The 288,358-nt window shown below is 45.6% G+C and overlaps 2 protein-coding genes across 3 annotated transcripts; both read left to right on the plus strand.

Annotated features, from left to right (window-relative positions):
- Nucleotides 1-43,699: 43,699 nt before the first annotated feature.
- SLCO3A1 (solute carrier organic anion transporter family member 3A1) lies at nucleotides 43,700-185,816 on the plus strand. The gene is made up of 10 exons (XM_059823994.1): nucleotides 43,700-43,867; nucleotides 68,421-68,886; nucleotides 157,846-157,944; nucleotides 160,996-161,259; nucleotides 169,417-169,581; nucleotides 171,558-171,756; nucleotides 172,668-172,806; nucleotides 177,157-177,332; nucleotides 180,478-180,542; nucleotides 184,993-185,816. Exons 1-10 carry the CDS (start codon nucleotides 43,700-43,702, stop codon nucleotides 185,370-185,372), a joined length of 2,121 nt encoding a protein of 706 aa, XP_059679977.1. The 3' UTR covers nucleotides 185,373-185,816.
- Nucleotides 185,817-242,645: 56,829 nt separating this feature from the next.
- On the plus strand, nucleotides 242,646-273,120 carry ST8SIA2 (ST8 alpha-N-acetyl-neuraminide alpha-2,8-sialyltransferase 2). 2 transcript variants are annotated; one of them, XM_059824034.1, is made up of 6 exons: nucleotides 242,646-242,743; nucleotides 257,706-257,768; nucleotides 259,762-259,890; nucleotides 260,422-260,679; nucleotides 263,010-263,303; nucleotides 272,835-273,120. In XM_059824034.1, the coding sequence occupies exons 1-6, from the start codon at nucleotides 242,646-242,648 to the stop codon at nucleotides 273,118-273,120; spliced, it is 1,128 nt and encodes a 375-aa protein (XP_059680017.1). The 2 variants fall into 2 exon arrangements, with proteins under 2 accessions (XP_059680017.1, XP_059680018.1); XM_059824035.1 differs by lacking the exon at nucleotides 257,706-257,768.
- Nucleotides 273,121-288,358: the final 15,238 nt, after the last annotated feature.

The following is a 288,358-nucleotide window of genomic DNA, read 5'->3' on the forward strand; positions in this document are numbered from 1 at the left end:
ACAGCCCTTTAGAGATGGCTAAACCATTCCAAAGCCTTAGACCCATTTACAGCCTGCAGAGGTTGGCCAGTGATGGAAATGTCTTAGGAGTGCTCCAAATGTCTTGCTGCTGTTTACATCAAGTACCTCTTCCAGCCCCTCTAATTGCAGCAACTCATCTCTTTTTCATTTTGTATTGACAGCAGTGGTCCAATCCTGCTTGTAGCAGAGTCAGCAGCACAACTGGACTACTGACATCAGTGACACAAAGAGAAATTAGGTGCTTTGTACAGAGCATTTGCAGAACCACTTTCTGGGAGTTTGGCTGCTGATAACAAGGCAGGAGCAGAACTGGGCCCCGAGGTGGCAGTTCAAATGTTTCCTCCTTTTGGCTTTTGCATAAGGACTCTTCTTCAGTCATTTTGATAGATTACATTAAAGCACTGTCATTTCCCAAGTTCCTGTCTTCCTTCTACATACCTCTTCGATTATTTAAAACCATATTTAATACTGATCTTTCCCTTCTCATCTAAGAAAGTACCAGCATGAATCCTGGCTTTTAAGTTATTAATTAAAGTACCAGACATTTTTTTCTTCTGTGAGGTCTCGCATGCAGAAAAAGAAAAAAAATCTGAAACCCTACAATTTTTTCAGAACAAGAAAATCAAGAAGAAAAATGAAAAAGGGGGTGTTGATACCTGATGCAAACCTTGGAGGAATATTGCTTTCCAGAGATCCAGCCTTCCATTTGTGCACAGACCTATTCTGCTCTTTGTGCAGAAGTGGAACGTGATCCAAACTAGAACGACAGGCAGCAGCGTGTTAAGGGACCTCAGGCAATGTCGGCATGGCCTTGCAGGCACAGGAAAATTAGTATCTGCTGAAGCCATGCGAGATTGAGGGGCTGAGCCAGACCACCTCCACATCAGCACACACAGCATCCAGGGACCCTCAGCAATACTCCAAAACAATGCCATCCAAAAGGATGATTTTCCCTGTCTTTCTAGCTTTCTCCCACATCCCACCCTCATTGGCAATAAAAGAGGAAAAATCATAATTTTTAAGAGAAATTCAGCTATCCACAATGCAAGATACCAGCAGATGAGTTCCTGAGTTATCCCTTTTTGTGCGAGACTTAAGAGGATCTGGTGTTGTGGATAATAGCATGGACATAAGAAAGTTTTAATAAACCTCATTGCTTCTGTGGCCATTGCCCGTTAAGCTATTCCTCCTTTTCTAGATGCCCTCACCATCTTAGCAATCCCTCATGATTTGGACTCTCATTTCAAAAAAGAGAGAAGAGCTGCAGCAAAACCACGAGAGGATTCTGCTCACAGGGGACTCCAGGAAATTTTTTCCCAGCAGCTGCCAGAACATAGTGAAATCCTGTTAGTGGAGAAAAAGCCAAAAGGGCTGGAGAGAAGCATCTCAGAACCATCATACTAATAGAAATGCTCTTGTGATATTAAAAAGAAAACACAGTTTAAACATTTTTCTGCTCAGTAGAAGTCCCTTCATAGAACACAGTAATATGGACAGGCTGACTAGAAATGTAAGTCAAGGAGACTAATCTATTTTTGTATATATATATACCAACCTAGATGTATAGATTTTAGATTTATAGTGGATAGCTCAACAGTGTCCCCTGAAGGATGTACTGTAAATAAGAGGTTAAGAGGTAAAAGATAACAAAAAAACACCAGGAAAAGAAAGAAGAATAGGGAGCAATTTGTGAAAATCCTTGGGGGAAATACTTCCAGCTACTTCTCTTGTAATTATGACACAGTCCTGCAGTTTTACAGGAGATCAATTAATTGCTGCAGTGATGTCCAATGAGCTGGACTTCATGCTGGACTTTAGCTAGTTGTGCCCAAGAAACATCTCTGCATTTCCAGAGAGCGCCGCTGTAACAGAAAGTTGAGTCTGACGCAACTCCCTCTTCAGCTGATCAAGCAAGCAGTATTTTTTTTGTAGGGTGATCTCATTAAAAACCACCATCCCACTGTGCAGAGGGATTGCGCTCAGTGACTACCCAGTGGATGCCAAGATGTCAAAAATTTTGCCAGACTGATGCTGAAGTCATCCAGGCAGACCAAAATGGGCCAGGCATTGAGAGCCACACCAGCCTCCCCAGCAACGTCCCTCAGTGCCACCAAGCACGTCTTGGTCCGTGGGCTTATTCGGGAACAGATGTTTCTGCAGCATCTTCCTTCGAGCACTGAGACGTCTATGCAGAGTCAGGATTGCTCTCGTGCAGCCGTGTTCAGCTCGAGGCCATGATCCTGCAGCGAGCTCTCTGTACGTGCTGTGAATTCATTGTGGGAAGGCAGCTATCAATAACAGCCACAGCAGGATTAGGAAGTTCCTTCTATTCATGTAACATCATTGTGGTTTTTTAAATAACAGCATCAATGAGGCTTTCATTTTTTCGCAAAGGAGAAACAATCTGACCACGATGAGTTCAACTCTGGTAGAGTTTTCTGTAGGGAATCCATTTGCTGAGCCACTGAGTCCATTGGCACTTTGCAGTAATGCCAGCGCTCGGTAAATATTGGCCAATGTGCCTCTAAGTACTATTAATGAAGTTAATTAGCAACAAAAGTTTTCAAATGTGAAAAAGCTACAGGCATAGCCATGGTTCATTAAGCTTCTCAGAAGCTTCAAACAAATCTTAACTGAGTTTCTTAGGGGAAAAAAAACCCAACTTTTTCTAAACAGTCAAAACATTTTAGTAGCTCTGCTCTACTTTATTAAAACAGCATCTAAGAATATTGGTATCCTTCTGCAGGCAAACTTCACTGAAGGAGAGAGACTAATGAAAATAGAAAAAAAAAAGTGCTTGTCCAGCATCGTGGGTTGAATATGAGGCTGTTTTCCTGCTCCTTCCAGATCTCCAATATCTAGAAGGATTCAAAGATGCCAGAAACAGTTTTGGATAATCCCTGTGGTCCAGCAGCCTTTACTCTCTCTGGTCAGCTTTGGGACTGGTGTGCTTGCAAACCTTCTTTGGGTCAAATTACCTTCCAGGAGCCTCCATCAGCTGACAGAGACACCAGCACTACTGAACATGGGCAAACAGCTTTTTTTTCTTGAACACCAAATTTCTACATGCTCAGCAGGCTCCCAGAGCTTTCTTGCTCTGCTGCAGGCAGAAGTCCAACACCAGCTGAGCCATGGAGGAAATAACATGTGGTCAAGATGAGGTTACCTCTTGGGACCACAGATTCTTTTTCTCTCATCTACCAGTTTTCTGGCTGGTATGAGCAGAATTACCCACAGTCCTGGGGAGCTCCTTTATGACAGTGTTTCTCACCTCTGTCTTTGATACCCTTCATCTCTCCATCACAAAGCAAAAGGATTTACTGCTGGAAAGCCATCAGCAAAAGAAAACAAAAGCAGATGCTTGGGACTGTTCAGCAAGGCATCTCTTGACCCTCATCTTCTCTTGCAAAAACCAGCAGAGTGGGTGTCTGCTCCTTATCTTACAAAAGAGATGCAATTTAAGAATATAAAGCATTGCTTGGCGGACAGGGAATGCCTTTTGCTTTGCAATACCGGTGGGTATAAGGAAGACTGGTCCTGCTTTCCTGGCGTGGCCAGCAGTAGAGGAAAGCCTGCAGGCTGTCCTGGGGGAATACTCACATGCAGGTGACCTGACTTTCCATTCAGATGGAGCTGATGGAGCATTTAAGAGGTATTTAGGAAGGAAAAGAAAAGAGCATAACCTTTTTCATAAGCAATTTGCCTGTGACGGCGCTGGTCAGTCCAGCATATCCCTCTCACATAATTAATCAAGACCAAGCACTAGATTTGCTATCGTCCTATTTAATAGCATTATGGCAATCCAAGATTTAAGCCAGTGCTTTAATGTCTCTGCCTTGTTTAATACCATTACTGCATTATATATTTAAGGTAGCACTTAGATGGTAAATTTTCAAAGCAATGTCTGGGATTTAATGTCAACAGAAGTTCCACCACTAAATCTTCTGCTCTGCTTTGAAAATGTTCCTCTTAACCTCTCGTCTGCTACTTAACACCTGAGCTAAATGGGATAATTTTAGGGTACTCCTCATGTCAATTTAGTCCCTGGTGAATCATAGGCTCCGTGAGACAGATTTCACCCTGATGGAGACTTTCCCATGGTGCAGATCTGGGGTGACAACTGATAAGCAAAGATGCTATGTTCACCTCTTAAAGCGTTATTTTCATTTTGAACTAAATGGCTTTTATCTTGACAAGCAGAGAACAGGGTTCATGGCAGGCTGTAGGAAATGGGGGAGAGGGAATTACCAGATACCTCCTCTCCTCTTCCCCATCCAGGAGATGCGGATTTGCACAGAATTAGTGCTGTTGCTGCTGCTTCATCCTAATGTTTGAAGCTGTTCTGATTCAGATCCCACTGACAGCCACAGAACAACGTGTTTTCTCCTTGCTGCTTCCCAATTAAAACCAAAATGAGATTTCCTTTGCCGTGCCCTGTGAGTCCAGTTTTCTCCATTTTTTAAGTCTAAGCTGGACGTAGCAATTATTCCTTTAAAATCAGAGGTCATTGTACCACTAGCAGCTGTTTAGTTGAAATGTTACCTAAACCTCTCCTCAGCTGATCAGCTTGTATCACAGTCTCTAACTAGGAGTGAGACTCGATTTCCCAAAGAATATCCCTCCTTAAATAGAAACCTAATCAAATGAATTCAGCATCCTCATTGGTTGCCAGAGCTTGTTTTCCAATATTCCATCCTTCTGTGCCAGAGCATTAAGTCCAGTAAACTGAGAAAAGAAATTGTGTAGGAAATTAAAGTTAGTTCATTGTGGCAGCCATCACTTTTAGCTCAGCTGGCTGTATTACTCCTCGCTGCTGTGAAAATGATTTCGGAAGCAAAATTCTGTTATTGCACCCTAATATTTCCCCAACAGTTCTCTGAAATATCCGAGAGTACAGACCTGTGACATGGATGGCAGGGTCTTAAAGACACCCAGGAAAAGTTAATATGAGGAGAAGCTATGCCATTTCATCATCTATGTCCCTGGAGCACTATGTACACATAGAGCCTCCCAGCAAGCAGATTTTAGCACAGCTGGAAATATTTGTAGCTGAAAATCAGAAATTACACATTATTCTCAGCCAATCACAAGACAAAGCCAGCATCATGTTGTCTACATATTTAGTAAGATTCAACCCCTGCTAATCTCCTTGCGGATGAAACACAAATAGTTTTCTCGCATATAACAAGAACATGAATCCTTCACCAGAATTATTTACTGAATTACCTTCCATGACCAGTCATCAAAGGAGAAAGCAAAGTAGTAATGAATTGAGAAAGAGGTGATGGGAAGCTAACAAACTATTCACGTGGTTTTATTCCTCTGGGCAAAGCCCTTATTTCACCAAAATCAATGAGAATAGAATAGGATGAGTTATGATTTATTGCTACAGTCAGATCTCATTGTGGTGCATTACAGAGGTCGTGATGATTACAGGTTTTCTCTCAAAATGCTACAAACACAGCGATGTATTTAGAAAGCATCGGGTGTCAAACACCAAACTGTTTCCAAGGGAACTTATGAAACGTCACATCACAAAACGAATCAAAATAGTGCCTTTCCCAGTTTTTACCTTGTTTCCTTTTGGCAAGCACTAATTTCTCAACACATGCTAATCCAAACTCTTCCTTGTTGTAGAGACGTCGTAGTCAGTTCTGAGGACGATGTAGTCACACTAGCCTGAATTTGGCAGAGTACGTTGCATTTGGAGCATAAATCAACCTGGCTTTGCTTGTTTCCTTCCTTGATCATGCACCAGATAATCAGTGATGACTCAGAATTACTCAAAGAGTAGATACTGCTAGTTGACTTTGTTATCCTCAATGTTGTCTTGTCTGTGTTTGCACTAATCATGCTCCAGGGCAGCTGGATTTAATGATGGTGTCATCAGAAAGTGGTAGTGTCTTTTTTGAATTCTTTGTAACAATATAAGCCAGCTGATATATTGTTCGTGATATTTTTCTGCTTATATCCTTAGTATGGGTGGTACAAAGATGAAAGCAACACTGTCAAGCCTTTTTGGCTACAGCTAAAATTCCTATTTGCTATCAAAAGAGATTATATTAAACTAGCCATACTTGGGCTGGAGGTACCTTAAAGACATACTGCAATGACAAAAAGCATTACCAACATGAAGATGCAGTTGCCTTTCATGGGAGCTTAGCTTCCAGGTATGACTGATTGTTTTAGGGCAGCAGCACTGACAGGCTGAGCCAATTTCATCCGTTGGAAATTTCCCTCTATTTTTATTTGATTTATTTTATTGGAAAATGTTCTCAAAATGCTGGGGTAGGGGTTTTGTATATTAAGGGTTTTTCTTTGCTAGCAGGGATGTGTCAGGACATTGAAGTCCATCTAATCGTAAGAACTAGGCAGTGACTTTCACAGGGAGAAGGAAGGTTGCGGCTCGGAGGACCTGAGCGCTGCTCTCATCAGTTTTTGCTTGTCACCAGGCAGCGAGTGACTCTGCAGGGTGCTCAGGGTGAGTGGACACGGGGGACTTTCAGCTGAGCCTCCTGCACGCTGGGAAGCTCAAACCCTCACTGCTGCCAATCCCCCCGCGGTGTCTGCAGGGACCCAGGCGGGTCCCCCAGACCTGCCTCCGGAGCACTTCAGCTCAGCCCCGTACCTGCTGTCCAGGGATGCTCTGGTACCTCTGGAGAAGAAATCTGAACACAACGGCAGCAGAAAGGGGAAATGATCAGGAGCTGATGACTAGCAGAAGTACTGGATGTGGGTGGAGAGTGCAGTGTAAGATCAGTTATGGTTTGTGACTGCTTTGGTGCAGCTGGGAGGGGCTTTCCAGCACCGGTAGAAATGTGCCTGCTGTTAGATGAGAACTGATGATGCTTGAAAAGATTCTGTGAGGCAAAATAAGTGCATAAACTTGTATAAAGGTTCGACCTGAAATAAATTAGTCAACAATTTTATTCCCTTAGGTAGCTATTTTATTTGAAGAGCTGAGTTGCCGCCTTTTATTCCTGTAAACTGTTTACAGGGTCTTCTCAAGCATCTTCATTATCTGAAGTTCACCCAGTAATATCCGAGGAAAATCCTTTGTACGTACGTGGCTGGTGGGGAGCATGATACACGGATCTTGCGGAGCAATGGGCTGCTAGTGGGTTGGCAGTAGACATGGGGAGCTTCCCGCAGCTGCTCTCTTCAGAGTCTGCTGCAAATCAATAGGCAAAATTCATGTGGTGCCTAGTAAGGAAACGAGGGTTTGAGTAGCTCTTGGCAGAGACATGTACCCAAACCCCACAGGCACATTGGTATGCTCACTAGTGCTCTGGAGAGAGTTTGAGGGTGGAATATTTCTCCTCTTCCCTGAGGAAATACTTCCAGCTCTGGGCTGGTATCCTGTGCAGACCGGACACAGTCCTGAGGACGCCATCCCAGCAATTTTCACAGACGCTTGCTGGGACTGAGGCTATTTCCTTACTGATTCACCATTTTTAAAATTAAGGCAGCATCTGTTCCTGGGGTGGAAAGAGGGCTGCTGAACAGAGAAGCAGTGAGGTTATGTTTTATAACTATGGGACTGTGTCCCTGATGTTACAGGCAGGTGTTCCGGCTGTGTTCCTCAAAGCAAGAGCTAATCTGCCCAAAGAATTGGGCACGGACTCACCGGCTGTCCTCTTCAGATCAAATGCTTTGACCCGTTGATCTGCTAATGCAGTGTCTCCTGTATGCGGCTGAGCATTTTCCACCATTGTTAGGGAATATCTACTGGTATTTTGAAGGCCAGATCCCCTTTTTGATCTTTGGAAGAGACCAAATATTCAGTTGGCTTAACTTCATGCTTCCTAAGCGAAGAAAATAGATAATCCTTGAACAAGACAATGCAAGAAAAGTTCAGAGATCTGCAGTCACATGAGGAAAGAATAGAGGCTTAGTGAGGAGAATTTTACTCATGCATTCAATTATCTGAGTCAGCCTAAATAAACTGGTCATCCTAGAAGACAGCTGGGTTCCAGGATCACCACCATCTTCAGAGGTCCAACAGCAAACATTTGCCATCTCCCAATTAGCGCTGCTCTGCTGGCGTAGAGTCTCTATCTTGGCCTGAAAAGGGCCCTCCCTGGAGATCCAGTGAAGTATTGAATAGAGGGTTATAGATGATAGAAAAAGAAACATATTCCGATACAGTAATAACACTGTATGTCTATGAGTAATGGTAGCTCATATCTAATGCTTCACAACGATACCACAGCATTTAATCTGGGGAACAATGACGCTCTCATTACAGGCAGAATTAGAGGTGGTGTTCATGGTGAAGCTGCTGAATGCTTTTCCTCATAAGACCCCCTTCAGATCAGATCTTCAAGGGGGGAAAAATGTGGTTTTTACGTATTCAGAATTCATACGTATAAGGGGAGTGAATTAAGATCGGTTAGGCAAACTGAACTCAGGGCATATCTTACACATGGAGCACTTGACTATACAATCTTAATGTCCTCATAATGCTGGTTTTTTAAGACAATTTCACAGATGAAGAACAGGAGTATGAAGAGTTGTGTTCATGGAAGAACACAGAACAAGTCAGCGCCGGGTAGCAAGCAAAGGAGACAGCCAGAGGCAAACTTTCTTAGTGAGAGAAGTCTCAGGTTAAAACCTGACATGGCTCAGCTGCAAAGGATATGCCCCACTGTACTTTAATCTGTGAAGAGAGGGTAAACTTTTATAAAAAATGAGCTGTTTCTACTCTGTATTGAGCTTCGTCTATTAAACACAGTGCCAAGTTGAGGTCAGACTATGGAGAAATATCCTTAGATCCTTTAAAAAAAAAAATCTTGCTTTTTAGAGGCAGAATAATTTTGAGAAGACAGATACTGGCACATTTTAAGGAAAGAGATGGAGTTTGCTTTTCCTGAAAGCAGTATCTTCCCAAGTCCATCCTTTTTCCATTAAGAATATCAATCGAGAAGGCTGATGATTACCTGTGGTTTGTAGCTCTCAAACACCAGACAGCAAGGAAAGATTGACTTTGCTGCAGGATGATAGTTCCGAGACTTGGTTGCATATCAGTAAATTATAGATTTTATCCTAAATTAAATGAACCATTACATGTTCAATATTGTGCACTTTGAGAGCTGTAAAACTCTGAAATAAAACTAACAATAAAAAAGAGAAATTATCTAATGAATATGGGAATGTAGCAGAGGTGCAGAACTTCCCTGTCCTTGCTGGTTTGTTTCATGAGTAATTACCACCTTCTTCCTTCTACTGTGCTTAGTTACCTTAGACTCTGATAACAGCGTGATTGCCACATTACAGCCTTCAGCTGTACAGACCCATGCAGGGTCCCGTACAAGAATTCAGATGACGACAGCCAGCTGAATCTCCTGCTGCTCTCATTATAATCAACTAAGCAGAAACTACTGGGGGTGATGGTTCATGCTGGGCTGTAATGTAGCCATAGTCTCTGCGCAAGGTATCTTCTGCTGGTGAGATGTTTTGGATCAACATGATGTCAAAACCGTTCTTTGCAATTAGTGATCAAATACAGCAGTTTAGCTCAAGATTAACACTGGTTTCTGACAGACTTCTGGATGGAAATTGGTATTTTGGCTTACACCTATTAGCAGCAGACTAACCACAAATAAGGACTTGCTAGTGGCCAATGTACTAATCCATGGCTTGGTGATCAAAACTCTCCATGACTCTGTGTGTGTGTGTACCTGTGTGAGACTAGGGGTGTGTCATTTAATTTCTCTGTATCGTACGTCTCCGTCACTAGGGAACAGTTAATATTCCCTTTGGTACTCTGATAGAAATGCCATTCATTTTTAGGATGACATCCTAAAGGCACCCATACTTTCACTTTAGAATTACATGTGTCTAAAGGCAGCATCAAATTCCCATGTTCCCTCTTCACTTCTTGCAAGCTCTTCTGCAGAGGAAAGCTTTTAAGAAAAAAAATATGTCATTCAGCTCATCTCTTTTTGTCTTTTTTTACAGACACTTCCAACAATGGAAAGTTTCACAAGAGGTACACCCACAAGTGAGCAAGAAGGAAGGAGAATGCTCTAAATACATCTTTTGCCAGCAACAAAAAGAGAACAAAGTAAGTGTATCTTTAAAAACTTGTATTACAAGTTTTCTTCTTGATCACACTGTAAAAATCTTATTCATTTCAATGGAATTACCCAACTGTAACTTCAAGGAGAATTTGGCTTACATGGGATCAGAGCAGGAGGCTTGGGAGTAGAGGCTGGCAGGATGCCAGAGGTGTTTTCATTCCCTGTGGCTCCTTTTTTTGGGAAGGAGACTGAAAGGGAGAAAACCCCACAGCATATATACTCAAAACATTTCATCAAACAGATCACTCATCCAAGCCATAGTCAAAAAGTCTGTTCTCCAGCTCCTATGATAAAATCCACAGAGCTCTGACCTAACGGATACTCTCTGCATTGGAAATCTGGGACATCATTTTGTGTGGTAGAAAACTAAGTCCTGTAGACAGAGACAAGAAGTGACATTTCAGGGAGAGGGATTTCTGTTTGAATACTGGGGGGTCACTGTGGTGCCTAATGACACACAAAGCATTGAACTAATGCCACTCTCCAGCTCCCAGTGCAAACCACAGCCTGAGCTGCTGAACCAGCTCTGCTCAGGTGTGACCACAATAAACTCCTGATCTCTGTACTGTATATCGACCCGTGGATTAACTGTTCACCACCAGTACCTAATCTATAGCGAGACGTTATCACGGCTTGGTTACACATCTGGCTGACTAAAGCCCTCAGGTGGCTTCGTCCAAAACTCCCACTGACAACAGTCAGACATAGTCTGAGTGTGGGGTCATCTGAATCCCCCTGAGGGTGAAAGATTACAGCAATCCAAAGGATTAAAGCTAAACCAGCGGTGCTTACAGCACTGGCTCCATGGAAAGATTTATGAAGGTTTGGCAATTGCAGCCTGCCAGTGAAAATACATGTTTTAACAGCAGTGACTAAAACTAATGTTGTATTTCTGCTAGCTGCTGCCCGTGCATTTGCTGATGTATTTAGTTTCTAGGTTTAGGGCTAGAAGACCTTACTCATCACAGCGCTTAATGCTCCTACCCTACTGCAAAGCCTGGCACCTGACTTGATGAATAGTTACTGGTATTAATCATTGGAGGGGACCAGTTTCTTCTTTTAACATTTGTCTGAAAAATTGCTCTCTTTGTGGAAGCTTTTAATGGATTTCTCAAGTCTTTCTCAACCGTGACATATAATGCCTGAAATTCAATGGCAGCGACAAATGAAAGGGACAAAAACTGAGATGGAAGCATAATTACCGTGTATCAAAATATAGTGCTTTGGTAACTGAAACTCACAGGGGATGTAGCAGCAGTTTAACATTGCCAGGCACTGGGGCTGACAGTCCCCTTCCTCACAGCCACCCATGCTGCCACCCTGCTCTCCAATCCCCAAACCCAACTGCCTTGCAATTACTGGTTAGGAAAAAAACTTTAAGCACTAGAGATTAATTGCATCTCTCTGAAACGCCCGTCCCTGGAACTGACCGGGAGAATGGTCTCAGTGCTTCTGTCCATAGCATCATTTAGCAGCAAAAATACAGCGAATTTTTTTGGAAATGTGAGGGGGAAGTTGCCAGCTCTGCTCTTGGGCTTGGACGGCTACTGGAGCACTTTGCTGTTTCCATTACAATGGGGCACAAATCGTCTGATTTTCACAGGCAACAGTGAGAAACCATCTCTGGACCTGCAAGAGATGCCATATTGCGTATAGTCCCTGCGGAGAAGCAGGAGCAGATCTTCTCTTTCTAGAAGCAATAGAGGGAGAAATGATGCAGAGCGTTGCCCTGGGATGGGACTTCTGCATTTTTTGGAGAAGGCTGGGATGGGATCTTACTGAACCTGTCTTAGATCTTCTCCCTTCTGGCTTTTATACCCTGGACTCCACCTAAACCCACGTGCCCTCATGATCACAATTCACAGATCCACCCTTCTGTTCAAAACCTGCTGTGGTTCAAACTCTCTCTGACCTTTCCCATGAATGTCAGGTTGTCACCACAAGCTCAGTCTGGCAGGAGAAAAGCATTTTAGTCTTTCCCAGCCACCTTTTAAAATACCATAGATACCACCACTATTTTGTCTCTCATCCAGAAATATGGGGGACAGGCTTCGTTTCAGGTCATCATACCCAGATTATTTCTAATTCCAGCATAGAGGAGCAGACCATATCTCTTTGCTGTATTTCCATACCCATTCAACACAACATGCATCTTCATTTCACACCTTACAAGCTCTTCCGTCTTTCTCTATGTGGAGCAGTATCCAGCATATTGTCACCTATAATCAAACAATTAGTATTACAACAAACGATGCGGGAAAATCATGTGTCTGATTCTGAAATCTCCAAGTGTTTGGGGAAAACCTTTACAAAGAATTTTACCAACTACACATACAAGGATCACTTTGGGGGAGTTATGGAAACACAGCCACCACATCAGTGCAGCACCATAATTTAGAAGCTGAAATTCTCATTCTGGGGTATGTGCCATAATTTTTAATAAAAACAATTCTAAAATAGAGCTGCTGCCAAGCAAAGCATTACCAGGTATGCCAGAAGGCCTTCTGAGCTGCCAGCCCAGCAGAAAACCAGGCAGGGTTTAAACATGGGTAGTAAGGAAGGTTTCTTCGGATACCTGGTGGACTTGCAAAGGAATTCTAGCAGATTGGGGTGCTTCTTTTTCACTAAATTGGCAAATTTCTGGTGGGGAAAAAAGTCTGTCTGAAATTTTCCAGCCTGCACTACTATGTTTTACATAGCAACTGAGAAGAGCTCTTCCAGATGGTTTGAGGTAGGAAAGGAAAAGTACATTTGCTGTATGACACTGGAAAGTTCACAGAGCCAGATGATAGAGATGAACCTGGTTCGGGGACAAGACTCAGCAACGACACATGGAAATCATGGCTTTTCCCACAGCAGTTTCTGGTTTCTGTTCTCATAGCGTCTCACTATCACTCCTGAGATGGGTAAAAATTTCCCATGGGAGCCTCTTGTACTAGAAGATAGCCAGACAATTAAAACCAGGCTACTACAACATAGAAAATACATAAGCGTTTTTAAAATGTGCAACAAGTTGGACTGTAAGGTGCTTAAATCCTGCAGCTTTTGTTCATGCCAAGCCCTCAAGTGATGGCAAATGGATACCAAATCAACCAAAGCAAAGTCTTGCCAAATACTATCTTTTGTCTGGTACTTGTGCTTGTGTTAAACACAAAGGCTCTCCTGGACAAGGTCAAGCAGAGTTGGCAGCAACAAATCCTGGCATCATCTTCTGAGATATTAGTGGCCTCTCTGATTGCCCTGTGTGCTGGCTTTTTTATCTCACTTGCCAGAGCACCACTGAAGCTGTGCTGTTAAATGACCGATCGAGTCCAAAACACATATATGATAAGCTACCATGCCCCTCTTCTGTCTTGGTAGTTTATGTTACACAACATGATTTGTCTTCCTACTCTGCATCTTGAAAAGGAAGATCAATGTTCTGGAGATTTTTTAATTGGCTCACATTGCAGAGTAGATTTCATTACCTACATATCAGTCCTCGAGGTACATAGTAATTCTCTGCCTTACATTACTGGCATTTTTTGCATCTTTTCTAGGAACTGGGTATTGATCCCTGGAAAATGAGTAACAATTAAAATAAAATATAGACAACTGCAATCCCAGTGGTCCCATTAAAGGATGAAATGCTGCATTAACACCTCATAAGACCATTCAGAACATGAGCGGAGGGCAAATTCCCTCCTTCATCACTGTGCATGGGATCCAGAAAGGAATGGCTTTTAAACTTCTCAGGATTAGTCTACACACAAATTACTCTAGTATAACTAAGACAGCTATAAGCTGAAGTGCTCTTTCCTACCACCTCAAGACATTTTTCCTACTTTTAAATTGTTTTATCATATTCCAGCCTAAATCAGTTACTTAGCAATTTAATCTTAAATTAAGTAAAGGAAATGTAAACAATCACAGAAACCATAATTAGTTTGATAAAATTAGGCCATACTGTAAATTAAACCAACACAACTCCATACACCCATATGCCCTTAAACTTTTTAACTGTGCAGAACTCATATCAAGTTGTTGGACGTGATCTTCCTCAAAACTTCAGCTTTGAGGTTTTGACTGGGAAAAAGCTCTTCAGTTTAGGAGAGGTAGCAAATCTGACTGTCATTTGAACGTTGCAGAAATGCTGAGTCTCTACGCATGACTATATAGTTTTCTTATATTTATTTAAGAAATGATGGGAAGAGAAAACTGAGCAATACGCTATACTCCTCCTGATTGCCATGGGGCAAAGGTACCTCTGAAAAGTGAGCCCTTAAGACTTATGCAAGTCATAGCTTGCACATTAAGTAGTGCCTACACGGAGCAACCAGAAACACACGCTAATTTAGCATGGTTGCCAGCAAGGAGCCCAAGAGAATAAGCCTCCAATACTATTTTATGTGCAAAATAAACTGTAATCAAGTCCAAGAAGTAACCATTCAGTATGGAGACAGGATCTAACTAAGCTAGAGTCTCCCATGTTGTCTCCCATGACTGTGAGAAGTTGAGGAGGCTGTCCTAACTCCTCCTTATCCACCCACACAGGGTGTAAATGATGCTTGGATCCCATTCATCTTCCTGAATGAGAGAATTCCCCCCTTGGAAACTCTGTCTCAGCCCAGAGAGACAGAAAATGGATCCAGCTATGGATCTGGCTTCCTAATGCCCAAAACAATCTCATTCTGCATTTTCTGCCAAGTTTCTTACTGACTATTTCATCCAGCTAGAGACTGGATGAGACTATTTCTGTCTCAGTGAGACATCAATGAGACATCAATGGTGTTATGTAAATATCTATCCTATAGAACCAGGGTTATCCACCTGAGGCTTCTGAGGTTTCTAGTTTACTTCTGAGAGGTCCATGAAGAGTAACTCTGTCTAATGCTCCTTGTCAGTTGGCTTAAATTCTTCAGCTGGGAAATGCTTAGGGGGGCTGCAAATCCAAAAAGGTTGAAAACCGAGGCAGTCGATAGACAGATAATGTCAGTCAGTCAGATACTGTTAGTGTTTGACAGAAGAAATACCAATAGCTGGCATGACTGACGGGGAATGAAGGAAATACCACCCACAAACAAAAAGTAAATAAACAGGATTTGAAAGCTCTGTGTTGCATTCATTTTGAGACTTCTTATTTTTCCCTTTTTTAAGCTAATTTGATTTCACTCCTCAGAGTAATCCTCTGATCCGGGTATCCTTTATAATAAATAAATAAATAGGAAGTGGCCCTTATGGCAGCACCATTAACAAGGGTGCTGTGTCAGTCACTGTGCCCACCTGAATGGAGCTTCTGTGACCTGCCCCGGAGGGAAATGGAGATACACCTTCCTATATTGAGCAACTTCTTTGTAATCAAGGGTGTGTTGCTTAATGCCTTGCAACCATGTAAGGCAAAAACGAAAGACAGGAAAAAGTGATTTATTTTTTTTTAAATACAGCACAGAAGGAAATGATGGGTAATTTAATTGTTTTTTACGAAAAAAAAAGTCCTTTTTGTACGTGTTCATCTCCTGGTGTTTGAGATTCTGAAGTGTTAAGTACTTGGAATGGTAGATAACACAGAGTTTTTGGCTGGAATCTGGGTCTTTGAGTTCTGCCAGGCTATAAATAAACATAGGTTGATTTACATGTTTATTAAATTCATTTTTACTGGGTTGCAAACGTTTCAGGTTTTTCACACGCTGTGGTCAAAATGCCAGCAAGGTCATTCTAAGAAATACAGAAATTCACAAAGATGTTCCCAGTGCCAGAAATGCATCAGTTTAGGAGCAAAGAAAAAAAAAAGAAAAGAGAAGGCAACACTTGGGGTCTGTTGTGAGTACAGGTGGGGAGGATCTGAAGGAACTTCATGGATGTGTAATATCATTAATAGGCAAGATATTGATGGATACCTCTCAGTTGCTGTCATTAGAACAATGTGACCTAGATTAACTTGTGGAATAGCTCATCAGATTATATCAAAGAGCACGTCTGCTGCCTCAAGGGAGCATAAAGAAACTTAAGGTAGAGAAGGAAAGAAAAAAAAAGCATGTGAGTCCAAACATACACAACTATTGTTTAAAATGTGCCCTTTCCAGGCATCTATGAGAAAATAAACCCACCTGAACCATAAGCTCAGCTCTTGGTGGCAGTTACATATTGGTTGCACAAAACTGAGCATTTCAGCAGGAGGTTTCAAGCAGGAACTCAAGGTGCTACTTCCAAAGAGAACGAAGTATAAAAAGGCACCTCATGGCTTTTTTCCAAGGCCTCGTATCTCTCCTCATGTGGAATGAAGTGTTCTGATTTTTCAAAAAAATCCCACTAGAGACTACTTGCATCTTTAGCTGTCTTCCATCCAATAAGGATTTCAGGGACTGTAAGACACTTCCATTGCAGCTAGGGCTTCGGCTCACATTTCAGCAGGTCTTCCGTATTGACCGCACTTTGTCCTTAGTGCCTGCTGTCTGGCCCGAGGCTGGAGCGAACTAGCTGGCTGGCTGCGTGAAGACACTTGGGTATCATGAGAGGAAAAAAAGACTGGCTTACCCTTGGCAGCACAGCTGTGAGCAGATCGTGCCACGTGGCGTGACAAACTCAAGTGCACGCTGGCATGTTTAACAAGGACAATATAAACAGTGCCAACACGAGTTATGTTGGGAATGAGTGATGCAACTTTTTGTTGCTACTTTTCTTTCACACCTTCAAGCCTTTTGACCAAGCTGCGCCACAAAAATGTGAGAAACATGTCATTCACTCGAGGGGTGAGGAAATACTGCTATTCTGAGCAGGAAAGAACAAAGTCAGTCACCGAGCCAATATGTAGATCACTGAAGAGTTTACATATTGTCATCAAGTAAGGATGCCAGAATCTGATGTCTTTGATGGCACATCAGCAGTCTAATCAGCAACATGAAGCCATCTCAGAATGGAAATCATTCATCACACTCTAAAAGACTGACACTTGACATCTGGTTTGACAGGTTATGAGGCATCACGAAAACACCCTCATAAATTAACAAATTCTGTTCATCCATCAGAGCCTACAAATGACCCCGCTGTGATCCTGGAGGTGTTGGGATTCTCATGAACACCTGAGGGCTTTGCTGCTGCAGCAGAGGTGAGCTTGGCCAGTCATCCTCCAAGGCCACCCAGCGTACTGCGACCCCAACCTTCACCTCAGGAAACAGAATTTCTAATTTCTTCTCAACTCACACCTCTGAGAAGACCCTGAAGCCAAAAGAACAACGGGCACAAGGAAATAGAAGAGTAGATAGAAAATTGACTGAAATGTACTGTGATTAAACTACCAAACACAATGGTAATGTGTTACTACAGTGTGACATAAATCAGTCATTTATTAGTATACCGTTCACTGCAGGACACTTCTAAATGCTGACCCCTGTAGAAGCAAATGCCCTTTCAGTGCCAGTCCTCCTGTAACTCAGTTTCTCCGGGATGTAGGGACTGAGACATAGTTTAGTATCTGGTGCTACTGAGAAATCCAATAACATGCAAAGCAGTGAAGCACTTTACAACAGTTATAAAAAGATAAGGTACCCTGCTTAGCAGGCGTTACAGAGCAGTAAGGTCATGCCAGCAAGCACCAGTACACCTTAATCGAATTATCTTTTTCTTTGAAAGAATAAAGCACTCACGCTAGTCTCCTGGTTTTGTATGCAGGTGGTTTCACAGTACTGCAGTATGCAGAAAAGGCTCCATCCTCAAGGTCACTGCTGATTTTGTGCCCAGCAATATTCAGGAAAGTTTTGATGGGGCAAAGACCTCAGAATTTTGCCTCAAATCAACTGCGCTGATAGGAACTCGCACAAATGGCTGCATGGGATGAGAGCAGGGGTCTGTCTAATCCTGTATCCCCTTCCTCATCATGGCCAAAATCCAAAGATATGCTGGACGCCACCTGATAGCCTTCCTGAAGCAGAGTTAAACTCAAGTACATTTGCTTTGCACTTGTGCATCAACAGACTCAGATTCTGGAAAAATAACAGGGGACACATATTAAAAGCTGGGGGCTTTCCAGTAATAACTCCCATAAACCAGTCACACCCATTGAAATCTACCAGGCACACCATTTATTTGGTGTTTTGATAAATTACAGCTCTGGGGTGCACTGAGGGCCAGATTTTTAAAGCTATTCAGCTGTTTAACTCTCATTGATTTCAGCATAATTGATTTCAGTGGGAGTTAGGTGTCTGTATTGCTTCACACTTTGGGCTGGTCCCTTCTATGGTAACTGTACCAATTAGGCAGGAAAGCTATTTATCAGGAGCCCCATTAAATAGAATCAGTGGTGCCCAATTACAGCTAAATTACCAACTCAGCCACCCTGATGGCTGAACGGGAGGGGCGGCTGTTGCTGTTAACACTGGCACCACCGTTGACACAGAGAATCTCTTCCATTGCATCCCACTTACAGTAACACTCATCCAGGAAAAACATTCTGCTTCCTCCATCAACCCATGGGTTTTTTACCCTCTCACCAGGTCACTCTGACATCGAAACAGACTAACGGGGTAATGGCTATTAGGAAGAAAAGTAAGCTAAATCCAAACGTAAATGAGTGGGGCTTACATAATTAGAGGGTAAGAGAAAGAGAAACTAGAATCAGAGACATGGTCTTTTCTAGGTTTCCAAGGCTGCTTCTCACACAGCGCGCACCTCAATCGTGTTTTCAATTCTACAGCATCAGTTTCCCCTATGATGAGGAGGAAAAAATCCCCACCCTTTTGAAATGTGAGTGCTTTTGAAATGATAGAGAGAAGGTCTGGGACATTATGCTCCACATGAGTAGTTGTGGTGATATCTTCATTTATTTGATATCATCTTTTGACATTTTCTTCCATTTGCAGGCAAGTCATTTGTAATGTTACGTACAAAGGATTCTGGTGTCGTGATCTTTAACTTTTGCCCTGCATCTAATACTGAAGATCATTCAACCATGATGAAACCAGCTGGAGGAAATTCCTCTCCTGCAAGACATGAAGGTCAATGACGGTATGAAAGATGTGGGGCTGCTTTGTCATTTATTGCTCCATATTCCATATGTTTGTCTGATTGGTGCAGGGAAAGGTACATGTATTAATACAACAGTTCATGTGAATTGCAGGCAGCTGAAAGAGAAAAAAAAAAAAGAAAGAAAAACCCAGCCAGGAAGGCAATGCAAAGACTGAGCAGAACAGCCTTAAGGGAACTCTGGGGATGCTGCTGGAAACCACATAAGGATGGTAAGTCCAGACGGCTAAGCCTTCCCTAGCACCACGCTTTGGGCAACAATCTTGGGAGAAAGGGGTTCCAGAAGGGAAAAAAAAAAGATCTTTTTGGCAAAAACACAGACAATTTCTGCAAAGCTGTGAGAACACCAACAGGTAAAGCAGGTGAAGAAGCTGGCTCTAGGAAGTATAGGAATATTTCGCTGGACAGATGGATCTTTCTATATAGGTCAAACTTTTGTTTTCTGCCAGCCTTCTCTCTCACTCCTAGGATGACACCAGCTGCACCACACTGTACTGCTGGTTCTTCATTCTTGAAAGAAATTTTTTCCAGGTGCTAAATCCAACCAGAACAATGTAGGTAGCTCAGGTGATGAGAGGGAACCAGAGCCAATGTGCTGGGAGGGGTAAAATGCACAGACGGCATTCCTGTAATCTGCACCGACAAGAGACAGACCTCCTGGCCTGCCCATACCACCACCTTTCCCAGGATATCCCTCCCAGCTCAAGCAAACTTCATGTCTTCCCAGGAGTGCCTGAAAAAGGTAAATGCTGACTAAAACCGCTTCCTTTTGAGATCAGCCTTTTATGAAAGCTTCTTGCTACCCACAACCTTGCTTCAGCATGAATGAGCCAGTTAACGCACTGATGGTATATCAGTGCGTCATTGTATTACAAGTCAGTATTTCATGTTTACTACTGTTAGAGAAAAAAATATGAATAACTTGTTTAGCTAGATTTCATTTCCTTACTCTCTAACATCTACAAATTAATTCCTCAGTGGGCTTTTGTTCCAGCACTTAACCTGATCTTTTCAGCTGCACCAGTGATCATTTCTCAGTTCCTGCCTTCTTCTGCAAGAAAATAGCTCCACAACACCCTGCCTTCTGCGATCTACCCTTGGTAGAGCTCTTACAAAGCCATGCCAGACAGGTCGGAAAACAATTTCACATACTTAGGTAGAATTTGTAATACCACAGTGGTTGTTTTTTATCAGAAAAAAAATCCTTGTTCTTCACAGGACCAAAAGCAAGAACCACCACTACGGGGTTTCCCTCAGCAGGCATCCAAGCACTCACCTAGCTTCAGCTAAGGCCAGGGAAAATAATAAATGTGACTCATTTCTGTTAAAAGAAAGAGGGAAAATAAAGAAATTATCAATTTGCTTTCCTCCACCACCCTACCTCAATCTATTTCTTCTCTGTTCTTTACCCAGCTAAATTGTTCATTCACTGTTGAGTCCAACTAACCCTTTTTATAATGTGCTGGTCTTGATAGGTGTTGGAAGGAGGACATGGAGACTAATGAAGTAATTGCTCCCAGCCTGTTACTTGTACAATCTGGCACTTAAGAAAAGTTTCAATGGTATTTTTTCTTGTGATGAGGAAAAAAGTAAAAAAAAAAAAAAAAAAAAAAAAAAAAAGCAGTGCTGCTTGGCCAAAAGCTTAGTGACTGAGAAAATCAGCTCCAAACATCCATACCTCAGAATGAAAGCTGGCTTTCTCCTTCCCGATTAGCTAATGTTTCACACATTAGGCTGCAAAATTGTTAAGTGGAGTATTAGGGCTTCTGGTTTCTCCCTGTGAGTGACACGTAAGGGCACCTTCTTGCCATGGTAACAAGCAAAAGACACAGTGTTATAGCTAGAAAATGTACAAAAGTAAAGTTACAGCAGAAACAGTAAAGGTGCAGAGGAAATGGTTTGCACATCAGGGAACGTTATCGAGATACCGGCTACAGGGAATGGGAAAAAAAGACAAAGTCATCAATATTGCCTGTTCTCACTGAAGTGAAACATGTCAGGATCTGGTGCTTCTGTAGATGTTGGAGTAGAAGCAAAATGAGGCTGGGATTGCCAGTGTGCTGAGCCCTGCCACCGACGTTGTCTCAACCAGGAATCTTGAGGTCTTCTTTCTTTAGATGTTTGTTAATATATTGTCTTCTACAGTTGTGAAATCTCCCATCTATTATCCTTCCTTACTTACTGAATTTCTCAAGCAGTTCCTTCTACCCCATCCTCCTTAAGATAACACTCTCTTAAGCCATAAATATCCCTGTTTAGTTCTTTCTGAGATCAAACTCCTATTGCACGTAATGAGCACTTGGCCCAAAGCAGGAATGGTGCCAGGTCCAGGAGACCTCTGAGCAAGACTTCAGCCCAGGTTAGCACTTTTATTTTTACTATTAAGTATGACTAATCTCTAGTGCCTCCAATGGAGATGTGAGTGTCCTAGCCAAGAGTTTTAATACTTCCCAAAGGGTTTTTGCAGTTGATCCAGGCTGGCTAATAAGCCTATAGCTTGTGCACAAGCTTTTAAACATCTGCTCTAAGTGCACCATTTTAGCCCTTTGAGTTTGGCCTTACACGTGCTATTTTTGGCTTGTGCTAGTGACTGACATGTTGTCCTGCTGACTGTGTTATTTCACATCCTGGAAACACTGCAGGCTGTGAGCTACAGGACTCTCCGTTTGGGAAAAACACACGTCTCTTCTGTAAATCTCCGTAGTCTGAGCATGTCCTAGCAAGAGTGACCTAGCAATGACAGGAGGGGCAAGAAATGAGATGGGTACTGAAAAGCATTAATACAGAAGAAATAAAACAGTGGCATAACAGACAGAATTTGATCAGCTGGAATTTCAAATATTGGTGTAGAAGAGGAGTATTTATAGATATGGGCTGCTCCAGCCCTGTTTAAAAATACTGGCAGAAGTTAGAGGGAGAACTCAGATTACTGCGTAGGGTGGAAATGGCCAACCTACAGTGTAACATTTGTAATTCTTTGGAAATCTTTGGGATTTCAAGCAGCTTGGGGCAACGTATACTTCACACACATGGTGCCTGCCATGTGTTCAGCCCTCTCTACTCAGGAGGCCAACTGCCAGGATTTGTGTAGCACATGTGAGTATGTGTTTGGATAAAGCATTACCGGAAAGGGAACTTATGCAAACTTCTCTTTGCTGAGGTCACCTGAAAAATTTCCACACACAGCTCTAACACTGTAGTTGTTTTATAGCTCGAGCCCAAATGATGCCACTATAGAATTTTTAACCTTTGGGACTGTTCCTTCATTTCCAGAGAGAGAGGGGTTTTTTCTGTACTTTACTAGCTCAAAATGTATGCATCAATAAGTACAAATACCTATTGCATCTATTTCAGGTTCCCATGTAGACAACTCCAACCTAGAGCACACAACACCTGCAGCAATGGCATATAGGTTGTGCCTCAGTATTTATCACTAAGTAGTTCCCATTTCCTCAGACACATGCAGCAATGAAGTGCTCAGAGTATTGGAAGGACAGTTGAGTTTGACACAGGTTTCATTGATTCAGCGGATAATAATCCTTCCTCTGGCAATGCGAATAGTCTTGGCAGTGCCCAAAATGTCTCTGTGAGTGCTGAGGAGGTGCCAGCTGCTGACATGGTGGGAGATTGAATTCAGCCCGGGGAAGGGGGGAGGATCATTTCTGGTTGTGGCTGCAAACCTGTAAGGGGAGAAAGGAGAAGGGCAGGAACATCCATCCAGTTATGTGGGTTTTCCCTGAGATGACCCCTATAGATAGATTTATTCTGATTTCTCTGAATTTAGCATTTGTTTGCTGGCATTTTCTTTTATAATTTTCTTCTTGCTGAGCTCCTGAAGGTTCCTGAGATCATTCTGTCTGTGTATCCATATATCTACATGTCTGCCCCTAACCCGCCCCCAAACTATTGTACCTGTGTGTCAAATTCTGGCAGCTTTCAGCTGAAGCCAAATTTCAGCTGAAGGAAAGGCTGAACCATGATCTTGATCTTTATTTTAGACCACCAGGCAACACGCTTACAAAAGGGACACCAATAGATGGGACCAGAGTTCAAACCTCTCAAAATACTGCAAAACCCAACCTATAAGATGCCACTGTAGAAAGCCAAGCTTCACTTTATTGTGTTTGGCTTTATTTAAGAATGCAAATGGCTGCACCCCCCTTGTCCATCTGACCTGCCAGTGAAGATGAGTTTGAGGAGGCACAGCAGAAAGCACACAATAGGGCTTTCATTATATCTTATTATGCTTCAGCAGAAAACTTCAAAACGAAGCCTGAAGATTTAATGTCTCAATGATCACTGATTTTGTCTTTCACTGAAGGTACAGAAGAAGCTATAAACACTTCTGTAAACTCAGGGGAGAGTCCTTGCACAGTTGTGTTTGCAGACACTGTCTCCCAAGATGATTAACGAACAGTAGTAATGGGTCTGTATTCGAGCACAACATCGCTGGAGTTAATATCCAGATCCTTCCCTGTTTGGGAAAGGCATTTTATAGGTGTTTGAAAATGGGCTGGTTAATCATCAAAACTGGAGTCATTCAAGCGAGAGGTACTTCAGAGATGAGACAGCAGAAAGAAAAAAGGCTGCTATGTTTCCTAAAGGTGACAGATCTGACAACATTTTGTTTCTTCTGGAAGACAGAGATGCTTCATCTGGGAGTATGGTCAGGGTGTGGGATTGTGTAAACTTTATTTTATTGATACTGCATACAGGAAAAAAAGTGTTTTGTTTTTTTTTTAATGGCATTTTGCAAGACACTATCTATGGAGAATAAGAAGCATTGCATGAGGAGCAGTGGTTAATGTCTTTTAAATATTAACCAGAGTTCTTGCACCAACAGTGTCAGCAAAGATGATCTTTATCTCTCATTATACCCAGTTTGGATCTTCCACACTTGATTTGGCCTTCTGCCAGCGAGAGCATTGGGGCAACACCTTTTCCTTTCAACCTCTTGCACTAAAACTACAAGAAACAATTTTATGTCAAAGAGCATTGATTTGCTGGAGAGTCGATGTTAGTTAATGCCTGTGAAATGCTGTGAAGGTGTAGAACGCTTCAGAAACACTACTTGTTCTGAATGGTGGGGGATACACATACAGCATGCCTGTACTGCCTGGGGAGGAGGAAAGGTCTATTTGGGCTACGTATGAGACAGCAAGCAGTGCTGAGGGTACGGTGAAGTGAAGTGAAGATCTCAAGGGCAATGTGGTTAGACATTTGGGAGAGCAGAATTGCTGTCAGCCCCCACTCCAGATTTGAATGCATTTATTACAGCTATGAGGCTAACACTTTCTCTTTTCTGCTAACTTTGGTTCATTGCAATGCACACCCTCCCCCTCTCCTTCCCGAGTGTCTGTTGAGGTCACACCTTCTCCTCTGCTCCCCTGGCCTCCGCGTTTTGGGGACAAACTTACGTTGTTACTTACCCGTACAGTGCCCAGCACGCACTGAGCCTTTCTTCTGAGACTGGATTACACAGCATTGCTGTAATGGAGTGTGACTTACATCGGGGACAGTGACACTGCCAATTCTGGCACAGAAAGATACCTAAAGGAATGTCCACGCTGTGCAACACAGAGAAGCTTAACCTGTGCCCATGCAGTAAGGCCAGCTCAGGAAACCACGAGAGACAGCCTGCTTGTTCGGGTGCTGCAGCACATTAACGTGGCTTTGCTGCCACTGGGCCCATCCTAGTATCTCCGTAAGAGGATGGAGACATGGGATCAAGAACTTCCCAGATTTGCTGGGTCACATTGTATTTTGTCTTCCAAAGCCAGGGTGAAGGGACAGAAATCAAGGGAGAGCCAGGAGACACTGCATGTCCAATATAACACGTAATTATCAGTACTTTTTCCCTACTACAGGTTCTGGTCTGGTGGAGTTTGGGACCCCTGCCTTTCCCTGCTGCCTCATTTCAGATGCCATGCAGATGCCATCCCAATTCCTTCTATTACCTGCTTTGGCACCCATGCTACAGGTTTTCTTTGTTGGTGTAGGCACCTCAGCGTTAGTTTGGTGACAACCTGGCTTATACTTGTCATGGTCTATATGTCCCTCCTACAGACAGGGTTGGATAGTTGGCGTGTTAGTGAATCCTGCTCTAAAAGCAAAGATTCAAAGAGAGCAGGTAAGATCTCTTAACCAGAAAACTCTAACTAGATTAAACCTAAATGAAATCCTTCTTGGTCCTTCCTAAGAGCTAAGTAGCCCTTACTGAAGCTTTTCTTTTTCAGCTTAACTCTTAAGATGTTTTACGTACTCTCTACCAAGGGAATATCTACTAATAAGGTCTGAGCACGCTCTTGCAATTTCTTTTAAAGCTAACTAAGACTGACCTGTCCCTAAAGGGTTGCTTTCGTGTCAGGACTCCACCTTAATTACTAGAACTTTACCCATACTCCTGGCTTTATGTATTGCTGTCCTGTCTTCCAGCTTGACTCCTTATTTGCAGATGTGGCAGGTTCTCAGATGTGGGGGAGTGGACATCCGTGAGAGAAGGGGAGAAGAGAAAGAGCAAGAAATGGTAAAACAAGCTAGCAAATTTCTCCATTCAGTCTGTCAGGCCCCAAATTTCTGACGACGGGAATAAAAAAGAAGACAAAACATAATTGGAACCTAAGGATTTGGTGGCTCCAGGGAAGGATCCAGATGAAGTATTTTCAGCAAGAAAATTTCCCTTAAAATAGAAATTCAGATGGACTGAGACAATGCAATTGAGCTGACTTAGGCCAACAATGAAGGCTGGAAAAAGTGAGGGGAGCAGTTTTTATGTCCTAACTTTCACGTTCACATTTTAAAAACAAAATATCTCGCTTCAGGCATGCCAGTTGCAAGGGTATGTTTTCAAGCTGAAAAGATTTGCCTCTTCATGCTGAGACAGGAATTCTTACTGAAAAATTGACCTAGAATTCATTTTTTAAAAGGGAGAAAAGTTTATAATGGTAAATAATCCAAAGCTGAAGAAAACTATTTTTTTTAAATCTCCATTTTACTTGCGCTAAACTGATTTTCTCCAACACTCTTATTTTCTATTTCTGCCGTTAAATCCAAAAGTCAGGGGTTTGCTGTGCTTCAGCCCTTCAGGCTGCGCTGTTCTGACTCCTCAGCACTCCAAGGGCCTTTGCGGGAATTAAGTGCATCTCACAAAAGGACACATTTCTAGGGTGAAGGTTTAATTTGATTTTGGACTGTGTGACTGTGAGTGGATGAAAAAGCAAACAAGAACTTCCTCATGCCTCTGTGTCAGTTCTGCTAATCGGACCTCTAAGAGTAAATGAGTTGATTTGCTCGGTTACGGGTGGGAAATGAACTGAAGCAATCCTCCACCCACCAAATGTCCAGCCAGAAGTAACTTAGCCAGCTAGGAAATAAGGAAAACAGTGATGTCCTGCTGGTCCGGGCCAGCCATACCCTCCCCAGGTAGGAAGGCAATGCCATGGAAGTTCAGATCAGCGGGGACTCCACGGCACCACACTTCTGTTAGAAGAGCTTAGCAGTGAACACAAGAGTGTTTCTGGGTTTAGACAGAAGGGTTGGTCATGGCTTTCTGGTGTAGCATATTCAGTTTATAGTTTGTTGAACAGATACAGAGCTGCAGTGAGCTACTTTGGCAACTCAAATATCCCACAGCCTTTCCCTTTCCCTTCTTCTGGGGAATCCTTCAGGGGTCCTTCCATACTGGACCTGTCCAGTGGTAGTCCCACAATTTCTTGGATCACAGCAACAGATCCCCAGAGCCTATATTGTGCTGGCAGCTCTGCAGTCCCATGCATAGCTAAGGGCAATCTTTCCTAAGATGGGGAGACAGCATTGCCCTCCCAGCCAGCTCCCTCGTAACATCCATCTGAAATAGGTTAATGCTTTTATTTTTTCCGATATAGATGAGTAAACAGGGTTCAGGTGGTCATCTCAGGGGCACATCCAGAGCGGGCTGTCCTGCTGCACAGAACGCACAGCACTGTGCAGAGAGGCAGAGGTGTGACTGCCAAAGCGGTGCAGTCACATCAGTGTGTGCCATGCCCCAGCCCACCTTGGGAAACAGCTGAGCCAGCACTTCCTTGGGGGTCCCCACCAGCGCACCGCTGCCTGGGGCACAGGTGCCCTTAGAGAGTGAGCAGCACAGCTAGAAGCACTGCCCGAATTTCTTGATATCTTTTAGTCGTCTTTGTCAGCTAAACCGTACTTCTGTCCTGGGAATACCCCAGTGATGCACAGTTTCATCTGATGAGCTAGGATTAGAAGGACTTTATATAAGGCCTGTTTGATTAAGTGGCTATTATCAACTAAAAACTTGGTGCTTCCCATTAAGTACTCTCAAGTGCGTGTCCTCATTTTACTTATTCTGTGCTTACATTATGCTTTGGAATAGGCAGCCTGGCCTTTTTGCCTCATCCAGGCCTACTTTGCCAACACTAATAAGATGCTCTGTCTTGTTGAGTGCTAGTGTAAGAAATGCAATGCCCTGATGGAGCCTTTCCTTAAAGGTGCTTCTCCAAAATCACCACATCACCCTGTAGTTTACCGTGTAAATTAGCCCAGCCCCTATAACCCTTCTGCTCCTGACCAGATCTTTCAGTGCTTCTGCCCCAAGGCAGCTCTCTCCTTCCAGCAGATCAAAGCCTGTACCACTCACAAAAGACTAAAACAATAAAACAAACACCTTTTGTCTTTGTTTTTATTACTGTGCCAGTGCAGTTTGATTTGCTGTCTTTTGCAGCATCTGTGCTCAGGCTTCAGTGATTTCCCATAATAGCCCAATATACTTTTCGTGATCCATGCTCAATTTATACGCACACCCCACTTTAATCCTTCTGTCCAGATCAGTTATTTCATACTTTTGTACATCAAATTGCATTCACCATCTGTTGGCCCAGTTGTCCTACATAAGCCAAACCCTCTGAAGGTATAATTGCAATATTGTTCATTATTTGCTCACTCCCTTTCCTCCCAATATACAAAAAGACAGCAAAATTGAAGCAATAATTTAAATCTAATTTAAATTCCCTTCAGGTTTTTTACACTGCGCTGATCAAAATAGTAGCTAGGGTCTTCAAAAGAAGAAGCCATCCATCTCAGAAGGGCCTTGATGCCCTCAGATAGCTATCTGTGAAAACAAGTGAATTTTTGTAGGACTGGAGCATGGAGTACCAGCATTAACTTAGGCTGACGGCAAATGCTATCAGCACATCAGCATGCTGTTAAATCATTGCACAGAAGAATTCCAATCTGGTTAATCAGGATCTGATTTTACACTGCCACTTTCATGAAAAAAATGTACCCAAAACATTATTTTCTTCTTGCCTTATCTAGTCTGATCTCTATTTCAGCCAAAGCTCATTGTTCTAGGACTGTGCACTGTACAACACGCTCAGGCAGTTTTTCAAGCATCTACAGAGAAAGCTTGTAAGCACCAACCCTCCTCCCCAGGGATAACTATTCCTTGAGTTTTGATTTAATTTTTCCTACAGTCAGGAGGCCACCCACAGATCTCCAGTTCTGCCTGACCTGCTTCATTTCTGCCTCAGCATGAACAGCAAGGGCTGGGGTGGGAATAGGTCTCTGGTAAGACTCACAGGTTAGTCCCGACCTGGGTTTGCATTTACCTTTAGGACTTACAGTGGGGAGGAAACTCCAATGCAATACGCTTCACCAGCGCATACCTCCTGGAGGAGCAACTTCGGTGGAGATAAATAAGACGTGTAATTTCTTGTCAGGCTGTTGCATTTCCCACTGCTTGTTTTAACAATTACACTCTGTAACTTTTTTATTAAACAACTGAAAAGAATAGAATCTTGTAACCTAGGAGGAAAAATTGCCTGGAGAGATGAAACATACCCAGACTTAATTTTCTCTCTTGTGCTTTTTGAGGGGTTTGCAATGAATGTGTTTTCAGTACAGCAGCCAATAACAAGACCTGTGGTTTTGGCACTTAATTGCCACGCTCACCTCTTCAGCAGCCAATTTCCTTACAACCAAACCCAGGCAGAATAAACGGGCCCATCCAAGCTGTGGCTTTGATTTGTGCTGTTAAAAGACAGGGCACAACTTTCTCCCCCTGAAGTCAGTGGAAACACTGCCATAGATTACAACAGGAATTGTTAGAGTCCCATAATTATTTCATATGCAGCTTTCTCTAAATCTTATTTTTAAAGCAATTAATGAAAGAAGTGATTGCCTTTTAGTGACTGGTGTCCCAATGTGAATTGTAATCAATGCTTCTTCCAAGTGCTTCATTGCACTGATATCTGTACCAATTAGAGGCTTCTCCTATAGAAAGGTTATGCAAACACAATTTTACTTCTTATTATTAATTATTTTTCAGACAGGGCCAAGTTTTAAGAGCATGTCTGGACCTACAGCTTCAGTATTGGAGTTGCTCTTGTAAAGAAGAGGCTGCCTTTAAGACTGACCTGGAAAATATATAGTCAAGGAGCACACATGCTAAACGCTTCAGCACTTCTCTTTGCTTTCAAGACCAGAAGGTTGTACATAAAACACACTCCAGTATTCATGACTACATCTTCAATGCTTTTTTTAAACAGTGATGCTTCTGAACTCAAGATCAACCTGTTGTAAACAGACAAGATCAATCTGAAATCCTATTTGTTTGCTCAACTAAGGCACCTTTGAAAGCAAAATAAAATCTAGAAGAATAAAATCGAACTCTCTTTGAAGACCAAATAGAGAAGGATACAACTGAAGAATAGGTACTGAGACAGACATCAACCTGCCCTCTATAAACATCTATGTTTAACTCATATTCAACAAGAGGCAACATGGCATCACAGTGACAGAGATTACTGAAATTGCCAGTGATAGATTTTTCTGTTTTGGTGCTGCGCACATGTTAAAAATGGAGAAGATTGAGAAGAGAGAAAGGGCGGTGGGAATAAAGGCTGTTGTTCCACATGATGTGCATGTGAGTCATTAAAAATACATCTAGCTTTACCTGGAATATTTATCTTGTGAGGGGTAGAAATACAATCCCCTTGAAACTGCTACAACAGTTTTGTTGGGGGTATTTTTTCCAGGCAGATTCCATTTCCCAAATCTTCCCCAGTACAGCTATTTCTGCTGGAGTCAGTGCCTGGGCAGAGCAGGTCCCTCACGGCATGGGCAGGATGGCTCAGGACCTCCAAGGAGGAGACTGATGCTCGATAAATAGAGTACACCGATAAACATGAAGAAGGACTTGCAGGACTAAGTGCTCAGCATTGCCACTGCTACTGAGTTTCAGGGTGATTTTTTAAGGCAACATCTAGGTTATGAACATGAAAATATGGCACTCCAGACTCTCAGCCATCTGAACGTGGCTGATGGTGAATGCTCATTTCTAACATTTCTCACCAGGATGAGTATTGATTTCATTTCTCACACTACACTAGTCACTTGACCAAGCTGCAATCCAATGTTTAATGTGTTAGTCACACTGGCTTGTGGGGACTTGTGGTCTGTAGTCTATCATATGGTGACCTTTATGACTGGCATAGTCTTAATCATGATAGAAAAGGCTCATACAGAGGTATTCACATCATTATTTCTAGCACTAGGCAATGGGATAGTTGAAGGAGTAGTAAGGTATGAGTAGAGTGGCATTTACTGTCCCCTGGGGATGAATGTAGTGATTTGTTGTACAGTTTAATTTTTTTTTTAAGGGCAAGAACAAAAAGTTGGCTGGATAGGCAGCTGAGAGGAGGTAAATGCTCTGTTTTAGGTGAAGGAGTGCTCGGAATAGAGGCATCAAGGCTGAAATTCCTCACATTAACTGCTCGTACAGCTTTTCCCAGCATCCTCATTCACCTCCAAAAGCACTGAGCAGAGAGTTTTTACCCCAAAATGAGGCATGAGCCAGTGACATCCTGAAGTCTTGTAAAAGCTTCATGTTTGTTAAGCTCGACATGGAAGATGCTCAAATACTCTAGCAGCATACAGACATTAAAAATGACCACGAGAGCCCAGCCCACAGGGAGTTTGCAATGTAAGATGCTGACCTGTGAGCTGGAAGGTCTCTGCTCCCATGAGGAGCACTAATAGCACAAACGGTATTCTTCATCAAGACAGGTCTCACTGCTCAACGTCCTCCCCACCCCCTGTAAGAAATAAATTGAAGGAATCAATATTTCTTCATTCTAATGTTGTCATTTGCTAGCTTTCCTTGTAATTTTTAACCTCTTTCCACCTTCCAAACTGTCCCTCCTTTCTATAAACATTTTCACCTGTCCAAAACATTTTCCAGTTATTACTTGAACTGTATCCACATCCCCCAGAAGAGTAAGAAGCTGTGATTTATGGTGAGATCCTCACCATTGTAAAGGGTTAACATGAAACTTATGTGCTACTCAAGCTCCCAGGCTGACCCTCAGTGAAAATTAATAGCTTGTATCTGTTTAATATTCCTTTCCAGTACATTGTCAAATTGTTTCATCTGTGTTTAAATGGATCAGTGGTTTTCATCTTCAGTGTTTCCTCATTCCTCTTTTGGTTTTTACTAATCCTTTGCTGTTCACAGGTGTTTTTAAAATCATAGAAGAATGCCCTTTTGTTCATTGCTTTTATTTTTATTTTGTAAGATTCTTATAAAGTTGGAGGAAAAGGACGTGCACCACATATTAACAGATCTATGGTGTCTTGCTCCAACTAAAAAAGTGGACCACATCTATACATTTTATGAGTTATATTACAGATGTGGCAGTGTCATCATTTGCAGCTCATCAAAACATGCCAGTTGGACACAGTTTTCCTAAACACATGCATCAGTATTATTCGTCATGCAAGTCATTAATTTAAAACTGATGCATCTGTTACAATCATTGGTGCTCGAGATGGAAAAGATCCATAGGGAGGCTTTCAGCTTTCCATTTAGTGCTAAAGCGGAACTGAACTCTATCAGATGTATTATTACTGTCATTATTATTTAATATCCCACTCTGCCTCCCCTATGCACTAGCCACTTAACAGAAAACATGAGTACAGACCTCGTCTCAGATTGCTTGCCATACGAGTGATGGACTAGACGTCCAAGTGACAATAAAACACATATCACAAAGAGCGTGGCCAGGATCCTCTCGGCATAGCTGCAGGGGTGCTCAGGAGAGGCAGGCCAGCTCGCCGGTGGACACAGAGGGATTTGGGGTTTGTTTTTGCTGTTGAAGTGTAAACACAATTGTACAGCTGTGAGATTTTAAGCGTGGCATGACGGTGAAAAGATTCAACGAGTGTATTTGAGCACTGATACTTTATTAGCATGGACACCAAAGTGCACTAGAAAGAAAAAAGTATAACGCAATATATTGCAGGTGCTAAATAACAGAGAGATGATAGACTAACCAGACTGCTGCTGTAAACTCCCTCTCTCAGACTGGGTTCAGATGCTCTGCAAACATTGGGCAGTATCTAAGTCTTGCATGCCCTCAGGCTTGTACTAGCTATGCTTCCAAGCTCAGGAACTTCTTTATTTCAGCAGTGCTCATCTCCAGCTTGAAGTCTGTCCCTGTGCTGTTTCTGCAGGACTCACACACCTGACTTCCAAAAAAATGAGCCTGGCAGCCAAGGCTGGGACCTACTTATCTTTGGGAATGCACTTTCTTCATTACGCTTTGCAGGTTACAGAACTGCAGAGATACTGAATTTCCAAGAAAACCTCATACATGTTAACCTTGGGCAAAGGCAGGGGACATTCTTTGTGCTTCCAGGTGACCCCTGGAGCCCAGCAATGGTCACATTCATCACCCAGCCAAGCTTTCCTCGGAAAAACGTATTTTGAACTTGTTCAGATCTTAATGAGTCATCTATGAACTATCAAATATTTCACATTCTATATGGAGCATTTGAGTTTCCTAAATGACACCATCAGCTGGGGTGACTGCAAACATCGTAAATAATCTCCTCAGTTTAATGAGTTACCTTACGAGGAAAGGCTCGTCTACCAGGTAATGAGTCACAGCTTCACTTTGTTGTAGATCAGCTGAGACACTTGATTTACTGTGAGGGCTACCTGTATTAAAACTAATCAGAGACTACAGAGGAAACCCAAACAGATCCAACCCACCACAATTTAATCTCCCCACAAATAAAACGTACTCATAAATCAGGGCAAACATGTAAATGTGCCCCTTTAATGCTTCTATTAGGAAAACTAAAACCACAAAAAGCTCAGTAGGATGTGAAAACTGTGGTAATGTCGGCAGTATTAGACTAATTCATAACACACGAGGAGCTGTACGATACATTCTGCCCTTACAGTTGGCTAATTAGCCAAGATACAGAAAGCAATTTGACAAAAATGTTCATGTCTCAGTTTCCATTTTGAAACTTAAAATGGACATATTTTTACATTTTTATTGAGCTTCCCAGATAAACACAGAGAAAAAGATAGATAAAAGGTATTAAAATCTTTGTCATAGTTTTTACTTACTGAAAGAAGAATTCTGATAGAAAATCTAGTAAACAAAATATAGTGCTTTTAGTAAAAAATTACATAAAAAGCTGAGTTTCACAGAAATATGCGTATTTATTAGGGGGAAAGCAATATCTCTTACTAAAAAATAACAGTAAGGAAAATATGATAGAAATACTTTGATCAGATCTGGTAATGGGCTATTCTCAAGCAAACGACAGCATTAGTTTATTGACAGGCTATTCCACTTGATCAAGAAAAGGCATGTTGATACAACTGAATGACTGCAGTGAAAATCACCCTTTTGCATGATCATTATCATATCATGTTCTCCAGGTGGTAAATGAATATCCACATAGAGGAGAGTGGAGACTCAGACTTTGTACTCAGGAGAGTGGTACCTCTAGAACTTCAGTCCCCAATGGATCAGTTCAGCACTGCTGCAATTTATGTAAGTCAACAAAGTTGAATATTATCAAAGCCAATTTTTTTTAAAAGACCTTGATTCTCATCCCCTTAGCAGATGTACAACTTCAGTGCTCTGTTCCAGAATTGCATTTTTTCTTTGATGCTAACAGAGGAAAGAATCAAGATCCTTCTCCTTGTCAAAAGATTAATGATATATGTCCACATGGAGGAAGTTATGCAAGAAAGTTTTGTATAAGTACCCTGGTTGTCTTAAGATGTTGTACTCCATTTTGCTTCAATGTGATGTGCACAGACTATTAATAATAGTAAATGATTGCATTTAGGACAAAAATTCAAGGAAATAATTTATAACAAAATCTGCATTCAAAGCCATCTCTCAGCTTCCATGTACTGGTCATAAATCACTGAAGAGACATTTATGATTGATTTACAGGGAGATTTTTATATTACCATAGATATATAAAAACAACAGTTGCCTTCTGAACAACTGTCCTTCACCCTAATTACGCAGCCAAACATATCCTTGGTAATTGACAATTAGGATGTTTTCAGAAAAGAGACTTTGAAAGTCAGAAAGGAAGCTAAGGTGTAGGTGCAAAGGTTGATACTGGATGATATTTACATGTGGTTGTTGTTATTCACATATCTCCCAGGTGGACCAGAAGAAGAAATTACATTGCAGGACAATACGAGAGCTAGAGTAGGCAATGGGACATAGTTCCCATCCTTGTGGTGACAATATTGGTTGTAGTGGCTTTATGGCATCAAAGCCCACTGAGCTCAGGGCAATATCTCTGAAAACGTCTCTCAAGGCCATTTCTTTCATTGGGTTAGCTGTTGTCTGTAACCTCCTTGCGTAAATGCATATGGGAAAAGGAACAATTTTAGTGGGGGAGTGAATCCCATCTCTTGATGTCCCATTTTATGTAGAAGAAGCTGGAACCAGTTTCTTAATCTAGAGGGGAGGGAAATTTAAATGAGTTGTGAGAGATCAGTTATCTTTTAATCCATTTGAACTAGCCATGCTGTTCTCTGCCATGAGATAACGATTAACATCCGAACCTTCACTGCTGCACCCTCAACATCAGCCGAATGTCATTCTTGGCTTGCGGATGACTCTTCACACTTTGAAAATGTAGGAGATGATAGATAGATAGAACTTGTGGCTCTTTCTTAATGAAAAATAACTGCTGAGTGCTCACCTGCGGGTCACTCTACCTAAACAGCAAACTTTAATGCAAGAGATTTCAGGATATTTCCTGTAACCCAATTATTTTCTTTCTAAAATAGCAATGAAAAGTGGAGCAGGAATATAACTTTGATAAGAACCTGTCAGCCTTTTCCTCTCCTTGTTGCTGCTCTTCATTTTGTTCCATTTTCTCCATGCTTATTAAATGCTCTAGAATTAAGAATCAGATGTGTTTGAGAAGCATCAAGATAACAAGCTCACAAATGTCCTTCAATAACACCTTCCTCTCCCACACCCTGCCTCTTCTGGCAGGGTTCATAAGACAGTTGTTCTGTTACAGAAACCAAAAATGTGGGCTCTGTTAGCTTTACAGTAAGTACATGAATTGGGCATTTTTTCCCTGATGGCCTTGCTTATTTCAAGGTCAAGTAGACCAACTCTTTGCTGCCTTACTGAGGGGCTATCAAATGACTTGTTTTTATTCTTTGACCTTTCATTACGTGGCCCTGTTTTCATACTGGAGGTCAGTCCAAGAGCAAGTGAATTCTCTTTATCTTCCACTGACTTATCTGAGTTCCAGCAAGGTCAACAACTTCCCACTCCCCTGCATTCCTCCGTCCTGCATTTTTATCATTACTTCAGAGATATTAGACGCCTTCATACCAAACACTGAAAGGATCCTTCATACGAGGAAGTTCCTGCCGCTAAGACCTTAAGGATGAAAAAGATGCAGCAAGACTCAGGTGCTCTTTGGATACAGCTTGCCTACAGATCTGCAGGAAATCTGCAGCAAGGTCTTCAGCCAGTCTATTGCAGTGACTTCGGTAAACGTTCCTCTCTACTTGATTTAAGTGTTCATACCAGATAGCCTTTACCTTAAATGCCAGTTAGTATGCTCAGGCATTATTTACTACAACAGGCGTTACAGACATTTCAGTTTCACGTGCTTTCACAGACCCAGAGTAATTTAGAGATCCTGTTAATTCTAAAAGCTGAACCAATAAAGCACAGCAAGGGTTAATCAGTGCTCTCCAGAATAAAATCTGTTAAAAGAAATTCAACTCTTTTCTTGGGGTTCCTACTTGCTTCCCTTAGTCTCTGTGCAAACCTTTTGAGGACCAAAGGCTGTCAGAAATGCTGAAAGTCAATTACTACAGGTTCTCAGAGTACAAGACAGAAGAAAAACATCTACTTTTGGCAAAAATGCTCACTATATGCTCATATTGCTGCCAGTTTTCAAAGGCACATTGTTGCTTATTAATATGAACCCAAAAGATTACTATTCAACTCAGGGATATGTGTACAGTCAAAAAGATTGTGACTCACCTTATGGTACCTGAAGGTATTGGTATAGCTAAGGTGACCAAAGGGTGTTCTTTTACATCAAGCTAGCTCAACTGAAATTACATAAGTATATAAGGTAACACGCAACAATACTCTTAGCTGCTGCTAAGAAGAAGCTATTGAACTGAACTGGCACCACGCATCAGTTGAAGGGGCGAGAGAATTCAGTTCTGGCCAAAAAAGAGGCAATAAAAAGGCTGGTTTATGGGAGCTAGTTTTGTTTTGAGAAGCTATCGCGCAACATCACAACGCTGTCAATGCAGTTCCTCCTTTTTCTATCTGTACTGGTCCTACTTTGTGTTTGCTAATTGTCTTGATTCTTTCATTGATAGCATAGGACACTATTTTAATTGTCATCTGCTCCATATTTAGCTTCAAACTGTCCCATGAACACCTTTACCTTAGCTTGACAGAAGTAACATCCTCCACAGGGGCATATGGCAGGTCTTTCATCTGCAACTACAACATGCGTTACAGAAACTCTAGTACTACAAATTTACCACAAAATCACACAGGAAAGTCACTTCCATTGGGAAGATCCAGCTAATCCAGCAAAGCCCTAAGCCAGGTTTTTACCAGCTCAGAGATGTTTATAAAATCTATTCTGCAAAGAGATACACCAGTAATTTCAATAAACTCAGGAACTAGTATCATCAGACAGATAGACGCTGCACATAATGTCGAGAGAAAAAAATATGACTCTGTTGAATAAAGCAAGCACGAATGGCAGATTGAAAGCATTCACGCAAAAGTGCAAGATCCACAGAGAATACAGTCATGGACAGTAAATAAAAGGCTTGACGGGAAGTCAGTCTGTGCACACACGGCTAGATTTCAAGATGCCATTGGGTATCTCTATAAACAATTTCCTTATTAAGGAGACAGTTTGATTTACAAGTATCGTGTCTGTCAAGTTATTATCTAGCAAGAAGCGTCAGGGCACAACTGCTCAGTGTCTGGCTGGAACTCTCCTCGCTTACAAAGCAAGTGCTTACAGCCTCCTTGATCCAAAGCACTTTACAAACTTCCATAGAAAAGCTCTGCTGCATTTTGCTATTAAAGGAAGTTGCTTATGAGGTGGAAGCACTTAGAAGGAACTAAAATGTGTCCAGCTAACACAAAAAAACAAAGTAAGGGGTCAAAATTAAATCCCAGGAATGAACTTTGGGCTGACCCACTAAAACTAATGCTCAGAGTTGGGCAGAATTGTCCATGTGTCACCGGCAACTGCGACTGTGTGAGAGCTTGCTGTGACTTCCTACACAAAAGATGGCATCATCATTCCTTGTACTACCCCACCACCTGGAAGACGAATTCTTACTGACTCCAGGGAACATTGCCTTCTGCTGCATCATCAGCTACAGATGAGTCTGGCCAAGAATATTTTCCAGAGTGTGACAGTGGCAGGAAAGCAGAACATTTGTAATAAGGTGTTCCTACCATGGGTATCTTAGTTGTTTCATAAATGCGCATCAATTTGTAAAATACAAACAGATGACATTCTTCTCTTTTTTATTTTTTCATTGACTAAATAGAATTATCTTCTAGAACTAGAGCTTCAAGGTCTCATCTTTACAATAAAGAAATTAAATATTTTTATTGTATATTGACTCACAGTTTGGACAGTCATTGCTTTATGAGATGCTGATTAACAGTCAGGAAAGTGGTAGCCTATTGTCTAGTAATTTGCTTTTCATTTTCTGATTCTGCAAATTAACTTTCCCACTAAATGAGGTGTTAGGCTGATGTCAATATCTGCAGGTACTCCACAATTATACTCTGTTTGCTAAATCACATTGCTTTAATTCAAAAGTCATTCTGATTTCCATTTAGACCATGATCCGGCTGGGTGCTTAGTTCTCCTGTAAAAGTGTCACATACCCTCAGGTCTCATGGAGTCAATGGCGTTCATTCATTAGAGATTACTCAGCCGCCTTCAGATCTGAGCCTCATTTATTTGGGAAAACCATAATTAGAGGTTAGGAGCCAGGTTTATGCAATGTAGATTGTAGACAAGTCATCCAATTCTTGCCTTTAAGAATCTCCTCTCTTTTTTAAATGTTTTCATAGTGGAATATTTCAAGGTGAACCTGCACCTGTTGTTAAACTAATGTGTCTTAATTTTCTGCAATTTTTAGCTTCAGTGAGGTGTTCTCCAGCCTTTCATAATCTGGGGGAAGGAACAGCTATCTAATCAGCTTGTCTGAAGGAAATGCCTTTTTAATGAGTCCAAGTCTCCAGCAGGACTCAAAATAGCAAGGCACTAAAGTCAGAAGTGTTTATAGAAAGAAATTGCATTAAAACTGTCGGCATCGTGGTATCTTGGAAATGACAGCTGCTCATACATCTACAAGCTGTCCCAACCTCAAACATCCTTACTGCAGTACACCCTTGGCTGATGTGCAAGCTTATACCCCCATTCTACACTGGTAGATGATTAAAATCCTTTCCTGTCACCTCCCTCCTGTACCAGCTGATCCATAGGGTTTTGCACCAGGGAATCCCAAAACAGAATTTCAAAGCCATCCCAAGGAAAAGCCTCTTGGCTAGAGTCCTGGGATTTCTTATTTATTTATGTGTTCTTCCTTGCTCTTTGAACATATCTGAAGCTATTCCTCATCTTCTTAATATGTAAGCCTTCCCTCATACAAATGAACCAAGTAGGACCAGCCAGCGGTGCAGATCTGGTGCCAAGGGGACATGATTTATGCTACATGCAAATCCATTTTGGCAGCACATGAGCTTTCCTTTCATCCAAATGGCTCAAAGCAAATGAAAACTGGCCTCAACATGGCTGCACTGTCCTGGAAAGAAACCCAAATGGGTGTAGTCTGCGAGTGATATCTGAGACAGCTGTGCCTGATTTTTAACTTCACTGGCATAATCTTGAATGGAGCAGAATGCAAACCTCTCAGGAACATTATTTTCCAGCACCTAATGCAGGGCTACGACACCCTCGCAGCCAGGTGAAAGCATCTACTCTGCCAGATCAAGGGGCAGAACAAGTGTCAACCCAGCAGACCGAAGCACGCCCCGCAAGAGGCTCTCAAGATGCTGTTCCTCAGCCACCCTTGCAATTACGCCAGATTAACAGTGATTTGCAACCAGGTCGGCACCCAGGGCCACAGGGCAGGAGAGAAACCCTAATGCTGCACTGCACGAACACCTGTCATAAAACCATAGCCATGGGGAAGGGTGAGGATGGAGGCACTTGGGTGAGTATCAAACGCTAATGGCTTCTCCTGACCTACAGCAGTGTCAAGGAGAGTCATGAAATACACAATCACCCTGTGGAAAATATCCAGAGCAGTTTTGGTGAGAGAAGATAATAGTTATGGTTGCAGCACTGCTTTTGTTGGGTTTTTTTTTAATATACACCAGAGGACCGATATGTCTCCTGTGAGACCATCGCCTTCTCTTAGCACCTGTCCTTGTTTTTCTCTGCTGCGTCCTCAGCAAGAAGAGGTACACGGGGTGCCCACTGCTGCTCCAGTGAGGCTGTACTGGATGAGGCACACATTAGCTCCCTGGACAGTAAAATATGTCCGGAAGGTTTGGGAATATGATTCCAAAGGCAATTGTAGAGATGCCTAATAATACAGATCAGCTGCTTGCCTTGGCACATTTCACAGGTTTCCACCAGCTCTGCTTCTGTTCCTCCTCCTCTTACCAACACTGCTGATGGTTAAGCTTAGATTTTCTTTTTAGGCTTGCACTTTTGCCCCTTGAGGTGTAAGATATCAGTCGAGTGCTTCACTAAGGTCCTCATCCTTCATAGCTCTCCCTTGGTTCTTCTTCTGTGCTAGCCGTAAACCCCATATACCACAGGCACCGATTCTAGACATGGATGAAAAAAGTTATGCCTGTCCAGTATCATAACGCATGACGACACAGCTAATTTTCAATAAGATTAACCACAAACAGGAGGAAAAGAATGAACTAAAGCAAAAATTGTTCTAGGATGGTGACAGATCAAGAAAACTCCAGCTGCTAAGGTTACCCAAAGGTAAATGTTGACACAAGCCCACGAGTACTCAACAAGGAGATGTCCAGAAGACTGGAAGATGTAAGAAGATGTAAGAAGACTGTCTCAGGGGAGGTGACTTGTTAAAGATTGTAGCGTCCAACTTTATTTATGGCAGCACGTTGCCTCACAGCTATGAATGTTGAAGTGTTTATAAAAATCTGACAAGGTATCTGCAAGACATTTAATACAAATACTTGTGGGGGGAAAAGTTGCTAATGCTTGCTTTGGTCGGGGAAATAGCTGAGAATTGCATTGCCAAAACTACTGAGCCCTGAAGAAAAGGGACTGTTCTAGCTATAAAGTGCCTTTTCATTCTAGGCTAATGATAATCCAAGAACATTAGTATTCTGCACATTAGTAGTTAAAGCTGGGTCAATTTAGACCAGAAAAACTGTGTGGGTATAACAATAATTAACTATTAAATCCAAACAGGGCACTTGTCCATCCTGAAGCACCCCACTGAGATCGCTCAGGAATGTGGTTTGTTGAAAGGTGGCGGAAAGCAAATTCTGGTCCACTGATGTACTTGAGTGGAGATGCAAGACCCTCATTCTTCTCTCAGCAGAGCAAGCCAGGAGGAATTTTTCTAAAGGAAGTAAGTGCAAATATACAACATAAAGAAGAGAAAAAAAAAAAAAATCCAGGCATTCTGTCACTTCTGGACAGAAATTTAACTGATAATTGTATACTGCTGCAATAAACTAACCAACCAGATGTTTCAGATAATTAGCATTAGAGACAAATTTTTCTAGCAGCTGTTTTCCTTGTGACAGACAAGCAGTATATCTGCTTCCTCAGCCCGGACAAACTCTTCCAACGGGATGTCTAAGACATGATCAAGACACGTGATGGCACTTGCATATATTTTTTTTTATATATATATTCATTCAAGAGCTTTAAAGCATCAACTTGAATATTGGTAACTGTGGTAGCATGTGCAGAAGTTTATTTGGGTCTCCAGAGACACACTTGCTGAGTTATATGAGTTTTCAGAGCTTTGCTGCCTTTAGTGCCTAACCTAAGCTGACTGGAAAGACCAGCGTGCCCCAAAAATGGGGTTTTTTTCAGGGAATTTTAAGACTTCCCCTGCTGTAATTCTACACGCTCAAGTGTTTTAAGAGACACCCCTCTATTTTCACTTATGGAAAAGTCTGTTAGATTGTCCATCCTGTTTATAACGCACTACAGCATCCATCTGGAGCAAAGCATCTGTCTAGCCACGCTAATTGAATTAGTCTGCAAATCTACCCATCTAGAGACAGAGACCTTTCTAGCTTTCTAATGTCAGAATTTTTATAGCAGAGGTCCCTAAATAAACATGTTAGGAAGGAGATGAGCACTTCTGTAGTCTAAAGAGATTTCAAGAAAATGAGCTCTTTTTCGGTTTTTTTTTTTTTGGTGGAAGAACGAGTTTTCCCTGGACGGAAAACAAACACCATATGAACTGGCAGAACCCTGTACGGATGAGCCGGTTTTTCATGACCTCACGCAAAGACCTTGGTATTTGAGGCCTCAGGTAGCTTCTAACGTGCATCTTGTGAGGTGCACAATGTCTGAAAGACTGAGATGTATCTCATTAAAATTAAGACCACTCAGCTACAAGCACCAGACTGTTCTCCCCACTAATTGTTTGATAATGCTGCCTCAAGCCATCAATGTTGGAGACCCTGTCCCTGGGGTAGACGGGACTATGGACCCCTCCTGATATGGCCCAGACCTGCTGGAAAAGCTGTGGTGAGGCAAAGTTCAGCATGGGAGGGAGCTGCTGGCAGCTGATGAGCAAAGGGCAACAGCTGAGCGTGCCACGTCTCTCCCGTTTCTTTCTGGCAACGGTGTGCAGTTCTGCTGGGGCAATGTGCACCAGCTGGGCTTGGTAAAGACTCATCAACCCGGGTGGAGACTCTGCTCAAGGTTAATTTTCAGCATTGTTTTTATCAAAGGTACTCATATAAAAAAAAGCCAAAATAAAAAGCCCCCAAGCAATGACAGTATTTTGGGAAAAGAAACTCGAAAGGGGTGCTGGGAGAAAAGAAGGCTCATTTAAAATGTCAGTTCTCTTGAACACGCTTCCTGGTGTGACTGGTGATGACCGGCTTATGCCTTGAAAAATCAGAATGTTCTTAAGCACCCTTCTCAAAGGCACCTTCCCAGGCGCTCAGGAGTGTTGAAGCCTCAGCCACCTTCGAAAATAAAATGTAGGATCCACATCGTGCGGCTGTTTTTGAAAAATGTAACCTTGGTTTCACAGGAAACTGTTCCTCTCAAAGGCCGCAGACACTAAACGGATCAAGGATCTAAACTTCCACTTAACGGGAGGTTTACTAACATAAGGAGGTAAGGCAGCAGCCCCCAGCGTGGACCCAGAAATGAACTGGGAAAGTGCGCTTGAAGAGCAAAGTGGATCAGGTTTGGCTATTACGCCGACAAGGAATGTGATCTGTAATAGTAGAAGCGATGATTAGTGGTTTTTAAAAGAAGATATCTCCTGAAATTAGAACTCAAGGTGGGAGTGACAACAAAAGCCACCGTCAGACCGACACGCGGCTGGGGACACGAAGCACGGGCCTGAGAGCAAAAGCTGGTCCGCGTGGCAGCGGCACTGCAACGCATGACACCTACTGCCCGTTACGTTTGTGAACGTGCGGTGTTTACACGGCCTGCCTTCGCCCGCGGGAGAGGGGCACTTGCAGGACTACGAAATTAGGGCACCCCAGCCGGGGGGGGCCAGGGAGATGCGGGCCAGGCCTATTTGGGGGCAGCTTGCCCTCGCCCCGCACAGAAACTTCCAGCCCCGTGCAGGATGGGGGGTCCCTCCGCTTGCGGGCTGCGCCCCCCGGCCCCGCATCGGGCGGGGCAGTTGGGGGGGGGGGGGTGTCCTTGCGGCGGCCGCCCCCTCCCGCGGCGATAAAAGCCGCCCGCTGCGCCCCGCGCGTATCCCGGGACGGGGCCGCCCCGCCCGCCGCGGAGCCTCCGCCAGCGCCGCGCTTTCCCCCGCCCCTCGCCGGCGGGGGCGCGGATACGGCCTGCGCGGGGCTGGCGGAGAGAGGGAGCGCGGCAGGGCGAGGGGAGGAGAGAAGGGAGGAGGCGGCGGCGGCGAGCTGGCCATGGCAGCAGCCCGCGGGCGCAGAGGCGGCCGCCGCGGGCTGCCGCTGTGACTGGCACCCCGAGGAGGAGGAGGAGGCAGGCGCGGAGCAGCCGCGGGGCCCGGGAGGATGCCGGGGAAGCGGGACTCGGCGGGAGGCGGCGGCGGCGGCGAGCTCCCGGGGGCCGGCGCGCCGCGGCGGCGGCGGAGGAAGGTCTCCTGCTTCTCCAGCATCCAGCTCTTCCTGGTGTCCGAGTGCGCCCTGATGCTGGCCCAGGGCACGGTGGGAGCCTACCTGGTGAGTGGCAGCCGGCCCGCGCAGCCCCCCGCGCTACCTGCCGAGCCGGCGCGGGGGGGCTGAGCCGGCGGCCGCTGCCGGGCGGGGGGCGCGGAGCGGGGGATGCGCCGGCAGAAGTGGAGGGGAAGTTTCCTGGCAGCCGGGGCAGCTCGGCGGGCAGCCCGCCCGGGTGGGTTTTACAACAGCCCGGCGTTTTCAGGGCTTAAATGACTCAGCAGTGCTGAGGGGTTACCCTTCTGCCGTCCCTCTCGCGTGTGCGGCGGTAACTTCGGCAGCCGGTCCCCTGGGCGCCCGGAACGCGGCTGCACGGCTGTGCCTTCGCACTGGCTCGTCGCTGCTGCTAGTTTCCGAGCTGGCCAGTAACTCGGGTCAGGCGCTAGCCTTTCCAGTTGATACTGAATAAATACCAAGAAAATCTAGCGGGGCATTTACTTCGTGCCTCCTGCGTTACTAATTTTCCTTGTCCTGTTCAAGCGATGCAGCACAGCAGCCCCGTAGCCTGGGCGTTAGGTAGAGAACAGGCAAAATAAGACTTTGCACTGCCTCTGCATAGTGAGATCTGGTGTCGGAGGCAGAACTGTAGTAGAAGAGTTGGAAAGATGTCCATGCGGCTGTGCTTGTGCCTTTGAGTATGCACCGAGAGAGGCAGCCTGTGAAAATGATGTGTTCTTCTTCCAGCAGATGTAAGTGTGTAGTTGATTTAAATTTCTCAAAATAGCTTGCTGGATTTGAGAATTATAGTTTCCATGGAAAAGAAATGTATTCATAATCTCTGAGGCTTTTTGAGGCCATGCACGTAATATATTACACAGTAAGCGTGAGAGCTCTGTGTTCAGTACTTGTATTCAGTATTTAGCACTGCTCCTCTCTCACATGCTCAAACTACTTATGCAAATTTGTGCTGAACGTGATCTATAATTTTTCAAGGTCTGTGGCTAAACTAACCATGGTTAATATTCCCTATTAATACGAAATGGAAATTAGCAGTCATCTCCATATAATAAAACGCATAAGTTTAGTTTGGAATGTGTTTGTAATTCCAAAGAAAACTACATCACATCTGTTGAGATAAATTCAGTAATTAACGCTATGTGAGTATAGGTGGATACCACTTAATTTGTAGGAGCCAGGCAGGGCCATGCGTCTCTTATGTGAGTAGCACCTTAGTAAGTAAAGATACCGTTTCCGATGAGCTACTTGCAAAATGAGCTGTCAGCATGAATGAGTGTGGGATAATCCTTTGTCAAAGTAATGGCCAAGGAAGAGCCCGCTGAGGTGACGTTACTCTGTGGGCACCAGTATGCTGGAAATGTCCGGGCTGCTAGAGGACTATATATTGGCATATAGGCTGAGCATAGGATCAGGAGTAATAGTTCCTAGTATGGCATTTTCCTCAAACTCCTTTGCATTTCTCTCTCCTCACCAGTTTAGCATTTCTTATCCCATTTTCCCCAACTCTCATGGTGTGCTTTGCACTGTGCTCGCTCGCTCTTACAGGACCCCAGTCCCACCGGCTGGAAAACACCACTGCCATCACAGTTCCCGGAGTCCTACCACCCTCCTCTGAGGGGTTAACTCGACCCAGGTGCTGCTGTCCCTACCCTCTGCCATCCTCCAGGACTGTATCCTGACCGGCATGACATCAGGCCCCATGGCCAGCAGGATCCACAAACAGTAACAGACAACTGGTCAGTGGAGGGGAAAAAAAAGAAAACTAAACTCAAAACAATCCCCAGCATGCATGAGCAGTGGCCCAGCTGCACTGTGCAAGTGTTCCTCCGTTCCCTGTATAATTTATCTTCCGTCATTGCAAATACCATGCAGCTCTTCATACAATGAACAGATGCAAATGTGGAATTATCTTTGGAGGGTAAATCTGTGCTTAAAGCAAATCTGTATGAGCACTGTGCCTACAGGTGTCGTGGGGGAGCGAGAGCAGGAGCAAGGAAAGATGCTTGGTGGAAAGTGTGCAGGACCTAATCATTTTTGCAGACAAGTGTCCCGTGGGGCCACATGCTGTTCTCGGGTGCTGTCTTGGGGCGAAGTCAGTGGAGGCACTGCAGAGTTGCCCAGGTGTAACTGCAAGTGGATATTCATTTACTCAAGCTCCTGGGATGAGCAGGGGCTGTTGGGCTCGGCGGTGGCGTGCTGGGCTGCTCCCCGAGGGACAAATTAGCAGGCAAGACAAAGCGGAGAGCAAACAGAAAGACAGATGAATAGGGAGATGCCGCAGAGGACAGACACAGTGTATAGTTTGGGGCAGTTGAATAAAGTACTCATTTTAGCCTGTCAGCAGTGAGCGAGTACTGTATTCATACTTCTGCTTTGCTTGGCCACATGTCTGACTTTCCCTAGTTATTTGTAACTCAGGAAGAGAAACCTTTTTTTGGCCTTATACGGTGACAAGTTGGTTTCCTCGGTTTTTGTCTGCCTTGCTCTGCACAGGGGGACCGTGAGGGCATAAACTCAGCTTGTTAAAAAAACAAGGCAGGGGCTTGGCTGCTTAGGAGTGATTGAAGAGCTCGGTTTTGATTGGGGTTGGCTTTCATGTCAGTACATTTAAAAGCGGATATTGTTACTTCTTTTTAGAGATGTCAAAACTTCTTTTTTCCGTGTTTGCTGCACGATAAACTAGCAGCACCTGCTTGAATATATGTACAAAGTATACATTCATTCATTCATTGTGTGGTTTTGAAGCAAAGATCATTCCCTTTTATTTGTTCATAAAACATTGTGCTTGCCAACAGGGCTTTATAAATAATAAATGCTGATAAAAATCTATAAAGTCCAATTTTTTTCCCACAGAACACAGCAGTGAAAATACCCCAGGATGCCAACAGTGGATGTCTGTGGTTAATTAGTACGGTGTCTCTGAGGTTCTTCATGTGGAGTTTTAAGGAGTATTTGATCAATGTCATGTTCCAAAATATTTGTCAATTATTGTGCTTGCTGTTTGTAAAATGCACATGTTCCAAAATGACTTGGTGCCATATCCTGCATAGTTTATGCAAATGCAAGCCTGCGCTGCTGCCTTAATTTCTGGGGCTGTTGAATACACCCTATTATTTGCATATTCTTGTAAGGTTTTGTGTATGCATTTATTTGGCTTCATCTAATTACTCCTGCGTGCTTTTGGAAACTTGAATTTCCCAGCAACTGCAGTGGCAGCGGGGAAAATGCTGCTTGTAGTCTGCAGGCATTCCTCCTGCAGAAGTTACTCAGGGTTTTCGCAGCAACTTTTAAAAGCCCAGATGATTTCCACCCCCGGCTGCTCTCCTGCAGCGTAGGTCCGTGGATTAAGGAGCCGAGCACTACTGGTGCAGCTGGCACCAGGAGGGAAAGGCTGGAAGCTCCGTTTTCCAGCTGGAGCCTTGTGCCTTTTAGGTGAATGCAGCAGTGTGATCAGTCATGCCGGCCGTGCAGCGATGAGGATTTCGATAAGGCTGATTCACATACCTTGGCAACACTTCCCTCCCTGTTCGTCCCCCCCCGAATTCCTATGTGCATTATATTTTGGAATATTTTAACTGGTAATAACGTTCCAAGTGCTCCTGACGGTTTATCGCTGAGGCATTTCATCACCCTGCCAGTCAAATCTTTTGCCTAGCCAGTGGTGAAATCATTGCTTTAGCAGAAGGCAAAGAGCTCTCGCTTTGACAGCCACAGTTTGTGGAGCAGGAGCGCAATTTAATTTTCTCTCCCTAGCCTTCAGCCTCGGCTCGCTCCGCTTCAAACTGACCTAGTTGCAAGCACCCAACATCTGCCAAAGTCACGGGCTTCTTTAGATAAAGGGTATGCATATGGGAAGCGTGTTGAGAAACAGTTATTTGGTGTGCTCTGGATAGCTGTTTTTACAGAGCTTTACTGAGATGTCTCTGTTTGCTGCAGCTCTGAATGCAGCTATTCATGTGTTTTATCAAGTGATAGAGGATGACTGGCCTGAGCATGAGATGGAAAGGAAAATAATTGGTCCCTCCCAAGGAGGGTGCATGGGTGTTTTCGTGGGAATGAATGCCAAATTGTTTCTTGTTTTGCTGAATGAAAACTTTTGAGCCATGCTTAACTTCCCAGCTAGAGCTTTGCCCGTGCCGTCGTGTTTGACTGCAGCTTGCAAAAGCCCTCTTAACATACCTGCAGTAAAAATAGTACTATATGAGTCCAGGTGAGATTGTGTGAGCGTATGTGGTCTCTGAGACAGGCTGCTTCTGTTCAGTTTTATTGCTACTGAGGTTTGGGGTATTAATGAAAATTTTAAAATTCCATATTCATGAAAAAAATGAGTATCAAAGATAAATGCAGAAGTTAATCATCAAAGGGTTCCTCACGGAAATAGGGGTCCTGTGAGATGGACACCAGGGAACTGAGGAATTAAGAACAGGATTTGGCTCTTGGATTTTTAAGTTGCTTTGGTGCACAACCCTTTCCCCTCCCGTGTTAAATGTGACAAATACAATACTGTTTTCCTGTTCCGGAAAGTGGTTCTCTCCTGTTGTAGAGACCTGGTGAAACCCTCCTTGAAGTCAGTGGAGAGTTCCGCATGGAAGATGTCATTAAACACAATTTTAGTATAGAAGTACTGCAGTGCTTCAAAGCTTTCTGTTGTGCTTGGTGCTGTATAATAGAATTTGCCCCTGAGTATTTGCAGTCTGAGTAGACTGTGTGGGAGAAATGTTGCAGGTGGGGAAACTGAGGCAGAGATAAAGAGCTTGATTCTGTTCCTGAAGCTATTGATGGAGCTTTTGCTTGGTTAACAGCAGCAGAGCCCGAATGGCTTAGGCATGGGCAGGGAAGAGTCTGGCAGAGCAAGGAATTCCAGTTTCAGGTGCTTCAGTCCAATGACTTTAACTGCAGGAGCAGCTTTTCCCATTGAATTTATTACCGGCTTTATTAAAGTATTTATTTTCCTAGAATAAGAATTGGCTTTAAAATTCTGCTGTCCTTTTTTTTTTCTTTCCGTCCTCAGCAGTGCTGAGTAATAAATTAGCTGTAATACTCATAATTTATTTGTCACTGGGGTATTTAAGGGGAAAAAAAACCGAAGTGAAAATAAATGTTTTAGTGGGGATGAAGATTGCCAAGCATTGGCTGGTTATTGCTTACAGTTCGTTTTCCCTTAATATATCTCTGCTGGCGATGTTATTTCTGGAAAGTTGTTTCTAGTATGCCTTTCCCATTAGAGAATATTGTCTGTTTTGCAGCTGAGTTGCACAGAAAGTTATTCTAAACTAGCTCTTTTGACTACATTCATATTTCTTCTCTAAGAAGCCTTTTAATGTTTTTTGGGTCTCTGACTGCAGGGCAGAGGAGAAACCAGATCCAGCTCTGGGTTCTGATGCCTTCAGACTCTGTGGGGCTTAGGTCCGGAGTGTGGCGTTGACTCGTTAACATAAAAACTTTATTTAAATTAGTAGAAAAAAATTCCAATCCAGGTGTAGGTTGGATTTCTGAGTACCAGGAAGGCTTGTGAGTAACTGGCATTTATACTTTGGTTTAAAGTTTTCTTTTATCTACTGCTAACAGATGAAATGGTGTAGAGATAACAATGTGTTTATCTCTTACATTATATACTGTGTGCCGTTTGCGAAGTAAATCCAAACTTACAATCTGATGCCTTCTTAGTTAAGTGCATTTAAAGGCAGGATGCACTTGATGTGTAAGAGTGTGGACTAATTGATTTTAGTGTTTAATTTTTTTATTATTTTCAGCAGAAAGTTTGGCAGTTCTTCCTTTTCTCTGTAAGGGCCAAGTGAGATTTGTAAGCCCTGCAAGAAAAAGCAGCCGGTTCGAAATGTTATGCTCCATCGTAAAACCAATGTCTCATTTCTTCTGGCCAGCCTTCGCTTCCAAAATCCCTTCAGCATTTTCCGCGTGCCTATGTGACAACTAGCTCTCTGAGTTTTAATGGCCTGAAGTATTAATGCAGCTGAGGTTCAAAGGGATCTTGAATTAGATCAGAGAATACATTGGCCTGAACGTCTGTGTTGTTCTTGCTTAGGAACTTTATGCAGTGTGACTCTTTAAATCGTAAGGTAGCCCCTGTCCCGGAGAAGGCTCAGCGGAACTGTGATTTCTCTCCTTCTCCGCAAGGGAGAGCAGATATTCCCTGTTTCCCAGAAACGGGTGTCTCTCAGGTTGCATGGGGTTTCTTTTCCCTTACTTTCAGGACATTGTGAAGGACCAAAAGCCAGCTTCTGTTCTGCTACAGCAGTGTAAATGTATTGCTTTAAAAGAGTTATTCTGCAATTCATCAAGAAGAATTTGTCCTCTGTGTGTAATAATCTAAAATGTTTCCTTACTTGTACACTCCTTGGTCTCTAGCTATTCCTTCACGGTAGCAAGATTAAACAATGGCATACTATTTAGTGGGTGAGGTTGCAGCTTGGATGAATTAGTGTAGCTTTGTCTTCTGATCAACACCAGATGAAGCCGCAAAGTGATGTATTTTAAGCATCATCCAAGGAAGTTGAAATAAACGCATGACAATACTTTGTGTAGTAACTCCTTCAAGTGCTCCAGTGAAGTTTGAAAGAATGCATTTTTCCTATTGCATAGAAAAATGGGCCACTGATTTTGATTTACAAGGTTTCATTATAACTCTGCAGCAAAACCGGGACTAGAACCCCAAGAGTCCTGTCTCCAGGTCACCTTGGAGCAACCCCTAGGCTCTCTGTCTCTTTGTAGATACATACTGCAATGCATATAGCATTGCCTGCTCCACTAAGTAGAGATTTCACACTGCCGGGCTTAGTACACTATCAATTCAATCAGTAGCGATAGCAAGCTGTTTAGGGAGTTCCTGGAGTGTCTGGCACTTCTTCCCATCCATGCTGGGAGGGCTCTGCCCTGTTATGGGAAGCATTCTGTAATGTTTAGGGAGCTGGTCCCTGCATCCAAGACGTTTCAGTTTGAGCGGATGGATCAAAGCATGGAGAAAAGGAACTGTTCCTTTTTCCCAGAGTTTAAGTGGGGATGCAGTTGTAATCATGTAGAGATTCACCTACTACAAGTAAGACCTACAGCACAGGTACGACCGGAACTGCCCCTCCTCACTTAGCAAGTCTAGGAAAGACCTGGGAACTAAAATCAGATTTCTTAAGCTGCCTAATTAGCAACTTTCTCTTTTCCAGCCTTATTCTGAATGTGATGTGCTTCTGCATTGTGATACCTAAATACCCCTTAGGGAAGCGAGGGAGGCAGGCTGCCTCCTTCTGCACTGCACAGTGCCCGTTGTATTGAAGTTGCAGATCTTTTACTGGGGCTTGTCTTGCACCAGTGCCTGAACGCACTCAATAATTTTAGATGACTACTTGCAGCATAAAAGCAAAATCTTTATTTCAGGTTTGCTTGAATATTTATCATCGTTATTTACTTTCTATGGTTCAAGAAGAAGTAAAGCAATTTGCTTTGGTTTGGTTTTTGTTTTTCCTCTCTGTTGCCTCTCCCTTCCTAATATCCTTTCTCCTTACCAAGCAGCCAGCTGATTGCCTACTTTTTTTTTTAACATCTCTGTTTTTGGTGTCTGCAGCTATCGCATGGATGACTTGTGCATGTTTGCAGACCCAGTGACTTTTAGATAAGTGGCTGTGAGGGCAGGTGTGGGAGCATAGAAGTTGTTTTTCCATGCTACATAATGATCTGTTTTGTGGGCAAGGATTGCTGGAATTGTCTTATTTTTAATATTTAAATGTCCTTTTAAAACACTTACCGTGCTGTTAATTTGTATAATTCATAATGGTTACGTTTACTGAAAGGGGAAAAAGACTTAAAATTCAGTTTTATGGTGATCCGTAAGATGACAGTGAAGTTTTTGAAGGAACCTGGGTAGTTCAGTTGTATTTAGGTCTTCGTGACTCACCCAGCATTATGGTTTCTGAAGCAACTATGTCAGATTTGCTTTCAAGTTATTGGGTTGGTTTTTTTGGTGCCTTGATGTTTGCATCTGAATCCAACATTTTCTCTAGGTTTTTTTTTTTCCTAATAAAAAGGCAACTACAAACTCTACCACAAAGAAACTGAAAGAAAGCTTTGCTGTTTGGGAAGAGTTGTGTGGTGTGGAAGAATACAGAAACCTTTCAGAAATATTTCATTTTTCATTTTTAAAAACGTATAGTATATTTTCTTTTCTCATGAGAAGTTAGATTTGGTTTTGGGTCAATATCTAAGAAACAGCCTTGAAGTGAATATTGTATTTTAAGGTAATACTTAACACTTTAATGCCTGAAGAATCTAATGAAATGATGTTGAATTGCTTTACAGTCAAGGTGCCAGATAGTGGTGCCCTCTATGTTCCTAAAACAGGTAAATTATTCCATAAATTTATGTAAGGTGAAAAGTGAGTATTTTCCCCTGGAGTATGCTTGGAACCTGTATTAGATGGAGCTTTGCATGCTCTGGCAGGGAACACTGATCTTCAAACGCAAGACGGCCGGAGGATAGCAGTGGTGGGTGTGTTTGCCGTATCAGGACAGAGTTCTGAATTTTCAGTAGTTTCAGGTTTGTTTCACCCCTTTAATTCTCCACAGGAATAATAGGGAGTGAGAAAACACCATAACTTCATAGGATTGCAACCCGTCGTGTTAAACAATGAATAGTCTTTGTTTTCTCTTGTAGAACTTCAACAGGAAGAGCTGTAAAAAGGTTGTCTTGGGGGTTCTTGTTTTTTATTTCTGAAAAGGAGGATGTGAAATAGCTGCTACCTCATTCCACTTCTCTTCTTAGCTTTGTGCAAACATAGTTTGGCACGTCATTAGCAGTAGACCAGAGAGTTGGTTGGGAGGGTTATGATGCTGGAGCGTGGGCCAAACCTCACATTGTGGCGTGAAGGGGATTGCTGAAAGGCTGCAGGAGGACTGGCATGTCCCTTGCTCGATGCAGTATCAGGACAAGTCCCCTGCACCTCTGAATAATACCAGGCCTGTATGAAAACATACACGTCTAGACTAAAAAATGTCAAGGGAGAAGGGGGGCAGCGTTTGAAATTTCCAAAAGAGAAGCTAAAAATACTCACTAAAAGAAAATGATTTTGAAAAATATGAAGGAGAAATGCCCCCAGTGGTGTCCTGCTGCTTGTTGTGCCATGCTAATGACTTTCATCTGCTGGAAACGTGCTTACTTCTCATCCTGACACAGTTTGAGTGTTGCATGATGTATTGAGATGCCAGATTAGGGGTTGATCCTTTCTTTCCCTTTAACTGGGAAACAACAGAAAAATAACAATATGTAACTAGGTCTTGATTTTTAAAGAGGAAAAACTGGAGTTCAGATTTTAAGTTTTTAGTCCTATGGCTTGCTTCTCGTCATTCCTCTGAGCTGCAGGAAGAGCTGTAATTGTCAGGGTTTAGTAAAGCTATTTTTGTCAAGTTGTTCTTAAGCTTTCACTTTTCTCTGTCAAGGACTACCTGCCTTGCTTGGTGAGGTATTGTGGTGGGTTAACCTTGGAATGTAGCCAGACGCCCACCCAGCTGCTCTCTCACTCCCCTCTTCAACAGGGTGGGGGCAGAAAATGGGTTGAGTAAAGACTAGCAGTTACTGTCAGGGGCAAAACAGACTTGACCTGGGGAAAATAAATTTTTATTGCCAATTAAAATAGATTTGGATGCTTGAAACAAAGGCAAAAATTAAAAAAAACCCTTCCCCCCATCCCACCCCTTCTTCCAGGCTCCCTAGGAGCATGTCTCCATCGGATGCTTGCTGTGTTCTGCTGGGAGAGCATCCACCTTCATCCATGAGCTAAAGTAAACCATTAATCATGTTTGAGCACCAACGGGCTCTTTGCAGAAATGTTGGCTAGCACTGGGTAAATGGCTTTCCCTGTGCTTGGATCCTGTCTGCGCTTGGTCAGTCACTGTTTTTGTGGTGTGCCACTGGGCAGCAAGCAGGTTCAGTCCAAGAAGAAACACGTGTCTGTGCGAGTAAAACAGGGTGATACTCTTTCTGTCCTGGAGGCATTGTCTGTAAAATTTTATTATTGTGGAAATTAACCTTCCCCATAGCCTATGCCCAGTGCTGTGGTTTATGTGATGGGCAGATAGTGTCGGGCGTATAGGCCCTTTACGAGAAATAGTGGGCAGCATTTTTAGGCCTTACCAGCAAAAGAAAACTGTGGTTTTTGTTTTTGTCTTGTTTGACGTACAGGGCTGAGAGCGGTTAATTACAATGGGCCTTTCAGCCTCTGCATGAGATGCACACTTTGTTTCCTGCTGCCTGTGGCTAGTTATAATGCAGGTCCTTATGTCTGAAGTCAGCACAGCTGCTGGCTGAGGGATAGGAGCTTTAGCTGAAGGGGTGCCTTGTCTAGGGGTGCTTGTTTGTGAAGGACGGTGATGTTAGTTTTGTAGTATCAGCCAGTTTGGGTGATCCTCTAGTTGGTCTTGTCCGAGGTGCTCAGTGCAGCAAATGCCCACTGAGCTCAACTGTGTTCCTACAGGAATCTACCACGTCTTGTGTTCTCCAGCTTTGGTCCAAAGAGGGGTGCTTTGGCCCCAAATTTGTATTTCTGTCATCAAAAGGTGGTATCAAAAACCCCATGGCTAGCTTGAGCCCTAGGGTCACAGTGCTATGATGCTAGTCTAGGTTGGGTTTTGTTTTCTGTTTCTTCTCTTGCTATAATCTGTGATATTTAATCCTGTTTAAAAAATTGTATGTCAAGGGAGCTGGCTTGGGGCTACCTAAAAGCTTTCCCATAGTCTTTGGGATTCAAACGTACCAACTTTAAAGAACTCGAGAGCAAAGGCTGAAAAGGGAAGATTTCAAGTATTCCAGGGAGCTAGATAAACCGTTCACTTCCAAGAGTGTATTTGCTCAATTGAGGCCACTTCTGCGTTGACAGATCTCTCTGTGAATGAATGGATTCCAAAAACAGCTTGGGAGTTATTCGATGGCTATTGAAGTTAAGTCGCACTAGCAAACCGTGTGCTAGAGGCACAGCTTTGTGGGTTTGCTCAGTCATTTGGCGCAACTGTACAAGCTTTCTCAAATGCTGGCCCTATACAGAAGTCCAGTGTTTTCTGTGGATTGGGATGCATCAAGGCTGCTGTGTTGCTCTTAATCTCAGTGCCTCTTACCAAGAAGGCAGAAGTTTCAAATTTCTTCTCGCTGTGTCTTGTGGAAGTATTTGGGGCTTATGGTGTTTGTAGCCTCTCGTAGCTGAAATGGCATTTATTGATTGGAATCATTCAGCTCAATGCAATGCTGGACAAGCTTTTTGCCAGAATTTTTATTTTGACTTCTTATTTAAATAGATCCCTAATGAATTACTGTCGTTGTGTATAGTGACTCTTGGGAAATATTGGATGCAGCCTCTAGGATCAGTTCTGTGCAGTTTTCAAATTGCAAACTGTTGAAGTACATCTGTGAACAGTGCCCAGGGTCCTTTGTTATCTGAGTTTTCAAGATGCTCCCACATTAATAAGCTGCATCTTTGGTATTCTGTGGGCAATTGGTGAGCAGGGTAACAACTCATAGGTAAATCTGGATGCAAAGTTCTCTCTGCTTCCATTGCATTGCTGGGACCAGAGGGTTGCTGGCAGGAGGAACTGGCTTATTTCATCCAGAACACAAGATTCTTATTTCTTCAGGATCAGAGCTTGAAACCAGTTGAGGACTCGACATAGTCGGGATTTTGAGTCAAGGGAGGGAGAGTGGGAGGGTCTGAGATGGAGGTAGGAAGGCAGAATTTAACTTCTTGGGGAGCTCCTTTTACATATGGAGAAAGTCCTTCAAGTAGGGCTGCAGCAAATAGTCATTATATGCCTTCACTGAATTGGATTCTTTCTTGTGGAAGCCACAGTGAGTCTGGCACTCGGTATAGGGTTGTATGTTCTCATGTCTGGAAGTTTTTTCCCAGGCTCTCCTGTAATGTCCCAGCTCAATACTTCTGTCTCTCCATCTTCAAAATGACTTGCTCTGAAATGGCATTACTGTTTGGGGAGGTGGTTGGCCAAAATGAACAAAAATGTTCTGCAAATGGCCTGTGGCAAAGTGGGGTCTTGTGGTTTAGCTAACAGTGCCTTTCAGTATGAATGGAGTGTGTCTGGTTACTCCAGTGTTGAATTTGACCAAAACATTATGGATTTCTGTTAGGCATTGCACTGAGGCTTCAAGGTATGGGGTCTTTAAGAGATGCGCAGAACTTTGCTACACTGGAAATGCAAGTTGAAGCTAAAATGACCTTTGCTTTCTCCTTTATTTGCCCCCTGTGGTGCATAGTGTATAGATTCAGACACTTTCAATTTGATTCTCAGCACCCTGATTATGCTCAGAACTCTTGGTATCCAGACAGCATCACAAAAAATTAAGTTCATGGAGTGTTTCCAGGAGTCTCGTGTCACTGTGTATTTCCCGGTCCTCTCCCTTGCCCCCGTTGCTCACACAAGTGAGAGATTAAATGATGGGGGAACAGCAACTTGTTTCCTCTGAGCTGATACTGATTTTGTTAGGCAGATTCTGTTGATGGTGGCGTCTTGGCCGGGACAGAGGAACATTCCTGCCACACATGGGTAATATTTTCAAGCCAGGCTCTTACTTTGCAGCTGGCTGTCCAGAGCTGTCATGTCCAAATGGACTCCCTTCATCAGTCAAGACTAATGTTTGTGCTCAGAGAAATCTGTTTTCTTTCGCATTTGGACAACGCGACATGTGGCAGACTTGGGAGAGGACAGATTTGCCCATGGGGTAATACTTGTTGGCTGAGGAACAACTACTACTTGTATTTTCTGGTGAAGATGCAGACCAGGAATGTTTGGGCTCCTTTCCTGGCTTTGTCATGGACTTCCCCAGGCCTTCGTTGGGGTTTTTCTCTCCATCAGCAAATGTGCTAGCTACCGTATTGTCTGGCTTCATGGGCATCTTGTGGGCTGGGATGATGGGCACTCAACTGCTACAGTGATGGTCACTGGAATGAAAGAGGCACCCTGACTTGGACCCTGAACCAGGTCTCTATCAGCTACCCTAATAAGTTGAATTAAATGAATTAATGGGCTGGTAATTTTGTGTTATTCTACCTGTGGTTGGTCGGTGAGGCTTCTTCCTTCACCCTGGGCTATGATGCAGCCTTGTTGCCAGCTGAATGGTATCCCTGCTTCCTTCACAGCTGCCTGAAACCACAGGGTTGAAGCAGCTAGTCCTTTGCTTTTTGAGCCTTCCCAGGGAAGGACTACTCGGGGCTGCTTTACTTGCTCTTTGGTAGTGATGGATTTTAAAAGAGCCTGAGGGTATTATTTTTCAAAGATGCTTTCTGAGCCATACTCTCATTGACAAAAGTGACTTGCTCTAAGTGTCTCTTTGAAAATGGGACTCTTGTTCCAAAGCCACTTAAGTGCTTTTGAAAAATCTTTTTCCCTGTTATTGACTGCAGTGGACTGCTTCAGTGGTGTCTAGCTTCATTTAAAGCAGGCCAAATTTAGAGTCAAAATATTGTGTGCTTGGCTAATAAACTGTATTGTAATTAGTACCTTGGGGAGGCAGGAGTTGGGGAGAAGCTGAGTATAAAGAGAATGAACTTCATGTAGAAGCTGTCTGCAAAGGATGAGTGGAGAACTGTGGAAGGAGATAAAAACACGGGATTTGAAATGTCTGCAGAGGATATGTGCGATGGGAAGAAAATGAGCATGGAGCTGCGAGGAAAACTTTAATAGGCTTGGGTTAAAGAAGGCAAAAGATCTAGCATAGCAGGTAGCGAGACTGGATGAAGAATGATCCTTCCACTAGTCAAACCCTCTCAGTTAATGTAACTTGCACACAGGCAAATGCAGGTGCCAGTTTTCCAGCTTCTCCCATGCAAGTTAGACTGGACTCATCCCTGTTCTCCATCACAGGTCCGCTAGTGTCATCTCCCAGTCTGAGAAACCCATGCTCAGGGGCTTCATGGGCCACTTTGAGATATCAGGGCCTTTGTCTTGCTTGGTTTCATGCATATGGCTTTCATTTCCCTTTGCTTGCTGTGTGTCTCCCAGGGAAGTTTAGCGTGGCTTTGAGCAATGCATCTGGAGGTGACAGATTGCTGCTGGTGGTGGGAATACTGCAGCCACGTGTACAGCTCTTGTCCTGGCTGGTCTGTCATGCACCTGCAAAATCAGGGTTAAGAGAAACCAGAGGTTGGAAAAGTACAAGGAGGAAAGAGATAGCACTCATGTTGGCTGCACTAATCAATTGGTTAGTGAATGTCTCTGGTTTGGCGTTGAACACTGAATGCAAAACCATTCCCACTCTGCAGTGCCTGAATTCTGGATTCCTCCTAGAATTTGGTGTGCCCCTGCTGTAGGAGCAGTGGTTCTCCATGGGAACCTCTCTCGTATTGTGCTTTTGCTCACGTCAGACTCTGGTAGATAAGTGGAAGAGGTGGTGACTTCTGTTTTCCTTGCATGTGCTTGTTGAATTTTTGCAGGCTCTGGTGGTTCTACAGTGAGTGGACCCCATCAGCTGCGGTTTGGTGCCTGTCTCTGACACGGGTTATTGTTAATCCTGCAGATACAGGGGTGAAATTCAGCCATCTGTGTGTACAGCCTCAGCAGATGCATTCGTGTCATTGGCTTTTTGATAGCTCACTTCATAGTGAAACCCAAGGAACAGAGCTCCCATCATCTGGTGAGACATCTCATTGCCTGTATCTCCATTTTACAGGGAACACATTGAGAAAAGTGAGATTATGACAAGTCCGCAAGTTCTAGTTAGGTCTCCCATTTAATTTTTCTTTAATAATTTTTTTTATTCCCTATATGTTATTTTGTGTGTGTTATTTTAAGAAAATCACCTTCTGTTCAGGAGGAAAGGGGCTTGCTACCTTTGAGAAGTGGCAAAATGGGGAGATGATATGATGGTACGGGATATAAAGTTGCAAGGCTTGTGTTGCCCGACTGAAACATGCAAATGTCACAAGTCTGCCCTTTACGACTTCTACTCTCCATTCTTCATACAGGAAATGTTCAGATAATAACCACGTTCTCAGATGGGAATAGATTTAAGATCACCTTCAAGCCCTGATTTCTTGTCTGTTTACACCACGAACCCCCTGCACTCACCTCCCCACCTGCCCCATTCTTCAATGGGAAGTTTGGCAGCAGCCGGCACGCAGCTCCTGTTCGTACCCTTGGCTCTGCACAGAGACAACGTGGAAGGAGAAATGAGTCGTTTGAACAGCTTTGTGGGAGGGTGTTACTTAGCAAATAAGCAGGATGACACGGACAGCTCTTGAGTGGGCTGCAGGGTGTGAGATGGGGATAAGCAAGCAGCTCGTGTGGCTTTGGAACAAGCTCGGGGTGTTGCTAGTTAGGTGCTAGAGAGACCCTAATTTTACCCACAGATGCTTACAGTAATTTGGTGTTTCTTTTAAGAGCTGTTACGAAGTGCTGTGGATTGCCAATACAGTGTGGCCATTTTGTTCGTTCCCTTTTAAATGGCTTCCTTCCTCCCAAGGCTTACTAAATTAAAGCATTTCATGTACCGGTCAATGAGAAATGCCTTTAACTTCTCCCTAAGCTGAGTTCCCATTTGCTGTAGCCAGGCATCCTTGCTGCTGGGTAGGGAGCGGAGCATGAGAGAGGCATCAGCAGAGCCAGAGCAGATGAGGAGAAAAGTAGCAGGACGTGTCAGAAAACCTCCTCTCTCAGTACGTAGCCTTTATATAATCCCCGTTGTCCTCCAACCGTGAAAACTGAATTCAGCTTCCATCAAAGCTGCTATTAATGCTGCTTCAGAGTGTCCTGCCTGTGTCACTTCTGCCCTGGTTCATGCCTGCAGCTGGGAACACTTCTGCAACCGGGTCCGCAGGCCTCTCTTCATCTGTACTGTGGCATAACTCGGATGCAGCCCTTAGCCCCTGAATTCAGCTTTTGATCATAAATTAAGATCCCATGAAGTCCTTCGTGTGACAGGTTTTCTTGTCAGGCTTGCATTATGGTTTCTGCTGTGGTAAGTAGCCCTGTTTATAGTAGAAAGCCTTCTCTGCAGGCATGAAAGTGTTGTGTTAGGAAGTATTTTGTTAGATAAACAAGAAAACTTGCATTGATTTGGGGAGGTGGAGAAGTGAGAGTGTTGCAGTGTGACAGCTTAGGATCCTGCCTCTCCAGTGCTTTGATAGTACACAGGAAGGGGCTTTTTTCCTCTTAAGAGTCTTCCAGAGACAAGAGTTTCATCTCCTCTTCTCCACTGGAAGTGAACCCAGGGCAATGGTGCCGTGTTTGCAGAGTCCCGGACCCGTGTATGAATCTTGTCGCCAGTCCTGTGTATGGCCAAGAGTGCCTTTGATGCTGTAGGAGCCTACATTTGAGTTACACACAGTTTAAATTCCTCTTTGTCTGGCTTTATACACCTTCTTGCTGGCCACAGGAAAAAAAAGGAGATCCATCTCTGAATGTGTCAAAGATGCTCTGGCTGCTTTCTCTTGGCTGTTTGCTTTGACAGAGCTGAGCGGCCGCCCCTGCTTGTGAGCCCCTGCTGCTATGCACTTATTCCACATGGAATTCTTCATCCTCTGGGTTTGAAATGTGCCAAAGCGCTGTTCTGTGCCACGATTTTTAAAGCATGCAAAAATGCAGTTACGGGGTTGAGGTTTGTGCTTCTTTGCATGCTTATGATGCATTATTTTGCTGCCAGTGAAAATGACATAACATTTAAAAATAAATAAGGATTCAAATATCCACTAGCTTTGCTGTACGTGCGCTACTAAAGAGCAGTGTAGGCTACAAATACATTCTGGCACTGGATGTATTTATGTAGATACCTTGTCAGAGACTAAAGTATCACCTGCCTTCACACAGTGAGGTGAATGTTAAGGAGCAGACTTGGAGGCAGAAAGCTTGTGTGGACACTCGTCTGCGGTTGTAATAATACCGCCATAGGTTGGGACTTCAAAAGGTTGAAAAAAACGCAGATCTCAGCCGTGATGCACATCCGTTTCAGAGCAACAGAAAAAGCCTTTCAAGTTTTGCTAGGAAGTTCGGTGTGGCCTGCTGCTCTGTACCTGGGTCTATTTTGAGCTGTCGGTGACTCACGCTAACTTTCCATGATGGATGTGAGGGGGTAGGTTGCAAATAACACCCCTGATCTTTTTGTTCACACCTCTCTAAATGGGGCAGTGCTCCTTCTATTCCTCAGGGAAAGGGGGTCAGGCCCTTGTGTCCTGCGCAGGATCCTTAGGAAGCAAATGGGGAAGATAACGACAGCCCAGTTGCATTGCTGTTTGCTGCCATGATTGCCTGGATTAGAGGTTAGGTTTTTATGTTGCATATTTGATCAGTATGAATCCCAGTTTCACTAGAGTAGTGGAAAATACACTCTTTGAGTTTGAGAGGCACGTGACTTTTTTCTGTTTTAAGCTATTTTGAAATAAACTGTGGCTTTGCACTGGTGTATCGAGTCCTGATCAAACAGGGTATCTTCTGTGGGTGCTGACTGCTCTTTGCTCTGTTTGCAATGTGCAACAGCATACAGCATTGCTGTGAGCGTTTGTGGTGTAGCTGCGTAACCCAGCAAAAGGGTTACCCAGGAACACTTGCTTTGTGCCCTGCGCTGGCCGAGGGCAGGTGACACAAGATGCTGCAACTCCTGAAATGTGGGGAGGAGGTGCACAGTGGGGTACAAGAGATGGCACAAAAGTTTTCTGCATGGCGCCAGAGAAGGGGTTTTGCCAAAAATGTGTGTCTTGCCTTGACCAGGAGTGCGGTGTGCTGTTTCTCTTGCTGCAAGGTGTAGTACCCTCTCTACTCAGGCTGCTGAAAATCCTGACCTTGAATGAGTGCTTCATTTGGACTGTGTCAGTAATCTCAGAGCTGGTCATTAGAATACAAAATGATTTTTCCCCACCAGTGAGGCATAGATCTGAGCTGCAAAATCCTCGTGGCACCAGTACAGTAACTTGCAGATTTTCCAGTGCTGGCCTAGAAACAGCATAGGCACATGCAGCAACAGCCAAGCTAATAACACCCTACTTCTCAGCAGTGGTTCAGCTGCGGCTTCTATTATCCCTGTCATGTGAATGCAAATTTCTATGCAGAGATGATTTCCAGACCTTGAGCAGAGCCAGCTTGGGTGTGTTCATATCGCCACCCTTTTCTGCTTTTCCTTATGTTCCTGTGCCCAAAGCCAGCACGGGTGTCGGCATCTGTGGTGAGAACATCTTTTAACTTTCCACTGACTTCATTGGACCCGGGATGCTGTTGACACAAATGATCAGCAGCCTGAGATGGGAGGTCCTGCTGCCCTCACTATTTCAGCAGGCTGGGGGGCAGCAAGGAATGCTGATGCCTGGGGCTGGGCAAAGGGTATTAAGCTTGTTGCCCTCCTCCCAGCCATCCGATAGGGAAGGAGTGGGCAAAATGCCAAGGGAATTGTCTGCATTTTAAAAAATTGGGCTCAACCACAAGCGATAGTCTCAACGCTGGAATTGTGGAGCAGAAAAACATCAGAGCAGAGGATCAGCATCGTTCCCTTGGGCTTGAAGCCTGAGCCTGGTGGCTGCGCTGTCAGCTGGGAGGGTGGGTAGTAAGGGGGGCTGAGCCATGGGTACCAGCTCTACGGGGAGGAGAGATTGCTCCAACTGTGGGATGCGCTTTGCCCCATCCTGCGTGGCTGCTGGAAGAGAGGACAAGGTGACATCTGAAGAAGTGGGTGGAGGCGCGTGGAAGCAGCGGCTTTGTTTCTGGGATGGTCACTTTGACTCTTCGAGGAATCTTGTGTTTCCTGGCTCTGTAATGGAGACTGTGGGAGATGGTTCACCTTTGTTTTCCTTTGGGAACATAGTTGCCAGGCAATTATTTTACACCCTGTAGCACTGCAGACATGTCTCTTCAAGTCTGATCTCTTACCACATAACTGAGAAAACGTATTTTACATTAAAAAGAAGCCTTTTAAAAAGGGCCTTCAGGCATAAAGTCAATGTGTTTTCTATATATAACCGTGTATTATTAATACAATGAACTTATCTGTAGACTCTGTGGGTGAATATGACTTGATCATTGGAGATGCGAACAATATGAGATTCATTTTCAATGCACTATGTCTCTGACTCCATAATGGTGCCCCCAGCCTTCAGTTCATTTCTTAGTGATAAAGTGGGGCAATAGTGTGAAGCAGGTTTGTGGATTGCATTTTTTGCTGAGCATTGATAGAAAATAAACAGCCTATAGAGAGAAGAAATTTACCTTGGTTCAGAAATGCCAAGATCTACAGATTTGGGGCAGACAGGAATGATGAATGTGAGCATGTATTATTGAAATAAGTCCAGAATGGCATGGCAAAAGCTTCCCTAGATTTAGTTACAGGGGTTGCAATGTAAGTTGCTTTGGCTGGAAAATTTTAAGCTGGTGATTTTTATTTTTTTTATGTGGGTCATTTATCACTGTGTGCATTATGTGAGATCATTTTCCTTTTTCAATCATTGAAGAGTGTTTTAGGGTGAATTTAGGAGGTCCCTTTAGAACAAGTCCTTTTGAGGTTGGTCTTCAAAATCACCTGAGAGAAATGTGTGTGTGCAGACTTCTGTGGCTCTATAAGAAGAGGATAAAGTGCAAGCATGGTGTAAGTTTTAATTACTTTTTGCTATTGTATGTTAAGCGGCGTGGTCACAGAAAGGCAGAAGGCTGGGTTACATGATCTTTCTAGATGCCAAGCTTGCTTTCTGTGTGAACAAGGTGCGCAGATGCCCAACCTGATTTAGTTTATGGTGGTCCAGTTGACCACCATATTGATCTGGTGTAGACTTAGTCTGAAGGAGCTGGAGTAACAACAGCCGCCCAGTCTTGTTGATATCTCTAATGCCATAGCTAAATCTTAGTGAAGCTGCTCTTAAACTGGGTGGGAGATGTCTGGAGTGGGTGAAATGGGAATCCCGCTGGAGACGGAGGATGCAGTTAGAGACAGAAAGGCAGTTCCTATCAAAGGGGGTGGTGGAGGCCTTGAGACATGGAAAAAGGCAACGAGGTTGGCAGGACTGAGGGCTGTGTACAGTGCTGCAGCTAAAGTAGTTTGCTGGTCAGAGCCTCAATAACCTGCTAAGGACAGATCTGCAGAACAGACATGAGGATGTAAGAGTAGCAGGAAAGCTGTCTTTAGCACAGGCGCATACCCATATGAAGCTGTAGCTTCAGTGCTGTTCCCAACATCGTGGGCACTGGCATTTGCCACGATTACAATGCTGTCTCTACCTCTGGCCTCTCGTGCCTTCTCTGGACTTGTCTGGTCTAGTGGGTGGTTTCACACTGCTAACTTTTTGGGTCAAACAGCATGTGTCATGTATCTTGTCTGCATGAATTTTACTGGATGTTGTAATAGCTTCCTGGCAACTGTTTTCATCTTAGGTTAGAAGCTTTTTTTAACTCAATATCCCCTTAATCTATTCTTTCCAGGCCTTGCAAAACAGCTGTGTAAATTGACAGGAGCCAGGAAATAGCAGCTTCACAGCTAATAATGTGGGCTCCTGGTGTTTCCCGCTGTGTTTTAGCAGGAGGCTGTCCATCTGAAGTCACTGTGCTGCCGCACCACTCCATTCCCGGTGTCCCTGCTACTCAACCAACATCCCCGGGGGCTGCATTCTTGAATGCTCAACCTGGTCTCGGCATACAGGGACTCTTTATACTCCTTGTAGCCTTTTCACATGATGTCAATATTTTACAGGGACTGGTTGTGTCTTTTGCAACACTTTATGTAAGTCTTGATAAATAGAGTTAGTGTCTAGGAGCAGTGATGGCTTATCTGCTGGGGAGCAAGCTTGTGAAAGGAAACATGGGCGGTACAGTGCTCTTTTATCTAACAGTTATAAGGGTACCCAGAGCATCCCACGTCCAAACTGCAAGTGTTTAGTCAGGTTACACCTTATATGCAGGAAGCCCCGTAAAGGTGGGGTGTAGAGGAGGATGGGAGAATGATTCTAGCCATGGGCAGGGGTTTGTTTTGAGTAAATGCAGGTAACATCTCTGCTGTGCTAATGCTAATTCTGTAGTCAGCCTGTGTATTTAAGGTCACAGCCAATGTCAAAGCAAGAATTTGGGCTGTGCTTTCTGGGCTGCAGCCTCCCTGGATGTAATCCAGTTGTGTTCCTGGTGTTCTCTGGCTAAAAAGCTGCATGTTGACGGTTTATTTCCCAGCCCTATTTTTATTTTGGGATATTTTTTTGCCATCCATGACTGTCAGTGTGTTGGAGGCTACTCTGCTGATGCTGGTCTCAGCACTTTGTACTTGGATGTTGTTTTTCTCTGGATGCTCAAGGCTGATGTCATGGTTTTGTTCTTTCACCGTGCCCCCCTTGCACCCCATACCTCACTTAATAAAGCCAGAGCTGGGTGCAGTGGGTGGCAGTGCTACAGCCAGAAGGAGCAAGCCAGAAAACGCAGTGTAGTCTGGCCAGAGGAATAAGAACTCCTGCAAGCTTTTATCAGGAGGGTTGGAGTTTGCTTTGTGTCATCCTCCTCCTCCTCCTTTTGTTTCAGTCTCTTCACCAAAGCAAAGCAAGAAACTGTTAGGGGATGGTGAGACTCCATTTCCCTATTGTGAGTGGTTTAGCTTTTGTAAAAAGGAAGAGAACAACTGAAATCCCACTGAAGTAACAGCAGAATGAGAACTGGGACTTCTGGTTTTAGTTCCCAGGTTTGTCACCAATTCACTGTCACTGTCTCTGTGAACTGCACTTAGAAATGGTGCAGTTTTTTTACGTGTAATCCAGCTGTCCAAAATAGGTGTGTGGCACCCAAGTGTTTCTAAATACCAGCCTGCTTTCTAGCCACTTGTATATATGTATTGTGAAAGCCTAAAATCTGGCAGCCGGGTCGAAATGTGGGAGAGACTTCCAAAGCTAGTTAATACCAGTTGGCCTTGGGAAATCACTTCTGTTGGCTTTCAATCTTCCAGCCTAAATTATTCCATCACAAATTAATTTTGTTGACTGTACTTGTCTCATTAATATTTGGCTCTCTATGCCTCAGTTTACACAGCTGTAATAAATAATTACGAGTTTCCTGTCTAGGTACAGCTCAGAAATGAGCACTGTAGACATGATTTTGCATGCTCAGAGTTATATACTCATCTTGGAGAGATTCCCCATTCTGCCAAAATTGGTGTTTTTCGGACCTGATTTATAGCAGAGTTCTCTAGGAATGTGCTGGAGGTGATAGGTAACATGAAGGAGGGCTCACATAGCAGGAGCTTTGCATTGCTTAGAGTTTGTTGGTGTTTGCTGTGTGGCATTGAAGGCTGAGCAGCTATGGAGTCCTACCAGTCTGACTGCACCAGCCCCGTTAGATCATACCTTGCAATAAAACCAGTCCTGTGTTGTGGATGATAAATGCAGCTCTCTGTCGCATGAGTGCCTGGTGGGGCTGCTTGGGACAATGGGATGTTGTCCGTATCCCTCCACCTTGGTGTGCCTTGCTTTGAGTACACCAACGTAGTGTTTTCTAGCAGTGTCTGTCCCCATCTGCTCAGCTCTGTCACCTTGGCTCCCATGGAGGATTGGGAACAGTGATGTCTCTGTTAAATGTGTGCTCAAGCACTGCTAACCAAGCAGCGTGGCCAAGGACGCTGGAGCAGGGACAGGCTGTGCTGTGCCCTCGCACAAGAGGACATCGTTTCCCCCTGTGAATCACAGAGCTGTTTCATCCCAACAGGTACCTGCACCTGGTGTTTCAGATGAAGTGGCAATCTCCTCTCCCTCTGACACGCACATCTTTACTTGGCTTTGATGTGGGGAAGAGTTACTGCTATTGCATTGCCTTCAGTCATAGGGTTTGATTTTTAGGGGTGTGGGTTTTTTTTGCCTTGCTCAGTTCTTGGCTCTTTAGTGGGTGAGGATTACAGTGGTAGTATAAAATGATAACTGTATGTATGGGATGAAAGCTGAATATTCAGAAATCATTAAAACAGTCCAGTTTTGGAGATCTGACTTGGACACTTATCAGGGTCAGGTCTGGGAGCTTTTGCTTATGCAAAGCAGCAGAAGTGGGTTGTTTCCAGTTTTCCATTTTGTTGCTGATGGGGCTGTCTTTGTCCAACTGTGCCCTGGTGTACCCTAACAGAGGCTAACTGCCCCGGAGAAGAACTGCTGTCAGAATACTTTAAAGTCGGTCAGACTGGCTCCTGCTTCATAAGTTTTGTCAGCAAAGATTTTTCAGTGCCTCCAGTGGGAGGCTATTTTTATTCTATCCAGGGGCTACCTTCAGCTTTGAGGTCTTTATCACATTTTTTTGAATAGAGAAACCTGCCTCTTTGAGGACAACCTTAAATATCTTCATCTTTTGCAGTCTGAAAAGCAAGATAGTCTTTTACCCAAGGTAAAAGTTCTTGGCATTTCTGTGACATGTTCAAGATTCCTTTTGTTATTTTTTTTCTTGTAAAAGGGGGACACTGCTATAGACATGAGAATGCGCTGAGTGTTCTCCCTTGAGCAGGGATGACAGTAAGTGAGGTGCCTAATGTTTCGTCTTCATACTCTGATCAGTGCTATGACTGTTGCAGAAAATCCTCATTGTGTTTCATTGCACCATGTAATCAAGACTGGAAGAGCTCTCGAGATGATCTGGTTCATTTTCCTGCCCTATGGCAAGATCAGTCATACCTGTGTCTTTCCTGGCAGATGCTGGTCTATGCTCTTTTAAAGGCCTCTGCAGCCTCTCCAGGCAGCATATTTCAGAGCTTCATGATCCTTACCAGTAAAAGCCTGGTTTCTCCCCACCTTGTATTTAACCTGAATCATCTCTGCTGCAGTTTAAACCTGTCACTTGTCCTGCCCATTTTGAATACAAAGAACAGGTCATTCCTTTTTGCAGTAATGTTAAATATTTGAAGACTATTCATGTGCTTCTCTCTTAGTGTTAAATAACCACTTCTTTAACCAGTGTTAAATCTTCCCTTCTTTGTGGTGGATTTAAATCTTCTATGTAAACCTTAATTGGCCTGTCTTCTCAAAAATATACTGTAAGTGACAATCCCAGTTATTAACTAATCCACAAACAGTTTAAACTCTTTGATCAGCATTTTATTTATATACTTTAACAGAAGCCGCCTGTGCCAGCCAAATTGCCTATTTGTGCATCACTGTCTCTGACTCGCTGGCCTTGCGCTGGTATGCGAGCCAAGTATCCGCAAGGCTTTCTGCTGCTTGCTAACTGTGATTCATTCCAAGAGAAAGATTGGATGCCCGGCACGATGTGAGGCTTGGTGTGGTTTGTGCCTTGGTTCTGTGGGATGGTGTTTGCGATGTGAAGGCTGTACATTCAGATAGAAAGGGAGCCCAAAGAGAGGCTAACCAATCATGGAGTCATGGGTCTCTGCAGGCACCCGAAGTATACATCGATGTACGCAGGAATTTGGAAGTGAGCATGTGCTCAGACAGGTGGTATGCTGTGAAATGTCACTTGGTATTAGGACCTTCTGATGTGGCTCTATTTGAACAGTCAGATCGTGCTTGGAGGTCAACTACTGCTATACTGTGATTTGGATGTCCTTGATGTGTATGCTTTTGGCTCCAAGGGAAAGTCAAGGAAACTTACGCTTTAGCAGGACATATGGGAAGGACAGAAGGCAGGTCGTATTCCCTTTCAGTAATTTTCTCTGGATTTCTCTGTTGTAGGTGAGTGTTTTAACCACCTTGGAGCGGCGATTCAACCTTCAGAGTGCTGACGTGGGTGTCATTGCCAGCAGCTTCGAGATTGGCAACCTGGCCCTCATCCTCTTCGTGAGCTACTTTGGAGCCCGAGGACACCGGCCACGCTTGATAGGATGTGGAGGGATAGTCATGGCTTTAGGTGCCCTCCTTTCCGCATTGCCTGAATTTCTGACCCACCAGTACGAATACGAATCGGGAGAAATACGCTGGGGGGCTGAAGGGAGGGATATATGTGCTGCCAACGGGTCCACCAGTGATGAGGGACCAGACCCGGACCTTATCTGCAGGAACAGGACTGCTACCAACATGATGTACTTGCTGCTCATTGGAGCACAGGTCCTCCTGGGCATTGGTGCTACCCCTGTCCAGCCCCTGGGAGTTTCCTACATTGATGACCATGTGAGGCGGAAAGATTCCTCCCTGTACATAGGTAAGGCTCTCCGAACTTCTCACTGAAGGCTTTCCTTGTGGGCTAGCATCTCGCTCCTCTTTTCTGTTTGATGCCAGTGGAAGGGGATGCCATGAGGCCGCTTCGTGTGCTGCTATGCTTGTTGAAGGTAACTTGGCATGGGTCTCTACACCAAGCAGTTGTAAGCAGCAGGGGAGCACAGTGATACTCGCTTGTATTGTAGCAATGGGTAAAGGTTGACAGCCATGGTGATTATTGCTGGATGATTAGGAAGATGCTCACTCCTTCTATTGTGTTTGCCCAGATTTCTTTAAATTCTGATATTGGTGGCTTATGGTAGAGCTTTAGCTGAAGAATTTCCAAGTGGCATATGTGATGATGACTTTTTCCCTGAGATATCCTAGTTCCCTTCCTGTTCTGAAGCATTTGTCTGTGTCTGAGTGATCATTGCAGCATAAGAAGCCTGAGAGGAAACATTTCGTGTCACTACAGCCATCACGTTTTAGCAAGGAAGTGCCCGTTACAGAGTAGATGCTGTGACCCAGCACACTGTGGCAGGACCCCAGATAATGTGATCCCTGTAATGGAATGGGATGCGGAAGCTGGTGAGGTCTATTTTGAGGTATGGTGAGCCTGAAGTGGAACTCATGATTCTGGTGATCATGTTGCAAAATTCTTCCAGATGGTTAAGATATGAAATTTGGCTTCAGTTACCCAATGAAACATCTCAGTTATTGGGGTAAAGTGCTCATGGGTTTCAGCAGTAGTACCCTCTCCAGTAGGTTTAAAGAGGATGTTGTGGGTGAAGTTGTTCTCTGAAAATACTTACCAGCTTGGCTCATTTTTCTTTCTGCAGGACTTGTCACTAGATAAATGACTCCAATGCAGTAAATCAGGGAAGTGTGTGCTGCCATTAACGTGATTCTTCTGCACTTGTTAGTATAGTTTCTAGTAGTGAAAACTCTGTGCACTTGTCCCATCATCCTTGTCTTGACATAACTTTCAACTGAATGGGTGATCCCATTACTGTTTTTGTGGGGATTTTTTTGGTTGTGGTTTTTTTTTTTGCAAAGACATTTTTGTCAAGTTCCCAAGAATAACTGAACGCAGCTGGGGCACAACCATAGCTGAGAGCAAAGCTGAACAGTCCCGCGGACTTTCTGAATGGTGTTCAGTGTCTTGGGATAGCGCAGAGGCCTGTTGGAAAGACTAACTATATAGCATGCTATGGCATTCCTGGATGTATTGCTACTTTACTTAGAGGTTCTTCTGCGTATTCAAAATGTGTCCATGTTTTCCTTAACTGGCCAAAAAATCATAGTATTTCAGCATTTAGCTTTGTCCTTGGATCATTATTCACCTTCACTTGCTTCTGTAAGTGCTTGTGAGGGATCCACTGGATAAAGCAAGATGATATATAAAATACAAGATACTGTACAACCCAAAGGTGAATAATGAGCCTAAATTCACTGGAGCAACTTTGGCAACACCATAAATGATGAGCTGGAATTAAAAGTGATTCTGAGATTATCTATTATAAATAACTATATAGAGAAGCAGCAACCTCTTTCAGTCTGTTCCATAGGCATTTTTTTAAGCAATGCTTCATGTCTGAGAACAGGATGGAGGAGGGTGCCTGAGAGGCGGATTAGGAAGAATGATTCTTTCTGTTCCTAAGGTACATTCATCTTGTATGCTAAAATAACTTCTTTAAAGTTGGCAGTTCCACTGTAGCTGGGAGAATACTGCCAGAAAATGATTTCTGCTTACTATATGCTACTTCATTATTTTTCCTTCAGACATGTGCTTCTAACCATGTTACTTTCTACATGTAAAGTTTTAAAAAAACCCAAGCATTTACTGGCTTTAGTTATGAAAATCATAATCTGAGTTTCTATGTATGAATTATGGGTTGCAGAAGAGTGCATGTGTATGCACACTCAATCCATCAGCCATACCAACAATGAAGTTTAATATCTGCCCTGTCCCAGCCTATCCGTCACAAGTAGGTTTTCAGATACAGGATGATTAATTCTTACATCAACCTGCAATCAATTTGGCTAGTAAAAATAAAAGCTAACAGGAAAAAATTACAGGAAAAAATATTCTGTGGATAAATATAAATGGAGAAGAAGCTGGTGGAAATGTCAGTATTTTGTCAGGTTTGTGAATACTTGAGAGGAGGTAAAATTCCTCAGTTTAAAATGTTGATTGAGAATTACATGCTCAGATTTGTCTTTAACTGATCATTTTTGTTGATGGCATCAATGCAATTTTCAGTGGCCTTAGCAGAAAGCTGGCTGAGCAGCTTACCCACTTCATTCTTCTCAGTTTCACAGAGGAAATAACTGCAGAGTGTATACTGTCACTGTGCTATATTTATATCGGTTTGCTTTCTCATAATAGCACGCTCACTCAGTAGGGGCTACACTGTGCGTGACCGGATAAAACGTTTTTGGGTAAGTTCCCTCAGTTTAAATTAGGAACAATTCTGGCATAGGTTGTTCTCTCAGGATAGAAACTAATTAATAACAGCGGCAGTAGTCTGGCCGAACTTTCTATCATGGCTGACTGTGGCTGAGAAATGATCAGATTGACCAGTCCGTTCTGTCTTTAGTATATTGCCAATGTCGAGTACGTATATGCTGCATTTGGGCTGTATTGTAGCTGGGGGGCGAAGAAGCAGTCTCTCACCTGACAGTTAAGTACTAGTAATTGTTCACCTGCTGCAATAAAAACCCTCCTGTGTCACAAGGCAGTAAATTAGATAGAAGTAACTCTCTGCACTAAGAGGTTTTTTCCCTTCCTTCTGAGTTGTACAAGAGTTCAGTGGAGTAATTTAATGTAGTATCTAATACAGTCTATTTGCAGTGAAATGACAGTACAGGAAGACTCCTCTAGTTTTAAAAAAACAAACCAAAAAAACCCAAAAAAACTGAAGAACACCTCCCCAAACCACCTTCTTTTTGTATTAATACTAATATGTGTGTGCAGAAGAATGCAGATGTGATACCATGTGGAATTTAAAGTGAAACTTCGTCTTTAATCGCTAGTGCAAGTAATAGCATCTGTGGAATATAATACGTTTCTGGCCATGAAGTCCATCAAATTTGGTTCGTTGTGGTTTCTCTACGGTGACTGGCACACAGGAGAATGGTGGGCAGTGCACCTCTGTTGTGCATCCTTTGAAGGCAGAGGTTGCTCAGGTTTGTGCTCTGCCAAGGAGGTGGGGATTCATAGAGTTTCATAGAGACAGGGGTGAAATATTACAGGAAGATATCTCTGTGGCATGGGCTGCTGACATGTGGTTTCATGTTTCTTGAGCTAATAGCAGGTTTTTTTGATGCCTGCAATGTGTTGCTACCAAACTCAAACAGATTCTGTTGCTGTAGTAACCAGCCCTAGGAAAAAAGGCTGTGTTGTGGTAACCAAGGGCAAATCAAATAAAAAAGATGCATGCACGGAAGTACGCACCAAAGGATGTTCAAAAGAAAACACATTTGTGCCATAACAGAGTTAGAAAGATAGCGGGACCATGCCTCCTCCTGCTAATGATTGGAAATATATTCTCCTCCCATTTCAGCATCCGAGTGCCTGCTCAACACAAAGGTCAGAACGTTGGCAACAGCAGTCAAAAGATGAAAAAATAAAGGAATTTTCTTAGCTGTTTTGGTTGGAAAAATTCTTCTGTTTGCTTGCTTCTCTCTGTTTGGGTCTGCTCTTGTATTTAAGGTCTGAACTCCCATCCAGAGGTTTCCAAACATGTGGATTAATTTTACCTGTGTATTTATTGGCATTTGACATAAGTAACCCCTTTGAGTAGAGGAATTCCTCACTCGTGCAAACTCTGCAGGGCTCGTTATTGCTGCAGCTTCACTACTGTCAAAGGATTCCCTCAATTTGTGGCATCGTTGATTTTAAAGGAGGACAAGTATGTTGAAGACTACTTACTACACACGCTTTCTCTACACGCTAATGACTCACTTGACATTTCCCTCTTTCCTTTAGTTCATTTTCTGCTAGGTCTTGCTGAGTTCTGTTGAAATCAATGAAGACTTTGTCATTAAGAGGGGGATCAGAGGTGTCGTGGAGCTGATACGCGCGGGGGAAAAACCTGATCTGACAGTGGTTGTATGGATTTGCTGCCTCTCAGATGAGCAAGAGCTTGCAAGTGTTTTCTGGTCACTGGAGTACCCATGTTGCTCTCCACAGTGGTTTGCGTGTTCAGTTAGAGCCAGTGCAGTGATGTGGTAGATTAATGTTATTAGCAGTCTCCATCTGTGCCTTCTGGGCTTCCTGCAGCATTTAACATTTGCTGATAAAAGTTGTTGCATCTTGTCTAGGACATGGTTACCTATAGAGCAGAATGAATAGCCTCTGGGAGCCAGTATTTGATCTGGGACAATTAAAGGCTGCATTATATAGAGGAAGTTGCTATTATTCTGTCTCCTGTTGATGGAGGAAATTGATACTGATGTCAGAGGGAGCAGTGCCAGATTGTATGGCTCATTCAGAAGAATGTTGTGTTGATCTTCAATGCATTGGAGATTCTTATTAAGTTTGCTGAAACTGTCTCAGTGTTTAACTTCATGGACACATACCCCACATGTTCAGGACCTACCACTTCAGACTCCTTGCTGACTTGCATAAACTTCTATAACGTGAAGAATGACTTCAAGGAAGTCCCAGAAGTGGCAAGTCTTGAGTCAAGGAGTAAGTGATGAGGAGTGATGAGGGCTCCTGAGTTATCAGTGGTGCAAGGGTGTGCCTGAGCGTAGTGCGCTCAGGGGCATAGAGCTATTCTTGGCCTGCTTCGTGGCAGGGCGGAGGAACGGAAAAATAGAAAACTCAGCACTGCTGGATGTGTCTGTTTAGCTGCTTTCTTCTGTCTCATCTCCCAGGCTTCTGTCTGGCCTTTTCTGTGTCTATTTTGGTTTATTATATGGTTGTTCCAACTGTTACCCTTGGTGTTCTCTTTCCACATCTGCCCAGATGGGACTAACCCAGTAAGGGGGACGGGACCCAGCATTGTCACGGCTGACTGTGACCTTTGCAGCAGCGTGGGGTTATTTTGCATTGAATGTGTGGAAGTACTTTCTGTTTTGCGATGACAGTCATAGGGAAATGCTCACTCTCGCTTCCAGTGCTTTCTTGCTTGCCTTAAGCACAACTCAGATTTGCTACAGAGGAAGACAAACATGTCCTAGTTGGAATCTTGCTGTCTCCAGGGATAAATTTGTCCATTTGAAAAATCACTTATGGTAGCTTATGTCAGTCAAAATGACAGCAGCCATTCTGTTTTGGAGAAGCAGAAACATTTTCTCAACTGACAAGAATTAAATCTGAGAGTTGGTATCTATGGCAGTGAGTTAATAGCAAGTTATCAGCATAAGATGCTGAAATCATCAGAGTTTGAGTCAATGTTTTGTATGTGGTAATACAAAGAAATTATACTTGGCTTTCTATTGGGAAGTGTGTGTTGGTAAGCTAAACAGTTGCTGTGGATTTTGAAACCATTCATCTACTGTGTATCTGATATTGATGAAGCCTAATATATGTAATAAATGCTAAAAGAAAAAGAAATGGGGTTTCTGATTTTAGAAACAAAAGCAAAAATGTGTTCAATGCCATTAAAGAAAAAGCCATAGACATTAGAGAGTTGAAAACCCCAACCCTCTGCAGGATGTATCCCCATTGTCTAACCAGTATTCCTGTATGTAACTTATATTTGAAGGACTGCAGAATGGGCAGTCAGTGACAGCACCCTTCATAACAGCAAATGTCTCCCTTTTTCTGAAGCTTTCAGAATTCTTCTGTTTCCTGGGGGACATGCTACATAATTGTAAGAAACATGAATACGTTGGAGCTGAAAGAGCAAATTTTGCAGATGTTTGGCTTTCAGGCTGGAAATCTATTCTCTTCTTTACATAGCTTGATATCTACAGCATGATAGGTTCTGTGTAAAGTTAGTGAGGACCCTGGGTACCCACAAAAATGTGTTGAGATGGGCATTGTTTTTGTCCCTTCCCAATTCTGTATAATATTTTCTCATTCTGTGATTTTTTTCTTTTTTTTTTCCCCTGTTGAGAAATTAACTTAAGTTTTTCCAGTAGCTGCTTGCTAGTTTTGTCTCTAACTGCTGAAAAGTCTCTTGCACACGCAGCAATGAATGCATTTTGCTCAGTCTCACCCTTTCCAAATTTCTCAAATTTCTTGAAATGTATGTCTGAACCTACATTGCTAAACCATAGCAAGTGGAATAAATGTTTGTTTATAGCATACAGGTCATATCATAGGCCTCTTGAGGCCCTCCGTTGGTGCGTATTGATTGGAAGGTCTTTAGGACCCGCTTGAGAGGTCTGTACAGCTCTGCCCATCCTGGCTGCTTATCCCTTTCACTCCTCACAGCCTTTCCCACTTGGCCGTACTCCTTCCTTGTGTGCTCATTTGTGGTCTGCAAACCATGGGTACTTTATTCACATTAGCCTTTTCTGCTGGAACATGCTTCTCTGAGCTCACCCACTTAAGGCTCTGCCAGCCTTGTGTTTTCCTTAACCCTTTTCCTTTTAAAGCCTGCTTCTGCTGGGTTTTTTATAGTGGATCTTTGCTGACTCTGTTGTATTTCCTCTGTGTGCCCGCTTAATACCCACGAGCTGTGTGGTGAGTTTGTCCATCTTCATGTGGGCAGGTGCACTTGTGGAACATGGACACTTTTTCCAGAGAATTGCTTTTCTCCTTGCTTGTGTATGTAGTTTTGTAGGTATGTAATATTTTTAGCCTAAACACTTGATGGAATTTTGAAATCATTTTGTTCAGTAAATGCATCCTCCTACAGGTGATTTGGAGAGCCTTTCCCTTCTGCCACAGTCTCCAAGGGGTTGAGAAAGACACAGCATTAACATGAAACCAAAAGTTGTGCGGTTGCCAGCGTGAGTGCTGTGATGCCTGTTCATTATTGAAAGGTGTCTTTGCATCAGATTCACTGGGTTGCCTTCCGTGTGCACTAACTGTGATCAGAGTAAATTGTGTGGCTTCATGTAGATATACTGGTATTAACCATGTTGGCCTAACCCACTGATCCATTGATAACCTGCAGCCTTTTACTATTATTCCCCTTTGGGGAGAGATACGTGTTCTCATTTGCTGTGTGTCAGCGGGGCTGGCTCGGTTACACATGTCCCCTTTTACAGTGCCAGTGGTAATATCCTGGAAAATTAAATGGAAACGTAAACAAGTGTGTAGGATGTATTAGAGCAGTAACAATAATCAATTAATGGAATAATCTTCCCCACTGGAGGCAGGAAGGCTGGGTTGTGAAAGGCGGTAGCTGAATGGATGTATTTATTCAATTAAATGTATATATGCACAGTCGTGACTGCTATGGGCTCCATTATTTTACAGCAATTGCTCCAGTTACCTTAACCTTCTGCTAATAGCTTTTTTGTTATGAGGTCAGTAAATAAAGCTTGGGCACAACACAAATGACTGTGTGAGAGCATATTCACGGTGGGAGCTGTTTCCATGTTACTCTGTGCTCTCTGTATACTCTGCAGCTGATTTTTGGCTTAATTGGGATTTGCTGACTCTGGTGTCTTGTAAAAACCACTTCATTTTTTGAGCATGTTGGTTTCTTTCTGTAGTGTATTTAAAACAGCCATCAGCTGGGAGAGCCTAGTGAGGTACATCATTTCTGGGGCAGCCTCTTTGAAGCAGTGTCCTTGTTATTTAAATGGCAGACACGCAGAGGACGGTACATATTAGTCCTAAGGTTCATAAAATTAATGAAATAGACTGGAAGGTGCTGAGTTGACCATGTCAAGAGCTGAAGGCTGTATTGTACCTCCTTGATGGTGCAGGCGGGAGTGAGCTGGCTTGTGCTGTCAGTCTTCGCCCTTCTGGGAGTTCGACTGAGACTCCCCAACGCATTGCACCTAAGGAGCCTCCAGATGTTTTGGTCCCAGTTTACGGGCTGGCACTGAGGACGCTTGGAGCTGTGTTTGGCATGTGCCTTGTGGGACAAGGCACAGGATCTGCCCCTTCTCCAGCATGAATGAGGGCACTGGCCTCAAAGCAGTGGTCAAAGTCTTGTTGCCAGATACTGAAACTTCTGTTGTCCTCTTCTATCGAAATAAAGGATTTGTTATGGAGGCTGTTTTGGGGCTTGTCAGAAATTATCCCACTTATCCTCAGTCAAGTGAGCAAGAGACAGCTTTCATGAATTTTGCTGTACCATTGTAACCTTGCAACAAAAAAGGGCAGGGACCTGAAGTAGTGTCAAAAGATGATCACTGCCTGAAAGTTATAAATAGTTACTGCTTTATTATGTCCTGATACACGTCCTGCCCAGTGCTGCCAGGGCTTCAGACCCCTGTTGCTGCTGCTCTTGGTGATGTCTGCCATGTTGTGAGCTGCGGGCCCAGCTACACATCTCCCCGCCTGTGGCTGGTTGTTGCTTGGTTGGACAAGGAGCACCTTGCAGGACGAGGTGCTTGTATGAGTGTACAGGAGAAGGCAAAACTCTCTCACAAAAAGCTCCTGCTTTCAGTCTTTCACAACTGCCTCTTCTGTTGCTGGGTGAGGTGCTCAACCAAATTTTTTTGCCCTTGGGAGAGGTTGCTGCAGGTTTGAGCTGGGCGTCGGGCCTGCCGACATTTGTACCCTTTGGGTGCCAGATAGGTGCTATCTGAGTGACCTCCTAAAAGTGTTTGTTTTCACCAAGTCCCAAGCAGTGCCACAGCACAAACGTAGGAGTTTGTTGACACACAGGGCCTGGCAGCGCTCAGCTGCCAAAGCTGCCATTAAGTTGCGTTTTTATCATGACTGCTTCGCTGTGTGTTGGCAGCTTTGCGCAGGTCGCTCCCCGACATAGCAGCCAAAAGGGCAAAGCTCCCTCAGGGCTGTGGGGAATGGGGCAGGACGGGATTTTCCCAGAGGCTGTGAGGGACATCGAGGAGTGATGGCCGATCAGGCCCTGGATGAGACTTTCCTCAAGGCTGTGTGCGTAACTGGCATGAAATGTCCAACAGGTGCCTGACCAATGTGACAGGTTTGGTGCATGAACCTGAGTAATTAAAAATTAGCGGCATTAACACCCGAGGAACAGCTGTGAGATGGCCCAATAGTACCTGTTTTGTGAGGCCTGGGGCAGAGCTGCTGTGGAGACACTGATGCAGTCTCAATAACTACAAGCGTCCGATTACCCCTGATGGATCAGCCTCGAGGAAAAAGTGTGGACACAAGCGGTTGGGCACCTTGCAAAACAAACATAAAATTCCTTCACGTGCTGCTTGGTCACCTTACAAGCCATTAGAAGAGCCTGTGGAGTGGGAGCCCTTCCCTGGTGTGGTATGTGGGCTCCGGGGGAAGGAAGGTGGTGTGTGCAGGGCCTCTCATCTTAAACCTCTCATCTGGCAGCCTTGTCACCAGGGGCCTGGTGCTGGGATTAACCTTCCAGAGGTCTGCCTGGTTGTTTTGGAGCCCTGTCCGCTCTGCTGGCACGAAAGCTGCCGCTGTGCCGGTGCCAAGGCGTTTCCCCACTGACTAACCTGTCACTTGACAGCTGTGGGTCAGCTGTGTCTTCCAAACCAGCTCTGCTGCCATAAGGAAAATGCTGAGTAAAGGACCTAAACTGAGCTTGAGAAAGGTGAAGCTGGCAGTGAGCTGCGTGTCAGGAGCTCTGTCTGAAAAACAAACAGGGCAAAAATTATGTTCCTCTTTCATGTATAGGGTTTGGTTCACCCTGGGTGTAAACTTGAGGCTTTTTGACCTTTTTTTTTTCTTGTGGGCAGTGTGGAGGCAATCTGCAGGGCTGTGGACTCTGGGAAAGCATGAGCTTTTTGCACTGTGGGTAGGTCCCCTCCGACTGCTGCTGGCGCAGCTCTGGCAGCTGAAGGCATCCAGAGCGTGGCCGGGGAGCGCATCATGCCACCCGAGCGCTGCACGCTGCGGGCCCTGTGGTCCGGTGTGGGGCAGGGGAGGCTGGGAGTGCCCATGCTGCCGGAGAAGGGCTTCAGGGCTGCTGAAAGCCTGTGCTTGGTTGGTCTGGGGTTTTTCAGTTAGGAGCTTTCCCCTTGCCCTTCCTTCTGGCTTTGCCTTCTCAAAGCTTGGGGTTTGGTCCCTAAATTGCTCCTTCAAACTTTGCTCTTTTGAAAGCACCTGAAGAATCCTTCTTCAGATGTCTTTTTGCCCAGGTACAGCCATTTCATTAACTGCTGCTAATGAGGTGTATTTGGCTTTTCCTTAGAGGCAGGCCTGCTCTCACTAAGTCCCCTTTTGATTTCAATAATAGGGATTTTGTCTGCAGGCAGCTATCCAAATTTGGCCCTTTATTAACCAGTTAAAATGTGAGGATTTAAATAGTTTCTCGGATGGATGTTAACATCGTGTCACGTTGCTCTTTGACTTAATACCTCAGAGCACTTCACTGCAGCTAAACAAGACTGCCTTTATTACAAGGTGCAGGATCTGGCCAAAGGCAGCAGATCAAAGCAACAGCAGAAATTCAAGAGTTCAAACAGGTAGAAGTGAGATGCACTGTGCACCAATTCTTTCCTCCCTCTCTCTCTCTGCTTACCTTGCTTTTTCCCTGCGGTTTTCTGTACATTCCTATCCTTGCTGTTGAACAATTCCTGGTGTAATGTTTGTATAAGACAGTGATACTGCTTATTAGAGTTGGAAAGAAATAATATTAGGGGGGAAAAAAGGCAACTGGGACAACTTTGCTGTATTAGTCATTGCTGCAGAGACCAATTACCCTTGTGATGAAAGACCACCTGTATCTTGTTAGCCATCAGCAAACAACATATGGATGTCCTAATTCAATCAGACTGATCATCAAAAGAATAATACTTGTTAGAGAAAGCTTTCCCTCTGCAGAGTTATAAACTGTGTGCTGGGGGGACTGAAATGGGGGATGGCATGCAAGAAATGAGCTACGAAGTACCCTGGCTGTGCTGCTAAGGGGTCTTGAACATTGATTAATGCTTTACTGTCTTCAGCTGTGGGTTGCCTCTTAGCTTTCTGTTCATTTTGGGCACTCGTTGGTTTTGTTGGGGGTGGGTGGGTGTTAAATATTCCTCTTCCACATTTTACATAAAAAGTCACATTCCTGCAATGCAAGTATAAAGATGTTTTACTGTGCTTTTGGTTTATGTCAATGCATATCTTCATTTATGTCCTGTGTAAAAGCATGCCGTTCTGGTACTGGTGGTGGACAAGCACACTGTGTTGTAGACTGTGCAAGAAGCAACATTGCAGGGAACTAAACTATTTGCAGTAGTTGTGTGTAAGGCTGTGAAGAGTTTCCCACAGGTGCCAGAGGTTAAGAGGTTCGTAGGGAGAGATAATGCTTTCTATTTGATCAACTGAGGCAGCTGAAAAACACACATGTTCATGCTTGGTGGATCTTGTTCTGACCAGTGTGACTACTCATATTTAAGGATTTACTTTTTGTTTTCCAGCTGTCACCTGATCTGGTAAAATACACTTCTTGTCTCTCCAAACCTTGCTTCCCTTCATGTGTTGGCGAGAATTATGTATCAAATGGAAACCTGCTCTCTTCTGTAGCTGAGTACCACACCTCCTTAGGTGCTTACCATCCTGGAGGTACTTGATTTATAAGTAGTAGCAAAACTCAAGTTAAGCATGGGTTAAGCAAATACTCTTACTCCAGCAATGTCTCCAGGGTTATAAAACAAGTTAGCAGGAGGGTGAGAATAGACCCTAGGAATTCTGACTCCAGTGCCCTGCAATTACTCTGAGACTGAAAACATTTCACTGCATTCCTGCAAAGCAATGTATCTTCCATGGGCGTAGACATTCCTTCCTTTTCAGTGTCAGAGGGGTTAATGGTCCTGGCTTCATGTTTGCTATCACTAGCCTGCTCCACCTCTGCAAACTATGTTTAATTTGTCTCCAAGAACTGGATGATTAAACTAAGATCAACACTGTCTTTGCATAGTGGTCAGTGAGGTGCAAGAAGCAGGCTGAGGACACTCAGACTCCATACTGCTCCATAACCCTCTTCCAGGAGCCACGAGCACAGGGGACGTGCATCGCAGGCTCGTCCGGTCAATTTTGAAGCTTGCTTATGCCTTGTGCAACAGAAATGGCAGTGAATTCCACAGTTCCCTGTAGCTCTTCTCATCTCCTAGTTTGGTTGTGCATTTTTCTTCCCAAGTCTGTTACTTTCTTGCCTGGATGCTTAGGATTTTGGCTTTAAGGCTTTGAAGGTGGTGAAGTGGGCATGAGACTCTTCTCCTGGAGTGAAGATATCCTAAAGTGGCATCTGTCTGTCAAAAATCTTGTTGCTGCCAGAGATGGCAGTCGTGCCACCACCCTGGCCTTGCCACATCTCACCACTGATAGGAGTGCTCCGGTAATTCCTTGGACTGGTCAGAAAGTGCACTGTGGTGGGGGGGACAAGGCATGGGTTGGCACAGCTGGCAAAGATTAGGGCAGGCCATCCCATTAGGTGAAAAATGTAGTCTTAAATGGGTTTTGCCAATGCATAAAAGACCGTGGAAGTGACAATTTCGGATAAACAACAGAAGTGAAAATGAAGCTGTGCTGCTCTCCAGTTTTACTGGATAAAATGCTCCCATGTGTAGCTCCTTGAGTTCGTCTCACATTCTGCACCTTCCAAAACTGTAGTAATGTGGAGACTGAAGCAGCTCAAGCGAATCTTTCTGAATAAATTAGTCTCACTGTCTTGTGGTATTCAGAGTCTGAGTAAACAGATGAGACTTACTCTGTGCCTTAAAATCAGCAAGTTTGGGCTTTATTAGCCTTGGAGGGCCAGTAAATTCTAGAGCTGAGCTGGAGGAGCAGAGGGAGGAGGAGGCAAGCAAGGAGGTGTAGCACTGGATAAGGATATGCTCGAGAAAGTCCTTGCTGCTTACTGCAGCCCAGGAAGGCGGTTTGAAATTGAATCTACAGTGCACTAGGGAGCTGTTGGAGGTGACTTAGGATGGGGTGAGGATTTGGGAAATCTGCATGAGTGAAGGCTGCATTCGGCACAGGCAAGAATAAGGATGTTGGCAAAAGTAAGGTGAAGTGGGGAGGTGGAGTGTAGAGGTGAGCCGCAGCATGTCAAGACTGGGGGGGGGGGGGCAGGTATTGAAGCAACTAAATTAAGGCGGGAGCTAAGCCAATGTAGGAGAAACATGGTATGGGCTATCTCCATTAAGTCTACAGAAGCCTGGATCCTCACATCAAAAGGGTCTTTAATTTCTATTAGAATTCAGGCTCTTTATTTTAATCAATACCCGTGGGAATTAGGTGTCTAAATAGAATCTGGGCTAAATGTTGCATTTCTGGATCACAGTTGTGGGCGATTCTCAGGGGCATTGTTGTGTGCCTCCTCCTAGACCACGGGACACACGTGGTCTCCATTTTCTTGTAAAGCGAGCTTGTTTTGTGAATAAACAGTGTGTTTTGATGGTAGGTGTGGGTGGTGTCGGAGGGGAAGAGAGTGTGCTAGGAGCCTTGTTCCCAAAGAGATCCCAGTGTTTACTGAAGATGCTAATTGTTGCCTCTGACTCATCATTATTTGTCTTCTGCCCATAGCACAGTGATCAAAGGTGCTAGTAACAGTTATGCTGAGTAAAAAGCTCATAAGAAAAAAAGACATTCTTGAATTTCAGGACTAGCACTAACTGCTGTTTTACTTTTTGGCTGGGATTTTTTGGAGGGAGTTTTGAGACTGGAGATGGCAAAGGAAGGAAATGCTTTTGTTGTTTGGTTTTGTTTTTTAATGCCCCATACAGCCATTTTATTAACTGGGAAACCTCCAACTGTGAATTGAATGATGTTATGCAGCTACAGAGCAAAACTCATTCCCAGCCATGTGGCTGAGAGTACTTGCACTTCTGAGCGTGAAAAATAAAAGCTACATTTGCCCAGTTTTGCTGACCCAAGGAAAACTTGTTGCTTTTCATGCTGGGGATGTTGGGCTTCTCAAACAAAATGCAAACCTTGAACAAATTAGATGTCAGCAGCTCATCAAAACGCACCTCTGTTTGAGTTGAGGTTCTGGGACTGACGGGTACAGCAAACCCACAGGTATGTTGGGCTTGTTAAGAGTGAGTTTGCATTGAGCTTATCCACCACATAGTTGGTAGTAGGATGGTTATACTTTCACATTCTTCCCTGCTTGTACAAATAGGGTTTTCTACCATAGCGTGAAACAACATGTTGCAAACCAGACTTCTGTAGCAGTGATCTGCACTTCATGTTATCCAGGCACTTCCCAAGCATTGACTCTTTGATTCCTGCCTGAGGAGCATTTCTTTGCATTGTCTACCAGATTTCTGTCCCATCTCCCATGCTGAGACAGAAATGACTTGCCACGTGTAACATCTCAGTTGGCAAATAAGACTGAGAATTTAGAAATAGCTTTCAGTGATGTTCCTACTGTCTTCTGCATGTGTATATGTTTAAGTTACTACCTCGGTTTTCCATCCAGGAGACTTAGCAACAGAGCATTTCTCTGACCTGCCTTTTCAGTTATTTTCTGTTGTGCAAAGCAGGGAAAAGGAAGGTTGGGATCTCAGCTTTTGTTGTGAGAGTGTCTTGGTTCTTCCACAACATCCTGAAGACTTTCTTTCTCTGAGAGGTATGTGAGAGAGAGGAATGGGATTTGTTTAAATGGATCCCTTTAGATTTAAGGTCTTGCTTCACTGTCAGCTGTGAGTGTAGAAATGGGATTTGATGTTTAGGAGTGGACCTTTCCCATTTCACATCCCAGAAGATGTGCATCTGCTGCTGCTCCTCACAGCCTTCAGTGCTGGATCCAGCTGCTGCGTGGTGGAGTCCATGCTAGCACTGTCACGAATTAAAGCTCAGCAGGCAATTCACTGTTGGTTTTTTGGTTTTTTTTTTCCTGCCAGCTTCTCTCTGGAGCTGTGCTAGGTAGCACAGAACTGCTGTGTGCTTGTCAAAGGTGATGTTTACTATCAAATGGGCTGGTAAAAGTTGCTCAGTGGGTAGGCAGAACTCCCCGTGCCTGTTAGCAGCGACTTGGGGCTGTTGCTCCTTTTCCCTGGGAGATCTCTCTGGATGGGAGACAACCTGCCAGAGACAGAGCAAATAAATGAACTGGGCTCCAGTTACAGCAGGTGGGTAGTAAATCAGCAGGGTCCTCACAGCAGCGGTGAGGGTCTGCTGCCAGCTGGGCCAGAAGCTGAGATAACCTTTTGCTGTGCTGAAACTGCAGGAGCAGAGTCACGACTGCAGCCTGCTGTGTCACTCCGCATGCCACCTGCCCTGCCGCTGGGGACGGTGAGTGTGCTTGGCAGGCATCGCTGGGGTGAAGCTGGCTTACTGCTGCAAGGTGGGGAAGTGGCACAAAGCAGTCACAGGCCCAATTTTGCAGGGTCTTCACCTTCTGTTCTTTGTAACCTCTGGTCCTCCGTGCAAAGGTGTAGTGGAAGAGGAGCAGAAGGTCAAGTACTGACCGTTGAGGCTTATTGCCTCCAAGCCAGGTTAAAGACTTCTTAGTTGCAACCTGCCTATGTAGCACAGAGTGGTTTCAGTTGCCTGAAGGGCCTTCTCCTTTTCTGCTGGTCACAGACATAGGATTTGGTAGAGACCATGGCTTGTGACCCCATTGATGCCCTAGGCTATGTTGCTGCATGTGAATCGGTATCCTTTTTCAGCCAGTCGAGTTCATGACTGTTGTGTTATGGCTGAAGAAAAGGGAGATTTGAAGGTGACACCTTTGTTGTCATTCAGTAGGCTCCTCTGTGCAGCATGAGGATGAGCCTCCCTCTGTACAGAGTTTCCTCTCTCCTGGAGAGGGAGTCCAAATCTAACCTGGAATGTCTGCGAGGAGGGTCAGTGTGGCTGAGTCTAGCTCTCTTCTGAGAGACTTTGTCCTGTACCAGGCGCATAGAAAACAGTTTAGTGTTAAGGCTTAGCACCGACTTTGAGTTCTTGTCTAGTTCTGCTCTTCCTTAAAGAGGCTTTTGGGGTTTAATTAAAGTTACTACCTGACTTCAAGCCCCCGGTGTCCTTGGGTTCACAGTAGTCAAGGGAGAGACAGGCTGCTCTGCAGGAGCTGAGCTGAGGGACTCGGGGCTCATCTCTGGAGATGCTGCTCTCCAGGAACTGCTCCTGTGTCCAAGGATGCCATCATCTACCCAAGTCTCTTGCTTTAATATTGAAGGTAGGTGGTTAGAGGTATCCCACTTACATGCACACTTCAGACACAGATTGTGCAGGATTAGCGCTGGATAATGGCCAAATCCTAGGCAGTAGAGACTGTTTAATCACACTCCTCTGTCTCCACTGGATTAACGTAATTAATGTAAGCCCTTTTGGATGGGCGACCTGTTATTTGTCTGGCGCAGCTCTTCATTTGTGCAATGCTGTGCATACACCCATGATGCTCTAAAACTGATGACGAAGATCTAATTCCACTTGCGTACAACTGGTGACGAAGTAAATCTCCATTTACAGACAAGTAGTTTACTGGTCCCTTCAGGGGAAGTTGTAGACTATTTAAAAAAAAAATTAAAAAAATTAATACCTAAGGTTAAGTCATTTCCCAAGTTCTTTCAAGGGAAATTAAAATGTTTTTTTAATGTTATCTCTCTAGGGAGCAAAGAAAGTTATTAATAAACTGAAGGTTCATCAATGCCTTGTGGTCCTGGCCCATTTCAGGGGTGATGTAGAGCTTAATGTGCAGTGGAGATATTAGCAACTGTGTCCTTGCACACCCAGCCTGAGCACATGGGGCAGGAGCTGTGCCTTTATCTTCTGCCCTTTGTGGCATCTGGAATCGTGGCAAGGAGGCAAAAAGTGTTTCCCGGACTTGTGACATCCTACGGGCCCAAAATCCCCTTGGCTGTGTTCCTCCCTCCTGTTTCTCTGCATTTCTTATGCAGCTGCACATGATCTAACCCTAAACAGGATGTGCTGGCTCTCTTGTCTTTCCACTGTTTCAGGGTTTTCTAGCAGCAAATTGGAGGGAGTTTATTTAAGAAAGAAAAAAAAAAAAACACCCACACCACAAAACAAAAAAAAAAAAAAACCCAAACCCCACAGTAAAACAACCCGTGCAAAATATGAATGTAACAAGTCAAATGCTTAACTTGAATATTCAACTTCTGAATAGAGGAATGCCTTTAATATGTTTTTTGTGTAGCAGAAGTACTGGCAATATTTTATTTTTTTTATGAAAGCCATTTTCTGCTTTCATTTTTCCAAGTTTTAACTGTAACCTTTTATATTCAACAAAATCACAGATATAATAATTTCATAAGGAGTAAAATCAACTTTCATCAGTTCTGGTGGATTGTTTTCTAGATCTTGGCTGTACCCATCTGTGCAGAAGGCAGAAGCTTTCTGGAGCATTCTCTGAAAAACAAATGCCTGTGTCCAAGCTTGAAAATTAGCATGAAAGTGACATTTAATATTTGGCCAGCAGCTAAAAAGCCTGTTATTTTCAGTGAGATTAAAAGCAACCTCAGTTAGGCAGCTCTGGCCTCCAGGGTCACAGCTTGCCCAGGTCTTTAAAGCAAAGGCAGCGGTCTCGCCGGCCGTGGGAACTGGCAGTGCTCCGACTGGGAGCTCTGCAGTGGGCAGCGTGTCCTGGGCTGCCCTTCTTCTGTCCCACTTCTTCCACAAGCCCTTCGGGGAAGCAAGAAGCCCTTTCCAGGGGGTGCCTAGGCTGAAAAGACTTGCTGAAAACATAAGCCGATCATTTAACAGGCAATATGTGGTTGTATGTTGCCTCTGATTTGTATTCAGCGCTAGTAAAATGCACTCATCACCCAGCCTTTGCTGACAAGCCTTACTATGGCTAATGTAAAGGCATTTTCCTATCATTTTTCTCCCTGGAGCCACATGGTGTTAGGACTTTTGGCTGCTGTGCAAGTCCCAAATGCCCTATGAGGGACCACAGGCTGTGGTGAGTGGAAGAAGCCACGAGCATTGGTATACTTGGACCAAAAACCCTCTGCATGTATAGGATGAGATGTCAATTTTTCAGTATTTAAGGTTCATGTGGAGCATCATTTGCAACAGAATAAGTATCTTGGCAGGTCACATTTTACACAGCAGTAATGTTTCTGACTTTCTAGCCCTTGGTATCCATAACTTGCTTGAAAGAATTGCTGACGTCTGCCCAAATGCCAATATCTTCTCAGCTGTATGAATCGTAATATCGTGGCTTAAGCTTCAGACTTTCAGCTGTGCAGCACAGCTAAAAGCAAGCTGTGTTTTGAGCACTAAGGGAGATCCTGACTTTTAACCCACTGGCTTTTTATTTATTTTCCTTCCATGCTTGCTGTTGAATTGCAAAGTCAACTTAATTCTAGGGCTTCTAAATGGCATTAGATTTCTGCATGATGATGGCAAATCTCCTTTGGGCTGTTTGTACCATCTGATACTGGTGAACTAAACAGGGGTAGGTCAGGACAGCAGAAAGCAGGGCACTGGTGTTATCTTTCCTTGCTACTGTTTCTTTACCCATAGTAAAAAGGCACATCACAACACTGCTTTATTCCTGACTTCCTCTTAATTTTTACAGTCCCTTGGCTCAGTCTTCTTTCCTTTGCAACTCCCTGCTGTCAAACTCTTTCCTTCTCCACCCCAGGTGTGTTTGCATTCAGCCTCAGAGCCCTTTGGGGGCTTTATCATTGCCTTCCTGGACAGGTATTCCTGTCTAAGAGTCTGGCTCTGTTTCTCTTCTGGCTGTGGGTGACTAATGGGGGATGTCTCATCCCACTAGGATTCCCAGCAGAGCTGCTTGTGTCACCATGCTGTATTCAGTCAAAAAGATCCAGGTTCAGAAGATCAGTCGTTTAAAGGATTAAAGCTGGTAAGGATTGTCTTGGCAGAACTGACTTGGGGGTGGTTGTACTAGGTGGTTTTGCTAGGTGACCTCTGGTAGGGAGAGGTGAGGAGCAGCTGGGAGCAAGAACCCCGTTGTAGCGCTCATCTGTAGTGAGAATGGTGCCCATTAACCTTGGGGTCTGCTAAAATGTCTGTCACCGCAGCATTGATGCATCCTCCGTGCTGCACCCATTAGTTGGGGCTATACATGGGAGGAATTGGGGCTCCTGCCCTCTGAGCTCTTCTCCTGTTAGGGCCAAGCTTCAGGTAAGCCTCAGCCCAGGTCATAACTTTAGCCATGGCTGTGATGGAGTTGATCCTGGGACCACCTGTATGGCCTGGGTCTCTCATAATGAGCATCGATTGTATCTTCAGAGGTTTATTAAACTTTCTGCTTGAGGGCTTATGCAGGCCTCTGAACACTGTAACCATTGCAATGAGAACTGTGTGGGGTATATGATGGTCAGCTCTTTTTTTTTTTTTACTGCATATCTCCATCAGAGATGCAGCTGTTGGGACCCAGCCTTTGACACTGGGAATACGATGGTAACTTTTCCCACTGAGAGAAGAGGGAGCTGACATCATTCACTGCAACTTATTCTCGTTTCCCCCATTCTTCCCTCCTTTAGGGGCATAGTTTGAATCTTGCAGGTTTTTTCTGATGACTAAAGTACCTTTTTACCCAGTAATTCACCTTATTAAGCTCCTAAGGGTTTGTAAGACTTCCTGGAAGTCTTCTGCAAACATGCTCACATGTTGTGATTGTCACTCGTGGAAGGGTACTGACTGTGATTTATAAGTATTAAAGATCATGTGCTAGAGCAGGAGTTTGGGATTTGGTGCTAACCAGTATGGACCAGCTCACCCCAGAGCCCTTTGCGTGCCGTGGAGGAGAGGGCAGAAATGGTGGGGGGGGTTTGGTCCTGGTGCCTGAGGTGTAATTCCCCTAGTCATGCAAGGAATTGCTGCTGCTGTTCCCTCCCATCCCACCCACTTTGTTCAGTGTCAAAAGTAAGATCTCAGAAAATGAAATTAATTTCATCTTGGTACGGCTATTAATGTTACACGCTGTGGGAGAGCTCTTTAAGGAAGCCGATGACCTTCATCCATGTGGAATAAGTGCTGAATAATGGAGAGCTTTCATGTTTCCACAAAAAGAAAGTGGCTTTTTAAATCAACTGGAGATGTTTCAGACGTGGAGGAGAAAAAAAAGCCAAGCTGCATTAGGAAACGGTGAGCAGAGTGTGCATGGAGACAAAGCATCAGCTTCCACCATGTGGCAGGTGCTGCTGTTTGCAGAGACCCCTCATGGGCATGTGAAACCGTGCCGACCCATCTTGCCTGCTGTTACTGGTGGTACCTGGAGACCTTTAAGTGTGCTCCCTTCCCAGTGTGTTCAGCCTTTCCTCCTCTCCAGCCCAGAGACCTGCTTGGTTTCTGCATCACCAACCCCTGCCCCAGGTTTCTCTCTCTCTCTTTCCTTGAACCGATTCACATTACATGCTTCTCTGATGGCTTCTGGCAATGTGTGATGCACTTCAGCCATTCATTTATGGAAAGAAATGTATCTTGAACAATTTATAGATAGCCTGTCCTCTGTCTCCACACCTTTAAGTTCTTGCTTTGAGGAAGCAGCATGTCCTGTGAGCAAAGTTCTTGTTCCCCGGTGGTCTCTTTCCTCACCCCCTCCAGCCCATTTGCAGTCCAGAGCTTGCTTTTAATGAGACTGTTGAGAGTGGCCCACCCATAAAAAGGACCCTTCTTCCTCACCCCCCTCTGTTTTGTGGGGGTTTGCATGAGCTCTGGCACCTTGTTGAGGAATGGGTGCTCAAAGCCTGAGCTGCTCGGGAAGAGTTTGCCAGATTCATCTCCTGCCTGATGCATCACCAGCTAAATAATCGGAAAGATCTATTTGTGCCTCTGTATCACCCAGCATGGTATGAGCTGGCAGGAACCTGTCACTTGAGATACTAGGTGGAACTGGTAATCTTAGTGACTACACAGAGCAACCAAAAGCCACTGAAAAAGGATGGAAAAGAAAACTTCCACCCATGCCCTTTGAAACCAGGTTACTGACTATGAGACAAGTTCGGTTTGGGATCCTTGGATTCAAACTTCACGGCACCAATTGGTCCTAAACTCTTCTCTATATATTGCAGTTGCTTTTCAATTTTTTTTAAGCTGTATTCTGGATGGTGGGACTTGCCTTTAATCTGGGAAAAAAATACAAAAGCCAACAAACAAAATGCAATTGCATTTCTTCTATGTGGCTTTTTGTAGTATTTGCATGCTTCTGGCAGCATGACAAGAGAACAAACAGTTTCATTAGTGTGTGGTTACGTTGAAAAAGGTCTGAGAGAATATAACAGGCTTCCTTGAAAAGAGTTGAGTGAAGGTAAAAAAACAGGTTCTCTTCACATAAGAAGCTGGTGTTTGGGTCGTGGACAGCGGGAGCTATTAAAATTTTGGCTTTCTGACAAAGTAGCAACAGCTACTCCATCTTTGCAATACTTGAGGAATAAGTAGTATACATCTCAGTGTTTCAAAGGGCCACTTGTCAGTGTATTGTCTTGCCTGGCACTCAAGGGTCTGCTGTTGCCAGCATAGAGGGCTGCTGAACATATGGGACTGGGGGGACTGGTACATGTGGAGTGTACGTGTCAGAGGTTAGGACATGAGTACAGCATCCTGGGTCTGTCCTGGATGGACAGACATATTTTGCACCACTAAGAAGATAAGTAGAAGCCGTTCCTTTGACACTCTGCTTGTTTGCAGCAGCAGAAAAGCTGGTTTTGGCTCACTTCCCACAAGTCGCTGAACTTCTTTTGCAACTTTTTCCAGAATGTGCAAAAAGGAAAGGCGATAAATACTTATTATTCTGTAGCCCAGGTGCAGGTTTTTTTCTCTTACTATTCTTTTACTGCTCTTGTGGCAGCTTATCATGTGGCTTCAGTGTGTCCCCAGTATAAGGAAAACTTAAGGAAGGGCTTGCAGGAGGTTTTGGAGGGGTCCACTGCCACCCCAAGAAACATTGTTTAACAAACCTTTCTAATGCTTGTCTCCTGGAAGCCCTGTCTCTGCCTTTCCGCTTTGCTTGTAATTACAGTGGGCAACAGCAAGTTCTCTTCTAGGACGTCAGATGCTAATCTGCCATTTATCATTGCATGGCTGTGCAAAGCACCTGGAAGAGGCTTCTGAGATGTGAATGCTGCACCCAGCGCTGCACATCCAGCTGTGGTCCCTGCATCCTTCATGGCGGGTTACCCTGGTCACGCTCCTAAAGATCCCTGCTCTTGGAAAAGTTTAAGGAGGTGGGAAAAAAACCCATAGTGTTCTATTACTTAGATAATGAGTCATTCTTATGAAATTCATGGCACATTAGTAGCATCAGCATTCTCAGGAGGGAAAACGAAGAGAAGTGAGACTTATGCAGTATTGACCTTCTGCCTTTGTTTTATCCTGGAGTTAAAACACAACTTCTTTACAGCATATGGAAAATTAGAAAATGAAATTCAGAAGACTGCAATTAAGAAGAGAATACAGAAAGCCATATAGCTACTGTTCATCTGTTTGTACCAGTGTGATTTATTAGTTTGGATCCAGACCTCTGCTCCTGGGTGAAAGGCTTACACTGTCCTTTCTCATTTTGAAGAGAAAGGGCAGTTTCTTTTGTTAGGAGCCCATAGGAGCTGCTGTACACTGGCGTTTTGTGGAAAAGCAATCTCAGATTCATGGTCCATCTTGCTTTTTTTCTCTGGACAGCATCAACAGCAAGGAAGTAATTAGATGGCGATTATTTTTTTTTCCTTGAAATTGGGGGGAGTTTGTGTCCTTCTTTCTGTGGTGCTGCTGAATTGCCCTCCCTCTCGCATACACATTCGTGCCATTTGTACTGGCAATAGTTCAGGGAATTCTATGCCACATTAAACTTGGGAACAGCTGTAGCCAGAGTCCCTCTTGGCCTGCACCCTGTCTCACATACTAACTGGTAACAAATGTTCAAGCATGGAAGAAGCAATACAAGGTGAGGATGATCCTCTCCTAGGTATTTGCAACCAGCTTCTGACTGACTATTCAGTGGTTTGGTTTGGAGGCTGTCTGGACTGCTGCTGTGTTTAGTGAGCCTATACTTACCACATTTATTTAACCTGACTTTAACTGATTTATATTTTAGGCTTCACAACATCTTGCAGCAGTGAGTTCCACAAGTTAAATTCTTCTTTTCAGATTGCTTTTACACCTTCTTCCTGGGTACCCACAAGCCCTGAGAGAGTAGCTGTTTTTTTGTTCACCTCTTCCACGCAATTCAGTCATCTCTTGTTTTCATCTTAAATTCCCAATCCAGTGGCTCTCTCCTTCCACACTTCCATTCCGTATTTCTAATTTCCTTGTCTCGCCTCTCTTTCCTGGCGGGATGGCCAGACATTCAGATTTAATATAAGATGTAGGCTTGCTTCAGAGTTAGACGGTGACATCATGGTGTTTCTTTCCTTCTCAATTCCCCTGTCAGTTTTGCAGAACATACTCTAAGAGGGTTTTTTGGTATCAGAATGGAAGTTTTCTTTTTTTGCCATAACAGTGTAATTTACAGCTTGAGAGTTGTCTAGCTTTATAATAGCTTGGCACTGAGATATTAAAGCAGTATACTTGTCCGGTGATCTTGACAGCCCTGCAATTGTGTCATGGGGTAGGGCTGGTTAACTTGATTCCAGGGATGCCTCTCCTTTCTTGTTGGACTTGGACCTTCTATAACATGACTCATTTCTTACCGAGACTGTGATAAATACTTAAGAGCTGCTAAACTGGAATGTGATTTGTTTGGAAAGTCTGCAGTAAGTAGCTGAGAGCAGGATTTGTGAGCAATTGGACTGGGGATCCTTTGTTTTTTTGAACAAAGGAAGAGAAATGGGGAGGGGGAAAGAACACTGTAGGCACAGGTGCCTGTCTGTGTGGAGGTGTGTCTCTGAAGGTATTAAAGTATTGTACAGTATGAAATCGGTTATTATTTTGAAATCAATGCACTGAAAAGGCAAAGCCTCAAAACTTAGCCTTACACCTGTGTTCCTGCTGCAGTAAATATTTTTTGTAAAAATCAATGGAGGGAACCTACTCAGCAGTGTAAATTTTGTGTAATTATTGAGCAGAGAATTATAGTTGTCATGTATTGATTCCCCCTGCTTTGTTCGAGCTTCCTTCTTTCTGCAGAGCTGAATTGCAGTCACAGTGTCAGCATTAAAGAGCTGAAGAAAAGACAGAGCATGCGGCTGTTAGTCAATATATGGGTAAGGGGTTGCATGTAAAAATGCATATGTGTATGTAGATCGCTCCAAGAGGGTCTGACTCGCATAAGCAAAACTGCTTATGGACTGAAATTTCCTCTTCTGACCCCAGAAAGCTCAGCTGCTCCAGCAGTTCATGTGAGCTAATCTTGAACTATTGCTTCAGGGACAGCCCTAGAGATGAGTGCATGTGCAGTTCTGGTTCTCTCCTACCTCCTCCATTGAAAACATTAGCAATGTTTTGTCCTCAGTCGTACTAGGATGCTTCAATGGGATGTTAATCTGCTGCTTCACTTCACTGTAGAGATGGTTGCAATGCAGAAGTGGGCAAAACATTTCCTGGACTGTGTTTCCAGAGGATGATGGGACCTGAAGGAGAATGTCCCCTATGTGGTTCAGTTGGCTTTTGTTTTAAAGCCAAAGGATTACATGTGTCATTTTGGGATAGGTTGTTAACATCACAGAATCCCAGTGCTTCCAGTGATCCATCCTGAGGAGCTACACAGGATTATTCTGCTTTGAAACAAGTAACTGCAGCTGCTCAGGGGAGCATTTTTCTTTCGGCTGCATTATACACCGGAGGAATTTAAGTCCACTGAAATACTGAATAGGGATTTGTGATAGAGTAGCAAAGTCATCCTTGTTTTAAATTCTCAGGAAAGGCAGGTGTTGCTTGCTCAGAGAACGCACCATCCTGAGATTCAGGTCACACCTTGGTTTAACACTATTCCTTCTGAATAGCCAAGTAACGCTGGTGGAGTTTTAAACTGATGGGTACAGGGTGGTCCGGGATAAGGAGGGTCTGTGGCTGGGGATGTGTGTGGGATCAGCCACTCTTGTGGAGTAGAAAGTCAATATTTCAAGGGTTAAAAAAAGAAGGTGGGACGGGGGGGAGCTTCAAAAGAAAGTATGTCAGTTTTGGTTGCTTGGGATGTTCCAAGGGTTGCAGCAGGGGTTTTCCTGGGGGTTGTTTCAAAATCAAATATAGTAAAAAAAAAAAAAAAAAATGGATAATCTCAGATCATTGCACAGCAAGAGAAGTTGGTATATCTTTTGTCAAAGGGACAGAGGGGCTGCCTTGCTGCCACCATTCCTCACACCGGCGTCAGCCTTTGCATTGATAAAGTGTCACCATCTCCCAACCTTGTGGCACTCGGGCAGAGCTGGTGGCTGGGGCCTGGGGAGGAGAGCTTTGCCTCCTAAAGCTGCCCCACTGGCTTAGTGCCACCTCTTATTCTGACTGCATGGTCTGTTGTGGCTGGTGATACAGGGACCTCAAAGTCCTCATGGTCCCTGGGGTCCCAAACGGGTGTTGAGGTGGCTGCCGCAGGACGCTGCAGCCCCAGGGCTGCTCCAACCTTGGTCTGCTGGGATGCAGAGCCAGCATGGGATTGGGATGGGGAAAGGAGTGGTGGCAGAGGCTTTCTTGTATAGCACAGCTTAAAAAAAAAAGTAATCACTTGACCTTACGATTGTTACCTCTCTGAAGAAGTTTTTAAGTAGCTGCTGCCTCTATGGCACTTGAAGCAGAACTGGTTTGTAGTTAATAAGATACACAACTATTTTAGGCAAACATTCCTCATACAGCCTGCCAGTGCAGGCTGGGCTGCGGGCTGTACTGCTCGGCTAAATGCAGAAAATGCCCCGGACTGTGTTTTAACTGAAAGCCTGCTCCTGCCTACAGTGTCTCATCCTGCAGTGTAGGATGAAGTGGTTATTGATGCAGCTTCTGTCTGTGAAAAGTGGCTGGGGAAGGGAAACCCTCACGCTGTGAATGAAAGGATGGCAGCAAACTTCCTAAGGTTCATTTGATTCATGTGCGTTTCTCTGAACTGGCTGAGAAGAGGAGAATCCTGCTTCATAGTACTGTCTGCAGCTCTTAACTTTCCCATTTGTTTTCAAATGTAAATGGTGGATGTGAGTTTAAAAAAAAAGATGTATTTTTTCTTTATTTCTGAGGGAGTGGAAGCAATCTCGTACAGGACTTGGTATTGCTGTGTGGAATTCTGTGATGTGTTTTGGGAAAGGAGGAAGGAGAAGCTTTCCTATGACTGCAGGAAACGAATTTTACCTTGTGTACAGAGAAGCACGGATAACTTCCTCCCTTCCTTCCTCTGATTGTGCCAAGGCAAAATTGTATCACTTGTCTCCTGGTTTCTCTTTTGCCAATGTGTTTGGGTGTAAGCTGTCTGCAACAGAGAAAGCCAGGTCAAGGATAAAAATCCCATACTAATCCACTGTCTGTTTAATTTCAGCTAAACCCTCCTGTCTTTCTGCCTTTTTACCTCTGCGGGATCAGCAGGGAGGCTGCTGCTTTACTCTCAGGCATGGAGGGAACTGTCTTGTTCTTTTTTTAACCTGATAAAATACCCTGCATTTCTGTGACAATCTGGCCACAGCATCTCGCCATAACCCTTGTTGCTCCTGGGCTCCTTCTGTAGGGTCACTCCAGGTAACTGGCGTGCTGTTGCACAGGCAAATCAAAGCAACATTTGTTGGGTGTTTTGGCTTTGTCTCCACATTTGAATCCTCTTCTCAGCCCTGAGGCTGCTTTGCATGCCTAGTATGGTCTTTGGTCACTTAATTCCGTATATTAGTTTATCTGTGATTCCTCTTCCTCAAATGTTAGAGCCCTTGTTTCAATTTTTGAAAATACAGCCCTTTTATAAGGCCCCACAGTTTCCAGTCTTGTTCTGTGTTTAGTACAGACCAGTAGGACTTGCCACCTAAAACTCATTTATGCCTTATTGCCTCATTCAGTTATTCATGTGCCTGGAAAATACAGATTTTAATGGTGTCCAAGTCTGAAAACCTCCAGTGTTATTTGGTCAGAGGAGAGAAATAAAATGAGGGTTTTATTGTTACAGTATGCAGAGCGAAGCAGGCTACTTACATTTCACTGAGCATTGAGGGTTATTGTAAGAAGTATCTTTTTTGGGTATACTACTTAAATGTGAAGTAATTCAGCTCATGCTCTGAAAGCAGAAGAAACTGAAACAGCTTTGCTACCAGGTTTCCATCCCAAACATCTCTGAGGCTATATCCAAACTGCTCAGCAAGAAAAGTTGAAACATGCTGGCATACATGTACCGCCTTGCTAGAAAACGTAAAGAAAAATCTGATAATAACACATTTTGTACTCATTTACCAAGCACTTCTTCCCACACAGACAGTCAGAATGAGCTGAAACAATAGGATCAGGTGAGTAGGAACAGGCTGGTAGGGAAAGAGTTGCTTCTCTATGGGCAGCGAGAAGCGAGGGGAGGAAAAATTAAATAGCCAAGCTAATATGTTTGGAGGACAGAAATGCCGCACTCCAATAGAGGGAGAGGCAGGGAATTGGGGAATGCAGGCTCTCCCCCTGCCTTGTAGCTGCTTTCTAGGTCTTAGGCTTCTGATCTTCTACAGAGATCAGGAGAAACTTTGCTTCAGGTCTGTTAATTCTTGTATTTGGTAGGGCTGGTCTGCGGGGCTTTTATGACTGCATAAGGATCCTGTACAACCACAGGGCAGGTCTTCCTCCCTGCAGCCCTGTCACATCATGCCTCTACCCAGGGAGGGTAACGGAACAGATCCAAGTCTTTTTTGCTTACATCATGAACAGCACGATGCATCAGCTTTTATAGTGACCCCAGGGAGGCTTTCCTCATGCAGGAACCATGAAGCACATGCTGCTTTCTCTCACCCTGAGGTTCTCATCCTTGCTTGCAGCGAGTAAACTGAGTCACAGAGATGCTACGGGCTAGGTTTGTGAAAATGCTCTCTGCATGTTAGCTGTTTAAAAGTGGCTGTTGCCTGAGCAACAGCTGAGATTTATGAAAATCTAGGTCTTACTCCATGTGCTTCTGACAGCAAATCCATGTTTGTTACTTTGCATCTTGATTCTCGAGATAAGTGTCATTGTCATCAATTTAATATCTCTAATCTGTTTATATTTCTGCAGTAAAAGTGTATAAGGGACTAGATTCCTGTTTAGTATAAATCAAGCAAGAATTAATTTTTTTCTTCTCCTCCCCATCTCCACAATTAAAAACTCTTACCTAACTCAAAGCTGCTTGTACTTGAAATGAAAATGTGGATTTTTCTGTGTTGAAAAAGCTTAGCTTTTGGCTCTTCACCTGTGATTTCTCTGCAGCTCCCTACCGTAGATCACACCAGTGCCCTTGTGTTATAATGCAAAGTCATGCTGGATAATCACGCATCAGCCTAGGAAACATGACTTGGCCCATGCTCAAACCTGTTTCACAGTTCAGTATGCTCTGTACAAAAGGTTTTTGGCTCATATAAATTAGCCTGTGCTTCTCCTGATGCACTGTTCTTTTTGGGTTTTTATCCTTCCAGACATTAATGACTTTTGGATGTTCCTTTTTTTTGAGGTCTTAAAAAAAAAAAGTCTTCTTGCTTGCTCATGTTGTGCTTTTTAATAACTAATCCATTTTTCTAGCAGATGTGATGTTTACTTGGATTTATAAGAGCAAGATGATAAAATGTCAAGCCCAAATACTTAAGTGCCCTTGACAAATGTATTCAAAACAAACCAGACATGAAAAGAAATCTAGGGACCACCTCTACTGTGTACAGCAATAGCTGAGTGAGCTCCCTCGCACTGAGGAAGAAGCAACCACTGTAGTCTGTCCTGAAGAGCACTGCTGGGTGAGAATCAAACCTTCCATCCCAGCCCTAACTGGTGTATCAACAGATTTGACCCTTTAGGATTTAAGGGGTGAACTGTTTACAGGGAGAGTTGGAGTGACGCTTGTTGGAATAATATTCAGTATCTCCTGGAAGAAAGATCCTGGGACCCATCTCTTGCTGTACTCAGAGCGGCTTCTCACCTGTTGCTGTCAGATCCAAGCAGAATTTAACTCTGTCACATGAAGATGAGTATCAGGTATGGTAAGGAGTGTTAATATTGAGCAGAAAACTTTGTCGCCCTGTGCATGAAGGTGTGCATACCCTGCTCCTGCAGAAACCTGACTATCTAACCAGACTTGCAAGTAATGTAATAGTTTGGAGGAAGAGATCTCTATACACTTTTGGGATGCTCCCCTCAACCTGATGCTGCCTTCCCCAGGTAGTCACTGATAAAGCATTAGAAATCCTTTAAGAGTTTCTGTGAGCACTGAAACCAACAAAGCCAACCCATTTTCCCATGGATTTGGGATTGAGATTCATTGACTTTGTGTACAGAGTTAACGCGTCCCGTTGAATACTTTCCTGTTGGGATGCATTTATAAGGTTCTCGCTAATGTAGAGTCCCTGCTGTTTGGTAAAATATGGGTTCCCACTGCAGTTTTTCTCTCTTGGAGAGAGAAGTTGAGCCTTTTTGCCTTTTCTGTGAAAACTGTAGGAACTTACTTTTATTTAGACCTCCACCTCTGCATTGTATTTGGTTAAAAATTTGAGTTGAGATCAAGTGGGTTTGAGCACTGGACAGAACTTGAGGCAGGATTCCTCTGCAGCTCACTTGCTGCGTGTCCTTGAGCAAGGTAGCTGAGCCTGGTGAAGGACCCGTGAGCTGTGCCGCCAGTTTGACTAGATTTGTATGTGCACAAAAGCATGTTTGTGTGTCTGTGTGTGTCTCCAGCCTGGCTTTTCACTCAAGCAGAAATGAGGGTTCATTCTGTTCACCGGCTCATTTGAAAATACTTTTCTATGTATTTCAGCTTTCTCATCCATGAAATGGAAATGATAATACTCATTTGCTTACCTCACAAATTTGTTGAGAGGATTAATTGATGTTTGTACAGAGTTTTGAAACCTTACACAAATATTAAGGTTATTATTAACAGGCCCTCTGGAATAACAGAACTGTCAAATGAAAGAAGCTAGAAGTTGAGCTATCTTCATACTTTACAGCAATCGCAGCTTCCAAGCTTGCGCCATGTGTGCTGCTCTGGAGGTGGGATTTGTAGGGCTTCCCGTGTCCCTGCTCAAAGGTGTGCACCATGCAAGACTCCTCTGCTTTTAAAATATCCTTCACAACCTAGTTCTTATGTCTGTTACCCATCTTGTCAGCTTGCAAACAGCTGAGCTTTAGGCATGTTAAGGAGCTTCAGAAGTGTTTTGAAAACCCTCAGTTACAAGATTGTTTTCAGTTTTCCTAAATGAAATCTCAGACTGTACTTTTTAGGGATTTTCTTTCTAAGTATAGGCTTGAGAGGGTGAGTTTCCATTTCAGAATTCAAGTTTGGCTGAAACGTCGTCTTTGGAGAAGATTCTCCCTCCCCCCCAGCTCTGGTAATCTAGATATGCCAGCCTTGGACCACTGACAACATACATCATTTTCTGTATGATCTTTCTCAAACCCAAGTTGTGTTTATCAGCTTCTGTGCCTGTATCTTGGTGTTGTCCTTTCCATGTGGAAGTTGTTCATCCTACAGGAAGGAGCAAGTCAAGCAAATGACATCTCTTCTGAAAATTAGTATCTTGTCTCAAAGTTTTAAGAACTAATCTGAAGATGTGTTTCAAGTCCCTGAAATGAGGCAGAGAACACATATGTCATATCTCTTCCACTTCCAAGCATGCAGAGGGATTATTTTTTTCTGGTTTTCTATCTTTCTCACTACTCCTGGCCTATTAAAATAGAAATTACTTCCACCCACTGTGTTCTGGAAGGAGCTGTTTGCTGTTCTAGCCATAAGGCTCTCATTAGAATCAATGGGAGGTATATGACTAACCCTTGGTGTGCGCCACTTGAGGGAAAGAATGTAATTACTAACATGGCTTTTGTGTGGAAAATGTTTTTGGTGTAAAAAAAGAACTCAGTTTTCTCCTTGATCTATAACGTATTTATGGGGGAGTTTGCCTGTTTCAGTATGCTCTGTACATCCTGGAAGGAATATACCCAGATCTCCTCTTAAAGTGGCGATGGATTTCCACCAAAGTGTGGCGGCTTTGGAGCCTTCTATTCACTATGTTCAAAATAGAGCTCCCTCTGGGCAATACCTGGCCCCTAAGATGACCGGGTTTTGGTTGCTTCCATGTCCTGCTTGAGCTTCCTCTGCTCTTCATTTGCTCTTCCCCTTGGGGTTGTGTTGAATATCTCAGTGAGGTACTTGCTCTCCAGCTGCTGGGACAGATGAGAGGCCATCTTCTTTCTCTGCTGCTGAGTGAATTGGACCGTTGTGGCTTCTCTTGCCTCTGAATGCTTTTGTGTGCCTGCTAATTTCACATTTTTAGCCCTCGAGTCCCTACGGGGCAGCTTGCTTTCCTACCTACTCAAGACAGGGTAAAGATTTCCAAGCCAAAGCTGTTGCCTTGCATATAATCAACCTCGCCGCGTGGCTGCAGTGGACTAACCTCAGGCAGGTGACGGCTCTGCTGCGCACACTCAATGACCCTGGCACTGATGCTGAAAATTGGTATTGCAGATGTTTTTGAGTGACTGTGTTGCAATGATTCACCTCACGATAAAGAGGGTTGGTCTGCCTACAATTTTGCATGGATGTTCGGGGCTTCTTTCTAATAGAAGGATTCAGTGAAGAGAATGATGTGGTAGCACTAAAGCCTGAAAAGAGATCAAGTGAAAGATGGTGATCTTTGAGGTTGTGCTATGATAGGGTTTGTCACTCCATTAGACTTACCTGATAAAGGGCATACAGCGGCTACAGCATTGAGATACATGCTTGGAAAGTTGTCCTTGAGGTGCTGGTTAACTCATTCCCCATTCAGAGTTGGCACTGCCCATGGGAAGAAACCCTTCCCTCATCTGCAAGGTGTGAACCACTGGTTGTGGTTTTATGTGGTTTTGCAAGTTTTTGTCTCTTTATTACCCAGGCAGACTGACGATACGTGAACAGCCTCTGCAGATGTTGGGATTTTAGCATGGCTGGCTTTTGCCATTCTCTCGTGAAGTTGGTGGCTGACTGGCTTTTAAAATATCTCGGTCGTGCATCAATATCTGGCACTGAGGAGGGAAGAAATAAGCCTTTCTGTGAATGTGAAGTGTGCTGAACTAAAGCCAACAATCTTTAGAGTTTTTAATTACCGAACCATTCAAAACCTGCCACTTTTGAGAGCGATATTTTGACATCATTCAAAGGTTTTAACATCTGCTCTTTGTACGGAGCTGAGGCACTTGGTGGAATCTGTTTAATTTTTCTTTGTCAGATATTTTCCGTTGTGTTCCTATAACAACAATAGTATAGTTTGCAGAATGGGAACTCTGTCAGCAAAGACAGCTAGGTTTTTGTGGTTCAAAAATTAATTGTTATTGAATCCTCAGCAACCAAGTATGAATTCATGTTCAGGGAGGAGGGTTGGAGAAGAATTGCTTGGATTATGGTCCGGTTGAGACACTACTCCTTCAAGACTTCGGATTAATTATTTCAATTGTGCTTTCCTCGTTTATAAAACTTTACAGGGTGTTGTGGGCTTTGAGTAATATTTTCAAAGAGGTAAAAGCAGTGGTTGCTACTAGGATGGAAATGTCTGTCAAACCACAGAGAGCTACCGATTGTTCATCACGGGCTGTGGCTGGACATTTCCTGTTTTCAGGGAAGGTTTTATTTGTGGTGGTGAAATGCTCTCATTTGGGATACTGTCAAATGCTTTAATGGTCATGGTAATCACTGGTATTCAGTTTATCCATGTGTTTTTGTACTTGCAGTGAAGGCAAAAAAATACTGAAGTACTGTGACACATGGCACTGCCTTGAAACTGGAGATGTGCTACTTGATGTAGCTTGGAAGAGTTGTAAAAGTGGGGGAAAGTCCAAGTTGTTGTCATTGAGGAACGTGTTCTGTACCTGATCCTTCCATTTACTTCACACAGGAACCCGAACAAAGATGCTCTGCTTTCCACCGGGCTGTCTGGGTCCTGGAGCTATACCCCTGCCCTGAGGAAAAGGGAGCAGAAGGTGCCTTTCCTTATAATCATCTGCCCGAGAGTCAGATTTCCTAGTGCCAAATGAGCTAGTGGCACAGCCCACCATCTGCAGTGGGCATCCCTTATGGCAAAGAGGCATCAGTCATACTTAATCGTTTTTAATTCTGTCTTCATAGCACTGGCACAGAGAACGAGATCAGAGCAGAATTCCTGCATCCTGCCTGGGCTTAATTAGCTACTCTGGAAAGCTGTGTCACTGTAAGATGCTGTGGCTCTCCCAAAACAGTATGGTTTATAAATGTGTGTTTTCTCTCCCTGGCTTTCTACAGCTCTACCTCCACCCAGAGCTGCCAGCCAGTTTGGTTTCACATGTAGGAGAGCTGGCTGGGCGGTGGGGTTGAGATTTGGGTCCTCGATACCAGGTGGGAGTCTGCCATCAGGGCTCGAGCCTTTCTGTTGTGCTGCCTCCCTGTAGCGTTACAGTGATCCTCTGAAAGCCGCTCTTTAAGTCTGCTCTGGAAAGGGTGTGGGAAGGGATGCTGATCAAGTAGGAGATGATATTCCCCAAAGTTTTGCATAGCCAAGCTATGTCTGACTCCCCAGTGTGCTTTCTAGGAGGAAACTAGAACCGTTCCTTCTTCAACTGTCTGATTTTTGCATGCAGGCTGCTTGCTTGCATGTGTCGTCCTCCTGTTCTGTCGGTTTGAGAGTGGCTTGCTTTTGATTTTGTTCTAATCTTTTCAGTTAAATGAGGGCTGGGCTTGCAAAGAAGCTTGTAGCTTTCTTTCCCAGCTGTTGCACAGAAAAAACAGCCCCTCCTTGCTTCGTTTCCAGGCATCGCTCCTCTACTCGAGCTTTTGGAGAGATTGCCAGTTTAACTCTGTCAGCAGTTTTAGTTGGTGTCATGACAAGACTTCAGCACTACTGTATGTCTCATTTCCTGCTGTAATAAGCCTTGAACAAAGCAAGCTTGCTTTTCCCAGGGATCTAGTGATAAATTAGACTGGGAAAGAAGGATAGTTGTCTGCACTCGTGAGAAAAGCAGCTGATAATCAGTATTTTATACCCAAAACTAACATAACCTTCTCTGAAAATACAGGGTCAGTCAGAATATAAAAGTTCTCTAATTATCAAAATTGAACCTGAGGAAGATTTAAATTGGATTTTATATCTATGGCCAAAATATTTTAGCTCTGCAAACAACCATGTTCCAGAATAGCAAAGCTAATGTGTTTCTTGCTTTTTCAAACTGCATTCTCGTCTGGACACCTCGTACAGCTCTGGATGCCATGAGAGTACCACGCGAAGGGCTTGAGTGCCTTCTGCATAGATGGAGGTGTGACAGCTTCCCATTCTGTGACAGCAATTTCCAAATGTTGTCCCCATTGTCCCTGGATGCTACAGTGGCATTGGCATGGGTTTGCAATCCGGTGTTGCTCTTCAAAACAGTGTGCATGACAGAGAGGATCCTTTGTCTTGAAAGCATAGCTGGGTTGCTCCTCTGATGTGCTGCAGCAGAGGCTGCTCTGCTACTTTCCCCTATGCCTTGTCTTTTCTTCCTGTCTCTACCTGCTGGATTGGTTTTATCATCCATCTAAAGATTTTTGGATTAAAATTGCTAACTGTCCTCTTACTCTTAGGGTGTGTGCATATACAGAGCTTTATACAGGCTAGCCCCGGTGCAGGACACAGAGGCTTAGAGCTCTGAACAGGCTGTTCTACCCAGTTAAGGAGCCTCTGTTTTCAGACACCATCACTACACTTATTTCCAGAGATAATTTTTATCAAGTTTTATCAAGCCTGTCCCTGATCTCAATTTTATAGAATGTTCCCTATTTCCTGCCACTCATAGATACTAATCAAGTTTAGGCAATCAGCTAGTGATTAGATTTAATTCAGAGTTGGTCAGGAAGGCACCAGTTAGGATGGGCACGTGAGCATCTTGATGAATTTCTGTGGAAACCAAAGACAGGATGTACAAAGTCAGGCAGGTATCAAAGCCTGCAGCACAGTAAGGTAGGCTTGCGGCACCTAGTGCGGTACACTGAACTGTGCTCAAATATTATCTGCCCTTTGGGATCTGATGTCCGTGGAGTGAAATGATGTCCGTGAAAGCCAGGCTGCATCTGCTTGCGTCTTTAGATGTCAATGGAAAAGTGTGCAAGTGTGTCAGTGAATGCAGTAACTTCTCAAATACCGTTCAGAAATATCCACTTGCAGGAAGCGAATGTGATTACTGGAGAAGTACCACAGAGCTCTGCAGTTCCTGTCCCCCTGATCCAGGGAAACACCCCTTGAAGTGCTTACTGGGGGCTGGCAAGGCATGGTCTGTGGATGGGTGTGTGAAGATGGGAGGCACCCACCATTACTGTAAGCTGTCAGCTCTTAAAGTTGGTGCTTCTTAACCGTAGAGAGACTGAAGAGGAGAAGCAGATCCTCAAGGCTGGAGAAGTGCCTTGTTGACATAGCAGCTATGGGGGAGAACTGCTAGGGAGGGAGGGATAACTCTTCAGTGATGGGCAAAACAGGGGGAGGTAAAGGAGCTCTTTGCACAGCTTCCTGCTGCAACATGCAGGCATATACAATTGTAGACTTTCAGTTACGACAGTAAAAGAAAATCTCATTCCTCTGGGTCTGCAGGTAGTTGTGCTGCTTAACTAACCTTTCCTTTGAAGTCTTGGCAGACTGCAGTCTTTCTAAGAGGCTTTTAATTGTGATTAGGCACAGAGCTGAACTAAGTCAGCACAGCTCCCAAGTGTATCCCAGGCAGAGACATGACCATGTTTGTATTGCCTAGTAGATTTACAGTCTCAGTCCATCATTCTGTTGCAAACTTGATTCGTTTGTTGTTTAAATCCCAAACTTGATGCAGAGCAGATCCATCATCATCTTCAGCAGTCCACAGCTTCCCCTATGTCAGGGTAGGTTAGGGTACAGGGATGAGCTGTTCTCGTTGTGAGCGAGTTACTGCTTGTAGTTAGTCTTTGTCAGAGCAGCAAAGGAGGCCGCTGCCCACCTTTACTTTATCTCTTATTGGTGTTAGATCCTATGTTGGATTCAACCAAAAGGAGAACTGATATGGGCTAGGCTGAGATTCTTCAAGTGAGTATGTCCCAAGCTTATGAAGAATCCTCAAATCCAAGCTGGTTATGCCAGTGGGTCAGATGGGTCCATGTCCTGACTGTATGTTTGATCTGCAATTAATGTAACCATGGGAGATGGTCATTCTGCACCAAAATCTGTGCTGATGAAGAGGCTTCAGAGTCTCAGTGGCCAGGCACAAGGGTAGGAAGTTGCTGCGTGGTTTCTGGGCTGCTGCGCAGCTGCTGTGCTCCTCACCGCAAGTCACAGTTTGGTGACCTGTAAATGATGTGTGTACTCTCATCATAGTCAGAAATGGGTCATGTGAAGCCAAGTATTTGGGCCAACTTAAAATGCTACTTATTCTGGTTTTGAGGTTAAAAAGCAAAACGAAACAAAAAAACCCAAAACACATGCAATTGTTTGAAACAACTATTTCTGCCTCCAGTGGGACACACTGCAAAGCACACGAGACTTTATCATCTGGGGTGAGATCAGCCATAACGTATGAGCACTTAAATATAACTTTGGTTTTAGAAACATGCTTAGAAGTATGCTCAACTAGTATTACCTTTCTGGGCCATAAACCAGCTATCATCTGGCTTTAGAGGCCATCATATTTTCCAGCTGAGTCAGTGTATATAGCGTTTATTAATAAATCAGAACGAGCAGAGTCACTGTGAGCACCCCTTGGCAAACCACTTCATCTCGGTGGTATCTCAGGTTTCCAAGCCCCTAAACTGGGAAATGATACAGACTTCCACTTGTGAAGATCTGCTACTGAGAGCAGTCTATCATTTAATAACAAGCTGTCCTCTTCTCTCTTTTGCTTTTCAGACTTAGATTGGTGAAAATGTTTTCCTCAAAGCATTGCTTAGCCTTGGCTTTGAAGGTATAGTGATGGTGGGTCCTTGTGCCTTCGCTAGCAAAAGTTCCTCTCCCATCTTGTGCAAGCTTAAACAGTGGTGTACTGGAGCTCTGCCAGGAGACGGGTAATTGAGTGCCAGCCCTATTTTAAGGAAAGAGGACAGAGGTGAAGGAATCACTAATTCAGACATAATAGTTACCATAAGGGTTTGTGTAGGTCATTCTGGTGATGAGACTATTGTTTGTGATTTCTTTATATGGCTGTCTCTTCTTTGCAGGGCTACAAAAACTGTATGTTTTTTTGAAGTGATATCAGCTTCAAGTATAAAAATGCCAATTGGTCAAAATTTGCCAAAAAACAATAGTCTATGAGAAATAAGAGATAAATAATTCATAAAAATATTCCATGTCTCTGTTCTTGAGAAATTCCAGGAAATAAGGTGACTTCAGTTACTTTGCAGGCAAATCTGTAGTGTTGTTACTCTTCAAGACAGCTTATTTCAAAAGCATCTTGTTAAAGAAATCAACTTCAGGGATGCATTTTAAGATTTAGATGGCATCTCCAGATATATGCGGAGAGTTTCTGTGTTTCTGAAGAGATCTATAAACGCATCCTCTGTAAACCAAGAATGCCATTTTTGTTCATTGGTACTGTAGAAGGAGAGAGAACAGAAAAAAATTCATGCCCTGGACTTGAAACAGAAAGGCAAGTTATTTTCGTCAGCTGAGGATGAGTATTTACTTCTGTGTCCTGACAGAGATAGAGCCTGCCCAACATCTGATAAAATGCCTTTTTAATTGGTTAGGTGTGTGGTACACATTTAAAACCCTATTATAGGGCTCTCCTGTCATACTGCATTTGAAAGCCCTATTCGCATGCATTTGCCTAGGGTTGATTTTTGGCTTATACGTCTCTCCAAATCCCTGTTTTCTCCTTCCCTCATCTCCAAGCTGGTAATAAGATTTCTTATTATCTTTTTGCTTATGACTCCTTCAAGGCTGCTGACAAAGGGGCCTCAGCTGCTCTCTTGATATTATCTGGGCAGATATCAGTTGAATTTGAAAGGGTGGATTAAATAAGTGCTTCACTAATGTTGCCAGGCCTAACTTCATTATTGTGATCCTGCAAAGGAGGAGAGGAGAGGGGAAGGAAATGAGCTGTCTGAAGAAAACCGAGTGCCAGAATAGCAGAGCGTTGTGCATGCATATATTTCTATACATAAACAAATATGTGTATGTAGGCATATGGTACCTAAATTTGTAAGACCTTGCCTTCTTTCTTTCAGATACATAAATTATTTATAGAACCAAGTAATACACAATACCTTCTGCTTTGGAAGAAAATACTGAAATTGAGAAGAGGAGTGACTGTTGTTCACATACACGTTTTTCCACACATTTCTTCCTGGCATTTACAGTAGATCTGTCTCTGTGCAGGTATTTGAGCCTTAGCTTATCAGGGAGATATCTGGGAGCCTTTTTTAGGGACCAGAGAACTAAGTCTCTGTTCTTTGACTTCTGCTTCCTGCAAATCAAAGTTCCTTTGGTCTCTCTTGTCTGTTGCATGGGATATTGTGCCTCTGGAGCGGGGAGCTTGGCTGCAATGTTCACAGTCTGATCCAGTGAGTAAGACTGAGACACAGGGAAACAGAATTGTCTGCATAATCATCTTAATGGGTAAATTATACACAAGTTCCTTTGCCTTGGTTTCCTCTGATGCACCTTATTTGCTCAGTCTGGTCAGACCATAGTCTTCAGCATAGGGATGATGCTGTTTTGACTGTATCAATTTCCTAACACAGTGAGGCCCTCCACTCTTGGGTCCTCTAAACATTAGCAAAACAAATGCTCAGTGTTGAGTGCTTTGCCTTTCATCTGAGATTTTCAAAGTATTACTAGGAAGAATTAGCATCTCCTTCCCCTATGCATTGATCGATGGGGGAAGTGGTCCCCTTGGAGGCTGGAGAATGGAGACAGCCCTGTGGATGTACTGATTTGTTCTGCATGATGATTTCTCTTGGAGTAATTGCACTGTCAGAGTGTTTATCAGCTAATGAAAACCTGCTTCAATAACACCAAAAAACAAGGATAAGTGAGCCTTGGTTTTCTTTTTTTTTTTCCCCCTCTGTGAGCATCCGTTATTCATGAGCCAGTTCTGTTCAGCGCTCTGGCGGGTTGCAGAGGATAAGAAAACCTCATCCACCAGCCTAATGAAACCACATGTAGAAATGGGTACCTAGATAAGAAGAATCTCACTTACCCAAGAGCAGAAGGGATGGAAGGAGAAACCACAGAGGAAGTTTAAACTCATTTGAACCAAGCTCTAGTTGCACAAACTTTGAATTAGCCCTTTCTCTGTGCTGTGCTAGGGTCTGCTGTGCAGGCCAGGGAGCTCTCCTGCTATCCCAGCCCAGTTGTGTGCACGTGTTGAGCCTACCTGGCGAAGCAGAGCTCCACGATTGCTGATGCACGGGGAGTGCTGGAAAGGCCCTGCTAAAGGACCAGCGTTCCCCGCTGTTTTGTGGGGAGGTTCGAGTCCAGAAGAGCTTTCAAAAACCAGCCATCTGGCTCTCTGTGACTTGTAGATATTGCAGCTTGTGGCTGGAGGAAGAGAAGACCAGGGGGTGAGTGCAGGAAGGGCAGAAACTGTGTCTAAGTCCAGCTCTGTGAGACCAGCGGGACTTGGCCACTCAGGAAGTTCAGATGCTTTTTGCAGTACTTGAGCATGCCCTGACACTGAGCCATGATCCGAGTCCCCATGCCGCATCGTATATAAACTGCGCATTTCCTAACCTATGCTGTTAAGCTGCAAACTAATGATAGTGCTCTAGATCCAAGTGGCTAATTACATTATTTAATAAAGAGGGTGTTCTGGATCCCAGAATTGTACAGAGCAGTTCAAACAACAAAAGAGAAAAGAAAAGCGGGATGATGCTCTGTAGGTTTTGTGTTGTCTGCTGGCTGGGTTTCCCTGGGGAAAGGCAAAAGTGGTGAGGGGGGGGAGAGTGGATTGCATGAATCCATGAAGCCACACCAGGCAAAGAAATGTCATGGATCTGTTTGGAGAGAGAGAGGCACTGTAAGACTAACAAGCTAAATAGCTCCAGTGCAGAAACCATGTTGGCTAATAAAATACTACTTAGTAGTGCATTTGAGTGGGTTAGGCAGGGCCACCCAGCAACTTCTGTCTGCACTTTTTGGATGATGGCATCCTCGTGCTGCAGTGAGAGCCTGCGCTTGTCGTAGCAGGGGAAGGAGGCAGGATGGTGTCCAGGCACGCACACACCAACCCCACAAAAGCTCAGGCCGGAGAAGACATTGAACTAAGTGGATAAAGCAGGGAGTCAGCAGGAGGGTCAGGATGGTGTTTCTGGTTGCCTTGCTTTCATCATCCAAAATGAAGGTGTCACTTTATGTGAGATGAGATGAATCCCACTGCTCTGCCCAGCTTGAAGTATTACCGCCTGCCTTGCTTCTCCCCCAGATGGGATACTTTGACTGGGGCAGCAACATCTCCCTTCCCTTTCTGAGCCAGAATAAACCCCTAAAATTTTAATGTTGTGATCAAAAAGCAAGTTCCAGATACTAAACCAAGGCTTATCTTTTGGAATATTTGTTTACTTTTTAATTTTTTTTAATTTAAAATTGCTGAGCAGAACAGCGTGTCAGACTGGAAAAGATGATATTGTTCATTTTTAAGGCATCTTGGGGAAAACACAGGGGTGATTAAAAAATGGCAGTGATTGGAAGAGGAGGGACTTGAAACTGTCCCTTTCAGTTTGCACTGTGGAAAAACTACGTTTTTGATGTGAAAATGCTTTCAATAAATTGTTAACTGGGGCTCTACTAATATCACATCCTGACCAAGGTTCAGAGCTGCATTGAGTAGGTGTTATTGGGAATCCTGTTCTGTGCCTGTGTTTCACGCCATTAGTGTTAAGAAATTGGTGTAAGGGGAGCAAGTTTGTGTTTAAAATGCTAGTCTTGGGTTAGAAGAAAAACTTATTGTGCTATGAGGAAAAGTTTTATTTGCTTTAGGAGAGAGTTTTATTTCCATGTAGAGCTAATTTGCATGTGATATAGCACAGGGTGGAAAAGATAGTGGGTTGTCACCCCATTTCCTCCTTTCCTGGGGGAAAATACACCATGAAACATCACTGCTAAAGCACTAATAAATCCATGCAAACTGGAAAGTGAAATATTTCATCTTCTGTCCTGGTTCTTTGCTCACCTCCTGTCTCCATGAGTGTTCAGATATTTGCCTACACTGGAAAACACAGACCGATAAATAACCATGTTGTCAAAGACGTGATTTTATTTTTGTACTCATGGTTTTCCCAGTGCAGGGCTAAGGGGAACACTGTCTTATCTGGTATAGTTTATTTTGCTTACAGAAGTGAATAAGCTATACAAATGCAATTACTGTTAGATGCACAACTGCACCCATATTGAGGCATGTGGTTGGGTGAATAGGATGCCATTTTAACCACCGCAGGCAAGTAAAAGCAGCAAACTTCCTAGCATGGGCGAACTCTTAAATTGGATTGTCTGTTCCATGAAATGCTAGTGCTCTCTCTAAAACTTCCCTTGAAAACCTTAAAGACCTGTATAAGTTTCATCGGGGTCTTACAATGTGATGATGGTGGGTTAGTTTTTAAACCATGGTTAAGGTTTCCTGAATTTTCTAGGAATCTGAGTGCTTTTCCTACGTTGATCCTGTCCTGTCAGTAAGTGGACCTTCAGACCATGGATATTTCTTTTCTCATGAAAATTTAATGGAAATGGGATGCTTAAACCAAAATTCACACTTCTGAATTTCTTGTCCTTAGTTGGGCAGCTTATGACTTAGAGTACTCTCCCTTCTTCCCTTGACCTTCCTCCTCTTCTCTATGCTGCCAACTTGCACTTTCCTGTCCTGTGATGTTTGTATGAGCCAGCAGTGTGCCCAGGTGGCCAAGAAGGCCAACGGCATCCTGGCCTGTATCAGAAATAGCGTGGCCAGCAGGAGTAGGGAGGGGATCGTGCCCCTGTACTCGGCGCTGGTGAGGCCGCACCTCGAATCCTGTGTTCAGTTTTGGGCCCCTCACTCCAAGAAGGACATTGAGGTGCTGGAGCGTGTCCAGAGAAGGGCGACGGAGCTGGTGAGGGGTCTGGAGCACAACTCTTATGAGGAGCAGCTGAGGGAACTGGGGTTGTTCAGTCTGGAGAAGAGGAGGCTGAGGGGAGACCTCATCACTCTCTACAACTACCTGAAAGGGGGTTGTGGTGAGGTGGGTGTTGGTCTCTTCTCCCAAGTGACAGCAACAGGACAAGAGGAAGTGGCCTCAAGTTGCGCCAGGGGAGGTTTAGACTGGACATTAGGAAAAATTTCTTCACTGAGAGAGTGGTTAAACACTGGAAGAGGCTGCCCAGGGAGGTGGTGGAGTCACCATCACTGGAGGTGTTCAAAGAAACATGTAGACGTGGCACTTCGGGGCCACGGTGGTGTTGGGTTGATGGTTGGACTTGATGATCTTACAGGTCTTTTCCAACCTTAATGATTCTGTCATTCTGTGAAATAGAGGGACAAAGTGTCTGATTAAGATATTTAAAGAAATTTTATTAGGCTGAGGACCATTTGATCCCAGCATGGTGTCAGGCTGGAGTGCTTACACCACATGGTGCAGCTGTGAAATGCCATTGGAGCCACTTCACCAGGCTTTGTCCCCTGGGGATGGCTGGGGACAGGCTGTGACAACAGGGGAGCAGCAGCAAGTACTGGCTGACACACAACCACCACACCTTGCCTGTGCTGACCGAGCTGCATTGCTGCTTACAGTGGTCTTCTAAGCTGATGAGGATTTCTAATATGGCAGAAGTAATTTTTGCAGATTACCTTCATCTTCTTTATTAGACCCCTTGTATTACTGGAACAGCTCTGAGGGACAATGAATGCATTCAGTTCTACATATTCTGAGCAATCTGTATTTTACCAGCACCCGCGGGATACAGCTCTAGATCCTGGTTTCCTCATTAAGATGTTTCTACACATACCTAATCAAGAAGATGCTGTGAAAAAGCAACTTTTTTTTTTGACCTTGCTCAGCAGTTGGGGGTTTTTATTACTTTGACTTTTGGCGTGAAGGAGTGCTATTGTCAGAGCAATGGGGAAAGGGAGGGTCTGTGTTCAGGTCTCTCTCTGCCTGAAGATAGCACTAAGTCCAAAGGGATGAATCAGGGTGTCCCGCTCATAATGCATAGTCTTCCAGGCTCTAGTGATGACATTTATGGGGAGGAAAGGGGCTGAGATAGCAAGCGCTACAAGGTTGTGAACGAATACAAGCAAGAAAACTTGCAGTACGTGGTGTCACGGAGATCTCATTTTAGCACACAAAATCGGGCAAATACTTAGGATTAGGACCTGACTCAGCCTCATCTCCCTTGTAATCCTCCAAATCTTCAAGTTTTTAGGCCTTTCATTTAGCTCTAAGCAGCCTGCTTATGTGGTCACGCTGGTTGATGTAGGTCAGTGCACGACACTGGACTTCAAAGTGCAGCACGAGGGTCAGGATGCATCCCTGCTGCATGGGGAGGTGATGGGGTCCGCTGGCATGTTGCCCCCGGTGTAGCTGAGGTCAGGCAGCAGCTTCATCTACGGATAGTGTGGAGTGGAAATACCACTGTGCCAATACTGGGGAGCTGCTCAGGAAGTGGAAACTCTTACAGCAGATTTGGAGCTCGAGATATGAATGGGGCAAAGCTGTCCAGGGCGATTGTGGGCTTCTTTGCTGCTGTTGGCCGTCATCTGCTAATGCAACACCTGACGGGCAATAAATCCCTGACCATTCATCTTTGTCGTCATCTGTGCCCAGAACCATCTATTTATATCATTACCGGTGTTGTAATCTTATAGCTGTAATTTTATAGATCACAAGTGGCTGTGGTGTCACTAGTGCATGAATGTGGAGGTAAAAGCTGGAAGTTTTGCCTGGGATTTTTGCGTACAGGAGCCCCTTTTAATGTGCTGCTTGCTGCCTTTCCTGGGAAAGGGGATGAAGCTTTGGGAATACTTGTGCTGGAGAATTGCAAGGTGGGAATAACATTTACTATGTGCATGAGGAACGGTGGTGTAATCCCCACTGACTCTCTGCAAGTTCCTTCAAATACTACACTTACTTTTTGGATCAGTAGTGATCTTTAATGATACACATGTTGTGCAGTAGGTTATTGTGGACTGTTGAGGGTCGATTCTGTGGTTTTCACTTATGTGGCAGCCCAAAATCTGCCTGTATCAAGGCAGGAGGGCAATCCTTGTTCTATTCCCATCAGTGCCAAAGCTCCTGCAGGTGCCAGAGACTGAGAGCGTGGCCTTGAGGGTGAGATAGGGCAGGACAAAGTGGTGATATTTGCAGTGTCCCAAATCCTGTAGCATGGAGGGACTTGTTTTTGTGATCCTGTATGTACAGCTGTATAAGTTAGGTCTAATAGTGGATCATGCCCCCAGTTATTGCTCAGGGTCACAGTTGCTAAAGCCTCAAACCGGGGTTTTTCCATGACCTCCAAAAAATTGAGTGTCAAGGTCATCAGAGACATCTGCCTCTGACTGCCAGTGCTTAGGCAGTTATTTTAAGCAGCCTGGATCATCCCATGCATGTGTGTACAGACATATGTGGGCAAACCTTTCCCATCTCTAGGAGCCAGGCACCCAGCTTCTCACTCAGGCATTTGACAGAGTCTATAGAATACTAGAATCACTGGGGCAAGTTTCCAAATGGTTTATGTGGGTCTAAACTGCAAGACAGACATTTTATTTGTAGATGCCTGAGAGCCCTTCCTTCCCCTCTCTCGCTTGTGGCCACTGCAGCAGCTGGGACTTGTGCATCATTACATTGCACCAGCGCAAGAGGACCAGAGAGTAAATAGTAATCAATGAGACCCTGAACGAGAACAGATTTTACACTGACAGTGGAGGTGCTCGAAGGGCAATGCTGTTAGCCACTAAGGAAGGCAAAACTTTACTGCGTAACCATCTGGCACTCCATCAGTCCCTGCTATCGCTCTCCGCAGGCTTGTCTGCAGCCTTTCTGTCCGTCTGTCTCGCTTCACATCAACGCTCGTTGTGGTTGCTGTTCTTCATTCTGCTTCTGGCACTGGCTGCTGACCAGCACGCTCCCAATCGCATGGACAGATGCCGAACTACTTTGAGAGCGTAATTCAGGTGCTGCCTCCAAAAGCCAGTTTTAATTCGGTCTTTACATCTTAGAAGATGTAAAGAAGTCACCACAATGTCCTCAGCTGTTTCTTGAAAGTGATGTCTGCACTGGGCAGTGATGGTGGGACCCCTCCAGTCTCCCATGAAGAAGGGAGCTGCTGCTTCTGTGAAGAATCTCCCTAAGTGCCGGAATCTTGTTAGCAGAAGCCGGAGCTATGATATTGGCGGTGTCAAGCTGAGAGCTGAGTGGTTGGCATCTGAGAGAGATGTTTCTGCACGTGATGCTGTGGGGAAGGCTGAACTTGTGTTTTTCTGTCAGTGCTCTGCAAACAGTCTTTGGGTGACTTTTCTGTCATCAGCAGAAGTGGCCAGGTGTTACTGTAACATGATATTATAAAAAGGCAGGGACTGGAGATTGCATGTAGGCTGTTTTTATTACTATTTTTACCTATAAAAGGGATGCCAAGTAGGTTACAGCCGTAGGTTGCACCCTCCCATCTGTATTTGCAAAGCAATCCTGTTGATGTCTCTTGGCAAGCTTGAAAAGGGAGCTGGAGCAAGAGATGTCTGTGAGGTGCTGCTCCAACATGCCCTTGGGCAAACCTGTCAAAAGGAACTTAAAGAAGGGGAAACTAAGGAGTCATCTTACAACAAAGCTGTGCAAGGGGCATTGTAAATGCCTTTTTAGCACGGATCTCAGGGGAGAGGAGAAGGAAGGAGGAAATACAGGGGTTATAAGCCCTGGTGACCTTTACCCAAGCACAAATTTGTAGATGTTTCTTTCCTCATGTTTTTCTGGGTTATGAAACCATTAATACTTTTTCCCTTTCCAGTTCTAAGTGATGCTTATTCCCCTCCCCTGCCATATCTTCTCAGAGAATTCAGTGCATGTAAGGAGTTGGTCTGCTTGGCTTGGTGATCACTGCTTGGCTGATCTTGCTTAGCCGTTCTGTTAACAGGGTACCTGGGAAGATATTTGCCTGAGCAAATTAATCCAGTTGTGAAATCCTATTCTATTTGTTCCTATTTTTCTTCCCTTTTCTTGTCCCATAAAGATAACACGGGGAAAAAAATTTACCAATTTATCAGTAAATCAGACTTTTAATACCCCTGTTGCTTTTCTTGCTTTCCCTTGAATTGATTTCTTGGAATAAGGTACTGAGTCATTTCCTCCAAAGGACCAAGCTGGTTTCTGCACTCTGTTTGTTCTGATGCTCTGCTAGCTACAAAATCACAGCAGACCAGCTATCTTGGGGAGCCTGGGGCTCACAGGTGGGAGCAAAATGCCTCTACTGCATAGTTTGCAGCATCATTTACTGTAAAACACTCAGTGTTAGAGTACATACTGGTCTGGCTGAAGGTGTACCCATCAAAACCAAAACAAACTTTTTTGCTGATGTTCTTGGAAATCTCGGTTATTCCCCCCTATTTAAATTATAGTTATGTCACCAGGGCTTTACTCTTAAGCATGAACTTACTTGCTGGTGTGTGTTTAGCAGCCTGCAGTTTTGAAGGTTTGTGGCCATAATGTAACATTCGGTGTTGCCCTGAACCTGTCCATCTGTGAAGAGGCTGTAATAAGTTTATTGTTACAGTTGTCGCAGTTTTAAATTAAAATAAAGATGTATGCCATAGTCAAGTTGATTTTTTTTTTCAGCTTTCAAAAAATAAAAAATTATTTTCAATATTCTTTGTTTCTATGGCTTTTGGTGCGTATTTGTACTACAGCTGGGGCTGCAGCAGCCGAAATACCATGAGAAGAGTCTATTATTCTCATACAGTGAAGTATACTGCAGCAATGCCTACAAACTTGAGCGGGGATGAGAGCCTCATTTTACTGCCTTACCTCCTTTTCATGTGGTTTGCTCCTGCTTTTGGCTTTACAAAGGAAAAAAGAAATATGCTCTTGGGTTTATGGAAAAGTGAAATTCTGCCTCGTTTTTTGAAGCCGTAGCTGTTGAGTCTGTTACAGCAGTTGGGTCTCCAGGGCTATTTTTCCTTATAGTGAGAGTTCCTGAAGTGCTGTTTGTCTGCTTCTAGTTTGAAAAGACTTTGTGACCTACAAAGGGACCCTTTAAGCGTGAGCCATGTTACTGCTGTTGTGAAGGCTTGGCAGAAGAATTTAGCCAGTTCTCTTGCCTGCAAAAAGCACTCCTTATGTGAACAAAACATGGGACCCCAAGGTTGCCTATAATAATGCTGAGAGGGAGAGGAGGGTATTGTTTGTGCATAAATGGGAGAAGGAAAAGTCCTTTTTGGCAAGATGTTGAAGTATGATGTAGGGCAAGGGATTTACTGGGCGAAGAGCAACTGGTTAATGAGAAGACTTACTCGCAGGTTGCAGACATCAGGGGCTGAGTGAAGTTTCCTACCTAAGCAGAGGTCTCGTGGCAGTCACCCGAGGTTCCCTCAAATCTTGGCTGTGCACTTGACCAGCCGGCCAGCATTAGGGATGCACATTTTCCCTGTATCTTCATAGTGTTGCCAGGCTGGTGTCACCTGCTCTGCGAACTGTGAGATGCTGATACAAGCTGGATAACACTAATGGTTTGCATTAATTTGGCCTCTTGGAGAAATCAATCCATCACGCTAATTGGGTGCAGTGCTTTGGTGCCAGGTGTCTGTCTTGAGTCCAGAAAGTTGGAGTACATATGGTCTGCGCTGACTTCTAATAAAGAAAAGAATTAGTGCTGGACTATCTTTATCTTTTTTTTTTTTCCCCACTTGCAGGAGTTTAAGAGGTTATGCTGAGCCATTGCCTCTCTGACTTGCATCCTTTGGAAATCATACCTGAACCCTTAGAGTTGTTTGATTTTTGGAATGGAGATTTAGGCTGTCTTTTATGGTCTTTTATGGTCTTTTTATGGTCTGTACATCCAAAGAAAAGTTAAAATTGTGCCAGCTGTGAGCACTAATTAACTGTCCTGATTTCTTTGTCCATTGAACAGCTGGAACAAAGATGTCTATCCATACCTTTGTGTATCAGCTTTGTCCTCTTGTTGTGGAAGGAGCACTTGGGACAGAAAGAGAGACTTTGGGTTTGGGGGAGTGTAATAGTGGTTATGAGCTGTCTCATAACCAGTCTGGTGGGCTGAGGCCTCCCAGTGAATTGCATCATGCTCCCACCATGGCAGTAGGAAGGGGAAGGACTGAGTTTTCTTTCTGGCACTTAAGCAATTTTCGACAATCACCCTTTCCCTCTCAAATTTCCTAATAATTAATTTTTCTCTCTCTTTAAAAAGTTTTTATTGGGAAATAAACAATTACTGGAATTATTTTTTACCTTTTTATAGAAAAACTGCTTCTTAATAAATAAGATTTGGGAAAATTTTGGCCAGCTTGTAGCCTGTGCGTTTTCAACCCGCTGTGCTGTCGGTCATAGTGTCAGACTACAGTTTGAACATGGTTGAGAGCAAAAAGAGGCTGTTCCACCATCTTGAGCATGTGGTGGCAGGAGAGGTGGTTGGATCTAACTGTTCCTGGAACCTGTTCGCTATTTTATAGAGATGCTGCCTATTGATGAATGACTTCCGTACCTTCCCCTGTGCAATGCAACTTACGAAGAGAAGAGCCCACATATACCAGTGTGGGACATCTTTGAATGTATTGTAAATGTCACTTGGAGGAATCCTATTTCTTCTGAATCTCAGACCCCTAAGCCAGCCGTTCCTCGGTGTGTGAAAAGCAGACAGGCAATTGCAAGCAGCTTGATGTTATTTGGAAGGTGAATCACCTCTCATGTTATGTGGCCATCAGCATTTTAAACCTGATGGAAAAGTGTTGGTGCTGATTGCTGGGTCACAGCAGTCCCCGCGTAAATAAAAGCTAGGAATGTAATTTGTCTCTGCCAAGTAAAACATTTGATCAGAGGGGAATGGCAAAGAAAAGACCTTCTAACCACAGTGGCTGCAGCTAGAATCCACTTCAAAGTTTCATGCTGATACACCTAAATTACTGGATTGAGGATCCTTGGACTGGGATCTGGGTTGCTGTTCTGCTACTGCCTCTTGTTTGTGACCCTGTAGTTCAGTATCTTTGTACCTGTGTGTCTCACCCTTTATATGTTTATGCAAAATTAGTAATGCTTCTTTATCCCCAAAAGTTGTTGGGAGGTGTCCTGGCATTCTGTAATGCCAGTCAGAATCAATAGCAACAAACCTGTGACTCAATGACATCAATACAAGCTTGGGCACCAAGTGGAACATAGGAGCTCTTGCTTGTCCTGCCATGTTTCTATGGCTGTATGAGGACCTCTCCATGATGGGAAATTCATGGGCCAAATATTGAGCAAGTACAAAACAGCGGAATAGACGTCGGTCATGTAAGTTGAGTGTCTGTCTCTTCAAATTCATACACTGATCAGGGCTTGGACTTTGAATGCTGGTGGTTTGATGTGATATTAACTCCTCATGGCATTGCCCATTGTCCCATCTCATAGCAGTTTAAGCAAAACCCTTCTCTCTCCTGTCTGCACACACATACACTGTTACTTGACAGTAAGAGGTTTCTTATTTTGTCCAGTTGCTTTCTAAATCCATCTAAACTGTTGGCTCTCATCATGTGGCAGTGAATTTCGCGACTTAAAAATTAATTGGGGAAAAAAGGTGTTTTATTCCATTTGTTTAAGCTCTTTAGGAATACAGTAATACAATAAATATTAGAATAAGCCAAACTGTTCCCTGTGAGCTATCTGCAAGAAGCAGCTTGACCCATCACTGGTTGATGACTTGTGCTTGGTCTTCCTCTTCTTAGTTGATTAAGTACCCTAAAATATATTGCCAGATATATACCTAGCGTTATTTTTCTTGGGAAGGAGTTACTGTAGTTGGCACAATGATCCGGGTGAGGGGGGATGGCAGGCTGTGTGATCACAGGTGGGGTGGGGGTCATCTACAAGGCATCTGAGACATGTTTCAGATGACGAAAACACTCAACAATTGTCTTTCCTGTTCTCTCCTTCTGAATAACTATCTGATTAGGGAATAAGCATGAGAAAAGAGCAGACTTTTAGATCCTAGATTAAATTCAACAGATTCACTCAAAGACTATTTTTGCTGGTTGAGGGCCCTGTATTTCCGAAGGCATTATGGCTTATATAAAGGCTGTTCTCCTGGAGAGAGAAAGACCCACTTGAAAACAATCAAGTCCATTATTTTATAGCCTTCTATTGCATTGTATTTACATTCCAGGATCCTTGACCTGGATCAAGCTGAGCATTTTCTGTAAGTGGCTATTTTAACTCTGCTTTTTCTCTTATCTTTTATCTTTTGTTAAAAAGTACATCGAGTGGAACCAGAGAAATGAGAGTTTGGAGATATTTATTACAACCCTGTCCTCTCAGGGTTGAATGCAAGATGATTTCCAACGGTATGTATGCTGATGGCCCATCCAGTCCAGTTTTAAATGGCTCATGTGCTGAGGTACCCCGTGGGAAGTCTGGGCCACAGACTGATAGATTGTGATTGACAAAGTGTATTTGTGCTAGCTTTCCCCTGGGGCCTGAGGAGGGGATTACTCAATTCTATAGTTAATGTACAGAAGAAAATGGGTGTTAATTTAAAATTATCATTTTAAACTATTTGAAATTAGTTTAATGCTCATGAGTACCAGATTGTCTGTCCTGAAGAGCATCCTTCTCCATCTAGAGAGCTGGAGTGGTGGGGAGAGCTCCCCACATGCAGCTGCTGATGTTCCTCTACATGGTCCTTCAGTGACCATCCCAGGGTGAACTCAAACTTTGCGTCTCCAGATTTTTTGTCATTGACACCGAGCTTTCAGCAAAGACCCCAGTTAAAGCCACTGTGGGAGTGGCACATTGGGCTGTGGCAGGAGACCTTCATGTGCGTTTTCACATAAATCCGTTAATAGCCATAGGATGTTAATGATCACTTGTGGTTACTGATGATCTGGATCTTAGGTGAAATCTGAAACCTTCCATCTTTTGTGATTTTCTGAGGCATTTAGAGCTTTCAACGTGTTTCTTCTCCCCATATTATATATACTCAGAAATGTTTGTCAAGGGACACGTTCTTGCTCCAGTTACAAATTATTTGCTCTTTTACAGTGAGGTTACATTATATGCTTCACACAAGGCCTAAAGTTAATTGTTGAATCCCAGAGCAGTCTAATTGGAAAAACTTCAGCGAAGTTATTTCAGGGTGCAACTGAGCTAAGAATTACAGCATTGCTCATGCATTGCTTCAGATGTTTATATCTCTTGTCATTGATTTTAATACATGAGTGAGCGCAAATTTATCCTAAGTGGATTTAGCAAGTATCTTTGCTACCTTTTTCTAAGGATATTTCTAGTGATGACATTATAGGTTCTACACTGAAGTTTGCTTAAAAAAAAAAAAAGTGTTGCAAGGTTGACTGTCAGGCTGTTCGAATGATCAGTAAATTAATTGAACCTCAGTGTTTCCTAGCCAAGAAATACTGTAACTTTCAACTTACCCATGTAGAAGATCTATGATTTGAAGTTTGCATCTTTTTCAAAATTCTTAGTTTTGTCTCTGAGGAGATAAAATGATCAAAATAAATGTGTCTCCTTTTCTCAGCACTACAAAACCATCAGCTTAGGTATATTGAAAAATTTTTGTTACCAATAAAATTTCATGGTCAAAGTCAACTCTTGAAACGTGAGATTAAGAGTGATGAAGATCACTGTACTCGCTTCAGAGTAAGATATCAGTTGCTGCCATTCCATGTGAAAGGACTTTATGGATCTCTGGTGTGTAAAATGATTTTTGTATTGTATCACAGAGTAATCTTCAGGGACGAATGAAAGTGTATTGTTTCTGACATCTTTTTTTTTCTGACAGTTTTACACTTTGACATTTCTCTATCCCAACTTGTTTTCCTACTCACTGACCCAAAATATCATAATGGTCTGGTTCAAAGGCTGCAACTAGCCTCAAATTTTGTGCTCTGTTGAGCCTTCATTTCAGTTTAGTTTACTGAATTGTCAAGTATCTGCCTATGAGAGTCGGAGAGAGATGGAAAGACACCACTAGAATTCTGATGACTGAGAAACCATGATTGGGGCAGAAGGCAAGGTTTCATACTGCTGCTATTGCATTATTCATGAGAAAATTAAACACAACGTTTTGACCTTGAAATCCCCCCTTTTTTTTTTTCTTTCTTTCTGCGTTTAGGGTTAGATATATAGGCTGTAGCCATGGAGCCGTTGCTAGGATGCCAGGAACTTGATAAATCTGTCTTTCCCATGCAAAAACTTTGCATAATTTTGGAGCTGTAAGTTTTGCTGAGTTCTAGGGTCACCCACTGAACTTGGAGGTGTGGGTACAGCTCTGTCCAGCCTATGTGTTGCCCCTTGAAGAAGAAGCGTGAAGGTCAGAGTACTAACTCCTGCATGGCAAGACAGTGGTCTGAACGTATGACTAAAGTATCTTTTCATCATGGTCTTCTAGTTTTTTTAATAGTCTTCCTCTAAAAATAAGTTCTAGGTTCAAAATGAGGCCTGCAGTAGTAGAGACATTGAAGAATGATGCCTGTCCATTGCATTCTTCCCCCCTGGAATTTGGCAGCATGAGATGCTGTTGTATTTGAAATACCTTCACAAAACAATAAATGTGTTTTAAACCACCTCCCAGAAGGTCACAGCCACAGAGCCCTACCACGGGTACAGAGTGGGACCACCCTAATAATAAGCTGAGGGCTGCAACATGGTCCCTTGGAAAGAGCAAAAGTGAAAACAAATTCTGGCTTAGAGAGATGCTGGAATTTGTAACATCTTTGCATAACGCTGCCTAAAAGATGTTAGAGGAATGCAAAAACTTTCTCATAGACCTGTACCTAGCTGCCCTATTCAGCAAATGTCTTGACTATTAAATGTATGATTATTGTTCCTTCTAATCAAATACAGGAACTGTGGCCCAAGGTGATGCTCCATCATGGTCAGACAGCTGAGCTCAGAGTGCTTGTTGCAGCTGGCTGCGATTGCAGAGCTTCAAAGTTTGCATTAGGCCAGTCATACTCTTAAAAACTAGGCTGAGGAAAGCATGGGAGCAGGTATTCATTGTGGTGGGGTGGGTGTGAATTGACAATAAGCATGTATGGGGTTTTTTCCTTCTGATGAAGCACAATTTTTTTCCAGACATTGGGTGCAACATAGGGAATGGAGGTCTCTCCAGAGTTCTTGCCGGTGGGTAGTGGGTGAGCTCTGAGAGGGAGCTCCCTCCTTCCCACAGGTGGGTAGGGTCAGCCCAGTGTTAGAAGACATGTAGGCAGTGAGCAAGGAATCCTTGCAATGATGGGAGGGAGATTTCTCACCTCCCGGGCTCTGCTTTGCTGCTGGCAGGGAAATGTGCTTTCAAAGCACAAGTTACAAAAGAGAAGCAAGAAAACAAGATGCAAATTAGAGAAGAAATAAACTTCAGAAGAGTTTCCTTTGTGATTTATGACTCGGTTGTTCAGAGAGGCAGACAGCGTAGCTTTTGATGCAGCAAAAGCGTGTCAATCTTTCCTTTAAATTCATCTCTTTCAGTGCCTTTGCACATGTAGGGAGGCAATGGATTTACATGGCACCAGAGCTGCTTGCCCAGACACTAGCCTGTTGCTACAAGCAAAGAAAAAAATACAGAAACCTTCTTGCTGCTTTTTTTGCTCTACCAGAGATCAATGCCTCGTGGTCACTTCTGTTTCAATGGTAGATCTGATGAGATGCAATAGGCATTTCTGCCTACAGGTACAGTACAATGTGCTCACCTGCTCTGTTTTTTCCACCTTGAAATATAAACATGGGGCCCCAATTACATCCATATCCCAGGAACAAGCAATTCTTTTCTTCAACCACCTCAAATTCCCTCTGATTCTTTCAGTTTATTATATAGGATAGAGGAATTGCTAAATTTCCCCACCCACAGTAGTGTCAAGTTGAAGCTCTGCTTCTTTCCTGCAAAATGCCATGAGCAGGCTCGGTTGCAGATGTCTTCCACAGACATACACCATTTGTTGTTTCTGAATAACCATTTAGCTCCCAGACATAGTTGTAAGATGAAAGGCTAGAAACTGGTCTGCCAGACTGGTAACCAGTAAGCCAGGCCATTACATAGCAGGAAAGCTGCCCACCATATGTCAGCTTTGCCAGCGCTTTTCCTCCCAGAGCTCTATGATTAACCTGTGGACAAACTTCTCCATTTCTTTGAAGTCTTCAAGTCAAGGCTGGGTACCTTTCTGAGAGATGGTATTTAAGCACAAGCGACTGGGGTCTTGGTGCGCGGGGTACTTGGAGGAAGGCAGAGATGAAGCTATTGACTCCAAGAAGTAAACTAAGATTAGCTGATATGAGGATCTGTTCTGGTGTTAAACACTGGGAAGTCAAATTCTGCAATATAAGGAGAGTCCATTTACCTGCAGTCGGTTGTGACTGGATGTGTCTCAAGTTGCTCCCAGGCCATTCTGTCCTGTAAAATGTTAAAGCTGAAAACAAAAGCCCTGAGGCAAGTTGTGCCAAATGAACTTTTCCTGAGCTGCGTCCTGGAGCCCATGTGGGAGGTAGAAATAGTGCGGATGCATCTCTTGTCTGCCCGGGGTGCAAACCTTGAGCCCTGGTTACACAGCAACTGTATCATACTGTACATAGTTTATCATTGTGTATTGCTTGAAGGAGTCTGTTGAGAAAATTGAGGCTTTTTCAGGTGTTGCTACTATGATATTTCAACCAACCTGTCAACAATTTGTGTGGCGTTACAAACATAGCCAGCCCAGGATGTAAAAGAGAAAGAAATGCTTGTATTTCTCTTTCTTTCCTATTCTGCCAAAGACTAAGTCAAAGCACCTGTGAAAAGTGTCTTTAGACACGTGTTTTGAAAGACGCCTAATTCTGGTTACCTTGACTTTCGTCTTTCTACCTTGTGTTTTGTGGAATCACACCAGTCTTTTCAGTCAGGGCTGTGAAGCCCACTGAGAGAAAGGCAATAATATCCTTTCAACAGTCCAAACTGAGGCATCTTTTCCTTTTGAAAATGTGTATTGCCCAGCGCTTTTGTCAGATGGTGCTGCTTACTGCATTGGCTTAAAAATAGATTGATACATTCAGTGCTCTTCCCTCATTATGCCCAAATCAAGGGTAAAAACAAACCCCTAATTTTTACCAGCTGCTGTCAGAGTCCCGTGGCAACCTGCCAGCATCGTGGCTTGCTGGGTATTACAGACAGATGAAAAACTGGAGGAATTCCACTAACTTACACGTTTTGCTCGAGTGGTCCTTGGGCCTTTATTGGCCCTGAGGCTTTGTTGCCCTCATTTTAGCAGAAACCAGTCTAGCTCTTGAACATGCATGGATCTTAAAGATCTTAACAGAGAAATCTGACTTTGGTGATCAGGAAATTAGAGCACAAAAAGGCAGATTTTCTTGCACAGGGATGCACCGTAGGCCCATGGCAGGGCTGGGAACAGCAGCTCTATTGCTAGTCCTGTGCTGCATCTGCCGGATCACATTGCCTCCGCCTTCTCTCTGCCCAGCAGTGCAGTTTGGGCTTTCATTGTCCCTGTGGAATTGCAACTTTGATGCTACGCATTAACAACGAGTTTAGCAGGGATGCTGGTGGAGCAATAGAAGGAGGCAGGAATTTGGAGAATCATTTTATTTAATCCTTCTCGTCCCAATATGATTTAGTTGAGGTACTAACGTGGCAGCCACAGACCTGTGTAAAAAGCGTCATCAAGTTGATCGCGCTCTCTGCTTTCTATAAATGCTCAGTCCTGCATTAGTGACTCTGCCCTGTAGACCTCCTGTCAGACAAGCCAGCTTTGTACACGCTTTTAAGCACTATATGCATGTATTCTAAATGTTAGCTGTGTATTTTGGTGGCGTAACAGCTGGAGACCATTATGGTGTGACAACACTGCTCTCCTACACTTCATAGGAAATTCAGTTTGGTCGACCTACATTTATCTCAGCCTCCATGCGAACCTGCTCTGTAATCTCTCACTTCTGTTGTTGCAAATCTGAAACACTGAATCAGGAAACAGAGGCTTGCCAGAATTGTTAAATAAGTGGAGCCCATGTTATTTGGAAACTGCCACTGTGTTTTCTTGCTCACATGGTTCTGGAATGTGTCTCCTGGTAGGGGGAGGGGAGCATTTGTGAATGTAGTTCTCAGGATGAGTCATTATGGTAAATACTATTTTTTTTTTTTTAATTTATGAGTTAGGATTAGATGTTTCTGAAATAGTAAGTTAGGACCTGGCAAAAATCCTGATAAGGCTGCTGATACTAGCCAAGAGGCCTGATGCACATGTAACCAAGGTAAAAAGCATCCTTTTAGGGAAGGCTATTTTTAGAAGTTATAAATCCTACCTCTTCCATGTACAGTCCTATTTTTAACCAGGAGTGCTTCCTAGCTCTCAGCCGTGCTCCCAGCTGTGATCTACAGGAGCTTCTGTGCAACATCGCTTTGTTAAGACCTTGTTGCCTGTTACGGAACACGAACGTTGTGGTAATTGCACTGGCTTAACCAGTGACAAAATGATTATATATTAGTTTCGTCTTTCTTTGAGCATCCCTTAGTACCACTCTCAGAGGAGGCAGCTAACCTGTGAGCAAATTTAGATTAGCAGGTAGTTAAACAGACAGACCGGCTCGGCTGGAGCTGTGAGGTATATGGAGAGCAATGGACAAGATCGGATGCTAGACAACCCTCTCCTGCTTCTTCCCCACCCTCAAGAGCTTTCAGCCCCAGCAACAGCCCTGACACTCCTGCTTCTTAGGACCAGGAGAGAGCATCCCACAGACTGTAAGGACAAGTTTTCGGTAAGCAGTGAAGCATGGGACAGCCCATGGCCACGAAGAGGTGCAGTGGCAAGCGATGTAAGTTCCTTGGCTGTTGGCAAGGGAAAGAAGGCAGTGTGAGAGAGTGGCAAAACCCATCCAATCTGTAGAAAGATTTCTGAGAAAAAGGGGGGCTTTTTGTACATAATGGCTCCTTTTTACATATACAAGAGTTGTAGCACAATGATGCACATTTTTGCAGGCAGACAGATGTTGCCTGTTGAGTATTGGGTCAGAAAAGGTTGCATCTGCAATGAATGTGTGATTAGTAATTACCCTGAACGGCCCTGTGTGAAAAACTTGCTGATTCCCACAACTCGCTATCTACTAGATGCTATTTAATCCCACTTGTAAGCTTTTGAAAGTCTGGCTAACAAAGTCTTTGCAGGTGTGACGTAATGAGCATCTTTGCAGAGCTGGGATCTGAATAGACATGATGAACACAGAGCGGGGAAGGGTGTGATGTACAGGCAGGTGAACGGTGTCTGTAAAAGTTGTGTATGAGAAGGAGATGCAGAAGAAGGGAAGTTGTTAGGCTAAAAGTGAGAAAGGAGGCTGTAAGATAACAATCCTCCAAGGGAAGGAGAGGGTGGTTCAAACAGAACCTGAGCAACAGGCTGAAAAAGCTGCTGTCACAAATTGCATGATCCACCTGGACATCTTTGCTTGAGGGGTTTCTGCAGCTGGTTTGTCTCACTTTAAGTCTTTACCAGATTCATCCTTGCTATCTTTCCTATGAGTGCATCTCAGTATGCTCACACTCTGACCCCAGGGCTTGGTCATTTTGAGCAGCTTGTTGGACTATGACTGTCTGTTCCCTATCAAGTCTGCTTGTTGCTTGGGTTTTTCATCCAAATGCTTTTAAATGCCCAGGTAACAGCCTGGTCCTGAGAAGTGGAAGAGCGGAGTGTGGCTGGGAAAGAGGTGGATGAAGAGGGAGACCAGGATGGTGGCATTCAAGGGAACTTTGACCATTCTTCCGTGCATAGTTTTGATCGTTTTGAAGGAGCAAATGTTGGGCTCAAGTACACTATCTTTTCCTTACTTTACTGGTGGTAATACCCATGTTTTATGTAGTTCATCATTAGATCGTCACCTTGGCTTAACAGCAAGGGAAACTGAGGCACAGAGAGCTGAAGCAGCTTGTCTCATTTCACTGGTAGGCAATGGGCAGAGCACAGTAGAAAACTCTACTGAACTGATGCTATGAGCTGGCTTGCCCTGTCTCAGTCTGTCACTACTCGAGGGAGGGCAATGCCTACATGGAAAGCAGATGCATCTTTTAGCCCTGTAACCAATGGCATGAGCAAACAGCTTAGCCACACTTCAGACCATCTGCATCTTCCAGCCTCAGAGGTGGGGGCCCGCCAGCTCCCTCCAGGGAGAGAGGTCGAAAGCAACAGCACAAAGGCTCCCAAAGTTACTTCGACGGATTCTGTGTAGTGTTATTAAGCCCCATAAAGGAACTTGTGTTGAGCTGGAGCATTGTTTATATTGAAGCTGATTGCTGGCATCGCTCCCCTGGCAATGCGTGCCTGGCCAGTGGCTTGGGACGAGGGCAGGGAGGGTTGGTAAATGCCAGCTTTCACATATGGGCGTCCCGGCTCGGTAGGTACGCACGTGTCTGCATTGTCCCATCTCCTGCCTTTTTGAATCTCATGTTCTGTGTGGCCTGTTACTGTGGTATACAAGCACCCAGCAAATTATTTTAACAGGACAAGTATCCAGTATCAGTGGGTGTTTTGGCTGAGCAGGAGATGGACAAACGAGGTCTAGTAGTTGGAAGCTGAAGTTGGGCATGTTCAGATGGGAAATAAGGCATGCATTTTTTTATACTGAGGTTAATTAGCCATTGAAACAATTGACTGAACAATTGTCTGTCATGGGAAATCTCTCGGTCCAGGCCTAGATGTTCATCTAAAAGATCTGCCTTGGCTCAAATAGGTGCTCTGGGGTGATGTAGAAATTGCTAGGTGAAGTTCTCGGTGTTTGTGCAAGCTGTCTGGTGTATGTTCATAATGATCCCTTTTGGCCTTATGTGAATCCCCAAAGGTGCTATCAACTCTGTCTTTTTTTAATAGCTGTACGCTTTTTTAATGCGCAAGAGGTAATAGTCTAGGAAAGTATTTTTGCGGAGAAGGAGCAGGGAAGAAGGCAGTAGACACAGCTTTTAACTTTGCACTCCCTCGGGCTTGGGCAAGAGCTGCCCCATCAGTGGCTGGGTGCTGTTTTGCCCTTCCTGATGTGTTTGATGCCCCTCCGTCATCGCGACTGGGCTGGATCTCTCCCTCCTGTCCTCTCTGCCCTTTCTCTTAAGTTTGCACAGATAAAGTGCATTTACACTCTCCTGGAGGAGAGGGAGGGTATTCACCCCAATGTGGATGAATTTCTCAAATCTTATCTAGCTTTTAGGTCCTCTCTGTGAAATTGTCCTCAAGAGAAGTTCTCTGGTGATAAAATGGGCATGAAAAACTTTCAAATGGCATATTAGGCAATTTGGACTTTTTTCTTTTTTTAACATAGAGTCTTTTTGAGGGTGATAATGCCGAAGTGATATGCTTTTTTTTGCTCCATTCACTTCTGCTTTTCTGTTGCTGCACGGCCTGGGAATACAATATGCTTCTCTGCGATGGCAGAGGCTGTTCTCGCAGTGTTCCCATCACATTCAGAAATAGGAAGAACAAGATGTACCACGAACAAGATTATTTTTGTGAGACTCCACTCTAGCTTTGCAATTCCAAGAGCTTCAAAGATGTGTCTGATCTTTGGCATGTTTACGTACATCAAACAAGCTTTGAGGCTCTGCCCGTCGCTGGCTGGGCAATCTTGCACCCTGTTTCCCACCTTCTTCTTCCAAAGGTGTTTTGCTCCCGACTCCCACCAGGAAGCTTGGCTTGGTGATCCCCGCTAAAGTTGGGATGAAGGGTGGCCTTGAGTCATCCTCATCTGGAGGGACAGTCCCAATGTCTGGCACTTTCTTCAGAGATAGGAGGCTGACTGTAGAGCCTGTGGAAAGACATAGGCATTGCCAGAGGATCGTTTGTGTCTCAGGTGGACTGAATTGCCTCTGAGCATGTTTCTCAGTCTTTGGAGGATGGAGTATCTGTAAATTAGATGCATCACTTCTGTATCTAAATAGGAGGGATGCATCTGAGCTAGAGAGAGCGAACAGATATTTGGCCAATTTGTGGTTCAGTTGTATCTGCGAATTCAATGCAGACAAGTTTCCTTCAGCAACAAAAAATACAGAAGTGCTGTGGTGTTCTTTGCTTTCCAAAGCTGTGAGAAAGAGGTTACTGTATATTGGTATCATCAGTCAGAGCTGTGGCTGTTGTCCTTTCCATGGGGCTGCTGTGTTAGCGATACACTTGAATGATATGTCTCAGCGGGAGACCTGGACTCAATGTGATGGGGAAGATGGCCTCTTCTGTTTGATTGTTAATTATCTGCCTTTAATATAGTTCAGGCACTTGAAGCTTTATTTTTAGAGACTGATTCCTTTTTGTAATTAGATATAATGGCTGAAATAGCTGTTCTTTAATGACCCAGTTCTCATCAGGACTGACACTGCAGCTGAAAGAAATGTTCTTATCCTCCTTTGTGTTTCTGTATTCCCTTTTCTTAAAGTCTGGCATGAACAGATGATCTTGGTCTGAAAGCTGGGGAGCTCCAAGGAGCGGGAGCCACACCTCTGCTGGGCTTCTACCACTGTAGGACCGGCTCTGCTCTGTAGCAGAGCCATAGCCTGATCTCAGCAGCGTAGGTGCATGGTCAGCATCAGCAAAGAAGGTTTCCCTTCGGCATTCTCCTCCAAGCAAAGCATGCGTTGTTACTGCACACTTGCATTGTGCTAATACTCGCCTTAATGAAAGTGTTGCAAACTCACAACCCGAAGATAAAGCCTAAGAAGGGGTTCGTCAGCCCAAATGTTTTCTGACTGTCTGTTGACCTAATCCATAAGTAGGAACCTGGCCTCCTTGGTTACAAAACATTGCAAATAATGATGCCAGGAGCTAAGCTTTATCAGCCGCCTCTTCTTAAAAAAGATTTGTTGTATAATGGTGTGCCGGGTGTTATTTTGCTGTGATTTAAGGGTCTGGGTCTGCTCATTGATTTAAATATTTTCCAAGAGCATTATGAACCTGGATATTGGGTCAAATTTCTGGCTTGCAAACCTTACAGTTCAGTAACTCACAGGCTCTTTTTAATAAAAGCCCTCAAGAGAAGAGATGTGCCAGGGTGCAGTGAAATATATGCTCTGTTCACAAAGGCGACAGCAGCTGCATCAGATGATTAATATTTTGTACATCCTGACACTGAAATGCAGGGTTTGGCTGGAGGATCCAGGTATTGTTGTGTCACAACCATATTTTATTACATTTTAAGCTACAGCAACTGAAACAGCGCAGTTGCTTCCACATGATAAATAATGGAAGTAAAAGCTGATTAAATAACAGCCCTCCAGAAGGGGAGAAGCTTTCAGCCTCTGATCTTCTGATTTGCTTTGTCTTTGCTTTTTTTTCTTGAGGTAGTTTATGGCATACGGTAAAATGTTCCATGGGAACTGAATTATATAACTCCCAGCAGTGTTAATGCGTGCTGAAATGAACACTGAGCCATTCAATTAACACTGTACTATTACTTACACTGATATACAGAGACATATTAATGGCATCTGCATTGATACTGGTTGATCATAAAAATACTGCCACTGTCAGCAGTAGAAATTGCTGGGTGAATGTACAGAAGGGTGGATGTAAGACGCAATAAAATCCTGATGGTGCTGGTGCTCAGCTAGCAGCGTTCCCTTGCCATCAGGGGACCTGCTCAGCGTTTGCAGTTCTGCCAGCAGAATAAACCTTGGATGGGTACTTTCTATGTTGCTGAGTAGATATTTCAGCAACTACCAAGTTGTTCTGGTTTTTTTTCCTTTTTTTAAAGAAAGGAGGGGTCAAACCCATGATCTCTCCAGTCCAGTGGTCCATCTGTAAAGGCTGCACTACTGAGGCTTCAGAGGAGACACAGGGAGAGCTTGATATTTGTACGAGGGAAAGCAGGAGCTGCATGGCTAAAGAGAAATCTTCAATTCAGTGGGATAAATGAAAAGGGAACCTCAAACTGCCTTTTTCCTCTCCAGATTTCCATGTGTGTGAAGAAAGATATGAGATCTGTGATAAATACACTTGGGTAACTTGTCCCTGATACTTGGTTCCCTCCAACACACAAGGGCTTAAGGACAGCTTGAGTTAAGTAACTGTTTCAAATTTTTTTATTTAACATTAAATTCTAATAGAAATTTTGTCATGTCTTCAAGTTCCGTCTTTCTGAGAACAAGGAACAAATTGTTCTTCTGCATTTAAGTACAAAATCCTGACACCAGAGACATCTGAAACCCCATCACAAAGGTGTTGTATGGCCATAAAATATAGCCCACAAAGTAATATGCTTCCAAAGGCTGTTGGTTGTGCTGGCTGAAATACACGCTTGGCAGATCTAGCAGCTCTTAAACAGCTTTTTAAAAAAAATACCAGCAGCGCTAGGAGATGAACAAGAAGGAAGGCTCTCTCCAAACCTCCAGTTGCACATGTCGTGTTTGCATAACTCCCACCAGCAGTTTATGTTAGCAGATTTATGGAGTTGCCTTAGATTTATGGCAGAGAAACAGAACACGAAGGCTCTGGGGGACAGAGTCAGTTCCTGCCCCAGAGCAAAGTCCTGCCCTTATCAGTGAGCTCTGAGCCAGGTGCCTGGCTGCAGAAGAGCGGTTTGAGCTCATTTGCTGTCAGCCGCATTTTGTGACTCCTTTAAACAAGAGCATGGTATGCTCCCAGCCGAGCCCTGCCGTGTTACTGTGGGTGCTCTCCCAGCAGGAGGGGCACTTCCTACCAGGGACTGCTGGGCTCCTCTTGCAACCTCACCCGCCCAGTGATCCTTGGAGTCTTGGAGGAAAAGCCTGTTTGCTTTTTTTCCTTCTGAAAATGTTGTAAAAAAAAGAAAAAGGGAGAGGTTTGCAAAAGAGAGAGGTGAGTTAGTATAATGTCCGAAGTGCTGGCTTTCATCCTCTTTGATCTGTTGTAGGGGTGATGTTTGCTTATCTCTGGTAATGATTGGACTGGCCCCAAATCAGCAGTTAACACCTGTAAGCAATTTATGTTGATATTCATCATCTCAGTTTCACAGGTAATGTATTTTAACCCATGCGATACAGAGACTTCTCAACAGTGCAGCGCAAGCTGCCTGTCCCATTGCCCGGAGACCCCACGCTGGGACACCAGTCACCAGCAGTTCAGAAACCTTCCCAGTTTACATTGACTTTACCTCTGTGGTTGATGACTTGTGTTTAAAAGACACCGTTCAAGTATTTCAGGTTTTACAAAGGGTTGGGTGGTCTGCCTGATGTCTTGTTAAATCTGTGACCTGCAGCGTTTGAGATGGAGCAAGCAGCACTACCAGCTTGATCACATCCCTTTGGGCTATGTTGGTTTTACTGCTTATAACTTTGCCAAATTTCAAAACTTGACCCCGGGTTTTCCATGCAAAGTGTCTACCTCAGGATTAGTTTTTAAAGAGAAAAATAATTTTCTGCACAAACAACTGTGTCTCAGTGGTTTTGGTTGAACACATATTATTTTGCCATGTTCAGATAGTAACATAATTCTTACAGTTATCATGTACTACCGTGCCTTGCAATCTGGGGAGAGATAATTTTGAAGTCTTAACAGAAGCCTTTTGTCATCACTACAGAAGCGTGCTTAACCTGGAGCTCTGAAAGATTTTATTTTGTATACGCTTGGTGGAGATCTGGGTAATGCACCTTCTCCAGACTCTTCATCTGCACTGGGCACGCACATGCCATGGCTGCAGGAGCTGACCAAGAGTTTTCTTATTCTTCGTTAGTCTTCTCTCTCCTTTTTCAATGGCTGAGGGGCCAGGAGCTGAGTCAAAACCCTATTCATCTCCTTCTACAATTGCTTTAGTTTATAGTTTGTACTTCAGCCTAAAAAGCACTTGTTTTTTGGATCTTCCTGCACGTTAGGATCAACTCTTTGAGTGCTGCTTTTTGAACCCAAACATATCTTGGTTATGTCAGGCAAATCCGATACTAAAGTAGTTCTGACTAAGCTAGAATTTATTTGTTGTGCAAGAACAGAGAAAGGTGGATTTATTTATTTTTTTTCCTAGTAAAATAATGAACTGATATGTGCATCTGGACATTGTCTCTGCAATACTGTATTTTTTTCCTCCAGAACCACCTTGGCATCATGCCCATGTAATTAAGTCAAAAGGAGTGAGCAACACGTGCTTTGACTGTGCCATGTGGCTCCCTATTGTATGTGTTACAATGGAGCTTCTCAGAACATGCGAGTTAATTAACATCTTTTAGGGACCTGAATAATAGATAATGGTGCACAGGGCTTTAACATGTTGGGCTCTAATCAGTTTATTAGAAGACAGATGAAGACAACACAGTAGGGCTGTATTATTCTTGCCTCTAGCCCTGGAAATTAAATTGCATAGCATTTATTTGAAATTAACCAAATGCAATCTGTTTAAAAATGTACTAGGACCCGTTTTGTTCAGGTCTATACTTTACTTGTTTGTTTGTTTTCACTGTTTCTGGAGGGGAAAGGCAGCCACGTTCAGCCCCTTCTAGCACGCATCAGTATTGCTTTCTAAAACTCCCCCTTAGCTTAATTAACATTACAGTCTGTACCCAAGCAGCATTAATTAATCAGTTGTAAATGGCAATTTTGAAGATGGCAGTGGCGACTGCTGTTAGCAATCTGCAGTCGGCTTTGCTGCCCACACGGCAGGGACGGCACAAAGGAGCTGTGAGTAAGCGGCAGGCTTTTTGCTCATTTTTTTTAATGTCAGAGGTGGAAATCCTACTTTATTCTGTGATTACACGTCTGTGTCTCCACAGGGCCGAATACAGCAGTGGGAAGGACAGGCTCTGGCAGTTTGACTCTCTTGCATGTTGATGAGTGACTCTTCTTTTCTTCTTTCCCTGCCACCTTGCAGCATGCTCTGCACAAACCAGAGGGCTGTCACATTGCCTGCTGTTGCACATCTGTAAAGCATGTCATAGCCATCCAGAGATACCTGAGCATTGACATACGCCACCTCTCATTTTAGGACAGAGACTGCTCTGCAATGTGGCAGGTAGCTGAGCTGCTTTTAAACTTGCCTGATACATTCAAGAACGTCACAAGTTGAGAGTAAGGTTTTACTTTTACCATTTATTTTGCCTTGGAGATGGGTTTTGCGACCCTTTGCAGGCTGCAAGTGCAGGGATACAGGTGCTGGCAGTCTGGAAGCCAGCCGACGTGACTGTGCTGTAGTCGCAACTTCGTCACAGCCCTGCCTGTGGTGGCAATATCCCCAGCTCGTGCACCTGTCACCCCATCATTGAAATGACTTGCAGAACCTGTGAAATGCCTGGTGGTACACAACGTGTCCTCATTTATAGGGTATCCAGTGGCAGCACTGAAACATGAATCTTTATACTCCAAAGAATAAGAAGGCAAAATGCTTTCCCTACTATGCTTTGAAGGGCTTTATTAGATGACAGTCCATTTTTAGGCCTTTTTTTATTGGTACAGAGCCTCTGTGGATGCGCCCTCTCTCCATCACCGCTCGGTGAGCTGACAGCCTGGCCGGCTGACACCCTAGATGGCGAAATCAAAGCTTCTGCTCAAAATCCTGGTGCTTGCTGGCTTTATCAGAATGCAGTAGCCTCCATTCTTGAGAAGCTTTACTGTGTTGAGTGGAAGAGAGATGCCTTGGTCATGACAGTAGGATGAAACAGGAGCTTTCATCCAGGAGAGAGAGAAGAGAGCGTGGCTGGAGGGTAAGGAAGTCTGTGTGACGGGGGCAGATGGATCCTCAGCTTGGCTGCTGCTTTCCTGTCCTTGTAGGAGAAGCAAAGGGGAGGTGCAGCACAGCCAAAAAGGACAGTAACGTGGTACCTGGCACAACATGTGTGGGATAAGGTGTTTGGTGATGGAGTGCAGGGGAGAGCCTGGAAAACTTGGCTTGTATTGTCTCCTCTGCCATTTGCCAGCAGTGGGAAGTGAGGGAGGTATATTGGGCTCAGTTTCTTCTGTCTTCAGGGGGAAGAAAGGCAGTATTTTGACTTTTTTTTCAAAATACTTTGAGATCAAGGACTGTGGAACGTGGAGTCCCTGAAATGAGTGTTACTACTAAACTGAGGCCACAGAGATGTGACCTTTTCTAGCCTTTACTGTGTCAGCTGCAGTTTATTCCTCTAGCTTGATCCCAGCAGGCAGAGTTGCTCATCTGATCCCTCCCTAAACCGAAATGAGCCAGGTGACCATGAGCGATATGAACAGGTCCTTGCTAATCTGGTTCCTCTTGACTTGAACGAGGTAGGATACCTTTGCGCCAGTGGCTTAGCCAGCTCGCCTTACTGCTTGTAAAAGAAATGAGAAGCAAAAAGAGGGCACGGCTGCACTTGAAAGGGAATATTTGTCTGGGGCTCAAGTCTTACAGCAGCATTTGTTATTGCTGTTGGGCGGATGTGGTGGTGTGGACATGGAGAATCACCCACCGAACTGTCCTTAAATAGGCAGGGAAGTTTCAGTGCAACTCGTGTGCTGTAAATACAGCTCCAGGTAGCTGGAAGCAGAACATGGAACTGTCTGCTCTCTTCTTTATTCATGCCAGCTCTACTTTTTCTTACAATGACAGGGAAAGGGAGAGGAATTTGCATTCTCACTGCCCACAAAGATTACACGGGGCCAATAGGCAGCGCAGAGTCACTTTTCTGAAACGGCAGTACCTTGTTTGCATGTATTAACTTCTTTTGCCTTCTGCCTCTGGATTATTCACGAGCCAGACAGTACACTACCTAAATACCAATAGGGAGTAATGAGGATTAAGTGTTACCTCTAATTCCGTCGTTACGATATTTCAGAACTTCCTGTTCAGGCTTAACTGCTATTTTGGTGCAAAAAAGGCAAGTCTTGGGAGTTGAGCTACTGTTGGCCGTGACATCACAGCGCTGTGATTTGGGTCTGCCGTGGCACACATTCCGGAGAGCTAAGCTCGCTCAAGCCTCTTATGTAGCTGTATCTGAGAATCTCTGCGTTGAGAGAGAAGCACTCGTTAATGAAAGGGGTAGATCTTTAATATGCAACAAATGTGATTTTTCTGACTGCTGCTGCTACTATTTTTTTTTCTAGTTTGCTTCCTGAGCCAGCATATGAGTTGGGGAGAAGTTTGGGTATGGGTGGCTTGGTTCTGATTCAGGAATAGTCACGTGAAATTTGGGATCAGACAGGGAGTGGTGCAGGTACTCCTCCGGCAAGGGAAGGAATTGAATTGTGGTGTCCTCGAGGCAGGTGAGGGAGGAATACTCTAATGCCTGGGCTGGCAGTGGTAATTCTGCCTTTTTTGCCTTTGGCAGGTTATGAAGCACGAGTTTGGCATGGGGGGGTTAGGTATTTTTGATCACAGTAATGAAACAAAACAAAACAAAAAATAGTCCTCGCTGGGAATTTCTTCTGGAAGTGCTGGATCGAGAACATCCAGGAGGTTTGGAAGTGGAGTCTGAAGGGTTTTTCAGGTCTCTTAATCACCCATGACGAAGGTTGTGATAACAGTGAAATGAAAGCAAGCTCCCCCATGCAGAGGGATGGGCTTTCAGTGCCCATCTCCAGGGGCGGGTGGGGAGATCCATACGTGTTGTATCTGTGGTATGCAGGATGTGTCTCATCAAGATCCTTTTCCCCCTTTCAAACATATTTAAACCTTTCTCTGTTGCCAACATTTCTATGCAAGCCCAGAATTATTTTAAATGCCCATATTAAAGGGCTATAAAGGTCTGTGGAAAGGCTTGTCTCCTCTATGCACCAAGAAGTGACCTGTTTTCCTCTACAGTGTCTTTCCGTGCTGTGACAGGACCACAAGCGCTTTCCTCTGCAGATCGTGGTGGGGGAGAAATGGCACAAAGCGGTGGGCTGGGGGCCGGGGATTTCTGCACTGCCTGCCATCGCTAAACCAGGCAGTTGCAGCATCTTAGCAAGCAGCGTGCGGAAAGCAGGATCAGTGCTTAAGAGCAGTCAAAAGGCAGGATTAAACACACCTTTTGCAGCAGCGGCTGTGTAGTGTTGTCACTTCAGGATGGATGAAGGGCCCTTTATAAACAGCACCATGGATCTGTGTGTCTGCAGAAAGGTTTTATAATTTCAGACTGTGTCAATCAGCACCTTTTTTTGTATTACAGCACCTGCTATTGAAAGGAATAGTAGTTTTCACATACAACATCAAGTACACTTTTTTCCTATTTTCCTTTTCTCCACTTGTTCATTAGTTCAGTATTAACAATGAGCATAAATGCTCAGTTTTGCGTAGTAAAATTGTACATGTGGACATCTGAAAATTATCACCTTACAAAGTCAGGAGGAGCAGTCCTACACTGACCATGGTGATAAAGTAGACGTGACCCAACACAGCTTTGCCATGATACTGCTGAGCAGTGATACACTTTCCTGTAGTCATGAACTAGATCGACTCTAATCTGTTTGGACTCTGAAAATTGCATATTGCCAAACTGTCCTTCATGACACACGCTTCAATTATCATTCGAATGGCTGCTTTCCCCTATTAGTATTATGTGGTTAATGGTCATTCAGCGGGAAGGAAAACTTTTCTCTTTCCTAAATGGAAAGGTGTAATAATTTGCCAGAAGGCTTCAATTAGTGCACTGGAGACGGATACAGTCTATGATTTCAGTGCCCAGGTAGTTTCCTTTAGACACGTGCCCTGCTACGGTCTTGTGCATAATCTTGCCAAAATGCAATGATGAAATGATTAAAACTTTCTGCTACAGCCTGCACGTTTGAGGACATTCATAAAGGTCGCTTTCGGATCGGAAAGCCCCTTGGTCATCCCTGCACCTTTCTGCTGGGAAAACAAGACGTATCAGGTTTGCACAGTAAAACTTGCAGGGTGATTGCTAGGTTGTATCTGCCGGACGCTTCTCACTCTGGCAATTTTCTATAAGGTCAATTCATTCTGGTTGAGGTGTTTCGCAGGATTGCATCAAATTTGTCCAACTATTCAACAGGACATTGTCCACATTATGTCATTTGGATGGGGGCAAAAGATTTTTTTGATAAAATGTAATAATAAGTTTAAACAAACTCTAGGTGGCTATTTTCTACTCTATCAATGCATAATGTTTCAATAATTTCAGTGAAGCATTTTGGGAATGTTTCTTTTGGTAAAAAAAAAATCACAAGGTCTGATGATTTATCTTGACTTTGGACTAAAGGAAGTATTTCCACAGGGATGGAAAAATCTTTTGTTTTTACTGAACAGCTCTGCCAGACTTCCCGGACAGAAACCTAAGCCTCTAAAGCTGAGGGTTGTGTGCTTTACTTTTCCTGGCAATGCAGTGTGCACTGAGGAACTGCCGTGATGTTTGTAGATGTTTATCTCCATGGAGTGCTAACCTGGTTAAATCATGGATTTGACCACATAAAGGAACACCAGTGATGAGGGGAATTAACTTAAAATGCTTTTAGAGTTGCAGCTTCATTGAGAAAAGGAATGCAAACAGGATAATGTATAAAACCAAGTCCCCTTCTCCTCCCCGTGGTTCAGGTTATGCTGGCAGAGGCAAAGCACAGCGCTTTCGGGCAGACATACGCCTGCTTTGCAAAGCAGAAATGATCACAATAAATACCGAGCACTTTCTATGTGTCCACTCTGGATCCTGTTAAACATATTGCCAGCTTTAATAACAAAAACCTTCTGGGAGATGATAAAAGAACAGAGTGAAAGCAAAGGCGGAATGTTCCCCTGAGATGGCCATTTCATTGGTGATGCTTTACCACCGAACTAAGTTTGTAGTTTTCATATATCGTGTCCCCCGCAGGATGCGGATTTGGTGACATATGGCAGAGTATATCACATTAATTATCATCAAGATCCTGTGGGTAACTTTATTGAGGTCTGCTCAGAGGGAAGCTGCAAACCAGCCCTAGCAGCCTGCAGCTGGAGGCTGGGAGGATGCTGGGGAAAGCCTGGCTGGAGAAGTCCTGATGGCTTTGAAGGAATGCAGGAAGTGTCGGGGGGCTTGATACAGCCTGGATAGCATATACTCATGACCAAGTCTACAAAGAAATCTGCCATTTGAGTGGTCCTAAATCAGGATAAGTGCTTTTTTGCTGGGTTTTAGCTCCTGTGCAGGACATAAGTAATGTTGTCAGTCGTATTTCCTTTAAAATTTGGTACCTGTAGATTTTCGTGTTGAAATTCATGTAATTGCGATTACTCGCAGTTGGGACTGCTGCTTTGCGAAGGTGCCAGGCATCTGTGTCCTTTGTGCCTGTGATGTGTGCCAAGCCCTTGACTTGTTTCTGTGCTTGATGACTGAAGAGAAAATGAAGATTTGATGATTATTAAAAGGAGAAGGACATACAGTTCCATGGGTGACTGCACAAACTATGAGAAGGGATCCATCAGAGCAGACTGTAAAGTATCTAATGTGGAATCTGGGCATTTCTTGGTAGCAGTGCTGGAGAAAGGAGATGTAGGATTAAGATCCTGGTTCCCTAAAACCCTGGGAATATCCTTGGTCACATCCCTTAGCCTCTTGGTGCCTCAATCCTCTATCTTCTCTGGTTTAGTGAAGAAAATACGTGAAGTGTGTGATATGCAGTGACAGGAGCCTCTTATTTCCCTTCAGCAAGAGAGAATGTGAGTCTTCCTCGTGCAAGGCTTGATCCCCCTGCGTCAGGAACCGTCATTTCTTTTTTGGGAACTAGGAGACGGTAAAAATTAGAGGGTGGAGGAAATGAAAGGTTTTCATTGGACTGAAAGACCCGTTCTCCTGCCAAGGCGAGCTTGCTACATCCTACCAACCCACAGATGAACTTTTGACTGTGCTTTGAGATCTCTCTGTGATACCACGTAATAGGCATCTACAATACCTATAAATACAGACAACATTTGTGGCTAGGCTGTTGCTGCTTGACCTTTGGAGCTAGCACAGAGCTATTGCTGCTCTCCACGACCACGTATTTATGCCAGTCATAAGAATTTAGTATGTTTAAGACCCCTACTCTCTGTCAGATATAAATGAGTCCATGAAGCCAGCGTTTGTTAGGGAGGAGGCAGTCAGGAGGCACACCTGCAGAAACGCAGCACTTTCAAGCTTGTCGTACTCCCTGGAGCCAGCTAGAGCACAAGCAGAAAATGGGAGCCTGATGTTTGTCAGGTGAAAAAGACCCCAGATTTTTTACAAGACGTTTTATTTCCATTTTTGGCTGGCATCAGGTTTGCTCGTATCGTATCAAGGCTGCTCAATCCCAGCTGATGTGGGAATAGAGGGGACAAGGCTGGTGCAGTCTGAATACTCACAAAAGCAAATACCATTGTGCAAAATCTCTATGGTTTCAGACCTTTCAAATTTCTGCCTTTGTTGCTTATGGTATTTCCCTGTTCTCCTTTCAAGCCTACCTCTCCCTGAAGCCAGACTGGTAACATAACCAGAAAGGGTGGTTCCTGCCATGGGTTTCAACAGCACATTAATAACTAATCAAGGCTGGAATCACAGCAGGTGGTTAAAAAGGGCCTGTTGGTCATCATTTTGAGCTCTGGCAGAAAGCCTGCCCTGGAAAATGTAATTACTGTCCAAAAGAATACGACAACCTCTGCCAAAAATAATAAAAGTAGATGATCATCCGAAGCCACACCAGCTGAAACATGTGGCAGTTTGTGCGGGCCAGCCAAGCGAGATCCTGCAGGGCTTGGTGCTCACCGGAGCGGGGCGGGAGACGGCGGCTCTGCTTCCTGCAAGGTGTTGAGTTTCCATGGAATGCATCTCCACTACTCTGCATGCAGGAAAATATGGCAGATTTTGAAATTTTCCACAACAGAATATTTTGAGAACTTGAGAGATCAGGTTTTTTATTACCTTTTCATTTTTTTTATATGGCTGCATATCATGCAATATGAAAATTTATCCCATAAAAGTGACAATGTTTTTCAAACCCCAAAATAATAACGTGTTCCATTTTGAAATTCTGAGAAGGAGAATTTTCAGCATCTTGTCCTTTTTTACCCCCCTCCCAAAAATGAAAATAAGGATAAGCAGCCATAGTCTTATAAAGCCTCCTGACTTCACCCGCTGCATTTTTCTAGTGGCACAGTGGTCTGTCAAAGGCTTTCTGACCAATTTCACTTACCAGGACTTTACAATAAAGATAAACCTTATGAAATGACGATATAAGAAGCATGTGGCTCTATTTGCTGGTTTGGAAATTGCTGTTTCCAGCCTCCTGTCACGTGCTCTGTAGGATTCCTCCTGGTAGCAGTTCTTTCAGCTGGATTATTTTAAAAATACGAGTATCTTAACTTGGATTGCTCTGCAGGACTGGGCTTGGAAATGCCAGCACTGGCAGTTTGGCTGGCAGGACTTGCAACATATGGGTGGTAACAAGCTCTGTGAACCTCTTATCCAGCTCAGGTCCAGCCGGAATAGTTCAGTTGTCTGAAACTGATTTCATTTTCTGAGTGCTTAGCGAGGCGGTCTTGAGGGGTGAACTTCTTCCAGGAGGTGACTGCTGGAAGCAGGGTAATAAACAGTCCGAGAAATGGGAGTCCCCATGAATTCATTAATAGAGCCACACTGGAGATGGGCAGGAGCCAGCGGGTGACAGTACCAGCGTGACTTTTAGGAATACTACTCTGAGACATTTGCAATTACTTGGTTGAGTGCAACCCCTTCTTTGTCTAACCAGGAGGAAGGGGTGCTTACACAGAAAAGCAGCTTGAAGCCAAAGGTATGGAAATTTAAGGGGCTTGTATTAATTTAAAAATTAAAATAAAACCCCCACCAACCAACAAAGAAAACCAAACCTGCACCTCCATCCTCTTGAAAGCATGAATGCCATCAAAAAGTAGCAAATCCAGAGGTGGACATCTCTGAACAAAGTGGAAACTTGGCATTTATCATTAAGCCTTTACTCCCAGGAAAGTCGCCTTGCAGAGCCGCACCAGCTCCTGAAAGGTCGCTGAGCACCCGGGAAGAGGAGGAGTACAGGAACCATTTTGGAGGTCCTGTTTCAGAAACAAGAGGCTATCATCCACCTTCCTGTGTTCATCCTTCTTGGCCCACTGGGGTTGCTCCCCTCAGGTGAGGGCTACCTCCCACTAAACACCTTTAACTGGGCCGTTCTGGTGTGTTTTATTTTAAATGGGATATTCAGGTGCTTTTAATTCACTTCCCAACTTAAAAGGCGATCCCAGGTCTACTGTGGGAGAGAACTGCTGTCTTGTTCAAGAGCCTCCATCCTCTCTCTCTCCTGGAGGGCTGGAAAATGGCTTTGTTTTCATCTTTGAGCTGTGGTTGTGGATGCTTAATTAAGGGAGACAAGCCCCTAATGATAGCAGCAGCTGTTCTCTCCCCTGGGGAGACTCTTCAGGGACAGGGTCCTCCTTGGCACAAAGGAAAATATTTTTCTGAAGGCAATGCTGGAGAGGCTGGCAGCTCCCTATGGCTTCTGACTTTGTAAGAAACCTCAGCAGAACGTCCACGTGGCCTGTAATTGTGGGAAGTGGAGGGAAGGCTGGGCGCTAGGGATGAGATGCTGAAGAAAGCACTCCATCAGGAATTACAGTCCTCTGGGTCCAGCCTCCGGGGTTTGTGCTTATAATGCAACCGCCTGCTAGAAATTATATTGGAAGTAATCTTAGACTGGGGGATTACCTGCATCCCGCCACCTCCCCATCCCCCAGAAGGGACTAGCATCTGGCATCCCTCAGACCTCACCACCTGGGGTGAGTGGGGGGGATGTTTGGAGGGGGTTGTCAGACTGGGCCACCCCGCTGCCTGCTCTGAAGTGTTTTGTGGGAACATGGTGCTGTCCCACCCAGAAATAATGTGTATTGAGACTTCCTAAATTTCTCTTGCTAGTAAGTTTGCATAGAGCCTGTGGAGAAGTAAGACTGCCACAAAGCAACGTACGTCTGGAGCCACAACCCCGCGCTGCCCACGGTGATCCCCGTAGATGGTGCGGGGAGAGCCCAGCGCGTCCTCGCCACCATCCTGATGGAGCCGGCGGAGCTGCGTGCGACCTGTGCATGGCCAAGGGCTGAGCAGCCCCGCGGTGAGGGACCTCCCGGGGGAGACGGGCGGGAAGAGGCACAGGGATCCCAGCACCAAGCCGTGGCTGCTCGCTAGTAAAAGTCTGGCAGGCCCCAGGCTAGCACCCTAAATGTCTGGCCATCCTCCACAAGAAGCAAACGGTGGATTTGATCCAAAGCCGGTTAAGGTCAGTGGAAGAGTTCCCATAAACTTCAGTGAGATTTGGGTCAGTGCAAAGAATGACTATTGTCAGGAGCAAATACTTTTTTCTAAAGGCGTTTGCAATATGAGGAAGCGGAACAACAGAAGTTTTGTTTTTAATTTCCTTTCCTTCCTGACGACTCAGTCATTACTAGACTAGATTAAATCTAGTCAGCAGAGGAAAGCGCAGCACTTTCCTAAATGGCTGGTACAGATAGCTGTTATCAGCACTACCTTCCCAGCAGCTTGCCTGACATCAGTGATTCCCAGGCCTCTCCTTGCTTCAGGAATTTAGGATCGGCTTACTCGATTCCTGACAGGCAAAGGGAGATTTGAAAAGACATGAAAAAATCTGAAAACTGCTTTTGATGAAAGTGAGAGTTTTGCTGATGGCTTTTGGGGGAGCAATGGGTTTCCCAGAAAATTCTTGGGGGAGCTGTTGCTTTTCAGCCACTCTCTTCTTCCTGTTACCTTTACAGGGGAGCAAACCATGTATTACGTTGCTCCTTAATTGTCCTGAGTTTTTCCTCCCAGACTTCTTGAAAAAACATGAAGCAAAGGAGAAAAAAAATTTAAAACCAGCTTATGTTCCCAGGGAGCTGTGGGCCGAGCTGGCAGCCCTGGAGCAGGAGTGAGAGGGACTGCAGGGCAATGGGAGGTTTTCCTTGGCACAGGAACACCTGAACAGCAGAAATACATACTTCCCAGCTACGTTTTGGAGAGCTGGACTCTGTGGCAGGTGCCGCCTTTGGGATGGATAACTGCACATGTGTGTGCAACAGCTTGATCAGCCGTGGGGAGAAGAGGATTCGGGGAGCTGCAGGCTGTCAGGGTATGGAGCACAGAACTAGACTGAGTGAATCAGTGTCCTGTGATCTCGGAAAACAGCTTCTCTGATGCTCGGAGGGGAAGTCTTGAAATCCCAGGTGTTGTTGGCACAAGGAAGAAATGGCAAGCACTAAATTAGAGGCATTAAATGGACTGGAAATGCAGCAGTGGTCCTCTGCTGCTGTCAGGCGAGAGATGGGAAGGAGGAATGGGGAGTTTGCAGGGGAGAGCCTTTCAAACAGCGAGGCTGGCGTGGAGGAGGTCCGATGGGAAGGAAACAGCTGAACTTTTCTTCCTGACTGCATCATTGCTTAGGAAAGCAGCAAGCTGTCTGTATTGACATAAAATCTCAGTTAGAAACAGGACTCACCGTTTTCTCATTTAAGGTATGTGGGATGGGAAGGGATACCCCCAAGACTGAGGTTGAAGTGAGAGGGAGGCAGTCTTGGCAGCCTTATCCTCAAACGAATGTGTTACGTCTGTGCTGAACTCAGTGCACAGCTTAAAAAATAAATAAATAAAAAAAGGAAGGCAGTATTGCGCCAACCTCCAAACTGACAAATGCCAAAATTCAAATTTTTCAGGCTCTGAGATTTGGCCTGTATGTGTGAATAGCTCCTTGTACTCTCAGTCGTATGATCTGTTGGGTTTTTTCCCTAGTGTATTCTAGCTTACAGGGAGGATGAGAGGTGCTGGCTGTTACAGAAATCAAGTGATGGAGATAAAAATGTACAAGACCCTCAGAAGGGGCTTGTGTCCCCATTTAACAAACAGGTTGTGCTCGCAGGTGGATTAGACAGCTTGCCCGAGCAGCGGGAGGAGGGATGGGAAGGGCATTGTGTCGTTGCCTAATGTATCCCTATACTCCTATGTAGGATCAAAACCACACAGTGTTAAATGAGAAATTGGTCAGCAAAGTCGAAGGCGAATTATCCATCCTGTAGAGAGGGAAAAGTGCCCTGGAAAAGCATTTCCATACTGACCTACTGTTGGCATAATTCCTGGGAAGTAACGCAAGGGTGGTCGGTCACTGGAACAGGCTCCCCAGGGAAGTCGTCACAGCACCAAGCCTGTCACAGTTCAAGGAGCATCTGGACAATGCTCTTAGTCACATGATTTAGTTTTAGGTAGTCCTGCGAGGAGTGGGAGTTGGACTCGATGATCCTTACGGGTCCCTTCCAGCTTGAGATACTCTGTGAAATCTGGCTGTCTTTAACTAAAGTGGCACCACAGATTTGGTAAAACAAGTGTTTGTGTTTAACGGCTGGGAGGAGATGACACAGCTTGGAGGCATGCGACTTACACCCTTTAAGAAAGTGTACTTGGCTTTTGAGCATACTCTTTTTCCTTTCAAGGTTTCTTTGGTGGCTGCTTCCCAAGGTAATCAGCACAGAGAAAATTTGCTTGAAAGGTGGAAATGGCTAGTTCAAGCCCACAGCTACGGCTGGCGTGTTTGCACCGTACATTGAAGGTGTGGAATCCGTGTCTCATGGGCTCGTGCGTCAGGGTGTATATAACCTGCCCTGGATTTGCACGCTATAGTTAGGTACGTTCTTACACTCGCTTCTTAAACTGAGTTGGCTTCTTCTGATGTGACAACAAGCAGGTTTGAGGGACAAGAATGCGAGCCAGCAGCGTAGGTGGAGCAAATGACTTGTCCTTACATTTCAGAGGTTGCTCAGCATCGGCTTTTTGTGATAAACCTGACTGGACAGGGCATGGCTTTTGGTGGTTTTTTGTTTCTCTGTTTGTTTGCTTTTTGCAGAAAGTGATGGAAAACTAGAATATTAAGCTCTTTTTCAAGAGTTTGCCTAACCCAGCCTGAATCTCTAGTCTCTTGCAGTGCATGTCTGAACTACCTGTAAATCCTTTGGAGGAAGAGATGTATCTTTTATGACCATTAAGCAATATGTATACCTTCAAGGATGCTGTTTTATGTAAATAACCGCCATGAACATAAGCATTTTGAAGAGGGTAATGGAGACAACATTGTATGGTGCAGGGAAATCTATTAAATCACCACATAGTGCGTGTGTTTTTGTAGGCAGAGTGTCTGACCAAGATGCTTGCATGGACAGATGCGATTCTGCAGGTTGTTTATACGTAGAGTGTATGTAAATATTAGGAGACAGGGTGTCAGAGTGATTGCAGCCTAAGTAGGAAAACACTGCTACAACAATACTACTGCGTTCATAATCCTCCATGAGTGTTCACTGCTTTAGTTAAATATGCAGAGACTGATGGAGATTGCTAGTGGATTAGTGTCTCGTATGACTGGTGCCAGGGATTGATTAGCATAAGCAAATTTCTTCTCCAGCTTCCCATCAATAAGGAGAGAAACGCAGCAAGCAGTCCCTCCGCTGCCTGGAAGGGGACTGGGATGCTAAGGAGGAAAACCCTTCAGGAGCAGGGAACAATTTGCTCCCAGTGTCAACTGGTGGGACTGAAGTAATCCCAAGACTTTTGTAGTGGGAGCATCTCTGTACTTTACCTTCCAGAGCTCACAGATTGGCTACGCTAATTTTTGTTTTGCTTCCAAATGCAATTTTGGGAGTTGTGGAGCTTTTGTCATTGCATGATTTGTTTCTCTGCAATCTTGGTGATCCTGTTTCAGGAGCTGGGCAAAGCAGGCACCTAAAGGCCAATGCAGACAGGGCTCTGGGCTGGGGTTTTGGTTGGTTTGGGGGTGCTGTTTTTTGCTTGGGTTTTCTTTATTTCTGGGCTTATCAGAATGAGGGCACAAGCCAGCTAATGGGTGTGGTTTTGAGCTGTCAGAAGTGCACCTAGTCGCTATGGAAAATTCGGGGCTGGCTGCTGAGCTTGTGCTCCTAATGCAAAAGTCCAATCACTTTTTGTGCTGCTCTGCGAACATGATGTGCGTGCATCAGGATCCCCTGGCACTGTCAGCTGTTGGTATAACATTGATCCTGTCAAATGTAGCCTTGATAGTGCTGGGGACAGGGATTTCCTGATAAAACAAACTAAGGCTTGGTAAGAATTGAAAATGCAGGGTAATTCGCCAGGAAGAATACCTGTTTATAGGAATCAGATTTCATTTCAAAGTCAGCAGACGTTTCCTTGGAGAAATCCTGTAGTCTGATGGAAATCAATATTTAAAGGGACACTGGTAGTCTGGGGGGAAACCTCCATGTAACATACCTTCAAGTTCTAGGAACCTCTTTAGGGCTTAGCAACTGAATGCTAAATATAGGCCAGAACAAAGAATTGTGCTGTGAAGAAGTTAAGTAGTCTTTTTCAGCAGGCAGGAGGAAGGCCACCGCCAAGAGCTCTCTCTGGAGCCCTGGAAAGAATGACATCAGAAGTTTGTTATATCTGTAGCATGGGTGCCTTTTTTTTCCTGCCTCTTGATAAGTAAATGAAACCCCCCAACCAGCTTTAGATACAGCCATTAAGTCTTATTAAACACAGGGGTAAATAAGTCATTCTGCAGCGTTTCCATACAGTGGTGAGTAGCTTGCATCAAAAAAATAAATCTTGATGAAGCAGGAGCTGATTTTACAGGCTGCAGAACGTGATTTGTAAATTGATGGAAAGGTTTGATAGGAGAAGAGGGGAAGAAGCTGATGGGAGATGTCCAAGGCTGCCTGATTTCAAACTAGGTAATAATTTATTTCACTGGCTAAAGGCAGGGCAATCAAATACTGAGCCCCTCTATGGGGTTCCCATCACAAGCGGTCCCACGGAAATGGGAGAAGTCAGATTCAATCCAACACTTCTGCTTTGTAGTCTTGCTGCTTGCTGGAGCTGTTTCACTGGCCAAAAGCAGCTGCACGTCCAACAGCGAGAAATAGGATGTCGCAGGACAGTGCCGTTGGTTCTTTTTCCAGGTGTTGTATTGCACACACAAATGCCGGCAGTGAGCTGTTCCAGTGGAATCAAGGAGAAGAGCTCAGAACCAAAATTCAGATGTTTGTTCTAATGCATTTTGGGTCCCGATTACTAAAGCACTGCATCTTGCAACACTTCACAAGGAGGGACGAGCCTTTGTTAAAAGGTGGAAAAATTATGAGATGCAGTGACTGGTCCTCGAGAAGGTCATGGCTGAGCATGGAATTCAGTCTCTCACTAGCTCAGGAGTGCCCAGACATCCTTCCCAGTCTCTGGCATCCCTTGAGCAACCCTAAATAGATGTCCCCATCTGAGGGGTCTACTGGTTTTGAGCTCCTGAAGGCAAGACTAATAAATACTATGTGTGGTACTGTACAGATGGGAGAAACCCCCCAACCTCTTCCCTCCTCCCCGCCTCATCTCATACCAGTACAGAGCTGGAACCACTTTGATGCCCATCAGAACAAAGACTAAACATTAAAGTGAATTATCCTGAGGTTGCTCCTCATTAATCGACAGCTGCAGGCACTTGGAAACATCTGTCAGGATTGTTTGAACATTCCCTTCGCTTCAGTGGTTGCACCGAGGAAGCAGAACAAATCAAAACATGCCGTCAGTCCACCGCCACCTATTCGGGTTTCCTACAGTCAATCGCAGCGGTGCAAATAAGCAGGAGCGTTAAGGGAGCGGGACGGGGTGATGGGCAGCTGGTTTTGTAGACAAGGAGTCAAGTGGCAGGAAAAATGACATCTTTCCACAGTAAATGAGGAAAGCTGTCTCTAGGAAAGCTGGGAAGGAGAGACCCGGGGGCTGAGCATTGCTGCTGGGCTCTGAGGGAATGCAGGCACCCCTGCACCCACATGGGAACGGGGCAGCTCGTGGGCATGCCGTCTGCTGGGGAGGATGGGCAGTGCCGGATGACTCCGGCGGGTTTTGCCGCAGGAAGAAGCCATCTGGCTGGGAAACAGCCTCCCCCTACCCTTACTGTGCGTTTTTGAGGTTACGTCAACTGATAGAAATCAGAGAAAACCTACTGAAGCGACGGGCTCTGCCCACCGGGTGCGCGTGCAGAAGCCTTTATCCCAAGCCCTTGAGGGCCAGTGCCTTGTGCGCAGGAGAATACAGCATCTCCAGTCTGTACCGCTGTGCCTTTGATTCCCACGGGCTGCGCTGGGCTGGTGTCTCTTTAAGGGCAGGTCGCAGAGCACAGGAATTACGGCATTCCAGTAATCCCTTTGCATCTGCCTGCCCTGTCCTCCACGAAGCGGGAAATGTGGGACAAGCAGGGTTTTGAGATTATCTCGTGCTCTGTAAAGCCAGTTCCCTTTGTGCTTTTAGAAAGAGCTCGCTCCTGCAGCAGGCAGGGGGCTGGGGATGATATCCCTGGCAGGATGCTGTCCCGTGTTCCCAGCAGCATCCCCAGGGCTGTGGCAGTGTGTGTGTGTGTGCTCTGCCGTCCTCCATGTACCCCATACGTGCATTTTTTTATATTCGCTGAACCAGCTGGTCACTATCGTCCTTGACAGAGAGCACATTTCGCCCCCCGATCTATTCCTCCACAGGGAATGTAGTTCCTTGATGCGATGACGACGGTAGCTGTGCAGCACAGAGAGTTTCCCACATCTTCCAAAGTGATCGGCTTTTTGCCCACCAAAGCTGTCCCATGGGGTGGTGCAAGAGGGAACGGGCATTGCTTTGGCCATATGCTTTGCTGAAGGTGTGTTGCTCCTTGGGAGCTCAGTGCACCACCTCCTATGCTCTAATTTCATGAAAATGCCAAGGCAGGAGCAGCCTGGCTCAAGGGGACCATAAACCCAACAGATACCAGTGACATCTCCATGGCTTAATAAAACAGGATCCTCTGCAACACCTGGGGTTTGCCCATGGTTGGGAAACGTTGTGTAATTCACTTCTGATGGTCCATATTCAACTGCTTCGCAGCTAAGAGCAGTGAAGATGCTTTGGGCATCTGGGCCTTGGCTCTATGGATCATCTTGGAAGTGTCGCTGCTTTGCCAGAGTTTCGAGGCATGTTGTAGAGATTATTTAACTCCCTGGTACTCAAGCACATCTGGTTCAACTGCCTACAAACCTGTGGAGGAACAGACTGGATCAATGCAATCTGTGCATGTGCACCTTGGCCCTCAGCCCTTCCTAAAAGGGTGACCCAGGTTGCTGTGGAAATAGGAAGCAGTATTTTTCAGAAGTGTCTGGATGACTTAAGCAAGCTTCAAATGTGATTGCAAGTCCCTGGAGGCAATTCTTACAGTGATTTCCAGGGCTTTATTGGCAGAAGGTTGCTTCGCATGGGACCTTTGTATCTATCTGAACTTTTCCAAGGTGCATCATGAACAAATCTTCTTCCTCTCAGCATCAAATAAGCCCTCACTTTGAGAACAGTTGGAGCATGACTTCTCTTGCTAGTGCTGGCTCTTGGGACTGGCAGCAGGGCTGTTTTGACAGGGTGGCTTTGGGAAGAAGTGAGCGGTCAGGGGCCATGGAGACTGTAAATTCAGCTCCATACCCAGCCCCATCCAGCAGCTGGGAACACTGGGGAAACGTTGATGTTTCCCAGTGTAGTCTCCCGTCCTTTTTTTTTCTCCTCCAGCTCTCCAAAGTGAGTGTTTGTCAATCACATCTCGATCTGCCACTTGGTAAGGTCAGGAAGGTTGGCAACTCTTGGGCTCAGGGTGTGCTTGTGCTGGTGACTGGAGCTCAGGAAGGTGTGCTCAAGGTAGGCTTTAAACCGGCTAGCACAAATATGAACAGCAGTTCAGTCCTGGCAGCAGGATGCCTGTGTGGAGGTGCAAGATGGCTCTGCAGTGCTGGGTGGATTCTTGGGTACCAAGCTGAGATGCTCACCGAATCATGTATCTCCAAAAACTGTGCTTTAAGTTGAACGTTAGACACGTGGCACCCAATGCACAGAGCAAAGGCATGAAGAAGATCGTTGTGCTGGTAACCTGGAAGCGGCACTGGGTCTTGGTTGGGAGATTTGATGTTTAGATCAGTTTGATATCGGGGCAGGCAAGGACAGAAGCCTTCAACGTCTTTGGGGATAAAATCTTGGCTTAGCACCTTCTGTGTTCCTGGGCCAGTTCCTTTGAAGCCAAAGAGCTTGATTCAGGTATGTTCCTGAAGCAGGCTTTAACTTGTATCTAAGCATGGTGAGGAGTAAGTCAGAAATACGTATCCTGCTGTTATATGTTATTGCATAGTCTATTATTGGGCAAAATAAATGGCAGATGCTGGTAATGCTTCATGTCAGGACTTAGGAGGAATGTGAGATAGGACAAGATGACAGCTTAACGTGACTTTTTCATGTTCTCATTTCTCCACGTTATATGGTACTTCTGACATTCCTACCACTATTCTCTAAACCCCCTTACAAAGTGCATTAGTTTCTTTATGAACAAAACCCACACGCCTGACCATTTTTCTTCAGCCCGTGGGTAGAAGAGAACAAACGTAGGACACACCGTATCGGAAGGGGATTGGGAAGTAGAAATGGGGGCGTGATGGGAAACATGTGTGGCTTCAGTAAGAGGAACAGCTCCTGCTCTTATAGCTCTGCATGCTGTCCCGCCATGGGACATGCTGCTTTTCCTCCTCCTGTCTCACCTACCCTCGTCATCTTCACCTGGCGCTTGTTGGCAGCTCTACAAAATAAATTTGCTTGTGTCCTCAGCCCCTGGTGGGGCCGAGGCTTTGAAGCGAAGTGACTTGCTGCCTTTTAGCTGCCCCTGGTTTTATTCTCAGCCCATGACTGTGCGCTGAACCTGCTCTTACTCCCCAGTGAACTGTACCTGCAATGCCTCCTCGCTGCAGCCCGGCGAGGCTGGCAAGCCTTACTGCGTCTCCCTCAATGTCTTGTTTCCAACCAGGAGGGTTTCTGCTGGGAGTTACTGTCCCCAGTTAATTCGTTATATAGATCGAGTTGATGCTTCACCTGTTTCACGCAGCAAACAACACAAGTTCGCTCATGTTTCAGGATCCTGTTGCTGCTGGAAAGCACCTTGGATCGCCAAGGGACAGCTCTTTATTCCTGAAATACTGACATCCTTTATCCCTGTCTTTGCAACTTGGTTCTTGGGCACTTTGCATGAGTGACTGAGCGTGCCTGTGCCACAGTCTCTCCACAGATGTAGTGGTACCTACTGCTGCTCCTTCCCTTTGCTGTAATGGGAAACTGCCTTATCAGTCCTGGGCCTTACTAGTGATAAATTCCCCATCACAAAACGGCAGAGCTAATATTCCTCTCTGTCCCAGTCCTTTCCTCAGCCCCTGGAAGATGTCTGTTAGTTGACAGGACAAAGTAGGATTTGGCAAATTGTTGCATTTGAAAAGATGGGGAGGAAAGTATTTCTCATTTCTCAGTCCAACCTGGCTTGCTTCTTTTTTTTTTCCTGCCTTTTTGGGGGCAAGGAGAGAGGTGAACGGAATAGAGCAGGAAAGCTGAAAATGGTTAGCTGTTTTCAAAATAAAATGTAATTTTGCTTTAAAAGGGCCCAAACTGAAATGAGTGAGTTCTCAAACAAATGTTTGAATTATCCTAAAGCAAGGTCATTTTGTTTTTTAATTCACAGCTCTTGACTTATTTCTAAGAATTGCCATAATTTGGAAAGAAATAAAAAAAATTTCTAAGATTAAAAATAAAAAAACCACCAAATTGCACAAAGGAGAAACCTTTCTCATCCTGCTTTTCACTGGGCTGTGTAGGGCTAACTACACTGCGGAAAAGCAAAGCCCCACTCCTTGAAACGCTGGATGCAGGACCAAGCACAGACCCCTTTGAGGAAGGTCAGCCAGCCTTACAGAGCAAGAAGCATTTGTTCCCATGGCAGTATTGGATGTTTTCCCTTCCTCCTCACGAGGAGGATGTTTGTTACTGAATGTGCTGCTCTGAGCAATAGAAATAACTTTTAAGCCCAGGAAGGGAAGAGGCTGCAGTATCCTATACTGATCACCAGTTATGTTGCCATCAGTGGGAATCTCACAAGAGACTGATGGAGCCAGGATTAGACCTTTGATCTGTTTGCTTCTGGTGTTAGTGCCCTCTGGCTCTATCAAATCAGGATGATCTAAAAGTTAGAAGGAAACATGGGAAAAGACCTAGCAAGTTCAGCACATCTTTATCCTTAGCAGCACCCCCAGGACTGAGAAAAGGGGGTTTGCTAGACCTCCTCTCTAGTAAGCAGCAGCTTCATGGTGGATGATGTGGAAAGTGTTTTTCCTAGTAACCGGGGTGACTAGCAATTTTGCACAATTTCTCAAAAGAGGAAGGATGTCTTATGCTAATTCTAACTTGGCTAATTTCCCCTTGAGCCCTCAATTCCACATAAGTGTTCAACCACAGGCAGTATCCCAGTCGCCTCATAGCCTAATTCTTGTGACCAGCGGTGTGCTCCATTGATCCTTGAGCATGGTCTGGCTCTGTACGTGCTCTCAATAATCCATCGTGACAGTCCATGCCTTAGATTTTTCCAAAACCTGCTTGATTTGTGAGATAAAAGTGTGAAATACTATTACTGCAACAGTAGGATTTTGTTGGAGTCTCGAAAAAAGGTAACGAAAAGGGCATGGGGTGAGCCGGTTGTTTTCTTGATTTTAGGACAAACTATAGAAAAAGTGAAAACACAATTAACATGAGGGTTTCTTAAGCTAGCCTAAAGGTGAATAATAATTTAATATCTTATTGTAAAATCTTAGATACCCGTTTCCCTGGTCAGTGGATTCTCTATCCCACATTGCCCTCTAGCGAGAACATTTCAGAGTGAATGATGCCTTCCAGCTTGCAGCCACCAGGATACGAAATGTGGTATTTTAATAACTGAGGCCACGGCTTGTTTCTGAAGTGGTGGTTTGCCATGCGATGCAGATGGTGCGAGGAGAGGCAGCATTCACCTGTTGCGTGTACCTGCACTGGCTGCAGCTTTCTTGCGGTTCGCTTTTTGTTTGAGCTCACTGCCTCTGCAAGCATCTCCCTGCTGCTGATGGATCACTAGCCAAAGGTCCCTGCTCTTTTCTGCTTTGGAAAAAGGAGAAAGTATTCCCTGGGTTTTTTTGGTGAAGGGTGATCTGTTTCCACATTCTTTGTCTTACCCTTTGCTCCGTGAAACACACTTCAGTCCTGTGGTTTTGCCTGTATACACACGGTCTGACAGCCCTGCCTGTGGTTCGGAGATCATCATGGGACAAACTTCTGTCCCTCTTCAACCCAACACCGGTACACCCAAAGGTGTTGCCTAGAGTGTTAGAACTGCTCCTTGTCCTTCTGCCTGCTTAGCCGTGTGAGTCTGCATCAGTGCCAGATAGCAATTTTGGTGTGTTCCCAGTTCTCCAGAGCTGTTAAACACTTACAGAAAACCATCAACCAGCAATAGGGTTTTTTTAAAAAAAAGAAAGAAAAACAAAGGTCTGCTGCCTGTGGAGAGAAGGTCATGCCTGATTCATCCTGTCCTCAAGGTCTTAAACGAGCCCTGCAGTGCCCAGAGCTGCCCTCTCCTCCGTTGTGGGTGCCCTGAATCAGCTGACGGCCACGCAGTCCTTTTCCTTGCCCAGACAGGTCCCGTCAGGACAATGGCACCAGCAGTTCAGCAGCCCCTTTGGTGCCTGGGGAAAGCTGTCACAGCCCAGGATGCTTTGGTGCCCGCAGCAACCTTCCCTTGGACAGGGTCATCCCTGGGGATGCGAACCCTCAGGCCGCTCTGGAGGAGCAGGTTTCTCTGGCGGTGCCCTCTCCAGTGCTGGGTACCAGGGTCTGGGCTGAGGATGTGGGACTGGGAAAGAGGAGGTGCTCAGGTCTGCCTAGGTTTTCCTTCCCCTTACTCCTTCTAGGGTAGGGAAGTAAGAGCAGTGCAATGTTATGACTCCTCCTGAAATCCAAGGGCTCCTCATCCAAAACGTGGGCTCTGTTTGTCACTGCCTCAGGCACTGCTCCAACCAATATGAGGCCCAGTGTGTCTTTACACGCTTGACCATAATTACATAGAAATTCATAATTAATGTTCAGTCATCAAAGATTAACCTGGTCTTTGACTGATGGCTGGTTCAGTAGAGTAATAGCCATGGCCATTCTTCTGCTAGTTGCTGTCTGTTTAAGACTAAAAACTCAACAGTTTTAGAACAATTTGTTCTAAAATCTGTGATTTCCTGCATGTAAACAGCCAAAGAGTGCAGCCTGATTGCATGTATGGCTGATGCGTGGGTGAAGACAGTGCCCTGCCATCAGTGCGATCCTCCCAGGGGCTGTAGGACCCCCAGGAGTACATTCATGATCGTATATGGGGAGCTGGGGTGGGCTGCACCATCACCTAGCCCACTCCACATGGCAGTCATGGGTTGAATGACAGGCACTAATGCCATCTAGTGACCAAAAAAATGCAATGTGGATATTATAAAATGCCACTGGAAATTTTATAGCCCCAAGCGGGGTAGGCCTTGGGGCTGGCAAGGAAGGAGATGGTGCTGGGTGTGCTGGGGAAAGAAATCCCTTTTTCCTGCTCTCCTAACCTGTCTCTTCCCTCATTTCACATCCCATGAACTGCTTCTGCAGGTAACCAGGGACAGGAATCTCCTACATGAAGCTTTATAGATCCCCAGGGGAGCAATGCACGGGCTTCCTAAGAAGCTCTGCCGATTGAGGAGCACGAATTCCCCAACTTACTGCTGCATCATGGAGCACAAACCCAGTGCTCGGGGGCAAGGTGACTGCGGGAGGGGAGATGGCTTGCTCCACTGCTGGCATGGACGTGACGCGCAGAGACCCTGGGGACTAGTTTAAGCTGACAGCATGGGTTGCGACGCAGTGCCGTCACTGCAGCTTTGAGCTGAGCTGAGACGGGGCAAGGGATTGCAGCTTTTGCTGCTGTCCTGACAGCGGTGACTCGTTACCGCGGCTCATATGACCTGATGCTTTTTTCCTTCCACCGCCTTTGTTTCTTCCTCTTACTTCTGTGGGTGATAGCCGTGAAGTCATTAACACGTTGGGTTTCTGCACGTGTGGCTGGCTGGCGACATCGTTTGTGCTGGTTTTGGTGGGATAGAGTTGATTTTCTTCATAGTAGTGAGTATGGGGCTGTTTTGGATTTGTGCTGAAAAGTGTTGCTAGCACAGGGACGTTTCCGTTACTGCTGAGCAGTGCCTACACAGGTGAAGGCCTTTTCTGCCTCTCACCCCACCCCACCAGTGAGTGGGCTGGGGGTGCACAAGGAGTTGGGAGGGGACACAGCCGGGACAGCTGACCCAGACTGACCAAAGGGATATTCCATACCGTATGATGTCGTGCTCAGCGTATAAAGCTGGGGAAGAAGGAGGAAGGGGGGACGTTGTGAGCGATGGCATTTGTCTTCCCAAGTAACGGTTATGCACGATGGAGCCCTGCTTTCCTGGAGATGGCTGGACACCTGCCTGCCCATGGGATGTAGTGAATTAATTCCTTGCTTTGCTTTGCTCATGTGCATGGCCTTTGCTTTGCCTCTTAAACTGTCTTTAACTCAACCCATGAGTTTTCTCAGTTTTACCCTTCTGATTCTCTCCCCCATCCCACCGGGGAGGAGTGAGTGAGCGGCTGTGTGGTGCTTAGTTGCCAGCTGGGGTCAAACCACAACACCATTGCTTTGTACCTCATTATTGATCCAGCCAAGTCACAGTGCCACAAACCTGGAGGAATTAGTTTGCGCTCTGCACTTTAAAAATGAAGGCAAAGGTGTTCCTGACCATACCACCTTATTCTGCTTGGCTAAGCTGTCAGCAGCAGGTACGGTTTGCCTTGCGTAGGGCTGGTGGTCTCCTGGGGATATTTTGCAGCTCTGATCATTCCTTCAGGTCTTGAGAAATGCACAGAGAGAGAACTTGGGAATTAAAAGTTTCCAGTTAAGGAACTTGAGGGCTGAGATAGCTGTGATGAAGTGTGTTACAAATGCACCGAGATGCCGGGCAGCACCCCCAGAGAGATTTGGAGAGAGATGTGGGATGTACCATGCTGCTGAAGGAGAGCGCACAAAGCACCCAGATGTGACTAAGCTCCTTTGTGGGCACTTCTGAAGTGCAGTGGCACCAAGGCTGGTGCTGGCACAGGCCAGTGCATCCCTGGCTGAGGGTCCCAAAGAGCCTCACCGGGCACATGGCTCCATCAGCAATGCCGTGTCCCAGAGCGAACGAGCGGGTGTTGCTCCGCTCTGTGCTGCTCAGGCCTGCCTGTGCTTCCGTCGGACAGCCGTTTACAAGGGTCCTTAAGGACTTCTTGTTGTTTTCTATTCCAAATGTGAAGGTACCAAATATGTTCCTATTGTCTAATTTACAAATGTTTTGCGGTATCTTTGCTGCTTCTTTTTCTGGATTACCCTTGTGTCCCCCTGCCTTTCTGCCCTGGATAATTGAGAGTTGGCGGTGTGCCTGTAGCGTTCTTGTTTCAGGGCCAAAAAGGGAGTGACAATAAATGCTTCTAAATATTATATTGAAGCAAATAATAATTTACTCATAATAGCTCTTCACCTGGCTTTACACTGGCAATTTCATGCAGGTTTTGCAGGAGGAGTAAGCGGTTGTGAGAGGTTGGAAGAGCCATGCGCCTTGGGGAATATTTGCTGTGGGGGTATGATGGGGAGAAGGGCTTCACAGATTTGGAAGAGTGCTCCTACTTACGTAAAAGGACTTTATCCAGCAGCCTGTGACACCACTGCATTTCATAGATTTGCTGGCCCTAAATTCTGAAAATATCCCTGTCTACCAGGAATTTAGCTGGAGGTGGCAAAAGTAAAGACTTCCCCATGGGGAGAAGGCAGGTCTGCTTTACCTTGTGACTTTGAGTAAGATATCTTTTAGAGCAGCCAGCCAGCCAAAACACGGTATACATCCACACTGTCTTCTCAGCTCAATAGAAATCCTTCAGCATTATCAGAGCTCCATCTATTCTTTTTCCTGAAGAGATATGGAAAAGCAAAAGGCATTCAGGGTGTTCTTTTGCCTGAAGCATTTGACACAGAGACATATCCCTATCTATTTGGCATCAGTAGGGCAATAGCATCTTGCAGGAGACAAGCGGAACAACTTGCGATGAATAACCTTAGCCTAGAGCTAATTTTCTGTTTTCTCTCTCCTTGTAGGGATCCTGTTTACGATGCTGGTATTTGGACCAGCCTGTGGATTTATCTTGGGCTCCTTCTGTACCAAAATCTATGTGGATGCTGTCTTCATTGACACAAGTAAGGAGAACTGGGTTTGGTTTCAAATCAAATATGCTAATGTTGTATCAGCAGGACAAAAGTGTTGATGCTCACAAGCAGGAAACTACTTCTTGTTCCATCTTGAGTGCCTCTTGTGTGTATGGGTGTCACTTTTAGAGGGGTTTTATGACTGGGATTCAAAAGTTTTCAACTCTATCCCCATAGATAACAGATTCATAGTAGCTGAAATTTGTTCCCTTCTATGGACTTTTCTACTGCGAGATGAGTTTCAGCCCAGCTCTTAGTGGACACCTTAAAATATCACTGTGGCAGGGCACACCGGCTGGCCATGGACATAGTCTTGCCAGAGGAGCTGTGTCCAGAGCACGGGATGAAATCTGGAGAGCTGCCATCCCCAGCACCTGAGAGGACCGCCCAAGCTCTCTGATGGAGGAACACTAGTAAGGCCCGTGCCTGGCACCTTCTGCTAATGACCCTGTTCGGATGGACAGGTTCAGTCCCACAGCATTATTGCTTTTTCCCAAAGCAGTGCTAGTTATTGCTCACCTTGACTCTGCACTTGGGTTAAAGCAAATTGTTTGCAGATTGTCTTTTTGTTCATTAAGAAAAAAATCTGCAAATTTTTTTATTGCCACCTGCACTACGTGCTCTTTGCCGTTAGAGGGCAATGTGTAACAGGCTGTTCTCCGCTGCTCCCCAAGCCCTTTGGCTAGAGATTGCAAACCTGATGCTTCATTCTTTTCCCTCAGTTGTTCAGAGACTTTTTCTACAGTTCTGAGCTCCATCTGATCCCACAGGCTCTCATCCTGCCACAGGGGTTTTGTCCCCTTTGAGGGTGCATTCCAGTTCTATGATGTTGCAAATACATCTTCACAGGATGCATTTGGATGGAGTTGAACCTTGCAGGACTCAGAACAGAGCTGTGCAAATCTGGAACAGTGCCTACTGCCTTTTCTTGGTCTCGCATGCACATGGCAGCTGGAGAAGTCTAAATAATATCGAACGAGCAGGAAAGAAGTATCTTTTTTGATGGCTGAGACTTTTAGCTGCAGCTTGGTCAAACACCACATGGCCCCTTTTCATTCCTTGGCTTTAGCAAAGATATGCCAAAGACTCGCTTGGTCCTGTAGGCAGAGGAGCTTGTTTGAACCCTATTGCATATATGACCATTAAGTATAATTTACTCCAAAACATGAATGTGCAGAAGATCTTTCTCCTCTCAGTAGGTGAAGCTATGGAACTCCTCACTGTAGGGTGTTGAAAGTCTACAAATAGATTCAAAAACAATTGTATGAGTTTCTAGAAGAAAAAATGAAGATGACACCAAATCTAGCTTAGAAAGCTCCTGAGCCACAAATCACAAGGATAATATCGGGTATATGTTGACTTTATTCGTGTGGATTTTCTGGGCATCTGCAGCAGGTTGGAGCAGAGGCAAGATGCTGGCTTAGATAAAAAGTTAATTTGATGTGATCTGGCCATTTTTAACATAAGACATTGCTCTGTATTTACAGCTCAAAAAGCCCCAGACAAATACGGAACCACAGAGGAGAACAGTGGAGTATTATCACTGAGAAGCCTGGAGGGGCTGTGGCTCAGCAGATTATAGGGAGGGTATAGCACTTTCCAGCTGCAGGTTCAGCTGCCTTGGGCCATGGTCCATTGCTGTCACGTGAAGGCTGGGGCACGCATGGCCTCTGTCTATTTTTGTATGGGAAAGAGTTTCCATGTTGCAGCTGGCTCTGCCTTGCAGCTTGGGGCGGCATGAGGAGACCAAGCGCCAGAGGGTTGAGCCCTGTCCTGCTCCCTGTTTCAGGCAGGAGGTGTGGGATGCCAAGGCACGCTGCTGAATTGCCCTCTGTACAGGACCTATTTTAGGAAGAGAATATGAAGACGACCTTGGTTTATGTGGCTCTTCATGTGGCTGTGTTCCCAAGAACCTGAAAAAAAAATGCACTTCAGGCAGGAGGAAAGAACAGCAGAAGAATCCAATCCCTACAAAACACTATTTTTCAAACTTTATATATATTTGAGAGCTACGTGTTATTTTCCCTGAGGAGAAGAGTTTCCTTCCATCTCTGCTTGAGAGACAACTTGATTGCCTCACTTGAGACAGATTTTTCAGAGTGGCGGTAACCAGACAGACATCATGAATGGAGGAGCTTGTTATTCCAGCCACGCAGAACTGGGTCTCCCCCGGGAGTAGCTCCGGCGCTGGGCACCCTCCACCGGCTCACCAAGCAGCTGTGGCAGCAAGGCGGCTGTTAGGAACACAGTTTCTTCTCTCCTGCTGCTCGTTTTGATTCCCCCAAACTGACTCCAGAGCCTTCTTTTTCCTTATCTCTGCTGAGTGATGGCCTACAGGATACTTTTGCATTTTACTTTGCTTTTCTTAATTTTCTGATGATTTCTCTACCTTTCTGAGCCCATTTGATGCAGTGGATGGGTTTCTTTTCCAATATTTAGGACTGTTTCACCCTCTACACAGTCACAGGTGCCCATAAAGCCCAAATGTCCCTCTCTCCTTTGCTGAAAAGGGCTGTGAATTCAAATCAGGGAGAGCATTGACCTCCTGGAAAAAAAGGGTGGGCGAGGATGGAGATGCAGTGTCCTTGTCTGTGCTGCTGCTTCTCCATGAAGGTCTTTGTGCCAGCTGGGTATGTCAGCTGTGTGTGCACATTTGACATGCTAGGCCAGTGATGTCCAAAACTTCTGTGCCAGTACAGACGACACTGACTGGTACATGGCAGCTTCCTAGAGCTGGCAGAGCCAAAGACACTGGAGAGAAGCTCTGATTTCAGGATGTTGCAGAAGCTGGATGTGTCATCTAGGTAGACAAGGCGATGGGTTGCCTGTCTTAAGGATCTCTTGCAGTTGGAGGTCATTATGCGCTGGTGGCACACACGGTATGCATGTGTGATGCACTGTGGGTCCCCACCTTGTGTCTGGGGGCCCCTCACAAGCCAAGAGAGCCCCCAACAACCATCTTCTAGCCTACGGGATCATTAATGCTGTTGTCCTCCGCTCCCCACAGCCAAGCCACTGACATGTGCGTGTGTGCCCTTGCAGGTAAGCTGGACATCACCCCGGATGACCCTCGGTGGATCGGTGCATGGTGGGGAGGCTTCCTGCTGTGTGGTGCCTTACTCTTCTTCTCGTCCCTGCCGATGTTCGGGTTCCCGCAGTCCTTGCCCCCGCGGCCAGAGCACGCCGGGGAGAGCGAGCAGGCCATGCTTCCCGAGAGGGACTATGAGAGACCCAAGCCAAGCAATGGGGTCCTGCGGCACGCACTGGACGGGGAGAGCAGCACGACCTGCTTCCAGCAGCTGCGAGGTACGACACTGGCTCTTGTCATGATTTCTGTGAGAGTCAGCAACAGGTTAACAGCTGGTTGGATTTATAATTGTTCTCTGATTTGGGCTATCTACCTCTACCCCAAGAAAAATCCCCAACAAAACTCAGTATCCTGAAATTTCAGTCCCTAGCTTCTAATTATCTCTGGCATTGTCCTCATTTTAAAAAGAGACTTTGTTCCGCTTGAAAGGTTTGGGGTTTTTTTAAACTACAAAGCTTCAGGAATGCACGATAGTCCTGTAGAGTTGATAAAAAAATGAAGGGGAACACAGTTGCCAAAGCAATTTGTGAACTTCTCTCCAGTCTACTGTCCTGCTCCCCTCTGCCTCCTGAAACGGAGAGCGAGCCAGCAAGGGCGGTTAAAAGAAATTGGGAGCAATCCCAGATACAAAGCAGTGATGCTGGGCACCACCGCAGCTCTTAAAGTGGGATGGGGAAGAGGTAGATACCAGCCCAGAATAGCAGCAAAGTGGCAGGGCAGAGCATGGCTTGTAGCAAATTAGAGTAGAAGACCCCACATCGTGTCCTGCAGTGGTGGAAAAGGACCTGCCTCTAATTAAGGTCAGCTAAGGATCCAGCATTTTGTGGGAGAGTGTGGGCGGATGTACTTTCTATAGGCTGCACTGGAAAATCCTTCATCTGAGAGGGTGGTTCTGTAGCGCTGGTGGTTGCTTCCCACTCTGTCACTGTGGCAGAGCAGGTTTCATTACTGCCTAATGCATTTTGATAAACGAGGACAAAACCACTTACTCCCTTTGCAGTCTCCTTAATTGGGAGTTGAATGAGGTGCAGGTGGGAAGGAAAAAAAGACTTTGGGGAAGAAAGTGTTTCCTTAAATATAAAAATGCCTCGGATAGTTGATGTGGTCGTTCATTAAGGGTAGGTCAAAGATGTGAAATTTTGACTTGATGAGAAAATTCAAAAGAAATGTAAAGGGATAAATTGTTTGACAATTTGTCGGTAAAATTAATTTCTTCATCCTTTCGTCCTTGTTGCAAGGATTTTCTCAGGTTTGAGGAATGGGCTTTTCCCATGGTATGTCCACCTGGATAATTCTGTGGGTTTTGTTGTGGACTCATCAGAGCATCTGCTTCTGGCCACTGAGTTTTTGGAATGGGCACTGGAAATTTTTGCAGGTTTTCATCTAGAGAAATGAAAGACTATGGCATGTCCCTGCTGCATGGAGGGGCAGCACTTCTGCCTGAGGATGCTGCTGAGAAAGCTGAGTTTCTTGCCCACAGGTAGGCCATGGGGGGCTTGCTAGAGCATCTGTTGCTCATTGAAGTAGAGAAATTAAACTGCCACATCCGTAAGCTTCAAAGTATTGATTACATCAGGGGGCACCACAGTCTTCTACGTTAGCCTTCTCATTGCAGGTAACCCCATTTCGAATCAGTCGGTATTCCAGAAGTCTCTTTGTAGATGGACTTTGAAATACAATTTACATCACATCAAATAAGACAGGGAATGACCTTTTTAGTTATGCCTTTGAGGCTGCCACAGACAACACGGTGTTAGTAGCTGACATCTCCTTTCAAGTCCCTTGCCACTATTGTCACAGTCAGAATGTGGTCAAGAGTCGTGTTTGCTAAAGTGCCTGCCTGGAGGAGGTGTTCAGACATGTACAGCAAGGGAAGGCAAATGTGCCTCCCTCGTTCCTGATGGGAAGTGTTTAAGGTGGTGGGTTGAATCTTGCTGTGTATATACATTATTTTGCCAGCAGCTCAAATACACATATGCATTCCTATGTGGCGGGACCTGGTATCCTTAATCTGTTTGTTGAGTGTATAAAGTTTCCTTTGGGGAAAGTTAGACTGTTTAGCTTTTTTCCTAGGATAAAAAGGACTGGTAATTATACACAGGGGTTAAAAATATATGTGTGTATGCATAGTCATGTCTTCTGTCCTATTATGGCCTTTGGGGTTTGCGTGTATTCGTGAAGCTGAATGGCAGAGGACGTACCTGTACATGGGGTTGGGGGTGGAAATGCTAATTGGGGTTTGTGTGGCCATAACTCTGACTCCTTTTTAGGAAGTGTTGTCTCTGCAGCTCTGTCCTGGGCAGGTGTGTGCCGGCTGTAAGTCTATGTCTGCAAGGAGGTGTGGATTATCATCTTGCGCACAGTGTGGGGAGGAGGAGTTGTGTCTCTGGACCGATTGTGCGAACACACTGTGTATCAACAGTGCATCCTTGGAGGCTGAACTGAAGCTCCCTTTTGGCTCTTGAAGGGGTTTGATTATTTTGTATTTTATTTTGTTTTTTTTCAAGCCTTGCAGTGACTGTTGCAAGTGAGTGGACGTGGCAGGAGAGGAAGCAGGGTGGTGCCGGTTGGAGGCACGCTCCCAGCTGGGTCACGGCTCTCAGCCAGCAACACGGCACGGCTGGCACGGGGGAGGATGCTCGAGACACTGCAAGGTCTGCTGAAAGACAGTGAGATGCAGGGCTGGGTGAGATTCCTTGCCTGTCTCTAGCCTTAGCACACACAAAAGCTAGGACTAAAGTAAAAGCAACCTGCTCGAAGTGTCGAAAGGTCTTTTACATCGCTATCAAGCTCTAAACAGGAGGGAGGGCCCAGCTTTTAGGAAGCCATGGCATCTCTTCCTGTGGGGTATTTTCATGCCGGGAAAAGAAGCATCCTTAAGAGGAGCTTCGAACTTGAAACAAAAACGGTGCCTTTGAATGGCAAAAGGTGAAGAGGCAATCAAAGGCAGCAGAGGCAGCGGGCGGCTGCAACGACAGCTCTGCACAGCGACGCTGGCAGGGGCATGTCAGCTCAGGGACAGTCCCGGGAGGTGCTTACCATTGCTAAACTGGTGGATGAATCCTGCGCTGCTTTACCTGATCGGTATTTCAGTTAAGCAAAGCAAATCCATTTGGGAGCACGGGGGAGCGAAGGGTTAATAGCAGGGAAAAGATGGATAAATGCTGCCATTGCTCTTTGCTCTCTGCTGGCAGTCTGGCAGGTTTGTTCCAGTCCTGCGCTGTCCTTATGGTCTGTGAAAGCACTTCAGACATGGGCTGCAGCAGTCATTGCTGTCCTGGGGGCACAGCTTTGCTTTCCTACCTCTGGTCTGCCTTGGGGACCTCTCTGCTATTCGGGGTCGGAGACGATGCTCGGCTGTGCCCTCTCCTCGTGTCTGTCCGGCATCTGCCCTCTCACTCGGTGTTAACACGCTGCCTGTAACCCACCACCTGCTCCAGGACGTGCTTGGAAATATTTTGTTAAAACCTTTTTTTTTCATACGGACACGTCACTTCTACTGAATTGAGTGGTCAGTTCTGATGAAATTCGGTTTCAGAATGCTTCCTTGGCTTTATCTTTAACATCCCTGAAACATTCTGCTCTAAATGCATTTTGTTTTGCAATGATTTAAACCAGAAAATCATTACATTCTGCCTGTCTGTCTAGCGAGAGAGATTAAAAACCTAAAAGGATTGAAATTGATATGGAATCCTTCAGGTTTGGAGAGAGAAGCTCACTCACAAGCAATTAAAAGCAAACTCACTGTGGAATTAAATGAATTTCAAAACTGCAAATTCCCTAGATTTGGAAACATTTTGATTTCTGTCCAGCTCCATTTCCAAGAGCGTAGGAGAGCTGGGATGTACAGCTGACAGCTGTCTTGTCTTCTGTTCGGTTCCTTCCTGCTCTGTGTTCCAATCTGCTGAATACCTAGAGAGGGAGCTGCTCTGAATCCTGGATTTCTCTCCCCAAAAGTGCTCTTCTGGGAGAAGACATGTAGCGCTGGGCCTGAAGCTTTCAGCTCTGCAGGGGGGTCCCAGGCCATGGAGAGCCTGTAGTCCTCAGTGGGAGTTCGTAGGATGGAGTGGGATTAATGGCTAACATGAGTAGTTTTAAACTCGTGACTCTAATGGGTGATAGTGGCAACCTTTTGGAGAGGGCTCCATCTGTACCTTCATTCACGGCCAGAGCAGTGAGTCTTTGGCCCAGATCTAGACGGGTACCAAGACCTTAATGCCTTTTTGGATTTGGATCTTGGTTCCTTACTAACACCTAAAAGGTTTGCTGGGAAATCCTAATCTTAAGTAAGGGATGGTGGGTGATCATAAAAGGCCCCACATAAGGTCCTGTCAGTCTCCGAGTTCCCTTTGGCTTGGATTTCCTGAGGGTGCGGGCTTTGTTGGCAGGTTCTTCTTGGCTGTTTCAAAGCCAGCATCCTTGTTATCAGAAGCTTTGATTAATTCAGAAAGGCCTTCAGCCTGCACACTTTGGGACAGAAGCTGAGCAGCAGCTGAGGTCAGGCAGAGCGTGTCTGTCTCTGAAAAGATGCTGTGTCTTGCCACGACCTCCATGACACAGGTGAGGGAGGTTTATGTCCCTCTCTGAAGTCAAGCAAAGGTGGTTGCTGGAGGCAAGATGATAGACTAGAAGGACCTGCTTTCCATGCTTGAGAACATTACTGTTGCTTCAAGCTTGTATCTGTCAAGAAGCCTCTTTGACATGGGTGTCACCCTCTTCCTTCATATCCTTTGTGATACTAATTTTGCCAAGGCCATGTGGACTTTGGCATATTAAACTCACCTCAGATATCTTCAGCGCCTCTTGCCTTACCCCATCTTCTCTTTTGTAGGAGCTGCCCCTTTCCGGGAGGTATTTTCTTCTTGCTGCCGGCACTGTTTTCTTCATCCCTTATTCCTCAAGCCAGGTGGAGATTTTGCCTTTTTGTTTTCTATTCAGATCTGAGGCTTGCTGCCTATGCTGCTGTTAGAAAGTAGTATTTTGGCTCAACGCTACGTTTCGTCTTTCCCTCACCGCACTGTCCTAGGTGGACTGGGCTGTAAACCTCCGTCTAATTTATTACTTTGCTTTCTGTGTTCCTCATCTTTACTGCAAATTGAAAACACGTCTCTGTAGGGCGCTCCAACTGGAAAAAGGGGCCTTGGTGATTGTAATGTTCCAAACAATTCATTTCAAGCACCAACGTGATGATTATAGTTTGTCGTTTCTGGAGAGTAGTTAAACCTCATGTAATGAGGTTGCCAATTATCCCCGGTACTCCCTGATGTTTAGTGACAAATCAAAGCTACTTGGTGTACATAAGTGTGTTTGCTTGTCAAGCCCGTGGCCTGTCACCCACAGCTGGCCCCTTGGCAGGAGATAGGGAGGATGCTTGATGCCTTGGCACCGGTGTTGCTTGGGTTGTTAAAAGGTGAGAAGTCAAGGGATTGGCAGGAGTGTTGGAGAACTTTGAGACATCCTCCTGGGTCCCTTCCAACCCATGGATGCTCTTATGACCAGCACTGCACGTGGATGGTCTGAAGAGTTGCATTTTAAGTGCTTCAGCAGTGAAAAAAGGCTGACGTTTCTTGTTCTTCCCAGTGTATCTTGCCACGGCAATGAGAATCACTTTTCTGCCATCGTTTCTGTAGCGTATTGGGTGCATTGGGATAAGGATGTTAAATTAGCTGGTCCTTCTGAGCGTGGGAGGGTTAGTCTTTCTGTGCCGTGTCTGATACAGCTTGTGGGTTCTCCAAGTAGATTTTGAGATTCTTTTGAATCCAAAAGACCTTTCCTTTTTCCCATTTGGCGAATGGACTTCAACCTCAGATTTATAGCTCCAAAGAGCTGCTCCAAAGTGCTCAGCTAACCCTTGGGCCAACGAGGTGCAGGGTAAGGTTTATCATTACTTTTGCTGGGATCAGCTCCAGTGAAGAAGCGCCATGCTTAACTGTTGTGTTCCCCAGGGCTTTGCTGTCCCCCATCAGACATTTTCCATTCCCTCTTCCTACCCAGCACCATATGCCAGGCAGCTGAAAGCACGTCACTCTAGTCTATTGAGAGATTTTTAAACTTCACTGCTGACTTTTAATCTTGTTCCCAGAGGTATTTCACCCCAAGAACTGAGAGAGATAAGGCAGCAGCAGGTGTCAAATGATTCATCTTAACGGGTGGCAGTAGCAAGATGAAAGGATATTCATTTCTGTGGGGAGCCGCCTGTCATTTCCCTTAGAAAATTAAAGGGAACGAGCTGGCCCTGGCTGCGGAGATGGCGGAGGCTGCCAGGCATTGCCTGTGTTGCCTCCGCACTCTTTGCACTGGGTTTTGTGTCGTACCCTCCAGCTGGTACAGAGCCCTGTTGCAGTACACTGTGGTCAAACATACAGTGGAGGACAGGATCTGTCCTGGAAAACTCACACCTGGACACGCAGAGAAGAGAAGCAATGATGAAGTGATGGGACTTGTAGTCATGAGGGCTCCTCTTTTGTGTGAGATGTTGCAATAACTCTGCAGAATCTTTGCTGCCCTTCCTTAAGTTTGAAGGATGGATTTCAACCTTGGCAATGCATGGTGGTTTGGTACCAGCCTTGCCAACTTCAGAAATAAATGTCCATGCATGGTCTTTAACTCCCTACTGCAAAAGACAGGCTGTCATTGTTATTATTTGGTGGATGAAGTTAGAGGTAGACCTTTGTGTCTTTGCATTTGAATTGGCACAAAGCTACATCTCGAGGAATCCATTAATCTCGAACAAACTGAACTCCAGAGGCACAACAGGCATTAATACCTTAAATATGGCTTTCCAAGCTCAGTGCTGCCAAGTCCACCTTTGCATTTTCCCTCCTTTTCCTGGCAAGAAGGAGAAGTTCTGTAGGTGGCCGCCAACTGAAGGCGGCAGCAGGTGGCTTCTGAAATCTGCGCACGTCTGAGTCCCCCCACCCCTGTTCCTCCCTCATGGTATTTTTATTCCTCCCCCCCCCGCCCGTTCTACTAAAAAATACTGTGTTTCCTGCACCTTCATTATGTTCAGCAAATCCTCAGGAAGCAAGAATTTTATACAGCGTGAAAAAACATTTGTGATATAAAGAGACCAGAAACTGTGGAGTGGCCCCTTCCAAAAAGGTTGGATCAAACCGGATTGTAACCCTTTTTGTTTTTCCCCCCAAAGAAAGAACCAAGGGCACCCCAGCAGAGCCTTGACAAAGAGCTGTGCGTTTATTTGCTGAGGCCAGTGCAATTAAATTTTGCACCAAAAAAAGCCCTAAGGGAAAACAGAAGCCAACACCAGAGAAATCTGTCATCTGCCAGACCCTCATACACCGTAGGGGATGTGGGGGATGGATTTTCAAAATGCAAATAGGGGTCCATTGAGGCTTCACTACACTTCAGCAAGGTAATTTTCAAACTTAATGATTTTCACTTTTAATTCAGGAAGAAATTAGTCATCAGGTATTGAGACAAAGCAAGGCTCTCTTCTGTACTGGGATGCTCTCCTCTTCAAGCTGTGGTGTTATCTCAGCAATAATTAAAATGTTCGCTGAAGTAGAAAATGTGCTATCTGATTCATTAGCCAGATTTCCCTTTGTAAGGTAACTTGTGTTTGCTTATCGGAAATAGAGATGGGCTGGGAGAAGAGGACTCTGGATGCTAATGATCTGGGAGGGAGGAGCAAAAGATCATGAAACTAAAGCAAGTGTGTGTGTGAGTAGCTCAGCGTCTCCCATTTCACCCTTGCAGCCACCGAGGCTGGTGGGGTCTGCGTAGAAGGTGTTGCTTGGCTGGTGAAGCTCTGGTTTATGGCAACACGCAGGCTAACATGCCTGTCCCAGGCGTGAGGTCCCTTGTACCTGAGGGTAACTCCCTCAGCCAGTGAGCCAGAGTTACATAGGAATAAGAAAATGAAGCAAATCTGGATGGCAGAAGAAGGAAGGAAGGGCCAAGTGTGTGAGCTGGGTTAGCTTGTGTCTGAAAGCTTGCAAGAATTGGTGCGGTGCTGAGTACAGTACTCATGACACCCATCGGCTGGCTCAGCGTTGTTCGTGGAGAGCTGGCAGGGAAAGGAGAAGGAGAAAGAGAATACTAGGCTTTGATTGACCTCCCTATGGGGGAAACAAAAGCAATGTTGGAAAACACTGATCCTTCAGAATTTCTAAATCATCTGTAAGATGTAAACATGACAGGTGACTTCTTTTTGCGCCCTCCTGTTATCTGAATCTTCAGATGACACTGTTCTGGCGTTTGACTTTGTTCTGGTGTTGCCACATTTCAACCAGCTTGTCTGTGCAGAATAGAAAATTACTCCTGTTTTGAAGTGAGTTTGTCCTGCAGGGGAGCAGCAAGGTACCTCCAGCACCTCGAGTACACAAAAACACCTCTCCCTTTCTCCTCTCTTCTAGTGATCCCCAAAGTAACTAAGCACTTGCTCTCCAATCCCGTCTTCACCTGTATCGTCCTGGCGGCCTGCATGGAGATCGCAGTGGTGGCCGGCTTTGCCGCTTTCCTGGGAAAGTACCTGGAGCAGCAGTTCAACCTCACCACCTCATCTGCCAACCAGCTCCTGGGTGAGTAACCACAGGGGCCACCAAATCTCTAGCGTCCAAAGGCATTTAGAAGTGTTCAGCATGGCTGGTAACCACAGTGAGGCTCACTGGTTAAGCTGCTCAAAACGTGGCTTGCCCAACATCTAGAAATGTGTCCGTGAGCGGGTGGGCTGGGCTCCAGCTGTGCCTTGGCTGCAGAGCCCAGAGCAGACCTCCGGCATCCTTCCTCCTTGACTGCGCTCTCCGCTGCAGCCCGCTGCAATCAGTTCCCCTGTAGCCGAGCCCATTGTGTGAGAAGTGGTATGATGCATCCAGGATATGGAAGTCTGTGATGGCCCTGAAGAACAGCAGAAATCCCAACCAAACTGGGACATTTGGTTGCCCGAGACTGCAGTTGCTCACTGAGTGACAGGCTGCCCATCCTCATGGTTCAGTTATCCCAGAGTTCTCCAGCCCATCTCCATTTGGGTTAGGAAACCCATTTTCTCCTGCTAGTCCCTCCTTTCTCCTTGGATTGGAAATGACGGGATTGCAATCAGCAGTTCAGATACCGAGCTAGTGCAACTTTGTTGTCTTTCAAATGCCCCATCTCTCTGACCATGCTATGCTGCTGCGGTTTCCCATATATATATATATATATTTCTCAACGTTCATACATTCCCTGTCAGGACACAGATGCACAGGCAGGATCTTAATTTATTTTCTCCTGCTGCTCATTCCCAAGCAGGCCCAGCGATTTGTTTATGACAGCCATTCTCTCGGCAGCACCCAATTAAGATATCTGCAAGTTGATCTTGGATGATCTGCAACCACAGCTCGCCAGATGGGCAGCTGGCAGTGATCTGTCAAAAACTGGGACATCATGAAATGGGTGGATCTTAATATCAAAATAAGGAGCTTGCAAGCTGCTCTCCTGACAGTTACTTATTTTCCCATTGAACTCCTTGATATCTTCTGGTTTTGGCCTGGATTTCCAGTTCCCTGCAGTCAGTCTTGCCTCCCCAAGCAACACAGGAATCCACTGGTGAATTTTAATAGATTTGACAGAAGTGCAGAGGTCTCAAAGGTGTTAGGCTCTTCCATCTTTCCTGAAAATTAAAGACTTAGCGAAGGAAAGCAACTTCACTGTTGACCCACTAGGAGAAGGAGAACCTCTGCGTTGTTTGGTGGTAGATGCCCGGCTAGTCAGCACGTGAGTACAGCTGGATGGTCAGCAAAGAGGAGATCACCTCTGAGCCAGAGCACGTCCTGCCTCTGACCTAGCAGTGGGAGAGGACACTTTGATACTTCCATGGTCCACACAACAGGTTGTTTAATTTAAACAAGTTGCAAGTTGCTACCAGATTTCCCACATGGCATTTATGGAAGTCCAGAAATGCCAGGATTTGGATGCACTTCTAAGCTTAGCCCAGGTAGGTAAGGTCTGGAGTATAACTGGCAGCAAAGAGATAAAAGTGAACCCAGGCAAGCTTAGTGTGATAATGCCTTTCTGTGCCTGGAAAGTAAGTCACTTCTGGCACTGATTTTGCATTTCACAGTAAGAAGATTCTTTAAGGAAGACTTCATATTTTCAAATGCAACTGTTGCCTAATTTCTGAAGATCAGGCTCCTGTCAAGTATACCAAGCAGGGCTCATCCAAAGCCTCTAGACACCTCGGAAAATTCTTGACTTTATTTGTCTGCCAACTGTTGCAGAAAGCATTAGAGATGCTGCTGCTTAGGTTAGGGTGGGCCAATCTCAGCAATTTTGGCATCTCCCTCCAATATGGATGAGAACTGGCAGAAGATCCCAGTTCCTCTGTGCAAGGCAGCATACCCATTTGCATCCATTGCTCTCCTTTTGGGCAACCCCAGCTTGGTGCTACTCCAGCAGTTGGTCATTACAAGGTTTCCCCATGCTAGCGCACAGGTCTCTCTGCTGGAAGGTAAAAAGCTGTAACAGTGTGGTTCAGTGAGCCTTGCTCACACTTGTTGCTAACTGATTTTTCCTCTTGCAGGGATGACAGCAATCCCGTGTGCGTGTCTGGGCATATTCCTGGGTGGCCTGTTGGTGAAGAAGCTCAGCCTGTCTGCTCTGGGAGCCATTAGGATGGCCATGCTGGTGAACCTGGTGTCCACAGCTTGCTACGTGTCTTTCCTCTTCCTGGGATGCGACACAGGACCTGTGGCAGGGGTTACTGTTCCCTATGGAAACAAGTGAGTCCCCAGAGAGTTTCAGGATCTCACTCAGCCTTACAAACGTAAATGCCACGTTACTGTCCTCGACAGGCAGCCTTCAGGCAGTGCCAGCCCTTAGACAACCATACAGAGCAAGCATATAGAAGGCAATGCTGTATAGGGCTCTTAATTTGGGATGTTTTCATGCCACTCGTCGCTGTGAGGGTTGAGTACCTGCAGCTAACATGGAGGTCTACTAAAATCGGTCAATCTGAATCGAAAGGTACTAAACCTGATTCTGCACCCATGGCCACCTACGTAGCATTGGGTCCACTGCACCATGTGGTTTCTCCTGGCAGGGAGGGACATGCTCTGCTTTGTACATTTATTTAAGTGCCTGAAGGGAATTTGTAGAACCAGGTTTTAGATACCTAGAAGTTCAGATATGGTGAGGAGAGAGTATGCATGGCTCCAGGCCCATTTTAATGGGAGAAATGAGGTGCACGGTGCCCTGTAGCATTCACAGGACTCAGAGAGAGTTATTCTGTATTTTCTTTTCTGGTGCTCCTCAGAACACAGTGGCAACTCTTTAGAAGATGATGACTTCAGGCTCTCAGCTCCTCATGGTTACTGTTCTAGAAAAATACAGAGCAATCTCCACTGCATCTCTTTGAGTTTGCTTGGGGCTTCTCGTTGGGGTAACAACGCAGCCCAAGCCTCGCATTAGATTTCCTGTTGCAGAGGGTTACTGGCCATGGCATTTCTGTCCCCAGGGAGAGGCTGTAACCTGCATTTCTTAAAGCTGAGACCCGGAAAGCCTACCCCCTGCTTTTTGTCATTTGTTTGCCTTAACTACTCCTCTTCACAGCCATCTTTGTGTGGCAATGATTGGAAAAGCTGGCTGATACCATCACACTGCCCATTAATTTCTCCTTGTGTTTCTCTTACAGCTCAACTCCAACCTCATCTCTGGACCCATATTCCCCCTGCAATAACAACTGTGAATGCCAAACTGATTCCTTCACTCCAGTCTGTGGGGCAGATGGGGTCACATACTTATCTGCCTGCTTTGCTGGCTGCAGCAGCACGGTGAGTGGGCTTTCCTCGGGACCTCTTGCCTGTAGCAACAATTCTGTGAGCGCGAGTGAGTGAGATTAGTGAGTATCTGGTAGAGTAGCTCATTTACAACCAGCAGTGGTTACACCCCCAAAAGCTGACCTCATACCTCAGATGCGCCTGAGCCGCTGTCATTTTTCACTCTGTTGCATAAATGCCCGCTGAGTCCGGCAGCAATCTGCCAGGGTCATCCACAGAGCGGGATGGGATTTCCCATCCTCTTCCTCCTCTGGTCTTTCAGCTCAGCACAGAAGCAAGGAACACGAGAGGAGAGCTGCACGGTTTTCCACTGGCAGAACCCAGATCCTTCACGAGAGCTCGCTAGCCCAGGCTGTGGGACCAGCTTCTCTTTTCTCCTGCAGCTCCTCATCTCCCTGCTTCTCCATCTGCCTGTGTTTGCCCTGCCCAACCTTTTTATTCTTTTTCCTCTTGCTCTTTTCCTGAATCTGGTTCCTAGACACATATGACCAGATCCTGGTTTTATTCACCCTTGTTTAAGCTTTCCTTCCACTCCTCTTGCTTCTCTCTCTTTCCCTGCTTTGCTCTGAGGCAGCGGCAAGAGCAGTTGTCAAGGGAGCAGAGACTCCATCCAAAGACATTCTGCACTTTTCAGTTCTCCATATCTAGGAGTTTATTTCCTTTAGAAAACTCTTAAAGACCAAACCATATCTATGTAAAGAAGATGTGGGGAATTTTTAACAATATCTTAAAAGCCTGCTTTACCATTTTTTGCTGCTGAAATGCTAATGTCTTCTGGGTTACACTGAAAATGAGTGCCTGCCGCTCTCATGGGTGGGAACAGGTGGAGTTCCTGTGGTCCTTGCTCCCTGCCTGGGGCCGTGCCAGGCACGGTGACCGCTGCCACGCTGCCTGTGTGGAGCCCATGGGAGGTCAGCCTGGTTGCAGTGACCGTTCGTGGCTGCAGGGACATCAGTGCTCGCCACATGCTGTTATCTCTCCACGCCTTTATGCTTCCTGCCCTAAAGAGACAAACCGCCTGCAGGTGCCGGTGAGCGGAGGTGCAAGCTCGCTGCTAGCAAGCACAGCCTCGTGGCCCAGATGACCTGGGACCTCATCCTGCATAAACCTCTTCTCTCCGGAATTCCTAATCCAGCCTCAGAAATGTAGGCATCCCGTTGAAAATACCACAGTTTCAAGGTGCTTTCAGCGACCCCACAAGGGACTCCACGAGTGTGTGGCACATGCGAAGGTGTTACCTCCTGCCCTCTTCCTCCTCCTGACAAGAGACAAGTCAACACCTGGGGCGGCAACATGATCATTCTGACAAGAAGCCAGCTTGTACAGGGCACGCAGAACAGTGTCTCGCCAGTTCACCAAGCCCTTAGCAAGAATACAGCCCATGCGGTCTGTAGCTGGAGCGCGGGAGTGACCGCCTCACCGTGTGGTTCAGGGCAAATCTCTGGCTCCTCTGGAAGGAGCACAATAATGAAAATTCAGCTCTGCCCCTTCAGTCTGCAGCTGCCTGACCTCGTGCTCTGCAGGAGCAAACCTCTTACGCATTCTTTCTTATTTTGCCTTTTCGTCATCATCTTGGGGTTCTTTTCACCACTTTGTTTTGTGGGGTTTTTTGCAGTAACATTTTGAACACAAATTAGTGAAGCAATAGCATCCTCTGGAAAAGGCATTATCAAGAATTGTGGACCAGTTTGGCCATGCAGTGGCCCTGAGGCAAAGCCAAATTGCCAAACCAGGTTTTAAACCCATAATCCTGTCTAGAGGGTCTTGTGAATGTTATATGCTTGCGATGAGCCAAGGGTTGCTTTTTACTGGGACATAAAATTCTCTGAATGCTTTATTTAACTTTACTGCATTGGACGTTTCTGACTGCCTCTCTCCGCTTTACCTCTGTGAACAATTTCTAAAAGCAATGAGTAGTTCAGTTTTTTTTCTTTTTCATTTCTTCTCTCTTACTGAGCTGGTTGCAGAGGTGCACCTATCCAAAAAGCCATAGAGTATCGGTGCTGATAGGCAGAGATCTGACACCCTCAGGAATTTCTCTTTCAAGCCATTCCTGGGAGTGACCCTTGCGTATGAAGCTTTTGACTGTGCATCTTGTTTGTTTGATGCCATTGCTTCTCTCGGTATCCCCTTTTAGCTGGAGACGCATGAATTCCAGCCTGGCATTACCGTGCTGGCATCTCACAGCTTTGCACTGAAGTACCAGCCTGTCCCTTCCCTGTCGGAGCCAGGGTTTAAAAAAATGAGTAATTAAAAACACGGGTAATTTGCGTAGATAATTACCACAAACTCAGGATGCTGTTAAAGGTGCAGACTCTGCATCTGTGCAGCTTCACGTGCACACAGAAAATCTGGGTGTGCAAGCTGCTGGGCAGTGGAAGGCTGTGGTAATGTGTGGTTGAATGTGGTGGGGTTGCAGACAAGGGAGTCTGTAGCAATTTGGCATGGGTAGCAAAAAGTTGCCTCTCCACAGGACAAAGGTAAAACCCCATCTTGGATGTTTCCTTGTTTGATATCTGTGAGTTGTATAGCGTGTCAGTAATAAAAGATCAAAGACCTCCCAGGTGAGGATGAGGTGCAGCACTAAGCAAGCAGACGGAGTTGGTACAAACTACTCGCAGTACTTCAGGCTAGCACCTTGGTGCAAAATGTTCAAAAAAGCAGATTGAGGGGCAAAGTTTCAGGCAATGGAGGTGGGGTCCTGCCTCGTGGTTTGTTCACCAAGTAAAAAATCACACCAATGGGAGGAGAATCTGCCCCACCATTGCCAGAAACAGGTACTTTCTCTCTATTGAGGAGAACCCATGGGAAATAAGCAGCCAGTTCTGCGTGTTTGCTGTGATGGGAATTTTGTCCTAGGATATTTCAGGGCAGGTATGTACTTTCCTGGACTTAGACGGGTTTTAGTCCACAGGGCTGTGTCCAGGCTGGTTGCTAGCAACGCACTAGAGGAAGAGCCAGGAACTACAAATTCCTGTTACCTCTGTGCGAACACCACTGCAGTGGTGCTAATTGTCACCATCTCGAAGCCTTCAGGTGGTAGCTTCTAACTCACAGCACAGGAATTTGTTATGTTAATTATTGCCTGCCAGCTGGAATGGCACCTGCATGTCTACTCCAGCTCTCCTGGAGTTCTGCACTGCGGTCTCTCTTGCCCTCTGTGCGCTTATTTGGAAGAAAATCATTTGACTCCTACGCAGCAGAAAGAGATTGGTGTCAGAAAGGCTGAAGTAGTATCCCCCCGGATCCTTATCTTTGGAGGCAGTGAACCAGAAAGTGTGCTTTTGTATGGTCCTAAGGGGACCCCAGCAGAAAAGCAAAGGAATTTGTTCTTGAACCTGGTAGAGGGTAAGGGGAGGAGATACAGCTGTTTTCCAATATGTTTTCTTTTATGGTGTTACTCCTCTTACAAACATGTGACCTGCAAACCCAGCGGGCTGATGAAGACAAGCCATGAATCATTTATGATCGTTTCGTTCTGTATTCGTTAAGGGATTTCTTGGTAGTATTGTGCACCTTAATTGTACTGACATCCCCCACTCAGAAATTCAGGAGGGTGAGTTGGAAAATAAGAAAAAAAAAAAAAAAATCCCGAAATCTGTGGCTGGCAAACAAAGCTTCTTTTCACACCCTGCACTTGCGGGAGAGATCAAAGAAAAATGCAGTCATTTCGCCCTCCTTCTGATCACATATTGATAAAGTTTATCTTGCCTGACTTCAGCTTTTAGCTCAACACAAATCCCTCTGGACCAGATGTCATTTATTAGCCCTGTAGTGCACTTGAGTCCAGCAGTGCCTGTGCTGCCAAGCTGTGATAGTTCAGCTCTTGGTGAGCCGCAGCACCCATTGTGGGTGACTCCTTCCCAGGATTCGGAGTGCTGGAAGCAGGCGCTGAACCCACAGCCAGCAACAGGGCTGCAGATTTACCTGCTTTTAATGTACTTCAGTTTAGTTGCAACAGCAAAGAGGATGACTGTAAATAAGAAAGTAATTAGAACCATAATTTGGGGATCTTCCTTGTCGCAGGGACACAGATCGTTTCTTTATTCTCCTCCAAAGGGGTATAACTTGGTAATAATTTTGTCGCAGTGACATTTATGGGAGAGACTTGAAAGGAGCAGAAGAAAAGAAACAAGCCAAGGGACAGCTTTCCCTTGCTGGTAGCACGCATCAGAGCTGACACGCTTTTGAAATTCTTTCCAAACCACCCTCAAATAGGCACTTAGGAGTTACTTAATTGACCATTAGAGGATTCAGAGTTGCTGTTGGCAAGCCCTCATTACAGAGGGCAGGTGGTGGGGACCATGGCTCTCCCTTCTCCTGAACCCCTGTGCTCCTCTGCAGAACCTCAGTGGCTGTTCATGCCTCACCTCGGTCCCTGCCGAAAATGCCACCGTCGTTCCTGGCAAATGCCCCAGTCCCGGCTGCGAAGAGGCCTTCTTGACATTCCTCTGCGTGATGTGTGTTTGCAGCATGATCGGGGCCATGGCGCAGACGCCGTCAGTCATCATACTCATCAGGTAGGACCGCTGCCGGGAGGAATGGATGAGCTTGACAGGGCTGCTCTTGAGGTGGGAGCAGGGCTGGGGGGACCATGGGGTACCGCTGGGAGCTGCAGGGAACCGAGGGTGCCGCGCAGCCCCTGACCTCTGCCTTTTAGGCTGCACTGACTGTCCCCAGATCCATGACTTTAGACTGAACCTCTGCTCAAGCCATCAGAAAATCCTCCTTTGACTAAGCACGCCCAGAGACACCTTGAAAGAGCTGCCCATATTTTCAAAAGATCTTGAACCTCCTTAGCAAGTAAGGATCTATGGGCATAGGCTTTCTTGTATGTTACTGCCTTTACACACACGCAGGAGTTGGGGATGTGAAAGCCTGAGCAGTCCTGCCTGAATTTCAGCCCTGTTGTTTCAAGCGTTAGTTAAATAATTCCCTCTGTAAGCCACTATTTCGCTTGGTAGCATCTGGTTCGTCCGTGGCCTACAGTACTGACCTGCTAGAGAGAATACGGGAGTTGCTCGAGTACAGCTTTGGTAAAACGGGAGTGAAGAAGGACTGAGCTTGCAAACCAAGAAGATCCCTTCAGGGATGCTGCCAAGAAAGGTTGCAGGCTTGTTCTTATGAAGGCTGGGATTAGCATGAGAAGGGAAATACAGATGTGCAGCTTCCAGTCCAGGCAGTAAGGTCATTACAACTGCATCAGAAAGGGGCAGAATTGCATCCCCATGTTCTCAGCATATAATGCCTTAAAAAGATACTTTTAGAGATGGCCTGGAGATCTTGGAAACCATGGAAAGATGAAAGGCTGCAGCAAAGGCTAGCTTTGGTCAATACCCCCCTGCCTAGAGTTTAACTTCTCTCACCCTGGACCAAGTCCAAGAACAGAAGGAACTTGAAAGTCTGAAGGACATCTCTGAGTTGAGCTCATATGAATAGGTGGGCAAAAGTAGCTCATTCAAATAACTGACCTTATGTTATTTCCAGACACATGGAACACTTCACCTTATGATATACGTATATATCTAAGCCCACGTTTATCCAGAATTACTTATCTGTCTGGGCTGTCACTTACTGAGAATAATAACCAGAGGCATAAATAGCAGATCCATTCTGCTGCCTGGAAATTTCCAATAAAATTCAATCAATAAGGTCTGTATTAGAAACACACTCTTGAGTGGATCTCGGACAGAACAGCTCTGTGAGGGCACGTCTCCCTGCAGGATACAAAATGAGATATTTCACCTACTAGTTCGTTCCTCTCTTTGCATCTACAGTAGCTAAGGGGAAATCAAATTTCTCATGCTAAATATTGTGGCAAAAGTAATTTGAAGTTTGAAAAGTTCTTTGTTCAAGGGAGCTGCCAGCACCTGTAGGATCCTGAATGGAGATGTCTTAGTGTCAACTTCAAATGAGATAAGCCAGTCGCCAGCCAGGAAGCAGAATGCAAGGGAATAAGAAAAGCGAATGGAATATTAAAACTATTCAGCTCACAGCTGTAGGAAATAAACGATTCGCACATCCAAATCAGTAACTATGCTGCCCTCAGAATCACTGATAGCTACTAAAATGTATGGGGAAGAGCTCACCATGTAATACCTCATACTATCTTGCAACTGCCATCTTGGTTTGCTAAAAGAAAATTGTGGCATATGAGTGTGTCCCTGGTGTCCGTGGCAGTGACAAGTGGCATCGGCAGTGCCTGTGGTTAATTTAAAAATGAACTTCAGTGTCTACAAATGAGATGTCTTGTCTAGGCAAGTCGTTTGTTCACTGCTGTGGTTGGTGAGAAAAGGAGATGTTGTCAGGTGGCAACTTTTACTCCGCCCTAAGGTATGGGGATTGACTTTGGTCTTAAATACAAAAAGGTGGACCAATGGACACCACCACTGATTAAAAACCCACTGTGAATATTTCACATGGTAATCTATTTTGTCCATAAAATAAACTTCAATACTCCTTTTGTTTCCTTCATTCCCCACCCTACTGTAGATTCCTATTTGAGCCAAGGCATTAACCACTGGAATGTTTTTCCAAGGGTAGATGCTTCACAGCAAAAAGGCTTTCTATCAAGCCTGGGGGTCTGCCTGAAAACTCTGCTGAAATTCAGCCAGAGGTCACAGGCTTCATGAAGGAATCATGGTACGATGTTACATGGCCAGTGTGATGTGTGAGATGGGGGCAGGTGATCAGAACGGTCTTCTCAACTTAAAACCTGTTGTTCTTTCTTGCTGTTTTACTGGTATTGTCTAATGCCCCTCCGATGTGTTTATACAGAGGACCACCACTGCCACCATGGATGCCACTAGCAGTGCTGCCTGCAGACCTCTGTAAGGAGCTAATGGAAGAGGCAGCTTAGGCCTTTAAAGTTCCCCTGCGTGATGAATCTATTCATATGGGGATCACTGCCCTGCTTTCCCAGCCTTTATATGCTGTGGGACATAAAATGCTATTATAAGACTTAAGACCAAATTAATGATTTCTGAAATTCCAAAGGCTTTGCTGAGCCTACCCCAAGAGGATGACTTTAGCCAGTAGCATCCTTGAGCTAAGCATATTAGAAAGCCATGAATTATTTTTTAAAGCACCTTTGAAGGATAACACTAATGCGATAGAGTGGGTTGTGTTTGTAGCAAAAGGCAGCACAACCCTTGTCTTTCCAGTATAAAAGAATTCACATGCTAAACTCATGGCCATGAAAACTAGTCTTCCTGAGCATGTCCTCACTGGGAGGCTTGATTTAACAAGCTGGCTGAAACTTTTGGTCCATCACCCTCCCTTCTCTCTCTTCTTCCCAGTAGTCTGGGAAGCCTCAGAACAAAAAGTTTTCTCTCCCACCAGTTCTCAACATCTGGAGCCTTGAAAGCATGGTAGGGAGCTTGTAAATGATGATTTACTGGGATGGGAATTTCATTTTTCCCCATCCAATGACAAGATTAGCTGTTGTTATTAATGACTTAGCTAAATTCCTGAACCTATCACCAATGCAATTACTTTTGGGGCTGTAGGCAGTTCAGGCGAAGAGAGAAGAAAAACCCCATTAATGACTTTTTTGAAGAGGTGGTGGTGGCATCCTGGCTGACAGCACAGAATGGCCACGGGGTGTGTTAATCAAAGCAGAACAACAAGAATCGATTTCACTCTCTCCCTTCCTCCTCCCTACAGAACCGTGAGCCCAGAACTCAAGTCTTATGCTTTGGGGGTGCTTTTCCTGCTTCTTCGTTTGCTAGGTAGGTACAAAAATTTCATGTCCTTCTCTCCCATCCTTTCCTCCCTCATGGAAAACTGTATTTTTAACGTGCAAAAGTTGATTTCTACTCTGGGCAGTGCTGTGGTTGTTATGAGTGTGGTTTGACACAACGGAGTCCAAGTCCTCTCTATGAAGGATATTGCATCAAGGCTCCTGAAGGCACTGTTCCTGCCATTTCAATTGTGCTAATGGAAGAAAACGCGGTGTTGCATGAGAAATGACCGTTTCTGCCATGGTCCCATGCAACCAGTTACTCTTCTATAGCTGTTATTAACATGTCAGCAGCTTGCAAAATTACTGCTGTATTGCATATTGCTGAAATAGAAGGATTGTATTTTCATCCTCCTCTGAGTGACAGGACCGGTGTTACATGGTGTGTTTGTCCCTTCCTTGGGTCTCTCGGTATGGGAAACAGTGAAATGAGACCGGCTGAGTCCTTGTATCCTCCTGTGGGTTAATATCCCATTAAAATGCATATGGCTATTCCTCTGGACCGGTATGTGCTTCTCATGTATGAATTAAAAGGAACACACTGGGCTGTTGTTCGCCTGCGTCTTGTTTCTGGGTGGAGGATTTTTTTCCCTTTTTGAAGAAATGGCTCCTATTTTAAAGCTCCTATATTTCAGCTCATTAATCTCAATGATTCAGGGCAAAATCCTCTCTGATCCATCATTTTGTGGGTCCATCTCATGCATGTGGTTTCTGCGCGTTGTGGAGGTGGAATTTACCTTTTTTTTAGCAGGGCATAGGCAGTACCTTCCCTGCATGACACTCCGCAGTCTCAAAGGAACGAGCTGGAGAGTAAAATGCCATCTCCTAGGCTGCAGCAAGACACTAGGAAGTAGGGGACCAAAACTCCCACAGTACTGTACATCGCTGTGAATAAGTGACCTCATTTATTATTTTTTGTAACCCCTTATTTCCTGTTAGCTGAAAGGGACATGGTGGTCCCAGACCAGTTTACGATAAAGCCAATTAGATTTTCATTGCTCTTGGTGAAGTAGCTGCAGTCGTACAGAAAGTTCCATCAAGCGATCTTATCCAGAGCTCACATAACTCAAAGGGAAGCTTCTGGGTTGACTTGGGTCAGCTCTGGTTCAAGCCTTGCAAAGACAGCATTTTCTTTAGCTGTCGGTGCTGCTCTCGGGTTTTGGTCTGTCTTCAGCTCTCGCTGGCTGAACGTGGAGTGTCAGCAGGCAAGTGTGCAAGAAGGATGGCTGTGAGCTGTTGTTTCCAAAGGAAAAAGTACTTAAGGGGGGAGATTTTCTCTCTTTTCCTTTCAAAAGAGAAGAACCTCCTGAGATAGCAGCATCTCAAATTCCCCTACAACCAGGCTCAGACGTGTATGCTGAAGTTGAATAGATGGAGGTTTTTTTTTCCAGTAAAGAAGCCGTAGTAAGAATTTAAACTCAAATCCTTATATGTTGCTCTGTCACTAAGGAATTCCCGTGAAATAAGACAATACATCCTGAAGCATATCAGCAATGTAGCTTGAACCCATACAAAATGAAGAGAAAAAGGTACTTTTCTATACGAGCAAGGGTATCCAAATTTTGCCCTTAACAGCCTGAGATTTGAGAATAGCTTTACTGATTTATTTTAAAAGCTTTTCAGTTCACCTTTAAGCTTTGACTTAAGCAGAGAGTGATAATAGCTGCTTCTTAAACCAAAGGAGAGTATTAAATATAGGAGGTATGAGACCCGGAGGTGCAATCGTAGCTAATAGATTTCAGTAAGACAGAAGCAGCTTTTTTATACAGCCCTACAGTTTCTGCAATGAAATATAAGTATAGCAGAAATTTTTGCAACACTTTGCAGTAAGAGGTAAAACATGATTGAATCTCTTTAATATTCACTGTAATAACATGAAACACGACTGAATTCTCCCGGTATCCTCCTGGACGTATTATCTCATTCCACAGGAATTCTGCAGTGAGAGGGCAGCGTAACAGTGTCTTCATATAAAAGTGTTACTGCAGTTTCTCAGAGAAGAGTGTAAAGCAATGCTGTTGGAGTCAAAGGTTTGGAATGGAAATGTCTGGAGTGGCAAAGAGTTTTAGACTTGTAAGATCCCAAACGCATCCCTTCTGGATGGTGTTCACCGTGCATCCTAGCAAAGCCTCCACTTACCAAGGCGCTTCCTTTTGTTTTTCCTACGAGACCATGTTGTTTGCCTCTCTTCTTCCAACATGACAAAAACACTGGGTTTCTCTCTCAGAAGGATTTTCCGATCTGCAGTGCTACCCCTCAGCTGCCTTGTCTCAGAGGGTCTAGGCACCAAGTTGTTCCTGTGAGTCTCTTGTCTTCTCCTCTAGTAAAAATGACCTGAAACACTCACTGGTTGCTAGAAATTTTTCATGTATTTTTCTTTAAGGTTTCCACATCCGTGCCTGCATTCACATAGGTGTAGTTTTGGAGTTCAGTGAAACAGGTCCTCCCTCAAGTCTTAACACGGAGCAATTTCCAGGCCAAATTATCTTGAAACCTGGAAAGCCAGCTGAAGCCAGCAGACGGGGATGACAGCTCTTTCTGAAGTTCAGCCTATGCATCTCCAAAGTTTTGTATCAACATCTCTCAACATGTTAACTAGTAGGGGCTCACACCTCAAAATTATGATCCAAATGCAGTTTTCTCTTAGTCCAGAAAGTGTGCAGCTCCTGCGTCCTTGGTCAGTGCCACGTCTGGATGCTCTCCCCTTAGGTGGCATCCAGCGCCAGTGCAGCATTGTGCACACAAGCTGCACTGAGCAGCACAGTCTCTTTGCTTGTTTCCGGCAGAAGCCCAGCTGAATTTTTAAATTCCAGGTTGAGTGTGTGGTTGTCCACTGGTTTCAACAAAAAAAAGCGTCTTTTAACTTAGAAGCAGAACCAGCCCAGTCTGGAATTTCCAGTCATTGAAATGACGAACAGAGAGCTGGCACTGACGTTTTTTCCAGAACATAACCAGGTTTTTAGATGTGATGACTGGAACTAGTGTTTCTAACAAAAAGATTGTCTTGCTTTTGTATCATCTGTTTTTATTTACTACATTTGTGCTATTAATGACTGGTTAAAATGAGTACCAAAAGCCCATATAGCCTTTCTTAACTCCTGCATTTATTAATGTATAAGGAAGATCAAACAAAATCTGCAGAGCTCTAGTCATCAACAAAATAAAATAAAGAGATCTCAGTTACCCCAGGGAACAGTGCAGACAACCAATTTATTTGTAGTCTTAGGATACATGTCATGAATGTCACTATTTTGTTCATGACAAGCTGAAGGAAGGTATCTTTTTTAAGCCTGGAAATCCAGGTTAATGATGAAACTGGATCCAAGATTAAACACTTTTCTGTCTAGAAATTGCAGTCCTTGTGTCTGTTTGTCTACACATGTATTTATAGAGTCTCAGGCATCACAGCGCCTACGGACGGAGTGATACTGTCGAGGGTATGTTGTGCCTACCTGCTGTGGGATTTCAGTAGATATGATGCGCTCCTTTGCTTGTCTTACCCCACAGCGTTGACGTTATCGATCAGGGTTTTTTCCAGGGTTTATCTGCTTCCAGCCTCCCCCTGTAAATATAGCAGAAGGAAGAGAACTGGTTTACATTATGTAGAACATCCACATTTTCTTCTGAGTACTGCACGCTCGGTGCACATGTGCTGGCTGGGGAGTGCAAAGCTGGAATGTGGATGTCCTAACCACCCACAGGGTAATGTGAAATGGGAGGCCACTACAATATCCCTGTAGGATGGGGAAGAGTAGAGAAGAAAAACATTGCCTTTATTAGTTAAATGAGATTGGAGTGATTACCTTAAGATTGCAGCTCTTCTGCAAACTATGATTGAGAAACGCTCATCAGCAGTTAGCTGCAGTGGCTGTGGGAGAATCCTGCTGTGATATTTCATTTAATGGCGCACTGAAATTTTCCCCTCTTTTCAGATGTACTCTTTGGCATCTATTAGAGGCCATTGTTTCTTTTCCTCAGACCCAAAGGAAAACTTCTCCTGTGTCAGGGAAGGGTCCAAAACGAGATCTCAGTGCCCCAGCTGATACCAGGCTCTGAACTGGAGTCCTGTGACATCCCTCGGGTGAACACCCCACACTGCAGGATTACAAATATCTAGAGAGCAAGCTGCAAGGCTGTCCTCCTCCACTCAGTCTCATTAGGCAGATGAGAAGCTTAATAAAAGCCACTTAAACTTGAGTAAAATCCTCCCTGCAGATTGATATCAGCAGGAATCTCTTCTGTAGATGTTGAGTCCAAACTAAAAACTCATCCACAGACTTCGTTTAGGTTGATTTAGAACTTAAAAAATTAGAATCACAGGCTGCATCTGGGACCATTAACCTTGATAAAGTATCCTCTCTTTCCATTCACTGCAATCACGTCTCCTCTCTTTATCATAAGGATCATAAAAGCATGATTTGTGTCTCTTATTTTGACAGGTTTTATCCCACCTCCGCTGATCTTTGGGGCTGGAATTGACTCCACGTGTCTGTTCTGGAGCACGTTCTGTGGCGAGCAAGGAGCCTGCGCGCTGTACGACAACGTGGTCTATAGATACCTGTATGTTAGTATTGCTATAGCCCTGAAGTCCTTTGCATTCATCTTATATACAACCACCTGGCAGTGCTTGAGGAAAAACTATAAAAGATACATCAAGAACCACGAAGGTGGTCTCAGCACTAGTGAGTTTTTTGCCTCTACTCTCACCCTAGACAATCTGGGGCGGGACTCGGTGCCCCAAAATCAATCACATAGGACAAAATTTATCTATAACCTTGAAGATCATGAGTGGTGTGAAAATATGGAGTCTGTTTTATAGTGACTGTGGAGGGGTGAACTATATTAACATTACAAGGGTCCTTTTTAATAAAAACAAGAAGAGAGTGAGAATGAAGAAACAACTGCAAAACAACAACAGCAACACAGGAAACTTTTGTCTTTTTCTCAAAGTTAGACCCAGCCAGGATTCTTGAGAACAGCATCTTTTAACGGGATCACTTGTGAAATCGTGTGGGGTGATGGAGAAAGCAGGGAGCCGCTGTGGCTGGGTACCAGCCCCTTTGATGACAGTACGAGCTTCCAAGAAGGGCATCTGCAGAGGTTCATCGGAGAGCTCGGCAAACGGACAGGCTTGGGCATGAGGCATAGAGAAAGCAAGGTGATAATAGCAATGCCAGAATTGGTGTTTGTGGTTGCAAACGGGCCCCAGGGATACGTGGAGCCCCACAGCCTGGGCTGAAGGGTTAGCTGTTCTGGGTGCTGTTCAAACCCACTGCGCGCAGTGATGGCAAAGAGGGAGCGGTGCTGGAGTTGTTCCACCAGTCACACTGTCACCAGCCACGAGCCCACAGTAAATACCTTGAAAGCTGCTGGAAACCTTCCAGGTGGCGAGCAATGCTGTCAGAGGTATCCAAGTCCTTCCAGCCGAGGCTCATTCGCAGATCGCAGCTTTGTGGTTGTCTGTGAATAGCTGTGCTCAGATCTCTCCAACCCAGTAAAGTTCAAGACATTTGCTCACACTTGCCAAACGTGCTGTCATTTTTAAAGGGAGATGAATTCCAAATATTTGTCTGTGTAGTCCTCTAATAAGATTTTTTAAAACGTATTTTCAAACCTATGTTAACCCTTAAATAGCTGACACTTTTCCATAGGGAGGATTTATTTATGCTAGTTTGGGGAAGGATTCTGTTTAATTCACCCAAACATAATGTGACTCAAGGGGTTTGTTTAATCCTCTGTGGTTTTTATCCATACGCCTTCATTCTAATATGCTACCAAGCCAATGAAGACACATAATATGTTTTTAAAAAAGAGAACGAATGCACTGTGTCTCTATAAAAACAATTGTCAGTTGGAGAATTATAGATAATATGATGATTTACATAATATAGTTTTTTCATATTCTATGTGACTCGGTGAATACACATATATATATGGAGAGGCTGTTTATGTTCTCTCCAGTTTTTAAAGATATATATATATAATTTGCAATCTAGAAATTGTGTGGTGGATGTTTTCTTTAAAGTAAGCGTGCGTGCGTGTGTGTGCGTACAAGATGAAAGGAACACTGACCTTAATCCTGTAACCCTCACAACTGATACTTTTTTCACCTGAGAAATTCCACCAACTTCAGTGGAAGCCATGTGAGGAAGGTAGAATAATCTCCCCTCCTGGAGGCCACGTTTTGCCCTTAGATGTGCAAATAGTGTTCCTAGGGAAGGCTGGGTTATGGGAGCAGAGGCTGGCCAGCATTGAGCACCTCTGAAATTTTCATTCAGATCCTCAAGAGGCACCCATGCAGGAGCAGATTTTGCTTTACTTTTGCAATGCAGTCTTATCTAAGCCTGCAAAAATCATGGGGAAGCTTTTGTCTGATTTCAAGAAGCATCGGGTCAGGCTTACTTTGCATGCATGTTTTTCTTTTCCAAAACATTCCTGCTGGGAAGCAATGCAGATTGGTTGTGTTTGATGAGTTTTCCCCAGGAACCAGACCCATTTCCAATGGACTAAATGTCAGAAGGGTTTTAAGGGTTAGCATCATAATCAAAAAGCTTTTTTTTGTTTGTTTGTATTTTGAAGCTGTTGTGAACTTGCAGATGTTTAGAGAAGTAACCTGGCATGTTGAACTGAATGCTGGACGTCACTTCCATTCAGCTGGCAGAGGGGCTGATCTTCCCCAAGTCCTTGTCCGTTGCTGGCAGTGGACATCCCAGAGTTGGCACAATTACAGAGAGTTGATAACTTGCCACTCATGTTCAACACCTTTTTAGCAGACTTTGCTCTTATCTAGGCATTGAAACATGGGTGTGGGATATCAAACTGCTTCCACCTGACTGACGTTACATGCGTGTTTGTAATTTATGCACAGCATTATATGTTCAGCAACAACAAGGGCAAAAAAAAAAAGAGTGTATCAAATAAACTCCACTGTGCCAAATACTCAACAAATATTGTAACTGCAGATATTTGATTCTTGGTTTTCAGCCATGTTAAGAATCACTTGATTAATGAAGGAGTTTAAGGCAAAAAAAGTCATTAAGCTATGCAGTGCCATTGTTATGTTGGGTGGTAAATGATGCTTTTTAGACCATTAGATTGGTTTAGTATATCCTGTCTGCTAAAATAGAGATACTGCATCCATAAAACAATGAATTTTAAAAAGGCACAGGGTGCATAACTGTCTCATAAAATATGTATAATTGTCACGTATAAGCCTTTGAAATCATTCTGTACAGTTCTCTTCATTCTGAAAATTTATCACTTAGACTGCTGTCTTTTCAAATGTTAGCTCATAATTTTATACTATACACACACATTCAGACTCGAACACAAATGTCACAGAATAGAAACTTTCTAAAAGCCTAATTGCTTGAAATTCTATAACCCCTTTCACAATTTCATTTTTTTCTCCTCTGAAAGTCCAAGGTGAAGGAGAATAGCATGCTGACGTGATGCAAAACAAACTCCCGGTATTCAAGAGCTGTAGTTTGTCAGTACAGTCAAAAGTCACCCTTGACTGGAGTTATAGAAACAGGATTCCAGGGCACTTAATGTTTTCATTTTTATTTTTGTTTATTTTTTTCCATTTAATCTCTTCTCTTGGTATGTATGGGAGACACAGTTGAATGAGGTTACTTACCTTATTTTTAAGCTGTAATTTAAAATTCCTGCATGATTGTTGTTTTATTTCTTTTGATAATGCGACTTTTGAAAAGCTCTCTCCCCATCCCACTCTTTTCTTTAAGGATGTATCAGATGCCTGCATCACGAAGGGCTTTACTGTCAGTGCTTTGGTACAGATTCAAGAACAGAGCTTTAGTTTAAAGAAAACACACAGACCAAAACCTTCATCCATCCCAGCAGGCTCTTTGTTTTTTCTGATGTCAAAACCACAAGCCAGTTTTGCCTGCGACCCAATTTTCTATAGAATAACAGATGAAGAGTCTCAGACATCCTCCCGCTTCCCAAATTGCAGTATGGGCCTTTGCCTGTCAGCACTTTGCTTCCATCCCACAACTGCCTTAACCGTGCAGGACACTTAAGACCAAGGATGGAGTTAGAAAAATACCCATTCCTGGGAACAGAAACAGGGGCATGATCTGAGCTCTGCAGTCCAGATCCAATGTTGGAAATTGTTCCTTCATATTCAGGGGCATTGAATTTCAGGGTTTTGTTGAGACCTCAGTCTCAGCAGAAATCTTATTTTGACATTTCCAAGCACTGTGTTCCCTGCATGGCTGTCTGCTAAGGAATGGGATGTTTGAAAAAATAAACTACTTGAGATTTAGCAGTCTCTATGGGATTGTCCAGTTGCCTTGCGTGACTTCAGGTTGGGGTTTCCTTTCCCTCGATGCCACCTTGGCATAGCCCCAGTGGAATCAAAAGGGCACCCCAATCTAAAATTGGTGCGGATAACACTAGAATCGGTTTCTTTGCATCCTTGTTAACAAGGGGATGCATTTTCAGAACCTTCTTTTTATACATATTGAAATCATACATTTTTCTGACTTTTCCCAGCACATCTTGGATGTATAGTGGGATCGAAAAGGCCATCACTTGAATTATCTAGGCAAACCTTCCGTTCCTTGGGAATTCAACTAACAGGGGCCTCATACTGCCATACCCCTGTGAGATGCACTGAACTACTCAGTGCTGCTACTATTAATCTCCACTGGGTCTCACCTTGCTGGAAAGGTGAAAAGGGAAAAATGCAGAGAGGAATTGGCTTCAATTAGCTGAGTTAACTATGCTTTAAAATGCTTCAGAATTGAACTGGTGGTCTGCAGACATCTGGAAAGTGGTTGGAGTATTTCCAAATGGCTGAGACGCATTGGCATTTTTTCTTGGGAAAAAAATAAAAAATTAAGGGAATGAATGAGATTTGGAGTCCCTCCTATCCCCATCCGAGTTTTATGTTCATCACATTGCTGTGGGAGGCAGTGCACTTCAGGTTGACCTTTGTGTCTCAGTCAGACACATATTTTTTCTCAGTAAACGAGGTTCTGGGAGACAGAAAGGCGACTCCGTCTCATAACCAGTGGTTGTACTCCCGCAGCAAACCCAAGGCAACCTGAAGGCTACCAGCATTGTGAAGCTTTAGCCCCCAAGTCAGCCACGGCTGTTGCTGCCATGTGAGAGTTTCTCACAGCTGGGTGTGTGGGGCTCAGTATTTTCTTAGGACTTGGACAATCTTGGTGTGATGTTTGTTTTATTCTTCACAGGTGACATGGGGAATTGTCAGTGTTAAAGACGTATGCAAATGCTTCACTGGACTGACGTTAATAACAGCTTTGTTCCTTTATTCACAAGGGTTTCCAGACTTGTTCCTACTCTGCCTTTAGACACATCCATGCTCATTTATCCCCCTAATTTCACATGACCTGTCTTTGCAGACAGAATCAGGTTTGTTGTTCTCTCTCTAGATCTGATTAATGCCTGCAAAGTTCACAGGCTTTCTGTGTGTAGGGCGGAGCACTCCTGAATATAAGCAATAATACTGACCTGTTGCCATTTGCATTAGGGGTTTTTGCTTCTCTTACCTAAGTCTGAGTTCACCTCTCCCAATGTCCCATGCTGTGGCTGTGGCTCGCCTTTTTCGTTGGCAGCAACTCCTGGAGACAGGCAAGTGAGATACAATTGGTGTGAATGTAGGCAGCAGTTTATTAAGATGGGCAATCATCTGATGGGAGCCTTTGGCATGAGCCAGGCTCAGCTTCGGTTATCTGAGGGTTGAGATTGATCCAAGGAGGAAAGGAACAACCAGGGCATGGTGGCTGAGCCCCCCGGCATCCCTGAAAGGATTATCCACCCTTCCGTGCTCCTGGATAGACCTACCGGCCCTACCTCCCTGAGACCCACGGTTTGTGGGCATTTCTTCCAAACTGACCATCAGCTTCCTCCCTCCAGCCACGGTTCTTCCTTCTTCCCGATGGCAAAGCACAGCTCAGCTCTACCAAGTCAATATGAGGTGTTCAGAGTTATTGACTGGCATTTAAACTTGCCTGGGATGCCAGCAGGTCTCAGTAGTATATATGCTCAAAATATTATAGTTTGTTCTGCTTTTATACACTAAATCTATTATTTCTAGCTGCAAATGATGTTTTCTATCATTCCATTGACATTTCTAGCCAATCTGAGTCTTGATACAATTGCTTCGCTGAAAAATGGCCTTTCAGCAGTTCTTAGACATTAGGTACTTCTTTATTAACTGGTGATCCCAAGTAAAATCTTTGGTCGTTGTCTGTTCCCTGAATCCAGTGGAGCAGAAGGAGGCTCGGTTTCCTCAGAAGCAATACCGGTGTTTCCTTTGACAGAATATGAACATGGACCGCTTTTCTGTCAGCTTCAGTCTCGCCACAGCTGCTCAGCTATGAGCATCCCTCAGTCCTGAGGGGACACGGGATTCAGGCGAAGCCACGTGGACAGAGGAATCCATTTAAATGGCTGCAAGAGTGGGACCGTAGGATGTATGTGGTGTACATGCTGTTTCGCTTGTCAAAACCTTGCTTCAGTCTCTACTTTTTGATGAATGGAGTGACTCCAGGGATGAGGTCTTTGGGATACTATGAGTTTGCGATGTTTCCCCCACTTTCTTCAGAGTAAGTGCGGCAGAGCAGAGTGTCACACCCTAGAAAGGTAAAAGATTAGCAATACCCTGTCAGTTTGTAGTGCTGGGCTTGTTCTACACACAGTTGGTGTCTGCAAATGGCAGAAAGCGATAAGACACTTGTCAAGTCCAACTCAGCAAATAATTGATAGCAACTTCATAAATTAATTTTCCCATTTATTACTTCCTTGTGAATTGCTGAGAAGACCAAGAAAATGCCTCCAGTGTATTTGCAAGGTCGCTTCTGCTATCGTCTGTGGTCTGGAGGGGTTTGGAAAAGCTTTCTTGTCATTCATACACATGGGTTTGTTCTGACTGGACATAGAAATCATAGGGAATATTTCTGTTCCCTGAGTTCCCTAGGCTGGAATTTTCTCATCAGTACAAATATTCAGTTCAAAAGTATGTGATTAGGAATTGAGTAAGAGGATCCTTACTCAGTGCCAGTGGGCAGAGTGCCACTGGACATACACTGCTCCAGGACAGCCAAAGTGCTGGCTTTCAACTCACAGTCTACTTTCCAGGAATATTCTCTCACAGATGCTTGAAATTCTCTGCCTCTTGCAGTGTTCCTACCAGTTAATGCATTCATTTGAGTAATTACTGAGAGCAAACACAAGAAGGGTACGAACCCAGACAAAACCAAATTGGTATTACGGTGAAGCAGGTGGTGCAAATTTTATTTGCGATGTTTGCACAGCTCATGGATCAGAAACAAAAATCTCTTGAGAATTGGAGAGTTGCATATGGCTTAACGTATCTTAGTTCTTCCCAATTGAATTGCCAGTTGGTAGGACAGCAAAAGGCATCTTTCCCTGCCACATCTATCTTAGCCCTTCAAAACCCTTTTCTTTTGCAGTATGGCATCGCACAAATTCCAGTGCATTTACCCCTCGATGTAAACTACGTCTCAGTGCTATGTTTTCCGTGCCTCACAACTCCAACTGTGTGAACTTGAAAGGAAGAAATGACTTCTGTTCTTCACCCCTGACGCTTTCTGCAAGATCGGAGGATGATGATCCCTCTTGAAGACCCACAGCCGTTTTCCTAAAGTCTTACGCACAGTGGGACCAAAACTGTGCTGTGTTGATTGCAGGTGGCCTATAAGCTGTGCTCAGAGGTCTGTAGCTTGTCTACAGCCCCACATTGCCTTCACGATGTTTTCAGTGCAAAGCATGGTGATGAGGCTATGCATAACTGGCCCTGACAAACGTTAAGGGTTGCCAGTGGTCTATGACCACCAAAATTTGGGAGTCTCCATGTTAGCACATGAAAGCTGCTCCCATCATCTGCTCTTGGGAAGGAGCCATCTCAGAGCAGGGTTCAGTGGAAAAGCGCAGCAGCACTGGGACCGCGCAATGTTTCAAGCAAAAGGGAGCTCTCAGTTCGCTTCGGTACCACATCCGTAGGGAGGAGGGGTGGGGATGGGAGCAGGGGAAGAGCTGTGACCTTTTAAAACCCATAGTGCCTACCACTGCAAATGGAACGCTGTATTGTATTATATTATACGTGACTACCATGTAAATAAAGTACAATAAACGTGGTGTTCATTAGGATTTTGGTACAAGTCAAATGCAGTCTGCAAAAACGTTTTTTTCCCTGCTGTACATACTTCTATCACATTCCAGGCACGGGGACATTTGGGGTCGTGTGAGCTAGAAACGCATAAATGGCATTAGACAGGAAATGTTTGCAATAAGAAAATGTTAAAATTGGTTTTGCCCTGTATAGATGAGAAACAGGCACCGTATGAAAACCAACCACAGTGGAGGGAGTGGGGGCAGCTTAAATACGCAGGAGGAGAGCATCTCTTGACTTGAAGTCGTTTGTGAGCAGAAACGACAGTGCTGCCCAGCCAGTCCTTGGCCGTGCTTCATTCATGATGGAGGAAAAGCAAAGTTTTAGTTTGACTGATTTCTCTTTACTTGTTTTCCTGATGCAGAGGTTGAACAGGAGCATACGCCTTGCCTGTGTAACCTGGTTATTCTCCACCCTTGAGATCCCTTAGCAGCAGCTACAGCTGAGCAAACTTGAGAGCTTAAAATTCAAAGCAGATTGGGAAAGAAGTTCTGTCCTCAACTCAACCAGCCGGCCCCTCTGTGGCTCTGGCAAATGTTGAGGGGCTTCTTTTTTGGCTAATAATATTAGGAACTCACTTTGTTCCTTAACCCACTCCCTTCTCCATCCTCATGTTTCTCCATGGTGTAATAATAGAATTAACGCATTTCAGTGAGGCATGTCTGCCACATGCCCTCCAAATCCTGATGCATTTCTTAACTGGGTTGTTGGTGAGAGTTTCTCGAGTCTTCAGAAGCTCAGGATTCTCTGGCAAGTGTTTGCGGCTGGTGCGTGGATGTCGTCTTCCATCGGTGTGTTGAGGGTGCTTCCCCACTCATTGACTTGTTGGAGGAACAAGACCGCCCATGCAGTTTGTCGCACCGATGGCTCGAAACTCCCCCACAGAACCCTGTGCAGTGTCCACAATATTGGAGGAGTATCTACCTGCCTCCGTACCAGACCAGTCAGCGACATTTGTCCCTCGTACCATTGCTGTTCTTCATAGGCACCTGGGCAGAGCAGCATTTGTGGGTGGTTGTATGGGAAGAATGTTTTTCCCGCGTAGGACATCTCCACAGATGGTCTGTAGCAGCATGCGTGGGACCTGGATGAGCCCAGGTGTCTCTCCCCTGCCTCAGGCTGTAGGTTAGCCTTTTCCTACAGTGCCCAAGGGAAAGTGGTCCTCGGAAAGGTCTCTGAAGTGTGCTGGTTTGACTGCTGGTAATTTTGCAGATGTTTAGCAGCACTTCCAAAATAAACCTAAACCTGGTTTGGAAAAGGAAATGTTTCACTGTACAATTGATTTAAAAAAAAAAAGAGAAACCACATGCTCGATATATTTTGAGTACTGTGTTCTGTATTTTTGCAGCTTATATTTTCCAGATGAGCAGTTTAGAAATATGTGATGTGAAATACATACTGTAAGTTTGCTGTAAATTATATTAAAAACACTATTTTCATTCTTCTCCTGTCTCACTGGATGATCTCTTTGGTTCTGCCAGCTTGGCTGGCTGGGCTGGTACTCCGTCTCTCCCAGAAAGTTTTCAGTCTCAGTAAAAGCAGAGTTGAGACTTTGGGTTGGAGATTTGATGTTGAGGTTGAAAGTTTGCTAGAAATGGCAGTGAAGCTAAATGTGTTCCCATGCATACGCAGTGGCTTCAGAGGAGAGGTCCCAGTGAAGAAGTAGTTGTGACAGAGAAGGTAAGGCAGATTTTTGGAAAGGGAAGGATGAAGTGTAATTAATGGTTGTAGAAGAGGAGAGGGAGAACGAGGACACCCTAGATGGTTGCAGAATGGGGGAACTTGAACACCTGGAAGACCGTAAGATGAGGAGGAACTCGGCAGGAACATGAGTTGAGCAGTTAGGAAAAATGCTGGATGTCTCGTTGATGACGAATGTGCCTGACACTCTTTGTGTCAGTTCAGCTGTGGAGGAAAAAAAAAGAGCTTTTAGCTAAAATAGCAACAGCTCAGTGAAGTGGCTGAGCCCTGCAAAGCACCCTGAGCCCCTGCAGCTGTTTTTGCTCTGAGAGCTGTAGAGGCTTCTCCCTTCATCTCCATCAAAGCTCCCAGTGCCATGGGGTCAGGCCAGCGGAGCAGCATATTCCTGAGAATGGAATGATACCCATTTCCATTTGTTCTAGCTGCTGCATTGGTCAGAATAAAAGTAAGCACTTATTTGACCCATTATTTTTAAGTGTTTCAAATCTGTTGTATGAAAAGAAAATAATTTTCTCCTGAGCTTCTACAAAATGATGCTAAATGAGGCAATTACATTCAAACTGAGTTGACTATTCAGTTATTCCTCATTTGTTTCATTTTTTATCCTTCCCTGTTCCAATCCCCTCTTCTGGAAGGCAGCAGGCAAAATAAAGATTAAAAGTTAGAAAAACCCCTTCCATTTTACCGCATACAACTTTAATCCAACCACTGTTGCTTTGAATTCACCTTCAAACAACAGAAGCTTTGGAGAATGGTTCAGAAGAAGGGAGTAGGGGAGGAAGGCTGGAGAAAATGTTTTGCTAAATGTTGACAGTGAAGAATCTTTTATTTATTTCACTTTATTGCTTTCCCTCAGCCTAGCTACTGCTGGTGTTGGAGCCTATGCAGACACCCTCTGAAAGCATCACTCCTGCATGCTCCACTGGCCGCTCCTTGCAGGTCCCCCACCGTGGGTGCGCACACCAGCACACATCACACCCAGCTTTTCGGGGCCTCCCTTCAGCCATCCTAGACCTTGCATTTTGCTGCCGCCTCTGATAGAACCCGGTTAATTGGGTATTTACCGAGCTGGATTCTGTTTTGGATGCAGATTATTAACCTTTATGTCACCTAGAAGATATTACACCTGGTAAAGTTAATGTTTCGAGACCGAGAGGTTAATGTGTCGGTGCTCAGCCCTCCCTAATTAGCAGCAGGGCTGTGTGTGGCTGTGCTGTGAGCCCTGCTTTCATTAGAAAAGACTCACACATGGGTCACATCAGCATAAGAAAGTTCATCTGCCTCCTTCAGCCCTCCCTGGTGCATCTCCTCCTTGCTGTTCCTGGAGCTTGGGTAAGTCTTGCTGACGTGGTGCCAGTCCCAGGGAGGGTGTGATCCTGGCAGTCTCCCCAAGGCCAGCCTGCTTGTGGTCTTCTGAGCCTGGGCTCAGTCAAAGGCAGCAATTGGTGATGAAGTCTGGGGAGCTCCACACTGAGAAGGTCATTGTGTATCCAGGAATGTGCTTAGCACAAGGTCTTAGCTCTGCACCAAGTTTGCTCAGGTCCTGAAGCCTCAGGTGATATTTATGGTGCCTTTGAGCTGGCTGAATGATATGAAGTAGTTGTTTAGGCTTGAAAGAATTGGGTTTGGTTTTGGTTTTTGGTGTTCCTGTGCTTGTTAGCAGAGCGTGCCCTAGGTTGTGTGCTTACTGGAGTAAGGATCGTGCAAGGAGCAATCTGGAGGTCAGGAGTGGAGAATATTGGAAGGGCAAAACATGTCATTGGAATTGTGAACTCTTGTACTAGAAACCTTGTTTGAAGAGCCCCGCTCAGCCGGTCAGGGAAGACAGATCCCATGTTGTTCATGGCAGGGCAAAATAAGGTATTTATCCCTTGTCTCTGGTTTCCCCTCCCTCCTGTGACAAGTATGGGCCAGGCAGGAGCTAGGGTTTGTGCCCTGCAAGACCAAGAACTGCCTGTCTTCAGAGAGCTGTCTGCAGCTTGTGTCCTGGCTGACCCTGAGCAGCCCTGGACATTACTGTCTCCTTGCTGCAAATCCATAGAGGTCTCGTTACCAGGAGAAAGGGTTTTTCAGCAAGAAGCAGCTGCCTGCTGATCCACGGCTCTTCTGTTCATACCTCCTGCTGTCTCTGTCTCAGCTCCGCAGGGACAGATCCTGGCTCACGTGGCTGGTACGAGGCAATGAGATCAGACAGGTACTTTCAGCAGGCGGGGAGCCTGAAGGCTTCTCTTTCAAATCCTGCCCTTAAACAGCAGGTGTGTTCTCACAGCCACGTGCTGGATCATGTTCCTGTGCCTCAGATACTGAGACAAAGGGCTTAGGCACATGTGCATTTTGCAAATACCTAGAAGCCTTTAAAACGCTACCATGCTACCTACCGTTTCGTTATCATGGTACTGTTGGCCATCGCTGCTTCCATACATGAGCTAAAATCCTCCCCATTCACTGCTGCCAAACGGGCTCACTGCTTTCTGTATGGCAAAGAACAGTTTGTCATGCAAGTAGCAGGGAGACGTGCACGTGGAGCTCAGTAAATACAGGTACCTGTTGTAAGGCTGCTTTTGTACAGGGCAGAAGGAAAGTGCTCAGCATGTTCCCAAGTGATTCTGTTATCTGTGAGCTGTGCTGCAGCAATACCTCCAATCCCTGACACCGAATGAGCCATAACTGAGACAAGTGCTCTGCAAACCTTGACAACAGAAGTGCCTGTGATCTACACAAAAGATAACCAAATGGAGACTGATAAATGATGGATAGAGGGAAAAATGACTACTCTTTTCAGAGGTGTTGCACATCAAGACTTACCTTAGTTTCATGAGTCAACCTTCAGCAGCACAAGGAGGAATCTCAGTCCCTGACAGGTACCTCCTCTGTAAAGCGGTGGATTTCAGCTCCTTTGTGATGTGGCACTTGTCCTTTCACGCAAACACCTTTGAATTTTGCAGGCAACATGCAAAGGCAAACTGCTAAATACAGCCAGCCAGAATACTCCCCATGAGGCAAAAATGTCATTTCCTCAAAATTATGACTTTTTGTGGGAATATCTCCATTTCAGTGGCATTTCATACAAATGAAATCTGATGAGCTCTCAGTGTCTTGCTGGAATTGGATAACTTTGAGTTTTCTTTGGGAAACTGCAGCTTGAATTCTATCAGCATGTAAAATAAATCGGAGTGTTTGGACTTTTATCAAAATGAAATGTTTTGATTGCCTTCCAGCAATCTTTTCTGCTTAACATTACACTTCTGTGGAAATTTTGAAATACAATATTTTGTTCTGTTTTGAAATACAGATGCATATAGATTTTCTGGAATTTTTCATAGATGCTTGACCCCACCGGTACCTACTTTTAGTACATCAGTCACCCAGCAGCAGATCATGCTTTTGCCAGACAGTGTGAGGATAAATCCTATCCCTAAGCAAGTGCAGGGTTATCCATCACTCAGTTTCCTTTTTCCATTGATTAAGTCTCTCAGAGAACTAATGTATTTAAAAATCAAAGCCAATGGTGCATTTTCGCTGTTAGTCTGAGGCCAACATTCATTTTAAAATTGGCTTTGTGTCTGCTCTTTTGCAAATTTGCATCTCCCCCCGCCTCCTCGGTACTCCCAGCAGGGGCTGGGACGATGCTGCCAGCACTGCCCTGCCAGCGCGATGCTTGAGCTGGTGCTCTCATGACCGGGAACACCAAACCTGGGGACGGATCCTGTTCGTGCCCCACTGCCTTTGTGTACCGGTGGGAGGAACGCAGCACTGGCTGCAAAAGGCTGCATAGCTGCAGCTGACATTTTGCAGAACACAGAGGTCTCAGTAGGAGGATCCCTATTTTAGAGGTGAAAATCCATGAATTTGAAGGGCAGCTGCGGAAGTCTGGTGTTTTCACTGGCCTTGTAGGTAGGGAAAAGCTGAATATGAGCTTGAGGAGGCCAAAGTGCAGATCAGGAGAGTTTGTTCCCTGTCTGCGGTCCACAGGGCTTGCTGGCTGTTATGAACATTAGCTCAGCACATGGACCTTGCTGGCTGCCACGGTGCTTTTCAGCAGAGCCATTCCTCCACCTCTCCGGCTGTTTAGTCCATTAGTCACCTTCCTGGCCTTAAATAGAAGGAATTTAAGGTTTTCATTAAAAGCCTTGAGCCTGAGATGATGATGATGCTCAGCAGAGGTCCCATTTTCACCTTTAGGAGATGGCCAGAAAGAATAAAAATGGTCTCATTATACAGCAAGTTAGGAAAATTTCTACTGAGGGGTTGGAGAGAAAAAGGGACAGACTTTTATCTTATTCTCAGATGGACTCAAGATGGCAGTGAGGAGTGAATGTGCCCCTAAAGGCTGCAGGATGGCCTGTGCAAAATGAACAGGGGTCCTCAGGCTTCTTCCAGCAGGCAAGTGCAGAAATTCAGCAACCAGAAATTCATAAGGCTAAGAATGCTCAGGCTGGAGTGGATCCTCATCCTGCTTTTCTCTCTTAGAGACGGTTCCTTGTTACCTCTCCAGCCCTCTCTTCCCATGCAAGAAGACAGGGACTGCTGAATTGATGATGTGAATGATTGATATGATGATGTTGGCGTGGCAGCCCTTAGAGGACACTGAATGCTACCCTTCCCCTTAGATTAATTAGGAATGCGTTTACCTGAAATCCTGGAGACCTCTTTCCTGCAAGCCTTGGGTGTATACAAAGCATATCTTCTCTATTAAGAACATGTACTAATTCCCTACTGAAATCAGTGCTCATCCAGTACTAACACCCACGCAACTTCTAAGTGCCTCTGGAAAGGAGCAGAGCAACTTGAAAGACATCTAGATTTCTGGACAAAGCCAGACCACAACCCAACCTCTGTTGAAATGACATTTGACTAAAAAGGTGTTTGGTATTTTGTTTGTCTGTTTTTTTCCAATATTGTAAACATGCCGCTGAACCACAAACGCATATGGAGATGCAGAAGAGGGTACTGAGCTGCAAACCAAAGCCTGCTCATCACAGGAACACACTTTGCAGCTGAAGATGAGGTTTGAGGGGACTCTCTTTGCCCTTGCATCACATCTAATCTGTTTTCATGCGGGTCATAAAGCCTGGTGCGCCGAGTTTTTCAAGTGCCATTGGTTTATGGGCTTGTTAACAGAAAGAATTTTGTTACCTTTCAGGGTCTGATTCTCACTGAACCAGAGATACCTCAGTGTAATTTTGATGGCAGAGGAGAAGCAGGTTAATAATATTTAGGACTGTCTTTTTAGCAAATATTATTTGAGCTGGCTCCTTTTTACCTCCCTCCTTTCCCTGCTCTGTGGTTGCCATCACTGGAATTAGCCACCTGGCCATGTATTATTGTAGCTGTATTTAAATGTTGTCATCACTTGGGTTAAGGCTTTAGAAACAAGTACAGCAGCAGCCTTTTGGGGGCTGCGTTCAGAAGAAGGTGAAGGTGTCTGCAAAATGCATGTTTATTTGTTTTTGCATGTGTATCCTTATACAAAGCTGGAAATGGGAATGCAAGGGTATTTAAAAGCCAGGGGAAACAAAACAAGTTAGAATTTTAAAGTATTGTTAGAGCACAGCAGGCTGTACGATAATGGAAACATGAGACAATAAAAGGAGGCATCAGTTAATTAGTATGTTTAGTTAATATACTGCTACAATCAAAACTATTCTACTGGCAATGCTGCCTTCCAGTGTGAATGGAGTAATTGTCAGAGATATCTGAAAAGGACAGAAGTGTTCTGTGGGTCGGGAATAAAGCTGCGTGTTTCGGCAAGGGCAGGAAAAAATATCTGGAGGAAAGTCTTCAACAGCGTTTGTACCTTTTTAGAAGGGCTGGAGTTTGTAGGTAGCTCTTGATCCACATTATACGTGCTGACTTGGACTTTTCATAATGCTACTTCTGCTGAAAAAGCCTTTTGATGGTTAAACTCGGAGACATCCTGGCCTGGCATCATTCATGTTTTATCTCCTCTTTTCCAGTTTTCTAGTTAAGTGCAAGCAAAGCTGGAATGCACCAGGAAGAAAAGCTTTGGGTTATTTCTGGGGAAAACAGTCTAAGAACCTACCACCCGCTTTCATTCATCACCTTTCTCATATGAGAGAGAGAGAGCAAAGACCTTTCTGATCTCAGTAAGACATTTCTCTTAAAAGGTAACAACCTTTACAGCAGCCTGTGTTTTGATGGGACATTCTTAAGATCTAATGCACTGATATCTAAGACCTTTCCTTTCTTTAGAGGGGTGAAAATGAGTTTTTGCCTTCTAGAAGCTCAGTATAGCTAAACAACCTATTGACTTCTCTGCTACAAGGTATCTGCTTCTTCAAGATGCACTGAACATGACAGATGCACTGCCTGGGACTAGAGGAGTAGCATCAACCATGTCCGTGCACCACCTCTACTGCAGTATGCTCTTCCCAATGTCCAAATTGACGTGAAGGATCAGAGAGATGCTGTAGCTACACACACTGGAGAAATAGGTCAAAAATAAATGCTTTCAAGAACAGAGTAAATGACTTCACTCTCATCTATACTCCCTGACACAGCACTAACTCATCAATATCTTCCTCTCTATGACAACCCTGAGAAAAGCAAGACAATTGGAGAGTAACAGAGGTTATTTAAACAAGTATGCCGAGTGGCTTTCAAAAGTAGCTCTTGTTTATTATAGATCTTCTGGGATTTTTTGGAAGCACTCCATAGAGCAACAGCTTTAAAAAAAAAAAAAAAAATAAAATTAAAAAACCAACACATTGAAATCCTGAGCAGCTCTGCTCTTTTCCAGCTCAGGTTCATCAGAGCTGCAAGTCACTGTGGAGGAGCTGACTGAGTTGAGATGGTGGGAACAGTCTGGGGTAGGTGTGCGAGGGTGTATCCAGAATCCCCAGAAATGTCTTTTAGACTTCTTCCAGAGCAGATTTTACTCCATCTTTAACCATTGCTTTTGTTCAGGCATGAAGGCAGTGTGTTTCTAAGAGCTGTTGTCTCCTTGGTGTTAGGTCAGAGTGGGTTTGGCAGACAGGTCCCATGGAACTGCTGTCCACCCTGTATAAGAAGTGCCTCTGCAAATCAAGACATCTGCCCTGAGCTCATAACTTTTGTGTTAAATGCTATAATCTCACTAAGCCTGAACCCCACTCCTGGAGAAGGCGGTATTCTCTGGACGCGGGCTGTGCTGCTGCCTTCTGCTATTTTGGCCATCCTGCTGGTAGGTTCAGCTGTCTGGCATACCTTGGAGTCCCTTTGGTGGCCTGGTCCCAAGCTTGGGCCCCATGGAAGAAATCATCATTGACAATGCACAAGGCAAAAAGCCCCCCCCGAAGATGCTCCCCAGCTCAGGAACGTGGAAGGCTCAGCATCACCCACTCAGCCTCTGCGCCTGAGGGCAGGAGAGTTCTACTCTGCAGCAGCAAAGAAATTGCTCTTTAGCTTAAGCAACTTTCTTTCCCTTTTTTATTTAAAGGGCCTTGGTTCAAACACTGCCGCAAGCCTAGACAGGTGGCCATTTCATATTTACAGTAAATAATTTACATGACAAATTCAGACCTGTCTCTTGGTCCTGTATTATTCATGAATGAACGGGCTTGTTTTTTATGACAATGTTCCTTATTCAAACACGGTCCATGATGTATCTCAGTCCCGGAGTTCATTTCAATCGCAGCTGGCTGCTTGCCAGCCTTTCGTTGCTATTTTCTGTTTTGCGAAACCTATTACCTAGACCGTATTACTTCTATTTGCTTCCCGAGGGACTGAAACTTTTACACTCAGCGAAGAGATTTCTGCATGGCTGTATAAGCCGCTTTGTAGTGAAGTTTCACTCAAATGCATATTTCTGAGCATTTCCCTTTGCACAATTGTTCTTGCAAACAAAAATATCATTTGCATGAACATTCATGGCAAAGGTCAGAAATATCTCCAAGGAAAACACTCAAGCATCATTTATATAAATCTTCACAAACACTTCACCCTTGTTTGCTCATTCTGGCTTGCATGAGTCTCACCCACGGGGTTTACAGATGTGAGGGTTTGGCTCCCTGGTGACCTCTGGGCCGCCTGTTATCGCTGAGCATCTCTAAATCCCATTCGTTTTGTTGGAGGTGACGAGGGTAAAGCTGCAGTTTCCCACATGCTTGCTGAATTTCTGAGGCGTAGAGCTTCTTGAGAAGATGTAAGCCTTGTGACTCAGCACCATGCATTGATAAAAGAGGGTTCACTTCTCAGTCCTTTATACACTTCCAATTGCCTCTGCTTCCTTAGGCCTTCACTTTTCACCTGTAAAATGGGAATAATAATAATGCCTTCTTTCCCAGGTACTGTTTCTTCTCCTATCCACTTACCCTGCAAATGCTACGAGCCGCAGTCCCAGCGTCATCTTTGTGCCCACTCATACAAATGAACCCTCATCCCAACAATGATTGATAAACATGCAGTATCTACGTAACACCAGGCAACTGCGAGAGCATTGAAACATGAATCCATCCTTTTGTATTAATTTATATACTGCTGAAATATCTTATAGAGGAGGATAATTGACCCTGGAACTCATATGAGTGATTTGCTCATATACAGCTGATTTGCTGCCTCTGTGCTTGATTGAATAATTGATGGTGCTTACTGTTTTTATTCATCCCCTGAAATAGAAATGTGTATAAAAATAATTTCTATCTATCTGCTTCATCCCCTAAAAAGAAGCCCATATAAATTAGTGGAAAGTTAAAGATAATATTAACTAGTTCTTCTTCTGTGAATGTGTGGTCACAGCCTTGAAAAAGTTGAAATCCAAGTGAGAAAGCTGACCGAACATGCTGTTACTGCCCTCTGTGTCTTAAAAAAATGGATTAATTTGTTATTAAGATCCCTTTGGATGTAAAGGGTCATGGGTTATTTACAAAGAAGTTTTATTTCTCTAGCTATCGTTACTCAAAACTGCGAGGGAGGAAAAAAACCAAAACACAACTTTATTGTCCTTACATTTCTTTTTGCGTTCAGGGAGGCTCCAATTTATCAGATCTCTGTTTTTAATACAGAATTCCTTTTAAAAGCCAGAGGATATACCAAGCCTCTCAGGAGGTGACAAGACTGCTGATCTAATTAGGAAAGGATTTGGAGCATTGCAGCCTCCTCAGATGACTCCACTGGAAGTTGTGGGTGCAGAGACGCTTTTGAAATTCAATCTGCACACCCTTTATGTGTGTCTGGTCCAGAGACCTCCAAGGAAGCCTCAGGACTCCACAGAAAGTGGTGGCGTCAGCACAGAAGTAGGGGAATTGATTGTTTCTGAAGATAGTTTCAGCTTTCGTATAAGACCAAAGGAAATGCCTTGATCATTTATGATCATGAGCCATCCTCTGCCATTTCTGACAAGCGCCAGGTGCTAAATCTGGAGTCCTGGCTTAAAATGCCCTGCAGTGGCATCTGAATAATTTATCTCTTTGTACATGTTCTTCTTCGTGGTTTTGGGCAGTGAAGGTACTTCGGTTACAACGGTGCCAATGTTTTTTGGCTGTGGAGCTACTTCCCGGCAATGGACCAAGGAATTGGGGTTTGTAAGGTTTGTTGAGTATTTGGGGTCCTTGGACAAAACATTTTATGTAAATCCCAAATCCCAACCGCAAAAGTCAGATAGGGCACCCTATCCATTTAGATATTTTGCAGATCTATACTGCCATGCAGCTTAGCTGAGTTCAGCACTCTTCTTTTGGGCTGTGAAGGGTGGAAAGGATAATGCAAGTCAGGACCAAAGGGCATCAGTAGAGAGTTAGGTCTGGAGCAAGGCTGAGGCGCATTGATAGTGTTGTTTTGGGGTCTTGGAGTTGAATAAATATAGCAAATAATTTTGCTTCAAACTTAGATGAATGAACAGAGCTCTGTAGTGCTCCAGGACTGGAGAAAGGCAACCCAGGCACTGTCAGACCAGAGAGCACCGATGATAGCAGGAACAGCCGGAGGGTACATGTTAGGAGTGAAGTACATCTGCAAGCTATGGCAAGTGGATGATTTAGCACAGAACTTTATATATTCTAGCCTATGCTATTTATCCCTTCATAGACAGCATCCAAACAGCAAAGTCAGCAGGCACGTGTGTTTGCCCAAGGCCAAATACATCTCTGCTGCCATCACTGGCAGTAAGGACTACCTGCCTAATTTGTACCCAACGGTATATCCACAAAACCAGTGAAGTTTCAGGAGCCTTGAGTCCTTTCAATGCTCCTGTGGATTCAGCACAGGAAATCAAAATCCAACACCGTACACAAATATCTCATGCTTTCTGCTGCTGCTCTGCTAACCAGTTAGGTTCCCCTGCTACCTTATTCATTTTGCACTCATTAAAGCTAAATTTAGAAATGAAGACAACTCTTCTCCCCTCTGGGAAACGTAGTAGGGAGAGTCCTTGTTGCAACAAGCCATGCCGAGGCAGAAATAGCATCAGGATTTTCTCTCATTTGAGATGGAAATGTGCATGGTTCTACTGAGACAGAGAAAGAAACTTGCACCCAGTTTCCTTCTGCATAGGACACTCGTTGGACCGTGGGTCTAAAGAAATTTGTGCAAATTGCTGTTGAAAGCATGCAGAAAAAGGTTTCTTTGACCCAAATCACAGGCATGCAGCAGTGGCAAGAGATGTTATTTGCACTGGCCGGGTCTAGTGGAGTGGTAGCTTGCTGCTGAGTTTGGACCTTGGGCTTATCTCCAACATTACCCTGGCAGATGGGCAGTAGCTCCCAGATTTCAGCTAAAGGGACTGATGTGAAGAGGTTTCTTCCTCTCATTGACCTTTATAGTCAACGATGTCAGCTTTTTATGAAAAAAAAATAGTGGTGTAAAATCTGCCTTCAGATTCTAATGAGCAGGAATCGGCGGGCAAGAGGCCCAAAGAGAGCTGAGCTCAGTGTGCAGCAGCTGCTCCTCCGATACCCAACCACACTGGGCGCCCCTCCAGCCGTGCCTTTCCTAGCAGCACAGCTGGAGTGAGAAGGAAGAACTCCGGTCTTTTGGGCAGTCAGATGCCATCGTGGTAGTGGGGAAGCTCAGAAGGATGTCAGAAAACTGAGTCAATAGGTAAATCTGAGCTTCGGTGTAACTGACTGTAATGAATCTAGGGGGAAATAACTTGAGCCATCTCTACATGTGCTGAGCTTGGAATGGGCACAGTTGGATTCCCTCTTGACAGTTCTCCAATATCATTAGTTCAATGTGCAGTGGCAGCCAGAAAAAGCTTGCAAAATATTGGATATCATCAGGAAAGCTATTGAGAACAAGACATTTTGTTTTTTTGCCTCCATGTGAGACCTTGGAATACCTCACCCTGGGAGTGGTACACCCCTGGATGGGAGTATGGACTCCAGGTACTTAGCTTTGCCTTGCAGCTGTGCTGCTTTCACATGGCAAATCAGGGAAAGGATGGGTTAATCTTGGCTTTGAGAGAGAGGGCAGCCAAGCCTGGAGATGATACCATAGCTTACAGCATTCACAGAGGCTCTGACCAGGAGAAATGGACTGTCGCTAGCTGTTAAAGCTCGGAAGGTGGAAGAAGCTTGTCAAAAGGCAAGCTCTGTGTCTGCATCTGTACGAGATCCTAGAGGCCTGGTGGGAAGCGCTGTGACTTTCCCAAAAGATACAGGCTGAGAGCCAGACCTTCTGCCACCGCTGAGGCTTGTGCGATGCAGCTGTGCCGTGCAGAATTGCAGGCAACATCTTTTAGGAGCAAAAATGACATGTTTGACCATCATGGGGGGAAAAAAAAATAGCAAGGAGGTCTGTCAGCACTTGATTAATGAAGTATTTCCCTGTGGAGAGATCTGTGTGTAGCTTTCTGCCAGGGACTCTGGCAATGCCAAGAATGAGACACAGGATCAGCACCTCTTCCAGAGCTGAGAAATACAAATCCAGCAAACAAACAGAGCCAGCTTCACTGGTAACTTCCAAGGGAAATTGCACTTATCAGCACAACTTGTTAGGCAGCAAAAGTTAGAGCATAGTGTCTTAAGCCCAGGTTTTAATAATAATTTCCAGTTTATTTCATGGCCAGGGTGAGGAGGCTGGTGCAGACCCTCTCGTTCAGCTTGTTGCAGGTTAACCTGAAGGTGCACGTTCTGACTGATGTGTAGCAGCAGATTTAAGTTGAAGGCAGCGACTGGGACCACCTGAGCCTTGTGCCCACCCTCCGTGGGAGGCTGCGTCCCTGCAGGCAGGGACAGCAGATCGCCTCCCAGCACACCTCGGCTTTTGGCCACGGGATCTTGATTTACTGACCGCAGTTTCAGTTCACCTTCACTGTGAGGCTGAAAATTTCCCTGGTTCAGGAGCTGGGTCACAACGGGGCAGGCATCCCTGGCTTAGCGCTTGATGACTGGAGAAGAAGCGGCTTCCGACCATCTGGTTTTGATCTGCTGCTGTAAGTTGCCTGGAGCCTTTCAGCAGCCTGAAGTTTTCTCATTGTGTGATGAACTTCCTCCTGGTTCATTTACACTTGGTTGGCATTGGCCTCTAAGATGGGCTGCGAGTGCCAATGCAATTCCTTCGGGGAAGAAAAATCTGCTTTGACTTCCAGGCAGAGATAGTGATTGTATTCCTAGAAAATAGAGCTACAAACCCAGCTTATGCCAAACAAACACTATGCAATGTCTGTATCAAGCTGGGGTGGGGAGAGTTATGTCAAAAGAAGATGGTATTTGTCACTCACCTTCCTGAGCGCTGGGAAATGCTCTTTTCTTTACGTATTGAGTGCTTGATTTTCATCCTGCCTGTGTCCTGGCCTGCAGAGCTCAGTAGAAAAGTATTTCCTTTTCAGCTCAGCACATAGGTCTGTAGCAAGAAAGAACTGTGGGCAAAGTTGCCTAACGGGCAAATACAGGAACGTGTTTGTGGTAGTTTATGCTGTCAATAGAGCATGTATAGCGAGAAAGAGTAAGCTAAAAAATCATGTCTTTAACTGTCCATCTACCTGACAGGCACCTAGATAGGCACATTAGAAATCTGATGGATAAAATAGACAAGGCAGAAGTAGCAGGCTGCTCAATTACATAAAGTGCAGCCACAAATTGCAGGCACAAAGAAAGGAAGGACAGCTTAAAAAAAATTATAGCTTAAGTATCTATTTCTAGACCAGTACTTGTGATGCTTGCAAACAGATATATCATTGGAGTCCAAAAGAGATGAACTATTTATTTAGCATGAAGATTGCCCCCAGCAATTGTGAATCGAAGGTTATCTAATGTCTTTGCCATAGGCTGTAAGTGTCTGGACAGTTAGCATATGCAAGGGAATTACTCACAGATAAGCATCCAGTAATTTATACAGAGCATTCCAGATAGAAACCTCTTCCGTATCAATTTCTGCCTGCTCTATAAACTGCTGCCATTTATCAAGCCGGATAAATTCACAGGCGGGCAATGAGAGTGTGCTGAGATCTGTGTATACTTTATCAGTTAATATTCACTGAGGTCTCTTTGACGTGATTGGAGTAAATCTTTCTCTCCTTTTCTTTGGTTATGACTGGTCTATAATCTTGCAGGCTAAATGCCATTCCCATGAATGAAGAATAATACTGAGACATAGGGGAAAAAATAGTACGTAGAGAGAATGCATTTCATCTCGCTTTGGAGGTAATGAGACAGTTTAGTATGACATGTCATTTAAAAACAGGTTTTTCTTTTTAATAGATTCAGTATCCCTGAAGAAGTGACTGACAGATCTGTGCGTGACATATTTCTCCCAGGAAAAAATTTTGAGGTTGACACAACCAGGGAGGCGGTGATCTTCAGGAAGACAAAGGGGCAAGTCTTTTTCCATCAGGTAAATAGCACAGACCTGAAGTTATGCAAATTAAGCTAAAAGTTTCCAAACCAGTGCCTGTTAGATCAGGAGGTGCCTATGCCCTTTAGCTGCAACCTGTAAGAGGTTCCCTGCCCAGCTCTGCAGTGGAGGCAGCCCCAGCAACGCGCCCCGAGCAGTAAAATACCCCAGGCTCCGTTCGTCCTTTCTGTGGGTTTTGTCTGCAACCTGCTGCCATTTGCCAGAAAATTCCTATTCCTTCCCTGGGCTGTGGCTGCCATGGGAATCTCAGCCGAGGGAATGCTTGAGGTTTTCTTTGGCTGGGATAATCGACTGAGACTGGGAGTCTCCTGAGGACTGCATGGATCCCAGTCGTTTCAACTTGTGTAGGCTGCCAGCAGCCCACTCCAAGCTATCCGAAACGAATGCACAGCTGTTTATTCAAACCAGACAGATGCTCCGCTCCTTTTGAGTGTGAGTGAGGACTTCAGAGTGCATTGCAAATGGAGACAGCTCCTTTCTTGTATAACAAAGGTGTATCACTATGATCCCAGACATGAGAGATGTTGCCACATACTTGGATAGAGTCCACACACGGCTCTTCAAAAAAAAAGAGGCGCATAATGAGTTCTGGCACGTGTGTACTCAAGGCCATCTGTTAATGTGATCTGTTGCCAATTTGTAGAGCTAGGAACCAGTCTCCACAGGTCACAAATGCCAAGATGAGATGGGCTTAGAAAAGGCACTTGCAGGATGTGCTAATGGCCACTGTTATCAGAAAAATCTTCCTAGCAATGAGGACTGTGCTGCTATTTGGTATCTGGGACCACATCAGCTGATAGCCCGTGGGGCGTTCCTGCCGTTTCCTGATGTCTCTGCCCCTGCAGTGAAAACTGGAAAGTTATGATCCATTGTAAACACAGCAAGAAGTGAACTTCTAACCAAGCTACTCTGTACGTTATTACAGTACTTTTCCTTCTGCTGCATGACTAGATTCTCCATCATGGGGTGAGGCTGGAGAGGAATTGATGTATACCTGAGCATCCTCAGGAGCAAGAACAATGCAGCTTATAGGATGAATAAAGAGCCTTTTTCCCCTGCACAAGCACAAAAGCCACCCTGACCTGTTCATCAGCCATGTCTGGAGTCCCACTTGCAGGACACCCTCGGAGCAGGAGCCTTCCCTCCCCTGCTAATCTCCAAAGTACATGACCTAACCTCAGGGGATGGCCAAATAAGGAGGAATGAGCCAAGGTTACAGCTACCAGATACCTTAAAAACCAGTATATCATTGATAAAAAGGGCCCTAAGTGAATCAGATTTATTTCCTAATCAGTGCCTGGTAATGTCATCATCATACATTTGCATAAGCAGGATGTTTTATGCATTGTTTTTCTTTGAGCAGGTACCTCCTCATTTGTGTGCGCTTGCTGATGTGCTCTCTTAACCTGCCACAGGCTTCCCCAAAGCTAGTGTCTGTGAATGCTTCTCAGATAATTATTAGGAGTGTTCACCCTCTCTACATCCTTTTTCCAACAAAGACTTGAAAAATGCAACCTGATTTTTATATTCTTTTTTTCAGTTTTATCTTTTTTATTCCTTGTTCAGGTACTGGCTGCATGGAGGGCAGGTGCCTTCTATCAAAAGACAAGGAGTCTTCACCTCCTTAGGAAATGTTTATGTGTCTTCCACAACACCAAATTGAGAAAATAGATTACCTCTCAGAAAACCATCTGTTTCAGCATCCTGTGAACTTTCAGGTTGGTTCTTGCATTTTATAAGACATTCGAATCCTCCTGTGATTTCTCCCTTTCACCTGTCTCCCTGTCATAAAAATTATTCTGAAGGCTCAGCACACCCATTCAGACATGTCAGCACCTGAATTTCAAATGTTTTTGTGTTACATTATTAAAAAAAAAAAAAAAACACCCCAAAAAACCACCTTCCTATTGCGCTTTAAGATGGATGAGCACAGAGTAATGGAAACGAGATGAGAAAATGAGAAGAGGTGGAAATTTGGGAATTATTTTTTTATTACTTGATAGTAAAACAACATTTTCAGTCCCTAAACCACAAATTATGAGAAGAAATTGATTTCCACAATCAAATCTATAGCTTTCCAATGACAAATTGAAATTTTGGGAAGGATATGTTTTGCTGAGAACACAAAGGATTCTTCAGAGAAGGGCTCCAGCCTGCCCAGCTCCTGTGTCTTGCTTGCGTACACACCGCTAGCTGCAGAGCTACAGGCTTTTTCTTGGAATAAGTTGTTATTGGGGAATGTGGAGATTCTCCAAACTCTAGAGTGGTTCTTCTTACAGTCCACTTTGAGTCTTGGAAAATTCATTTACTCCTATTACATTTTCTTCTATTTTCTCACCATCCTCTACTCATGTCAGAGCCACTTATTCTCTCCTTAAAATTCAAGTCGACATAAGATGGACTAATGCCAAAAAAGCACTCATCCTATACCAAAAATACTCAATAAATAGCTTTCCCAGCTTTAACACAATACATTTTCTGCAGTAAAATACAGGGTGTTTAAAGAGCGTATGCTGAAATAGAGCTGTCACAAAGCATGTAGAAATTACTATTAATTTAAACATGTTGCTTATTTTTTGGAGTCGTTAGTTGATGCAAGGGATATGATAATGGGATACGAAACTTTTCCCCTCTGGTTCCTCTGTGACCCAGAGAATTAGTGACTAAAGTAATTAACAGCCGCTGTCTGTTCAGTTGCGTAACTGAAATAGGATTAAGCTTGTCCATCCATCTCCAAACAGACCAGTGTCTCCATTACCAAAGCCACCAGCACAATTAGCACTAATGGACATCTCCTCCTGAAGAGATATGGCACGTGCGCAGCAATTTTCTCTGTAGAAAAGTCACTTAATTGGTAAATTTTCATCCTGGAATCTAATTGGGTCGCTTTTCACTGCAAGAAAGGCTTGGAGTAATGCTCTGTAGTGCTGTGAGGAGTAACGCAGCATGGATGAGGGAGATGTGGGGAGGTTTTGTGATCTGAGGGATGGCTTGTCCTCCCAGGAGAGCTGGACACTGTTCCTATACCCGGTGCACGACCCTGGGCAAGCTCCATCGTCCCTCTGGGGCTGTTCCCCTTCGTAGCCTTGCTCTTCTCACGTCAGACTGGCAACTATTTGCAACAGAGACCCTTACACCCCGCACACTCTTGGTCCCAACAGGGGATGTTTGCAGTTCACCTTCCTCCTCCCCGATTCAGCAGCAACCGCCTAACAGGGCCATTATTTTCATCTCTAATTGAATGATTTCTCTCTCTTCCTTCCTCATTTTTTTTGAAGAAGTGTCAGTGAAATCAGCGCTTTAAAAAAAGAAAAATAGATGAACTGAAGCATCCTGAGCAGAAGTGCCAGTACTGTTATTTTTAGCAGGGTCTCCTGCAGTGGAGGGCGGGAGGTCCTGGGAGGTGACCCGCTGAATCCTGGGGTGGGCACAGGCTGCTAGCAGTTTGGCAGGTGTAATGACCACCAGTCAGACAATGGCATTTTACTTTGCCTCAGATAAAAAAACCCATCGTACCTCTGCAGCCCTCTCAGCCAGGGAGATGCCAGCGCTTTGATTAAGCCATGCTGGGTGGTGCCCGCGTTATTATCCGTTTTACAGGCAGAGAAACCAGGATGCAGGGAGATTAATTGACTTGCTCAGATGAGATGACACCAGAGAGAAACCCCAGAAGTGTAGTTGCCTGCGCTAACTCTAATTGCCAACACATACATTCACATCTGGGAGAGGCATCTGGAGGAGCAGAGGATGTAGAGGCATCCCCAGAACAAAGCAAGAAGCCATGACTGAGGGTACCAGCGAGGTAGGAAACGAGGCTTCTCTTTCTGTATCATGCTATAAGCCTCAGCAGCCTTGCTCTGGGACTGCCTGATATCCTGAGCGTTGTTTGAAGTATGGGAATAGCAAAAAACGGTTATTTCTTTTTAACAAAAAAAAAAAAAAAAAGCCATGAGCTGAGCAGCCAGCCCTCAGCCCCATCCCGAGCCCGTGCTCGCCAGGCTGAAGGCACCACTGTGTCGCTTCTGCCCCTCCGGAGCAGCTTCAGAGCCACGTCGGAGTTAATCTTTCGACTTAAGTGGTTTGCCACCTCCCAGGTAAAAGAGAGGAGGTTTTGTTATACTGGCAGGATCCCACTGAGCCAAAAGTAGCATAAAACCCGCTCGCCTTGTAAACATGGCACAGCAGAAGCCGGGCGTCTTTGGGAGAGAGCTGTCAGACCCGCAGCATGGCTGCTGCCCGCCCAGCCCTTTGTGCAGGCGAGGTTTTAATGCCGCTTTGGCAGGATAAGGAGCTTTTGTCACTGTTATTAAGCAAAGCCAATCACCGTGCTGCCGAGCATCTCTGCAGGCTGCAAACATGCCTCGTAACCAATGGGATATCTAAGCTTCCACTTTCACTTAGGGGAAGCTTTGTTCTCCATTGCTGAATTGAGGTAGAAAGAAAGGAGAAAGAGCAGATGTTGAAAGAGGCAAAAATGAACATCAGACCCTTGTCCACAGCACTACGAAGTGATGGACCGTGGCCCCTCGGTATCCCAGTGGAGAGCTGAAGTTGCTGGGAGTTTCACAGAGGTTTGTCCCCATCTGAAATCCCGAGTTTTGCTGTGCAAAATGGATTTTGCGAGAGCTCTGCCGCTGTTGCTGCAGGGGCTGTGGCAATGCAGGAGTGTTGGTCTTCATTGTACAGTATTATAATGAATGAATGAATTGATAGCAATTAGGGCAGATATTTTATTGATTGACATCCTAAGTCAAATGCTACGTTTATTGCCAGGAGTAAAACATACTCAACCATTATACCCCAATAACCACAGAGCCATAATTTAATAGCATTAGTATATGATATGGTTGATCAGGGCACCGCCTGCTCCTGTGGTCCAGCTCTGCACACCGCAGTACAAAACCTCTGAGAAGATGACATTTGTCTGTCTGAACGCAGCAGCTGGAAGCGCTGTATGAAGCTCCTCAGGGACCTTCCCAGAGGCCAAAACATTTCATTACGGGATTGATCACGGTTTTTCAATACAAGATTTTGCAGAGGAACTTGCTCTTCCCTTTCACCCTTGCAGACCTTTCCCCCTTCCCCTCTGCCGGCAGTCCCCCTTCCTTTCGCTATTGTCGTACAGGATTTTGCCGCCATTCCCTTCAGCTTTCCTTTCCACTGGTTTCATGGTTCCTGATTTTCAGTCATCATTCCATTTGGTCAATTCTCATCTCTATTCTCCATTCCCACAATTTCCCATTTATTCCCCTCAAAAGCAAACACTCAAATATGTTGGGTTTTTGGTATAGCCTCTAGTATATCACTCTGACACCTCACACTCAATGTGTGCTATCTCTTTTTTCTTGCTGCCCACTGTCTTTCTTCACTGTCCATTCTACTTAGCAGGATATATCCACTTGGCAAGAAAACTGAGTTCTTAACTCGGGTTTATTAATTGGAATTATCCAACCTTGGGTTTAGCTCAGGTAAACAAGCAGTTTTCAACTCCAGGTTTCTCTGCAGGTTTCTCTACCACTCTCTTATATCTTCTTTTCTTCATTTTTTATTAGAGCAAATCCTGGCTTTTTTTTGCTTCTTACGACAACTTCCCTTCTATTTAGTGAAACCCTCTTTTCCTGCCTGACAATACCCTTCACTTCCCACAGAGCTTTTTCCCAGCCACCATTCCTCAATCTGTTCTTCCCCTGTCCTGCATCTTCCTTGCATTCTTCATCCTGATTTCTGTCTTCCTCCATGGATGGCAGCTCTGTAGGGTGACTCTCCTTGGAGGTTTGCACCATCCTATGTCTGCACAAGCCACTCCAGAAGCGGTCGGTGTGTAGCTGGAGCAATCACCAGCTCTTCTGGGCAGTGACAAGGTGAAGGCTTTTGGACACCGCAGACCGCAGGGTTATCTTTGCTAGGAGCATTTGCAATACTTGTCAGGGAATTAATTTGTTTTAAGTCGGCTTTCAGCAGGGCTGTTGTGGAAGCGCAGGACGTGTGCCAGCTGCTTGGCACAGATCGGCAGAGGAAGGCTCATCTTGCCAAGCCCTAGAGCCTCCTGCCCGGGTCGGACTCCAGCTAAGTGCTCTGTGACCGACAGAAGAAATGTGAGAGCATCATCATTTTACAGCGCTGTATCCCAGGGCGAGCTAGGGCTTTGCATTGCTGTTTTAACTCTTAGGCTGCTCCTCACAAGCCAGGGGGTGCAGGACGTAAAGCAACAGAAACAAAGGGAAGAAGTTGAGAACTTGATCAGAAAAGGAGCAGGAGGCTTCTGAGAAACAACTCCAACAGCTCACTGTAAAAACACACCCTTCTCCTTCCCTGCAAGAGGGCACATCTAAGAGCCATAGTTCCTTTATCATGTTGAAGCAGTAGGGTGGGGTTTTTTAATTAATTTTTAATGGACAGGTTTTGTTTCTAACTTACTTCTATAGCCTGGTGATGCAAAGATTTTCTTTTTTAGTAATTTCTTGTGTTGTGGCCCCACAGCCATGCGCTTGAGATGGGTCCTTATTGGATGTACATGAGGTCATTTGTGATCCCACAGCAACTCACAGACGTATTGCAAAGACTTTGTATTTAGATAAGGTGCCAGCAAAGAACAGATGTAACATGCACGCCAGTGAAACTCAGTTCTCCCTGTCCATCTTCTCTCCTGTATGAGTATCCCAAGCTCATCTGCTCCTGGCTATATTTTGGTCTACTGTCCCAGCTCAGGTCAGGGGTCCTCCTTACCTTCCCATTTCAGCAACAAACATTTAGAATAAATGTCTGCAGTATCTAATGCTGTGTAATTCCCTTAGCTGGTTCTTGCTCAAAGCCACAGTAAGGAAAAAAAAGAAAGAAAAGTGCATTTCATAAGCTTAATGCCAGGTTTGATATGCTCCAGCAGCAAACCCCACCTTGAAAGTTAATTCCAGTCTCTGTCCAGGGTATCCTTTCAAGTCTTGGTTGAACAACTCCAGCTGTGAATTTGACTTCACCTCTCCAACCCAGGCTGACTTCTGGGCACTCGTTAAGTTATTTTAGATCAAAATATCAAGTTACTTATCCTACCCCTATGTCTAAACATTGATCAGGTTGTAAACAGATATTCTGAGACTGTTCAAAAACTCTGTTGGAATAGAAAAAGGGCATCACGGTAGAAAACTAGCGAAATATGAACTACCAGCACAAAGCTGTAGCTAAGCGCACAAATATGAGCCATGAGTGAATAAGGAAAGAGATTGTAAGTAAGGAGTGCAGAGATGTTACATCTAAATGCAATGTCAGTGAGATCAGTTTTGGTACTTTTTTCAGTTTGGGCATCTAAAACTCAAAGAAAGATGCTGGAAAAAATTGGAGAGAGTTCCAGGAATGATTTAAGATCTCCAAAACCTGCTTTATTCTGAGAAGCTTAAGCCCTAATCTATTCAGCTTATCCACCAGAATGCAAAAAGCTCACTCAGTCACCGTCTGCAGCTTCCCATTTGGGTTAGAGATTGCTCACATTTACGGCTCTTTAATCTTCTCGCAGTGGGAACTGATCCTGGTTACACTCAGACTAGCAATATGGTATACTTTAGTGATGCAGGTAAATAAGCCTTTCAACAGCTGACCTACAGATGTGACGAAGTCTCTGTCACTTGAGATCTTTAAATCAAGACCTAACGTCTCTTTAGAGGGTGTGCTGTAGCACAGACAGGACTTATAGGCATGCCTGCAGTGTAGATACTGCTGGAAGAGGTTCTACGGTCTGGTTAACAAACGCTGTATAAATAAATTAGCACAGTCGTTGCTTCAGGCCTTAAAAATCTATTAATACTTTCAATACCTGATTTTTGAAATAATCATGCCCTCCTCTTACAAACCACACGCCTGAAACTGCGGTCAGTTTATGAGTTAATTATGCTTGCGAGCAGCTCTAGATTGTAAAACTGAGAAATCAGAGGCAAAAAAAACTTAATTGGCTTTTCCAAGGGCATCCAGCAAATCACTGGCAAAGCCAGGCACTGAACCCGGGGGAGCTGGTGCTTCCGTACTGCATCTCACACTTCCAGCTGCTAATAAAAGTGATAGTATCAGGTAAGAAGTGAGGGCCTTTGAAATCTCCTGAAGGGCATGGTTTTGACTCAGCATTATCTGATCCTATGCCGAGGGGAACATCTCCCTGGTGACAGTCCGTCAATGGTAATTGATGAGCCTGGCTCCTGACACAGACGTGCCATATCTGATCACCCCACCCCTGAACTCCTGTTCTGATGGACAGCCTTTTATTTGGATGGAGGAGAGAGGGTCACGTTCTGGCCCCTTGCGCCTCAGTTTTAGCAGCTGAACAGACCTGCCATCTCATTCTGCTTCTTTTTGACCATATAATTCGTTGTGTTTAAGATTGTTCGATTTATTTCCCCGATCCACTCAGTCAGCAAAGGTTAAACAGCCCTTGGTTTTCTATTAAAGAAGGCAGCAATTAGTTCCCCGACACTGGCTCTAGGTGAGAGTCGGGAGGGGACGAGGTAACCTTGTCCCCAAAACTGCTGCAAGAGGATGGCACAAACACCCCAACGTCTTCGTGCAGCTCCACAATGATCACCCACCTTGGAGAAAGGGATTTCTTTCCACCAAGCAAGCAGTTGAGTGAACATCCCCAAAGGGCCCAGCTAAGCATCTGCTCTGAATAAAAGCTGGGGGAAAGAGCTGGAGGGTTGGCAAGCATCGCTGCAGCCCAGGCAGGTGCCCGGGGGTTGCTCTGTGGAAGGACAGTGCTGGGAGCTCAACTAGCGCATGTCGCCTCTGCCTGGCAAACCCAGTGGAGGAGAAAATGTCATAGAATTGGCCTGTCAGAATGATGAAGCTGAAAAAGCTTCCACGAAGCCAGAGCGGTGCAGAAATTCAAGCTGTTGACAAAATGCTTGAAGGAGCCTGCTGGGACCAGAGCCCATGAGCACGCTGGAACCTGGGGAGGGAAAGCACCGGTCCCATCCCACGGCACTTCTCCGGGTCTGGCCAGGAAAGTCCCTCCCATACATTTGGCTTTTTGTTTCTTTGTTTGTTTCCAGACTGATTATTAAAGTGAAAGTCACACGTTAGCTCCTCTGACCCCCGTGGAGACCATTCCTCAGCTTACCACAACCTCCCTGCTGAGAAGGTAATTTTGCAGGTGGGCCCACACTTTTCCCCAGCACACTGCCATGCACACACCTGAAATGGTCCATCTTTGCCCTTGATATTTTATACTTTTTCAAATAGATTTCTCATTAGTACCTTCTTTCTTAGTCATCATTTAGCCAACACAGGTAGCTCTGCCTCCTCTGTCACCATAAATCACCCCCTCCAGACCTGAATATTTTTCACTCCCCTTCCGTGAGCTCTCCTTGGTTTATCAATATCTTCTGAGACTGGACTTTAACCATGTTCCAGTCTCCATTACAGCCTCTGGGGATTACTTTGAAATGTTTTGGGGGAAAAAAAAACCCCACAAACATCCCCTAGGTTGACTGAATCTCTCAGGATTGTGAAAACCTTTGAAACTAAACCCTTGAAGATCTCTTGAGGGTAGGAAAGGGGAGCTCAGTGTGGCATTTCTGACCCAGAAGCCCTGGTTTGATTCATTAGGATCCCAGAGCATATTCAGGTCCTCAAAAACTTTAGGTGCTTAAAGCCCACTGAATCCTAAAATAAAAGGAAGAGCCTAGTTGCTTTTGAAAATCACGGCTTCAGGCTCCCTGTGCCTCAGCCATCCAGCTTGGAGCTGAAATCAGACATGCATTGATTTGAGATTAAATACAGTTTTCCAGGAGGTTAACCAAAAGCAACAAGCTCTTCAGGGAGTCTCCATCGCTTGGTGGCGGGATGGGGTACCATGGTGAAGGAGGACAACAGTCACACACAAAGAATTGAGGTAAAAGAGATGAAATGTCCCAATCTGTATTAGGTTGGACGATGCAAAGTTCCCTTCTGGCTTTAAGCACTATTTCTCTGTGCATCTGTAAAATGGAGCTAGCAACCATGCCTTCCCCACAGGGCTCTTTGTAGAATAAAGACTGCCAGGCTATGGATGGTAAAGTAATCAGGGCTTCTCTAGATATGTGAGATAGTTAGACTGACTGTGCCCCCACGAAAGCAGCAGAATCATTTCGTGCAAGACTGGTGATAAATTGAATGAGAAGGCTCATGCAGCCCATCTATTAGCAGCTGGCCTCTGCAAAGGCTCCAGCAAACAAATGCTGCAAATGAAGTTGTGAGATGATCTCTTTTCACAGAAAAAGAACTTCTCTCTTTCCCTTTTTCCCATCTTTGTACCGAGGTCCATCAAAAACCGAATGTACCAGCAGCTTTTTTAAAGCGGTTGTCTTTCAGAAATGCTAGCTCGCTCACCTGTTGGGTCTTCAGCTTTTCGGAAACAGGGTTGAATCTAGGAGGTGAAAAACAAAAAAACAACCTGACAGTGCTCTGAATATACACCAGGACAAATGAGGAGCATCAGATGGCACAACAGACAACATCCGATGTCGGCTCTCCCCTCCATCCTCTTTCTGAGCCAACCAATTCCCTCCAAATGACAAAAATACATACTATTTTTGCCTTCCTGATTAGTTTGTTTCAGTAAATCCCACTTCACAGAGAGACCCAGCTCGCTTTAATTAGCTTTGGCACATTGACAACGAGAGGACAGAAAACACCACAGGACAGTGCTGTCCGGACACACATCGCCAAGCAGTGACAAAAATAAACCATTTTGCTACATAACAGCTAAGTGCTTCCTGACTGCCTGCTTTTATCCCTGTAAGCCTTCTACCTAGGTGGTGAAATTAGTCTGACCAATCTAACACTTTACTGAACAAAATCTATTTTCCATCTCTTACTAGTAAAGTGTTCTAAGCCAAACCAGTGGCCATTTGGAGTTGTTTTTTCTTTGATTTTTTTTTTTTTTTTACCCTTCACAGTCTCTCCTTCATTCCCGCATCCCATAGTATATTTTATCTACTGCCTATTCAGGGCAATCTGGTCATTGCTAGGCAACATGTCATCATAAATATTTCATCAGCAGAGGAGTGTTCAGAGCTGCAGCCAAAAATCTTTATCTGGAGCTGTCTCCCCGGTCGCTTTTGCTTGCGTACCCTCAGGGGTGCACGTGTGCAGCAGGGCGCACCGGCTCTGGATGCTGCGTGGCGAAGGGATGACCAGGGCCAGCCAGGAGCATTGCTGGGAAGAGGTGTGGGCTTCTCACCGAGCATCACGCCCAACTCCGCACGTGGGAGTTGTTGCAGGCTGCCCTTGATTTGCAGCAGCAGGAGAAAGCTGGTGCACCCTGCCCTGTGCAACATCTCGGGGCTTGGACTAGTGATATTGGCCTTCAGAAGCAGGTTTTGGCAATTTGATGACAATTTTGTGCATGTGTTTGCATAGTGGAGACAACTGGGGTGGGAAGACAGAGGATGGGTGCTTGTAGATGAACACCATGTTCCTGACATTGCTGAGAGAGCATCTTGCAACAAAGCAAAATACAAACCCAACTGTTCGGTGCCATGGGCATGTTTGTCCTTACTTCCAGGACTTCCAGAGCTCTCTATCCCAAAATAGCCACATCTCTTATAACTTTCACTCCCTCTCTCCTTCTCCTTGGAGAAGAATCCCATCTGAAAGGTGTCATCTGAAAAACACCAGCAGCTGAAGCTCTGGAGCTAACTAAGCAGCTCTTCCTGAGAAGTCGCATCATGTTATCAGTACAGCCTTAACTGCGGAAAGAGTTGTCCTTCATGCAGTTGTCTGTTTTGCTGTCATTTTTTCATGGTTACCTTATCTAAAATGAACCTGGCCTGCCCATCTTTCCATGGCTCTGTGGCTGATTATTGCTGTTGTAAGAACTACTGTATCACTATTGGGAGCATGGCATTAAAAGTGGAACCATTCTACCTGGTGGGCTGCCTGGACCCCTGTTTCTCAACCTTACAGGGAGAATGTGGGTCCAGAATCCCTGGTGACCCCCAAAAGGGTTTGTGTTGGCTGGCCTCTGCTCAGAGGCTTTCTGGGACTATGGCAATGGATGACATTACAAGAAAGCAGCCATGTGGTGACCTCTTTATGGCAGAGGTTACCAATACATGCCAAAGAAGTTGCACTAAGAGGGTGCCTTTGGGTGGCAAAGAATAGCCTGGGGGTAAGACTTACAGCATCTTGGAAGACACGTCAATAAGATGCAGCTGTTTCCAGCTACTGCTAATTTTTGCAAGCAAAAATCAGGGCAAGCAATTTGCAAGCAAAAACCAGGGTCCAAACTCAGGCTGAGGTAGGACCCATTGTCTTATGGAGATGACCGTTATACTGTATGTAAAGAAAAGTCCTGCTGCCCTAAAAAGCAACCTATCTATTCATTCACACTGGCATTAGCAGCTTATCCACCACTCCTTTAAGTGATGATTTGGAAAAGGGTTTTGTGGTAATGGCACCCTGAAGGGTCCCAGCCCTGCTCCAGAGGAATATGACCACTCTCCTTCTCTGCTTCCAGAGGAGACCTGGCACGGTCAGCCAGAACCTTTCCTTCAGGCTAAAGCCCCTACCTCAGCCTCCCTGCAGGACTGAGCTATGCCTTTGAGGCACCAGCTCGTCCAAGATTTGCTCGATGCATGGAAGAGCAATGGGAACTTGTCAGATTAACGGAGTACTCTTCTGTCTAGACTCCCTGTCGAGCCAAATACAATCTTAAAAGAATGACCTACTGCAACAGACTAATGCTCATGCCTGGATGTTAACAGGAGTAAAGACAAGGGCAGGGAGGTATTTTGAGTTTTTCTATTTGCTTTCTTCTTGCCCTATGAAGTGAACTTGCAGCTGTTTATGTAGATCTGATGGTGCAGAATTTTTCCTGCTAGAAGAGCAAGCTCAGCACTTGATAACGTGCTGCCTCCCGTGGGGGTGGGAAAACCATTACTCAGGCAACAGTGTTGTAGCTCTCATTGGGATGCTTTCATCACATCTGCTCGCGATCATCAATCAAGATTTTTATTTCTTTGCAAGCCAAGACATAGGTGAGGTTGGAAGAACTCCTCTGGAGATACTGTTAGTGGAAGGAAGCAGGCAAGAAGGATATGAATATATTTCTAAGCATGTGGGAAGTGTAATGATTTCTGATCAAAACCTCAGCGTTTTGTAGTTGTATGATTTTTTTTATTATTATTTTAAATGCTTTAAGGGAATTTTACTGCCAGACAAAAGTGCCCAATACTTAAGCATATGGAAGGGGTCTTGATGCAAAGCCGCTTTTTCACTAAGTGAAAGATATGGAGACAGGGAATTCATGCTTTCCCAGTCTTTCTCCTAAGCTCTCAAGGACAGTGCCGTTGCAGTGGTACCTACTGGATGTCCCCAGCTAAATGACACCAGCTGATCTCAGTGTAGCTAAGAAAAGCCAGCTCGTTAGCGAGAGTATTTCACCCTTGCCCGCAGGAAGTCAAGCTCCTGAAATGGCAATGCCACAGTGAATATAAGGAGAGACCTGAGGCTGCCCCAAGACATGACTCACTTGTGCTGCAGACAAAATGTGGGCTTCTGATGTGGCCAGAAAGTGCCCGCTGGACCACCTGGGACCTGCGTGGCACCAGGCAGGCTGGCAGGGCTCCTGCAGACCGTTGAGGAGGTGGCTGTTCAAGCAGAAACCACGAGGGACACGCTGCTTGCTCTGATGAGCTTCACCCCTGAATTTGACGGTGCTGTGCTAACAACTGAAGCTGTAAGTAAGTCTGTACTTCTGGTGCGTTGTTAATCCTGTCAGTCTTCCTCCTCACCTCCCCAAGGTTGGCAGGGAGTGCAGCAAGATGTGTCGAGATGGCACAGCCCAACATGGCTGTTCTTTGCAGACTTTAGTCTTTACAGTTTCAGTGGTGAGCAAAGGGGATGTTAGACCTCATCACCATGTGCTTAAAATTAAGCAAAGGTGTGTCTCCACGGCGTAAAGCTGCAAGAGTCACCAAAGCAGCCCTGTGGGTGAGAAATAATACATGTTAACTTCTAGGGACCTCCACATGCACGCAGCTCAGATGCCAATAGTGCAGATGCTGCCTGACTCAGAGCTGGCTGATGCAGCTCTGCAGGGCACTGAATTATGCTGTATAGACACGGCCATGGTGACGGCAGTAAAATGTCAGAGACCCAGGCAGCTGCGAAGCTGAGACAGGCTCCTCTCAGTCTGCTGGCTCGCGCTGAGGGACAGGGGAACTGAGGCCCTGAGTGCTAGGAGAAGGATACGACACTATCCTGACTGGGTAAGGACATGGATGGCATTGCTAACACAGCGTTCATCCATCCTGGGTGTGCTCTAGTGGTAGGAAATGACCTTTGGGAGTCACGGTAATCCATAGGGCTATGGAGGGACTGTTGGGATTAATTGCAATCACCCAACAAGATGGTCCTTGTCCAGCAACAGTCAAAGGCATATTTAATTATCTGATTAGTTTCCAAAATTTGTCAAAATGGTATCTGGAGATCCTGCACTTCCCTGGAAAGGACAAGTTCATGAACAGAACATTTTTTTTATAAGGATGTAAAAATGGTTATACTCAGCTGAACCAAACATTGGCTTTGCTCTGGTTTCTGTCTGTAACAGTGATCAGCAGCAGAAGCTTCTTGTATAGGAAGAGAGGAAACATCTCCCTGTGTCCTTTCACCTTTAGGCAGTAAAGGTGTATACACTTCTTTGGGCAATGTTTAAGTCTTTCTTTTTAATGGCTCTTGACAGTTTTTTCTGGCCATGAATATTTTTGGCCTCCATTTAATCATGTGGCAATATATTCCACAGTTTTAGTATGTGTGCAAAAGTACTTACTTTTTCTTTGCTTAACTCTGCAATTTAAGAATTTCATTTGATGATCTCTTGCTCTTCTGCTGCAAGAACAGTGAATAATTGTTTCTTACTCACTTTCCCTCTGGCACACTTTGATACAATGCCAGTTCTCCCCTGATTTTTCAGCATAGTTATACTGTCATGTGGGCAGGTTGGTCTAGCCACACTTAATCTACCTCATGCAGGTACCAGCAAGCAGTGACAGTGGAGGGATGTGGATGTTGCCATGGGTCAGTAGACCATAAGTTTGTATAGCTTACTTACACAACTCTCTATTCCATCAGACCTCCACTATCATTGTTGTTCATGCTGGATACATCAAACCTGGCATAGATATGCCTCCCAAGATTACAGTCTATCTCCATTAGATAGGACAGGACTCCAGTTCAAAGAGTCACTCTTTTAGTGGCAGTGCCTGAGATGTGAATGTCTATTAGTGTGACATAAAGGTATGCTGAAGGCCCAGCTGATATTTGAAGATTCAGACTGGGTATTGACTGCTAACAGCATCTCAACATAGGAATTGTATGCTTTGAAAACCCCTAATTTTCAGAAGTCCCTGATGACTCTGCGCTAACCTTTAGCACAGAGCTTTAAAAATGAATCCAGCCTGGAAGTACTCTGCAAGCACACAGCCTATTATTGCGGTCACTTTTTTCCCCATACAATACCAAGAAGAATTAAAGACACTGGTAGTTTTTTGCCCCAAGCAATCATATATAATATATAGTGCAGGGTTGAATCCCTGCTTGCCTACTTTTGTATTGTCAGAAACTCAGCTGAAGTCAACAGTTAGCTTTGCAGAGCAGAGTCAGCCTCAAAATACCCACAGCAATCTGTATGTTGTCACCCCTGAAGTTAAATGCCTCCAGATAGTGAGGGCAATTCAGGGCTGAACCCATCCTGTGTCTCAGCTGGAGAAGCCAGTCATGAATCAGCACAGCTTAATGAACGCTGTGCTGAGGATTATGCATGGATGCAGCAGGTAGCAGCCAAATTCTCCACCAGAAATGCACTGATTGTTTTGAATTTTTTTTAAAAGATGCAAATGACTGGAGTTGTCCCTGGCCCCAGAGTTCAGAGGAATATTTTTGCGTCCGGATTTTGGTTATGTTACAACATTTGATTTGGGAGGGCAGTCTTACCTGCCGCTAACTTTTTGTAATAGTGAAATACAGACTAACAATGAGGTCACTATCCACTAAAATTTCCGTTCAGATTGTCACCTTTAATTAAATCACTTCATGTGTTTGGAGGACTAGCCAGTTCCAGTACAGTCTCTTTGAAGGGATTTTTTCCAAATATTGGACCGTTAGAAAAATGGTTTCATTTTATGCCAGCTGAGCTCATCTCTCAGGCGAAACACAAGAGAGCTTTTTGTTCCCTCTAATTGTGGGGCACGGGAAGGCACTGGGAATGACGTGGTATCGCTGAGCAAGGCATGGCATGTGATGCAGGCACCTCAGGAGAGGGTGTTGGAGAAGGACATGGTCTCTAGTCGTGTAGCACCTTTTCCCTTTGAATAGGGGAGAGCAGAGAAATTGTGGATGGAAAAGTGCCCATTGGTTCTGTGGTCCATCTTTACTCTGTCTGGTCTGGAGTCATTCTGAGATAATCCCCAGTGGTTTTGTCCCTTCCAGTTGCAGGGTTATGTCCATTTCCATCAGCTATAACAATATTCCTTCATTGACTTCTCCCATTCAGCTCAGATTCATTTGATTTCATCTCACCCCACCGGTGACTTTCTCTAAAGAAAAACCTTTCTCTAAAGAAAAACCCAAGCAGGGCAGTTCAGGAGCCTGTATCGGCAGAGAAGAGATGCGATAAGAAAGGCATTAAAGCACTGGAATAACTGAGGAGAGAGCTCAAAGCTAATATTGGGGGAGCAGAGAGCCTATTCCTGTGACCTTCTCTCAGGCTATCTTTGTCTTCAGTATTTCCCAAGTTCCTCTCGGCTGTGGTGGCCGAGTCCCTCATCACTGCCTCAGAAGACCAACAACGTTTACCAAGGACCTGTGGCTCAGATGGCTGACAAAAGGCAGAAGGTCTTGGAGGTAAAACAACTGTCCTCCCTTGCCGCAGCGTCGTGGAGGAGGGGTGGCATCCTCGCTGCTAAGGTGGAGCCAAACAAGACTTGGAAAACAAACTGACTTCCACCAGGAGAAGAACATCCGTATTTGTTACAAGAAAGGAAAAACCTCTTTAGCCACATCAGTGAAGCGATGTCCAAGTGTTCTCTTTAATCCTCCTTAATCATGGTGTTGCTGATTAACATTTGGATAGAGCTTCTAATTAGAAAGAAGAGGCACACACAACCTCACCCTGCTGAGGAGGTGAATTCTCAGCTCCACCACTCATTCCTGCATATGCTGTGCTGATTAGGGCTTGAATGGGACAATGATTAAAGAGGCCACTGCCGCTTTGCAACCTCTTAATAGCATAGCTACATTCAAGGATTTATTTTCAGCTAAGACTTGAATAAATGTTTTGCAAATGTGAGCCACTCCTGCTGAATGGCAAGAGCTTTTAAACACTTCTGAAGCACTATTCTATCTTGTTCCTTGCTTCATCGCACTGATGTCTGCCTGTGTAGAACATACCCTGTTTGACCATAATGTATTTCAACTAGGATTGTGGTTTAAGCATATGTATTTCACTTGTTCACCTATTTCATTATTCAAAAAGCAGCTGAAGCCTGGTGAAAACCTGAGAAGTGTGCTATTGAAAAATAGCTTCTACCTTCTTGGGCAGAAATGGTTTGTTTAAGTTCTTCCATCCATTATGTAATTTATTACAGTTATTAATTTGCAGTAGGTCTAAGCAAAGTCAGGGCTCTGTTGTGCTAGGAATTATCCACCTTCAAAGACTGCAGTCCTAATCTTCTAGGAGTTTTTGATCTCTGCTTGAGTCAACTATATCAATCCGCTTAGACAGTTTTTCTATGCCTATCCCCATTACAGAGCTGGGGAACAAAACGATCACGATTGACCTAAGCTTTGCTGGAAACGGGTGTACAGGCACGTACTCGCTAGGACCGCCTGGTTACAGAGCGCCGGCAGATGAATTCCTGCTGCCACAGCTTAAGAAATTACAGCCTCTAGATGTTTTGCTGCCTATCTGCCAAAGCTGCTCTCCCCTCACTTAGCACCTCAGCCTCTTCTGCCCACAGGTTTGTATCTTGCAACACGTGGTGATGGTGGCTTTGAAGAAGGATGCCAGAACCTGCTTGGGTGCAACTGAGGTCCAGGACCATGTTGTCCTCTGAGGAGGAGGCAACATCTTAAACCACTGCAGCAACATTCACATAAACCCATCTTTCAGGTACCTTTCTCTCCTAAAGATGCTGACTTAGGACATTGGGAGACCTCCTGCAGCACAAGGCATTGTGGGCCTATTTTTTCTTGTAGATATTAAGTTAGGTAAAGAGAGATGGAAAGTGTTTTGTGGCCTGCAGCATGTGGAACAGATGCTTTGTGGACCCTTCTGCACTAAATTCCCTTCATTGTCCTCATTTTCATAAATAGAACTGCAAAACCATCCTTCTCTTAGAACCAAAGACATTTTCGTAAATGGGACCTTGATAATATTTTCCATCCAAGTACCCAAAATTAGGCTTTGTGATACATTATGAGGAGGCACTGAGCTCTTGTAGCTTGAAGTCATTATCAGACTATGTGGAACAGAGACAGAAGCAGGTGAAAAGGGAAAGGTAAATCTTGCAATGTAAGATCAATGGATCTGATTCAACTGTGGGCGAGAAGTAGAGAGATTTTACATAGAGCTATGGAAAGAAATAATCTCTAAGGGATTCTTCACTTCAGAAGTGTCTTTTCTGAAGTGCTGGGCCAGAGGCACTTAAATAGGCAAAAAGGCAACTAGCCAGCTTTTTTTTTTTTTAAGCCCATCACAAAAGCAGCTTTGTAATAGGTGTCTGAGTGAATTGTGACTGGCAGCAACTGGGAATGGATATTCAGCTTTTCCTGTGCTGGAATTACCAGCTGTGCCCACTCCACGTGAAAGCTCAGCGAAAGTACGGTCAGCTCCACATCCCTCCCTCTCCCCATTCGTAGGCAGATGCCAGTAGTAGATACTCCAAGGTGGTATGTCTTGGGGTGTACTAACCCCCAAGTCTGCTCTGAAAAACTCATCCATGGCTGCCCGTGCAGTGCCTCTCTCCTGGCTCTGCAGTGAGGTCTGGTCTTGAAAGTACCAGCACAGCTGGACCCACCAGACAGCAAAGACCTTGTAAGCAAATAATGATGGTTCACCTCTGCTATTTATTTTGTCTGCCATCCGGAGTGGTTTACTGAGTAGCACTCTTTCTGAAAGCAGGAGAGTGAATGTTGTCTGGGTGTGAGAGCCTGTATCACTCAGATCAAGCTAAATTCAGAGCCACAGCCCTCAGCTACAAATCCCTCCAAGGAAATGTCCTAAGCTGGCTAGGAGGTGACCTCCGTGACAGAGGGTCTCCTCTGCTGAGGCACTCACCAGGACCCACCAGCCACACCACTGAGGCTCATTAGAGATGGAGACAGCGCTCCCTTGGCCTGGTCCATCACTTGGTGCCACAGGAGCTCCTCCATGGGTGGCCTCAAATGTCCGCAGCTGCCAGAGCGAAATGGAAAATTACTCAATTGACTCGATGTTTAACTTCCCACAGCAGCAGCATAGGAGGAGGGAGGAGAAAGAAGGGGAGATGAGAAAGGCAAGGGAGGAAGGACACGATTTACTGAAAGACCCTTTCTGAAGGAAGAAGAAAAATGAGGTGTCACCCACCCACATTTAGAGCTTATCTGCAGAAGCCTGAGTTCGCACACTCCCGTAATGATCATCGTATAAATGCGAAGACATCTCTGCCATTTAACAGCTGTTTCCTGGATTTCACGATCGCTTGTTCCTATGGGCTAGGGAGTAACAAGCTCCTGCACAAGTGCAGCAGAAAGACATGCAAAAAGGCCTCTCCTTGGTCTCTCTCTGTCCCCTGAGAGCTTCCCAGCCCTGCTAACGGGATTTGCATCCAGCCTTCCAGCCCTGGGACGGCTCATGCTTAATGGCCAAGTCAAAAAAGGAGTTTGGAGAGACCACAATACGTTGGAAACACGCTAACCTCTTCCAGATCTGCTCTTGAGAAGCTGGCACTCATCAGCACCTTGCCTGCCCAGAGAGGTCTTGACAACCTGCTACGGGCAGGTGAATCCCCGCTGTGATGTCTTGTGCAAAGGCAAGAGCCTGCCGAGTCCTGTGCTCAGCACATTACCTCTCTCCATCCGCCTCTCTCCATCCGTGTGGCTTTGGGGCTCCCGGTGTCTCTGACTGAAATTCAAAACTCCCAATGACTTTTTTCCCCTTTCATTAACTCCCTAATGGCCCAGATCTTCTGGGATTATGCTCTGTCAGAACCAAGGGCTATTCTTGGACCGCTCTGCTTTTCACACCCAGCAACAGCAGCCTTTGCTGACAACTCCTGCTGTTGCAAAGCAAGGAAGGACAGGCAGGAGGAATTTCCCAAGCCAAGGCAATGCAAGGACAGCTGTGTCTTTCTCTGTTCAGATGATCTAGCTCCAGAGAGCAGCAGCTGAGATACAGCAGCAAAGTAGGGAAAGGGAGTTTGGAGTTTAATGCCTCTGAAGGCAAAATCACCAGCAGTTGAAAAATTGATGGAGCAGTGAAAAGTCGCTTGCTTCCAGCTAGAAATAAGGAAAGTTTCAGGTATGTGATGAGGTGGAAGGTCTCTGTCTTAACTGTTCTGTATCCACTATGCATGCAAGGATGCTGTTAGTGACAAACTTGCTCTCCTTAGGAAGGAACATGTTTCCAGCCGATGCTAACAGGGAACCGAATTACTGCCCACTGGCAGTGGGAGGAGGTATGAAATAAATTGGTCAGAGGAACCCTTACTTTTAAAAGTCAAAAATAACGTGGTGTATAATGTAAAGGACAAAGTTGAGCATTGAAGGCTAGTGACTCATACGCGATATAAATTCAAGTGTCGTAACAGAGCAATAGTGGAGCAAATTGCTGCAAAATGCAGGACCTCGTAGGTAGCAGCAGGATATTGAAAACGAAGCTCACATAGTGATTTTAACAGGTTTTGAAACCTGCTGCCATAGCTTGTTTTTGATTGCTGTGATTTTATTTGGGTTCGTTAGAGTGTCAGATGCTCGGCTCTCTGTGGAGGTGAGGGGTGTATTCAGCTTATGCTCATTGTACAACCAAATCAACAATAACCTAATAAATAATAACTAATAAAACCAAGGTGTAATTGTGTGGAACCCTGAGCATGTTATGAACAGAGCAACCCTCCCAGGAACAGAGGCAACCAGAGGAAGCATGAAAGAAGAGGACCTGCAAGAAACTAGTGTTAAAATAGCTGCTTTGCCGCCATTCCATTGAGCTCCTTAGGTATGTGTGTGCCATGACCAACTTGGCAAATCACTCAGCGTAAGACATTAAAAACACAACAAAATGCCTCAAAATGTCTGGAACAGGATTACAGGTACCCCAGAGAGAGCAAATGAGCACAGCTCAATACTGGGGAGCATTTTTAGTTAAATCCAAGTGTAGCCGGCCAGAAATCCCTGCGTAAGGGCTTTTCCCTTGTCTCCTAGCTCTAGGTAGGCTTGGATGCATAGGGGGAGGATATGTTTATTTTGCTGGAGGCACGCTCCAGGACGAAGAAGGGCATGAGAGCCACTGCCTCCAAGTCCTGGCCTTGGAAAGTGCAATTCCCAGAGTTTGGCATTTCAATAGAGCCTGTTACAAAGCGAAAAGTGATTAGAGAAACCCCAGTAGGTCCTGCCTGCCTGTCATTAAAGCTGGATCTAATGGCAGGAGAAGACAGAGCTAAAGTTACTGTGGGTGATCCTATTGCACATGGGATCAGGTTTTTCTCTCCCACCCCACTCATGCCATCGGTTGAGCTTTGCACAAGCAAGAAGTAGCAGCTCTGGTTCTTGCTTCATCACAGCCAGGACGGCCGAGTGGTCCAGGCTCTGCCTGGTCCCGCTGCTCGGCTTCGATGCGGGAAGGTAACGTTTTTATTCCACGCCACTTTACCAGGCGCGCTTTCAAACCTAATTAAGCTTAGTGTTATCATTGTTTTTATCACATTAAGATCCCACTTGGCTCTCAGCAGCACAGACCACAAAGTCAACACTGCATCTTTAAACAGAAACAACAGATTTTGGTTCAATTAAAAATTCATTAAAATGTAAATTAGTTTGTAGGGTTTTTTCCTTCTAATGCCTATTCAGTGTGGCACTCTAATGGCGCAAAGCATTAAGGGGAGGTTAACTTGAAGCACAGAGACAAATTGCTCTCCATATACTCACCTGCTTAAGTGATCTTGGAAAAGAATTTAACCCTTTCCCCTCCTCCACTGGGGTTTCCACTTTATTCCAATTGTTTGTTATGATCTTTCTTTGTCGTGCTTTCTTAAGTTTAAACTGAATAATTGACCTTATCCTGCAGCTTTGCTTTCCCTTCTCCTTTGCAATTCTCCTGCAGCTCTCAGGGAATTCTTTTTCCCAACAAGACCTATCCTGAAAGCCAATTGTTTCCTCCCAGACCCTGTTAGATGTGCCAGAATAAATTTCCTGGATGTTCCCCTTCCAGCGGCTGCACAAGATATGGTGATTTAACCACATACTTATTAAATCATTTGTTGCTTCTAATGCGCTATGAAACCACGTGTGAGCATTATTATTATTATTTTCCTTATCGTTGTAAACTCAGTCGCTATTGCAAGTTCATTAGGTGTCATTAATTGCTAACAACGCATTCAGAACGTATGGTAAATGCAATTTAATTGAGAACTAATTAACTTGTTATAGTTATCTCATTATATGCCAATTAAACTTTTTAACATTCCTTTTCAGTAGATAAAGGAACAGTTAAAATCCCAGGGACCAAATTCAGAGCTGATGCAAGGGGGGCAGCTTTGCTGTCTTCATCTGTAATGTGTTTGCTGACAAGGGGTTTGCTTTGCATCTTGCTTTTTTTGTAAGATTAAGGGAAACCAAGGGAGTTCAGGTTAATTTAGTGCGTCTCTGAAGAGGCTGAGAAATTGGAAGAAAAAATGCCTCTGATGTGGTTTTATGTTTCAGGAGAGGAACCGACGGACCGGGGCCAGGAATTTCTGCTCTGCGGCTGAATCAATCTACAGGTTTTGATAAACCAACCTCCAGCTTTTCCTACATCTGCAAATTATATGGGAGAAATATTTACATACGATGTCCAGGACCAGAATCCGTGCAAAAGCATCCCTTGATCGTGGGCTTTGGATCGGCATCTTTGTGCTACATAATTACAGGGGACTCTCTCCAAACAAACTCCAGCTGATCGCACACAAGAGAGTTCAAGGCAGTGTGATTGACTGTACCTGCCCCCTACCAGCTCTGTGATCAAATCACATTTGCCTAGTTTATGTTTCTCCCCTTTCTCTGCATGAAAGTGTCAAGCAAACAAAGGAGAGAGAAGTAATGAAGAAAAAAAGCAAAGCCATGTGAGTACATAGTGTTTCCCAAAGACGCAAAGTAAGCAGCTGGAAAAAATTGCGAACAATATTGCCTTTAATCTCTAAGATAACCAGGTTCAGTTGTCTTAGATGTTACTAGTAACATCTGTGGTTTTAAAAAAAAAATAGGAAAATCAACCTGTAGCTGAGCCGTTAAGTTCACAGTGTCACCGTCATGTTGGCTTCAAACCCAAAACAAAATCTTTCAAAGAGAGAAGAATTCAAGAGGTTTTTATTAAAGCGAGAGGTAACTATTCTGGCACTATTGAAGCAAAAGATAAAGTCGCTGAAGGGCTTGATGATTAATTTCTGTTTTATTTGATCACTGACATAACTGTGTGAGGAACTTGGAAATTATGTGAAGGGACGAGTGGGCAGGTTCGGTGGCCAGCTACGCAAGGCTTTGACCTAAGCAACTTTCCCCAGATAAAGGAGTTGCCGCTACATGCGGTGGAAAAAGAAGTCCAAGAGTGCTACTGCTCTGCCACTGATATCTCAGTGCAACACAGTGAGAGTCATCTGATGTGAATCGAAGCAGTTTGGGTGTAAAGCAGAGTTAGCATGGACCAATATCTTTTGTCAAGGTGCAGAATCATCCCCCAGTCCAGGTGCTATTGCAGGTTCAGGGTGTCAATTCATCTACGGTGAGAACAAACCACGCTCTGCTAGAGCAAGGTTATATGAAAAAGTGTCAGGGAAATGAAGCTAGAGCAGGGAGGCAGAGCGAGCTGTTTGTGTCCTTCAAAGTAAAGCAAAGGAGTGTCTGTGAAGATGAACCTTAATTTAAACCAGAGGGAAGAAGAGTGTTAGTACAACACCCATCTCATGCGGCTTTTCCAATAAGGGCTATAATATAACAAAAGCAGCTGAAGAGGCTTTTCTCACAGAATTTTCTAACCAACTTTGTAAAGCCAAGGAAGCAAAACTCTTCTGGAGACCTTTCATGTTCTTAGTTTGCTGAATCCAAACATTTATGTGCGTCTTCCATAACCATTATCGTTTAAATAGATAGCACTCCTCGAGTGGAAAGGGTGGGTGTGATGTAGTGTTATGGAGGTTACTAGTACATACCAGAAGCCTCAAGAACTCTTCAGCATTTCTATCCAGGATGTGCTAAGATGGCAATACTTGCATGGTGAATGTGTTTTTACTGTGTGTTTTTATGATGTTCTCATTATGTGCTTTTATTATGTGGTTATAAGCTGCTAGAATGGAAACAGGAGCGATAAAGCTTGATTGATTATTATATTCCCATATATAAATGGAGATTATTTTTTTCCACTAGGAATCTATGAATGACAGACAAGTTTGACTGTGATGCAAGTCCAAGCATTAAGTCCACTCCTGGAATAATTAAATCCAACTCCTCAAGTCAAGTCAATGCTGATGTTTCTGAGCTTTCTTCAAGTCATCAGACCCTCAGTTTTGCACAGCTGGAGAGGCAGCTGGGAGACTCGGTGCCCTGTGTCCCCACAAATCTCCAGGAGCCTCAGACCACAGGGGTTTCCCTCTTTTGAAATCCCCAAAGCTGAAGCAGGAGCTAAATTCAGAAACAAAATGGGGTGGCTCAGGCTTTTGTTTAAGATCTTGTTTCTGATGAGGTCCAATTTAGACATCAGAGTCAGGAACTCTAAAGTGAGACTGTGTCCTCGTTTAGGGCTTAATGTTTTGTGATGTGAAAGGTCTGATGAGTGCTAATGAATACCCTGTGTTCCCCCTTGTTCTCCCCATGGCACAGTGCATCCTCCTGCTACGCTGCTGCAGGTCCCGCAGCTGATTGCACCATCCTGGTGAAAACCAGGGTTTGCTCCAGACCAAAGCAAAGGTGAACCACTTTGGTAGCATCTCTTTGTGGTGGCTAAGGTAATGGGCTCTTCATCACGAGCTGCAGGGACTCAGCACGTCGCAGAATCAGGCCTTTCAGTGAGTTCAGAGTTAATCTTTGTGCAGTTCCCTTATGCAATACTGTACTTCATAAACGTTCCCATCTGCCAATGCAAGTATTCATCAGGCAGATAAACATTGCGACTTGCTTCAGCTGACACAGATTCTGCCTTTTTTTGTGCTATATTGGAGACCTATTCTCTGCAACGCTCCTTTCATTGTTCACCTACCCTGGAGACAGCAGCTTGCTGTGAAATATATCCCTCAGGCACCTCAGTGTGGACAAAGCCTTTTCTCTTACAGACCTGAGATGGTGTCGTGGTTTGACCCCAGCTGGCAACTAAGCACCACACAGCCGCTCACTCACTCCTCCCCGGTGGGATGGGGAAGAGAATCAGAAGGGTAAAAGTGAGAAAACTCATGGGTTGAGTTAAAGACAGTTTAACAGGTAAAGCAAAGGCCATGCACATGAGCAAAGCAAAGCAAGGAATTCATTCACTACATCCCATGGGCAGGCAGGTGTCCAGCCATCTCCAGGAAAGCAGGGCTCCATCGTGCATAACCGTTACTTGGGAAGATAAACGCCATCGTTCACAATGTCCCCCCTTCCTCCTTCTTCCCCAGCTTTATACACTGAGCATGACATCATACGGTATGGAATATCCCTTTGGCCAGTCTGGGTCAGCTGTCCCGGCTGTGTCCCCTCCCAACTCCTTGTGCACCCCCAGCCCACTCGCTGGTGGGGCGGTGTGAGAGGCAGAAAAGGCCTTCACCTGTGTAGGCGCTGCTCAGCAGTAATGGAAAAGTCCCTGTGCTAGCAACACTTTTCAGCACAAATCCAAAACACAGCCCCATACTTGCTACTACGAAGAAAATTAACTCTACCCCAGCCAAAACCAGATGGCTGTCAGTATCCAAAATTCCCTGCAATGGCCCATGAATGAGCTGGCCAAACCAGGAGGAGAGCGTGGTGTGGGTGTGCTCTGGGAGAGGAAACACCCTGGCTTTCAAGGAAGCAAAACTGAGGATCTTCCTGTAATTTATTTCTAGAAAGAAGCAAGGGAAATCTTTCTTGTTCCTCCAGATAAAACTCTCTCATTCCTTGACTCTAATCGTTCAATAACCTCACAAGGAGTGGAAGCATTTCCCCATTCTCTGTAGATTTTGTGCCTTGTATTGTTGCTTGCTAAATATATGCCAGCACACCACTTACTGCAGCATGCAGGCTCATGATCTTTGCATGGCTTCTTCCCCTCCAGGAATGCCATAAATAAATCACTAGGTCAGGAAGTCTGTTACATGCCTGTGGTCTTTCTCCCCCACACTGGCTCTTTTTCTCTCTCCTTACTCCTTCTACATTTGTACAGAGCACTTAAACCTGCCAGGAGTGTTACATTCAGTCCCCATTCCGCTGGTATCTCGCTGTGCTAGGTGCAATCCGGCAGCAGATCATTCATATTCCTCACCACAGAGGACACTAATGATCTAAGGTCAGAGCAAAAATCACATTTAGGCACAAGCTGCACTAAACCTTTCCTTCCCAAGGAACATGCTCGCTGAACTGACAAATCAGGTTTCCAAAGAGGTGGGTCTTCAAGCGCGTGGTTCTCCACAACCAGGGTCACGTATTCCAAAACTTTAATTCAGGATCCAGAAGGGGAGTATGAAATTGAAAATATCCTGCCCCGGCTGCTCCTACCGTGACTGGGGTGTTTGCAATGCCCTAAGAGCTTTTTGGATCAAATGTAGGTGATTTTCCCTTGGTGTTGACCACCAAAAGGCAAGCTCTGGGTGAAGAAGTTCTGTTCTTGCTCCCGCAGGAGGAGCTAACCTGGGGGCCATGCTCTCCCTGCAGCTTCTGGCCAGAGCTCTTTCGGGGAAATCCCTCTGCCCTACTTTACCCTTTCAAAATTCCCTTTATTCTCAAGCCTAAGCAATTCACTCAGCAGCTCTGCCCACCACAAAGGACACAAAGGATGAGAAATATTAGTATAAAAGCGGAGAAAAAAGCATTTATTATTGATAGGGGGGCAAAACAACAGTCAGTGTAGACAGAAATCAAGTGCCTTTCTAGAGCTAAAATGATGTTTTGCATTAAAGACCTTTTGCACAGCAGTTTTTTAGCTGTTAGCAAGAAGTGGAGAGAAGAAAAAGTTACATTCTTTACATTGCCCCCTAAGATTTTTTCATTCGTGCTAAATGGAACATATTGTTAAATCTCATGTTTTCCTTGCAGAGAAGTTCTCATTTGCAAAGGACCATGTGTGCATGTGATTTTTTTTTTCTTTTTTGGTTGTTTTAATTGCTATTGTAATCTGCACATTTTGCAAAGATTTAGATCAAAATTTTCCCAAGGACCATAAGAAGAGGAGGGAAAAGCCAGACAGCCTTCTTGTAGGTTTTCTCAGGTGTGCTCATCACTAAGGTGATAGATTTTTGAGTGGTTAGCAGCACTGTCTTCTTTATTTGGATGGCCCCAAAGGAGGGTCATAAACATTTCCTCCTCCTTCTTTATCTAGTCTTGTATCAATCTTCTCCAGCCCTCTTTTTCACTCTGGCTTCTCACAGGCAGGAACAATCTGAAATCTCAAGTCAATCTTGCAAGAAACCCCCTCCCATACTTCATGGTGCCCATACACAGCTTATTTCTTCCTCCCCCACGTAGGATTATTTATCCAAACTAGGTAGATTTACCTCCTCAACACAGTTGTGGAGAGTAAATGAGTTTCTGTCAAGAATAGGACAAGATTAATCAAACCTGCCAACTTGAAACATGCCAAAACTAAAGTTGAATATGACCTGTGCTTTAAGGGCCACGAAATACAGGCAGAAGTACCGTGATGAAGGTATACGGCAGAAACAAACCTAAAAGAAATGCCACGTCTTAGCAGCTTTGAACTGAGATAAGAGACAAGATTCAAAACCCAATGAGGTCTCAGTTTGGCATCTGAAACCTACATCTATTTATCAGACACTTAAAATCTACCGTTATAAGTGAGAAATACTTACTAGTTTGGAATTATCTTGGGGGGATGTGTTGTTAAATTCAAATCATTGCTGGTCATATGCAAGAAATGCGCATGCTTCGTACACAACTGAGCACATGCACATATTGTGAGTCACTGAAAATATCGCCTTGCTGAGATAGTTATTTCTGTATGGGGTGGGAAGAACAAGGGCAAAGTGTGTGGGTTAGGATAGAGGCAGGGAATAAGGCAGGTAACGTGTGCCTTTTCTGTTTCAGGACTCTGAGCTAAGGGCTGCTTTGTTCCTCTGATGACAGTGCAAGACAAATGCTGCAAGTGCAGGTTTGCAGGCACGGCTGGGACAGCTTGGATCATCCAGGAGTGCCGACACTGGGATTGACCTTCAGGCACTCATTCCTGGCTGCGGAGTTTCGCACAGGGCGACGGAAATGCAGCAATCATCTACGCTCTTCAAAGTTGAAGCATCTTTCAGCCCTTTCTTCGCCTGCCTTCTGCCTTGGGCACCACGGTGGCCTTCAGCGTACCAAGGATGAGCAAAACATACCCAGGTTTGAGACCCCCCCCAAAAAAAGGGTGTCGTCCCCCCCATTATGTACATACACATGTGTGCACACAGCACTGCCACCCAGTGGTTTGCTGACCAAAAAGAGAGGGGGATGCAAACTTGGTTTAGGGTTGTTTTTTTTTTTATTTCCCAAATGCCATTTATATGGTATAAAAAATTCCTACAAGCACGTACTCAGCTCTGCCTTTCCAACCTGGAGGTGCCCGGCTTGGCACGCGCACGCGGCCGGGCTGTAAAAGCGTGCCAGCTGTGCAGCCGCAATTGGAAATATCAATACCTTAGCATCGGGTTCAGATAACAGGCAATTTGCAATTGTCACACATATTCTACCTTTCCCTTTTTTGTGTGTGCGTGGTTAATTGTGAGGGGGAGGACGGCAGACCTTATCTCTCGCGACTAGTGGTGGCAAAACTGAAAAATTGTTTTCATTACCAGGTGGAAGGCTTTTCACATGCAAATTATCAATATCATTGTGATTGTGGCATTTTTATTAATCCAAACCAGCTTATCTGACCAAAAAGAAAGAACGATCATTCTTGTTTTATATCAAACATTTTGCTCTGACAATGGGGAGTCATATTTGATGAAATGTTGCATGGATCACATCGTTTTTGCAATTTACTGCAGGACAGAAAGAAATAGAAGTGACTAATGGGTGGGATTGGGTTTGGGGATTTTTGGGTGGGTTTGGGGTTTTTTTTTTTGCTTTTGCTCTTTTTCTTTTCAGGATATGTCTCCTAAACACCAGTCAAACGATGCCAGTTTATGTCAGCGTTTTAACTTCTCTTCTTCAACATCAAAGAAACTGATATGGTTTTATAGATGCGAGTATTTTTGTCTCTCTATTGTGTGCACTTCCCCTTCAGACACTGGGAAAATAAGGTCACAGTCCCTACTGAGTCCATCCTTTTCTATTGATTGTACTTTCTTAAAATCCTAATAGAGCTTGAAATTAATACAGTTTAATTTTCTTCTCCCTTTCTTGTGAACCACAAAAGCTTTCTTGTTGCTGCTACACCACTCTGAGTATAAAGAAGATGACAGACTTGGAGTCCTCCTCCCAATCGCAAAAACCCCTGAGAAGAGAAAATCAGGAGGGTTTTGGCTCTTCCTCCAAGAAAAGCAAGGGCTCTCCCTTCCAGCCTAAGAGAGGAGGAGCAGGGATGCTTCTTCACTCAGTTCAACAGGGGAACGGACCACAGAAAGTCACGGACCTTCCAATGTGGCTAAATTCAGGTTCACTGACATTAGGACACGTCTACATGTCTCTGCTAGGGCTGTATCTCAGTGCTGTCTGCTTCTTAAAAGCAAACCATATTCATATTGCCCAGCCTGTAACAAACATTAATTTGTTCAGCATTCGGCAGTCCTTTAGTAAGACTCATAGCTCTTCCAAGAGGCAGGTGAATGCGCTTTAGTAATGGACCTAGCCACTTCGGGATCCAGCTGGAAAACATTTACCCAAGGGTAAATAAAGCCAGGTGAGAAGACTGACAGCTCTGGAAGCTGCTTGGTTATTTACAGTGTTTCTCCATCCATGAGCAAAGAGGTTGTGGATTCCTGATGCTGGAGTGATACTCTCTGATCCCTTGCTCTGTGCAGAGACCGGCAAGAGCATTCAGCAGAAGATGGAGGGCATCAAACCTACCGAATCAGCATCCTTCCTTCCTGCTAATGAACTTACTGGGGAGGAAAAGACACTTCGTGCCCCTCGGGAGTTGCCTGACTTTCGCAGGAGGGACCGAGGGTTTCACTGGGGACAGCACCTGGAGGCAGGTTTGTTGCCAATAATGAGGCAATGAAATGTTGCGACCCTGGTTAACACAGGCTCCCATTTTTCATGCCCATTCATCACATTGGAGTACTGTTTAGCTGTATAAAATGGGCTGTAAACTTTGTTCACTTTGGCTGACAGATATGATAAAGGTTATGTGTGTTTTACAGCATTACGAATTTGATGGAGGAAGGTCCCCTGAGACCTCTCGCTGTACCAGGTCTTATCATTCGTCATAGCATGGCAAAGACCTCATGGGTCATCTTCTCTGTGCCTCCTTTGCTTGTTCAGGAGCCACTACCTTTCTCAATGATGCTTCTCACATAGATTAAAAGCATTTTGAATATGTATTATTTTTGCACTCTCTGCGTATCTGTGCCTTTCATACCCACATCTTAAATTCACCACCTCTCTGCCAGTTGTTTGTAAATGTCCCTAGGTGTTTAACTCTTATTCTCTGAATCCTCTGAGCTATTGTTGGTGAATATGGCTCTTACATATTCCTGATATTTCTCAAAGGTCAAAAGAAAATGTAAAAATGCCATTTCTTTTCTCCCTTCAAAGCAGCAAAATGCAATATTGTTCTGGTGCAGTTACTTTTGCTGTTATGCTAAGATTATTTTTTTTTTCAGTACACCTTATTGTATTTACTGCAAATGTTCTGGATACAGAATTATTTCCTCAAATTATTAGGAACTAGAAGATATAATAGCCTTTTGTTCTGTTTCAGAACATATTACTCTACCACAACAGTCTATTTGCGACAGTTTGCTCTCATCTTCCTGCAACCCATCTTACAAATGAGACATAAAATTGAGGCTCTGGACGCTTATGGACCCAATCCGGCAACATTTATGCACCTGGTTAAGCTGAATCGTGTGAGGATTCATAGCCAATTGAATGTGCAGAATGACTAACACTTGAGGAACTATGGCAATTGCTCCAAAGCAGTTTGCAGCTCTTCAGGATAAAGAGGAATGCATGAAACTAGGGTGCGTTACCTCTTCCTCCCCCAGATCTGGCCAGGATGCTCTAAAGGATGGACTCGGAGCAAATGCAGAGTAAAATGTCCTCTCCTGCACTCAGTACCTATTATATTCATTTATTTCTATTGCTACGGTAAGACTCCTGATCATGCAGAATTTAGCCCTCAGCAGCGCAACAAGATCTCCAGGTTTTCATTGCAGAGTCACACTTGGTGATGTTATACAGCCTCATTAATTGATTACAAAATAATTCAGCAAGCTGCACTGTTCCTGCGTCTTTTAGATAGCTTGCTGCATCCTCATTCAAAACCGGCTGTGCTTCAAGGTCCTAGTCCCCATGTTTGAAGCCTGATCAGCTGAAGAATGACCTTTCTCTCCGACCTACATCTTTCAGAGGAATAAAGCAACAGATGATACCAAGTACAGGATTCACAGAGCTCTTTGTGCAAGCCCCTAGCAGTGGAGCTCTCCAGTGAAGGGCATCAAGCTTAACTCTCAGCTCACCCTGCAAGGAGGGGTTTTTTTCATTTCAGTTAATAGCAGCATTTCCATTGACTTACGCAGGAGCAGAGTCAAATCCCAGCATGTCTTTTAAGACAAGCTACTCCCCAGCAGAAGCAGCATCTCAGCAGATAGGACGTCCCTGCCCCTGCGAGAGTCCTCATCCAGGCAAACCGACTCCCACCGCGCACTGATCCCCCCACTTACTGCTCAGCCTCCATCGAGATTTCTGTTCTTGCACATCACCACCGTGACTGGCAACTGAAGCAGAAAGATCAGACAAAAGAAGCTGAAACACCACCTGGGATGGAGCTGAAAAAGAGGCAGGAGCAGATATCCCCATCTGTATTCTCGCGGATGGGTAAGACGGGAAGCCAGCTGTGGTGCGGTGCTCCCGAATCACAGGGGACTGGTGCTCTGCCCTGCTGCATCTCGAGAAACCCCAGTGTCAGTCCCTGCACCTGCAAGGTCACCTCAAAGACTGTTTCCTCATCCTCAGGCCAGTCACACTGCTGTGAAACTCCAGAATAGGGTGAGCAAAAGGAGCCCAAGAAGAATAAAACAGAAGGAAAACGATGCTTTTCTCAGATTTATGCACAAGGTAAATTATGGGGCTACTTACACCACCTAAAATCATTTTCTCCCCAGGGGCCTGAATAGGATCTATTATAAAAGCTGTATACTGGACTGTAAATTTGCCATATATGCTACAGTGTAATTGTATCAGACTCACCTACGTTGTATTTTTTACCTATAAATGTAACTGTGATTTGTTTGTCTCCTCTTTCTACAAGAGTTTCAGAATCCCCAGGAAAGCACATCGGCCATAATGGGCTCCTTCCACCATTTAATCCAGATAAAGAGAAAGGTCTTCTGCTGACTATGCCTTCCCATACATGAACCCGGTGTTACGCATCTCCGTTACGTATGGACACACCTATCCCAGTGCAAACCACCTCGGCATCCTTGGGAGGCATCCTGCAACACTGACGGCGTATGGTGCCCTGAGCAACGTACTTTTGTATTGATGCAAAAAGCCGTGTACAGAAGGGAAAATGGCAGCTTTCCAAGGGGCCCCGGTTAATAGCGCTGTTTTGCTTAATGGTGCCTCCCATTCAGACTAAAGATGCTGTTTTAAATATGTAAGCAATTAGTAGCTCGCTCTCTCAACACATCTGTGCTTCTTCTATCCACTGCATTATAAATCCGCTGCGTCCCTCTCCAGCTCGGCGGTGCCTATATCACCAGATATTCTGGTTTTCAGCAACTTTCTGGTCCGAAAGAATTACGCATGGGTTTGGAGACGCTCTGCCAGGCTGGCCTTGCCTAACCCCCAGCACTGCCGGCCTCTCCTCTCCGGGGCTGATGCTGGACTAACAGATAACAGGGATGTAGGGAAAGGACCTCTTGGTCTTTTTTGGGCCATTCCTCGGTCCAGCCAGTCCCTTTTTCCTTCTTCCCAACTTTCATACCCTTACATCTCCCTTTCTGGGTAGAAACCGCAGCCTTTTCTCTCCGTAACAAAATCAAAGGGTATGCCTGTAGCCTGCAGGAAGCTGCTGGCAGGGGCTGCGAGCGTGGCAGAGACGCATCCAAGTGCCTTAGAAGCGGAGCCCCTCGTGTGGTTTCTGCTTAACAAATTCTGTCTGTTCCAACTCCAGCGAGATTTAAAGAGTCGTGGCAGGACCGGTGTGGTTATGGCGGTCAGTATTTATGGTAACGCAAAGAATTACTGTTACCAAAGTGGGTATTAATAGCAATAGAGGGAGGTGTGATTAGTTCTTCACCATCTTTGTTTGCAAAGTGCTTTTCATCCCAAAAGACCCACTTTATTGCACGCACGTTGCAAGAGAGGACAAGGTGCGATCACCGCCATGGCGAACGGTAGCTAGCGTTCTCTTCTTTTAGCACAGTTTTTGCCCTTTCGGGGAGAAACCACCCGCCTGCGCGTACTCCCCCTCCAGCCGGGACTGACCCTGCCACCCCGGTGGCGCGGAAGGGAGGGGACGTGCCACGGCCGCGCAGGGGAAGCGACAACAACAAGCGAAGCCCGCTCGCAGGGGGCTCGGCCGCGGGCGCGGAGGCGGCGGCTCCCCCCGCGCCCCGACCCCCGGCCCCGGCCCGCGGGGCAGCCGCCGCTCCCGAGACGCCTCCGGCCGCGGGGACGCGCCGCAAACTTCAGCGGCGGGGGGCGGCGGGGGCAGAGCCCGCCCCGTGCGCCCCCTCCCCGCGCCGGGCGGGGCGGGACGGGCGCTCCGCGGGCGCCGAGGGGCGGAGCGGCCCCGCCGGGCGGCGGCGGCGGCGGCGCCGAGCCGGGACGCGGCGCCGCGCTCCGCACCCCGCGGAGCGGCGCGGAGCGGCCCAGCCCAGCCCAGCCCAGCCCAGCCCGGGAGCCATGCCGCTGCCGTGCCGGGGCTGGACGCTGGCGTTGCTCACGCTGCTCGTCGGTTTCCTCATCTTCGCCGATATCTCCGAGATCGAGGAGGAGAGCGGGTAAATACCCCCCTCCCAGCCGCGGAGGGGCGCGGAGGGGCGCGGAGGATAGGGGTGCTGGAGGAGGAGGAGGCGGCGGCGACGGCGGCGGGGAGTGGGGGGGGGCGCCCGGACAGTTTCTTTGTCTCCGGCTCTCCCGGTTTCTTGCCGCGCTGAAGTGGGAAGGGAGCTCGCTCCGCTCCCGCGCAGCTCCGCGGAGCCGGCGGCAGCCCCGGGCGGGACTTACCCCGCCGCCGGGCAGGACGGGGCGCGCCGGAGCATGGGGCAGGGGGGGGCAGGCACCCCGCTCCGGGCAGGGGTGCGGGAGCTGGTACCGCTCCCGTTAGAGATACTGAGGTACCGGTCCGGGTAGGGATGTTGCGGCACATACCGGTCCCGTTAGAGTCATTGAGGTGCCGGTCCGGGTAGGGATGCTGGAGCAGGTACAGGTCTGGGTAGGGATGCTGGAGCAGGTACAGGTCTGGGTAGGGATGCTGGAGTGGGTACCAGTCTGGTTAGAGATGTTGGAGCAGATACTGGTCTGGAGAGAGGGGTTTGGGCACGGGCAGTGCTCAGGTGTTGATGGACTGATGGAGCAGATCCCTAAGTGGGATCTTGGTGCAGGCAGTTTGCTGGCCAGGGATGGTGGGGCAAGTTGCAGCCCAGGGGTCTTGGGTGCCGGAGCTGGTCTGGATGGGCGTGGTGGAGAGGGCACCAGCTCGCCGGGATGATGGATAAGGGACCAGTCTTCAGGGTGCTGGAGCAAGAACCAGTCCACCCTGTGGGAGAGATTAAGCAGGGACCAGCTGGGCGGGGGTGGCAGAGCAGGGTGGGAGAGGTCAACCCACTCGCCTGTCCCCACGGGCTGTTTCAGGGGCTTCTTGATCACCCCCTCCCAGTCACCTCCGGGGTGAGTGCTTACCTGCAGGTGCCCTGCATGACCCTAAGTCTGAGGAGACGAGCAACACCCTGCCCACCCCATAAACCCCATCTCTGAGGGCTGCTTGGAAACTTAGGGGATGAGAGAAGCAAATGCGGAGAGGAGGGTTTGCATTAGCTTGAGGAACTCACTACAGCAGCGTGGGAAAACAAATAATTCTAGTAATGTGGGGTACACTCGTAGTGCCCACATGGCACAAGGTCTTTCTGTTTGGGATCAGGTGGCATTGCCCACTGTGTTACATCAAAACAAATACCTGGCACTTGGGGCTGAAATTATAAATGAAATGCAGTGATGTTTGTCATTGTTTTATTGTTATATTATATTGGGTGCCACAGGCAAGAAGTGCTTAAAGGTCAGTAGCCTTGTCCAGAAACATCCAGCACCAGACTGTAGGTTACCAGGCTAGATGAATTGTTGCTCTGCAATGAGCTGGCACTATCTATATAATAATAAAGGAAATGAAAAGCTTCTGAGGCATCTTCCCCATCGGACAGGCTGCTCCGATCCCCTTGCTTTCCTCCCATCTTCTTTTCCGGCTTCCGTTCTTTCTTATCTCTCCTTGTCTATCTGCTAGATCTGTCCGCTAGAACTTGCTGTGCCCTTATTGAAAATCTATTCTGTTTTGTTGCTTACTTGTCCTGTTTTTCAACCTGGTTCATTAGGGATTCCCAGTGTTGGGGGGTTTTTTTATCCTCTCTTTTCTGTACATTGTATGGAAATTGGATGTTTGCTGGCTGCTTATCTCCAAGCCCTGGCATCAGAGTTTGTTGCTGTAGTTCCTCCAAGGAAGTACTGCCAAGCAGTGCAGCAGCAGAGACGGCAACAGGGTCAGACGAGTTCCGTAGAAACGGTGAGCAGCTTGTTTCCTACAGCATTTCAGAAACTGTAGTGCACAAGGTAACTAGCAAAGGAGAGGAGCACCCTATGCCTCAGGGAGTGAAGGAGGGGTCCTGCAATCCGGTGCCCTTTGATACGCGTTAGCCCCAGACTGGTTTTTCATAGACGAGCTCCCACATCAGCTGTGCTTCTGATACAGGGATGCACAGAGCAAAGGTGGGACCCTGCTATTTTAAGAAGTAATCATGAAGCAGGGCAAACTGACCCTTTCTCTTGCTTTGGCCTCTCCCACCCCTGTTGCGTCTCCAAAGTGGCTCGGGTTTGACGAGCTCCTTCATCCCAAACACAGCAAGGGGCCAAACACTGTTCAGCTTACACCCTAAGCTCTTAGCACAGAGCGCTTCATCCCCATGTGCTGCCGTGGTACCAGGGATGGTTAACACAGTGCTCTGACCTGGCTGAAGTGTATTGCTGGGGAGATGTGGAAAAGCTGAGTGCCTTATCTGCAACAGGTCAGGGGATGATAAAGGATTTTCAGCTTTGAGGCCCACATGATAGCAGCATCTTCTGCAAACAGATTCTGTAGGTAAAGGGGACTGTGACAGCCAAAGTGCACAACAGTGTAGAGAAAGAGATCCTTCCAAAGCTTTCCAGGAGCTCTCTGTGTGTCCAGGAGGGAACAGTTCCTCTCCATGAGAGGTTTGGGACATCCTGGATATTTGTGCAGCTCTTCCTCAGGTCAGGAATATTTGGCTGATGGATCGTGTGGCTCAGCATCCTCCTCCATGGCCACAGACACCACCTTTGCTTTGGTCGGTGCAGCCCAAACGTTAAGGAAAGCGAAGGGCTGGCCGGGTGTCCCCTGGCAGGCTCACGGTGCCGAGGGGGGCTGGGAAATGCAGGCAGGTGCAACTCTTCTTTTCTTCTTTTTCCTTGGCATCAAAACACTCTCTAATTATTGTGAGGAGCGAACAGCTTGCCCACTTTTACACATACCCTGCCCCCTGCCTGTGATTTGGATTGTCTTTGGAAGAATATGCCTCGTACGGGTGGGAGCAGGGGGGAACATATTTCTCTCACCTACAAATACTGAGAAATCGCAGAAAGAAAGAACAGAATGTTCATTAGGTACAAAGTAAGAGTATAATATTACTGGCAAAAGGACAAAAAAAAAACTCATGCTGTTTCCTCGGACAATAAGTTCCCAGCATCGCAAGTGAAGGGAGGTAGGAGCTGAGAGCAGCTGGAGCTGCTCTGCCTGCCAGGGGCTTCTCAGAAAGATGTTTGCTTCTTCAGCAGTCCCGTCTTGCTCCTCCAGATATTCTTATACCACCTCCTGCAGACGGGAGATACTGAAACAAAGAGCTGTCAGGGCAAGGATGAAAATTCAGCAGTTTCTTGCTCCCAACGCTATGTTGCTCTTGTTAGCCTGTTCCTCTCGCCCTACAGCCACCCCTGTGCGTGGGTTTTCATCCTGCTGCATCCCTGTCGTTATATATACGTATCACCTATACAGGCATCACTTGAATCACGTGCTCAGCGGTGCTGTGGGATGTCAGCGGGCGGGCAGGCGTGCTCGCTCCTCGTGCTCGCCGGTGTGTGCTGCCGTGGTGAAGTATTGCCGTTGCGAATGGTCCTGGCACTTTCTTTCATAACAACCACCTGGTTCCGGGCTGCTGAACTTTTCCTGCAGCCCGGTGGCACCTGCGTTTCCCTCCATCACTCTTGCTTCCGCTCTTTGTTTCCCTGGAAGGAAACAAAAGACACGTTCACGTCTGTCTTGGGGAACATTAATGCGATCGCAGCCATTTCTTCATCCACCCTAGGATAGGGGAGCGGGCCGGACCTCTCCCCGCGGAGGAACACAAAGGGCTCTGCGTCAAGTGGCATAATTATTGCCAGTGACGAGGAGGAAAATTCTGCTCCTTGGTGGCAGTTTAAAGGGACTCATTGTTATTATGTCTCTGCTGTAGCAGTTCTGCAGGGGTCCGGCTGTGTCCTGATTGTCTGTAGAGGGAGCTGATGACCCGCTGCCACCGGGTGACTTCTCAAATTAGCGTGTGAGCCATCTTAGGGAGCACTTGACACTTGGTAATGGGTTGGACTTAATATGAGTCAACCTTTTCTCTGCTAGTCCAGACCACATGCCTTTCCATCCTGATTACAAGAGGAATTATATTCTGCTCTTTTTAAGTGATGAATTGGAGTATCTAATATTGCTGGCCTGCCTGGAAGCTTGTCAGTAAATTGCCACTTTTTCCTCGTGTGCCCTTTTCTAATGCCTGCCTTTCAAAGGCTCAGGAATGCCACAAAGAGATTTTGTGTCCTTTATGGTGGCTGATGTGCTCGCTCTGAGTGGTCTGTAGTGTGCTGTAGTCATAACACTTCTTGTCAAGGTTGGTCCATGGAGTATAAATGTCCTGCCTAGGTCTTTTAGGCTGTGATTTACTGTGCCTGACCCAGAGTCAGTCTAAGACTTGCTCTCCACCAGAAAGTTTTGTTGAAAAAAGTGCTATATTCTACCAACATACACTTTGCACTCACACAGCGGGTGCACACGAGCCAACAATTACCTGGGTTGGTCTGGAGGAGTAATACCTCTCTGCAGGACAGAAGCCCACAGGCACCCTGTAACTATTCATGCAAATGGAGCCAATGGAGAGACTTCTGTATCCGTTGGGTATGGCAGGGCTCTAACAAAAGCCCCATGACGCATTGGGCTGGAAAATAAAAGCAATGTTTGAGCACTGATTTGAGTAAGAAAATACTCGGTGTAGGCTTTGATTGCAACTCTTCTGACAATAACTTGAGCTCAAGCAGCCAATTTCAGGTTGGCAGCAGAGCTCCTCCTCTTCCCTGTAAAGCACTCCTTCATCTCCTGCTGCCCTGCAGGGGCAGGGGTGGCTGCCACAAAGACATATCCAAAACCCCTGCGCTCCTGCCTAGAGAAAGCTGAAGGAGCTGAATCTCCATAGCTTGTTTGCTTAAGCTGAGCTTAAATGGGAACGGTGGGAACAGTGGTACCTGCTGGGAAACGGTGTCCGGCAGGAGGGCTGGGAGCGGCAGGATGGAAAGCACTATCAGACCCCTGAGCAATCCAGTGGAACAAAAAGAAAGCCCAGCACTGTGCAGGTAACCAGTCCCTCTAAGGCCTTTCCAGTGCAGCTGGTGAAAAGTTACTCTTGGGTCCCGTCCTGATTGTCAGCAGCTTGCAAGACCCCCAAGGAGGGAATTTATGAGCTTGCTCATGAGGAGGGCAGTGGCTGTGGTAGGAGGATGCACTTCATCAGCCAGCGCTTCTTGGGTGCAGAGTTGCCAAAGCCATGGCCAGTCCCACCCCCAGCGACCAGAGCAACGAAGAGAGCAAACCAGCTCCCACAAGTGCTCCAAGTTTCCCTTTTGCCCAGATGGGCTTTTTGTTTCCCATCTCTAATCCCGCAAATGCACTATTCCAGTCTGGAAGGCAAAGGAAACCTTTTTCTCCCTGCAGAGAACAAGGAGTTGCAAATGTTGGTTCATTTAGCGAAGGTTTGTTGAGCAGCTAACGGTGAGGTTAAGTGATTCAGCGGTATGGTGCCTGCTCCTCCGTGCTACTGCCGCACTCGTGGGCAGAGAGCGGAGCCCTGGGACCGCAGCCAGCAGTGACACAGCAGATCCTGCTGCTGCCATGAGCCCTCCTGGCCTCTCCCGGACATGGATAAGGGGGTCAGGATTTTGTCTTGTATTCTCTGCAGCAACCGTGGTTATTTTGCTTGGACGTCTGTTCATTGGTACCTACTTGCATACCAGATATGTTTTTGATCTTCTAGGAGAGCATTTAACAGGATTTCCTTTATTTTTCTTTGGGCTTTCAGGCTACAGGTATTTTGTTTTTTCATTCCTGAGACCAGCGCTATTTAAATACATCTACAGGCACGGTTGCTATAAAACCCAGTTGTTCCAAAGACATACTTCCTCTAATTGCCTCCATCATTTGTTTTCCCTGGGCCTGGGTCATCCTCAGCAGCAAGAAATAAGCCCAAACTACAATATTAGACAATATTTATTTTGCCATTTCTCTGGTTTCTGTCCCCAATTGCCTCTGGAAACAAGGGAGTTCCCTGACAGAGTAAATTCACTGTGGGAGCAGAGTTTCAGGTGTCCTTCAGCAAACACCGCAGCAGAGCAGGCTGGTGTCAGCAGCTCTGCCCCTTGCAATGGAACAGAAAAAAGAAAAAAAAGAAGAAAAAATAAAAAGGAAAAAAAGAGCATCTTTACAGATCCTTTTTCTTTGTGTTCCCACTGTAAATCTAAACAACTCCTTGTCTTGGCTGAGCAGCAGGCTCGGTGGTGGTGGTGGCCTTGGGAGGTGCATCCTCATCAACAGGAGCAGCGCTGGCTCCGATCGGGAAGCGAAAGGGCTGATCCAAGGAGACGGGCACGGTGCTGCCAAAACCTGCCGGGGTAGCGGCGATGGCGCGGGGTGAGAGGGCGGGCCAGGAGCAGGAAGGAAGATGAGCCGGGAGGGCAGCACGTGGCAAAGGTGCTGGGTGTGTGAGTGGTGGGACCAAAACGATCCTGCTGAAGCAGCGAGTGATGCCACAGCACAAATGCCGTGTCCTGCCATCAGGTAACCCCGTTATGAGGAGTCCCTGCACCAGCCCAGGGATGGTCATCACTCTTGGGGGTGCCACTACAAGGCAGAAATGCCATCAGGTTTAGGCATGCTCCCCTTTGCCAGACGGTCGGCAGCTTCGTCACCCGGATCTCGCTAACTCTGCTGGCCCCACTGTTGACCCTTCTGAGGTTCCTTGTTTGCACGGCGTTCAAGCCATCGAGCTGGCTGCTTGTGCCCCGGGTCAGCTCCTTCTAAATTTAAGCACTGGACTCTTTCTTATTGCTATTGCAAATGAAGTCCTTCTTCTTGCATACAGAAATCCACTGGGAATATCACAAACACACACAAAAACACCCCAGGCTGGCCATGTGCATGCCGAGCACGCTGTCCCCCCACCATCCAGCGCTCTCCGCGGGCAGGGCTGCTTTTAAAAGCATGTATTGTCACAGTCGCGACACAGTTTTGAAGTGCTCTCTCCAGGCTCCCTCAGTCAAACAGCATTGCAGTGGGCACCAGGTATCGCCCGTGTGCCTGGCAGCTCCGAATAGAAGGAGGGTTCTTCCGCAGCGACCCATCATCTCCCAGCCCAGGCTTTACCGGCTTCCTCAGGAATATAATCCAGCTCTCAGCCAGCGGCTACAACAGGGGACATGTTTCCCCTGCGAAGGTTAAGCATCGTCATAAGGCATCTCCAATGCATTTTCAGACACCCAGAAGCACACTCGACTGTCAACCAGCAGCTGCTCCGTTGGTAATTAAACTTCTCCTTCTTACTGCTGCCTGGATTTCCACGGTGTAGCTTTATGAGCCAGGGGAGGAGAGAGGAGGCCGAGCTCTGAAGCCGCTATTGGCTTTTCAGTATTTGGCATCTGGACATTGTGATCTGGGCACTAAGTCCCTGCGAAGGTCCTGGGACGGCTCCATTGCTGGTGAGTGCCTGTGATGGTGGGCAAATAGCTCTGGCAGTTGCTGGTTGCGGGGTGCAGCGCTCATCCAGGCGCTCCCAACCCTCTTTGTGTAGGCACACAATGTTATTTTGAGGATGCTTATACAGAAAAACCACCCCAGGAGGATGTCACTGCCCAGGAGAGGTCCTCAGCATCCACGTCAACAGTGGAAGAATAAACCACATGAGACCTCGAGTATTCCAAGGGGCTGTGCAGAGCAGTGGGAAAACCAGGCAAGAGATGGGTGTGGGAGGATGAGCCCAAGGACCCACAGCCCTTCAGACACGGTGTCTTTTCACATTGCACCGTTCCCATTTCCCAAGGTATGTGGCATCCAAGATGCTGCAGGAGCCATTGGGATTTCTGCCTTTTGGGACATGAATGCTCAGGGTGACAGGAGCTGCTGCAAGACTGATGCTCTGCTGTTTGCACTCCCCAATAGCTCTGCTTTGCTGGCTGAAAAAATTATCTCAGGAAAAATGTATAGTGTAGGCATGTTTTTTAAGCAGTGAGGCTTTTGTCTCAGCTCCTTTCTAAGTCTTTGCTGGGCTCTTGGGGTTTTTTCGTTCTCCCTTCCAGAAGGGGAAAGCTAAATACACAAATACACACACCCCAATCCCAAGCCCCTCATCCTGCATCCTTTTTGCCTGCTTCAATGTCTTTTTCTTTGCTGGCTGTTTCATTAACACAGCCAAAGAAACTGAACCGATGCCAGGAATAAACTTCTAATGGAAGACCTGAGATGAAGGAAGGAATAAGGTCCTGCCAGTACGCAGGCTGGGAGAGGGGAAGTGTGTGACATTTGCGCCCTGCGAGCACGTGAGTATTTTGTCTTTAGAGCAGCGATAAAACAAGAGCATCACGGGGTGATCTGGTCAGGCCGTGCTGACGTTATGGTGAATGCGTGTGGATGTGAGCCCTGACACTCTACAGGTGTGAGAGAGACTTTTCTGGCTCAGAGAAAGAGCACTCTGGCTTGGGGGCAGAGCCTGAAAGTCCTGGACCATGGCTCCCTCGTGGGCAGCAGTAACCGTCAGGCTGCTCCGAGCATCCTCCTGCCTCTTACTTCAGAGCAGGTAGCTCAAGGCGGGGACAGGGGTTTGGTTGTGGTGCTCTGGTTACCCCAGGGCAGAGTGATGCCCAAGCAGTGTCCTGGTGGCAGGCTGCCACGGGCATCCCTCCCATTCCCTCGTGTCCTTTAGTTGTCAGAGCTATGCCATTCCTGCTGATTCTTCACCGGTTTTGTCACATAAGCGTTTCAGCCTAATTGGTTTATTCCCTATTAAGCAATAGGTGTCTCTGTTTTGCAAACTCGTGTGTCTTGATTCCTGCGTCCTCAGCGTACGCTTGCAATGATTACACACAGTGATTTGCAACCAGGCAGAAATCTCAGGGCCAAACCCTGCTCTCATTTACGCGGGAGCTGATATGGAGTAACTACCTGACAGGTTGGGATGCTGAGCACCTCCGACCTTCCCATCTTGTGGTCCCAGGGAAGGAACCCGCAGGATGGGTGACATGATGGAGGTGGGATTGGGGCACGGGAGGGTCGTATACCGGAGCTGCAGCAGGACCCCAGCGGGGCAAGGTGATTTTCCTGAAAGCCATGATATGGGCACACTCTCCCAAATGTGGTTGTATGACTTGATAGGAAGAATGAAACTTGGAGCAGTAAAAATAGCACCTGATATTTAGGAAGTTTTTGACACTCAGGCTGCCAAGCTGTGACAATACGAACAAGTGAGATTTTAAACACATCGAAGTGCTATTTCAAACATCTCATCACGATGTATTGCAGGATCTTTCATCCTAGCAGGCAAATGCTTTAGAAATGTCTTCCAAATTAATCCCTACAGAAGGAACCTTGCTCGCCAGGAGAGCGCGGGTATGCAGGGCTACCCAACGGCCACTGCTTCTCTTAATCGCAATCTCCTCCACACCCCGGGATGAAAGCCTCAAAAGCGACTGGTGAAATGTCGTGGGGAGTGATCTGCAAGTGTCAGATGTCCTGGCTCCTGCCGGTGTGTTATGAAATGTGATGCAGGAAGGCGAGACAAACGAGCCTGCGAGAGGCGAATGGGGAAGACCGGCATTAGGGAGGGTGCACAATGTTGTGTTCAAGAACCTGATCTCCAGGGTCGAAAATGCATCTCAGATCCCGTCACTTCTTGCCTGGCTTTGGCTTTTTTTTCTAACTTGCAAGTTGGTTTACGTGTGGGGCTAACCAGCAGTGAAGCCTTTCCTCTCTGTATTTTGTCTCTTCTGTGATAGCGGAGCATTTTATGGATATGGGTGGGCTTTGACCTAAACCCCACAGAAACGACTTGAGTGTCTAGTGAGAAGCCCACAAGGGGACTTGCTGATGAACGTGGCCTTCTCCCATCTTTTCAGCAAGACTCTGACGTGCAGATGAAAAGCCAGGATACGGTCCCTGGGTAATCCCAGTTTCCAGCCTCTGGGCTCAGTTCCTGCTCAGTTTGGGCTCCCGGGACACCTTTGCTTTGCCACCCTGTGGGACAGGCTGGACAGGTTGGTGCTTGGAAGCCAATTATTACCCTTTCGTAGACAACTTGGAAGTGTGGCAATTTTCCCCCAAAGCCCTGGCATCGCATTCGCTGCTCTGCCAGTCTCACCACAATCCCTGAATTTCAGGGAAGAGGAGGGAGGCTTGAAACCTATATCCCAATCCCCATTTCACAGCACTGGCCCAAGCAAATCCTGCCCCTTCCTTGAGGACTCGGGGAGCACATGGCTTAGCTTCTTGGCTGCACTGCTCTTAGCAAAATTAATTCTCTCACTTAATAGGGCAGTCAGCACATCCAAGCCCGTCTCTAATGAGGCGGCGTGCAGGTGCCGGCTAGTCCCTGACATTGCAAGGTCTGGCTTATACCTGCAAATGCACATGGGATTATATATCACTGTGAGCATCATCCGCAGCAAGTGTGTAAAGTTTGGGAGGAGAGGGGTGATCTATGTGTTTCTATTTCATTTTCAGTGGCTGGGCAGCAATCTCCCTTTCCCCAAAACTCTTAGTTACGGTGACCGAGTCCATCTGGCCACGAAGCAGCATCCTGCAGAGAGTCTGTGAGCATCCTGCTCTGCGTCCCCTCCCCAGCCAGCTGCCTCGGGGACAGCCCGTGGGTCGGGAGGGCAGTGATTTTGGGAGGGTAGCCCCTGACTGGCCCTGGGATCACACTTGTGTGCTCTTCAGATAGAAAATAGCAATTCTGGTCTTGAGGACAACATCAGAGCAACCCTTAAAAAGCAAAATGAATGTAGCTGTGGGTTTTGTTGTTGGTTTGGGTTTTTTTTAATAGATATAGACTGCCTTATGGATACAGCCTGCAGCCATTTCAGGAGACCAATGGCTGCGTGTGCTTTTCGGGCCAGTGAGACTTTTTCAGATCGATTCCCGTGGTCCTCTGGGTGATGTGTCCTACCCTCTCACCCAGCAAGAGCCGTACTTGCTCTCAGCAAGTGAAGAGCAGCATTTTCAAGAGGACAGGTCTGCTATAAGCCCATAGTGCCTGCTTCTGTCCTGGCTTGTGGGACTGCCATTTTTGGTGTTACGGGCCAAGCCACTTCACCCCCACCATCCCAGCCATAAAAAAAGGATCATAAAATGTGCCTAACACAAAAGCGGGTTGTGAAAACATAGCAAGCGTTAATCATTTTAACTCCTCAGATAAAAATTGTGGCATTCTAAACTCTCTTTCTGAGGAATTCAGATTAATAAATCCTGTTTAGCAATCCCCCAAGGGGTTATGGAGGTATTATTATCTCTCTTTTACGTGGAGGAGGGAGAAGAGGAGGACTTGGGTTGCCCAAGGTCACGAAGAGGCAGAGGTTTTGTTCCACCAGGAATGGGCTCCACAAATGTGGCAAAATGGGTGATTGGGTACGGCTGAAATTTGTGGCTAATTCATGCTTCTCGTGCCCGTTTCCCATGTGCATTGTCTGCCACAGATGCTGGGGGGAAGCAGGACTTGGAGGTGGGCATCGTAAAATATCCCCACAGTTTGAATTTGTAAGCCTGAGAATATGGATGCGTAAAGGCTGCTCTTAGAGATGCGCTCGCCCAAAGAGGCTGTGTGACCTACTTGTTCAGTCAAAGCAGCTTTGATTTCGCGTATTGCAATTGCTCGAAGCAAGACTGAACCATACCTAGCAACAATTAAGAGAATCATTTAAGAAGTGGGTAACGATAGAAAGGGAAGCAAAAATCCTAAACAGCCCATTCATAGCCTGTGAATAGAAAAGTCTTTGCATACCTGATTTGTCAGAAATTATTCATCCAAGAAAATTTGGACCTGAACCATAAGACAATTTTTCTTTCTTATCCTCTGATATATGAATCAGTGTCACTTTACATCTGAGCACAGAATGTTTTGACCTATATAATATCTTAGATAGTCAAAATTCAGCTTGAAAATCTCAAAGCAAAAATGAAAAAGGATGGCATAAGCCAGTAATACGGCATTAGCTCATATAGATGTAACTTATCACTGGAAAACATTCCAACAGAAGTCAAAAGAAGAGCGTTTTGTAAATAATAGGATTAGGAAGCAGGTTGGTACTTTGTGGAGCTGGCTATACAATCGAACTGATAACAACTAGATTAATAAGGCAATTCAATCTAAACACAGTGTAGCACTAGAAAGCTTTTCAAAATCAATGCCTATCTGTGCAATTTTAATCGAGGTTGGTCTTTGCCTTTTGAAGCCAAGAGATTTGAAACTCCAGGTCAGCAATGTATAATAAAATGGGCTGACTTTTTTTTTTTTTTAACTTGTACCTCTTAATTAGTGCCTTCCATTTCTGAATGTTTTCCTCTTCCCACATGGGGGAAGTGAAGCAGTGTGGCGATATTGGCTTGCCTGTGTTGGTAATGAAGTATGGCAGACCTTGGAAAATATCACGCTTGGCTGAACTATGGGTGCTTTGAGCATCTGGTTTGCCTGGCTGGTACCCGCCGGTGGGCTGAGCTGAGCAGGATGGCTGGACAGGGTAATACACCCCATGGTATCATGTTCACAGCGCACGTTGTCTTCAGCGCTACAAAGGGAGATTGTAGGGAAGGTGTCCAGAAGTTGCGGTGTAGGACACAAAGGGCCAAAAGGTCGATGGTTTTGAAGCTGCAGGAGCATTTTAGGATTCACTAAACCAGCTGAGACCTTCAGCCAAGTATCATGTCCCAGCTTCAGGCAATCTCCGCGGCTCAGAGGGAGAAACCAAGCCTGGTACAGGGAGCAGTGTCTCTGCCAGCATCTCAGGTGTCCACCAAGAGCATCCTGGATGCTGCTGGGCCAGATGCTGCCCTGCAGCGGTGGCTGTGGCCAGCAAAACCCAGGGCTGCAGAGCAAGTCACGGGAAGACGGCTAGCAGAGCCCTGCTCTCTCCTCCACCAATGAGCCACCCCCTCCGTGCTCACACATGGCAGCAAAACACGTTGTGCTCTGTTTGCATTACAATATTTTGAAAAGTTTTGCTTTTGACAGTGTGTGCAGGGGAAAGAGTAACCCCTCAAACAACCCTTGAGGGGCTGCTCAGTGGGAGATCCAGGCAGCCGATCTTCCCCACCACCTCCGCACGCAGCGAGCTGGGAGATGTGCTCTCAGCTTGTCTTCGTCATGTCCAGCAACTCCAGCCCCGATGCCTGCCTTAATTTCAGGAGGAGACACGCACAGACCTGTCGCTGGGGGCATGTAAAGCTAGATTGGATAAATGCATTTGAATAATATGTTGTGATGCTTCGGATCAGCCCTGCTGTAGATGCAAAACATGGATGAGGTGGGAGCTAACAGGTCTTCTCCACTTCCTAATTTCTGGGTTGTTTTGTTGTTTTTTTTCTTTTGCAGAGATTGTGAACCAGCATTTATTCAGGGAGCAGCGTTTCTTTTTCTAAGCCCTTATTCCAGTCCCTATCTGTCTTACAGCAAGTGTGAAGGAGTGTGAATCCCATTTGGAAGGCTCCTTCAGAGGAGACGTCTCTGAAAGGATGCATGGTTTGCACACTAATCCAGTCTGCTCCCACACCCTGCAGTGAACCCCGTTAAAGCAGAGGCTTGTTAAATGCCAGTAGGCTCTAGGAATAAGCTAGACCTGCTGTTTCCTTGATGCACCAAAAAATGAAACAGCTTGCTGATTCTCAGGTTTGTCAAAGGAAAGAGGAGAGTGTCGGAGCAAGAATCGCTCTGACTTGGCCATAGATGGTCTCCAGCAGGAGGGAGGGAAGGGACAACTGTCACGGCATTTCCAAGGCTTTGATGTTATGCGGTGCTGAGGGCTGTGCTCAGCCTAACAAAGGGATTTACATCACATCACGCAAGTCTGAAAATCTTTTTTGATGGCAACAAACGTTCACACACTCTATTTCTTTTTCATTTATGTCTAATACATTTGGGATTTTTTCAGGACTGGTAGAAATACGTGCTTCTGAGATACCTTTTCATTAAGGTGTCTATTTCCAGGTAACAATATTTCTGCTGGAAGAGAATTTCGTTCTCTTCATGAGTGTGTTCATTTGGATATCTGTGCAATGGAAACAATAGAACCGAGCAATGAGCACGTGGCAGTTAAAACGTGTCTGACTAGGAGCCCAGCTCCCTCTGAGCATCGCAAAGTGGGCGACTGGTTCTTTGAGAGCAAACTCAAGAAAATAGCAAACTAAAGGAAGAAGGGGCTCTGCAGCCAACTAGATGGAGACCAATACTTGTATGTATTTATTTTTAACTGAGGATTGACAGGTCATATGAGTGGCATTGGTTTCTGAAGGGGCTTGGTCCCACCTATTCTTCATCATCAGTCTAGAGCCTGGTGCTGGAGACTTTGGCTCTCTGTTCTCACAGGTCTTGCTCAGGCAGGTCTGGCACCCGTCCTTGTGCAGTGGTGTCAGGCCAATGGAGTGACAAGGCTGTCACCTGAGGTCTCAGCTCCAGCACGCAAGTGACTGCGGTGATTTGGCCTCACAGCTTCAGCCAGGGTACACCAAGGGTGGGGACAAGGGGCTTCAGGGCACTCATGGGATCAGAGAGGGCTGGAACAGGGCCCAGATCTGGCCTGGGTGACTGGGAGCCGGGAGAAGGTGCACTGGGAGGACGTGCTCTCCACAAGTCCCCCAGGAGGCTGGTGGCTCGGTCTGGATGAAATGGAGGTGTTGGGCGGTCTCAACTGAAAGCCCAGGCTGAAGACAGCGGTGGGAATTCTGTCCAGATCATTCAGCTGAGTCCCCACCTGAGAAGGATAGGGGAAGTCCCTTGGCAACCTGGAGATGGAGGAGACCTTCTCTATGCACGGCTAACACCTGACTCATAAAATAAAGTAGAGATGTATTTAATGCAACCTGTAGGCTGCACGCTGCTTTGATGACGGAGACCAGATGTCTTTGATGGCTGGTTAGATCACGCAGGTATTATTAATTGGGTTGGTTAGGAGCTTTTTTGCCGGAATGATTTTACGGTCGCAGTAGGGCAGCAATGACGATGGATGTGAAAAGCCCTTCACAGGCATCGGGACATCTCACTTCTGGATGGGGTGGGATGCGAACGGCACGGCAGTGTCTCCGTTCGGAGCCCTTCAGAGCAGGATCTCTTGACTGTTGAACAATGCTTGGCAAAGAGGAGCTGGGTTTATAAATAATGCATTTCCTTTGTCTTGCAGGAGTTCTGGAGGCAGAGGTACAATCAGATCAGCTGTGAACAGCTTACATAGCAAATCTAATAGGTTTGTAAATTAGATTTTGTGTTCATTTGTTTTTGCTGTAAGGCAGCTATTAATCTGCTTCTCCTCTTCGCTGGATAGTGCTGTTCTTATTTAGCAAATGTATCTGTTCCTTTTCACTTCTGCTTTGCATTTTCTTAATCGTTTCTCCCCCTCCTTCCTCCAGCTCAGTGCAATAATCATTTGCAAATAACCAAGGATCTGCAAGTTGCAGTGATTGAGAGAATGAGAAAGAGAGAGTTACTTATTGTGAAAATAAGTCAGTGATAGAGTTGCCATTTTCGTAGTTTTACTACGTGCTATTAGAAGAGCAATCGCTGTCTTTGACATCAGAACTTCATTCGCTTTTATCGTAACGCACTTCAGTAATGTCGCTCCATTGCAGAGTCATTTCATGGCATCGCAGCTTCATTCAGTGTCTCTCTGTGTTATTTTTATAATAATTTAATGTCAGCCCAGCATTACCAAGTGACACGGTTGCAAAGCTTAGTGACACCATCTGAGAAAGGAAGGGTGATGTCATTCTGTGATGATGTCATCACAAATGATCAAAACATAGAAAATGGACAAAATGAAAAAAAATTGTAGTTATTCCCAAGATTTCTTTACCCTATTCCCTTTATGATTTTTGACACCTTATAAGTAAGCTTTGCAAGACACGAGGTGATATGGCAAAATGCAAGATGCAAACACATCCAGCAGCCTCGACTGGCAGCCTCTGGAGAGGTACTGTACAAACACACACAAGGACACTGGCAGCCAGCATTTATAAACTCATTTCCTTGCCTTTCTGAAACATTACATAGTGTGAGCCGCAGTGCATCCTCACGAGCTCCTTCCCTGGGCTGGAGGTGTGCTCCCGGGAGCTGGATGTTGTCCGTGAGCCGGGGCCGCCAGCTCTGCCCCATCTCTCACTCTTCTCCCCCCTTGGGGTTTACATGCTTTTCATAAACGTATTTATTTACCAACCATTTCCAGCTGGAAAAAGCCCTTTGCACTGGAGGCGGAGATTCCCTTTAGCTGATAGCGAGTGCTTTGACTGTGTATTTTTCAGAGCGCTCTGAAGTGTGAAGGGTTTTTTTGGGGCTGCAGACGCATGCGCAGCTTCTTGATGAGATGCTTCGGTATTCTCTTCGGAGGGTGGCTGGCTGGAATCAAATATTCAGAGGCTCCCTTAATTCATGCCATTTGATGTAAATGACGCTGGAGCGCTGGGGCTGATTTGCTTCTTAGAGCAGGGATTAAAAGCCGGGGTCTCCCAATGATCATCTCCAAACCGCAGCATCTGCCTGTTGCCCGTCCCCCTGCTCATTTCTGAGTCTGGAGCAGGCGATACGGGTGCTGAAATCCTCGTGCTCTCTTCTAACGAGAGGAAAAGTTATCAGCGAGCCAGCCTCCCCCTGTTCGGCATGGGATGCTCGTAGCCCAGTCTCACAGGCAGCACCCAACAGCTCAGCTAAATTAATTTCTCCTTTGGATGAAGTGAAGGTTGCACTTCTCTGACGAGGATTTTAACCCGCTGCGGGAGCTGAGCTGGCTCTGCTTTGGGGTGCCCGTGTGCGACCGTGAGGCAGCAGGGCGGCAACCTCGGCTGCCCACCCAGGAAACGTCTCGATGAATTTTGGGGGCTCCCCGGGGCTCTGGGGTGTCTTGTCTGCAAGTGTGTGTCTGCCAGCCTGTCTTTGCAGCGCCTGCTTGTCGTTTTGTGTGCATGCATTTCAACAGTTCGATGTGTAAGATTGTTTTCTGTAGAGCTGTGCCTGGCTGTAGGTCTCTGTTCGTGTAAGCGAGCAGGTATTTTAGGATTTGCGTCTGTCTGCTTGAGTGTAGCAGAATACAAACAGGCTTTCAGTTCTTGTTTAACTAATAACTACAATTTTGCTTTTCTGATGAAGTTTGAATTCCAGCAGCCAGAGCCGAAGACAGTGATTGGAAGTGCCATCGGGATGCTAATGGGTCCTGTCTCTCTCCCTCTCCCTGTCTTTCCTTTCTCTAGAGCTGAAGTAGTAATAAATGATTCTTCATCTCCAGCTGTTGTTGACAGAAGTAATGAAAGCATTAAGCACAACATTAAACCAGCCTCATCCAAATGGAGACACAACCAGACACTCTCTTTGAAGATCAGGTACTGGTAATTACCTATAGGACAAGAGACAGATTTGGTCCTCTCCAGTGCAAGCTGGCAAATTGCCTCTGTATATCATCTGAAGAAGTCAAGGAAGAAATAAAAGGCTTATCTCCTGCTGAGCTAGGCTTCATATCTGTAAGCGATCTCTTGGAAACGAATTCCTGGCTGAACCAGCTGGCCTCGCAACGACAAAACAAGGAGCACTCGAGCCCCCGTTTTCCAGGCCAAGCGGGATTAGTGTGCGCTGGCAGTGGGTCACGGAGTGGGGAAGGAGACCCTCTCCCTGGGGATGATGCAGGGACCCCCCACTAATGGTGGGCTGGCTGTGCTAGCCTACCCCGGGATGGGATGGGTGGAGAAGGAACAGGCGTTAAGATGGAGATATCTGTTTGAAAGCTGTTCCTGGAAAGCATCAGTCGGCTGGGACTGGCCATGGAGCGAGGGCAGGCAGGAGGCAAGTTTGTCTTATGTATGACCGAATTATCTCTGTACATCACCTGATAGGGCTGTCTTCTTCCCTGTCCTCAGGAAACAGATCCTGAAGTTCCTGGATGCAGAGAAGGACATTTCGGTGCTGAAGGGAACGCTGAAGCCGGGGGACGTCATCCACTACGTCTTTGACAGGGACAGCACCATGAACGTCTCGCAGAACCTGTACGAGCTGCTGCCCCGTACCTCACCCCTCAAGGGGAAGCAGTTCCCCACCTGCGCCATCGTGGGCAACTCGGGGGTCCTGCTCAGCAGCGGCTGCGGCCCCGAGATCGACGCACACAGCTTCGTGATAAGGTAGGGGCCCACGCCCTGCCACGCGATGGGGCTGGCGGGGTTTGGGGAGGGTTCGGAGAGGTGGAAAGGGGCTGGAGTCCCAATCCACGTGGTGCAGCGCAGCCTTGCAGCCCCGTGTGCGTGCGCAGAGCTCACCAATGCGAACGTCCTGCTGCGAACTCTTCTACCACCCACCAAGTGCTCCCCCACTGTCCTTGCAAATGAACCCCATGTGTTCTCGCTGCGCCGTTAACCCCCCAGGGCACCATTAACCCCCAGCACCCCCAGACCCAAGCACTCACTCCTCTTTTCCCACATACTTACCCTCTTGCACACAAACCCTGTCCTGGGCTCGCCAAGGGCACAAGCTCGATCCTTCCCCAAGTCAGTTCTGCCCTCAAGGACCGGGTGCACCACGCAGTGCCCTGGCACCACAGCTGTGCACGCCCGCGTCTGCCGCTCCCCTCTGACCGCTCCATCCCCAGCGCCCATGTCCCTGCAGATGCACTGCCCCATGGACCGGCAGCAGCAGATCCTGACCCCCAGTGGGGCACACACCGAATTTGCTACAGAAGATGCTTGAAGTGGAGAGGAGGAGCGCGCCTGCCCTCCCATCCCCAACACCCATTTACATCTGGTAGCTGAGGGGCTGTAGGAGTCCGCTGATGATTTATGTATGTGCAGACGTTTGCTTTCTGGTGAGTCTATTATGAAGACAGCCCAATTCATCAGCGGCTCACAGAGGCAGTCCCCAGTGTGACATGGGAACGAGGATAATGTCACCTCTGCCCCCCGCTCAAGCCCGGCTGCTCCAGCCTGCCTGGCTGCTAGCAGCTCCGTCCTCTCCTGGGGGACGGGGCGTTAGCGTTTGCATCCTTCAGTGTAACCAGAGTGAGCAAAGGGAAAAATTGCTTATTGCAGTTCTGGCAAAGTTTAGGGAAGGGCTTTCATGTCAGGCAGCAAAGTTGCAGGAGGAAAGCTTTTCTGGGTGTAAGGATTGGGATTTTGAGCGACTTCTCCGCAGCCATGTCTGCTAGTGCAGGTCTGGCGTGGACAGGCTCTTCCCATGGTAGGTTATCTGAGCCACCACTTGAGCCTGCATCTTGCTGAGGAAGGTTTACTCCATCCAGGCAGCCTTTTCAGCAGGGTTGGCAGTGGCCAGTGATGGACTCTGTGTCCAGGATACAGCTTCGCTCTTCAGATCCAGTGTTTATTTTCAGTGATTTTAGTCCTGCGATGAGTGGATCAGAAGGGCCCCACATGCCAGTAGCTGGATTTTCTTTACACCATTCCCTTAGTTTTCCCATCTGTAAAGTAGGGTAAACAGTAGTAATGGCTGATTATCGTGGCAGATGGTTAGGATGCAATTCCTGCTCATTAAATACTGTAACTTCACTGTAAAACACTGCAGGAGAGCACGCAGTGTGGGAACACACGGGTACACTCTGGCTTTCACCACACTGGGGGAGCATCTCTCTGCATCCCCCCATCAGCTGGTCCCCAGTGCCATTTACCCAGCGCCATGTGCATGGCACAGACACAGCTTAACGGCCACAGATCCCCCCTCGAGGAGCTGTAGGAAACCACTGTATAATGAGGGTGATTTCTTGATGGTTTATCCCGCAGCCCCTCAGCCCTCATCCTTGGCGTGACACAGGAGCTCGTGGCATAGGAGCTCCCAGGGGAGCGTCTGTGTCCATATCCACATGCATAGCCTGAGAGGAGGCATCAATTAATGCTACAGAAAGAGATGTTTTTTGAAGGTCACAGCCTCCAGACAGCCAAACCCTGTGGAGACCATGTCCTGGCATCCACCTCCCACTGGTGTCATTATCGCTGCTGGTGCCACTGGGTCTGCTGTTAGCAGAGACTCACCAGGAGGAGAAAAGGGACTTGGGATAATATTACCCCAGCAGAACTAGAATTAAGAGGCGAGTGCTTTCCTTGCGTGGGAAAGGCCGTTTCATTTCAAATCTGCCGTGGCAGCAAAGACAGGAGGTTTGTTGCTACGTGTTATTTTTGAACCGCACCAGAAGAGATACCAATCCGTACAAACCCACCCACCAGACACCAAAGTTATGTCTGTTATTAGCATTGCCCTAGAGGAATATGTGCACACATGCCAGCATGTTGAGGAATGGTGACCTGGTATTAAGATGGCTCATCATTACCAGGTCAGAGCCTCTCTAATTTATTGCAGAGACTCATTCTCCCTCCTCCTCCCCCCAAAAGCGAGGGTGAATGGGCACATCTGTCACTGGCCCCGGTTTTTGGCACCAATCACCCCTCGTGTTTGTCACTGCCCTCTCTCACGTCCGTTGTAAAGGGCTCTTCAGTGTTTCCCTTTGCAGGTGCAATCTGGCCCCTGTCCAAGAGTACTCACAGGATGTGGGCATGAAGACAGACCTGGTGACTATGAACCCCTCGGTCATCCAACGGGCCTTCGAGGACCTGGTGAACGAGACTTGGAGGGAGAAGCTGCTGCAACGCCTCCACAGCCTCAACGGCAGCATCCTCTGGATCCCGGCGTTCATGGCCAAGGGTGGCAAGGAGCGGGTGGAGTGGGTGAACGAGCTCATCCTGAAGCATCACATCAACGTCAGGACTGCCTACCCCTCGCTGCGCCTGCTGCACGCTGTCAGAGGGTGAGAGCATTTCTGGTGTGCTCAGAGACAGGATTTCGTGAGCTTCCTGAGCTGGAGAGCGATCGATGGGTTTGTGCTGGAGGCAAACGGCGCGAGCTGTTTCTTTCTGGTTTTTTTTCCTCTGTTGAGGAGGACTCAACGGGTGGTGGCTGGTCCCTAGATGAGAACTGAAGACCACCTCACAAGCAGGGGCTCCCTGCTGTGTTCTTTGAGTGTGAGCTCTTTTAGCCTTGCAATAGTGAGACCAAGTCTTCCAGCACTTTGCTGGCTGTAAGCCTGGGTGTCACCGTGATAACTCCCCAACCTACAGTTAGGGCTTTTCTTGGAGAAATGTGTATGTGTGTTGTGGTTTGCTGAGCTAGTGACAAGATTTGTCACCTTGTACTTGAGTGACACATGCAATCTAGCACAGCTCTTCAGGTCAGGGAGCTCATGGCAGCCTGGATGGGCTTGGTGGTGGACCAAGGCTGTTCATGAGTAGCCTGGATGCTCCTGTAATGGTACTAATTGCACTGCTCATCTTAAATGACCAGCCCAGGGAAGGGGCTGACACGGTCTGATCCTGCTGGTCAGATAAATAGGGCAGGGTGGTGGTGAATGGATTTATTGGGAGAGAATGAAGGGGTCTTTTTGCTCCTTTATTGCAACTTCAGGCATGTGCAAGACACAAGTGTGGTGGGGATGGGGAGGTTATAAAACAAAGAGAGCTCCAGGGATGAGACTTCCATGTAAATAGGTTGGGGATGGGGTAGGTTCTTGCTCTCTTGCTTTATTTCTCCTCGGAGACTCCTGATTCATTAGGCATTCAGGGAGTCTAGGCAGGCAGTGGCTTATGCTGGATATGGCTTAGTAGCAGTAGTTGTCCTCTCAGATCCTGACCAGAGTCTGTTGATCTCCTGGGATGGGAATTCACTCATGTAGCTGGTGCTCCCACCTCTAAGCCTCAGCAGCAATGTTTCTTGATCGCTTCGAGCACTTCTTCCCACACCTTTGAGCCTGAGCTGTTCTGGTCAGTTGGTCCCTGCTGGGTGTTGCTCTGTCCCACTCTGTCAGTGCAGGGGGTGGGCACGGGACAGATTTTGGGGTCATTTCTCACAAGAGCAAGCCTAAGGGGGTGCTCTGGGGAGAGGGCTGTGAAGGGTGGCTCCACAGGCAGGCTGGCAGGAGTGGAGGCTCTGGTGCTGCGGTGCATTGCAGGCAGCAGTAACGGGCAAGAAGAACCATGTCTGCCCCAAGTGCCTGTGTTTTGAGGCTTCCCCTGGGCCGGAGAGGCATCTTACAGAAAAAGCTGGCTTTGAGGTAAAGAAAGGGAAGGAAACGATACCACAACTCCCAGACGAGGGGGGGGGGAGGAAAACAACCCAAATTCTGAGCTATTTCTAGCTGTAATTGACTTACTTTCATCTGTCAAAATAGAATTAAGCTCCTGTAATAAGCCCTTTAAATCAACAGGCTGCTAATCCTGTGCTGGCAACCATTCACGGTGCCAGAAACTTCCCGTAGGAAGCTTTGCGGAGGGATTGGCAAGGGCTGGGCATTGCTTTCCCACGGGAGAAGAGGAGGATGCCTTGATAAGCTCTGCTGCTGAGATTATCTTCCAACTCATGGCACCTTCCTGGCCCTCCTGTGCTGCAACCCTGCGGTCCAGGCAGGCTGGCTGGCACTCCGATTGTCCCTGTGCATCTCCCACGGGGCAGTGTTGGAACCATCACCGCTGGCTGGCAGGTCCTGCCTGGCTGGAGGGGATGCAGGGATTTTGAGACAAACCCAAGGGTTCAGCACTGTCTCTCGGTGCATGGAGTGATGCACCCCTCTCCCCCCATGGCTTGGAGTAGTGTCATCCTTTTGCATGTGTTAGTGTCCCCTTGGGTTTTAATGGGCTCCCGTGCAAGGAACGTGGGTTTGGGCTTCTGAAAACCTACTGGGGCTCAGAGGCATGCAACCAGTCAGACCAGCGAGCGAGTGAAGTAGCCAGTGTTGGTGAGTGTCTGGGATGGATACGGTACCAGCATGTGGTCGGATGCTGGCTGATGCTGATGACAGGCTCTAAGTATCCAGTCTGAGCTACAGCCAAGACCTCGATCCTGTGCTTTGGGCTGGTCACTGTGCTGTGGGACAATAGGGAAAGGTGGGTCATGGCTGCACTGAGGCAGCACTAATTCAATTATAACTGCAGAAGCCAGTGCTAACCCTGATCAGGGTTTGCCCTCTAAGCCAAGGGAGCTGCTGCCTCACCTGCCCTCCTGCTCTCACACTTATCAGCAGGAAAACAAGGATGTCTACTAGTTAAAGATTAATACAATTAGAACTGCAGCCCCCTCAAAAAGCCAGAACTGATGGGAGCACTTCAACCCCTACCCAGTGTGTTGTGGCCTGGCCAAGGAGCCGTGCAGAGGGACCACCCAGGGCTGGGGGGCAAAGGGCTGTGCTGTTCTGGGGGAAGGCTGGAGGCAATGTTAACCCTTTCCTTGGTGCAGCCTCCTCAGATTTGGACTTGGATGGATTTAAGAGTGATTCAGGCAGTACTGAATGAACTGGCCACAGCTGAGGGGCAGGGGAGCATGGTGATGCTCTTGATGCTGTGCTAGATAGGAAGTCTGTCAAGTACCTATAGGGTTGTCTTGAACATCTGCTCAGGGTAATGGATATGATGTAGTTTGGTATGAAGAAGGAGTCTTTTCTCTGGTCAAATTGACCAGAATCACTAGGCATTTACTTACTCATCTTCCATGATACTGTCTAATTCCTACAATCATCCTATTTTTTTTGCTTAGGAGCTCCTTGCTGTTACAGGGATATGGTCTCCAACGACTTCCTCTGTCTCTCCAGCTCTCTCTGCAGAACATGCCTGTTTGTAGCATTACACTTTTTCTTTGACAGATCAGAGATTTGTCAAACAAATACATTTTGTGGCAAGTGGCATGCAGCAGAGAATCAATAATCCACAAAGCCCCACAGAACATCCCTCTGTGCTGCAGTGGGCTGCAGTTGCAGAGATGTCCCATCTTCTCCTTTGCTGGATAAAGGTACCCTTTATCATCTGTCCTAAGTTGATTTGGAAATCACAAAGAAATGGGGGAAGTCTTTCAGCCAAGACAGTCTTTTATATTTTTCTTTTTTTTTTGAGGTATAGCACTTTCTACAAGGGCTAACTTCTCAGCCAACTTCAATTCGGCTACAAAAGCTTTGCCTTTTCTCTTCTTCCTTCACTACCAGTGAAATACATTTGTGAGTTCCTGACTCCTCCTTGAACTGCAGTATTTATTGTCCTGCTCTGCTTTCCCCCAGAGCAGAATGCATTTCAGTGGCAATTGAGCATCTTTTCCTATAATTTTCAGTGCATTTGGGGCATTTGTAGAGTGTACGTTGCTGAGATAAGGACAACAAAACCAAATGCTTTTTACTTAACAGCATCATTTGAGACATCACCTTCCTAGCTGTGAGGGTGCCTTAAATGTTTGCTGATCGTTTTTGTGTTGATGATTCTAGATAATCTATGCAGTAGGGCGGAGGCTCATTTTACACGGTTAAACTCACCATCTTCACGTCAGGAGGGGAGAGAGCCATCAGCACTTCGATGGAGGAGCTCAGAAGGAAGCCAAGTCAGTACCTAAGGCTGAGGAGGAAAGCTGTGCCGTGGCAGGGAGCCAGCTCGCGAGGATGGGGACGGTACCATGCGTTTCGGGGGCGCGTGACTCACTTCGGAGCCATTCTATAAAATGTCTCCTGAACAATTCATCTGGCAAGTGCAGTGCTCATCTCCTGGCTGGGAAGCAAACAAGCCCCTTATAAGTCATCTGTTAGTGTCTCCAGAAAGCCTTGTAATCCCTATTGCCAAGCAGCTTTTGTCAGAGAAATAACATGAAATGCAGGAAGCAAGGGAAAATAATTGTGTCTGGAGGTTTGACTATCACTCCTTGCGGAGAATTTGTGGACATGTTTCACTTTGCCTTGTATAATCTAGTCTAGCATTTCTCACTGTGTCCATCACGAGGGTCTTTTGGCAGTAACCAATTCTAATCCCATAAGATTTTGTTAAGAGCTTCTTGAAAGGAAAAAAAAAAATCAATAAATCTTCCAGCTCCTTGGCTAGGTCTCCTGTTAGGTTTAACATCCAAATAGCCGTGACAGTTCACGTGTGCTTTTCAAGACAGTGATCACCTTGCTCAGGGTCCGTAGCTTGCATAGTGCAGCTCTGCCATGTATCTTCCGAAGTGCAACCTGGTGGGGCATAAGGTGGATTCATCTTTGCCTCAGATGTCTCTCTGGGTCCTCACACCCAAACATCTAAGCCTTTGGTGATTTTTCAGGACAATGCTGCTCAGACACTGCCTTTCCCATCCGTGAGCCATGGTGGAAGCCCTCCCCTGATCCCTCCTCGCCTGGCATCCTGGTTATGCCGCATCCTTTCCAACAGCCTTGCCTTGCTTGTAGACATGCAGGACACACGTGCACAGGTAGCCATTCACAAGATGTGACTGGGGTAGGATGTGGGGGACTGCAAATGCCCCGTAAAGCCACGTGTGGGTTAGATCAGTGGATATCCCACAAATAAATCCCTGTGTGAGCAATTATCCTCACCCCTTCTGCACTTAAGGCACATTGTACCCGAGCTGTGGTGCGTCTGCACTGGGACCCCAAGACAGTTAATTTGTTCCGGTTAATCAGGAAGATTTAGTCTTTTCTTTGTCAGAAGAAGGGGAGGGACATGGGAAGGAAAGGGGAAAGAAATAGGGTAATCCTCTTCCCAGTTGCTTTCCTCTTCTTCTGTCTGTTTGGAAATGCTTTAACTTGTGGGTGTTGAGTACCATGTGTGTTTGAAAGGGCATCGCAGAGCTTAAGATCTGGGCAGAAAAGAGTTATTTATCCGTGTCTTAGTGTTGATTTGCTTGCGCCAAGTCACCAAAACCAGACCCGAGCTACACGGTACAGATCCAGTCTGGATACAGAGGCTTGATTTGGTGTCTGGGCTTTGCCTAGCCTGGGGATAAAGCCCAACTCTGACTCCAGATCCAGCTTTTGGAGTCAGCGTTAGCGTTAATCTGGATGGGGACCTGCCCATTCCTACCCATCCAGCACAGAACTCATCCCTGTACATGGCGCTCAGCTATTTTGGTGGTGACAGAGGAGACTGGATACATGGACAGAAGAGGGCTGGGAGAAGCTGGATGGGGGATAGCAGTTGCTCCCTGGGCTCCAGCACATCTCCATCCACCCAGCAGCCGGGATACGTGCTGTGCCCTGCCAGCACCGGCAGGTCCTGTCCTCGCCTGCACGAACGTGAGTGCGGAGCACTGTCGGGGCACTCGCTCCGATTATCTGTAGCTGGTTTTTCATGAGTATTAATGGGAGCAGGACGTGTGTGGCAGACTGATAATATGCTTCTGACAGTCAAGGACTAGCACCTCCACAACAGCTTGTGTTTGTATCACACTTTTATGAATAAGCTGTTTTAAAAGGCTCTGAAATTGCGTTATTTCAGCTATTCTGATTTGTATCACTAAATAATGCAGTTGATACTGCTGAAACTTGATTTCTTCATTGACCTGAGTTTTTTTATTCATTTCATCAGGGCAATGGATTTTCTGTTCATTTTGTCCTGCAGGTTAACCCTTACCTGGTGGAGAGTCCAAGTGACTTTAGGGTTTTCTCAGACACATCAGGAGGTGATGGGTAAGCCCAGAGCAGGACCCTGCCCTCGCTAGCAGTCCTCAAACACTGCCTGCAGGAAGGAGTTTTGCATGCAGCGTTTCAGCCCAAATCAAAGCCAGGCTCTGCTCCCTGAATTCGGTGATGCCAGGGGAGGACGAGTGCTGTCAGCGTGGTGGGGTGCGTGCTCCAGATGTGCGATGTGGAGGCTGCCACCTTCACTGGCTCGGGTGGGAGCTGCGGCTTTCTAAGGGCGGTTTCAGAGTGTTTTGTCTCCTGAAGGATTTCCACTGGGTTTTAAGGTCCAAATACAGCAGTCGCTTCCCCTGTGGGTGCAGTGCAGTCCCCTGGCAGGAGGCATGCACCGATGGTCAAGCAGCCGGCAGCAGTGCTATGCGGTTCTGCTTAGGAGACTTCTTAAATTTCTTGGAAACCTTTTGGAAAATTGATGTTGCTGAGGAGCAACCAGAACCACCTACCAGCTAGGACAAGACTTTCTGAGCTGCTCTTCTTGAAGCCTCTGTGCTTGGCTACCATCGAGTATTAGTTCAAATAGGTGGCAGGGCTTGTGTCTAGGCTGCCTCCTTACAAAAGATGGCCTTGAAGATCTGGTGGCATTTTCCATCTGTCACCATCATGATCCGAAACAAGAGCTGTCTCGGACAATTTTTGCCTGGCAGCATCACAGTTCCTGTTCGTAGCTGCATCCTGCGCAGGCGCCAGCCTATCTCTGTAGCTGTTCCACCTCTGAGGGTTTATTTACAGCAACGACACAGCACCAGCTTTTGAAGGAGGTCCACACTGTGAGAATGGCTCTGAGAAAGGAGGTATTGGGTTTCAGGACTGCTCTTTGCTCTTCTCTTTTAATTGCTGTCTCTTTCCATAAAATGTTGCAGTTAATAGTTATGGTGATTGGTGTAGCCAATTTGAAAAATAATTACTGCCTGCTTCAAGATTATCTTTCCTCCTAATTAAAATCCCGGACCTCACATATTAAAGGTGCGCTGTTGACACAGCATCCCATGTGCGCCCAGACAACCTCATTTGGATTTGCAGAATTAATTAGGTTTTATTTCCATCCCCAGCTGTTCTCGCCTGCACCAGGAAAGTGGCCGCTGTCTCAGTTGGCCAGTGGTGGGAGAGATAAGAGGGAGATCTTCCTGTATAGCTCGCGCTCTCCCATCACAAACCCGTCATTAAAAAGTATTCCCCAGACCTCACTAGAGGATTTCCCACCTTCACTGTCCAGGAAACAAATTGCAAGCGCTGTGGCATGGCCTATGTTATGGTTTGGGCGTTATATATTAGGTATGTCATCTGTGTGGGTGGTCTGGGACAGCCTGGAGTCCATCACCCCCTCCCAAAATTGCAGCCAGCAGCGAGAATTTATGAAGCTGTAGGAGCGAGGTTTGTCATCCTTCTGATTTTCGCAATGCCATGCCTGCAATAGAGGGAAATACAGATAAAAGAGCCAGGTTTTTAATTTTTATTATAAGAAACTGAATTGTCATCGTTCCCTACCCCGATATTATTGAGTGAGTGCTCACTAGCTGCGTGTGCTGAGGTGGACACGCCGGGCTGGTTTTGGCAGGGCTGCTTTTGGGTACTGGTTGCGCACGCTTGTTGGTCTTGGTAAGGCTGGTCCTGCGTGCTGGGTTGCAGAGGACGGCGTGCTTCTGTAGGGCACTTCTGTGTTCGACCCAGGTCATTTTTGTCATCGTCAATACGCTTGAAACATTGGTGGTCACATGAATGTCCTGTACCCATGTGCAAGGGTCACTTCATCATGCTGTCAAGGTCGTTGTACATTCATAGTTTTTACAGCCTCTCAGCAAAACCCGAAAGTTAGTATTTTCGGCAGGCGTAAGGTCACCAGTATCCTTCTGTGGTCCAGCTGCTAAATTGATAAAAGGAGAGTTTTAAGGCTAAAGCAGCTGCAAGACAAACCCAGACAGTTGTCTTCCCCCAAAGCCAGCAGGTTAACGTGGCTTTACAGTTCTTCCCCAGGGAGTTTCCCTGCTGCAGGAGGATACCCTAATTCACAGTGTTAAATGGTTGTGATAATCTCCCATTTCTCTGTGCGCACCAGGAGTCTAATGTGCTTACCCGTAAACTCATCAAGGAGGCTGGTTTATGGCTACCTGTGGGAGAAGAGTGCCTTGGCACCGCAGCGAGCTTCGCTGTGTCCCCGTAGTGCAACCCATATGGCCAGGCAAGCCCAAAAATGTTCATGCTGTGCCTTCGAGATGCTGGTTCTCACCAGTTTTCCCCCAGTTTCTTGCTCCTTTTTCATGCTGGATGCCAAGGAGACAAGGCAGGCAAGGAGGACCTCCCCAAAACGTCGTACTTGTCTTTTGCTAAAGCTCCAGGCACTTGGACACTCCTGGGGTGCGGGCCACCAGAAAACCCTGCCATGCCCTCCCTGCACACGCCGAGGCGGTCGCTCTGCTTCCAGAATTTGATTCACCAGAAAAGTCAATTTTTCACTTATCTGGCTGAGAACAAGCAAGTACGTTTTGTGCCTTGGTTGCTAAATTTTAATGGCTTTCGTGAAAAGCTAATTTGCAGGATTAAGGCTCAGCTGTCCCAAGGGTTCCCACTGTCTGAGCACCAGATTCTCAGGAGCCCGGCAGAAAGTGCGAATGAGGAGCAAGACACTTCCCGTGGCTCCGCATGTGACAGCGGGACCCAGCTCAGGATCCCAAAACTCTGGGTGAGAGCACAGAAATGCCACGTGCTTTGCTCTGCTTCCTCATGCTTTTTATCCAAAGCTCTGCCAGTCACTCACCTGAACTCAGGCCCTTTGAAATATCTGTTAAAAGTGATCCGAGGGCTTGAACAGGCTGCGACACGGCGGGCTGCGCTGCCTGCACCATCCCTGCCTGCTGTGGGGCAGCACCGGCATCAGACATGCTGAGGGAGGAGGGAGCGCACCCGGGGGGGACATCTTCTACCTCCCCCAAACCTTTTGCTTTCTGATTTTGCTCCTCTGACAGTATTTTTCTGCTGAGCAAGCCAGATAAGTTGCCTGTGCAATAAACACTGGGTGGTGGAAACGTCTTCTTACAGGATGTCGATGCTGCAATAACTTTTATCGGCAGCCCAAAATACAACTGCTGATACCGTTTCTGCTTGTGCATCACTACAGAATGCCTCCTTCCCCTGTTCTTTTTGCCATCCCTCATAAAAACTAATGCGCTTTTCAGCAGCGAGCACAGCTGACCTCCGCATCGCATATTGTATATTGCAGCATGCCATATCGTGTATCTCATGGACTGATGTTGCAGAGCATGGTGATGTATTTTGGTCCGGGATCACAGCAGCAGTCGCTGGGTGTAATGGGAACGCAGCAGTGTGTTTTGGCTCTTTCAGCCTGGTGACCCTTTATTCCAAGGCAAACATTTTTACAGCCCTGTTGTGTTTACTGTCAGAGTGAAAATCTTCATTCATGAATGAAAATCATCAGCGTGCGTGTGTGAGAGTGTGTCTCCTTTGAGGGGTTGCTGGAGTCTACTTGACTTGATGGTTTGGTCTGTGGTATTGATCTCCTAGGTTGATTGGAAGATAATTGTAGGCTGAAGTACTGAAGGCCACTGTTGCAAGCAATTTGTTTTTCATAAAGGATTGCCGAGGCATGAGATGCTTCAATGCCATAGCAACAAGTGTGATGTAACCGCCAGACAGAGAGCAGGAGGATGCTTATTCATGAAGTAATCCCTAGAGAGGCTTTTTCTTGGCATGGAGAACTCTTCTGCTAGTCAGAAACCTCTCCCTTTGAATTACCAATATATCTCAGCCAGAGGCTGGAGAGAGAAAATGTGCAAGACATGAGCTTTGTGGGAGGGGGGGAATAACACGCTTTCCTCTACTCTCCCTTTGCAGGTACTGGCTAACGAACAAGGTGCACATCAAGCGACCCACCACCGGCCTCCTCATGTACACCTTAGCCACCCGATTCTGCAACCAGATCTATCTCTACGGCTTCTGGCCTTTTCCCCTGGACCAGAACCAGAATCCGGTCAAGTACCACTACTACGACAGCCTGAAGTACGGCTACACCTCGCAGGCCAGCCCACACACCATGCCCTTGGAGTTCAAAGCCTTAAAGACGCTGCACCAGCAGGGAGCCTTGAAGCTGACAGTGGGGGAGTGCGATGGGGCCACGTAGGGTGGTCCCCGGCCGCGTTCCGGCACAGCCACGGGAGGAAGGGGAGGGGGTGGAAAGGACAAGTGGTGCCTGGTGGGGTTGGTTGTCTTTGTTAACGCGCAGAACAGCGACACAAATATATATACGTGGTACCTATATATATTGACCTGAGTATTATAACTGTTTGGTGTTCACCAAGGAAGGGGCAGGAGAGATGCGGAAGCATCTGGCGTGACTGGCCTGGGCAAGACCCCTCGCCGTGGGCTTGCTGGGCTCGGAAGGGCGTTCAACCTACGTCCGAAAGGTGTGAAGGTAGCCTTGGTTTTTGAGGGTATGTTAGGTGATGGGTAAACGTTAAGCCGTTTGTCGTGACTGGTCCGAGGTTGGTAGTTAGTTTGTTTGGCCAAGGACGCCGGCGCTGGCGCTCTGCAGCGAGCCACGTTCTTGGCCCTGTGCTCGTGGCGGGGAGGGGAAGGGGCAGGGAGCGGGGTGGGCAGGGAAGGTTTGTTGGCGGCTCTCACAGCTGAGGGACTGCCCGCAGCACCGAGCGGGACACATCTCCTGCCTAGCAGGGACCGGTGCCCGGCAGAGTCGTGCACAGATCCATCAAAACATGGAGCACCGGGCTGAGCGCAGCCTTCGGAGAGGCGAGGGAGAAGCCTCCCGGGCTGCAGCTTGATCTCCAGGAGAGGAGGGGGGGGCTGTGCAAAGCTGATCCCGGTGACGTTTGCTCGGAGAGGAGATGTGAGGGCCTCCAGAGAACGGGTGCATTGGCATTGAGCCGGGCGGACGGTGAGGAGGATGCTGAGCGTGTATTTTCTCTTCCTTTCCTAAGGAGCAATTTAGCAAGGAGCAAAGATGCTGGAATGTGGCAGGAAGGAGGTTTGCTGCTGCAAACTGGCACCATTAGTATTAAGTGTCTTGCTGTGCCACAGTCGAAGACACTCAACATCTGTCAGGGCTCTTGAAAACCATAAGTACATCTAGCTCTTAATTCCCAAATGCTACCTGCTAAGCAGCCTGCCTTCTCTGCCCCTCCAAAAATAACTGCTGAAATATTGGTGATAGGCCTGAGACCCAGCCAAGCAGAAAGACCGCAGGACTTCAAGGGACTTTGTCAAGTCTAAATAATTTATTTTCACTTTCTCCACAAAGAACCAGCATGCAGTGCTCTATTCCTGAAGTCCCGCTCTGTCCTTTCTTTCAAGCTCTGATTAGCTCTTACTCTGAACAGTTAGATAGGGTGTCAGATGGATCTTGATGGGGTGCTTACCTGGTAATGAACGTCAAAGAAATGATCTTTGCCCGTTTTTTTTTTTCAGAGAGAACCCAAAACATAAAGAAGTTTTTATAACCATGTTTGCTTTTCTCCTAAATTTTGGGGGGGTTGAGTGAAACAACTAGATTGGTCTGATTAGCCTGTTTAATTTTCTGCTTCTGTAGCCTACTCTATTTGTCTGCTAATTAGCGCTCAGTGCCAAAATGCAGGTGAGTCCGGGTTCAGTGAGTGCAGTTTGGGTTTAATTCGTGGGAGAGCAAATAATACTATACCAGCAAGCCTCGGACACGCACTGCAATGCTTTTGTGGCTGGGTATCATCACCGTTGTGCCTCCTCCTACTGCTGTGGTTTTTAAGTTAAAAAGTGTACAGTTTGGTGCTGAAATACTTGACATTGTTGCTTTGAAAACGGAGTGCTTCGAGTGGTAAAAGGAAGAGCTCACTTTCATGTTTTGGGACGTAGAAGCTACTGTACCCGTAGGAGCCTCCAGCCTGCTAATTAGTGTCAGATGAAGATGCCTAAGATTAAGGTATAAGCAACTTTATAGTGGATAAATGTGAGCTAATCTGCCACCGGGGGAATATTTCTTTCCAATTCCAGAAAATAATTTCTTTTATGTATTTTCTTAAAACCTGGCACTTTTTTTATTATTATTTTTACTTGAGTTTAGTTGCACAATAAAGCTAAACCTGGCTGTGAACCTCAGCTTAAGCTGCTGGGTTTTCCTGAAATAGAGGAAACGGAGAGTAAAACTGCAAGATGGAAGAAGTCTGCAATCCCGAGGAGCTTCCCGCGATTCAGGAGTGGTTGTTAAAGCTGGATAATTCCCTGGTTTGTCCCCGGTGTGGAGGAGGGACAGAGTAGGGATGAAGCTGCAGGGACTGCTAAAGCCAGCTGTTGTATTGGGGGGCCTGGGCCACGGTACTGATTGCTGTTAGCAAACCTTCTTTTTAAATAAAAATACAAGAAATGAAATAAATGTGCAGGATTTTTATTTTTTAAATTTTTCATTGACTAGAAGGCTGAGAAGGAGGGCAAGACCGTAAAATGCCATGCCAGTTAAATAGGGACACCCTGTAACCTTCTTTGCCAGTGAAGGAGAGGGGAAGGCTGGGCTTCTTTGCCCCATCTGCGGTGGCTGTCAGTGCTCTGCCAAGGGGACATCAGAAGCCACCAGCATGTCCTCACTGTGCCTACAGAGATTACTGAGCTCAACCTAAGAGCATCACAAGGGGGGTGTTCTGGGGGGGGTGAAAAAGGGATGGGAGAAGAGATTTCTGGTGCCCTTGAAGCAGCTTCTGGATCAAAGCACAGGCAAGTTACAGGCAAATTATTCAGGGGGGTGAAATTTCTGGTGATGTTTCTATTCCCAGAATGGGTGATGCTCACCCCTGTTTTAACAATACGTTAAATCAAGACCCTGCAGCTGTTGAAATCAATGACTGAGCTTCCATTTCACCTCGCTGCCATGTGGGTTGGTCCCTGCTGAGTTTATATGCACAAAAAAACCATGTAGAAATCTCCCTTTGCTTTAGCAGGCTGTGTCAAGTCCTCCAGTCTGGTTATCTGAGCGGCTCCTCCTCAGAGTGGTGCCACTTTGAGGTGGTTCCCAGGGCACATTCAAGGTTGTCCATCATGTGCTGCACTCGTTGGTAAGCTGAATACCACGATGAAAACACACTTTATCATCTCTGTTTCCAGCAAGTAGCTGGGACCTACTTCCACCAAGCCCCAGTCCCTGCAACTCGGCAAGCTGTAAAGCCCATGTGCTGTTCATGAGCAGTGGGAGCAGAGTTTTGGGTTCACCTTCTGCTCTGCACCAGGAGCAGCGGTGCTTGCAGTAGGTGGATGCTATATGGGCTATTTTGGGGCAGCCGCCAGCCGTCGAGCAGCCGCGGGGCTGCAGCACGGCAGCTGCCAGATGCTATGGGGACCCACCAGCCGCACCAGGCTGCTGCTTGATTAATTTCTTCATGCCCAATTAAGGCTCTCCTGTCATCAAGAGTGAAACAAAAAAAAGAGTATTGATGCTATTCAGGCAGGGATGCAGGTGCATGTGTTGCACTGTGAATGTACTTAACTGCCCTCAACGGCAGCGGCAGCTCCCTTTGGTCTTCACTCCTCCATCCCACTGCTCCCTCCAGCAGTGTGGCCAGCCCAAACTGGTATTGCTGGTGGCTCTGGGATGGGGAGCTCCCGCTCATGGGTTAGACACATTTGTGCCAAAAGGCCTTTGGATGGTAACAAGTGACCTGAATTTATAAAGCAGAGGTAAACTTGAGTCTCCACCCGGCTAAGCCCAGAGTTTGGGGCTGTGTTTCCCAGTGTGGCTTTTTGGGGCAATAGTCTAATGGGTGCTTCTGACCAAACCTAATGTCCTTTTCCTTGCTGTGTGCCTCTGGTGCATTTTCCCTTTACAATAGCTTGGGGGTAAGCATCTCGTCTTGCCTGCTCAGCTGAGCCACAGCCAGAAGCACAGCTGCCTGAATTGCTTTTCTTTTAAATCGCGGTTCGCTCGGTTACATCCCAGCCTTCAGATCTGCCACATGCTTCTTTGTGTCCCTGGGCTAACAGCCATGAAACCTCACCGCACCCTCCGACACTGCCGAGCATCGCGGTGAGCGCAGACTCTCTCCTGTTTTCCTCTCCCCTTGATTACTCCAGTGATTTTGGTCCCTGTTGAATGAAGCTCGAGGAGCGAACCTGTCATTCCAGATCTGTCCAGGCTGAACAAGGATCCTTCAGACAAGAAGTTTAATTCAGTTCTTGCCACGCTCGTTGCTCTCTGCTTGTGCTGCAGAGCCGTGCAGAGGAGGAATGCACTAGCACAGCACTTTTGTTCTTCCATAAAAGTATATATACATATATAGTGGCTGTTGCTCTCCTGGGGGAGATCTTGCCCATATCTTTTACTGGCACGGACCACGGCTCCTCTGGTCAAGCTGCAGAGTCCACAGGCTCTGCGCTGCCACGATCCTTTATAATTAATGCCTGCACTGCCTTATTTAAAGCTGACTTGGGTGAGTTGCAGCAGCTCCTCTGAAGTGCGCAGGACCCCGGCTGCCTCCCGCACTCCCCAGCCCCTCGCCCGGGCAGGGCTGGCAGAGGCACAACATCCCTCCCAGCCGCCGAACAAGAGGGATGGAGGAGGGACCATCACCTTCCCCTGAACGCTTCATCAGCTGTGGCTTGAGGTAGGGTCAATAACCAATCCTCTGCTTCCGTCACAGCCCAGATAACTAATGAGCAAAGTGCAAATAGTCTTTGTAAATCAAATTACAAATTTTTTTTCAATTTTTATCAAGCTGCCTGAGCGGTTTTTTAGTGCTAAGAAACAACTGAATCATCTTTTTTTTTTTTTTTTTTTTTGAGATACCAGTCTCACAAAACAGAAAGACACAATATTTTGTTTTGAAAGTGTGACAAAAACTGTTTTCATTTTTGCATTCCATTTTGGTCACTGCTTGGGAATAACACTGAACACTGTGGGCTTCAGTCAGCCTCACTTAAATGGTTTCATTTGATCCCAACACAAATTCATTTTTAATTTTGTGCAAAATATTCTCAAAAAGCTTGCACCATCTACAGATCTTGATATATAGATGTTATTTTTTGACCACCACTCCTTCTAAAAATTTAACTGATGCAATTTCGTGCTAGAGAGGCTTGAAACTATGGAAATTAAAGCTTAAAGCTTTGAGACCCACAGGGGACAGGAGGGAAGTGGTTTGCTCCAGAGTGCCCCTCAACATCAGGAGGTAAAACCAGGCACACAACTATGGTCTCCAGTGTAATGCTTTGTTAAACCACATATTTTTTAGCTCTTTCAGTGTTTTAGTTGCTTTCCTTGTTAGGTTTCTCACATTTATGAATGGTTTCTTGACACATATTTTCCTCTCTAAATGTTACTCTGGTGCCCTTGGCACCAGACAGCAGAATTTCTCTTTGGGGTCCCCTTTTAACCACATCAAATGCTTTCTAGCTTTCCTTTTTTTCACCTCTACTTAATCTTATTTTTCCCTATGAAAACAACGGAGCACCCAGGAGCTGGCAAGTCTCCTCTGCGACTCCAGTACCATCACAGGATGGTTTGTGTCCAAGCTCACGTTGGGTCATCTCCTACCTGTGGATACTACAGCACTCCCGGCTTAAGCTCCAGGTCGAAGAGGCCACCACCAGCGGGGAATGGACTACATGTCCTGTTTCCCCCCATCCCAGACAGTTGCGTGTCACCCATGTATGCAAAGACAGACCTTGGACAGAGGTCTGAATGATAACCAAAAAAATCATCATCCTCTCAAGAGGATGGACTTCTCTCCCAGTATTAGCAACATCAAGGCATTCGGCAATAAGCGCCTTTTCCAGCTGGGAATAACTCTGTTCAGCTCCATCAAACCTACCCCGATGCATGAGCAAAGCCGTCACATGCCGATTACATTCACAGTCCAGCTGAAGGCAGATGCGTTTAGCTGCTTAACATCATCTCCAAGCAATTCTACAAGCACTTCTACAAGAATCACACTCAGCACCCACCAACCCTTCCCACCGGGATGCTCTCACGACCGTGTGCATGAACTGAGAATAAACACGAAGGAACAGCATGGATGGAAATCCCTCCCTCTTGGTTAGCGTAGGAATCCCCAGCACCCAGCCAGCAGCAGCCATCTCCAACCCCCTAAAAAAGACACAGGGCAGGAGGAGGGCGTTCACCCTGCGCACCCCCGGGATGGCTGGGGAGATGCCATCTTAAAGGCGATACCAATCTCCTTTAAGATTGCACAGTGCGGGCACTGAATTCACTGCTCGTGTTCTCAAAACAGGACCGAGCTGTATCTGTTGCATTGTTATCAATGAGAAAAACACAGAGTTTGAGCAAGGATTAGGCACCAGGGCAAACAGTGTCCCTGAACACCGACAAGCAGCCGGGGGTGTTGTCCCCCCCAAAAGTGCCTGGCCAGAACAAACCTGCCAGCGCTGCCAGAAGAGTGCGGCCGGCAATAAAAGTTAAGTCCCTCTACGCTGAAATGGTGGCAGGCCATCTGATATCAATCCTGTGCCTCCAGCAAACAAAACCTCCCAGGCGTTGTGAAATCCACACAGCTATTTGCTGGTTTGGTTGCCTGGAGAAATTCCTCCAGCGAGGGCTGATGAAGCACTCCATGTTCTTGCACAACCCAGGCGGCAAAGGTTACAGCACATTATAGGAATGTAATGGGTTTTTTAACCAGCACTCTGGAAAACCTGACACGCCGCTTTCTAGAAAATGTTGCCATTTAGGCTTTAGCAGGAACCACAGAGCAAGGAAAATATTGTTCTTGGACCATCAGTCTTGTAGTGTCTTGCTGCACAGGTTCCAGATGAACTTGCTTAACTCGGCTTGTGTCTGAAAATGACTTTGGATTTGAGATTGCTAGAAAAGAGGAGAAGAGGCATGCTCTATTCCTGGACTGCATATTAGTGTTCCATATGGGTGCAGAGCCAAAGCATATGGACCTCCATCTGTTAGGCAGGCCTGGCCTGGCCCCATGGATGGTTTATAATGCGCGTAGATTCATCCAGATTTGGGATTCCTCCAAAGCAAGAGGCGAGCCAATGACTCAAATATTGTGTAAAGCCATTGAAACTAATGGCACTAAACAACAGTCATTTGTCTCCTGTTTGATTTTACTTGCTGTAAAATAATGAATTAGTTATGGGGGTGGGTGAATGTTGTGTTACGGATGGAAGCTTTGAAGAAAACATGGTTAAAAGAAAACAAAACAAAAATCATCCTAGTCATTCTGTATCAGCTTACTGCAATGTATTATTCCCCAGAAAGTAAGCTGTGTCCTTCAACTTCAATAACATGGCATTTATGCTCCATCTGTGATCAGATTTAAAGAGGTTTGCAAGCATAATTAGCAAAACCTTCAACGACAAACTCAAGGAAGCTGGAGAAAGGACTCTCGAAGATCTTCCATGACTAAGACAACTCTAGGAAAAACAAACTTTGCTCCTACAAGGTCTATATTAACCACAAGCCCTGGACTTGGATGTTTTCTTTTCTTTAAAACAAATGATGAGCCCCAAAAGACTCCAGGTCTTAGCATGCAATGCTCTTCCTTGCATCGAGAAGCCAGCGTGTGGTGGGACACATCCTCATCTCGCTGAAGTCAAGAGGCAGCTTCCACCAAGCCCAGCGGCACCACGATTTCATCCACCGCTTCAGAAGGTCACATCTCTGTTTTGAAGTATGGGCCTCGGCAGCTCAATTTCAGGCACCATGCTGGAAAAATTTCTGCTGAATTTTTCTGCAGAATTGTGTGGGACACATGATTAAAGCCGTGGGATGACCGCCAAGGAGATGGGCTATTGTGTCAGCCCCTGGGAGAGTCCATAGCAGAAAAAAAACCTCTCTCCACTAAAAGAATTAATTACCACGCATGTTAGCTCTGTGGTTTGGGGAAATTACCGTGGCCTGATTTCCTTCAGCGCTTTTATTCCTGGCTGGAGACCAGGGGAGTTGTTGAGGTTGCTGACTTAAGACACCATAACAAATGCCTAGAAATAGCTGGGCAGGCGTTATGATTTGTAACCTGTGTGTCTCACCTGCCTCGAGTACGGGCTTCACGGCATCTTTTCGCGGGATTTTTATGGAAGGCGCTGATTTACAAGCACGCCAGCCTGCTCCCAGGCTTTCCAGGAGAGACCAGGGGGGCACAAATTTCTTGGCTGAAAACTATCTGAGAAGCCATGCAGCCCTGAACATCCTGTGGTTTATTTTTGGAAGAAGTCATTTTGGTAATTGCATGTGTTAAATGAAATGCAATTAGGGGTGGAGAGAAGGTGTTACATGTGTGTTGGAATAGAAGCCAGTTGCTAGCCAAAGGATCTGCTAAAAATGTGGACCCCTGAGCGTGCTGCAGGGCAAAGGGGGCAGAGAGGAGGTGTTGTAGGGATGCGAGGTTATTTACGAGTGTTTAATGTGGAACGCGGTATGGAAGCACTTGCATCTGTGATGTGTCTTTTATGGTCTTCCCAATGTTTTAATTAAAAACACAATAAAAGCACGACCATAGGAAACCAGGATGTTTTAAAAATCATCTGCTATAAATTGTTTTGTAGGGGGGGAAGGAAAATCGAAGAACAATTGTTTGTATAAAAGTGTTCAGGACACTGAGTTCACATGAAGAAATAAACCCTTTGGGAAAGGTTTTCCTGTTAGGAAGCACGTGCCGCACAAGACAATAAAGTGCAGGGGGGCTTCTGTGCCGTCACGGGGATCTGCCAAGCAGCTGTTTCCCCATCAGATACATCTGGCCACCAGAAACACAGTGCATGCCAGAGGGTGGGGAGCAGGACCACGCGCCAGGAGGTGGGATGTGGCGGATGTTGGGATTTGGGCTGAGATGATCTTTGGATGGCTCAGAGGGGTTTCAGCTGTAATTTCCGAGACGATACAGCACGATGCATTTTGTGCTTGGTGACAGATGCCCTAAAATAATTTTGTGCAGCACCTGTTGCCTCTGACAGAGGCCATGGGAGCGAAACGCTGCTGCATGATGGAGGGGACTTAATGAGGCCCGGAGAGGCTGCTGCAGGGTGTGCAGGCATCATCTTGGGCTGGGTTAAAGGGATTACGTGAGTTTGGGGTGGTTCGAGGCCTTGGAAGGGATCAGGGGTTTGCTGCCTACTGCTGTGGATGCCTGATCCATCTGGAGATAAATGCAGTGGGCAGCCCTGTGAGCTGGACCTCATGCCCCTGTGTATGCACATTTCTCGGAGGAGAAGGGAGCCCCGGGCGCACCCCGCTGCACACCGAGACTGCTGATCACCCCAGCACTCCCTGGCTCCCTCTCCATCACTCCCCTGACCTTGGTGCCTTTAGATCTTAGCTTTTACTCTGTGTGTTACTTAGCTTTTTGCAACAAAAGAACTGCCTGTGCCCCAAAATGGTCCTTCTTGCTCTTGCAGAAGCGTGCTGGATGGGTTTTCTCTCTGCCTTCCAGGTGAATTCAGTGAAAGCCCACAACAGCCGTGGCTCCAAGAAGCCCCCCAAGGACCGAGGTCCCCTGAGCTTGTAGTTTAAATGGAGATTAGCTTCTAAAATTTAACGAGGATCTCTGTAAAAACAGAGTCCCAAGGATAAAAAAACAACCGAAAAAAAGAAGCCCATTGAATACCCATCCAATTAGGGCTTCCAACTGATCCTCATTAAACAGCCGCTCCTGACATTTGACAGCGCAGTTTAGATTAGAGCGGTGAAAAATCCCCTTGAAAGGCAGATTGACATTTTGCAGAGGAGTGTTTTCATAGTAATACTAATGGCTTTAAAACCCCAGCTTTTACCCTGACACGGAAAAAAAAAAACCCTTGGGCTTGGCAAAGGGGTAAGGAACAGCCACGCTGGCTGGCGGGGAAACTCCCGGTGACCAAACTCCTCTCTGCAGCGAACGCAGGCAACCCCTAGCCTTGGCTCTCCAGGCGTAGGGTCCTCGAAAGGGAGCATTTAATAAGATACAGAAGCTGGATTTTTTTGGCTGAGCTGAATATGAAATTGCCATGGCAACCTTTCTTCTGAGGTGATCCGAGGCAGGTAGCAACAGCAGAGATGAGTTAAAGGTCATCCCTGCAGAGGAAGATGGGCACTGATGAAGCACTTTAACAAGTCCCAGGGGAGGTGACATTTAAAAGCCACCCGAAGGGCTCAGCCAGATCCGTGAAGGGAGAGCAATCCGAGCACAGCAGTCATTTGGGATGCTCCTGGCCAAGAAGCCAGCAGCGTTTACCAGCCAGGCAGCGGTGCCCGGAGGTCACTCCCATCAGGGCACAAGGAGCCATGAGATGCGGGTCCAGCCCCAGCTCACCAGGACCTGGAGAAGGGCTTGCTTAGCGGCTGGGCAGGAGCTGGGGAAAACCTTTGCAAGCAAATGCTCCTGCTCCGGAGTGAAAGCAATAGCTATGTGCAAAAAATGAGACCTCCTCACGCTCCAGTAGGGAGATACAGGGGGGAAATAATTTTTAAAATCATCTAAGACTAATTGCAAACCGATTTTCACCAGGATTTACACTTCCAAATGCCTGAGGTTCTTCGAGAAACATCCACTCCTGCCTCGGACGAAGGGCTCAACGCAATTTATGACGATGATCCAATGTTATTATCCTCACTCCACAGATAAGGGAAACAGAGGCATGGAGGGGTTTACCATTATCTCCATAGCTAAAGCCAGGCACTTGAAATTACAGCTTCGTGTTCAGCGAGGTGGGTGCCCTGTATTTCTGCAAACCATTTAGCCAAGTGCTCACTCACAGTGTTTTGGGCATTACAGGGTTGGGGTGGCTTGGGCTGAGTGACCCCCTGCAGATCAGGCAGCAAGTCAGTGGCAGGGCCAGAGACAAAACCCCAGGTTTCCTGGCCCCTGGACCTCTGAGCTGCTCCTTTTATCATGCCAAAATATCCCTTCCAGGTGGCAGCCGCTGGACGGAGGCGTGTGGCAGAGACAGCCCAGCCTCTGCCAGACCTGGGCGTGCAGCAGATTTGGGGACACTCACCTCCACCCCAGCTGGGTCATTGCGACCCAGGGTAGGGGTGGGAGGACAGGGCAAACACCCATGAAAGGCTCCTGCCATTTCAGGACGCTTCTCTCTCTTGGGAAGTACATACAAGCTCTGGAGCTGATAACTCCAGAGTTCAGTCTTGCTCCCAAATCACATTTTTTTGGAATAACACCTGTGGGACTCTTTCTGTATGCCACCTATTTTTAATTTTGTTATGTTTCTCTGGTTCTCAGGGTCTTTTTTCAAGCTTTTTCCCTGTAACCATGAGGGCTAGAAACTCGCAGCTTTTGTTGTATTAATGAAAGCCGAGCATCTCAAATAATCTCAAGTTCAAGAGCTATGACTTCAAAAACCCCACGTTATCATATGACCTGTGAAAAAAGTTGTGCAAGCTCACAGCACTCCTCTTCCCCATCCCTGCCGAGCTCAGCTTTTACCCGGAGCTCCCATCACACTCTCAGCCATAACTTACTTTCATCTCCACCACGGCCGCAGCTCCTGGGTCAGGACCTTCACTGTTAGAAATCAAGTAGGAAAATCTCCTCGGGGTAAGCTCGACGACTGGGAGAGAAACCAGAGGTTCAGGAGATCTTAAGAGCGTGGTCTTGCTGCTGCATTTCTGGGAGCAGAGACCTTGAGAGCCCGAGCCCCCAGCAGCAGTTTTAAGCAAGCCCCAAACGCAAACTCCTACCACCTCCAGCCCTGCTCTCTCGAAGCCTCTTTGCTTCACGCACACATCTCAAAGCCTGCCTGCACACGTTACACCGGTGGATTTGTCCAACCCAATGAGTATTCACTTCCAACAAAAATGTCTCCCTAGCTCTATTCTGGAGGGGGGAGATCAAGAAAAGGTGGGTCTGGAATGAAGCCCAAAGAAAGGGCACTGGGGAGACCGTGGTCTGCAAAACAAGTGGAGGCTGCAACCTCCCCAGATCCCAGGAGTTTGCTGTTTTTTGCTGAAATTTCTGCTTCCCTAACCAAAGCCATGTGCTCGCTGCTGGCCCCAGATCTCCCGGCTGCAAACCCATCCGAACACAGCATTATACAACTGCTTTGTGCCTGTTCATCTTTTCAGAAATGGGGACAAAATAAACCATTCTGCTCGGTGAGAAGGGTCAGTCTGCACCTTCCTCAGCCATTAGAAGCTGGAGTTGCCATTCGACTTGTCATAAGAGCTGCTCTAATTTGAACTAATGACTGGGAAACTCATTGGTGATTACAGGGCACTGCCAGGCTCCTAGCTGCCAGCGTGGAACCACAACAAAAAACCCATCTCCTCCCCCAATCTGGTAGGACAGTATTTCATAGCATTGCCAAAATGGGCTTCAGCCATTTACTTTGACAGCTGTAGTTTTAATTATTTACGATAAGATTTTACAATGTGCTGGTAAATGGACTGCAAGGCATTTCATAAAAAAAGAATGAAGTCTTGCAGTGGACTTCTCTCAGGGCTATAATAAACCAGGAGGGAGAAATGGGGAAAGGCTGTACCAAAGGACCCAGACTAGCAATCTTCTACAGACCACAAGGAAAAGCTGTTTTCTTTCGGACACCTCAATAGTTATCATAAAGCTGAGCGTGTGCACAGTTCAAAACTTTGAGGCAGGACACAAATTTGCTCTTTTTTAAGAGCACAGACTTGGTGCAGGAGGGAGGGGACCTGTCAGGAGAAAATTCAGTGTGCTCCATCCCTCTGCAGCTTTAATCCCATCCTACCCACCAGGCAGGAGAAGAGCATTCCCACTGCATTGTCTCAACATTTGCTTTCTTGGGGAATGAAGACAAAAGCCGCAATTTTCACAGAAAGGAAAGCTACACAAAAGCACACACACAGGGATTTAGAAAGACTAAAAAGATTTCAGCCTGTCCGACATTAACCCGTGTTGCTGCAATGCCCCACTGACATCACGGTTTGGATATAACCTGCCCCGGTGTTCCTCTGCTAGCTGCAACGCTGCACTGCGGGGCTGCGGGGTCCACGAGACACCTCGCGGGTTAGATAAACGTGCCTGAAATTTGTGGGTTGGATCATCTTGACGTGATTTGGTTTTTCTCAGTGAAGAACGTCTGTAAAAATCATGTTGTTCCCGTGGAACACTTCAAGCACACAGAATTGAAAATTTCATCAGAAGTATGTTTGAGGGAAATTTTTTTCCTGGTTCTGCTAGGCAGTCCTTAAAATGTGTGAACTTGAGATAATTTAGAATCCCTGCTGCAGTTCTTCATTTTCTAAAGGAGGAGAGAAACAGTAGCCCACCTTCTTAAAGCTCTTGGAGATAGATTGCTGGAGAACATTAAATAAAAGCTCACTGTTACTGTTATACGAGGGAGCATTCTGAGGTCTTGCCATTCTCTTGTGAGGTTGAATTTGCACCATAACTGGTGCTTGATTAATCTGTGCCCATCGCAAAGGTTGTCCCAGAGATACTGCAATCATTGCTTTAGTATTAGTCTGAGGGGATCCATCACTTCAGAGATGATTTTAAAGAGGAATATGAAATGACCTGAGATTAACACCTGCACATCAAGAGAAATAGATGTAAAAAATAAATCGGTATCTCAGGCAGGGGGTCAGGCTAATCACCTGCAGGTTCTGTTTGCTTGGGTGTGTTTCTAACACAGCAACCAGACCAGATTTTGCCCATGTTAAAAATAAAAGCAAGTTAGTATGTCTGAATCTTTGAGACAGGATTCAGGAGAGATCCCCGCTCTGGCAAATGCCTCCTGCCATGTTTTTCCGAGCATGAGATATCCCTTTGCAGCGAGACACGGCTGTGCCATACCCATACTGAAGGATGGCAGCTATGCTCCAGCTCTGAGCCACCAAACTTCAATAGCGGTTAAGCCATACCTGAACAGTATGTGCCCATCTCTGGTGGCCTCCATCTTCTGTGGTCGTTTACAGCAAAGTCCCACCAGGTCATTTCCATGGTCGTATTGAATTGATATAAATGACTGCAGAATATGGAAGGCAGAGGAGACTCAGACAGGCACTCGACAGAGCGTTTTGCAAAGAGGATTAGCAGCTGTGGGGCGATGATTATTATCATTAACGATGTCAGAAGGGAGGCAAGCGGAGACTTCAGTATTTAGTATTTTGACAAAAGCCACAGGGTCCGGATTTGCAGTCAAATTCTACAAAATGTTCTGCTCTGAGGCTTAAAAAAACAAGGTAAAATGTTTATTATACTAATAATTCTTCAGTTAACGTCAAGACAGATGAACAGGCTATCTAACACTTGATCCCCCGCTAAGGCAATTGCAAATGCTAAAATGACCAATGAGACTACACAGGTTGCACAGAAGTAGCAGCACGCAGGCTGCTGGGGGTTCGAAAAGGGCTGCTAATTGCTCAAACCTGCCAAGAAACTGTTTGTGCCCCGGCTCTTGACCTCCGCGCGGCCTTAAATCCAGTGTGCTCCATCTCTCCGACATCAAACAGGCACCCAGAAGGATGTATTTGGAGCTGGCACAGCAGCTCCGGCTCTCCTGCGATGCGTGAGCGTGCCGCACTGACGACCTGAGCACACTTCTGCAGAAGACTGTGATCCTCCTCTGACCCTCAAATTGCTTCCAAGGGTGTTTTTTTCTGCAGCTCCAGCTCCTGAGTCTGAGTCCATGCTCAGTTTTCATTTTCCAAACCCTAACTAGAAGACCTTGCAGGTGGCAGGGTGTGCAGAGAAGTGTGCAAGCAGGTGTCTACTGAGACACTCAAACTAATTAGGAGACAACCCTATATAAAACTCAATAAAGTACCAATGAATAAACAAATAAGCTTAATGTTGGATCTTTTAAAATCCTTTCAAGCCAGCGTTTTGGCTTTTGGGTGCTTGAGAGCCTGAGGAGGGGCAAGAGCAGCAGCAGTGCAGAACATGGGTCTGGAGGCCAGAGGTGGTTCACTTTGCTCTGATGAAAAATGGCCTGCTTGACCTAGGGCAAGCCATTTAACTTCTTCCATAGTAGTAAGCCTTGATTGTTGCTTAAAGGGTGAGGTTTATATCTCCCACCGGCACCCCAGGCTCCAGGGTACTCACAGCCCTTTCAGTACAAACACAATATTGGCTTACAAACTGTATTTCCAAGCCAGCCTAGTGCATCTCAATTTTCCTAAAATAGACCGTCTCCCCACCTTTTCTGTACCTTCGAGGCTGGTTTCCCCCATCTCAGGGACAGCGGCAGGATGGTTGCAGGGCTCGACGACTGTTACTTTACTCTGCAATTTCAAACCTGGGAAATGTAGGTCATGTTGAAGATCAGCATGACCTACATTCACAGATCCAAATAAGCCCCTTTTGCCAGTGTTGATGTTTTCTAGCTTCAGGCTGAATCTGGAATACATACATGAATGCTCTGTTTTGCCTGGGTGTCCAAGGAGGGAAGTTATGACCGTGCACAAGCAGATGCTGCCTAGACCAGCCGTGCCCTGCACACATGGCTGCAAT

This window comes from Gavia stellata, chromosome 13 (assembly GCF_030936135.1).
Source record: "Gavia stellata isolate bGavSte3 chromosome 13, bGavSte3.hap2, whole genome shotgun sequence".
Taxonomy (NCBI): Eukaryota; Metazoa; Chordata; class Aves; order Gaviiformes; family Gaviidae; genus Gavia; species Gavia stellata.

Bases quoted from the DNA above. Each gene is read 5' to 3' on its own strand.
- ST8SIA2 (XM_059824034.1), top strand. From the start codon at position 242,646: ATGCCGCTGCCGTGCCGGGGCTGGACGCTGGCGTTGCTCACGCTGCTC. The intron at 259,891-260,421 runs GTACTGGTAATT...CCCTGTCCTCAG, and splicing joins ACACTCTCTTTGAAGATCAG to GAAACAGATCCTGAAGTTCC. The intron at 263,304-272,834 runs GTGAGAGCATTT...CTCCCTTTGCAG, and splicing joins CTGCTGCACGCTGTCAGAGG to GTACTGGCTAACGAACAAGG.
- SLCO3A1 (XM_059823994.1), top strand. From the start codon at position 43,700: ATGCCGGGGAAGCGGGACTCGGCGGGAGGCGGCGGCGGCGGCGAGCTC. The intron at 43,868-68,420 runs GTGAGTGGCAGC...TCTCTGTTGTAG, and splicing joins GCACGGTGGGAGCCTACCTG to GTGAGTGTTTTAACCACCTT. The intron at 172,807-177,156 runs GTGAGTGGGCTT...GCTCCTCTGCAG, and splicing joins TTGCTGGCTGCAGCAGCACG to AACCTCAGTGGCTGTTCATG.